At 46.0% G+C, this 251524-nt stretch overlaps 2 protein-coding genes and 1 pseudogene across 7 annotated transcripts; 1 reads left to right on the top strand and 2 right to left on the bottom strand.

Annotated features, from left to right (window-relative positions):
* Positions 1-18773: 18773 nt before the first annotated feature.
* KCNE1 (potassium voltage-gated channel subfamily E regulatory subunit 1) lies at positions 18774-25614 on the bottom strand. Of its 5 annotated transcripts, none has more exons than XM_069577825.1 (3): positions 25152-25614; positions 24116-24210; positions 18774-19403 (listed from the first exon to the last, which is right to left on the bottom strand). In XM_069577825.1, the coding sequence occupies exon 3, from the start codon at positions 19354-19356 to the stop codon at positions 18967-18969; it is 390 nt and encodes a 129-aa protein (XP_069433926.1). In that variant the 5' UTR covers positions 19357-19403; positions 24116-24210; positions 25152-25614; the 3' UTR covers positions 18774-18966. The 5 variants fall into 5 exon arrangements, with proteins under 5 accessions (XP_069433926.1, XP_069433915.1, XP_069433944.1 ...); XM_069577814.1 differs by having other exon boundaries at positions 18774-19407; positions 25152-25502; XM_069577843.1 differs by having other exon boundaries at positions 24032-24210; positions 25152-25409.
* Positions 25615-65812: 40198 nt separating this feature from the next.
* On the bottom strand, positions 65813-189251 carry RCAN1 (regulator of calcineurin 1). Of its 2 annotated transcripts, none has more exons than XM_069577780.1 (4): positions 188783-189251; positions 73375-73548; positions 70650-70809; positions 65813-67595 (listed from the first exon to the last, which is right to left on the bottom strand). In XM_069577780.1, the coding sequence occupies exons 1-4, from the start codon at positions 189026-189028 to the stop codon at positions 67423-67425; spliced, it is 753 nt and encodes a 250-aa protein (XP_069433881.1). In that variant the 5' UTR covers positions 189029-189251; the 3' UTR covers positions 65813-67422. The 2 variants fall into 2 exon arrangements, with proteins under 2 accessions (XP_069433881.1, XP_069433891.1); XM_069577790.1 differs by lacking the exon at positions 188783-189251 and adding an exon at positions 76736-77098.
* On the top strand, positions 163460-167064 carry LOC138434025 (chromobox protein homolog 3 pseudogene; annotated as a pseudogene).
* Positions 189252-251524: the final 62273 nt, after the last annotated feature.

Below are 251524 nucleotides of genomic sequence, written 5' to 3'. Positions count from 1 at the left end.
GGTCATAGCAAACACCCTCTTCCAACAACACAAGAGAAGACTCTATACATGGACATCACCAGATGGTCAACACCGAAATCAGATTGATTATATTCTTTGCAGCCAAAGATGGAGAAGCTCTATACAGTCAACAAAAACAAGACCAGGAGCTGACTGTGGCTCAGATCTGAATTATTTATTGCCAAAATTGAAGAAAGTAGGGAAAACCACTAGACCATTCAGGTATGACCTAAATCAAATCCCTTACGATTATACAGTGGAAGTGAGAAATAGATTTAAGGGTCTATATCTGATACATAGAGTGCCTGATGAACTATGGAATGAGGTTCGTGACATTGTACAGGAGACAGGGATCAAGACCATCCTCATGGAAAAGAAATGCAAAAAAGCAAAATGGCTGTTTGAGGAGGGCTTACAAATAGCTGTGAAAAGAAGAGAGGCGAAAAGCAAAGGAGAAAAGGAAAGATATAAGCATCTGAATGCAGAGTTCCAAAGAATAGCAAGAAGAGATAAGAAAGCCTTCCTCAGTGATCAGTGCAAAGAAATAGAGGAAAACAATAGAATGGGAAAGACCAGAGATCTCTTCAAGAAAATTAGAGATACCAAGGGAACATTTCATGCAAAGATGGGCTCGATAAGTCACTTTAGTTGTGTCCAACTCTTTAGGACTCATGAGCTATCGCCCGCCAGCCTCCTCTGTCCATGGAATTCTCCAGGCAAGAATACTGGAGTGGGTTGCCATTTCCTTCTCCAGGGAAGAGTTCACAGGCTGCAGCAAAGAAAGGACCTGTCATGCTGCAAATCCCACACCGGCTGACACTTAAGACTGCTCTCCTCTGCTCCCACTCTTGTTCCCCAGCTTCAGGCCTGAGGTCAGACACCACTGTCACAAGCTGAGAGAAGAAGCGGAAAAGCATTGATGGGAGGAAAAAGGCCACCCCACTTTCCCACCACAGTTCTCCTTCCCCTGCAGCCTGAGCTGGAGCTGGGTGAGCCCCAACCTGAGTGCAAGCTCAGAATTTTGATTATGACATGAGACTGCACATCATAATTACTGAATAAAGACTGTTTCCCCAACCTGAATATAGGGCAGGGAAATCAAGCCCCACCCTGCATTAGAGCTCACAGAGAAGAATTAAAGAAGAAAATAGGACAAATTTTTAAAAAATGAAAAAACATTAACAACAAAAAAGCATGATCTAAAACCAGATAATAAACCAAGACTAAATGTATTTGTCATATCTATATATAGCACACAGAAAAAAAAGAACCAACACAAACAATTCAGTTCAGTCGCTCAGTCGTGTCCGACTCTTTGCGATCCCATGAATCGCAGCACACCAGGTCTCCCTGCCCATCACCAACTCCCAGAGTTTACATAGACGCGCATCCATCGAGTCAGTGATGCCATCCAGCCATCTCATCCTCAGTCGTCCCCTTCTTCTCCTGTCCCCAATCCCTCCCAGCATCAGAGTCTTTTCCAATGAGTCAACTCTTCAGATCAGGTGGCCAAAGCACTGGAGTTTCAGCTTCAGCATCATTCCTTCCAAAGAAATCCCAGGGCTGATCTCCTTGCAGTCCAAGGGACTCTCAAGAGTCTTCTGCAACACCACATTTCAAAAGCATCAATTCTTCGGTGCTCAGCCTTCTTCAAAGTCCAACTCTCACATCCATACATGACCACAGGAAAAACCATAGCCTTGACTAGATGGACCTTAGTCGGCAAATAATGTCTCTGCTTTTGAATATACTATCTAGGTTGGTCATAACTTTTCTCCCAAGGAGTAAGCGTCTTTTAATTTCATGGCTGCAGTCACCATCTGCAATGATTTTGGAGCCCAGAAAAATAAAGTCTGACACTGTTTCTACTGTTTCCCCATCTATTTCCCATGAAGTGATGGGACCAGATGCCATGATCTTAGTTTTCTGAATGTTGAGCTTTAAGCCAACTTTTTCACTCTCCTCTTTCACTTTCATCAGAGGGCCTTTCAGCTCCTCTTCACTTTCTGCCATAAGGGTGGTGTCATCTGCATATCTGAGGTTATTGATATTTCTCCTGGCAATCTGGATTCCAGCTTGTGTTTCTTCCAGTTCAGCGTTTCTCATGATGTACTCTGCATGGAAGTTAAATAAGCAGGGTGACAATATACAGCCTTGACGTACTCCTTTTCCTATTTGGAACCAGTCTGTTGTTCCATGTTCAGTTCTAACTGTTGCTTTTTGACCTGCATACAGATTTCTCAAGAGGCAGGTCAGGTGGTCTGGTATTCCCATCTCTTTCAGAATTTTCCACAGTTTATTGTGATTCACACAGTCAAAGGCTTTGGCATAGTCAAGAAAGCAGAAATAGATGTTTTTCTGGAACTCTTTTGCTTTTTCCATGATCCAGCGGATGTTGGCAATTTGATCTCTGGTTCCTCTGCCTTTTCTAAAACCAGCTTGAATATCAGGGAGTTCACGGTTCACGTATTGCTGAAGCCTGGCTTGGAGAATCCTGAGCATTACTGTACTAACAAGTGAGATGAGTGCAATTGTGTGGTAGTTTGAGCATTCTTTGGCATTGCCTTTCTTTGGAATCAGAATGAAAACTGACCTTTTGCAGTCCTGTGGCCGCTGCTGAGTTTTCCAAATTTGCTGACATATTGAGTGCAGCACTTTCACAGCATCATCTTTCAGGATTTGAAACAGCTCAACTGGAATTCCATCACCTCCAGTAGCTTTGTTCATAGTGATGCTTTCTAAGGCCCACTTGACTTCACATTCCAAGATGTCTGGCTCTAGATTAGTGATCACATCATCATGATTATCTGGGTCGTGAAGATCTTTTTTGTACAGTTCTTCCATGTATTCTTGCCACCTCTTCTTAATATCTTCTGCTTCTGTTAGGTCCATACCATTTCTGTCTTTTATCGAGCCCATCTTTGCATGAAATGTTCCCTAGGTATCTCTAATTTTCTTGAAGAGATCTCTAGTCTTTCCCATTCTGTTGTTTTCCTCTATTTCTTTGCATTGATTGCTGAAGAAGCCTTTCTTATCTCTTCTTGCTATTCTTTGGAACTCTGCATTCAGATGCTTATATCTTTCCTTTTCTCCTTTGCTTTTCGCCTCTCTTCTTTTCACAGCTATTTGTAAGCCCTCCTCAGACAGCCATTTTGCTTTTTTGTATTTCTTTTCCATGGGGATGGTCTTGATCCCTGTCTCCTGTACAATGTCACGAACCTCATTCCATAGTTCATCAGGCACTCTATGTATCAGATATAGACCCTTAAATCTATTTCTCACTTCCACTGTATAATCGTAAGGGATTTGATTTAGGTCATACCTGAATGGTCTAGTGGTTTTCCCTACTTTCTTCAATTTTGGCAATAAATAATTCAGATCTGAGCCACAGTCAGCTCCTGGTCTTGTTTTTGTTGACTGTATAGAGCTTCTCCATCTTTGGCTGCAAAGAATATAATCAATCTGATTTTGGTGTTGACCGTCTGGTGATATCCATGTATAGAGTCTTCTCTTGTGTTGTTGGAAGTGGGTGTTTGCTATGACCAGTGCGTTTTCTTGGCAAAACTCTATTAGCTTTGCCCTGCTTCATTCCGCATTCCAAGGCCAAATTTGCCTGTTACTCCAGGTGTTTCTTGACTTCCTACTTTTGCATTCCAGTCCCCTATAATGAAAAGGACATCTTTTTTGGGTGTTAGTTCTAAAAGAAATTCTAAAATTTAGTTAGTTCTAAAATAAATTCTAAAAAAATCAATATCTAAGAGTTTATGTTAACAGCAGTAACTTTGTAAATATAACTGAAGAAAAGATTTCTAATTGGAATCAAAAAAGAGAAAACACCCATGAATAGAATGAACGTGGAAGATTCACACAGACAAAATCTTTGAAAAGAAGGGCAAAAAGGAAGATTTGACTAAATGCAAATATTGCTTATCCTTAGAAAGACTGACTTGTATAAAGATGAGAATTCTCTTCTAATTAATCTGTTGTTGTTGTTGTTGTTGTTCAGTCGCTAAGTGGTCTCTGACTCTTTGTGACCCCATGAACTGCAGCACGTCAGACTCCGCTGTCCTTCACCATCTCCTGGAGTTTGCTCAAACTCATGTCCATCGAGTCGGTGATGCCATCCAACCGTCTCAGTCTCTGTCATCCCCTTCTCTTCGTGCCTTCAATCTTTCCCAGCATCAGGGTGTTTTCTAATGAGTCGACTCTTCTGTAAATTTAGTATAATCCCAACAAAATATCAATGGACATTTCTGGATTTTTGTTGTTCTTGTTTTGTTTTCCAGAACTACACTGAATGCCAAGTTTTCGGAGCCCTTACTCCATTTGTTAATGATCTTTTTCTTCTCTTTTCTTTTCCAACGATATATTTCATGTTTTCAGTCTCATCATTTTTTCAGCATCAGTGAATGGAATTTCAGCTTTGGAGCCCGAAAAAATCACAGAAAAATCTCAGCAAAGTCTAAAGGAGCAAAAACGATCCTTCTTTCCCTGCAGCTGGAGAGAACAGCAGAGAGCATCCTTCATCCTCAACACACATCCTTGCAGGGATCATTGCAACGAAGGAACAGGTGAATCACCTGGATTCCCAAAGTTGCCTCTGTGCCCTGAGAAAAGTAAACTCGATTTCTCAAAGGTTATCATTCAAGCTGGTCATTTTACTTAGCTTATGTCAACACTGGCAAAGATAAAAATGGATAACTGTTTCCTCAAAAGCATCACTATAAGCATTGTTATCTTTCTTTGTTTGGATTTCCTCTTCTTCCACCTGAAGCATAAGGTAAATAAATCCACTACATTTCTTATGTAAACAAAGACGTTGAGAGCCTTGCTGCATTCAAATCCACACAGATAAGTTAAGGCTAAATTTTATACAGAAAATTGAGCATGCAAGCATAGCCAAGAATTTTCTAGTGGAAAAAAAGTAATGAAACATCCCTGCAATATGTTAAATCATACTGTGGGCATGCATGCTAAGTCGCTTCAGTCGTGTCCAACTCTTTGTGACCCCATGGACTATAGCCTGCCAGGCTCCTCTGTCCATGGGATTCTCCAGGCAAGAATACTGGAGTGGGTTGCCAGGCCCTTCTGCAGAGAATCTTCCCGACCCAGGGATCAAACCCACACTTCATTAGGTCTCCTGCATTGCAGGCATGTTCTTTACCATGTCTGCGACCTGGGGAACCAAAACAAATTGTAAAACCACAGAAATTAAAAGTGCTTGATTCTAGCACATAAACAGGCAGACAGAAGAGTGGAATAGAAGAAATTCCAGAAACAGACTCAAAAACTTTCAGGAAAAGAGTATAAAATAAAGAGGAAGTTTCAGACCGATGGAGAAAAGATCGGTTATCTCATAAATGCATGGGACAACTGGGTATACATCTGGGAAAGAGTAAAATTGGATCTCTACTTTACTATATCAAAATAAATTCCAGATGGAGTTAAATTATGATTTTTAAAAATAAAGCTTTAAAAGAGCTGGAACAAACATGGGAGATTTTTTTTGTAATCCCAGATTGTGGCAATCTTTCCAATCATGACACAAAAGTCAAATTCACAAAAGAAAAGACTGATAAATTCAACTACATAAGAATTGAACATTTCTTTGTGGCAAAAAAAAAAATACTATCAATTGAGTCAAGACAAAAAAATTAATGATAAACTTGGGGGAAGCATTAGCAACATACAAGGTAATATGTCAAACTTCTTAACATTTAAAAGGTTTCTAACATTAAAACAGAGGTCAACAGTTCAACAGAAAGATGGCCAAAGGACACAGACAGCTATGTCACAGAAAAAGAAAAAAACAGATTTAAAAATATATAAAGAAAGAAAAACAAATGCGAATGACTTAGCAGAAAAAATATACTCATTCTTACTTATAATAATATCGATGGAAATTCAAATTATAAAGCAATCTCATTTACCTCTAGTAGAAAAGGAAAGGGCTTCCCAGGGGTTGCTGGTGGTAAAGAACCTGCCTGCCAATCCCAGAAGACGTAAGAAATGCGGGTTCAGCCTCTGGGTCAGGAAGATCCCTTGGAGGAGAGCATGGTAACCCACCCCAGGATTCTTGCCTCAAAAATTCCATGGCCAGGGGAGCCTGGCAGCTCATAGTGTTACAAAGAGTTGGACATGACTGAAGCGACTTAGCACACAGGAGACTAAAGACCGCCTGTAATTAGGTCTATCCACAGTGTGTTCATTACAGTGTATAGAACCGTCTGAATGGTGTCTGACTCCCAGTGACAGATCCATAGAAGACCTCATAGAAGTCAGTTATTATTACTACCATTATTGAGGATAAAGGGCACTATTCACATTCTATGACATAAATTTCATAAAATATAAAAAATACAAATATAAAAGTTTATAACCTTCTGACCACTCAGTTATCTTCTGGGAAGCTCAGGGGACTTAGGTGTGATCTGAGAGTATATTCAGGACATACATGCAGGTCTGGTCGTTGGAAGCAAGAGACTGCAATCCATCTAAATGTCCATCAAGACAGGAGGGGTAAAAACGGCATGGCTTGCGTTGCTGTACAGCAGAAACCAATGCAATACTGTAAAGCAATTTCCCCCCAATTAAAAATAAATTTAAAAAAAAGATGGTATGGAAATGCACACAATGGGGGATCCTAATCAAGGAATGAGGCAGATGCTTGTGTATGAAAGAGGGACAGCCTTTCAGCATCTTGATATGTAGGAAGAAAATAAGCAAGAGGCTGATTGGCATGCTGTTCACCATTTGTATATAAAAGCTGGATATTCTTGTATATGCAAAGAATATTTCTGAAAAGACCTAAGAATCCTGTTATTGTCCTCTAGGCAGTTTCCTCTTAAATTACTTTTTTTTTTTTTACTATGTTTCTATTACCGATTAAAAAGGCAAATCCATTTTTTAAAAGTGGAGAATTTGCAGTGAACATATTAACTCGTTACAGGGAAGCAGCCATTTCTGTGCTAAAGATGTTTGAAATTCTAGCTTTCAGACATTTTGAAATCTAATGCCCTAGACGTCCATCTATGCCCTTGATTTCCATCTTCTTGTAGAAACATCCCACTGTGTAAGAGAAACAGCCTGCCTCACGGGAGGGAGACTCAGAAGAGGGATGAAAACTATGTGTGTGCAGGTTGCCCTGACTTTATTGCGAAGGCCCTTTGAAATGCAGTAATTCATTCTCCCTCTGACTTGGCACCGTCAGTAACTGCTGATTCAGGAGTTCAGTGTCAGCACTTCTGACCTGACCGCCGCTAGCTCTCTCCAAGGGCAATCCAGGAGGCTCCTGAGGACTCTGGACTCAGGGATTCTTGCGGGCCAGGGCTCCGCAGTACCCGTGGATGCTCTGCCACCTTGTGCTGAGAGGCTGCTATAGCAACCAGACCATCCCTGTGGGGCGGCCCCAAAAAATGATTCCCTGGGTGGCCAGCCAGAGGGTTTTCAATAGAGGGCACCGATGAGACAGCCCTGTTTACCGTGGGGCCTGCTCCATGCTTTCTAGAACAATGGTTAGATATGTGAATTTTACACGTGACGCATACAAAAGCACTCAAAAAAATTGTGAAGTGCATAATTCAACACTCTTTGAGTTTTTTTTTAAAAATGCAGATTCTGTTATTCCATGCTTAACAGGCAAAACTTCTTCAAAGAACTGTGAAGGACGTTTAGGCCACGCCTGCCTCCATTTGACTCCAGAGAGAGCCCACCAGCCTCTCACCTGCGGCTCCTGTATTTGCCTGTTGCGGGATGTGCCTCCTCGGGGCCCCATGGAGCCACATTACCGGGTATTGCCAAGCCACCAGAAACCACAGGGTAGCCCCAGAACAGGAGCCGGCAGCTTTGTTTCTTTTCTGTAAAGGGCCAGTTAGTCAATAGTTTTGGATTTGTGATTCGGTGTGATCTTTGTCCCAAAGACAATTCTGTATCTGTAGCAGGCATGCCGTCTTAAGCAGTATGTAAATAAATGTGCGGTTTCATCACAATAAAACTTATTTGTAAAAACAGGGACCCCCCCCTGGCGGTCCAGTGATCAGGCGGTGGTGGTGGTTTAGTTGATGAGATGTGTTGGACTTTGGGACTCCACAGATCATAGCTATCTAAGCTCCTCTGTCCATGCGATTCTCCAGGCAAGAACACTGGAGTGGGTTGCCATTTCCTTCTCCAAGGGATCTTCCCAACCCAGGGACTGAACCCATGTCTCCCACATCTCTTGCATCTCCTGCATTAAAGGCAGATTCTTCACCCCTGCGCCACCAGGGAAGCCTCATGTGGTTAGGACTCAGTGCTTCCACAGCTGTGGCCTGGGTTCAGTCCCTGGTCAGGGAAATAAGATCTTATAAGCCAGGCAGCACAGGCAAAAAGCAAACAAACAACAAACAAAAACCTTCAAACCAGGTGGCAGGTCAGATTTGGCCTATGGGCCACACTTGGCCAAACCCTGGTCTAGAATATTCCTCCCCATCTTTACACCCTGATGATGCTGTACCTCATCAGTGGTGTGAATTTATGGTATGCCCTCCCACGGAGTTAAGCGCAGTCCAGCATCGGGACACGCACAGGGTCAGTGGCTGCGATTTGCCGTTAGTGAGTCCGCTCTGAGTCTGTCTCAAGGTCAGTACGTCCTGACATCTTGTAACCTTTATGAGCTGTGGGGGAGTGATGCCCTGAAGACCTCAGTGCTTTTTTAAGTCCCCAAAGTCTTTGACCCCAGAAATCAACTTGAAAAATGCAGTCCTCAAATGTCCTCATCCTCCTCTGGTTTCATCAAAAGACACAATTTCCCACCTGCTTCAATTTCTCCCAAAGATCCTGTGAACACTCCTGCTACCTTGTTTCCTCCAGGCACCACATGGGCCCCCCTCCTTCCCTTTGATTTGACTGCAAGGTAATGTTTTGTTTTGTTTGAAGATTTTCTGATGTGAAAGTGAAAGTATTAGTTGCCCAGTCGTGTCTGACTCATTTGCGACCCCATGGACTGTAGCCCGCCAAGCTTCTCTGTCCATGAGATTCTCCAAGCAAGAATATTGGAGTGGGTTGCCATTCCCTTCTCCAGGGGATCTTCCTGACCCAGGGATCAAACTCAGGTCCCCTGCATTGCAAGCAGATTCTTTACTGTCTGAGCCACAAGCCACCACCGTTTTCAAAGCCTTTACTGAATTTGTTACAATATAGATTCTGTTTTATGTTTTGGTTTTTTGGCCCTGAGGCACGTGGGATCTCAGCTTCCCAACCAGGGACCGAACTTGTATCCCTTGCACTGGAAGGTGAAGTATTAACCATTGGACCACCAGGGAAGTCCCAACCTTCGGATGTTTTTCTTTCTCCCTGTCTTTTCCTCCTTTGGTGGAGCATCAGCCTGGGGGGTGGTGTGGTGTGTGTGTGTGTGTGTGTGTTTCCTTAGCTGCTCCTTGAATTCACACGGGAGGGGGTCAGTCCTGCAAGCTCTCAAGGGGTTGCTTAACAGCTGAAACTTTGGTGTTTTTCTTTTCTTTTTTTTCCCTTTAGCCACAAATATCAGAAAGTCCACCATTTACTTTAGTAAAGCAGGCAAGAAGTTTCACCTAGTATATATCCAGCATGGAGCCTCTGACATCCTAGGAGTAGTCCCCATGTGGAGAAGGCAATGGCACCCCACTCCAGTGCTCTTGCCTGGAAAATCCCGTGGACGGAGGAGCCTGCTGGGCTGCAGTCCACGGGGTCGTGAAGAGTCAGATACGACTGAGCAACTTCACTTCCACTTTTCACTTTCATGCATTGGAAAAGGAAATGGCAACCCTCTCCAGTGTTCTTGCCTGGAGAATCCCAGGGACAGGGGGGCCTGGTGGGCTGCCGTCTATGGGGTCGCACAGAGTTGGATATGACTGAGGCAACTTAGCAGCAGCAGCAGCAGTCCCCATGGGTCAGTTTACATTTTAGCCCCAAATAATCAATCTTCCCTTCAATTCCCTGCGTCAGGCAGCCTGTGTGAGGTTTGACAGGGCAGTCACCTTCCAAGAAGACACAGGGAACTCTTTCTGGTTGCTGGCTGCTGCGTGCTGTTAATGCCTCCTTGTTTTCTCAGTCTCTTTTCCCATTTTCACCTTTTTCAGTTCTTCAACATCTGCTTAACCACTTCTTCCCATTAATTTCTCTGCCAAAACACACAGTGGGGTTTCTCTTTTCCTGTTGGACCCTGACTGATCAGACACAAATAAGTGATAAGGCCCGTGGTGGAGGAAGGAAAATATGCAGTGATAACATCACGAGAAAAATCACACCTGGGTTTATAGCAGCACCTTTCAGCTGGTGAAAACAGGTGATACTGACATATGCTGAGAATTTATTATGTGCTAGGGCTGCCGTCTATGGGGTCGCACAGAGTCGGACACGACTGAGGCGACTTAGCAGCAGCAGCAGCAGCAGCAGCAGGCACTATCTACACCCAGGGCCTAGAATCACTGTGAAACCACAAAGTGAGAGTGTTAGTCTCTCAGTCGTGTCTGACTGTTTGCGACCCCATGGACTGTAGCTCACCAGGCTCTTCAGTCCATGGGATTCTCCAGGCAAGAATGGGTAGCCATTCCCTTCTCCAGGGGATCTTCCCGACCTAGAGGTCAAACCTGAGTCTCCTGCATTGCCCAGAATCACTACAGTGGCTTGAGTAAAATCCATGTCTCCCCAGAATCTCAAAATATGCCCTTATGTTGAAATCGGGTCATTACGGGTGTAATTAAGGTAAGGAACTAAATGAGATCATCTTGGAAGAGGGTGGCGTTCTTACAGGAAGAGGAGGGGACACACAGAGCAGAAGGTCAGTGAGACAGAGACAGAGGCTGGAGAGATGTGACCACGAGCCGAGGAGGCACCAGAACTGCAGGAGGCAGGAGTGGTCCTCCCCAAGAGCCCCAGAGGGAGCAGGGCCCTGCCAACGCCAGATTTTGGATTCTGGACTCTAGAACCATGAGGGGATACATTTATGTTGTTTCAAGACGAAATTCCATGGCCACTGTTCATGGCAGCCACAGGAAGTTAACACGACGGTTCACTGAATTCTCCCAGAAAAGCTATCTTTAAAAAAGCAGTGAGGGGGACTTCCCTGGCTGTCCAGTGGCTGAGACTCTGTGCTTCTACTGCAGGGGCTGTGGGTTCAATCCCTGGTCAGGGCACTAAGGTCCTGCATGCCTCGCAGTGCAGACAAAACCATAAAAAATTAATTAATTTGCAAAGAACTGTCTCATTGGAAAAGGCCCTGATGCGGGGAAAGTTTGAGGACAGGAGGAGAAGGGGACGACAGAGGATGAGAAGGTTGGGTGGCATCATCGACACAAGTTTGACCGTTTGGACATGAGTTTCACTAAACTCCGGGAGATAGTGAAGGACAGGGAAGCCTGGCGTGCTGCAGTCCATGGGGCCGCAAAGAGTCGGACACGACGGAGCAACAACAAAGTTTTAAAAAGCAGTCAGAAGACCTGGGTTCCTTTCTATGGATCTCCTGGGTTGTCCCCAAAGAAGCCACATTCTCCATTCTTCGTGCTTCCTTAAGGTCTTTCATCGCCAGGTTACCCCAGAGCCCTTCTCATCCTGGGGGAGCCCCCTGCCCCATCCCCGCAGTGAGCCCAGCCCCCAGACCCCACCTCCTCCCACTCCCTCCCAGTTTGTACTCTGAGAGGAGCTGCTTCTGGGGACTGTCGGGGTGAGAGGACAATGCCCAGTGAGGGCAAGGGGGTGGGCGGGCAGTGCGGGGTCCTAGACAAGCAGCCACTTTCCCTGTCCCCCTCCCCGCACCGTGAGAGTGTCCGAACCAGGTCACCTGGGTGACTGGTACCCAAATTTCCTCTGCATCTTTGTCGAAGACCGGCAGTCAACAGGCCTGGACCGTTAAAGGGCCTTAGGTCTGGATGAGAGGTGGTTCCAAAGGGCTCGAAAAGACGTGAAGTGACTGTGGGAGAGGAGGAGGGGGTGAGGTTCTAGCACCAAGGAAGGGAGAAGTGGGTCTTAGCGGCTTCTCAGGATTCTGGGCCCCCAGACCCCTGCTCGGAAGGCCCTTTCAGAGGCTGGCTTCTGTCTCTCTCCCTCTTGTTTCATAATAATGACCACGGTGGACCGTCCCGCTGGACTTGACGAGTAAGTAGACATCTAGCTTCCTGCAGATGTCTAAAAGCCCACCTGGAGGACCTCAGCGGGCCCCAAGCCGGCACCCAGCCTGGCTCCCGGTGCTCAGGGATCTCTGCGCATTGAGAAATTCTCAAGGCGTCCACCAGGGGGCAGCCACACCCAGAGCACCTTCCTCCACCACCCGCAGACAAAACCCAGCATTTCTGGAAATAATTGGGATACCTGTGGCCTTAAGTAGACACAACCAAGGAAACCAAGGGCCCAGTGATTCTAACTCCCTGACTCCTTTTTGAATTTGCATTTAGATTTGTATATCCAAGGAATCAGTTAAAGAATTTACCAGTCTACCTGTTATTAATCCATCCTTCACTTGCTGTACGTTTCTTCTGTTCTCAAATCCTCATAACCTTTGGTTACCTCCCTTAATCTGACTTAATATTTATGTCTCATTTTGTTTTCAGCATTTGTGTGTCCAGAGCGAACCCATCTACTGATGTGGATTTAAGACCTGGCTTCCCCCTGGAGAGAGCCATTAACCTGCTCTCCACACAGCCTTGCCTGGAGATTCAAAGACTGTGGAATCCATAACAATTTTCTCTGCCTGTCAGCTTACTTCTAATTCTTGTGATGGCCGCTATTGGATTATTATAGTATCCTCAGGGGAGGCTGAATTTCAAAGCCAGTGCAAAGATAATATTTCAAGTCATATTATCAGAATTTGCAATTGCCTTCTTTGGGGCTCAGTCTGATTTTTTTTTTTTAATGTCCCAACCCGCATGCTGGACTATCTTCTGTCTTGTCTAAGCAGACCTATAGGTATACTGTACAGATGGTGTTGGGGTTGTTTTTGAAAATAAATTGTCTCATATTACTAAGTGATATCTCATAAAAAATGATCGAGTAGAGTTAGTGTGTATGAAAGAATAAAGTCAGAGGCCCCTTGTTCCTTCCCCACCTCACAGGCTCCTAGGAGCCCTTGACTGGTCAGCGAGGGCAGAAGTTAAGGAATTACAACTCCCGCTGACCTTGATGTGTCCTTGAACGTTGCTGAGGCTCGGTTTCCCCAGCATGGAAGTGAGAGCTGTGGTCCAGTTAACCCTCAGGGAGCTTGTTCTCCGAGGCCAGCTGTCCAGTGAACCGCACGTGATACCTAATGTGGAGCCATTCACCCAGCCAGACTGGGTGCCCCCTGCAGAGGTGAGGTGCCCTGCCATTCTTTGAATTGACTAGTGTAGCCCAGCTCATGGTGAGTCCTCAGTCCTGTAGGAGGCTCACAAGCCTGAATTGTCTGCTCATAGAGTGGGTCCACTTCTTCAGGGCGAATTCCACAACTGGTTCCGAGTCTATAGAGCAAAGCTGGAGTTCATGCCCTCTTCTGTACCGAAGAGTGGAGAAGGAAATGGCCACCCACTCCAGTATGCTTGCCTGGAGACTCCCACGGACAGGGGAGCCTGGCAGGTTATAGTCCGTGGGGTCACAAGAGTCGGACACGACTTAGCGGCTAAACCACCACCATATACCAAAGAGAGTGAGGGGCCTGGCATCCGAATGGGCAGTGTCAGTGAAGACAGCTCGATGCACTGTCCCTCATCATGGGGACTGGGCTCTGAGGGTCCATGGCCAGGATCACACCTCGTCAACTACCGCCAGTGATCCTGCCTGCTTCTGCCACCCGGGCGGGCAGCCCCGCAGAGGCAGGATTGTCTCCTTGACTCAGCTTTCTATCAAGTGTGGGGTGGGGCTGGCCTGGGGCTATTCTTCCTCCTCAAAGCAGAGGTTGTACGTCAGTGGGTCTTTGAGCAGAATTCAGTTCAAGGGCACATTTTGTTTGGCCTACACATTTTTTAAAAAATTGAATTAGTCACCAACCTTTAAAAATCAAGAGATTTCAAATGATACCCAGATTTCCAACTTCTCTTCAAAACCAGCAAGTCCACCAAGACTCTGCCCAAAAATCATACACAAAGCTATAATTCAAAACGATCCATTCACCCCTGTGTGTTCATAAGAGCTCTATTCACAAGAGCCAAGACATGGAAACAAGCTAAATGTCTACCAACAAATGAACAGATAAAGATTTGGTACATATATACAATGGAATACTACTCAATCACTAAAAAGAAATTAAGCGGTGTTCTTTCATTCCATGTAGCGACACGGAGGTACCCAAAGATTATCATACTAAATGAAGTCAGGAAGAGAAAGGCAAATACTCTGTGATATCACTTATTATATGAAGTCTAAAAATGACACAAATCAAGTTTTTTACGAAATAGAAGCAGACTCACAGATGTAGACATCAGACTTGTGGTTTTCAAGGGGGAAAGAGGGTGGGAGAGGGATGGACTGGGAGTTTGGAGTTAGCAGAGGCAAACTATTATATACAGGATTGATAAGCAACAAGGTCCTACTGCATAGTGCAGGGAACTATATTCAATACCCTGTGATAAACCATAATGGAAAACAATATGTAAATGAACGTCTGTGCTGTGCTGGGTTTAGTCGCTCAGTCGTGTCCAATTCTTTGCAACCCCATGGACTACAGCCCACCAGGCTTCCCTGTCCATAGGGATTCTCTAGGCCAGAAACTGGAGTGGGTTGCCATGCCCTTCCCAGGGGATCTTCCCAACCCAGGGATTGAACCCAGGTCTCCTTCATTGCAGGCGGATTCTTTACCAGCTAAGCCACCAGGGAAGTCCAAATGAATGTCTATATGTATGTATGTATGTGTATATATATATAACACTGAATCACTCTGCTGTAAAACAAAATTAACACAACATTATAAATCAACTACAATTTTAAAAAAAAGAAAGAGAGAGAGACTCTGCCTGAATTTCTGGCTGGCTGAGAATACCTGGGACCCAGTGACAGCCTCAGCCCTCCCTTCAAAGGAGTCTTCCACCTGGGACCTTGCTCCTTTGCTTTCTCGCTGTAGGATCAGGGGTGTCTATGGGAATTTATCCATAGGCAGTCACACTTCCTTATTCCAGAGCCCCTGAGCTGCCTGGGCAGAGACCCCCAAGAACCCACATTGACTTTTTCAAAAGTATCAGAATGCTATTAACAGAACACACACCACAGATCATGCTAAAAGACTCTAATTTTTTAAAAAGATGTTGTTATCACCACAAAACTCCTGTTGTCCTATCCAATGGACACATCAACTACTGCATACGAAACACTGAGATTCTGGTTTTAAAGAGCTCAGAACAGTGCCTGGCTCATAGTTAGCACTCCATGCATGTTAAAGCAAAATTTTAAATTTGGTAACAAGCATTTGAACACGGTGTGGCTTATAAGAGGTTTGATAGACATGGGGACGTGAGTTGAACGCCTGGTCCTTCAAGGACGGGGAGGACTATAGCTCATGGGGCAGGAATCCTGCCTTAAAAGGGGCAGGAATCTCAGTGGGGGAAAGTGAACTGGTGATAAAGAACTATTTTGTGTGCCTGGAATCCCCGAGTCCGCCTGCCGCTGAGGGTCACATTGTGGACCACGTGCGCTCTGGGTCCCTCTCCAAACCTGCGCGCTCAGCCTGCTTTCCTGCACTAGGGGCCATCTGTGTCTATCATAGCAGGGCGGTCACACAGGGCCGGAGATACCAGCCATCACAGATGGGCTTCCAGCAGCCCAAGAACCCCAAGACAGTGGGTAAAAATCTGTGTGCAACTTGGTGGGGGGGTGGAGAGGGGGGTGATCATGGTTTTCATTAGATTTTCAAAGTACTCTGATGAAAATAACCACTCCTCTTGGAGACTAGTAACCTTGCCAGGCTTCCGCCTCAGAGATGCTCCGTCAGGAACCCCACCTTCAAGCTCACGAAGGAATCACTGTCTATTACACGAAGCAAGGACTGGGTTGCTAAGTCACTTCAGTCGTGTCTGACTCTGTGCGACCCCATAGATGGCAGCCCACCAGGCTCCCCCATCCCTGGGATTCTCTAGGCAAGAACACTGGAGTGGGTTGTCATTTCCTTCTCCAATGCATGAAAGTGAAAAGTGAAAGTGAAGTTGCTCAGTCATGTCCGACCCTTAGCAACCCCATGGACTGCAGCCTACCAGGCTCCTCCATCCATGGGATTTTCCAGGCAAGAGTACTGGAGTGGGGTGCCATTGCCTTCTCCAAGGACTGGGTACCAATGGTCTATTTGAAGATGACCTGCAATCCTTGCATATTGCTTCACATTTATACTATGTGCATTTATTTTTATTACAACATATTTATATCTTATTTTTATTATTTTATATGCAGGTTTCTAACAACTATGTTTTATGTAAGGATTCCATCCTCTTTAGGAATGCCCAGGCAGGCAAGTATTCAGGACGGGGCAGGTGACCCAGGGCCTCTGGGGAAGAAGGCTTAGACCAAGGGCCTATGTCCTGTGAATTTCTCAGCTAGGCTCATGAGTATCTTTCTGCTGCTGTGAGCAAGTCCCTGGTACCATCTGCCTCCACCCCTGAATCCCTTCCCTATCCCCCAGTTGGGAGGGAAATGTCCAAGGGAATCTCTGTCTTGTGAGAAGAGCCAAGAGGAACACACTGTCTCCAGCGGGGGTGGCTGCTGGAACAAATCTCCACCTGAGGGGCTTCAGTCAGTACAAACCCCTTGTTTCTGCAGTTCTGGAGGCCTGAAGTGTGAAAGCACAGTGTCTTGGGGCCATGTTTACCCTAAAGGCTGTCTGGGAGAGTCCTTCCTTGCCTCTCCCAGGCTCTGGTCATGGCCCTCAGCCCTTGGCAGTCCTTCCTTCCCGAGGAAGTCCCCTGGGTACTGCATCGCCCAGTCTCTGCCTGAATTTCCCTCTTCTCATCAGGACATCAGAGACCTCCCTGGTGGCTCAGAGGGTAAAGCGTCTGCCTACGATGCAGGAGACCCAGGTTTAATCCCTGGGTCGGGAAGATCTCCTGGAGAAGGAAATGGCAACCCACTCCAGTTCTCTTGCCTGGAAAATCCCACAGATGGAGCTGGTAGGCTACAGTCCATGGGGTTGCAAAGAGTCAGACATGACTGAGCGACTTCATTTCACTTCAGTTTATAAGGATATCAGACGTATTGAATTAGGGCCCACCTGGTAACTCAACAGTAAAGAATCCGCCTGCCAATGCAGAGAGGAGGGTGCCATCCCTCTGTTGGGGAAGATTCTCTGAAGAAAATAGCAACCCACTCGAGTATTCTTGCCTGGAAAAGCTAATGGACAGAGGAGCCTGGAAGGCTATAGTCCGTGGGGGTCACAAAGCCATACATGACCTAGTGATGAAACAATGACCATACCTTCCTTGATGACATCTGTAAAGGCCTTATTTCTAGGTGAGGTCTCATTCACAGGTGCAGGGGTTATGACTTGAAGGTGTCTTTGGAGGGGGAGGGGAACACAATTCAACCATGGTGGGCATATCACCTCAAAAGGCCCTGCCACCCCTGGGTTGCCCCCTGCCCACACCCACACCATCCCCCAGGTCTTTTTTTTTTTTTTTTTGGCTGCTCTGGGTCTTAGCTGTGGCATGTGGGATCTAGTTGCCTGACCAGGGAGTGAACCTCGGCCCCCTACCTTGGTAACGCAGAGTCTTAGCCACTGGCCGGACAAGGAAATCCCTCCTGGGGATCTTAAGGTAGTGGGTGCCCACCATCCCTCCTACCATGATACTGAGAACCTTCCCCCCGGTACACATTCTGAAGTGGGATAATTTTTTTTCCTGCATCTAAATCCTGCATCACTGAGATTGAGCTATGTGAGTAGGAAATGTGTGTGTGTGTCCTTACCTATCTGTGTGTTTCTGTGTGCATGTGTGCACCTGTGGGTGTGAGCCTGTGTCTATGTGTGTTTTGGGAGGTGTGTGTGAGTGTGTGTAGGATGGTCATTGGGAGGCAGGAAAGCAGAGAGAGGATGGAGCCTCTGTAGTGAGGGTACAAGTGAAAAGGGCAAAGGATGTCCTGTAACAAGGGGGGAAAGCATGCTTGTGACAAATATGGAAATGTTATGCCTTTGGTCTCAGTCCCATAAGAAAGGTGTGTTCATCAGGATGTTGATTCTGTTACTTTGTGTGTGCACGCTAAGTTGCTTTAGTCATATCCCACTCTTTGCAACCCCATGGACTGCAGCCCACCAGATTACTCTGTCCATGGAATTCTCCAGGCAAGAATACTGGAGTGGATTTCCATGGTCCTCCAGGGGATCTTCCCACCCAGGGACTGAACCTGCATCTCCTGAGGCTCCTGCACTGCAGGCAGATTCCTTACCACTAAACCTCTAGGGAAGCTCATTCTGTTACTTTAACAGAAACCAAAATGGCAGTGGCTTAAGGAAGATCAGAGGCGGTTTCCCATTCTTGTGAAGTTTGAGCTGGTGATTGACCAGACCCTGGCCCATGCCATTGCCCAGGGACCCAGACTCCTATTGCTCTGCCATCTGCAAAAACACAGTCCTTTTCCAGACTCAAAGCTGGCTCACCACCTCATCCATGTCCCAGTCAGTGGGAAAGGAGAAAGGGGGCTGGGGGACATATGCTTTCCTTTTCAAGGCTCACTGGGAAACTGCACTCATCACTCCCCCTTCTGCTGGCCAGAATTTCATACACATGACCTTGCTAGCTGCAAGGGAGTCAGGGAAATATGGCTCTTGTTTTCAGAGGCCATGATTGAGGAGATTTTGCTGCAATTAAGAAGGCAGTCACGGATACTGGGGAATGACTGACAATCTATTATAGAAGGAATGTGATTTTAGAAATATAGTGATATTAAATCCCCCTTTCACCCCTTATGGTAGACAAAAACCCCAATTATACTCATACAATAAAGAAAATAAGGAACATGTGATTAGAAAAATCAGCTCATCAGGGAGGCTCTGTCCAGTTTTGACTGGTCCTGGGGTCAGGACGACCGCTTCATCTCAGGAAGGTATGCACTGGGTCGCTCTACAGCCAGTTGGTTCTCAATGACGTAACACGCCCTGCAGCTCTCCAGAATCCGGGCCTGGAAGTACGCCTTGTCCTGCTCCTGCCAAGTGTCAGACTCAATGTACACGTTGTATGGGTCATGGGAGTGCTCCAGTTTCTTGGAGCGGATGTAACTCAGCATGATGCCCAGGGTGAAGAAGCCGAAAAAGCCGAGGACCATGAGGATGTAGAGCGCCGCCAGCTTGCCGTCCTCGTGGCCTGGGAACCTGCGGGCCAGCCCAGATGTGTTGCTGCCCTGTTGAACTGTCCCCTGCCATAACTTGGTCAGCACAGGTGTCACGGCCGTGGCGTTAGACAGGATCATCCTGAGAGTCAAGGTTTCACTCCTGGAGGGTGAACTTCCCAGGAAAACTGTCTTAAAGAAAAGTGCAACCTGAAATCACAAAATATGGACTGGCTCCAAACCCACCCCCTGCCACCACCACCACACGCACACTGCACAGAGTTTTTAAAAATCCCAGTGACGGGGTACCCTAATCACACTTGTCTGTTATGGGTTGTGCCACCTGGGATCTGCACAGTGCCCTCTCTTGATTGGTCAAACGATTAATTGATTCACGTTTATTTCTATTCACCATTTCCAGCCCCTGCCACCACAGCAGAAAGAGTTCCTTGAATGCACATATCACAGGGCGTGATAGGTGTACCTTTTAGTTTATGTGCTGTGGACCAAACTGTGTCCCCCTCAATTCATATGTTCAAGCCGCAACCCCTAATGTGGCTGGAGGTGGGGTCTTTAGGAGCTAATTAAGGTTGTGCATGTATGCTCAGTGGCTCAGTTGTGTCTGACTCTTTGCAACCCCAGGGACTACAGCTGGCCAGGCACCTCTGTCCATGGAATTTTCCAGGCAAGAATACTGGAGCGGGTTGCCATTTCCCACTCCAGAGGATTGTCCCAACCCAGGGGTCAAATTTGCGTCTCCTGGGTTTCTTGCATTGGCAGGCGGAATCTTCACCACTGAGCCACCTAGGTATGGTCCTGAAGGTAAGGCCCTAATCTGACAAGGCAGTGGCCTTATAAAGAAGAGAAAGAGAGACTATTGGCCTGGGTTCCTGTCTGGCACTGTGACTTTTCCAAACTTCCCAGGTGATCCTACTTAGTAGCCCTGACCGAGAACCCTAACCCTTAGGAAACTGACCAATCAATGTATTGTGCTCCCTGAATACCTGGAAGAACTCTATAAGAAGAGAAACAGCAATTTCATAGCATAATTTTCTAATCCTATTTGTTTTTCGGATTTTCTTTTTCAGTCTTGTGCATCCATCATACAACCTGAACAGGAGTTTTGGAGAAAAATTCCTAAGTCATCACCGTGACCTCAGCTGCCCCCGTCTGAACTCACGCTGGCATCTCTGCTAAGCCTGTCGGAACTTGATGGCAAACCAGAAAAGCCAAATGAACTAACTGCCTTTCAAATAACAATGCTGTTATTTTTAACAAAAAGTCTCTTCTGACTTTACACTTTTATCGGATCGCTTTTGCTAAATGCCTTCTGTGCCCCCAAGGCTTGCCTGCTGAGTCACATGGTGTGTTTGCATAATGAGTCACAAGATGAGTTTGGCAACATCCTCTAATAATCAGCACAGTACAAATGACACAGAACCTAATCTGCACGACAGCTGGGGGCTTATGGCCCATTCCCTAAGTTCACATCCATTATAATGCCACAGCACTGCCTGGTGGCCACAGTTAAGACTGTCGGACTCCAGTGGATCTGGGGACCAGCTGATTCAACGACCTTAACTTTATAGAAAACTGGGCTGAATAGACGTGAGCTGACTTGCTCGAGGTCATATCTCCTATCAAAAATGCATCTGTAAACTTTTAATCTTTTAGCCATGTACTCACATTTTATTAGCACAGAAAAGGGAGTTCTCCGGATCTTGCAGAGAGAAGGTGGATCTGTTTTTAGGCTCAAAGAAACTGAGAAGCCAGTCACTGTATCAGATAAAACTGGGTCTACCCAAGTGGGGAGTGGCTTCTGATCTAAATAGGCAACAGAAGAACCCTCTCCTGGACCAGGGAGAACCACAGCTTTTTGCATCTCGCTCAGGGAATATGGGGCTGGAGGAGGCAGAAGCAGCAGGAATCGGGAAGGTCCAACTCCAAACACAACCAGCTTGATACTCAGCTTGTGCTGAACATTTTCAACTGGCCTTATTGGGCCCAGAAAGAGGGGAGGGTTGGTTCCAGAAGTTTCTGCTTCTGCCTGGGTTTGAGACTTATCATAGGGTCTCACTGCCCCTAATCAAGGTTTGTTGTTCAGTCGCTAAGTCATGTCTAACTCTTTGAGACCCCATGGACTGCAGCATGTCAGCCTTCCCTGCCCATCACCATCTCCTGAAGTTTGCTCAAAGTCATGTCCATCGTGTCAGTGATGCCATCCAACATCTTATCCTCTGTCACCCCCTTCTCCTCCTGCCTTCATTCTTTCCCAGCCTCAGGGTCTTTCCCAATGAGTCAGCTCTTCTCAGCAGGTGGCCAAAGTATTGGAGCTTCAGTTTCAGCATCAGTCCTTCCAGTGAATATTTAGGGTTGATTTCCTTTAGGATGAACTGGTTGGATCTCCTTGCTGTCCAGTCAAGGTTAGTGCAATTTTTTTTTTTCCCAAAGCTTAGTCCCAGGGCTTCTGGTCCACTGAGACTCACTCAGGATTCGTGACTGTGGGCTGCTGGGATGAGCTGAAGAGTTGCAAATGGAAACCAAGCAGGCCTGCAGCACTGCCCCCCGTACCCGGGGGAAGTGGGGGCAGCAAGTGATGTCACTGTATTCCCAGCACAAGCCTCACCTTCTGCATTTTTCCCTGGAGTTCCGGCTCTGTCACGTATCAGCACTGATAACAGGCCTTTAGAGCAGTTTTCCCAGCACTGCACCTCTCACTCTTTCCTACGCGTTTACTGAAAGGGCTTTTGTGGTTGACTCCAAGCTCTCTGCTGAAAGGGCCAGATTCTGGGGTGGAGTCTAGGAAGGAGGAAGGTCAGGGATACAAATTCCAGCCCTGGCTCAGTTCTAGTGAAACCAGGAGGCTCCTGGGGACCTTAGTGGATTTATCTAGGTGGGATGGGGGTGACATTCCCGTCACGCTTGACAGCATTACCTAAGCCTTTCCTCGAAAGAGCAACCAGTTTTGAAATCAACATTCTTTGCTTCAGGAAGCAGAACTAGGGACAAACAATTATGGATAAGCTTCATTTGGGTGAACAGGATCTTACTGAGTCAAGAATTTGGTGAAGAAATTTCCAATTTTCCTCGGAAGTAACTGTCAACTGTTTTCATCTTTATCACAACACTATGTCCAAAGAGATCAAACCAGTCCATCCTAAAGGAAATCAACTCTGCATATTCATTGGAAGGACTGATGCTGAAGCTGAGGCTTTAATATTCTCGCCAACTGATGCGAAGAGCTGACTCATTTGAAAAGACCCTGATGCTGGGAAAGATTGAGACCATGAGGAGAAGAGAGTGGCAAAGGATTAGATGGTTAGATGGTATCACCAACTCAATGGACATGAATTTGAGCAAATTCCAGGAGATAGTGAAGGACAGAGAAACCTGGCATGCTGGAGTCTATAGGGGTCGCAAAGAGTCAGACATGACCGGGTGACTGAACACCGAATGTCCAAATTGCCTCTTGGCAGCAAAGAAGCCAACAGGGGCTCAGACCCTTCCAGGCAGTCAGCTGGCTTTGTTTTGGGCTTTTTACCTCCTTCCCTCTCACAGTCTCAAAATATCAGGATGAAACCTGTACAGAGGCACGACATCCGACTGCCCTCAAAGATTGGAAAAGGACTCCGTGCTGGCTCTTGAGTCTGGTCATAGGACCAAGAGCTTCTCAGACCTCTCTGTGGGTTACAGAGAGGAACTCTGAGGTGTGAAGGGTGGAGATGGGAACCAGGGAGCTGATGAGAGGGACCGGGTCAAACTCTGCATGTGTAAAGGACGAGCCTTTTGGCATGGAGAATGGAAGGGCATTCTCTGGGAGGACACCTGAAGTCGCAGAGAAGGAAGAATCTCACCTGCAGCAAATTAAATGAACTCGGGGAGCCCCAGTTTCCTCATCTGAAAAGTGAGGTTAATGGGATTCCCCCTGACTGTACTACCGGGTTTAAGGGAGGCATGGAACGAGCCCACAGGTTACCTGTCTTTTACTTTTGCTGGTGTCTCTGCAAAAGAGGCGAGACCCCCGTGTTTGATTGTCAAAATTCCATGGGTCCACCATAGCACATGTCTATGCCAACCAGTGAGGCCCCTTTAAGAAGTCCCCTCCCCTATTTGGGGCCATTATAGTGCCCAGTCTCTACTGCCCAGATTCTAAGTTGTGTTGCAATCCTTTGTAGACATTTCTGTGCATTTCCAGGGGGCTCAGTAAGGTCAGAGACTGTCTTGACCTCACTCACACCTCCGGAATGATTCAGTAAGGGTTTGCTGAATTAAATAGGAAAGTGCAATCAACTGCGACATGAATGTGAGGAGCAAATAACCAATAAAGTAGAATTCACACTGGAAAGAGCTTAATGGGTAACCAAATGAAAACCTCCTTCAATGTAGTCTGTTTTAATGTAATAAAATTTAAATTATTTTAATGTATAGTTAATTAGTATTATTTATGTATTAAACTTTATGTTAATATAGTTGTATATTATATAGCATGAATTATATATAATATTAATATAGTTATATATATGCAACTCTTCTTTTCCTAAAAAGGTTTAAGACCATCAGTAATTGTCAATAATACAGCAAAATTTCCACTCCGCCCTTCCATTTCCCGGAACTCTTATCTTGCTCTGCCTTTTTCCATAGTACTTCTCAACTGCACCCAGTATAGTTTTCTTGATTCTTGTGTTCATTGTTTATTGTTTGGCCTGACTATCTTTGGAGGGCTTTGAAGGGCCAGGATCTTTGCCTGTCTTGTTCCCATGTACCCCAAAGACTAGAATGATGTCTGGCATACGGCAGGAACAGAGTAAATACTCACAGATGCAGGCATGCATGCATGAATACTTGGGTAAGTGTCGCATTCAACTCCCAGAAAGCCCAAAACACACAGAAACTGTCTCACCAGCTCTGCCTTCAGAGACTTGAGATGACAAGAGCGAGTTCCTTGGAGGTCTTCACGGTGTACTTTATTTTCAAAACAATCCGCTTCCTCAGAACCTATCAAAAGCCAGAGATAACCTGAATATTCTGGAAACCAAGGTTGACTTCCTCAGACCCAACCTCAGCTCATCTCTGATGGGCAGCATGAAACAGACCGGAGCAAGCCAAAGGGTTTTGCACCCTGGTTAGAAGCCCATAGATCAGAGTCCGCTGCATCTGCTGGCCATTTATTGATCACACGATTTAAAGCAGTGGCCAACCACAGCAAAGTTCCCCATCACCCTGACCATAAGTAACAGCTGTAGTTATTGACGAGCCCTTCCTTTATGGAGCTGGAAGCTCTTTCTTAACCTGAAAGGGGACTCAAACAGTCAGTTCAGGTACAGCAGTCTAAAAAAATCAGGGGTGGAGCTTGGGAGTGATGGGGATCAGGTGGGTGGGTTAGCACCTGATAGCCTGCGCACATAACAGGTGATTGGTACCAGGTCAACTTTCTTCTAAAAGTTCCAGACTTCCCCCACTTAAAATCAAGATCAGATATCAGTAATGTTTTCCGTGTCCCATGCCTTTTCCCTGGGGACATGCCAAAGCCCAAGAACTTTTCTGGTCCCCCAAAAGGAAAAAGTCCCCTTTGAGGCCGGTGTGTATGGGTCTTGCCTGATCTGGAGGTCTCTGAACCCAAGCGAGGGCTAAGATTGTGGGCGGTTTTAGTTTTCTTTGGATGCCTTTAAGTATTTCCCCAACCTCCTACAGGAACGACTGTCATTTAATAATAACGGGGCCCTGAGATGATTTTTCTCTGCATGAGTTCTAGAAGTGAAGAGGACAGAGAGGAAGAAGGCGTGAGCCCCGGGGTCGCGGTGCCCCCTGCCTGAGGTCACCAGCAGCGGCCCAGAGGGGCTGAGACCCTGTGCCTGGACTCTCCCCTCAGGGTCGCCCGATTTAGGGCATCGCGCTCCGCGAGGCGAGAAGCCGGGAAGCAGGAGCCCTTGACTTACCGGGTCTGAGGCGCGGAGCGAGCCGGGTGCCTGCCCAGCCGGGTCCGCGCAGGCCGAGCGCAGGGCACCGAAAACCGCGCGGCAGGCAGCGCGCTCGCCCCGGGGAGCGCGCGGCGGGGCGGGCGGGGCCTTCGGAGCCACAGGGCGCCCCGCCCCATCCCCGCGCGTCCTGGCCGAAACCGCGGCCCCCGGGCCACTTCGGTCCAGACCCGGGGTCAGCCCGATCCTCCGCACCCTGTGTTTAGCCCCAGCAAATGCTCTGGCACTCGGAGTAGGCGCAGAGCCCGCCGAGAGTTTGTATTAGAACTGCCAGCCAGCAGGACTGCCCGACAGCTATACCTTCCTGGGACTGGGGAGTGAGGGGTGAGTTGGCAAACAAGAAGCCGCAGAGGCCAAGAGAAGTCAGTCCCGGAGACCCCCCAACTCTCGGCCAGACACTCACTAAACTCCTCTGCAAACAGCTCCAAACAATCACTTCAAGGACGCGTTTCAAAACTCCAGCTGACCCTTGTTAACTGTGCCCAGTGAGTCAGTTCAGTCACTCCGTCGTGTCTGACTCTTTGCGACCCCATGGACTGCAGCACGCTAAGCCTCTGTGTCCATCACAAACTCCCCAGAGCCTATTCAAACTCATGTCCATCGAGTCGGTGATGCCATCCAACCATCTCATCCACCGTCGTCCCCTTCTCCTTCTGCCTTCAATCTTTCCCAGCATCAGGGTCTTTTCCAAGGAGTCAGCTCTTCGCATCAGGTGGTCAAAGGATTGGAGTTTCACCTTCAGCATCAGTCCTTCCAGTGAATATTCAGAACTGATTTCCTTTGGGATGGACTGGCTGGATCTCCTTGCAGTCCAAGGGACTCTCAACACCACAGTTCCAAAGCATCAGTTGAAACCCACTAGTGGCCATGTACCTATTCGGCAAGCTTTTATTGAGCACCTACTGACCATGTGTCCTGTCCTGAGTTCAGGGTGCAGCTGTGGACCAAACAGACAGGAGAGGGACAGTGTAGGAGGGTGCACAGTTATGACTGGAGCCACTCATGCCTTGGCAGCCCAGACCCAGCCCGCCCCTGTTCCTGGGGTGGTGGGGAACAGACTTTAGGGCCATCAGGGGCAAAAACTAAGCCATGGCCCCAGTAACCTCCAGGCAAATCTCCCAGCAGCTGCCCACTAGCCTGGAGGTGGTGGGGGAGACCAGCTTGAGAGGGGCAGTTCCTAAATGACAGTCCCTTGAAAGCACTAGGGAACAAGGTCCAGGCTTGCAGTCTGCAAGCAGGAAGCAGAGAAATTAGATTCTTGACCTAGAGATACAAGACATTTTCTCCTGCGCCTAAAGCCTTCAAGGATGCCAGTCACCTCTTAAGTCTCCACTTGGGAATTCTCTTGGGGAGGACCCGGCTGAAGGCTCTGGTAAGCGGTCCAATGGGTGTGGCACCTTAGGACACAGCCCAGTGGGTACAAGTGAAGCTGGCACTACCCTGCACCATGGTTTCTAGTCTAAACCCATACAGCCACTCTGGAAAGTCCTCGAGGGTCCATGGCCTTGATGTGCACTTATACTGTGTGAAATCTATTCCATGGTGGGAATCTGAATTGTAGAATAGCTTTATGCTTAGGAAAGTTCTTTGCAGTTTTACTTTAAATAACTAGAATCTAAGTGTCTCAAAATAGAAAAGTGGTTGCATTATGGTAGGTATTTTAGAATGTTATCCTATACACTGGAATATTGTATGTGGTCATTAGTATAATGCTTACAAATAGCTGGTAACAACGTGGGGGACAATGTTTACAAATAGTTTGTACTGTTAAGTGAAAAATGCAAACCCTAAATGGTACATTGAGCCCATCTTTGCATGAAATGTTCTTTTGGTATCTCCAGTTTTCTTAAAGAAATCTCTAGTCTTTCCCATTCTATTGTTTTCCTTTATTTCTTTGCATTGTTCATTTAAGAAGATTTTATTTCTCCTTGATATTTCAGTTGGGTATATCTCTCCCTTTTTTCTTTGCCTTTCACTTCTCTTCCTAGCTGTTTGTAAGGTCTCATCAAAAATCCATTTTGTCTTCTTGCATTTCTTTTTCTTTGAATGCTTTTGGTCACCACCTCCTGTACAATGTTACAAACCTCCGTCCATAGTTCTTCAGGCACTCTGTCTACCAGATATAGTCCCTTGAATCTATTCATCACCTCCATGGTATAACCATAAGGGATTTGATTTAGGTCGTACCTGAATGGTCTAGCGGTTTTCCCTACTTTCTTTGCATTATTTCAAAAGACTGTAAGAAAGCATACCACAATCTTAATATTATCTGCTACTGATGGCTTCCATTGGATTCATTTTCATATTTATACCATTCTGTTTTCCTTTCCTTTTTTGCATCAACTATATTCTTTAATATTTAGGAAAAATACATAAACTATATCTGAAAATTCCCTAGATTCTACTCCCTCAAGGTCATGCTGTATGTATGTAGTATTTTTTTTTTTTTGCTTACCTTTTCACAAAGAACTCCACACCAAGAAGGAAAAAAATAGATCATTAAAGCAAAACTCTTTGTCCTCTTGAACTTACATGCTCCCCTTTTCAGTAATAACCTGTGGACCAGGTGAGCATGCATGGATGGAGCACCCCAGAACATCTGCAGAGACCCCTCCCTGTCAGGGGTTGGGGCAATGTCTCAACCTTTGACAGTATTATCAGCAAAAAAGTAATTCCTCACACGTGGGATGGAATCAGAGAGAGAGATAAGAACATCCCCACTGATTAGGACCCTGTGCTTGCTTCCACTGCAGGGGGCCCAGGTTCAATCCCAGGGGGAGGATCTAAGATCCTGCATGCCGAGAGGCATGGGAATAATAATATTGCCATTCACAGAATACCTTTTTGAAGACACTTCCAACCATACAAATATGGAGTCTGCACAGTAGCTGGGTGACGGGTGAGTCCTCTCTGCTGCACAGTAGGCTCCGCTGTGTGTGAAGGCAAGCACAGATTTCTAATGAACGCTGACATCCTTATTTCTCACTCCGGTTCTCTCCATCCCACCTGTGATGAATCATTTTATTGCTGGTGATACTGTTGCTATCATTTCCTGTTTGTAATGATAAAACATGATTACGGATGAGAAAGAGTATCTGTTGTTACCTTTGGCGAACTTGAAGTGGCTTCTTTTCTTTCCTTCTTCTTTTACTCTTTCATGTTTGCCTCTTCCCATTTAACAGGTATGATTGGCCTTAAACAATCTTATCAACAGAGCTGCAGAGTCCGTGAGTCATTTCCTTATTTCTTCTCTTCTCTGGCTCTTCCACCTTTTCCCTTCTCCTTGGTCTCAGGAAGAAGGTCTACAGACTTGAGCCTTGCTCCTTTCGGTGGATTTATCCCTCTTCTTCCTGCATTCCACCTCAATGTGGAGGACATCCGAGGCCAGAGCTCCGGCCACTTCTCATTCTTTCTGAGAGAGATCACAAATCTCAGCTCACAGCTTGGAGAGCATGGTCATGCTCCCAACCCTTTCCACATGCTGCCACCCTCACCAGAGAGGACTGTCTTCATTGGAACCCACCCTGGACGCACACATGGAGCCTGGCGTCATGCAGACAGCTCTGCTCCCCCTGGCTGCAGTCCTATGGGTGTCCAGATGCCCCAGCATTAACCTGGGGACATTCCCTCCCCTGAGGTCCCCTTCCTTCTTGCTTTATGACCCATTCCCCAGGGCTGTACTATCCCCAGGTGCAGCTCTCACTTCTCAATAAGAATGCCTGGAAAGCCAGCAACTTTTCTAGAGCAGCTGCAGGGCATAACCTAGGTGCTGCATTGTGCTGAAATTGTGATACTTCCTCCCCTCAAGAAGGACAAGGAGGAGGAGGAGGACATTGAAGTCCCTGTCCTGCCTCTGGTGACAGGTGGGAAGATGCAGAATGGTGGAAGAGAGCCTGGAGATGCCATCTGGGACCTGACACTCCCCTCGTCAGTGCTGCTCCTGCCGTGTCAGCATCCCTCACAGATGAATTGAACCTGTTCATGTCTTCTCTGCTGGCCACTAGGTGCTCACATCTTATCTGTCCCTCTTCCTTTAGCCAACATCTCCCATCTGATTCATCTGGTCACAGGAGGCCAGCTTCAGTTTCCCCCTGGGGTTCCTCTTTGGGAGTCCTTCCCATAAGATGCATCTTTCCCAATGGCAGCATTTTCCTAACACCCTCTCAAAGGCTGCTCCTGGTCCAAAAAGAAACCATCCCCAGCCTGCTCGGGGCCGGCTATAGGCCATTGCAGCTCCCCGACTTCATTTCCAACCTCTCTGCTCCTCTGAGCTCCCGGAGCAGCAGATGCAGCCCCTCTGTGCACAGCCCATCTTTTCCCCTGCCCCACACCCTTCCTCAGGTTTGGCCCACTGCTTCCAGCTTCCCAAACTACAGGTCGATGATCATCCTCCAACTGGGGTTCAGGACTTGGTCAAATCCCAGATCTTCTGCAAAGGTCTTAGAAGAGGGAACGCAGGCCAGTTCAAGCCTCCAGGCAGAGGGTCTGTTTGTTTGCTTTAATTCTGAATTGGTTTTTTAGATTAAAAAAATTGAGAGCTCGTATGCTAAATATCTAGACGTTTGGCTTCTCTCATCAAACCCAATGGATCTAGAAACTTCATGCCCGTATTTATCAGAACCGCAAGTGACAGGAGTTAATGGCACAGACCCTTTCCAGAAAAATGCAAACTTTGTGTTCTCCCTGAGGCTTCCTTGGTGGCTCAGACAGTAAAGAATCCGCCTGCAATGCAGGAGACCCGGGTTCGATCCCTGAGTCAGGAAGATCCACTGGAGAAGAGAATGGCTACCCACTCCACTATTCTTGCCTGGAGAATTCCATGGACAGAGGTGCCTGGAGGGCTACAGTCCATGGGGTCTCAAGGAGTCAGACATGGACTGACTAACACTTTCACTAACAAGGACACTTAGCAGGCCTGCCTGCTTCCAGGACATTATGGAATGTCCTGCCTGGTTTTGTGGGTATTCAGTTGTCTCTTTTGTTCTAGGTCCCTTCCAGAACAAAGTTTCTGCAAAAACCTTTTCTCTGGCTGTTCCTTGGAAAAGACCCTGATGCTGAGAAAGACTGAAGGTGGGAGGAGAAGGGGATGACAGAGGATGAGCTGGTTGGATGGCCTCATCAATGCGATGGACATGAGTTTGAGTAAACTCCGGGAGTTGTTGATGCACAGGGAGGCCTGGTGTGCTGCAGTCCAGAGGGTCGCAGAGTCGGGCACAACTGAGTGATTGAACTGAACTGAACTGATGTATATGTTCTGTTCATCCTTTCAGAGCAATGGTTCTTGAATTTTCAGGATTCTTTTGGGAATCTGAGAAAAGCTATGACTCTCCCCACCCCTCACCCCAAAGGCACACGTGGGCAGCATTTCACCCGGACCCCTGATATGCTGGGTGATTCATGGCTGTTACATTAGGATTTAGAGCAGGGACTGTCTCTCCCATAAAACAAATTCAGTTCTATAGCATTAATGCTATGGGGCGCTACTGTGACTGGTTCCACTGAATGTTGCCTGATGGGTGGATGGCAAGATCGTCCATTAAAATACTCACTAAGCTGCAGCTGTCCAGGTCCTGGGGGCACCTGCACTAGTTTTTGTCACCCTTGAGTCATCCAAACAAGATGACATGTCTGGCTACAGACCCACGAATCCAGGCATCACAGCTGCCCTTGCATTTGACAAATAACAACCTTCACTTTGTTATGACAAGAACACAAGTCCAATTAAGAAAGCTTTTCCAAAAGAAATAACAGTGTTGGTTTACCCCCCACCCCCACCCCGCCTTTCTCCACCCCTTTATGCCCTGGCATAACGCTGGGCTGATAGGAACATGGATAAATTAATTACAGCCTGGAATGTTATTTACGGCTAAGAAAGAGCACTAAACCTACACATAAAGTGTTTGACATTTGAATACAAACATTTCCCTTGTGTTGTTTTTTTTTTCTTAAGACTCCGTCCATCCAGTTTACACTGACATATGTCTAATCCTTTTAAATGTTGTGGATTTAAAATCACAAAGGTAGCAATGTGCTGGCTGCTTTACTCAGCCAAAGAACAAGGAGATGCAGGAGAGAGATTAGCATCTCTTCAGTTCTTTGCCTGTCAGACGTTATTTTGGTGTACCTCCAATTCCTGATAACACAGAAGCACTCTTGTGGCCAAAGTGCCTGAAATGGAAGGGCATTGGCAAGCCTGAATTTAAAATCAGTGTAGGCAGCCTTTCTGGGAATGTGTGTGAAGGTCACTGTTTTAGAAGTGATCTGTCCTTTCTAACACAGCCATTGTCATGGTTTCTGTGTTACTTCAACCGGGACCTCAGCCTGGAAGTCGAGATTCCTGTGCGTTTCTGTGGGTCCTCCATGGGCGTTGAAGGAATAAGTGAAGAAATCACAGGTGGTATCTGGCATGACTCAAAGGGGAATGAGAGGGAAAATATTCAAAGGAAATCTTTAGAAAGGCAAATTCCAAAATATCTTTAAGTGTAAGCTTTGTAAACAGTGAAAACATTTGGATAGCAATCTTTCGTTTATTAACTTTTAATCTTTTTGTTCATTTTATTTAAAATATTTTTTATTGAAGTAAAGTCAATTTATATTACGCTAGTTTCAAGCATACAGCACAGTGACTCAGTTGTATTTATCTATTATTTTTCAGATTCTTTTCTCTTTATAGGTTATTATAAAATATTGAGTATGTCTCCCTGTGGGGTACAGTAGGTCCTTGTTGGTTGATAACAATCTTGATCTTGAAACTGAATCATTATTCTAAGTTACGTCCTAGTCTGAACTCAGACTCCTTTCCTTACAATTTTTATCAATAACCAAATCTTCTCCTTGGATGACTAGTCAGTTCAATTCAGTATTTACTGAGTTCCTCTATGGGTAGGTTGAAGGGCATTCAGTCAACGGTATGTTCAGATCCACTCACCTTGCAGATTAGAGAGAAAATATCCTTTCTCTTGCTAACCTTCCCCACATCCCCACCAAACACACAGAAAGACTTCCCAGCAGAAAGTCTTCTCTCCTTGCTGAGGAAGGCTTTGAAGGTTCCAACAGCAACAGGGCATCACCTCTGACCATGGTCCTCCACCCTCTAGGTGATCTGTGAACTGTTTTTTTCTCCTTTCATTTCTGAAGCCCCTACCAAAGGCCAGCCTGTGTCAGCTTTTACCAGGAATCTCACAAGAGTTTCTGGGCTGATCTCCTGGTTGAATATGACCTCTCTTCCTTTGTCCTTGCAACGTCCACTTTGCCACTTGTCATTTTCTGCCTCACTCATCAGTAATCAATGACCTTACCAGTTGTCCTCCAGCAACAAGCTCTAGAAGGATGGGCTCTCCCGATGGACTTGCCTTTCTGTTCTCTACTGCAACCAGCAAGGAGCTTGGCATGTGGAAGAGGGATGCCTAGATAATTCTTGAGTGGATAACTGGTTGCTCATCTATTCGTGGACTCAATATTCATCTATTCACGGACTCAATGGTCACGAATTTGAGCAAATTCTGGGAGATGGTGAAGGACAGGGAAGCCCGGCCTGCTGCAGTCCACGGGGCCACAAAGAGTCGGACACCACTTAGTGACTGAACATCAACAACTGTTCATGATTTGGGGGACATCTCTTTCTGGGCCAGTCACAGACCAGACCATATCACTTGGTAGTATTTGAGCATGACAGAGCTTCAGTGAACGCTTGCTGAATTGAATGGAATAGAGGAGAATTTTGGAGCACGGAAATGCGGACAAGACAGATAAATGGGTGGAAGAAGTGGAAATGACAGTATCTAAATTAAAATCCAGCATTGTGACAGCAGCTGGGACGTTTTCCCCTCTGATACTATTCTTGAAATCACAAAATGCTCAAGGTCTCAACGCTTTGAGAAATCGGCCAGGGGAGCTGTCTTTAATGAATGCCATGATTGTTTAGTGTTCTCCTGGTAGCAAGAGTGATAGAAAGTATTGATAAAATGGGACGCACAGGCTCACAGGTAACTAACTGTTCATTCACTCAGCCTGAAGTGAAGCACTTGAACTCTGTTTCTTGCTTTGCTCACTTGTCATTCAAGGTGATAAGAATACCTGCTCTATTTGGCTCATTGCATTGGTGTCATGAAATAAAATAGCTTCTTTAAATTCCTATGCCACAAGGCAGTAAATTGAAAGTAAGAAAGATAGGGAAGAGTGTTTTGAACAAGACAGCTCAATGAGCTCTTGCTTTGATCCATCCCTTTGCTCTGAACACAGAGCCATGACAGATAAGGCATAAAAATAGAAAGCTAAAAAGAGATGTCTGGCTCAAAAGAGGCCTCTGTCTCACTGGGCTCTTTGTCTAAAATCAGCGAGACAAACTGATGGGGCAAACCCTGTGGGACAAACCCAAGACAAAAACACCCAAGATGGCGGACAGGAACCAGGTACATGGCTTAAGTCAGGAACTGTGAGGAGCCCTGAAAAAAAGAAATCATGGTTTACACTGTCTGGAGCCCAAGAGTTTAGAAGAATGAGGGTCTGGGGCAATAAGGCTGAAGACTCGACCCGTAGCTAAAAACTAAGCATAGTCATATACTGGTCTCATGATGGTGGAAATGTCCACAATCTCTTGGGTTAGAAACCCCAAACTGCCTTGATAAAATCCAGGATAAAGTCCCAGAGTCCAGGGAAAAGCTGTCACAAATGATCATCAGGGAGAGCCTCACTGGATGGGGTGGAGGCAAGTGGGCAGAAAAATGAAAAGAATAAAAAAAAACCTAAAAAATCAAAACTCTGAAACATGTAAAGAAATCTCAAATGAAGAACAGTCAAAAATCCTCAACTCAACTCATTTTATGAACCTCGAATATTCTCATGCCAAACCACATGGAAAAAGGGACAAAAGGAAAAAAGAAAATCACAACCAATATTACTTCTGAAAATAGATGTAGAAATGCTAGATGAAATTTTAGCAAATGGAATCCAGCAATTCTAAAATAAGCACTGTATCATAATAGAGGCAGGTTTATTCCAGGAATGCCAGGTTGGTTTAACACAGTATAATATAAGAAAATCAGCGGGTGTAATTAACATATTAGTATACATTAACATTATGGTGTGGTGGTTAATTTTTTGTCTCTTAAATGCATATTGCTAAGTAAAGGAAGTCTGTATAGAAAGGGTGTATAGAGTATGCTTCCAGTTATATGACATTCTGGAAAATGGAAAACTGTAGACACAGTAAAGTGATCAGTGGGTACCAGGGTTCAGGAGGAAGAGGGGAAGGGTGAATACCATGGGGGGCGGTTTAAGGCAATAAAATTGTTGTAACGTAAGTTTTTAGGGCAATAAAATGACTGTAATGGTGGATTCAGATTAGTATGCATTTGTCAAAAGCTATAGAACAAAGAGTGAAATTTTATGACTGCAAGTTAAAAAAAATCATTTTAGAAGTTTGGGGAAATCTAAAAGGAATGCAGACTGTGACAAGAGAAATTAACTGTATTCAAAACATACAAAACAACCTCACTGAAAGGGATGGATGGATAGGTGAGGCAGGGGGAGATGTAACCCTGTGTCTTTGGAAATGGGTGAGATCTCTAAGACTACAGGCAAAAGGAACTCTGTACCCTGGTTGATAAAGTTTCCTTTGGGGTATTGGTTAACAATTCTGATGCTGTTATATATATACCCTGGATGGGAACAATCACACCAATGGATGGCAGGTGTCTCACTATTGGAGTGGGAGTTTATAACAAGGGTAGGATCTGTGTAGTAATGGATTTGAGATATTAATATGAACTCATGTGTGGCTTAAAATAAATACAGACGGTTTACACCACTTAGTACAAACACATGTATTTTTTGCTCTGTCATCTGATAAGTCTTATAAAAAATGACACCCCAGTATCAACAAGCTTGGTCTAGTACCCAGATTTTTGTTTGTAACACCATTTTCTATTAAGACAAATGAATCAAGGCTCCTTGGGAAAATGGATGATTCTAAGACTGGGACAGGAAATATACAAGATGAGCCTGGATAACCTCGTAGTCCCTGAAAGCAAGGAAGAGCTCAGAACAAAGCATTTATGGGTATGTCAAAGGACAAAGGACCACCGGAGACAGTCGAAAGAGTTCCCAGGGGTCAAAGCTGGAACTTCTGGGCAACAAAATAAAACAGTATTGGACTGTAACCCAGAATATATACAGTAAATGTCTACAAATCCATATTGATGTCGATAAGTGATTGAATAAATTAATAAATGAGGAAGGAGACAACTCTTCCATACAGAAGCATTCCAATTAATTTATGTAGATATTCTGTCTCCAAGGAGAGGGAATGAAGTCCTCACTCTGTAGGTGAGGGCTGTGCAGAATGACCTTCTTCCAAATGGTACAACACACAAGGAGAGAAAAGGAGTCACTTTACATGGGGGAAACCTGCCAAACACTACTTCAGGGAGGTGACTAAAGCCACCTTCAACAGTCATCAATCATATTGGCAGTACGTGTGCTGGCTATGGTGTCCTGGAAATAGCACTTAACCTCCTAGTTTGCCTCCCAGCAACCTAGACCCCAGTCTTATCAGGAGAAAAACACAAGACAAATCCCAACAGTGAGGCACTCTGCAAAATATCTGAGCAGTTCTCACAGACACGCTCAAGAGCATCAAAAAAGGAAATGTCTGAGAAACTGCCATTGCCCCCTGGAGCCTAAAGAGACCTGACAACTGAATGTCACGTAGGACCCTGGAACAGAAAAAAAGGACATTAGGCAAGGACTGAAAACATCTAAATAAAGCACAAACTTTTAAAATAAGGCATGGATGCAATGGCACCCACTCCAGCACTCCTGCCTGGTGAATCCCGCCGGCGGAGGAGCCTGGGGGGCTGCAGTCCATGGGGTCCTTAGGAGTTGGGCACGACTGAGCGACGTCACTTTCACTTTTCACTTTCATGCACTGGAGAAGGAAATGGCAACCCACTCCAGTGTTCTTGCCTAGAGAGTCCCAGGGACGGGGGAGCCTGGTGGGCTGCTGTCTATGGGGTCACACAGAGTCGGACACGACTGAAGTGACTTGGCAGCAGCAGCAGCAGCAGCAGCAGCATGGGTTCATTAAATGTACATACTAACCTCAGAGGTTAGTAACAGGGGAAACTGAACAAGGTATATGGGAACTTTCTATGCTATCTCTCCAATTTTTCTGACAATCTAACATGGTTCTAAAAATAAACTCTACTAAAGGGAAAATTTTAAATGGACAAGCTACCTCTATGCAAAAACATAGATGAATTTTTCAAATACGAAGTTGAGCCAAAGAAGTCAGACACAAGGCTATAGACTCTGATTCCTTCCGTATAAAGTTCTTTGCAAAAACTATTGTATTTGGCTGCACTGGGCCTTAGTTGCATCACTTGGGATCTCTTAGTTGCAGCAATGCAGGATCTTGTTCCATAACCAGGGATCAAACCCAGGTCCTCTATACTGGGAGCGAGGAGTCACAGCCACTGGACCACCAGGGAAGTCCCCACATAGAGTCTTTTAACCGGCAACTATGGCATGAGAACTTTAAAAAATGTTTTCATTGGGGAAGTTCAGCAGATGATGGCTACGTGATGTCATGTATGGGTTTCTGGGGTGCAATTAACATTTTATTTTATTTTTTATTTTTATTTTTTGCAATTAACATTTTATTTCTTCATCCAGTTTGTGGTTACATGGATATGTTCCCTTTATGTAAATTGCCTGAGCTGGTGTTCATTATTTATCTTCTTTTCTGTACAATTCAATAAACCTCAGTGATGGGAAGAAAACAGGGATGCATAAAGAATGACTCAGAATATATTTCCACATGGGTAAACAGAAGAAACTATTTGAATTTGAAAACTAATCTGCCAAATAATACCTAAACTATACCAATTTTTAGAAATATGCCAACAGTAAAACAAATTATATCTTACTTCGGTTCAGTTCAGTTCAGTCGCTCAGTCATGTCCGACTCTTTGCGACCCCATGAATCGCAGCACGCCAGGCCTCCCTGTCCATCACCATCTCCAGGAGTTCACTCAGACTCATGTCCATCGAGTCCGTGATGCCATCCAACCATCTCATCCTCTGTCATCCCCTTTTCCTCCTGCCCCCAATCCCTCCCAGCATTAGAGTCTTTTCCAATGAGTCAACTCTTCGCATGAGGTGGCCAAAGTACTGAAGTTTCAGCTTCAGCATCATTCCCTCCAAAGAAATCCCAGGGTTGATCTCCTTCAGAATGGACTGGTTGGATCTCCTTGCAGTCCAAGGGACTCTCAAGAGTCTTCTCCAACACCACAGTTCAAAAGCTTCAATTCTTTGGCGCTCAGCCTTCTTCAAAGTCCAACTCTCACATCCATACATGACCACTGGAAAAACCATAGCCTTGACTAGACGGACCTTAGTCGGCAAAGTAATGTCCCTGCTTTTGAATATGCTATCTAGGTTGGTCATAACTTTTCTTCCAAGGAGCAAGCGTCTTTTAATTTCATGGCTGCAATCACCATCTGCGGTGATTTTGGGGCCCCCAAAAATAAAGTCTGACACTGTTTCCACTGTTTCCCTGTCTATTTTCCATGAAGTGATGGGACCAGATGCCATGATCTTTGTTTTCTGAATGTTGAGCTTTAAGCCAACTTTTTCACTCTCCTCTTTCACTTTCATCAAGAGGCTTTTTAGCTCCTCTTCCCTTCTGCCATAAGGGTGGTGTCATCTGCATATCTGAGGTTATTGACATTTCTCCCGGCAAACTTGATTCCAGCTTGTGTTTCTTCCAGTCCAGCGTTTCTCATGATGTACTCTGCATATAAGTTAAATAAGCAGGGTGACAATATACAGCCTTGACGCACACCTTTTCCTATTTGGAACCAGTCTGTTGTTCCATGTGCAGTTCTAACTGTTGCTTCCTGACCTGCATACAGATTTCTCAAGAGGCAGGTCAGGTGGTCTGGTATCCCCATCTCTTTCAGAATTTCCCACAGTTTCTTGTGATCCACATAGTCAAAGGCTTTGGCATAGTCAATAAAGCTGAAATAGATGTTTTTCTGGAACTCTTGCTTTTTCCATGATCCAGCAGGTGTTGGCAATTTGATCTTTGGTTCCTCTGCCTTTTCTAAAACCAGCTTGAACATCAGGAAGTTCACGGTTCACATATTGCTGAAGCCTGGCTTGGAGAATTTTGAGCATTACTTTACTAGCGTGTGAGATGAGTGCCATTGCAGTAGTTTGAGCATTCTTTTGCATTGCCTTTCTTTGGGATTGGGATGAAAACTGACCTTTTCCAGTCCTGTGGCCACTGCTGAGTTTTCCAAACTTGTTGGCATATTGAGTGCAGTACTTTCACAGCCTCTTACTTACAGACATAAAATGTAATCTGAGTATACAAACACACATGAAATTATAAGTAGCAAACTCATGATAGCAGTTGCCTCTACAGAGAGGGGCAAGGAAATAGAATCAAGTTGGGGTGTAGAGGGTTTTTATAATATTTTATAAATATGAAACATCTGGAATACATGTTGCAAGATGTAAAGTTGTCATATAGTTGGGTTCAGCTACGTGGTTAATCGTAACTTTATTCTTTTTCCTAGTAACACACACATATACGTACATATGTATACAGAGAGAGAGAAATTTCTATAAGAACAGGCAACCCATACCATATAGAACAATAACAACCTAGGAGAATTAATAAGTGTTTTATGATCAATCCTTGGCCTCAGTGTTTCTAAGGAGGAATGGATGCATAGATACTTTGCAATATGGAAATTTTTGGCTTCTTTTTTATCGAGAGTTCCAACTCAAAGATTTGTTACCTTGACATTTCACCAGCCCCTTATTAATATCACATCTTTCATGAAATGTAATCATAGATTCTCCTGGAAGATAATTACATCTGCTGACAAGGCTCTTTAGAATCCCTGGGGACAGTCCGATATTGGAGGTCAGTGACAGACTTGTTCCTGCACTCAGCACCATGGGCCATGTGAGATACGGTGAGGTCTGAACTAAGCTGGTAGCAGAGGAGACAGAGAAGGGTGGGGACACCGAATAAATGGAAACATTCCGAGGCTGAGCTGCCAGAAGTCACTGAACAGTTCTAAATAAAGTGGCGGAGCTCAAGAGTCCAAGAAGTGAGAAAAGGAACTTAAGATAGTTGGGATAGCAGCAAAGGCTGAGTGGCTGTGAGTCATAACTGAGATGAGGATGATGGGAGAATTTGTGTTTTGAACATGAGAGTTAGGGATGCCTTTCAAAGTCCAAGTCTAGCAGCGGGCACTTGTGTATTGAGTGTGGATCTCAGAGATATACACTCTGGAATGTCATTAGTATTCCAACAATGCTTCATGTCCGGGGACTTGCTGAGATCCCCCCTAGAGAAAGGGTAGCTAGAGAAGAGAGGTCTGCTGCTCAAGTCTGGAGACATTCCAGGGATTAGTTTCACAGTGTGTTAGTCACTCAGTCGTATCTGACTCGTTGGGACCCCCATGGACTATAGCCCGCCAGGCTCCTTTGTCCATGGAGTTCTTCAGACAAGAATTCTGGAATGGGTTGTCGTTTCCTACTCCAGGGGCTCTTCCCAACTCAGGGGTTGAAGCTGGGTATCCTGCATTGTAGGCAGATTTTTAACCATCTGAGCTACTCAGAGGAGTGTAGAAATGAATGAGGACCAACCAGATGAGAAAAGCAAAGGTTATTTTCTCAGAGCTTTCTGCAGCAAGAGAGTTGGCCAGCATCACTTGCACTTTGGCAGAGATTCAAAGGCAGGCCAAAGACTGCAAAAACCTCAGCATTGTAAAAATGAAGGCTTCAGTGTGCCCTAATATGAGGCTGTGGGCTTCGGAAAGCTATGGGGGCATGTGTGTGGGAGGGTAATTATTATTTTTTTAAATATTTTATTCATTTATTTGACTGTGCTGGGTCTTAGCTGCGGTACATGTGATCTTTTAGTTACAGCATGTGAGATCTAATTCCCTGACCAGGGATTGAACCTGGGACCCCTGCACTGGGAGCACGGAGTCTTAGCCACTGGACCCCCAAGGAAGTACCTGGTTATCACTGCTGTTTAGTCACTAAGTTGTGTCCGACTCTTTTGTGGCCCCATGGAATGTAGCCTGCCAGGCTCTGTCCACGGGATTCTCTAGGCAGGAATACTGGAGCAGATTGCCGTTTCCTTCTCCTGGGGATCTTCCCAGCCCAGGGATCTATGAAACCCAAGTCTCCTCCATTGGCAAGTGGATTGTTTACCTCTGAGCCACTAAGGACTCGATGGACTTGAGTTTGGGTGGACTCCAGGAGTTGGTGAGGGACAGGGAGGCCTGGCGTGCTGCGGTCCACGGGGTCGCAAAGAGTCGGATGCAACTGAGCGACTGAACTAAACTGAGCCACTAAGAAAGCCAGAAGTACCTGGGCGGGGGATGGTGGTAACTACACAGGGCCTCCTGTGTGAATGCTTAGGGTGTACACTTGGCTTTCTCTGGTGGACCTTAAGTTGGAAGTGGGGACAAAAATTGGAAAGCTGTCAGTTATTCAGTCCTGGCTATTTGGGGCCCACTGATGCTGAAGTTATCAATGAGCTTACTGTATCATTAGTGGAGACAGCGGTCTGACTGCCTACACGTCTGACTGGCAGTGGGCTGGCTTCCTGGGCTGGTTACTGTAGACAGGGGGTTGGCTTTCTGGACAGGCTGCTCAGGCTGTGAATCAGAGTTCTCTTTTTATATGTGATCTGACTATTGTTCATTGTATATTCAGTCTCTCTGGAGAGGAAAGCGAGAGAGGATACTGAGAGGGAACCGCAAGAGGGAGGAGGAAGAGCGAGAAAGAGTACCCTCCTGGGAGTCCTGAAAATAGAACATCTCAAGACGGAGCAGGTGGTTAACTGGCAAGCGTTGCGGAAATATCCGACAAGACAAAGATGCAAGAGTAAATCAAGGTTTTCCAGGTAAAAAAGAAATGCAACCACCATTCTTGCTGAATTCTCACACATCAGAAACATTTTTTGTGGCAGTGTTTGGAAACAGGAAGTCGGAGGATGAATCAGGAAGAGAAGATACTGCCCATCCCTGCAGGGGGCCATCTTACATCCTAGTGGATGGAAGGATGCAAGGAGGATTGAGCAGCAAACACTGCCCTCTACTGGCCAGAAAAAAACTGTGGTGCTGGAGAAGACTTGCGAGTCCCTTGGACTGCAAGGAGATCCAACCAGTCCATCCTAAGGGAAATCAGTCCTGAGTGTTTATTGGAAGGACTGATGATGAAGCTGAAACTTCAGTCCTTTGGCCACCTGATGCAGAGAACTGACTCCTTGGAAAAGACCCTGATGCTGGGAAAGATTGAAGGCGGGAGGAGAAGGGGATGACAGAGGATGAGATGGTTGGATGGCATCACCAACTCAATGGACCTGAGTTTGAATAAGCTCCAGGAGTTGGTGATGGACAGGGAGGTCTGGTGTGCTGCCATCCATGGGGTCACAAAGAGTTGGACATGAGAGAGTGAACTGAACTGAACTGAACTAGCCAGAAATTGTGATTGATTAGATTACACTTGAGATTTCCATGAACCTCAAGAGGCACCCAAGACTTAAACACCACACTAAATGACAACTCACGCCAGGATTCTTGCCTGGAGAATTCCACAGACAGAAGAGCCTGGTGGACTACAGCCTCAGGGGTCACAAAGAGTCGGCCACGACTGAGGGACTGAGCACAAAGCCTCTGTTATTCCATTTTAGAAAATTTCACTATCAAGTAGTTTGGGAAACTGGTCCTTTTCCTTCACAGACTGTTGGAAACAAGGTGAAGAAAACTGAAGACAGCAATCCTGGATTTGATTCCAAGCATCCCATCCCAGTAACTTCAAACCTGCCACAATAATGTTAATCACAAGCAGCAATTGTTTAATGATGCTCTTTACTGTCATAAATCTGGTTTTCCTTTTGCTGTGTGACGTAACCATGTTACAAAAATGGGTACAGATAAAATTACCCAGAATCTCTCACCCCTACCGTTGTGCTGTTAGAATCACTTTGCACTCGAATTTGATGGATGACCTAAGCAGATATTTCTGCCCTTTCATGAGGGGACATTTGCCTCACCTCTTGATGTGCACACTGACTCCTATCCTTCTGGAAACTGACTTAGAGGCTGCAGAAATCTGAGAGTAGAAAGACAGGGAAAGGACGACCTTGAGCAAGGTCAAAGCCCTCTTCAATCCTTCTCTGACTCTTCCTCCTGGTCCTGCTGCTCCAACTCCAGCCCAGGCTCAGACGACTCTCACCAGGATCACCTACCAGTCTCCTACCTGGTCCCCCACCTGTTCCTCTGCTGGGTACCCTCCCCAGGATGCCCAGAGAGACAGATACTGCCGAGCGTCTTTTCAAGTCTCCAATCTACTATCCTTCTCCCTTCTCAAAAGCTCCAGTATGCACTCCCTACTAATACAGAAACATCCTTCCACATTCTTCCTCTCTCAGTGGTTTTCAACTGACACTTTGGCTACACTTTAGAATCCTGGAGAGCTTTAAAAACCACCCAGTGATTGGTTTAATCAGCCTAGGAAGGGTCCCAGGTATCTGGATTTTGGTTCATTTCCCCAGGACCTGGTGACACTTTCTGGAACTATTTGCAGATGCCAGTGGCTCAAAACTAAGAAAGACTTTTGTGTTTCCAAGGTCACTCCACGTGGTCTACAGTCTGTTTCAGATGAAAAGAGGGTGGAGATGAGGAAAGGAAAATGTGAGAATGTGGATCGGTGAGGTGGCTTGTGAGACAAGAGGTCCTAGGACTGGCCAGTGGCCTGAGAATGAAGGCAGCCAGCCAACAGGAAAAGGAGGGCCAGCCCATTGGTGCCCATGGTCTAAGGGGCACTTCCAGCAGGGGGACCATCCTCCCAGGCAGCTGCACCCCCTCAGTGGATCCTCTCTGCTCCTGACATCCCTGGACAGCGTAATCGTGACTACAAACGAAAGGAAAAGATTTTCCCTGATGCCAGAAGGGCAAGAGAACTCTCTCCCTCCCTCCCTTTCTTAGGGTATTTCCTTTAGAATCCTTTCTCTGGGGACTTCCCAAGTGGTCCAGTGGCTAAGACTCTGGGCTCCCGATGCAGGACGCCCAGGTTGGATCCCTGGTCAGGGAACAAGATTGTGCATGCTGCAGCAAAGACCCAGTGCAGACAAATTAAAACACATAGATATAGAATAAAATAAAAAATACAATGCGATACAAATTTTATTTTATAAAATATTAAATTTAAAAATAAAATACAAATAAAATAAAATATATAGATTTTAAAAGTAATAAGCTTTTATCTGTCTCCTTGACATGTATGTAATCTTTTCAAAAAAAACTAAATAAGCTCTTTACCAATTTGGCATCCTGCAAGCATCTTTCTTGGGAACCTGGAAATGTGAACAGTGTAGTAGATGGTACCCTGACTCTGGGTCTCTTTTGGAAGTGAGCCTGGGTGCCTGACTCCCAAGTTGTAACTTCCTGCTTTCACTAAGATCTGAGAATTGTAAGTTTCCTTAAAATGAGGTGTCACCTGGCAAATTGTGCTTTGGAGCAGATGAGGAAGGTAAGACGCTATGGGACATCGCTCCAGGGTCAGCCGACCATGGCCTAAAGCTACAGGACTCGCCTTGGTTGGTCACTGCTGAGTTTTGGAGACACGGACTATAGACAAGGAGGAATACACGTGTGTGAATGCCAGGTAAGGAGCTGCACCACCATGGAAAGTGGCTGGCCCAGGAAGCACACAGGAGCTGACCGATGGAGGCCACCCCAAACACAGAAGGGTGATTGGGAACTCGCATACATATCACAGCAGAGGGTGGGACTGGGCACATCAAGGTTACCTGATATCATAAGTTGCTGCCCAAGGAATAAGCGATGGGAAAAGGGTCCCCACATCCTGAAACACAGAAGTTGCCTGCTCCAGACGGAAGATATGAGCGACTACCATTAGGGTAGACCTTGATGACTGCTCATGGCTCTCCTGGGAATGGAGACAGGGTTCCTAGGACTGAAGTGGGGACAGGCATTCGCTGGTCTGGAAGGACGTGCCCAGGACTCCACTCTTGTTATTGTCCTGTAGGTAGATACTCCACCGTCTGAGAGAGAAGATGAGGTCATGAGATCTGGCAGGTTTCAGGCCCTACAAAATAGGTTTCAGGACCCAGAGGGCTGGGTGGAGGTGAATGAGAAGGGTTACAGTCTTTGGGTCCAAGAGGTGTGGTCAGTGAGAACATGGGAACATTAAAAGAGTCGTTAGAGCCTGGGGGTGTAAAGGTGGGTACACAGAAGAAAGCTATGGGTTCATAGGCCCCGTGCCAGCGCCCCAGGAACAAGCCCAGATGGGAGGACCCACCCTGAATGATGAGCTCATTCTGGGCAGTTGGAGTGTCTGTGATTTGTACAAGCTAATGACGGCCAGCACCCGCTACTCTCTGGTCAAGGTCCACTTCAGCTGCACTCTGAACTCCAAAGACAGCGAGCTCAACAGTAACCCGGAACCTCTGTAAGCCTTGGGGTGCACTAGATCCCAAGGTGGGCTTTGACTTGGGGTTATCACCAATCATGGGTGTAGACCTGGAAGTCCCCTACCTCAGTAAGGATGTGAATGTTGATGTCCTGGGAACTGGGAACAGACAGGATTAAATACTCCACTGCTATGAGTTTGCTGTTGTGCCAACCATCTAAAACACCTTTCCTTTTCTTGATACACATGGCAGAGTCCTTTCTGTGTGCCAAGTGTCACCATTAGCATCAAGCTGCTGCAGGAATCTTTCCTGAGTCCTCTCAGGTCGAATGGCCCAATCCTTCCTCTTGCATTTGATCCTTGTTGATGAACTTAAGTTTGTGTGTCTGATGGACAGGGAGGCCAAACAAACCAAAATGTCGGAGTTTGAGGCAGAGAAAGGCTTATTGCTAGGTTGAGCAAGGAGAATAGGCAGATGATGTTTGAAAAGCCCAAAGTCCCCAACAATTTTGGAGGAAAAGATTTTATTTTGTTTTATTTTATTTTTCTTGGCCATGCCACATAGCATGTGGATCCTTGTCCTCTGATCAGAAATGGAATCCATGCCCCCTACATTGGAAGCATGGAGTCTTGACCACTGGACTGTTGGGGAAGTCCTGGGGGAAGAGTTTTAATAGGCAAAATTTGGGTGGAGGCAGTGAGCTGCAGGGTATGTGACATTCCTCTGATGGGCGGGTGGTGAAGTAATAAGGTGATGTTCAGCCTTCTGATCCCAACCAGTTTGGAGTCCTCCTCCTAGGTGGGGGCCTCGGTTCCTGTAGAACTCAGAGATATATCATTAAGTATATCTGTCAGGAGGAACTAGGGCTGATGCTGAAAACTCAGCTTCTCTGTACACCGGTGCCAAAGTGAATCTCAAAGACAGATTTTGGGTGAAGTGGAAAAGGACAACCTTGTTACTTTGCTAGGCAAAGGGAGTCACAGTAAGCTGTTGACCTTAAAACCATGTGTCTCAACTTAGGGAAGAGAGTGAGAAGTTTTATAGTAATTGTTCAAAGAGGGTGTGATCAGCTCGTAGACGTTCTTCTGGGGGTTGGCAGTGAGGTAAGTAGGCAAACTTCAGGTCCAACTGGTCTACGGTCTACATCCTTGTGGGCAGCACACCACAAAACAGCTCAAAGACACTGTTGTGTGTGTCCACTGATGGGGAAATAGAACCTTGCCCCAAGGCTGCTCTTAACTGTTTCTTCCTGGTCTCTCATCCCCTCCCTTCCCTAATTAACAACTGCTTGAGTCTGCCCAATGGAACTCAGGGCAGATCACAGAGGCTTAGTGAAGGCTGTTTCCTATGATCAAAGAAATGGGGGCCACAGAAAGGCTTGTGTCTAGGAGCCCTGCTCAGCATCAGGGCCCTGCCCTGTTGTTTCTTGATCGCCTGTCTTTTGTTTCTGCCTTGCCTCATTCCTCTAATCAGCAACTGTTTCAATCTGGCCTTTGGGACTCAGGGAAGGTCTAGGAGACTGAAACCATTTTTTCTACAGAGAAGAAATGGGGGACACAGAAAAGCTTTTGCACTCAGAAGGGCCCCACAGGGTCCTGCTTGGTTTCCTCCTGGCTAGATAGTAAGGATTTAGACTCATCGCTCTAGCTCCATCATTTTGCCTCATATCAGGCACCAGTTCAGTTCAGTCGCTCAGTTGTGTCCGACTCTTTGCGACCCCATGAATCGCAGCACACCAGGCCTCCCTGTCCATCACCATCTCCAGGAGTTCACTCAGACTCACGTCCATCCAGTCAGTGATGCCATCCAGCCATCTTATCCTCTGCCCCTAATCCTTCCCAGCATCAGAGTCTTTTCCAATGAGTCAACTCTTCGCATGAGGTGGCCAAAGTACTGGAGCTTCAGCTTTAGCATCACTCCTTCCAAAGAAATCCCAGGGTTGATCTCCTTCAGAATGGACTGGTTGGATCTCCTTGCAGTCCAAGAGACTCTCAAGAGTCTTCTCCAACACCACAGTTCAGAAACATTAAATCTTCGGCGTTCAGCCTTCTTCACAGTCCAACTCTCACATCCATACATGACCACAGGAAAAACCATAGCCTTGACTAGAAGGACCTTAGTCGGCAAAGTAATGTCTCTGCTTTTGAATATGCTGTCTAGGTTGGTCATAACTTTTCTTCCAAGCAGTAAGCATCTTTTAATTTCATGGCTGCAATCACCATCTGCAGTGATTTTGGAGCCCAGAAAAATAAAGTCTTACACTGTTTCCCCATCTATTTTCCATGAAGTGATGGAACCAGATGCCATGATCTTCATTTTCTGAATGTTGAGCTTTAAGCCAACTTTTTCACTCTCCTCTTTCACTTTCATCAAGAGGCTTTTTAGTTCCTCTTCACTTTCTGCCATAATATGGGTGGTGTTATCTGCATATCTGAGATTATTGATATTTCTCCCGGCAGTCTTGATTCCAGCTTGTGCTTCATCCAGTCCAGCGTTTCTCATGATGTACTCTGCATATAAGTTAAATAAGCAGGGTGACAATATACAGCCTTGACGTACTCCAAGCAGGTATCAATAACTTCAGAGATGAATGACTGAATGAATTCAACAGTTGAAGAGACTGGCCTAAGGGTGGTTTGCCCATTAGACCAAGTCACCCAGCTTGTTAGTTTCTCATCTCTTAGCACCAACCAGGAATAAACATCAAAACTCAGACTGGCTTTTTCATTTCAGGGTGAAATTTCATTTCATTTCATTATTCCATTTCATTTCATGCCCTATCCTTCACACTGGTATAAACATATCATGGAGTTTTTATTGGTGGTCACTCCTATTGTTAAATAGGAGTTTATTATTAAATAAACCCAGGTGCCTCCTGGATGGAGCTCATATTATTCGAAGAGAAGGAAAGCCTATGACCCACCCCACCCCACCCCCTGCACTCAGTCCCCTGACCCCACCCGACGACTCTGTCTCTCCTTCAATCAACAAGAGCACATTGAGGACATGCTGCCAACTGTTCACTACCAAGACAGGTAAGATGCTGAGAGTCGTTCAGGGCACAGGTCCGAGGCTGGGATGGAGCTCGTCAGATGACCGCGTGATCAGAGGCCACAATACTCCTTATTAAGCCACGGCTGTTTCCCTTCAGAGGCGCGGCTCTAGAATTTCTGAGCTTTCCATACACATCTCACCATGGCCACCATCAGGCAGGGGTGAGTTCTCATCTTCCAAAATCTCCTTCTTTAGAAAAACCACCTGCTTTACTCTAAGGGAAGTATATCCTTAGGAAAAGCAAGTTCTTTGAGGGTCTAGCATTTCAACATATGCCACCAAATTATTTTCTTCCTTCTGACATTTTGGAGTAGCTCCTCTCCTTGTGAACTAGTCACATTCCAGCTTCATACAGGCACACATTTGAGCCCATGTCGATACTAAGAGTTATCTCCTAGTAATTTCCCTCCCATAGTCCAGTCACACAGATAAAGGAAGATGGAGGGATGTTCATCTAAGCCACAGAAGTCAGGAGTCCTCCCTTTGTCAGGAAAGCCCGCTGTGGCAGGCTCTGAGTCCTGGCCCTCATGTTGACTGGCAAGGGGCTTTCAGAGGAAGAGGATGTCACTCCATGTAGTCTGGACCTAGGTGAGCATTTAGGATGAGTGGGATTCAGGAGGATACAGGATGAGGAAGGGGCCAGGGAGAGTGAGGTGGAAGATGAGGAACCCCCCCCCCCCACCTCCTCTCGAGTCAAAATGAATGGCCAGGCAAGTACAGGAGAAGATGCTCACCACCACCATCAGGGACGTGCAAACACACCACGATGAGACGCCCCTTCGTACTCGCCCGGATGAGCAGAAGGAAAGAGTTAGGTGACAATAAACAACGCATTTTGGCAAAAGGACTTGCAGACACTGGAACGTTCACACGCTCCTGGCGGGTGTGTGGGATGGTTCAGCTGCTCTGGAACACAAATGCAACTCCTCAGTTGTTAAACGTGGAGTTACCATCTGACCCGGCCATTCTACACTTGGTATCTTTCCAAGAAAAACAAAAACTTTGTCCACGTAAGACTGAACGTTTTATTGCACGTTTTCACTTTGTCCACATAAAACTGCTACGATGTTCACAGCAATGAAACAGAGCAGGATCATATGGTCCTTACCCCTCTCCCCCAACCATGTCCTTTGCCTGCCTTTTGCCTGTGGAAAACCTTAGTCAAGGAATAAGTTTAATCAGAGAAGTGAGAAACACGAAAACAAAGGAAACAGTCAAAGGAAACTAAATGATAACAGTGTAGTCATTAAGCGCAGTCAGGACCTTCAGTTCCTTCTCGAGGGCTGTAGATAACACTCTGCGCCACATCCTGGGAGCTGTCTTAGAGACACCAAAACACCAGGTGGAGGAGCTCACTGCATGACGACCAGATGTTGCCCAGGAGACGAGCTGCCGCAATTCCCAGAACTGATCGCATCTTAAAGAAACGGGGACAAGTGCGCCCTGGAACTGAAGATTAACTGCCCCTGAAACGAGCTGATGCTGGTGAGACCACTGATGACCAATGAAAGATGACTGCCAGAGACAGCTGTGCTGTTTCTGCGCGTAGCCCCCTGCCCCCTCTGTCTATAAGAGCTCCTGCTTCCTGCTTGTCAGGATGGGGGCGTGGGCCTTTGGACAGATGTCCACCACTGTCCCCTGACCCCAGTTGCTGGCATTGGAAATAAAGCAAACTTTTCTTTCCACCAACCTGGCCTGTTTATGGGCTTCTGAGTAGCGAGCAGTCAGACCCCACACATAGACTTTCAGTAACAGCAACACTATTCATAAGAGCAGAAAAATAGCCCAAATGTCTGTTAACTATTGAACGGATGCACAGAATGCTATATATGCACACAATGAAATAGTCCTCGGCCATAAAAGGGAACAGAGTGCTGATACGTGTTACAACGTGGGAGACTCGCATAAACATTACACTAAGCAAAAGAAGCCGGTAAGAGAGGACCACATATATGATTCTGTCCCTGTGAAGCTCCTGCATAGGGAAATCTGTACAAACAGAAAGTAGATCTCTGGTTGCTTGGGCTGGGCTGGAGGCAGGGCAGGGGAAGGATGAGATAAGGGAGATGATATTAAAGAGTTTGGGATTTCTTTTTGAAGTGATGAAAACACTCTAAAGTTGACTGTGGTGATATGCCAAGAACCACCGAACCGTACACATTAAATGGGTGAATTTTACATCAGCATATCTCATAGAAGGGCTTCCCTGTGTCTCAGGTGGTAGAAAAATGCCTCAGGTGGTAAAGAATCTGCCTGCCAATGCAGGAGATGTGGGTTCGATTCCTGAGCCATGAAGATCTGGAGGAGGAAATGGCAACCCACTCCAGGATTCTTGCCTGGGAAATCCCATGGACAGAGGAGCTTGGTGGGCGACTGTCCATGGAGTCACAAAAGTCAGACACGACTGAGTGACTGATAGCAAACACATTTAAAACAAACAAGCAAAACAAAATCAAAGACTTTCTTCCTGCCCCTTTGGTTTCTTTTGGCAGCTGATGACCGAGGCACACTTTGTGACCTAGGAGATGTGGATCCAAAGAGAGGCCAAGGTGGATGGGGAGAGAGTAAGACTGGAAGCCACAGGCACCATGTAAGGCTCAGGGTTTCCTAAGTTATGGAGCTGGGGGTTGACCTCTCCAGGGTCTTAGAGACTCAAGCAGGACCAGTGGACATGTGAGGATGCAAACCTGTCCTCTAATCTACACCACAACTCCTAGGAGCTGGGAATGGACTGGTTTCCTTTGTGCTCATTTTGCTGATGTGTCCTGAGTACTGCTCAGCATCACCATACAGATTCTCCATCTCCCTCTGTCTGATAAGAAGTCCAGTGCATGCAAACACTCACACTGGTTACTCCAGCTTAAAAGAGGCTAGACTGTACCCCTGCAAAGGCCCCTGGCTTAGGGTGTCTCCTAGTCATTTCCACACCTGGTTTCCACCTCCAAGTTGGTAGAAATTCCCAAGTTTCTTGAGCTTCATGAGCTTCAATACGGAAGTTTCTAGGGGAAAGAACAAAAGTTTTTAATGGGAGCAATTTTTTAATGGAACATTGTTTAGAAGTCATTTCAACACACACTCTTTGTCAGTTGAATTGTAAAGTGTAAGATGCCTTACGCTCGGAGATTATTTTGTTTTCAGGTGCTACCGGGAATTTCTCAGGAATGAATCACTATTTTAGGTTCAGAATTATATGGTTGCAATGGTTCACCAACTCAATGGACATGAATTTGGGCAAACTCTTGGAGACAGTGAAGGACAGGGGAGCTTGGCATGCTCAGTCCATAGGGTCACAGAGTTGGACGTGACCAATCAATTGAACAACAGTGGTTCCATATTGCAGGTCAGGATCAAAGATGCAGGGACATCCCTTCCGTCCTAACTCTTCATGGTTGTCTCTATAGATCCCAAGGGGACAACCTTTCAGAAAACTGCTGAGCTAATGACTAATCATGTTTTCTCATCACTCAGTGATTTCTTGCTTTAGCTTAACTCTGCTGGCTGGATCGATCGGGCAGATAATAATATGAACACAGCCACGTGGTGAGGAGATGGGAACCAGCCTCTCTTGGATACAGCTGGGGAAAGCCAGGCCTGTGTTTCCATGTTAGCACACAGGCTCCATTGAGAAAACACCTGTGTGCAATGTTCATATTCATTAGGTTCTACCTGTCCCCACCCCCCAACATGGCCTTTTCAGTTGTGTTTGAGGGACTTGCCTCCATTTAGAGCCAAAGAAAAAGGAATGCAGGACCACAAAGCCTTTGATTTGCTGCACTTAATTCTTTTCCTTTCCCTGTTAACAGCTGAGATGCTGTGACCGTGCAGAAGTGCACCAACTGAAGCTCCAGCCTCCTCTTCCTGGACCATGGCATCGCCTTGAGTTGCTGCACGAACAAGTGAAAAGTAAAAGTGTTAGTTGCTCAGTCATGTCTGACTCTTTGTGAACCCAAGGACTGTAGCTTGCCAGGCTCCTCTATCCATGAGATTCTCCAGGCAAGAATACTAGAGTGGGTTGCCATTTCCTTCTCCAGGGGATCTTCCTGACCCAGAGCTCGAACCCAGTTCTTCTACATTGCAGGCAGATTCTTTACTGTCTGAGCCACCAGGGGAACCCTATGAACTGCTGTGTGAACAAAATTGATTATAATCACCAGCATCTACACAACCTCACCATGGCTGCCACTAATGTGAACCAGACAATTGTTATGACTGAGCGACCAGTTTCCTGCAGACCAACATGGGAATCATCGCTGGAGTGACTTTTGGAACCGCATTCCTTCAGCGGGTCGGCATGCTGCTGGCCTACTGTCTGTTCCGGTTCATCATGGCCAACCCGTATGAAATGGTGTAAGGAGTCTTTCAAGACTGATGGAATAAGGGGCTTCCCTGGTGGTCCAGTGGCTAAGACTCTGCACTCTCAGTGCAGGGGACCCAGGTTCAATCCCTCATCAGGAAACTAGGTCCCACATGCCACAATGAAGACGGAAGATCTCGCATGCTGCAACTAAGACCCGGCATGGCCAAATAAATAAATAACTGTTTAAAAAGGGTAAAAATTAAAAAGAAAAAAAAACAAGAATTATGGAATGAGAGACTTGTTTTCGAAAGGAGCTGCAGTGATCTTTCAAAGACTTCCAAAGAATGTTGGAGCACAGTACATAACACGCCCAAGCTAACCTCCCGCCTGCCCACAGCTGGCACTCCTGCACTGCCTCTGCACCGCCTTCAGCCTGCATCTCATGTAGCGCTCCACCATGTGAAGCCCCGTTGTGCCCTAGTGTAGCCAGCTTACTTGCATCTAGTCCTAGGGGTCCCCCCTGCCCCGAGGCTCTGTGTCTGCCAGCTCCTCTTTCGGTACTTGTGGTCTCCTACCCAACAGCTAGCTGCCAAGAGGGCAGAAGCAGAGGCGGCCAGGCCTTCTGAGGGTCAGAACGGGCAGAGGGTCACTACCCCCATGTTCTATTGGTTAAACCAAGTCTTGGGGGCCAGTGCAGACTCAGTGTGGGAGCGGACGTCACCAGGGCACGGATGCTGGCAGCTGTGGCTCCTTGGGGGCCGGCTTTGCACACCGGCTGCTGTGGCTCACTGTGGAGGAGGGAAGTGCAGTGAGATGCTTAGAACTGCAGCTCTGGAGGCAGGTTAGTATGGGTTGAAATCTTGACTTGACCGCTTCTTGCCGAGAGTACCAGATGTGACCATGTGGTGTAAGACATAAAATGAGACTCGCGATTACGTGATCTTGACATCTGTTGAAACTAGAAGCCCTCTTATGACCCAAATGCAAGTTCCCCTCCCCACTCTGCTCCTGTGGCTAAAGTCCCCCAATTAAACACCACTCCCTCATCAAACAGACAGGGCTCAGTTTCTGCTTACCCACTGAGTAGTGGGCTTCATTGCCCTGCTGGCTGGTAGAATTACCAAACAAGACCATTACATCTTCCCATGGGAACCAGGGGCCACTGCACTCTCATGTTACTACAGAGCCTACATCCCACAGCCCAGCCTTTTCACCCCGTTCTGTGTGATCGCCGCGTGCTCTTGCCTAGTATGCAGTGATCCCCTCTCCTGGGCCGTGAGTATAGTGTGTGTCAGTCACTCAGTCATGTCCAACTCTTTTCAACCCTATGGACTATAGCCCACCGGCTCTTCTGTCCTAGGGATTCTCCAGGCAAGAATACTGGAGTGGGTTGCCATGCCCTCCACCCGGAGATCTTCCCAAACCAGGGATCGAATCTGGGTCTCCTGCACTGCAGGCAGATTCTTTACCATCTGAGCCACCAGGGAAGCCTGGGCTGTGAATTTTTGTGATTGATAAACCTCTTTTCATCTCATCTGTCCTATGTTGGGTGTGGTGTGTTTATACATCCCCATAACCCTGGGGCAGGAATCTCTCGTTCGTGAATGGTGTGACGGGGAAGTGGTTAAAACAGATGATAAAAGCAAAGGGCTAGAGTAACACATAGTATTGTCACTGTATACTGTCACCTTGCTTATTTAACTTCTATGCAGAGTACATCATGGGAAACGCCGTGCCGGATAAGCACAAGCTGGAATCAAGATTGCCGGGAGAATTATCGATAACCTCAGATACGTAGATGACACCACCCTTATGGCAGAAAGCGAAGAACTAAAGAGCCTCTTGATGAAAGTGAAAGAGGAGAGTGAAAAAGTTGGCTTAAAACTCAACATTCAGAAAACGAAGATCATGGTATCTGGTTTCATCACTTCATGGCAAATAGAAAGGGAAACAATGGAAACAGTGACAGATTTATTTTCTTGGGCTCCAAAATCACTGCAGATAGTGACTACAGCCATGAAATTAAAAGATGCTTGCTCCTTGGAAGAAAAGGTATGACCAAGCTAGACAACATGTTAAAAAGCAGAGACATTACTTTGCTGACAAAGGTCTATCTAGTTAAAGCTATGGTTTTTCCAGGACTCATGTATGGATGTGAGAGTTCAACCATAAAGAAAGCTGAGTGTTGAAGAATTGATGCTTTTGAACTGTGGTGTTGGCGAAGACTCTTGAGAGTCCCTTGTTTGCAAGGAGATCCAACCAGTCTATCATAAAGGAAATCAGTCCTTTATATTCTTTGGAAGGACTGATGCTGAAGCTAAAACTTCAATCCTTTGGCCAACTGATGTGAAGAACCGACTCATTTGAAAAGACCCTGATGCTGGAAAAGATTGAAGGCGGGAGGAGAAGGGGATGACAGAGGATGAGATGGTTGGATGGCACCACCAGCTCGATGGACATGAGTTTGAGTAAGCTCTGGGAATTGGTGATGGACAGGGAGGCCTGGCATGCTGCGGTCCATGGGGTCGCAAGGAGTTGGACATGACTGAGCGACTGAACTGAACTGAGAGTGACACAAAGGAGGGGTCATGAGCCAATGAATGCTGGTGGCCTCTGGAAGCTGAAGAAGGCAAGGATTCTCCCCTTGAACTTCCAGAAACAATGTAGTCCTAGAACACCTTGAGTTTAGAAATCTGATCTCTAGAACTGTAAGATAATAAGTTGGTGTGGTTTCAAGACACTACATGCTCAGTGACTCAGTCATGTCCTACTCTTTGGAATCCTTTGGACTGCACACCTCCAGGCTCCTCTGTCCACGGGATTTTTCAGGCAAGAATACTGGAGTGGGTTGTCATTTCCTTCTCCAGGAGTCTTCCCAAACCACGGATCAAGCCTGCATCTCCTGCATTGCAGGTGGATTCTTTACCAATGAGCCACCAGACTGCATTCGTGGTAATTTGTTACCAGCAGCCACAGAGAACAAATATATCATGTTTATCTTCCCGGCATCTCTCCCATCTGAAGTTATTTAGTTAATTTATTTATACATTTATTGTCTAGTTCCTCTTACCAAGTTCTGTGAGAGTGGGCGGTATGGTTGGTCTCTGTCGCCTCATCTCCAGCGCCTGGAATATCTGGGTGCTGGATGAATACCTGCTGAATGAGCCTTGAGTGAAACATGGCAATAGTGCAACGGCCTGTGTGTGGCCTTCCCTGGGCTTTTACCCTTCCACTGGTTCTGATAATCATGGGAAGCTTGATTCTTAAAATCATAGTAGCATTATTTGGCACAATTTATAGCAATGCTTTGTACTGAGAATATTGTATTCTTGGGGAAAATTTTTTTTTTTTTTTTTGCAAAATTGCTTAGAAAAGTGCTTAATGTAACTATTACAATACATTTACAAATTCATCTTTATAAAGGAGTCAAGAAGTCAGTGTTGAAGTCAACATGGGCTGCTGCATTCAGTGAGGGGATGGTCTGGGGAGAGTTCAGGTCCATAGGGACTGCCAGCTCACAGGTCTGCCCCAGAGATGCCAGCCTTGAACATGCTGTGCGGTGCTGTGCATCTAGCCAAACGGAGACATCATACCTCCTCTCTGAGGTCACACCCTACACCTCTGTATCGGCCTTCTGTCACTGCACAATGCATACACCTCTGTATCGGCCTTCTGTCACTGCACAATGCATACACCTCTGTATCGGCCTTCTGTCACCGCACAATGCATACACCTCTGTATCGGCCTTCTGTCACTGCACAATGCATACACCTCTGTATCGGCCTTCTGTCACTGCACAATGCATTGCTGCCGGCGTGGGCGTTTCAGACACACATGCAGCACCTTACGGTTCCGGCGCATCAGGGCCCAGGCCTGTGGCTGCTGGGGCCTCTGCTCAGGGCCTCTCCCCAGGTGAGACCCCCTCGGTGTGAAGGTGTTAGCCAGGGCTGCCATCTCTCCTGAGGCTCAAGAGTCCTCTTCCAAACTCATGCAGTTGTTGGCAGAAGTCATCTCCTCGCAGCTGTAGAACTGACATCCCCTTTCCGCTGGCTGTTGTTTGTCAGGGACTGCTCTCAGCTTCTAGAAGCTGTCCCTGGTTGCCTGGCACATGGCCCTCCTTTCACACCTTGCCTCTTCCTGGCCAGTAGAAGAACCCAGCTGAGGCTCTCGACGCTTTTCAGGACTCGCCCGATTAGGCCAGGCCCACCTGGGAGGAGAATCTTCCTTTGGAATAACTCAAAGTCAGCTGAGTTGGGTACTGATTTCTAGCTGTGAAATCCCTTTTGCCATAACAAGTGATTATTATCATGGGGGTGATGGCCATCACAGTAAATATTTTGGGCCCTGTAAATGAATAGGCAAAAATAAGAACATTGTGGAGGCAGTAATATAACAAAAGGAAAAAACAAATTTACACACTTTTTACAAAATTCAAAAACTGTTGAGTATATTTTTTGTAATAGAGGTCTGCCAATGGAATTCTCTCCTTTTGAAGGAGGGATAAAATTTCACTTAAGTGGAGTTCGCAGTTAATATACCCTACAATAAAAATCAGTTGCAAATGTTCACCTGTTAATGCTGATTTGTACTGAGATTTTACCAATTTCATCTTTTAAAATGCCCTTTCACATAGATAGATATTGTCAAGTACTGATATTAATTCATGGGCACATAATTTTAATTGTGGATATTCATCAATTGGAAGACATTTATAATGTCACAGGTCTTGCCCAGACTCATGGGGAGGGCATTGTTCCCCTGGGGCGGGGGTGGGGGATGGGCTTGGAATCTTGCGGGCCGGTTTGGCCAGTCTGCCAACCACAACCCCTCCACCCAAATTCATAGCTGCATTCTCACCGATTCCATCCTTTCTAAACCCAGGAGGCGCAGTCTCCGCCGGACTTCTGCTATGCTCTGGGAACTCTCTTCATGACTGGGACAATGTAGCTGTCTCATCAGACCAGGGGTGGTCTCTCGCTGGGCCCCCTGCCTGCCTGGGTTCCTTCTCTGCCTCCCCTCCTCTCCTCCTTGTCAGTTCAGTTCAGTTCAGTTGCTCAGTCGTGTCCGACTCTTTGTGACCCCATGGACTGCAGCACGCCAGGCTTCCCTGTCCATCACCAACTCCCAGAGTTCACCCAAACCCATGTCCATTGAGTCGGTGATGCCATCCAACCATCTCATCCTCTGTTGTCTCCTTCTCCTCCCACCTTCAATATTTCCCAGCATTAGGGTGTTTTCCAATGAGTCAGTTCTTTGAATCAAGTGGCCAAAGTATTGGAGTTTTCAGCTTCAGCATCAGTCCTTCCAATAAATATTCAGGATTGATTCCCTTTAGGATGGACTGGTTGGATCTTGGACTGGATCTTAATTTCCACACAGGACCCTTAGACCTGTCCCTCCTCCCGTGTTCCTTATCTCCCCGGCCCAGAGCACAGCCCGCCTCTCTGCCCAGAGAGCTGGGAGGTGGCATGGGGAACTCAGCAAGATGCGGTGGGCTTGGGAGGCTGACGCTCCCAACTCCTGGAGCTGCCCTCCAGCCAAGGCCAGCAGCGCCCCCTGCTGCCCCTGTTGAGCTGTACACACTCCGGGAGTAGGGAGCAGAGAGACCACAGCCAGTGGGGACAGGAAATGATGAGGTCCCCTGCAGTCCAAGGGACTCTCAAGATATCTTCTCCAACACCATAGTTCAAAAGCATCAATTCTTTGGCACTCAGCTTTCTTTATAGTCCAACTCTCACATCCATACATGACTGCTAGAAAAACCATAACTTTGACTAGATAGATGGACCTTTGTTGGCAAAGTAATATCTCTGCTTTTTAACATGCTGTCTAGGTTGGTCATAACTTTTCTTCCAAGGAGCAAGTGTCTTTTAATTTCATGGCTGAAATCACCATCTGCAATGATTTTGGAGCCCCCCAAAACAGTCTGACACTGTTTCCACTGTTTCCCCATCTATTTGCCATGAAGCGATGGGACCGGATGCCATGATCTTAGTTTTCTGAATGCTGAGATTTAAGCCAACTTCTGCTAAGCTCTAGGAACTCTCTTCATGACTGGGGACAATGCAGCAGATGTCTCATCAGAGCAGGGGTGGCCTCTCCCTGGGCCCCCTGCCTGCCCGGTTCTTTTTCTGCCTTCCCTCGTATCATCCTTGTCAGACCTCATCATTTCCTGTCCCCACAGGCTGTGGTCTCTCTGCTCCCTACTCCCCGAGTGTGTACAGCTCAACAGGAGCAGCAGGGGGCGCTGCTGGCCTTGGCTGGAGGGCAGCTCCAGGAGTCGGGAGTGTCAGCCTCCCAAGCCCACCGCATCTTGCTGAGGTCCCCATGCCACCTCCCAGCTCTCTGGGCAGAGAGGCGGGCTGTGCTCTGGGCCGGGGAGATAAGGAACACGGGAGGAGGGACAGGTCTAAGGGTCCTGTGTGGATTAAGAAGAAGAAAAAAAAAGTGAAACTCTGGACTGGGGCACATTTCTGGATGGCATCACCAACTCAGTGCACATGAGTCTGAGTAAACTCTGGAAGTTGGTGATGGACAGGGAAACCTGGCTTGCTGCAGTCCACGGGGTCGCAAAGAGTCAGACACGACCGAACGACTGAAATGAATGGAAAAAAACCCAGACACCCCAAGAACAGGGTAAAAGGAAACCCACTCAGGACGTTGCCTTCAGAGGTTGGCTGGCACGTCAGTGGAGGTCAGTGCTGGGGGCTCTTCGGGTGAATGCAGGAAACCTGGGGCTCTGCCTACCACCTACCGCACCCCTACCCTTGCCCGGCTGTGCCATGGGAGGGTCTAGTCCTTTCTCTGCAGGGGCTATCCCTGCCTTTGCTCCATATCCCAGGACCCCAGGAGATCCTGTTGACATCATCTGGGGGCTCATGGAGCCCAGGGTTAGGAGCATATTATCCTGGTTCAGCACTTTGGGAGGGGAAATTCTTCCCATAGTTTTCCTAATAAGCCTACAGGGGTTTAAAAAAAAACAAGGAAAAAACATCCATGTAAAGGATAACTTCTCAATAGGTTATGATACTAGACTCAGTGAGCGATATTGCATAACTTCGGGGAACATATGACATCTAGTTTGGTGAGGCCACAAACAGTATGAGGGTTAAATCCACCAAGAATCTGGAATCAGGTCTCAACAAAACTGAAAGGCAAATCATTTATGAAATTCAGCAGAGAGAACTTGAAGTAACTGACTCGAAGCTGAAGCCACTCAGGGTCTAGAAGCCACTCAGGGTCTAACCCCGGTTAGGGTTAGGGAAACAGTAGATGGGCAGTCAGTTGCCAAATGAAAATACACATCTTGGGGTGGCTTCTAAGACCCCTTTCCTGTCTGTCCCTGGTGGCTCAGCTGGTAAAGAATCCACCTGCAATGCAGAAGATCCCAGTTCAATTCCTGGGTTGGGAAGATCCTCTGGAGAAGGGATGGGCTACCCACTCCAGTATTCTTGGGTTTCCCTGGTGGCTCAGCTGGTAAAGAATCCACCTGCAATGCAGAAGATCCCAGTTCAATTCCTGGGTTGGGAAGATCCTCTGGAGAAGGGATGGGCTACCCACTCCAGTATTCTTGGGTTTCCCTGGTGGCTCAGCTGGTAAAGAATCTGCCTGAAATGCCAGGTACCTGGGTTCGATTCCTGGGTTGGGAAGATCCCTTGGAGAAGGGAATGGCTACCCACTCCAGTATTTTGGCCTGGAGAATTCCATGGACTGTACAGTCCGTGGAGTCGCAAAGAGTGGGACATGATTGAGAGATTTCTGCTTCCTCTCTATCTCCTGGATTTGGCAGGACTGTATGTATTCTGCTGGGTTTCCCAAATGGCCCCAGTGCTAAAGAACCCGCCTGCCAATGCAGGAAACATAAGAGACACTGGTTAGATCTCTGGGTTAAGAAGATCCCCTGGAGGAGGCATGGCAACCTACTCCAGTATTCTTGCCTGGAGAATCCCCATGGACAGAGGAGCCTGGTGGGCTACAGTCCACGGGGTGACAAAGAGTTGAACACAACTGAAGCAACTTAGCCGCACGTACGCATGTGGGCTTTCTGCTACAGACTGCAAGTACGCACCTACTTGTTAGTACCTCTGCCACCAAAGAGCTGCCAGAAAGACAAAAAACTGAAGCTGGGACTAATTTTGCCTCATTAGTTGAAGCACACCTTCAAGTTAACACAGTTAAGAGGTTATTTGGCAACTTATCCTATAATAAAACTGCATAAAATGTTAGATTTTTGTAAGGCACAAACATTCAGATATGACAAAAGCCACTACTTATAATGGTTGTAGAGGATCTTCTAAAGCTTTTAAAAGTTATTTCTCTAATACTCACGATGCTTAAAATTTTCTTAGTGACAAATGGGCTTCTCAAGTTCACCAAGTATTTTTTTCTTTGTTTTGTGGTATTTATTTGTTTATTTGACTGCATGCAAACTCTTAGTTGCAGCTTGTGGGGTCTAATACCCTGACCAGGGATTGAACCCAGGCATAGAGAATGCAGAGTCTTAGCCACTGGACCACCAAGGAAGTCTTGTGCTGCTTAAATGTTTTTATAAGAAGAAGAATGATGCACATTTTGTATAATTTGCAGGAAAAATATTTCAGAAGACCTTGCAGAAACATACTGGGTTTTGTTTTTGTTATTGATACTTTGTTTCTTTTTCTAATAGCTCATTATTTTCAGATGCATCATTGTGGAAGTATTTTCCTGGTCCAGTATGTCACTCCTGCCTGAGGCCTGATGAGAGTGTGGATTGACATTCAGTTCAGTTCAGCCGCTCAGTAATGTCAGACTCTTTGCGACCCCATGAATCGCAGCACACCAGGCCTCTCTGTCCATCACCATCTCCCGGAGTTCACTCAAACTCATGTCCATCGAGTTGCTGATGCCATCCAGCCATCTCATCCTCTGTCGTCCCCTCTCCTCCTGCCCTCAATCCCTCCCAGCATCAGGGTCTTATCCAGTGAGTCAACTCTTCTTATGAAATGGCCAAAGTATTGGAGTTTCAGCTTTAGCATCATTCCTTCCAAAGAACAACCAGGGCTAATCTCCTTTAGAATGGACTGGTTGGATCTCCTTGCAGTCCAGGGGACTCTCAAGAGTCTTCTCCAACACCACAGTTCAAAAGCATCAATTCTTCGGCGCTCACCTTTCTTCACAGTCCAACTCTCACAACCATACATGAATTAGAAACCTGCTAAAATGAATTTTGTATACCACTGGTTACTTGAAGATGCTTATATTCTTGAAGAAGCAATTGGTTGGTTCTGAACAGGTGAAAAATTAGTCATGTATTAAACTTTAGGAAATACGACTCAAGCTGATTTTCAAAGTTAACAAATTGTCATGGACATATCAAGTTCCTCCAGGAAAGCTTAATCAGAATGCACATACTCTACTTTGGGAAGCTGCTTTGCCTTGCTGTAAAGTTCTGTGTTTAAGAATGTTGCTGTTGTTTAGTTGCTAAGTTGTGTCACTTTGTGATCCCATGGAGTGTGATCCTCCAGTGTCCTCTATCCTTGGGACTTCCTAGGCAAGAATACTGGAGAGGATTGCCATTTCCTTCTCCAGGGGATCTTCCTTACCCAGGGATCAAGCCCATGTCTCCTGCACTGGCAGGCGGATTCTTTACCACTGAGCCACCAGGGAAGCTCTTGAGTATGATACCAAAGCATTACACACTTGAAAAATGACAAGGATATGGTGAGCATTAAGGCCTTCCCCTAACTTTTGTCCTTTGTCTTCAGATTCAAATTTTCTTTCATTTATCCTGATTTTAAAAAGTAAATTAACTTTATTGAGACATGCTTTACATAAAACAAAACACAGCCATTATAAGTCTGCAGTTCTTGATGAGTTTTGGACAAATGCATGCACTTGCTTTACAACTACTGGGCTGTTGTTACTGCCCTGTTGCTGCGTTGCTCCATCCAGATAGAGAACATTTCTGTTGTCCTGAAAAGTTCTTTCCTGATTCAGTCACGCACCCTATTTTGAAAAGAAATTTTAAAACCATTTTTTTTTCTTTTCTCACCTAGTGATCTACCCCAATACACTGGTGTCTCCTTTTCTTTCCTTTTGATTATTGCTGCTCTAGCAGTCTGTCAGTTTGTTGGATTCAAAACAGGGAGCTGCTTACTGGCTCTACTGAGTAGGCAGAGGGGAATATACCTTATTATTTTTCTATTTTTTTCTCAGTAACCTCTCACACATCCTCTGAAATCTCCATCCATCCATCCATCCCACCCCCCCACCACCCACCTATCCGTTGATCCCTCCCCTACACACCCAGCTATCCATCCATCCAACTTTTGGAAAGTCTACGGAATGATCCATGGGTCACCAGGAATCCCACCTCCACTTAATTTCTGTTCTAACATGGAAGCCAGACAATTTAACAACTACGCTGAGAAGGCCATACATTTACGATGGGGAAGTATGGGGCACCATGGGTGACACAGCAGGAGTGGCTGGGAATGATTCTCAGAGAGAGGGAGACAATAATAGTGGAGACAGAGGGCAAGGATGGTTGACTTGGGTAATTATTTCAGGCCTATTTATTGAGCCCTGCAAGCTGGGCACGGTGGTAGCTGCAAGAGATTCAGACGCAGGTGAGTAGGGAAGGCATGGGGCCGGTCTCATGGGGTGCACATCGCTGTGGAGTTGGCCCAGGTGGGGCTGGGCAGAGGGGTGATGTTTTAGGAGACACAGTCAGTGGAGCGGAGGGGAGAGAGGAAGGACAGAGCAAGTTAGAAGCACCGCAAATTCCACATGACCAGGCGTGAAAGTCAATCAGGAGGTACAACTCTGAGCAGGGGGTATAGCAATCACTGGGCACTCAGTAGCTGTGTAGAATGGTATCTAATCCCTAATCAGAATCTTTAAACAGAGACGAGGGCTGTAGGAGCCTCATCTCAATCACTTGCAAATAAGCTTCTCTGTCTTTCACAAGCATAGTCATGATTAAAATGACCTTTCACGAACAGTGGGGAGGGACTGCTGAAGAAAATGAGGTATGTGAGAATAAAATCCATCTACCTAATTGCCATGTAACGTTTGGTGAGTCACGAGAGTGAGAATTTCGGATGTGAATTAAAGATTGCCAAAAGCAGTGGCATATTTGAAATTCCCTGTGTCCTACTTTAGAATCAGAAGACAGGAGAACTGGGAAAGAAAAAAAAAATGTATTTCTTATCTGTATTCTAACTGCTCAAATAATTTCAATGTAAATTATTCATGTAGTTTCCATCTGAATTGTTGACCTTAGATGAACTTTATTTGATAGGCACTTGGAGCAAATATTCCACAGGATTCTTTAAATGCTATAAAATAGGACATATCCCAGCTGCTGATTCAATTTTGTTCATAACATGGCCATAGAGTGTATCTGATCCTTTGCAACATTTGAGAAGATGTATTTAGTTAGTGATGAGGTCTGTACAATTTCACGTAAAATTAAAGCTCTCCAAAAATGCAAACCTCCTCTGGGCACTAAATCTCACAATATTCTGGAAATAACAAATCCTAAAATGCTCTCTGACTGCAAATCAATGTTTTTAGCTTGAGTATTAATAGCTGCAGAAAATGTTATACTTCTCTCATCATTTACTACCCTTTGTTTGGATTTAGCACATATTTTGAGTATCCTGATTTTCTTTTCTGGGATGGATGGCTCTAAGCTACTTACCATCAGATGAGAAATATATTCTATCAAAATCTATTTAAGGAACACATCCAATCAATGGCAAAGGATGTGCTCTGCATGACTCTGCCTGTTTGGTGTCTGTCCTTTTGCCTTTTACTGAGCCCACTCACTAGAGGGGCTTGAGTCCTGGGCACGTTCATGATTTAGGGGCCTTTGCTGAAGAACTGATGTTTTCAAACTGTGGTGCTGGAGAAGACTCTTGAGAGTCCCTTGGACTGCATGGAGATCAAACCAGTCCATCCTAAAGGAAATCAGTCCTGAATATTCATTGGAAGGACTGATGCTGAAGCTGAAGCTCCAATACTTTGACCACCTGATGCAAAGAATCCATTCATTGGAAAAGATCGTGATGCTGGGAAAGATTGAGGGCAGGAGGAAAATGGGGAGGCACAGGATGAGGTGGTTGGATGGCATCACCAACTCAATGGACATGAGCGTGAACAAACTCCGGGAGATAGTGGAGGACAGAGGAGCCTGGCGTGCTGCAGTTCATGGGGTCACAAAGAGTTGGACACAACTTAGCGACTGAACAACAACAACGTAGCCATCTGCCTGGAGACCAGACTGTGAGCACTCTTAGCTTTGGAATTTGAGCTGAGGCCGCCACAGGTACCTTAACTCAGAACCATTCATCAGGCATCGTCCATCAGGAGTGAGGCTGTTTGTTGACATGTGGATTTCTAATCTAGGATCTGAAGGCTTCCCGGGCAATGGGACCAGCCACCCATATTTCTCCAGTTATGTGTAAGGGGACCTACTGGAAATCTGAGCTAACTGACAACACAATTCGACTTTATTCCAGGGTTATATATGAGATACGACCCTGGACCAGCACACTTCCCAATCCAGTTCTGCTCTACAGAGGCTCCTAGTTACTCAACATGATGACAAAAAGCAGCCTCACCCTCCTTCCCTGGTGGTTAATTAGTGAATCTTCTCAACAGTCAGATTCAACCAACTCGATGCAAATGAGGATTTTCCTACACGCTTAGACCGCAAACATACGTGAATTTAAAATATGCAGGTGCTCCTGAGGAATGACAGAATGAGGCTGCTCTTCAGTGGAAAATGGGAGCACGTGAACTTCCATGGAAAAATGCCTGATGTTCATCTTGAAAGAGATGCAGACATCATTCGCAAATAAGAGAGTGTGAAAGCGGAAGTCCCTCAGTCGTGTCCGACTCTTCGCGACCCCATGGACTGTAGCCCGCCAGGCTCCTCTGTCCATGGAATTCTCCAGGGCAGAATACTGGAGTGGGTAGCCATTTCCTTCTCCATGGGGTCTTCTCAACCCAGGGATCAAACCCAGGTCTCCCGCATTGCTGATGGATTCTTTTACCGTCTGAGCCCAAAAGATACATATATGTATGAGTACACACATATATATCATTTGCAAATAAACACAGCATTTATTCAGGCCTTTGAGGGCTGGCCAGGAGCGCACCACCATTTTTGATCAGACTTCCAGGTGAAATTCAAATAGGAGGCTTACAGACAGACTTTCTGAACATAACTGGCCTTTGCAGCTTAGTATGTTCCACAGGCAACTTTCCTACAGGAAAGAAAATTCCTCAAATTAACCATCAGAAACATCGTTTACAGGGGTGTGTGTATGTGTGTTTGGGCATGTACTGGTCATGTCCGACTCTTTGCTACCATGTGGAATATAGACCGCCAGACTCCTCTGGCCATGGAATCTTCCAGGTAAGAATACTGGAATGAGTTGCTGTTTCCTACTCCAGGGGAATCTTCCTGACCCAGGGATGGAACCCGCCCATGTCTCCTGTGCCTCCTGCATTGGCAGGTGGGTTCCCACTGCCCCACCCGGGAAGCCCAATGTTTAGTGGAGCTGATGGTAAAAGGGATGTTGATCTCAGCATCCTCTCCCTGGACAAAGGAAACACTCCAGACTTCTGATTTCAGTTTTATCCATTTTCCTCTTTGCTACGTGATGCCCCATTAGTGTGGCCGACAGCCTGTGAACGACGGCAAGGAACCGGGAGTTCTCAAACCCAGACTGATAAAGGAGTGCATCCTTCTGAGACTGCAGAAGTCAAAGGGCTCACAGGCTGACCCTTAGAAATAAAACAACGGACAGCTTTTCCATAAAGAGCATATTGCATCGATTTATTAGAGAATGCAGTTAAAAAAAATATCTCGTGGTTAGCCTCCCCAGTTTAAAAGCACTGAACTACGAACACTTGAACGACTATGCACGCATCTCTTGCTCATTTGTCCCCCACACCCCACCAGGTCCTGTAAACAGGGTTTGGAGACCATTCAGTCAGTTTCTTGATAGGAACAGCCAAACGCCTTTACTTCTTAAAGAAAGCCCTCTTCCCCTTTTCTAAAGCATGCACTGTTACTTGGCATTAGGTATTTCAAAAGGACAAACATTGTTACAATATTGTAAGGCCAAAAGGGAGTACCCATCGACCAGACATACACATACACAGGACACTAGAAAAAAATTACAAACGTTAACCTAGTGTGACAACTCCACCAGGAATTAATGGGAAAGGCACTGCACCCTTCTTATATCCACTATCCACTTCACGTGCTTTGAATTCAAGTCCCATCAAACATCTGAAAGGCATTTTCTACAACATATGATTCACGGGGAGGTCAACACATCTGACCCTAGTCTTCCCTGGCCATATATGTCTCACCCAAGTGCACAACAGGTGTGAATATATACTACCGGCTTTATTTACAAGTTTATCTTGATGTATTAGTGGGGGTAAAAAAATTAATGATCTCAACTGACTATTCCCCCCGAAAAGGGTTTTGGCTATGATTCATGTTATATAAACCACCACGTCAAAGAAACAAATGAAACCTACGTATTGCCTGATCTAAAACATCTAAACTAAAATTTCTCACCCACTAGTAGTTGGCAGTGAAAGTGCTATTTTCTGAATTTTATAAGCGAAACGCTACACAGGAATTCCAGATCGACTTCTTTTGCAAAAACACGTTATCGGTCGCATCGGACAGGATGCGGAATGGTGTGTGTATTCCAGGTAGAATCCCCTCCACCCCGCCGTGGGTGCCCTTGCAAAGACAGTCACGAATCTGCAAAGGTGACAGACTTCACAGATGCCTTCTTATCTCCCCAGAAGATGTAAAACAGCAGTGGCGCAACTCTACATACAAACAAAGGTTAGTTCTGAGAAATCAGTAATACACATGCACAAACATCGGAACATGAAGGGGGAAATGAAACGTTACAGTTTCCACGTTGCACAGTTGCTTTCACAACCTTTCTGCACCAGACGCCTCGTGGCTTCACGTGGCGCCTTTTCCCACCAGGAGAGAGAGTGCGTCTACCTTGTAGACTGATTAAACACAAAGACTCTCCCCGGGGCCCACGGATCAATCTGCCCCTGGCCAAGACAGAACCTACCAGAAGAGAACAAGTACAAAAGACTATCATTATTGGTTTTCCCGCGATGCTCCCAGATGTCCTTGTGCGATCACCCCAAGCTCAGTGATTGGCTCGGGGCCTGGCCAGGAGCCTCGAACACTGACTGAGGCGCAGCGTTAGAACCAGGGGACGAAGCCTCGATTCTCTTCTGAGCAACGTGAACTGGAATTTCCGCCACAGCGGTCACGGCTGCCGCCTCCAAAGCTGTGACCGGCTGCTTCCACAGTAAAAGATGCCTTCTTGTGAGCATGGTTTGGAGCACGTCTTCGTCCGGGCGCCGGTTCAGCTTAAGTGGATGGGCGTGTACTCTGGCCTCCTGGTCTGGATAATTTTGGGCTTCGGTCTCTTCATTCTTTCCATCTCGTCTTCTTCCTCGTTCTCCTGATCGCTCTCACAGACGTGGACCACCACGCTGGGGGTGGTGTCGGTGGCTGCATGCAGTTCATACTTTTCCCCTGGGGAAAGAAAATAATTGCAGGGTAACTCAGGCAAGGAGGTAAGGGCCAAAAAAAAGCAAGGGCAAACGAATGTGCAGGCAGGAGTCAGCTCGGCCGAGCTTCTGTGGGCATCCACTGGGGACCTCAGGACACAGCGAGGCACACTCTGGATTGGTGTTTCTTTGGTGGCTCCTTGGCTCAGCGGTAAAGCATCTGCCTGCAGTGCAGGAGAGCTGGGTTCGATCCCTGGGTCAGGAAGATCCACTGGAGAAGGAAATGGCAAACCACTCCAGTACTCTTGCCTGGAAAATTCCATGGACTGAGGAGCCTGGTAGGCTACAGTCCATGGGGTCGCAGAGTCCGACACGCCTGAGCGACTTCACTTTCACTTTCTTTATACATCTCAACACTGCAAATGACTGTTTTCAAACACTCTGAGTCCAGGCATGTGAAAGGTATGGAAGGAATGTATATTTAATTACTCTTTGCATGTATGGGCTTCCCTGGTGGCTAAGAGGGTAGAGAATCTCCCTGCAGTGCTGGAAACCCAGGTTCGATCCCTGGGTTGGGAAGATCCTCTAGAGAAGGAATGGCAACCCACTCCAGTACTCTTGCCTGGAGAATTCCATGGAGAGAGGAGCCTGGCAGGCTACAGTCCATGGGGTTGCAAAGAGTCGGACACAACCCAGCAATTAACACTTTCAGCTTTTTAGCATGTACACTAGGCTCTCTCTAAACTACCCAGGAGACTTCCCTGGTATGGTGAAAGCGGCACCTGTTCAGGAAAAGATGTATGAATAAAGGCGTCAGGTAAGGCCCTCTTGGGCATCTCTCCCCACTGAAGGCTTTCACTGAAGCTCACAGCCCAGGCTAGAGATGGGAAGCATGGGGAAGCCTCTTTGCCCAAAAGAAACAGATGTGAGTTCTGAACCAGGTGCTCCAAAAGCATTTTTGACCACAGCATCCTTTTTCACACAGTTATCAACCCCCTCAAACCAGGAGTGTCCTGCTATTGTACAGCAGCCTGAAATTTATCAGGCTCAGTCAAGGGGCTTTTACTCATAAACAAAGTGTTGCCTCTTCTCAAGCCCACACGTGAGACTGCAATGTTATTGTAACTGCCTCTGAAAGGGCTTCTCTTGTGGCTCAGCTGGTAAAGAATTCCCCTGCAAGGCAGGAGACCTGGGTTCAATCCCTGGGTCAGGAAGATCCCCTGGAGAAGGGCATGGCTACCCACTCCAGTATTCTGGCCTGGGAAATTCCATGGACTGTATTAGTCCATGGAGTCACAAAGAGTCAGATACGACTGAGCAACTTTCATTTCACTGAATGGGTGAGGGCTTCCCAGATGGCCCAGTGGTAAAGAATCTGCCTGCCAATGCAGGAGACATAAGAGAGGGCTTCGATTCCTGGGTTGGGAAGACCCCCTGAAGGAGGAAATGGCAACCCGCTCCAGTATTCTTGCCTGGAGAATCCCGTGGGCTCCATACAGTCCATGGGGTTGCAAAGAGTTAAACGTGACTGAGTGACTGAAACAGTGAACGAGCTTCAATATTCTCAAGGGGCAGAAAGTTAAGGTAGAGGGTCAGATATATCACTCAAAATCTTGGTCATGATCCTCTTTACAAATCTTTATCTCCTGCCAAGGAGACATAATCCAGAAAGCAAGGAGACGGGAACACATTTGCAAAATCTTTGCAATCTTGTTGGCTGGAAAACACACTGAAATATGAATTACTATTCAAGCTCATTGTTGAGTAAACTGAAAGCAAACTGATGCCTATTCTCTAAAACGGCTTCTCAAACAAGACATCTGTTAAAAAAAAAAAAGCGGTAGGTTCTAGAGTATAAAGAATGTTCATTAACAGCTCTTCCTGCCCCTGGGACAGTTTGACTCCTTTCTCTAGGTAGACGTCTCCCTTTCCCCCTCTCTAACATTCCAGAAGTTTCCAACCCTGGACTCTGCTAATGCACCTTAGCCTGGAGCTGCTCGGAGGAACACTGGCACTTCTAACTTGAACTTCATGCCACGGTGAGCAGCGGGTGATGCAATCTTTGCTTTCTACCATAGAGGGAATTTTCTGCCTGAGAGGTGTTAACAGCAATGTCACCTTTTTCATATGAAACTGCTGATGGTCCAGGAAAACAAAACTCTCCACTCAAAGGAACATCAATCAGATTACTGGTCAAGGAGAAAGCTGATGGCCTCAGTGTTTACTGCATTTGCCCCATGGATAGGGCAGAAGTGGGGCTCAATCCTGGTCACCCCAAGACCCCTGCCTGCACCTTCCAGCTCACCCAAACCCTATCGATAGGATGGGAACCACCAACATTTTACCGTTTCCAGAAAACAGGTACTGAGCTCTGCCGATGAGCCAAGGCATTGTACGAAGTGCAACACTCATTTTCTGGATATGAAGCCTGAGGCCAGAGTACCTTTCTTCCCAAATGCTCACACCTTTGTCCCTTCAAAGGCACAGAATCTCTTCTTTCCCTGGCAAGCTCAGTGGGTGAGCACCCCTGCCTGTGGGCCTGTGTGTCTGGGGCTCCTTCTCCTCTTGTGACCTATGGGTCTCTGACTGCTCACACCTTCAAATGGGCAGGTGAGGACCGTGTCGATGGACAAAATTCCCTTGACTAAAAATGAAACTTAACGGAAGTGGGGAAAGGCCCATTTTCTCCTTTCCAAAGTCATCCCTGCTTGGAGCGACAGCACCTCTGAGGGGGGTCTTGGGTCCCCTACCCACCTCCCCCCTGACCATGGGCTGTGCTCAGTGGGTGAGGGGAGGCAGTCACGTGATGAGATGCAGAGAGATCATGGTGATGGGTCCCCAGAGCCAGCATGCCCCTCTTCCTAAGGCAAGAGGTCAGAGGCGGGCGGGTGTGCAGGCTCCCTAGTAATGGGTGACCCCAATGCAGAGGCAGAAAGCCAAACAGAGGCAATTCACAGCATGCACTGGCATCCATCCGGTGACAGGGTGAGAGGGGTGCTCTGATGGATGCCCTGGGCAAACCTCTCCACGTGTCCTCACCTCCCCCCACCCCCAGTCCTTACCCGAGGGCACGGCTTACCTGGCCCTAGCTTGGAGATAGCGTATAAAAGGTCATAATTTATGACGGGAGTAGCGTCTTCCACTTGTTTCCAGCCGACCGGCGGTGAGGCAGGAGGAGAGATGAGGAACTGTTTGTCTGGATTCGGAGGGGCCAGGTGCGAACTGCCTATGTGTAAAGTCTGGAGGAGAGAGGGAGGAGATGTTTCTTGAAGGGGGAAGGACGGAGGCAGCATGAGGGCGCCTCACAACCGCCTGCGGAAGACAGTGGTCGGGGACCAACCGCATCCACAGGCTCACCCCGGGGTGAACTGCCATACAGCTCACAAGCGCGGGGAGAGGGGACTTAGGTCATCGTGCAAATGTGATTAGAGCGCCCCCCCGGGGTAGGGACTCATAGGCACTGTGGACCACGAGAAAGGATGCTTGACCTAGACTCACCGGGAAAGACCCTGATGCTGGGAAAGACTGAAGGCGGGAGAAGAACGGAAGGACAGAGATGAGATGGTTGGATGGCATCACCGACTCAATGGACATGAGTTTGAGTAAACTCTGGGAGTGGGTGATGGACAGGGAGGCCGGGCGTGCTTCAGTCCATGGGGTTGAAAGAGTCAGACACACGACTGAGTGACTGAACTGAACTGAGACGGATAGAAAATATACAGAGGTAATTTTAGAACAGATGGAAGAAAAGTAAAGCACTGTGGCCGAGGTCAGAAGGGATCTCAGAACCAATTGCCTGCAGCTCCTCGTGTTACGGAGGCATTACAACATATCACAGACACTCCAAAGGCTAAGCGACACCTCCAGGACTGACACCAGTTTTCAGGGGGGCAAAGCAGGGATGGGGACTTGCCACGCTCTCAGGCTTCCCTCCCCCTTTGGGGCTCTGAATCAGATGCCAAAAGGGAGGGAGGAAAACATAAATGCACCTTCTAGGATGCGTGCACGCATGCTAAGGTGCTTCAGTCGTGTGACTCTTTGCGACCCCATGGACTATAGCCAGCTGACTCCCCTGTCCATGGGGATTCTCCAGGCAAGAATACTGGAGTGGGGTGCCATGTCCACCTCCTGGGGAATCTTCCCGACCCAGGGATCAAATCATATCTCTTCTGTCTCCTTCATTGGCAGGCAGTTTCTTTATCACTAGCACCACCTGGGAAGCCCAGCTTCTAGGATACATATTTTAAGAAAAAAAATAATGATAAGGGACAATAACCGAGATCCTGGTTCTGGGGGCTTAAAAGTTATGCCAGTGAATGGAGGGCTGTTTGGAGTCATCTTACATTCAAATCTGGCCACTTTGTATTTTCTTTGTTCTTTAGCATAATCCCGCCCCTCCTCCACTCCCCCCCCACCTAAAAATTTCACAATGAACATGTCTTTACTTCAATAAACCAGAAAAGGTCATGGGAGGGTCTAAGCAATCGCTTATATGGATCCGCACCAAATGCAGAAGGGCAAAAGGCTTGGATCCACCGGGGGCAGGGCATCCGCTCCAGTTTACCCAGGCAGGGCTGGCAAGTTCGCCTTCCCTGCAGGGTCTGGAAGCCCCTCTACAGGGTCTGCCCCGAGAACTCAGGACCCCCAAGGGGGTCTCTTTCACCAGGGAGTAGGAGCTAAAGGGCTCTGGCTCTCTTGCCAAGCTGTTAAGACGTCTATAACATCGTCAAGTGGAAGTTTATGCACTGCCTGGACGGTGGGTGGTCTACCATCATGGAGGGGCGGGGGCAGGAAGGAGGTGATGGGAAAGAGGAAAAGCAAACCTGCCCTGGAGATCCCTGCCCCACCTGGGACTGCCCTGGCGCCTGGAGCCCCGCTTCCCAGAAGGATTTCTTACCATTTTGCTACCTGCCTGATGAACCCATTTCCCCCCCACCCCGGCCTTTCAGACCGGACCTGGCAGCCCCCGTCTTGATGTGCAGGGCGGGTTTGCAGATACAGGCTCTCCAGAAGTGAGCAGGCTACTGAGCCCTGCTCAGAACCTGCATAAAGCCAGAACCTCTCTAGTCTGGGGTTCTAGCAAAGTCACACCCACCACCCTGTGGTCCTCCACCTTCCACAGTCAGGAAAAGACTCTTTTTCCCATCATCACTCAACTCAAGAAGGTCATCTATGAGGTCAGGGATCAACTGCACCGTGCTATCTTAAAACAGGGGACGTGATACATTTCTAGTATGAATTTTGCCCCTCTGAAGACGATTTCTTGGAGTTTTCAATCAACATATAGGTAATGGGTGTCTAGGAACTTCCCTGGTGGCTCAGTGGTTAAAGAATCCACCTGCAATGCAGCAGACCCAAGTTCGATCCCTGGGTCGGGAAGATCCCCTGGAAAAAGAAACGGCACCCCACTCCAGGATTCTTGCCTGGGAAATCCCATGGATGGAGGAGCCTGGCAGGCTATAGTCCATGGGGTTGCAAAAGAGGTGGACATAACTTAGTGATGGTAACAACAACAATGGATATATACTCTATTTTATGGGAAAGCTGGTGGCTCAGACAGTAAAGCGTCTGCCTGCAATGCGGGAGACCTGGGTTCGATCCCTGGGTCAGGAAGATCTCCTGGAGAAGGAAATGGCAACCCACTCCAGTATTCTTGCCTGGAAAATCCCATGGACGGAGGAACCTGGTAGGCTACAGTCCACGGGGTCGCAAAGAGTTGGATACGACTGAGCGACTTTGCTTTCTTTCACTTTAAGGGTGAGAGGGAGAAGGGGGAAGTGTGGGTATCAGTGAAATACACTCACCTGAGCAAAATATAATTTCATTTCCTTTCCAAGAAATTCAGTCTTATGTAGCTGGAGCCTGGCATCTGCTGCAGATAAGGGGTTGCTGAAGTTTATTCTGACCCGTTTGAAGCTTTTAAAATACTGAAAGGTGATATCTTTGTCATAAGTCCTAAAGAGGGATTCAAATTTGGCCTGAAAAATAAAAAATGAAAGGAATTGGAATCTACTTGCACATGACCTTTGACTGGATGGCTTCATTACAGTTCTTATGGAGAAACTGAATCATTCATTGTTTCAAGAACTTCCAACTTCAGATCCTATTGTTCCATGATCCTCCCAATCCAGTGAACTTCAGTCTCACCACTCTGCTTAGGACAATGCCCTGTCCATCAAATATTACTTAGGGCTTTCAAACACTGGAGCTAGTTTGAAAAAAAATTTTTTTTAATTCAATTAGGAAACAATAAAGTTAATTTTAAAAGGCTTGCATTTCTTTTTTTTTTTTTTTAATGCCCTCTAGGTGGTAAAGGTACATTTTCCCTATGGTTGTTTGCCTTTTTTTGTTTTTTCTTTTTTTTTTTAATTAGAGGATTAACAATATGCGATGTTTTTTGCCATACATCAACATGAATCGGCCGTAAATATGTTCCTTCCTTCTTGAAGCCGCTCCCACCTTCCTCCCCACCTACCCCTCTAGGTTGTCACAGAGCTCTGACTGTGGGCTCCCTGTGTCTTACATCACACTCCCACTAGCTATCTAGTTTACATACGGTAATGCGTATGTTTCAATGCTGTTCCCTCAAATCATCACATCCTCTCCTTCCCCCACTGTGTCCACAAGTCTGTTCTTGACGTCTGTGTCTCCTTTGCTGCCCTGCAAATCGGATCGTCAGTACTGGTTTTCTAGATTTCATACATATGCGTTAATATATGATATTTGTCTTTCTCTTTCTGACTTACTTCACTCTGTAGAAAAAGGCCTTGCATTTCTTAACATAAAGGAAGCAGTTTAAAAAAAAGTTTCCCAGTGGTATTTTCCCATTTAGTCTGTCATTTTTTAACTCTCTAAAATAGTACTGGTTTTTAAAAATGAATGTACTGTCAAAGAACCTGTTTCTATACACTGGCTTTAATACAGGTACACATTTAGCGCTAGTGTTTAAGAACTAGTGAACACTGTGAAACAGCATGAGATCTGAGAACTGAAATGCCTGAGTTCAATGATTAAAAGCCTAGATTCAGGAGAATGTTTCATCAGATCCTGGGAAAAGTTCTGCAGGAGCACCCCCCCCCCCCACCACCGGGTTGGGTCCTGAATGGGGTGTTGTTCTGGGGAACTGGGAGACCACTGCCATCTTTTCCAACCAGAGGGGAAGGTGTTATGGACACTCTTGAAACTTGTAGGAAGATTGTGCAGGGGCTGTCAGTTACCAGATTTCTGAATCTTTTTTGCAGACTAAACTCTGGGGATGGTGAGAGGCCAATGGGGGTGGCTGAGAGCGGGGCTGAGGCAGGCAGCGTGTCCTCTACCCAGGTGACTGGCGAGACAAGGAGGCCTGGAAGGACTCTGGAAATCTATAGAGAGCATGCTGTTTCTGCAAAGCAGAGAGAGGATTCCAGCAGAAGTGGAGAACGTCCCTGAGACTTTTTGGTACTAGGAAGTGGAGGAGGGGATGGGCCTCCGGATGGATGGGTGGTTGGTCAGTTTCTGCTCCATCGGGCAGGGCTCCACGGGGCAGGGCCTGCCTTTCCTCCTGGCTGGCGTCTCCACCAGGAGACGTGGGAAGAGCTCACAGAGTTTCTCTCTTCCAGTTCCTTGGGTTTTGTTAGTTGATGGAAAAGTCTGTGACTTTCCCAGGAGAGGTGACACGGAGAAACAGAAGGAGAGTGAAGGCGCAGCAGACGCTCAAGCTTCGAGTTCATCTGGCCGCGCGGTGACTCGGTTGGTCTCCGCCCCTCTGTGGAGCACGGGTGAGTCCGGGGCGTGAGGGTGTCTGTGCGGATTTGGAATTTCACACGACCTCATCCGTAGGCACTGTGACCAACTGTTTGGAGTTATGATTCATAACTTAAGAGAGATGAGTTTGATGGATATTTTTAGACGGCAAGTCAGGGCTGAAGACCAGAGTGCAAGAGAACCCACACTACCTTGTTAATTTCGTATTGTTCTCCTACCGTTCTTTTATAAAATAATCTCATTTGTTATTACAGTTGTTGGGTGGCTTCTCTACTGAAATGAGTAAACAGTGATTTTACTCACATAAGGCTAATATTAGGTACATAGACTTTGTAGTAAGTTTACACATAGATTGGGCTTCCCAGGTGCCGCTAGTGATAAAGAACCCACCTGCCAGTGCAGGAGACTTAAGAGACCTGGGTTCGATCCCTGGGTCGGGAAGTTCCCCTGGAGGAGGGCATGGCAACTCACTCCAGTATTGTTGCCTGGAGAATCCCATGGACAGAGGAGCCTGGTAGGCTACATACAGTCCATGGGGTTGCAAAGAGTTGGACAAGACTGAAGTGAATTAACAAGCATGCACGTACACAAAGACCATGCTCTAATATCTAGGTAAAAAACCACGATTCTGGCTTGTAAGCAGACTACATGATTAGGGAGTTAAATTTGATTTAAGAAAAAAAGAAAGAAAACGTCCCAAGTCTCAGTATGGCTTTAGGTATAAGGATATAACATGATCACTGCCCCCTAAAGAGAAAACACAGAATTCATTGCTATACAGTCTTGTTTTAGAGATCAGTTAGATAGCTTCATAGCTACTGATGGAAATCTTGGCATTTTAATCAAATGAAGAAGTAAAGCATAGTAGTTAAAATCACTAGTTATACAGCTGCTTTCCAGGAGGTACAATGTTTAACTTATCTATCTATTTATTATTTGCTATGGGTGCACTTTCTCCACCTGGAAAAACCTAGAAAGTTGAAGACAGGTCCTTATAATTACTTCAAACATTCAAATATCTCTACAATAGTGATTTCCTAAGATAAAATCAAAGTATCCTGAACTCGAGATGTCAAAGTGAAACATTCTGTGCACTGTCAGAAAGTCCTCCCTCCAAAAGTTTACTTACAATCTACAAAGAATGAAACGAACACCATGCTGAACCCTGCTTACTAACTGGCCAAGGGACAGAGATAGTTTTAAATACTGAGCTTTAAAAAATTCCTTCAGAGCTAATTCCTCAGGCAACACCTGTTGATTCTGAAGGCTCAAAGCATTCTGGATGCATTTCAAAAACCCCAAAACCCACAACGAGAACCACACATCCCCACCAACTATCTCAGCTAATAGTACCAATTAACATCATGCTTTGAAATCGCTGTCTCAAATTTTAAAAAAATTACATTATATCAGAAGCCTTACCCTGGTTTCACTTTCGCTGAAGATCTCACTGTTTGCCACACAGGCAATCAGGGAGCTAAAACTGTAGTTAAAATTTCTAAAGTGCATCTTGCTTTCTTACAGTGAGAGCTACAGCGACTCCCGCGGTCAAGCCCCAAGTGGATGGAGTTCCTTTACCCGAAGCTGTTAGGTTCTTTCTCGAGCCGGCGCTTATAAAGCAACGAGGTCCGGCTCCCCCCGCCCCCACCCCGCCCCAACTCCGGGGGAAAAAAAGCACTGCTTCCAGGGCATCCTGTTTGGACACCAAATTCCTGAGTCAAGCCCTGCTTGACTCGCAGGCGGACAGGGACAGAGTGTAAGTTTCTACTGGAAAGAGGTGACGTCAACACCTTAGTCATTTTCCCTATGCTAATTAACTTCGCTTGGGGAGGATGGAAAAAACGGCCGAGGTTTGCTTTGCAGCTGTTTTATCTCTCCCTCTTGCAGCATAGTTTCCACTGGTAGTAATTCCATTCAGCCACTCAGTCACCAGGCTCCGCCGCTGAATGGGACGACCCTTCTTAGGATGGAAAATGTTACAGACAGAAGCAGGAAGGGCTACAGCAGTAAACAGTAATTAGCCTGCGGGGAACTTTCAAGGCTTGGAGAAACCTGGAAACTGAAGTCTTGGGGAATGGTTTGATCCCTGTAATTTCCTGAACACTTAAATCAAAGTTTCATACACTGGGATATTAGAGAAAACATTTGGAAATCTGTCTTGGTCAATGACCTCTGTTTTTCAAAGAAAAAAAGTAGAATTCATTTCGAAATGTGCCCTGTCCCCCCCACCTTTTTTTTTTTTTCTGATGAAATTTTATTGGATGAATGTCCTAATTCCCACTTGTATTTCATAGTGAGAATGTGGGAAGTGATCCTAGGATTTTCGTTGGAAAACTTTGTAATTGGACAACTAGGAATAGGCAGCTCTTTCATCATTTTCTAACGCCTACTGAATTCGGAAAAAAGATTCGAAAACATTTTAGAGTAATCTGAACCTCTGAAGCTGAGAAAGAAAACATTAAGAGGCTGTCTGCTTGGAGACTCAGAGACTGAGTGTTTTCGGTTTTGTTTTAAATAGGAAAGGATGATGAAATAGAAAGAATGGATAGTATAATTGAAAAGCTAGTTCAGTTGGCCTTTTTGCAGGTAAGAGGTCTGGTCTAGAAGAAGCATACTGGAATAGCAGGATACCGGTTCTTTGAAAAGGCTACAACTCCTTTTTTCCCCCAAATTTTCATTTTACTATTTTTTTAAAATTTAAGTACAGTTGATTTACACTGTTGTGTAAGTTTCAGGTGTATAGCAAAGTGATTCAGTTATACGTGTATGTGTATCTATTCTTCAGATTTTTCTCATATCAGTTATTACAGGATATTGACTATAGTTCCCTGTGCTATACAGCAGGTCCTTTTTGCTTATCTCTCTTAAATGTTATTGTTGTTTAGTCACTAAGTTGTGTCCAATTCTTTGCAACCTCATGAACTGTAGCCCACCAGGCTCTTCTGTCCATGGGATTTCCCAGGGAAGAATACTGGAGCGGGGTGCCATTTGTTTCTCCAGGGGAATCTTCCCGACCCAGGGACCAAACCCGAGTCTCGTACATTGACAGGCCAATTCTTTACTGCTGAGCCACCAGGGAACCCCTTAATCCCGTTAAAATGCTGCAGCTCTTTGAACTTCCAAGTGCTGTGTCAGTTTTGGTCCCTATGGCGGTCTGAGTGCTAGGTTCTTCCCACCCTCTCCAATTTCATTATCACCTAAACGCAGTCACGTTATTTATGAAAAACATTCTCTAGTCTAGAGGCACACATGGACACCTCTTAAGCTTCCAAAAGTTAAGTGGAACCCTGCTGTTCACATGTAAAAATTAACTTCAAAGATTCATTAAAGTCAGCCAATAATGAAAAGGATATATGCAACGGGAAAGAGCAAACTGGAGTATTTATCCCTCCATAAAAGGAAATGCAAAGTCTTCCTGGATGAGTGAGGGTTGTTTTATCTCCGTGTGTGGTTCCCTGCTGCCAGTTGTAGGGTTATGTAAGAGACCAGTTATGGTGTTTGCTTTGCCAAATTACCTGTAACTCCCAACCCAGGAGATTTAAATGCAAAAGATCTAGAAAAGTTTTGAATGCTGTAAAATCATGTACGTGTGTGTGTGTGTGTGTGTGTGTATGTGTGTCTGCTCAGTTGTGTCCAACTCTTTGCCACCCCATGGACTGTAGCCCACCAGGCTCCTCTGTCCATGCGATTTTCCAGGCAAGAAGACTGGAGTGGGTTGCCATCTCTTCCTCCAATCTTCCTAACCCAGGGATCAAATCTGTGTCTCCTATGTCTCCTGCATTAGCAGGCAGGTTCTTTATGGGATGCATCAAACACCAAGAGGACAGGGCCACGCTGGCTTGGTTCCAGGGGCTGTGCACTTGAGCTGGCTCCATTTTCAGCGCAGAGGCCGCAGGGGGCCCTGGGGGCACGTGCAGGCTTTGGTGGCAGTGTTGGTATGGGAGGCCTTGGTGGAGGGAGGCAACGGGGAAAGGGACAAGGAGGTAGAAGACACAGAGGTGCACTCTACCCACCCAGCGCGCCTGTCCCTCCTCGCCTCTCTCTCCTGGAGTCTGCCTCAGGGAACAAGAGCTAAGAGGGGATCAGAGGAGGCAGAAGAGGCTCATTTCTCCATCTCCTCCTCACTCGCCTCCCCCTCCTATTAAAAGTCATGACATGAAGCTCCAGCTCAATTGTGTGGGCAAACCTGGAACGCTTCTGTTCATCTGAGACAACAGCACTGAACTCACTCAAATTTGTAATTGTGGTTTCATGGCATGTGTGCTCAGGGGTGTCTGACTCTTTGCAATCTTTTGAACTGTAGCCCCGCCAGGCTCCTTTGTCAATGGGATTTTTCAGGCAAGAATACTGGAGCGGGTTGCCGTGCCCTCCTCCAAGGGATCTGCCCCACCCTGGGATTGAACCCACATCTCCAGTGTCTCCTGCATTGCAGGGAAAAATTCCTTACCCTCTGAGCTGTGGGGGCGGGGAGTGGGGGAAGTCCATGGTTTCATTATATGGATGGGAAAAAAAAAGTTGTCGTGAGGTATTTGAAGATGGTTCAACTGTCTTTGCTCAAAGAAATCAGTGCTAAGTGATAGATTTTTCATTAGGCCGTCCCTAAAGCCTCCCAACACATGCCATTCTGTACCTGCCTTTGAATTGATGGTGAGCTCCATCTGAATTTCAGACAGTAAAGAAAGAATCTGCCTGCAATGCACGAGACCCAGGTTTGAACCCTGGGTGGGGAAGATCCCCTGGAGAAAGGAATGGCTACCCACTCCAGGATTCTTGCCTGGAGAATCCCATGGACAGAGGAGCCTGGCAGGCTGCATATAGTCCATGAGGTCGCAAAGAGTTGGACATGACTAAATGACTAACACTTTCACTTCCTTCTGAATCATATTTAGGGAACCTGAGTGCTTCCATTTCTAGATCAGGGAAAGGGGCTCAAAGTGGCGCTGATTGTAGGGAGGCTAGACTGGATGCTGGCAAAAATCACTGGGTCATAAAGTGTCCCTGAGCCCTGGCCCAGGAGAGAAGCCACCTAGGGTCCAATAGCACAAGTGTCCCATGGTATGAGAGGTACAGAGCATGGACCCTTCGTGGTGTTCCAAAGCCCCAGCTGGCACTTCATTTGCTCACCTGAAAGTTCTTTTAGGAATGTCCATCTTGGACTGTATGTCTGTTACACACAAACTTGCATTTCTAAACGTCCTATGGTATTTGTATGAGCTCCCTGTTGGTTCAGATGATAAAGAATCTGCCTACAACACAGGAGACCTGGGTTTGATTCTTGGGTTGGGAAGATCCCCTGGAGAAGGGAATGGCAACCCACTCCAGTATTCTTGCCCGGACAGTTCCATGGACAGAAAATATAGTCTATGGGGTTGCAAAGCGTGGGACATGAGCGACTAATACACATGGTATTTGTATATTTCTTGTGGTTGGAAACTCAACTACCTTCTTAATTCGTTTTCAAGTTGGATGTAAGTGATTTGAAGAAAACAGTGCCCACTGAAACGTCTCATTAAAACTCTCGAAAAGCACGCTAAAAATTGCACTTAAAATAGTAAAACTGCAACCAGAAGTTAGAAAAGCACAATGAAATGCTTTTGTCCACTGAATGCTTTAGATGGTTTGCATTTCTTCCATTCATACCGTTCAAAATTTGAAATGAAGCTCTTCAACCTGCATTTCTGGCTCCAAGCAGTCAGAACATATTTTCATTAAGAAGTTTCTATTTTCAGTGAGGAAAAAATGAGGTTTATGTTGAAATTCGTCATTCCCATTACAGCATGCCTAAAGCTGAGAAAATGACCTCATCACACCTGCTACACACCCCAAGGGGTTCACAACCACGCCAAGAATGTGCCACTTGTGAAGCCTTCCATGGGATGAGCAGAGAGAGAAACTGAGTTCTGACTGTGTTTCGCAAAGCAGAGCACAGCAGAGGATGAAGACATTTGCAAAGATCTCCTGGGAGGGAAAATGACACACTCAACTGAGATCAAAGATATCAGAGTGTTTATCTTGAATGGCAAGGAAACTCACATTTTAGTGGTGCCTTCAGCTTCTGAGATAAGGGTCTAGCTTCACTGTTAATATTCACAGTCCTTCCGACTATGATGTGAAGCATGGTTCCCCCAACCTAAGTTATTGCACGAAAGAAAAAAACAGCGGCCGCTGACTCGTCTTGATCACTCCCCAGTTTAAGAGGTGTTCTTCACCGAAGGGACGTTCTTGTGCGCACCTTGTCAACCAGGTTCATGTCAGACTCCGAGTGGCTGTGAACACTGAACCACGTGACATAGGCAGAGAGCCCAGGACGGTGCCCGAAACACTATCAGTGGTTGATGTGCTGAGCTTCTAGCTCCTGTCTCATCCATAACGATCCTGAGGTTCAGATGGGCTCACTGTGCTGGGGAGATCAGGACTCACCCTGATCCTCTGACCACGGAGTCCCTGCTTGTGCCCTGGAACCACTGCCACACTGCAGCCTTGTCCCTTGGTATTTCCCCATCTACGTTCTCTAAGTCTCTCTGGCATCTTGCACAGCTTCCTCTCCTAGGTGGCCTGCTGGTCAGTGGAGATATCTCTAGGTTTCCTGGACCACCCCCCGCATTTGGCCCTCCTGCACCCCGCTTCAGGCAGCCCTCTGCAACCACGGTAACTTTCTAACTGGCCTCACTGTGGCCAATTTCTTATTGCTCCCAGATAGCGTGTAATTCCCAGAACAAAAAACTTCCCGAAGCCGAACTTGTTCACATTCCTCTCCTACTAAGACTATAGAGATTTCAGGGACTTCCTGTTGCTCTGTAGGTTAAAGATAAGATTTTCGCTTGGTATTCATCCGTTCATCCATCCATCTACCCAATTTTTTATCTAAGCACAGTTCCAGGTACTGAGGGTTCAAAGGTGACAAAACTTTCTGCCCTCATGAAGCTAATATTCTAGATGAAAAAAAAGAGAAAGAAATGAGATAAAGGGGTAAAATACATAGTGTGTTTCAATAGTGGTCAGTGGCAAGAGGAATAATTGAAGTTGAGAAAGGGAGAAAGAAAGTGAGAAAGAGTGTGAAAGAAGTGGGGAGGAGGGAAGGAAGAAAGGAAGAGAAAACAGACTCCCCAGGAAAGGCATTCCTGAGAAGATGACAGGTGGGTACACTGAGCCTTAAAGGAAGTAGTGGGGTGAAGTGGTGGGATGCTTGGAACAGCATTCCAGGCTGTGGGAACAGAAGGCACCAAGTCCCCTGGCGCATTCCAGACCCAGCAGGAGCCTCAGGGTGCGCCGCAGAGGAGGAATGTGGACAGAGTGGTTGGGAGTGAGGCCACGTGAGACTTTTAGCCACTGGAAGGTCTCTGGCTTGCATGCTGATGTCAGAAGGATTTGAGTAGAGGAGGGGCATGAAGGGATTTCCATGCTGCAAAACTACTCCAGTGTCTGGGTTCAGAAAATGTAGGCTGGGGGGCAAAGGTGCCCCTAAAGCATGAGGCCTTCTCTGATTGCGGAGCTCATGTCTCCTCTAGGCAGTCCTCAGCTTTGCCTGCTTTCCTTGGGTCCCTCAGTGAGCTCCTTCCTCGTCTCTTCTCTGCCTACCAACTCCTATTTATCCTTCAAAGCCCGTCATTGAAAACCCCTTCTCTAGGAGGCACCCCTCCAGGCCTCATGTTCTCTCCCACCTTTAACCCTGGTGATGTCCCTGTCCCACAACAGGCACCCCATGCAGTCTGCCTGATACCCTAGTTATATTCTTACCTGGCAGCGCTACAGGACTTCACCAGGGATGGTCCATCTGAGACAAGCAAAGAGCCAGCATCCACCAGCCATCAAAAAGCCATGGCCATCTGTGTTCCTAACTGGAGGGTGTCCCGTGTCTTTGATTTAAACAAAGACCACGCCATTCCTTTTCATGCAGGAGGTGGTAAAGGCACACGTTTGCTCAGCGGGTGCTGATCACATTCCGGGATGCACTTCCTCCCTCCTTGCAGCTTAGTGGCTCGTGGGTGTCTGGGCTAGGGGCTGAACCACCAGCTCACCACCATCTCTAGACTGAGACCCCCCCATAGACACTCCCAGAGGCATGTGACTCTCCTTAGGGGTCTACAGCCAGGGTCTCAACAACCCTTTGTCATTTGGGCAGAACGTGAACAATTTAATAGATGTTCACTGGTCTTTTTTAAAATGCCGGTTTTTAGGGTATGTTTTGTTAAGGTGTACAGTGTAGGGTAGAATTTGTCTAGAATTTACAAATTAAATGCTTTTACTGGCAGTTGCACTCAAAAATTTTTATCAAAAAAAAATCTTTTATCTATGAGGTTCATGATCAAAAATGTTTGGAGACCTATTGTCTCTACGGTAGTGTGGTTAAATTCCCAACCTGCTTTTTTCGTGATGATCAGGTGTGAAAAAGAGAATAAAAACTATTCTTCTTTCTATCTTTGTTATCCCTGAGGGGTAATGGGGGGGATGGGCAGGGGAGGGGGGCAGAGCCAGATGCGGGTCAGAAATTTACTGCTCATGGCATTGCTTTGTGACCAGTAAGATCTGCTCGGCCACAGCGAGGGGCTTTTGCATGAAAGAAAATGCATGAAAGACAGAGCTGATACTGATAGCCTTTTTTGTGATGGACTTGGAAGGTTCTAACCAGAACCCCTTAGGCAAGAGAACTTACTCTATGGCTCACTGGGTAAGGATTCTACCTGTAATGCGGGAGACATGGGACCATGGGTTTGATCCTTGAGTCAAGAAGATCCCCTGGAGAAGGAAATGGCACCCTGCTCCAGTGGTCTTGCTGGGGAAATCCCATGGACAGAGGAGCCCCGAGGGCTACAGTCCATGGGGTCACAAAGAGTCAGACACGACTGAGTGACTGAGGGCACACACATACAACCAGAAATCCTTAGGCCAGAGGGTGTGCTCGCCTCTCCCTACAGAGGATGATGCCTATGAATTCTAAATCTGGGCCAAGAAAACCCTCTTTAATGAAAATCATCTTCATGTTTCATAACCATTAATCTTCTGAATCTGTATGACAACACGGAAGAAACAATAACACATTATTGACTGGAGGTGTGTTCACGTCACAGGTGTTAAGTTTCTGCCAAAATTCCCCAGTCAGTAATGTGTTAAAACGAAATTTCAGCCTTGGTCATTTTTGATACTTTGGGAAAAAACTGGAAAAGCCTGAAATATCATTTGATGCTCTTCATAGATTAGTATAAGATAGTGTACAAATAAATCGTATTTCTGTGATATCATAGAACTTCCTATTCTTTTTAGCCAAAAGTGACGGCCGCAGTGGTAAAAATGCTCAGTTCAGTTCAGTTGCTCAGTCGTGTCCGACTCTTTGCGACCCCATGAACTGCAGCACACTAGACCTCCCTGTCCATCACCATCTCCCGGAGTTCACTCAGACTCATGTCCATCAAGTCAGTGATGCCATCCAGCCATCTCATCCTCTGTCGTCCCCTTTTCCTCCTGCCCCCAATCCCTCCCAGCATCAGAGTCTTTTCCAATGAGTCAATTCTTCCCATGAGGTGGCCGAAGTACTGGAGTTTCAGCCTCAGCATCAGTCCTTCCAAAGAACACCCAGCACTGGTCTCCTTTAGAATGAACTAGTTGGATCTCCTTGCAGTCCAAGGGACTCTCAAGAGTCTTCTCCAACACCACAGTTCAAAAGCATCAATTCTTTGGCACTTAGCTTTCTTCACAGTCCAACTCTCACGTCCATACATGACTACTGGAAAAACCATAGCCTTGACCAGATGGACCTTTGTTGGCAAAGTAATGTCTCTGCTTTTGAATATGCTATCTAGGTTGGTCATAACTTTCCTTCCAAGGAGTAAGCGTCTTTTAATTTCATGGCTGCAGTCACCATCTGCAGTGATTTTGGAGCCCCCCAAAATAAAGTCTGACACTGTTTCCCCATCTATTTGCCATGAAGTGATGGGACCGGATGCCATGATCTTCGTTTTCTGAATGTTGAGCTTTAAGCCAACTTTTTCACTCTCCTCTTTCACTTTCATCATGAGGCTTTTTAGTTCCTCTTCACTTTCTGCCATAAGGATGGTGTCATCTGCATCAGTTTAGTTCAGTTCAGTCGCTCAGTCGTGTTCAACTCTTTGCGACCCCATGAATCGCAGCATATCTGAGGTTATTGATATTTCTCCCGGCAATCTTGATTCCAGCTTGTGCTTCTTCCAGCCCAGTGTTTTTCATGATGTACTCTGCATATAAGTTAAATAAGCAGGGTGACAATGTACAGCCTTGATGTACTCCTTTTCCTCTTTGGAACCAGTCTGTTGTTCCATGTCCGGTTCTAACTGTTGCTTCCTGACCTGCATATAGGTTTCTCAAGAGGCAGAAAATGCTAGAGGTGTGTTTTAGCCAAACAGCAATCATGCTCTGTTAAAGTTTATGTGGAAATAAAGAAAAGCATGCAGTCACCCCTTTCCCCCACCCCCCCACCCCCGCCAAAAAGGAAAGAAAAGACATAAAGTAACATAACCAATGGGGAAAAGTAGAGAGGAGAAGCGTGTTCAAACCGATACCTTAAAAGACAGGTCACAGTTCATCCAAGATTTCATTTTGCTTGTTAAATTCCATGTGCACTTGAAATCCCATTAACTTTTTTCCTTATTACCTAAATCTTTCCTTAGCATTAAGACGTGAAGGTTAACCACCCTTCTTTCACTTCTTGGAAATTCACTGCTTGCAATTCTTGAGATGGAGAAATAGCCATAGGCAAACCTAAACTACACTTGATGACTTGGATTAAGGAGGTAACATTTATCTGGAGATGACTGGGGCACCAGCCACACTAACTAATCATTCCTTATTTGCTCTCTTCAGTCTGTTCCTTTCCAGACACACCTTGCTTTAATGATTGATTTTCCACTTCTGCTCTGAGGCTGTTCTCAAGCCAGGGCACAAGCCCGTGGTGACAGCAACCTGGACAGAACAGTTGTGCGGGGTGGGCTGGTGGCAGGCTGCTCCTGTGCCCCTCAGTCACCATGCATGTGCGCTCCATTGCTGAGTTGTGTCCGGCTCTTTTGCCACCCCCTGGAATTCAGACTGCCAGGCTCCTCTGTCCAGGGGTTTTCCCAGCAAGAATACTGGAGTGGGTGGCTATTTCCTCCTCCAGGGGATGGATCTCACTGACCCAGGGATCGAACCTGCCTCTCCTGCATCGGCTGGTGGATTCTCTACCACTGAGCCACCTGGGAAGCCTTCATTAGTCCCCAGGACCTGCTTTTTTATTTTTTCCATTCCAGCCCCAAACAGCTTTTCCAACCCTAGACTACTTCATTCCCACCCAGTAAATCCCTTTACATTCAAATGATGAGTGTGACACTGTCGTGTGGATGCTGGTAGAAAAGCCCTGTTTGTCTCATTCTATGTTCCACACTCATCTTGGAAGAACTGACAGAGCTCAAACTCTGGCGGGTAAGTATGCTGCCTCAAGGCTGGCCCGGATCCGGTTCTGGTTCTGGTAAGTTCTCCCAGGGAACCCGGCACAGTGCTGCAGGCCCACAGACACCCCATCAGTACTGGGTCAGTGACTGGCTGAATCAGAGTCAAAGGTCAAGAGAGATGAAGGGGGAAGGAATGAGATCAGACCAAAATCTGTCCATCTTTAATAGCAGAGAGAAAACTCAGTTTTCAATAACTTGGCTTTGCAGAGCTTGTATCTGCACCTGGTTTTAAATCTCAGGTTCTCAGCTCAGAAATCGTGTTTTGCCAAGTGCGGGAGAAGAGAAAAGCATTATGTGTTCTTACCTACTCTTTCCATTACCACCCACAGGCCCCATTTCCATGACTTTGTTGGGAAGTTACCCAGGGGACCATAGGGCATGCTGTCTTTTCACACTTCACATTTTCATCATCAAGGATTATTTTAAAATCTGATGATAAGTCGCCGGCAGAAGTCTACCCTGTCACCTCCGTGTGGGTATCACAATGATTCAAAACAGACTTCACAATAATAAACACAGGACAAACAAGACATCGCATCTTGGTTATTGACAGTCACCATGAAAAAATAAGGACAGTCACGCCAACGTTGTTCGTTACAAGACCGGGGTGTTTCTGTCAAGTGACTTGAAATTTGCACACCCCTCTTTACACCAGAGTGTCTGAAAAGTAAGAGCTGCTTTTTCTCCTTCAGGTTAGTTTGCTGGTTGTGAACTGGCAGCACCCTTCCCCCAAACAAAACTATTAGTTGCCAATATTAAAAAATTGGGAGTTTTCACAGAGAAATAGAATTTCTTTTTAGGAGGGGGGGAATTAAAAAAAGAAAGATGGATACATGTATATGTATGTCTGATTCCCTTCACTGTTCACCTGAAATGATCACAACATTGCCAATTGGCTATACCCCAGTACAAAATGTTTTTGGTATTAAAAAAATAAAATGTTTGTTTTTTAAAAAAGGAAGATGTGGCAATTCAGAGCCCAGATGCTCATGTGGCAATGGCCGAACCCGTGGCTAAGCCCCTACTCTTCAAATACCAACCACTCCATGCTCCAGACCCCAGAGTCATGAGTTTTTGGCCTCTGGCTTAATTTAGTAAGTCATCAAAATAGATTAGTCACCTGCTTTGAGCCAGACACTGAGAGGTAGGGACACACACAAAGCAGCTTACCCATCCACATCCCTAGGTTCAAAATGTTCTATGTCAAATAATTACTCCAAATAATACACAGAGAGAGCACGTCCCTTCCTCCTTACACAGCAATTCTTTATTTTTTTCTGACACATCGCATTTCTGTGGGTGACTCCGTGGGCATTTGCAGTATGTTCTCTTCACTCCTGAAATTATACTCTTATGCAAGTGAATGGTGGGGACGCTAGTATGGAGATGACCTAGATTCCGCGCAAACGTTTACAAACCACAGTTGGTTTCTTTAGCAATTGTTAGGGAAGATAGGATTAGGACATACCAGGGAGGTGCATGGCATGGCTGAGAATCAGCACTGATGGATTTCTACAGAACTGGCTTATTGATGAATGGAGATGGAAGGTTTTGGTTACCACCGATATTCGGCAACACGAGTTAGAAAGACGATCTAAAGGTAGATTGAGGCCCGGGTATCCTCAGGGGGAGGCTTTTAAAGATACTTTTCAAAAGATCCTTTTGAGAAGACAGTGTTTTAAAGTGGTCTTGTAAGATTCTCGGATACAGTTTGATCCATCTTCTTATGTGAAAAGAACTCTCAGGAAGAGGGAGCCTGACTTCATCGTTGAGTGTGAGCTGCCCCAGAGGCTGCGGTATTGCTAGCACTCCCCTTGCGGGGGTGAAATTCCATGGCACACTCGGTGATCTGTGGCCAGGGTTGGCTGAGCCCCTTCTTCTGCTCCTGTAACCAACCCCCCCACAACCAACCAAAAACCCAACAGTCACTGGCTGCTCCTGGACTCTGAGACACAGGTTATTGTGCAGGAGGTTTGTTAGGGTTATGATAGCTCAGCTGGTAAAGAATCCAGAGACGCTGGTTCGATTCCTGGGTTGGGAAGGTCCCCTGGAGAAGGGAAAAGCTACCCACTCCAGTGTTTTGGCCTGGAGAATTCCATGGACTGTATAGTCCACAGGGTCGCAAAGAGTCGGACATGACTGAGTGACTTTCACACTTCACATAAGTTAATTACCTGAAACTTCTCATAAATATGACTGACTTAAACTGGACACCATGAAAATACTACTGAGGCCACTCCAAATAATTAGCTCATCTCTGCAGGTAAAGAACTTCTAAAGGAATATGGTAGTGAACTGTACGTACTAAGTCACTTCAGTCATGTCCAATGCTTTGCAACTCTACAGACTGTAGCCTGCCAGGCTCCCCTGTCTATGGGATATTTCAGGCAAGAATATTGGAGTGGGCTGCCCTGCTCTCCTCTAGGGCATCTTCTGGACCTGGGGATTGAACCCTCATCTCTTATGTCTGCTGCATTAGCAGGCAGGTTCTTTACCCCTAGTGCCACTTGGGAAGCCCCAAGTGAACTGCAGTAAACCCAACAGTTTAAACTTTGAGTATAAACCAGGTCAACAAAAACCCTGAATCCCTCCTGGGAGTTTGTCCTAAGGAAATCCTCAGAGCTGTGAGAAAAGATTTTGATGCAAATACATTCTCTGCACTGTTCTTTATGCAAATAACACAGTTCAGTTCAGTCGCTCATTCGTGTCCGACTCTTTGCGACCCCATGTATCGCAGCACACCAGGCCTCCCTGTCCATCACCATCTCCCGGAGTTCACTCAGACTCACGTCCATAGAGTCCATGATGCCATCCAGCCATCTCATCCTCTGTCGTCCCCTTCTCCTCCTGCCCCCAATCCCTCCCAGCATCAGAGTCTTTTCCAATGAGTCAACTCTTTTTATGAGGTGGCCAAAGTACTGGAGTTTCAGCTTTAGCATCATTCCTTCCAAAGAAATCCCAGGGCTGATCTCCTTCAACAAACTAATCATCTGATCAGAAACCAGCTATTAACATGCTGTATCAGTACACTACCGAAGAAGGCAATGGCACCCCACTCCAGTACTCTTGCCTGGAGAATCTCATGGACGGAGGAGCCTGGTAGGCTGCAGTCCATGGGGTTGCTAAGAGTCGGACATGACTGAGCGACTTCACTTTCACTTTTCACTTTCATGCATTGGAGAAGGAAATGGCAACCCACTCCAGTGTCCTTGCCTGGAGAATCCCAGGGGTGGGGGAGCCTGGTGGGCTGCCATCTACGGGGTCGCACAGAGTCGGACACGGCTGAAGTGACTTAGCAGCAGCAGCAGCAGCAGTACACTACAGAGCCACTCATACCTCACAGGAAGGAGGTGAAAACTATTTAACGACATAATAAAGATGTTCACAACTTGCTATTTAGAGGGGGAAAAAACCCCAGTTTTCAAAGCAGTGCTTACTACTGTGACTTCATCTTGATGAAAAGAAAGATTGCAGTGCTTTCTTTTATTCACTTCTTCGGACTTATTAGAATTTCTACAATGCACATTTATTATTTTTGTAACAAAAAAAGGCTTTTCTCTTCCCCTACTCCCCACTGTGTGTTCTATGTCAATATTGGGTCAAGGACCATGGTTAACAGATACACTAAGTAAGGCAGAAGGTTAGAGAGGAAATCTACTCCTTTTTTTTTTTTTTTTTTACATAGCAGTCTGATGTCCTGGGACTTCCTAGGTGGCTCAGTAGTAAAGAACCCACCTGTCAATGCAGATGTGGGTTCAATCCCTGGGTCGGAAAGATCCCCTGGAGGAGGATATGGCAACCTATTTCCTGGAAAATTCCATGGACAGAAGATCCTGGAGGGCTACAGTGCACAGCGTCACAAAAAGCTGGACATGACTGAGTGACTGAGCATGCACACACTGGTGTCATGACCTTTAATTCATTATTCCCCAGCCTTGTGTTTTTAACTCATTAATATGTGGAAGTTTCAACTGTGGGGAGAATCCCATTTCTAATCTAAATTTCTTTAACAAACAGATTTCACCAGAAAATGTTCAGTTTGTTTACCTTTGATAAGGTCTCCCGCCAGCCCACTTTAGCTGGTGAAATGTCCAAAGTGTGTGGACTGAGCCTGTCTCCCTGGAATCAAGGTCATGCACTGGCCAGCACAGGGTCCTATGATTCTATCTGGCTCCACAGTGTGAGTCGCTGGGCTGAGCAGACCTCACACGTTCTGTAGGCTCCATAGTATGGTCAGCACAGAATATCTGATTTTGGGGCAAAGGTCTCCCATCCAGGTCGTTCAAATGTCCCCCAGGGCAGTGCCTTCTCAGAGCAAAACTACAGAGCTCTTTTCTGTCCTGCCAAGTTTCCATACCTATTGCTTCCTCAGCTGCGGTTTTTTTTTTCTCTGTCCTTTTGCTCTAGAATCACATCCAATCTTTTCCTTTCTTCTTGAGACAATCCTGCCTTCTGCATCTCCCTTCTAATAAGACTCAGTTCAGTTCAGTTGCTCAGTCGTGTCCAGCTCTTTGCGACCCCATGGACTGCAGCACACCAGGCCTCCCTGTCCATCACCAACTCCTGGAGCTTACTCAGACTCATGCCCATTGAGTTGGTGATGCCATCCAACCATCTCATCCTCTGTCATCCCCTTTTCCTCCCACCTTCAATCTTTCCCAGCATCAGGGTATTTTCCAATGAGTCAGTTCTTCACATCAGGTGGCCAAAGTATTGGAGTTTCAGCTTCAACATCAGTCCTTCCAATGAATATTCAGGACTGATCTCCTTTAGGATGGACCGGTTGAATCTCCTTGCAGTCTAAGGGACCCTCAAGAGTCTTCTCCAGCACCACAGTTCAAAAGCATCAATTCTTCAGTGCTCAGCTTTCTTTATAGTTCAACTCTCACATCCATTCATGACTACTGGAAAAAATATAGCTTTGACTGGAATTACCTAATAAACCTTTCCCCATGACTGTGTTCACAATGACAGCAGTTTAATGTATAAGACCTGCCCAAGAATTTGCATTTAATCATCAACTTCTGAAGATCAAAGTCTCAGTTACAAGTGAATGCATTACTAAGAGGGAAATTCCAGGCAGCTAGTCAGTTACTGCGTAAAATTCCCTGGACAGGTGGGTTCTCCCAGGGCTAGGTGTTTCCCTACCTGCAGATAAGACATTGGTTTTCAAGCATCTACACTGAGCAGCATCTTGTGTGGGCTGTCTGGAGTTAAGAACAGATTTCCACGCCTGAAGAAAACTCATTTGTTGATCGTTCAACCACCATTTATTAAGGATCTGCTCTGAGCCTTCTCAGATTACACGGCTGGGTTAAATTACACCTACTACATAGTCTCATAACACTGGGAACCTCCAGTGTTCAGTATTTATCACATACTCTTGACTGCACCTCACAGCTTCTGGTATTTTATTTCCCTCACCAGGGATCAAACCCCAGGCCCTCGCAGTGAGAGCTCGGAGTCCTAACAGCTGTATTGCCAGGGAATTCCCTTTATCACATTTAATTGGCTTCCTCCACTAAACTATGGAGAAAGCAATAGCAACCCACTCCAGTACTCTTGCCTGGAAAATTCCATGGACAGAGAAGCCTGGTATGCAGTCCATGGGGTCGCTAAGAGTTGGACACAACTTAGCGACTTCACTTTCACATTTCACTTTCATGCATTGGCGAAGGAAATGGCAACCACTCCAATATTCTTGCTTGGAGAATTCCATAGACAGAGGAGCCTAGTGGGCTACAGTCCATGGGGTCTCAAAGAGTTGGACAAGACTAAGTGACCAGCACACAGGCACAGACACACAGTACACTCTGAGGGGGTTCAGATGCCTAAGACACAGTTCCTGCCATTACAGGGGCTTAACGTCATAGCCTGTGAGATGAGACTGCAACTCTAGTCATGAGATAATATACATGAGCCATCTGTGTTGCAGACAGTGAAAGCTCAGGATATCGGAGGTGGAGGGTAGGGATCAGTGATGATCCTGTCTCAACACCCAATTAGTCAAGCTATGGAAAGTCCTGTGGGTTAAGGCCTTAAAAATAGGGTTAGATTTTTAAATGAGAAGGAAAAGGATATAGCCCTGTATTTTCTCATTACTACCTGAATATAAGGTACTGTTGTTGGTCAGTGGCTCAGTCATGTCCAAATCTCTGTGACCCCATGGACTATAACACACCAGGCTTCCCTGTCCTTCACTGTCTCCCAGAATTTGCTCAGACTCATGTCCATTGAGTCGGTGATGCCATCCAACCATCTCATCCTCTGCCGTCCCCTTTTCCTCCAGCCCTCAGTCTTTCCCAGCCTCAGGGTCTTTTCCAGTGAGTCAGCTCTTTGCATCAGGTGGCCAAAGTATTTGAGCTTCAGCTTCAGCATCAGTCCCTCCTGTGAACACTCAGGGTTGATTTCCCTTACGATTGATTGGTTTGCTCTCCTTGCTGTCCAAGGGACTCTCAAGTCTTCTGCAGCACCGCAGTTTGAAAGCATCAAAGGTATTAGGAAAGTTAACATTTTCTTCATCCACAATCATGCCAACTCAAAAAAGGAGTTGCTTTTTATTAAAGACATACACAATGTGATTTTGAAGAAACTTGAGTGCCTGTATTTTGGCATGGCATTGGTTAGTGAAGTGAAGTCGCTCCGTCGTGTCCGACTCTTTGCGACCCCATGGACTGCAGCCCACCAGGCTCCTCCCTCCATGGGATTCTCCAGGCAAGAGTACTGGAGTGGGTTGCCATTTCCTTCTCCAGGGGCATTGGTTAAGTGTTGGTATTTATTAATCTGATGTCCTGGATTTCTCGGGAAATCCTACTTTTGTTAGTTTGATTTATTTCTAAAATACAAAACAACCATGCAGTACATGTGGCTACATTTTTAATATTTTGGTAAAAATATCAAAATAAATGAACTTATTAGACAAGATCTTCGGTTAGTTCACAGACCCAATCTGGGGTTTTTGAATACAGTATCCATCAGTGTGGGGAGGATGCAGAGAGCTGCTACAAAGGCAGTTTTGGCAGATGGAGTTTTCTGAAGAGAGCTGTCACAAACCTTCCCTCTCACATGCTCTTGTAGAACCTTGTCATTCCCCCACCAAGAGGACAGTTACGTCTCTTCTGGCCTTGAACATGGGTGAGCCTTTGTGAGAGTCTCAACAGATACTAGGGGCTTCCCTAGTGGCTCAGATGGTAAAGAATCTGCCTGCGAAGAAGGAGATCTGGGTTTGATCCCTGGGTCAAGAAGATCCCCTGGAGAAGGGAATGGAAATCTGCTCCAGTATTCCTGCCTTGGAGAATCCCATGGACAGAGGAGCCTGGCGGGCTGCAGTCTGCTAAGAGCTGGACACGACGTAGTGAATGAACACCAACCACAGATGCTACAGGGTGGAAGTGGCATCATGTGACTTCTGAGGCTAGAGCATAAAAGGCCATACACTGCGCCTTGTTCTCTTGGAAACCAGTCACCATGCTGTCGGGAAGCCCAGGCAGCCCGTGGAGAGGAACTGAAGCCCCTGACCCAAAGCCCTGGCTGAGCTACCAAACAAGAGCTGGCACAACTCGCCAACTGTGTGAGTGTGGCGTCTGGAGTGGCTTCCCCGGCATCCAGCCAGGCAAACCCAGCAGACGCCATGTGGAGGCGAGAAGAGTCACCTCGGCGGAACTGCAGATTCCTGAGCAAAATAAACTGCTGCTGTTGTAAGCCGCTGAGTGCGGGGGCGGGGGGGTTTGTTTCCCAAAAATAGGAACTGGAAGAATGTTTCAGAGATGGGTAGAAGTGGCCAGGTCTCTGTAACTGATTAGACTTGGATGGCAGGGAAGGAAAGACCGAACCGATGGACTGCTTTCCCACTAAGGGTAGGATCCTTCACAGGCAGAGGGAAACGCAGAGGATGGATGGTTAGGTTAGGGGTTGAGGTTGGGAAGGTGACTCTGGTTTTTTGTCATTTATATAAAGTGGCTGCTTTTTACCTGGCCATGGATGGGAAGGATGTAAGAGAGTGGGAAAGAGCATGGACTCTGGAGCCCGGCTGTCTGGGTTGGAGCCCTGGCATTGACATTTCTCAGCTGTGTGACCTCGGACAAGGTTCTTCACTCCCATGTGCTTCAGTTTCTTTGTCTGTAAAAGGAGGATCATAACAACAGAACCTGCCTCTACAGTGGTTGTGACAGTCGTGACCTAATGTCTAAAAAGGGCTTGGCACAGAGGAAGTTCTAGGAAAGTGTCTGCTGTTGTGATCCACGTAACTATGGGCCTTGCATAGTGAGGCGGGCTGAAGACTGGCCTCTCAAAGACATCCATGTCCTAATCCCTGGGACTCTGAACACACGACCTTACAGAGCAGAGGAGACCTTGCAGGTGTGATTAAACTGAGAACCTTAACATAAGAGATGACCTTGAGATTATCTGGGGACAGTAAGAAGGAGGCAGGAAGGTCAGAGTTGGTCCCTGATATGATGATGGAAACAGGTTGACGTGATGTGAGCCTGTGAACCAATGTTTTCACCTCTAGAACTTGAAAAAAGGCAGGGAAACCAACTCCTGATTTTAGCCCACTGAGTGATTTTGGCGTTTTGACCTCCAGCACTGTAAGATAATAAACCTGTGTGGTTGCAGGCACTAAAACTGCGGTAGTTTGTTACAGCAGAAATAGGAAACGAATCCAGATTTTAACCTTGAGGGAGCTTATAGAACATGGAGTAGATAGAATGAAAAGAAGATGAATCAACTGAAGATGAATCAATTTTGGAATCAGTAAGACATCTCTTTATTCCTCTTTTCCTGTCTTAGCATTGTTGGGACATTTCCTCTTTAATCTTAGCTTGTGGAGCAGCCAAAGTCCCAGCTCTGGTATAAATACAGACTCCAGCCCTCGTTTGCTGGGATTCTTCCATCAATGGGTGCCACCCAGGAAGACCACAGTGGTTACACACCGACAGCATCTGCCCTGACTGGTGGATATCTCTTCTGACTGGTCAGTGCCCACAAGGTCCTAGTTGCTATACATTTTGAATATTACCTCTAGACGTAAAACTGAGTTTTCTCTTCTGTAACTTAGGCACAATCTAAGTCAAAGGTGACTGCTTCCATAAAATTAAAAGACACTTGCTCTTTGGAAGGAAAGCTATGACAAACCTAGACAGCATATTAAAAAGCGGAGACATCACTCTGCCAACAAAGGTCCATATAGTCAAAGCGATGGTTTTTCCAGTGGTCATGTATGGACTATAAGGAAAGCTGAGTGCTGAAGAACTGATGCTTTTGAATTGTGGTGTTGAATACTCTTGAGAGTCCCTTGGACTGCAAGGAGATCCAACCAGTCCATCCTAAAGGAAATCAGTCCTGAATATTCATTGGAAGGACTGATGCTGAAGACGAAGCTCCACTACTTTGGCCACCTGATGCAAAGAACCCACACGCTGGGAAAGACACTGATGCTGGGAAAGATTGAAGGCCAAAGGAGAAGGGAGGTGGCAGAGGATGAGATGGTTGGATGGATGGTATCACTGACTCAATGGACATGAGTTTGAGCAAACTCTGGGAGACAGTGAAGGACAGGGGAGCCTGGTGTGCTACAGCCCATGGGGTCAGAGTCAGACACGACTTAGCAACAACTAAGCAACAACTTAGCAACAACAACAACACAAGTCAAAGGTGGTACAATTAGCCTAAATAAGTAGCTCTCACATGTACTTTCAAAGCAGCAGCATCTCTTTGCCTGGGAATGTGTTAGAAGTGCACAGTTTTGCCCCACCTCTGTACCAGACAGAATTCTAAAATGGCCCACTGTCCTCCTTCCCTGGTGGACACGCCAGGCATAACATTGTCTCTAAGACCATGGCCACGATGGGTTCTACCCGATTGGCTTATGACTCTTTGTGACCCCATGGACTGCAGCCCACCGGGCCCCTCCGTCCATGGGATTCTCCAGGCAAGAACACCCGAGCAGGTTGCCATTCCCCTCTCCAGTGCCACACCACACAGTTTGCGAAAGGGCGATTAGCCAGGCTGAGTCCTTAGAAGAGACCAGGCTCTTTCTGAAGTCAGAGATTTGACGTGTGAGAGAGATCCCTTATCACTGGTTTGACGGAGGAAGGATGTAAGTCGCCTCAAGGGGAGAGGGTGGCCTTGGAAGGAAATGGGGATCTGAGCGTCTGCAAAAGTATATTCTCCCCCAGACCTCCAAAAAGGAAGGCAGCTCCACCCGTGACTTGATGCTAGCCTTGCATGACCTGGAGCATAGAAGCTGGCCACACCACACCCCGACTCTTGACTACACACCCTGACTTCTGACTCCAGACTTCCCAGCTAATAAGTGGGTGTTGAGTTAAGCCATTCCACTTGTGGTATTTCATTACACAGCGGAGAATATATTTACTCAGTCAGAAGCTCTGGGTTTTAACAAGCCCTCCAGGTGACTGGAATGCACGCGCAAGTTTGAGCACCTCTGGTCCACAAGGGGCCCACCCAGCAGAGATTAGGCAACTTCAGATGTGGTAAGCATCAGCTGCAGCTGTCCTAGCATATATTCCAAGGGTCTTTCTGCTCCTCTGCTGCATTTGAAAAAGTTTTAAAAAGCACACACACACATAAACACACACAATGTTCTAGACTTGCCCTTTTCAGGTGGTATATCAGACAGAACATTAGACATTCTGCAAATACCAGACAAAGGGGGCTGTGCAAACTTCCCTTTTCTCCTTCAATCTAACGGTTCAGGGCAGTTGGAGCTATTACCCATAAAACAGCCGCAGAAGGAAAGTCCTAAGGGAAGTGGGGCCAGGGGAGGCAGGACCACACACCATCTTCCGAGAGGCTGTGAGCAGGGCCAGGTTGACCTGAGTTTCCAAAACTATAAAAGCAGGGCCTAGCTCCTAGGGTAGCTGTGAGGCTGTTAAAGCCACACCCCGGGGCTCAGGAAAGGGCCTGGCACAGGGACATGGAGGTGGGGGCACCTTGTCCTGCCTCTGTCCCCGGTTCCATCTTCCCTCAGTTCATCCTTCTGCACCCTTCTCACTTCTCCCAGCTTTTCTGATTTGTCTTTTTTGGATTAGTGTTCACATGGTTTATCTTTCTCTAACCTATTTATTTCATTTTGGCCATGCTGTAGATCAAACCAGTCCATCTGAAAGGAAACTGACTCTGAATATTCCCTGGAAGAAGGACTGATGCTGAAGCTGAAGCTCCAATACTTTGGCCACCTGATGCAAAAAGCCAACTCATTGGAAAAGATCCTGATGCTGGGAAGGATGGAAGGCAAAAAGAGGAGGAAGAGGAGGAGGTGGCAGAGGATGGGATCGTTAGATAGCATCACTATTAAATGGACGTGAATTTAAGAAATTTCAGGAGATAGCGAAGGGCGGTGGAGCCAGGCACGCTGCGGTCCATTGGGGTCGCAAAGAGTCAGACGCAACCGAGTGACTGAACAGTAAAAAGGGCAGCCTGCTTATCTGAAGGGACGGCTGGAAGCTCCGCCCAGTTCACTGCAGGATGCTCTGCATATGGGACCTGGAGCCCAGGGAGGAGGAAGCATGGGGGGAAGCATAGGGGGAAGGTGAGCCCCAGAGAACGCACCACGGCTCTCTTCTTTGAGATGTTCCCAAGCCAGGCGTTAAGAACCCACCAGTCCTCTCCTTGTAAGCCCTCCTATGGCCTCCATAGGAGGCCTCCATCACCCTCAGGAGAAAAACCCAGCCTCGTGACAAGTGGTTCCTGCCATCCCTTGGTGCAAGTCCCACCCTCAACGCAGGCCAGTTCTGGCTGCTGTCCTGGGTCATGGATGCTGCCTGGCCGGGTCTTCACGTCTCAGGACCTTTATCCAGGCAGCTTTCTGCTGGGCCGCCTCCTGTGTCTGCTCCAAGTCTGAGTCCCACATGAAAAACAACAGAAACACCACTCCTCAGAGATGCTGCCCCTTGGACACGGCTGAGTCCTCTGTGAAGCACTCCTTTTCCTTCCTAGCACATGTTGACAGCGGTAACTGGTCTGGAGTTTAGGACTGGAAAGTGACCTTCCTGCTGCCTGCCACATCCAGCCCAGGTCCCGGACCCCGGGAGACTGCTCAGATTCTCTGTGGACTGAGTGACTGAATGAATTCATGATCGTGTTCTCTGTAAACTCCAAAACATTGAACTGAAAAGAGGAATTTAGAAAAAAAAGAAAAAGATACCTGGCACTTTTAAAAACTTGTAAATGAGTGGAGGAAAATCTGATTTGGGGTTCTTTCCTCGGTCATTCATCAAGCTTTTTTGCTGAGCATCTTCTGAGGAGGAGCCATGCTGGTCCCTGAGAGAGAGCAAGTGAAAGAGACCCTGCTCTCTGGAATCATCCACTTTCCATCAGAGCTTCCCTGGTGGCTCAGATAGTAAAGAGTCTGCCTGCAATGGTGGGAGACCTGAGTTCAATCCCTGGGTTGGGCAGATCCCCTGGAGAAGGGAAGGGCAATCCACTCCAGTATTCTTGCCTGGAGAATCTCATGGACAGAGGAGTCTGGTGAGTTATAGGCCATGGGGTAACAGAGAGTTGGACATGACTGAGCGACTAACACTTTGACTTTCACTTAGAACTGGGGGGCTTCCCAGGTGACTCTAGTGGTACAGAACCTGCCTGCCAATGCAGGAGACATAAGAGACGCCAGTTAGATCCCTGGGCCAGGAAGATCCCCTGGAGGAGGGCACGGCAACCCACTCCAGTATTCTTGCCTGGAGAATCCCATGGACAGAGGAGCCAGGAGGGCTACAGTCCATGGGGTCACAAAGGGTCGGACATGATGGAGGAGACTTAGCACTCACTCCCTGAGAACTATCCTTTATGTCTTAGCCAACAGCAGCACCAGTGATATGTGCAGAAGGGGAACCCAGGGTACCACTGGGTGGGGAGGGAAGCCTCATAAGGCTGTGCCATGTGAACACCACGGCGCATCCCTGAAGGCCGGGGGGCAGTGAGATACGATGGAGGCATCTGATATTTGGACAAAGCTTCTCCTCCGGCCCTCTGTCAATGATGTGAGAGGCGCTGGGACCACCTTTCCCCTGCCCTGCACCTGCAACCAGGGGTGCCTGCAATCTGGTTCAGCAGTACCCCCTGACTTCTCAGTGGAGCGCAAACTAAACCAGGAGGCAAGAGCTAAGTGAAGTCACAAGACCAGCACCCCTCCCCTACACCCTGGCTTTGTTTCGCTGTCTCCTCAAGTTTGCTTCCTGCTCTGGGGCGGGAAGACCACAGCACTGCACGGTGGGCAGTAGGCCTGGTCAGCACGTGTCACCCACCTTTCTGAAGCCTGGCCGGAGGACGATCTGAATTGTGGCTTCATATTTTCCAACAAAAGCCTGAACTAGTGACATATGTGAGTGTGGGTCGCCACTGAGAACTGATCCGAGTCCTGACTAAGAAGGTCATTTTGCAAATGAGGAAGTATATCTTGGGCTCCTTGTGGTTTCTGACGAAAGCTGCTGCAATGTGGGACACGGGTGAAAGAATACTGAGAAAAGAGATGAGGTCACTCAGTCTGCCCCCCTGTGAAGGATGGGGGGGTGCAGGTGTTGAGTGGGAAGATCCTTTATGTCCTAAGAGTCAAGTGAGCCTATGGCTTGTCTCAGCATTTCTCAGGACTTTTACACTCAGGATTTTTTTTTTTTTTTTTTTTTTTTTAGTACAAAGCTATGGTTTTTCCAGTAGTCATGTATGGATGTGAGAGTTGGCCCATGAAGAAAGCTGAGGTTCTGAAGAACGGATGCCAAAGAATTGTACGGTGCTGGAGAAGACTCTTGAGAGTCCCTTGGACAGCAAGATCAAACCAGTCCATCCTAAAGGAAATCAACCCTGAATATTCACTGGAAGGACTGATGCTGAAGCTGAAGCTCCAATACTTCAGCCACCTGATGCAAAGAGCCACCTCTTGGAAAAGACCTTGATGCTGGGAAAGACTGAGGGCAGGAGGAGAAGAGGGTAACAGAGGATGAGAGGGTTGGATGGCATTGCTCGCTCAATGGACAGGAATTTGAGCAACCTCGGGAGATAGGGAAGGACAGGGAAGCTTGGAATGCTGCAGTCTGTGGTGGGCAGAGTCAGACCCGACTGAACAACAACAATAAACAACTTTATTGACATACAATAAACTTCCCATCTTTGAAATGCACAATTTGACAAGTTTGACTAATCTATATGCCCATGAAACAGGGTGTTTTGGATGAAATGAATTTTCCCATGTGGTCCTGCTCTTTACATTCTAGACTGTTTCAGGGACTCCTCCTTGAAGGCCAGCAGCTCTCCCCGCCCCCGCCTCATTCCCCATCACCACTGCAACCCTGATGTCGCCCATGATTTACAAACGTTCCTGGAAGGATAATAATTCTGGGATCTAAACTCAAGCAGGTTTGTTCTAACGTTCTAAGAACAGCCCCAGCAGGCCAAACACATTCATTTAATGTCATGTCCAACAGGAAACAATGACCTCATTTAACAGAGTCCTTTGGAACATGTCATTTCAAATGGGTCCAAAGGAGATATTGTCCAAGTCTCAACTGCTCAGTTGAACGGACAACTTGGGAGATTTCATTGCATCTTGAATAAGATGACATCCCTCAGAGATACAGCACGCTCTTTGATCATTGGAAGAACGGTAAAAGAAAGTGACTTATAGGAATAAAACAGATAACAACATTTCGGTGACTCAGAAAATGCCTAGAAATCACACCAGGCAAAAGTTTGCTTTTTTCCATTCAGAAATCCCCCCAAACTCTACCTAATAACAACCTCCGGCTCCAAACATTTGCCAGCAGGTGGAGAACTCACTAAATTTTGGCTCTAAGAGGAAATGACATAAAAATCCTGACTCAGTCACTGTTTCTTCCTCTGCATTAGGTTTGATTTTGCTTTAAACATAAAAACCATTTTATTTGCTTCAAACTAAGTACACTTTCACTTACAAAGCACTTACTGCAAAAATTGAGCATTGAAAGATTTGAAAAGAATCCCAATAATGCCAATATATTGCCTAGAGCTCAGTTCAGTTCAGTCGCCCAGTCATGTCTGACTCTTCGTGACCCCATGGACTGCAGCACGCCAGGCTTCCCTGTCCATCACCAACTCCCGGACCCTGCTCAAACTCATGTCCATGAGTCTGTGATGCCATCCAACCATCTCATCCTCTGTTGTCCTTTCTCCTCCTGCCTTCAATCTTTCCCAGCATCAGGGTCTTTTCCAATGAGTCAGTTTTTCACAAATTGTCTACAGGTGGCCCACACATGAACATGAAAGAAAAACCTCCTGTAGCTTAAAACTGTCTTTGTAGTTTGAAGATAAACACAGGGTCCTCAAACACTAATAAGAAACTAAGTTATTGTAACCCCCCAGTTCAGTAAGTGGAAGTCAGGGGACATAAGCAACATCCACTGTACCAGGAACGGGAGAATAGGAGGAAGCAGGTTCAAAATAGCAATGGGTTTTCCCTTGAGATGTACGTGTTACAATAAGCGTTTGATTCCATTTTAGATATGGAAAGAGAGTGTCTTTTTTCCCACTGAGAGGGGAAACAGGAAGCGTATATATCGTTTGCCCCAGTACAATGTCCGATCTGGAAAATTGAAAAAGTGGAGAAATGATGAGTCACAAGTGTGTGACTTAGTAAAAATGGCCTTCTGGATTACAGGGACATGTCTGCATGAATGAACGCCTCCCACAGCCTTCTCTATTGGGATCTTTGCTTCGAAACATCTACACAGTGAGCAGCATAGTGGGTTTGGGTGGTGTGTTTTCTTTGGAACTGAAAGGGTCACAGAAAGGCTGCCACCAGGCTGCAGGCAGGCCACTCCCAGAACCAAGGGGCCATGTGTCAGGGAAGGACTAGGGTCCTTAGCAGCTGGCATCTCAGGACCTGAGCCAGGCACGAGGGACCCTGAGAGATCTGGACGTTTCCAGTGGAGCCAAAAGAAAAGCTTTCCTGGATGATCTATCATCTCCACGCTTAGACCCTTACCTGCCATGTAGGCAAACAACCCCAGCAGATACAGAAAATCTGGGAAAAGTCCCAGCAGAAAAAGTAAAAAATTGTCATGAAAGGGCCAGGAGAACGAGATAAAACTAAGTATCTCTCCCTCTGCTACGGCCTGAATTGTATCTCGCCCGCCCTCCACCCCAATTCCATATGTTGAAGACTTCAGCTTTCTTTACGGTCCAACCCTCACATCCATACATGACAACTGGAAAAACCATGGCTTTTACCAGATGTACCTCTGTTGGTAAAGTGATGTCTCTGCTCTCTAATACTCTGTCCAGGTTGGCCATAACTTTTCTTCCAAGGAGCAAGCATCTTTTAATTTTGTGGCTGCAGTTACCATCCACAGTGCTTGTGGAGCCCAAGAAAATAAAATCTGCCACTGTTTCCACTTTTCCCCCATCTATTTCCCATGAAGTGATGGGACCGGAAGCCACAATCTTAGCTTTTTGAATGTTGAGCTTTAAGCCAGCTTTTTCACTTTCCTCTTCCACCTTCATCAAGAGGCCCTTTAGTTCCTCTTTGCTTTCTGCCATATGGGTGGTGTCATCTGCATATCTGAGGTTATTGATATTTCTCCCAGCAATCTTGATTCCAACTTGGGATTTATCAGTCTTGTATTTTGCATGATGTACTCTGCATATAAATTAAATAAGCAGGGGGACAATATATGTGGTGCAGCCAAAGAAAAAAAAAAAGCTATCAAGAGGAAGAAAGACCAGAGTTTGCCGTCTCTTTGCCACATGAGGACACGGCAAGAAGATAATCACCTTCAAACCTCACCAGCGGGGTTTCTGGAGTTCTCACCAGTACCTGCAACATGTGTGCACCTGACCCTAGACTCCCCAGAATTCAGAACTGTGAGAAATACATGTCTGTTATTTAAGCCATCCAGGCTGTGGAATTTCATTACAGCAGTCCGATCTGCCAGTGCAGGAGACACAAAAGACACAGGTTCAATCCCTGGGTCAGGATGATCCCCTGGAGGAGGGCATGGCAGCCTACTCCAGTATTCATTCTTGTCTGGAGAGCCCATGGATAGGGAGCCTGGAGGGCCACAGTCCATAGGGTTGTAAAGAGTTGAGCACGACTGAAGCAAATTAGTACGTACAGTTCACTACCATATTCCTGTAGAAGTTATTTGCTTGGGGAGATGAGCTAATTATTTGGAGTGGACTCGGTAGCATTTTCATGGTGTCTAGTTTAAGTCAGTCATATTTGTGAGAAATTTCAGGTGATTAACTTATGTGAAGTGTGAAAGTCGCTCAGTCGTGTCTGTCTCTTTGCAACCTCATGGACCATACAGTCCATGGAATTCTCAAGGCGAGAATACTGGAGTGGGTAGCCTTTTCCTTCTCCAGGGGATCTTCCCAATCCAGGGATCAAACCAAGGTCTCCTGTATTGCAGGCAGATTCTTTATCAACTGAGCTAAGAAGACTCCCTATCTGTCAGCTTTGGAACCAGGACTGTGAACCGAAGTCTGTGGGTTCTGAGCTCACGTTCCTAAGAACTACACTTTACCACTTTGTGAGAAACCCTGGATTAAGACGTTCAACGTGTTTTAATTACAGGGTACTGTTTGCTTTCAAAACTACATAGGAAACTCGTTTTGCAAGGTTAGATGTGAGCTGGATGAATCAGATTTCTGAAAAAACATATAATAATCAAGTCAGTTCTCTTAAGAAAAGGACCTCTCTCTGATACCTGCAAAAGCTCTGGAATGACCTTTTAAGACTGGGAAAGCTGATATTTCAAATGTAAACTTTGGAAAGTGCAGACTTCAAAAGGATAAAAGTGGTCAAACAGGTTAAGGCAGTACGTGCTCAGGATTTACATTTTCTGCACTATTGAAACGTTTGAAATAGGAGCATAGTATTTTTTTTAAAAACTGAAGTATAGTTGCTGTACAATATTATGTGTTACAGGTGTATAACATAGTGATTCACAATTCTAAAATTATATCCCATTTATAGTTGCTATAAGATATTGGCTGTATTTCCTGTGTTATACAATATATCCTTGTAGCTTACTTTATACCTAATAGTTTGTACCTCTTTCTCCCCTACCTTTATATTGCCTGCTCCCCCTTCCCTCTCCCCACTGGTTACCACTAGCTCACTCTCTACATGAGCAAGTCAAGCACAGTACATTTAAACACAACATTTATGTATTTATAATTTAATTACTATTATGGCATCAAAATCTTTGTTTTTAACTAGAGTGTGATACAATTGATATTTTGCTAAACATGATGAGAAATAAAAGTTTTCACTGAAAAATATTACTCATAATAATTTAAAAAGCTGTTATGAATGTCTGCATCTTTTAGTAAATCTACTAATGTCATTTAGTAGATGACAGAAAGTTAAATTCTGTCTTGTGTGTGCGCTAAGTCGCTTCAGTCCTATCCGACTCTTTGCAACCCTATAGACTGTAGCCAGACAGGCTCCTCTGTCCATGGGACTTCCAGACAAGAATATTGGAGTGGGTTGCCATGCCCTCCTCCAGGGGATCTTCCTGACCCAGGGATCGAACACACATCTCTTAGGTCTCCTGCATTAGCGGGCGGGTTGTTTACTAGCGCCACCAGGGAAGCCCCAAATTCTCTCTAGGTGTCATCTAAAGAAAACTTTCTTCCAAGTTTTATATTGTAAATTCAAGCAAAGGACTATTACAGGATAAAGCAATTACAAAGAAATGCATGCTTTTTCCTTCCTGTGTTTATTCTGTGAGCTTGTTTCTTATTTTGTCTAGGTTCGGTGATTTTGTTGACTGGCACTGCCAAACGAATTGCCCTGTTGTCAACAGCCGGGAGGGGGACTGTGAGATTTCGTTCGCCGGATGCGGTGATATGACCCACTAGGCGCGTGTGACGCGCCCCTTCTGTTGCGCATGCGCGTTACGGTCTCCATCCTATGTGACAAAAGGAAGCCGTGTTGGCCGGTGACTAAGGCGCTGTGTTCATCCCTGCCCTGTTTGGGTGCTGGCGTCTTCTGACTCAGGCTGTCAGTGGCTCTTGAGGGTTCTGGGCAAAAGGCTAGAGTCAGGCGCCCAGCAGTCATGGTTTTGGTAGCCTGTGTTCAAAACGGCAAAATCTGCCCCTACGGCACTTTCTCGGACAGCCTATAACTAACTCAGTGTAATTATTATCTTCATTTCTTCAAAACAATGTTCATTTTGGCACCTGGTGGTTTAGGTGGTTTAAAGATGTAACTGTTACAGAACGGGCTGTGGTTGCTCAAAAGCAGTGTTAGTGGTAGGCAGCTAGACCCCCAGAGGACCAACTGTGGAGGTAGATTCGGAAAATGAATACTCTCTCCTCTAGCCCAGGCTGAAACAGGACTGCCCCATACCGCCTTGCTCCCAGCTTACCCAAAGCAAAGGGTGATGGTTAACTCCAAGAGTGGGATCCTCTGCGGCTAAACAGACCGGGTGGTGTGGACAAGGAGGTCAGTAGCCCCCATGGCTGCCATGCTTCTCAAATTCTCCCACTCCGGGAATATCTGCCACAGGCCAGGCACTGCCGGGGGCCCAGATATGACTTTACTGTGGTTCTTGGAGGAGCTGGCAGGGCCCCCAGGGTAGACCTGGCTCCCCGCACTGTCCCCAAGAGCTCCTGGGCACAGAAGCCAGGGGGTCGTCTGAGGGCCGACCCCCAGAAGTCCTGCAGCCTCTGTGGCAAGGGGGGCCAGGGAGCAGGGAGGAAGCACAGCTGGGACTCGGAAGCGGCAGAGGCCCACACTGTTACCCACGGAGCATTCAGGATGGCTATCCTAATCCATCTCTCCTAGAGTAAAACCCTCCTCAGGGACCAGAAATATCACTTGGAGAACGAGGTTACTGTTGCAATTCTTACTTCCACCGTAAAATTCCAGATCTGCCATCCCCTTGCTGAGATGCTGACAGGACCATTCTTGAAAAGGAGTGGACGGAATACAAAAGAATCCAAGTTTAAGAAATAATTTTGCACTTCCAAAGACCTTAGTTATGGGCTGAGTTGCATTCCCTCCCAAATCCCTGTGTTGATGTCCTAACCCCCCAGGACCTCAGAATGTGTCTGTATGTGGAGATGGGTCCTTCAGGGAGCTAGGGGTGTGTGTGTGTGTGTGTGTGTGTGTCTGTGTGTGTCTGTGTGTCTGTGTGTGTCTGTGTCTGTGTGTGTGTCTGTGTGTGTGTCTGTGTGTCTGTGTGTCTGTGGAGATGGGGCCTTCAGGGAGCTAGGGGTGTGTGTGTGTGTCTGTGGAGATGGGGCCTTCAGGGAGCTAGGGGTGTGTGTGTGTGTGTGTGTGTGTCTGTTTGTATGTATGCTCAGTCATGTCCGACTGCGACCCCATGGACTGTAGGCCTCCAGATTCCTCTCTCCATGAGATTTCCTAGGCAAGAATACTGGAGTGGGTAGCCATTCCCTTCTCTGGGGGATCTTCCTGACCCAGGGATTGAACCCTGGTCTCCCACATTGCAGGCAGATTCTTTACTGCCTGAGCCACCCAGGCCAGTGGTAAAACATCTGCCCAGGAGACTCAGGAAATGTGGTTCAATCCCTGGGACAGGACGATCCCCTGGAGGAGGAAATGGTAACCCACTTCAGTATTCTTGCCTGGGAAGTTCCAAGGACAGAGGAGCTGGGTGGTCTCCAGTTCCAGGGGGTTGCAAAGAGTTGGACATGACTGAGCATGCACACACAACCATATAACCACTCTTACCAAAAATCCTCATATAAAGTCTCTTTAGAAGCACAAATTCCTATCTACAGTTTGCCTGAATGTTTTCAAGGAAAAGGCACTGGAAGAAAACCATTTGGACTGGAATGTACAGCCAGCTCTCTTCTGACACACTCAGTGGTGTGTGCACAGCTCTGTTGCATATCTGATGGAACTCACATCGTGCCGTCATCCAAGACCAAGCCCTAAGTCAAGACATTCATACATGCAAAACCATAGAACTCTGTGATGTTGATAAAGTAAGACAGGCAACTCGATGACAGTGATTACACTTGCCTTTTCAAATGCCACATTTTTGGCAATCATTTGGAATGGGGCTTTTTTTTTTTTTCCTAAACAAAGATCCAAGGAAAACAGAGGCAAGGCTTTCAAAGGCACCCATTACACCAAGGGAAGCCATCCATGAGGGTGCGAGCAAGCCAAGAGTATCTATTTTTACTCCTACATTCTGAACACTGTTTCTTTTCAAAGGGGCTGTGTGAAAGGTTGCTGGCCGGCTTCTAACTGGAAAAGTCACAGAACTTTACCCTTGCAGAAAATATCTATAACAGTTTCTTCCTTGGAAAAAAGTGACAAACCCTGAATCATATTTTCTAGGATCTTAAAATAATGATGTCGATTTGCTGGTTTATTTGAAAATTCCATGGTCATAAAATAACCAATGAAAGATTCAATCTATTTCCATTGGTGCAATCAAGGGAGAAAGAGGCAGCTGAAAGCAGCTCTGATACTTTGATTTAACGATTCATCAGCAAGTCCAAAACACAAAACCCACGTTCTGACAATGGGTGGCTCTGAAATACAGCAAGCACTGCAGGGCCTAGGGCGGGGGCCTCCCTGGAGACCATTCTTTCTTCTTTCTTTCTTTAAATCAGCCTTAAGGAATTCTTAAACCTCTCAAATCGTCACTGGTAGAATGTCCAGCGTTTCTCCCTTGGCCACTAAAGTTGAAATGCTTTCTCATCCTTCTGAACTTTCTGAGCCCTACACCTTGGTGGATGAAGACAAGGGGGTGTAATAAAAACAAAAATCTTAGAATGAAGATTAAGAGTAGAGCTTGTGTTATACAGAGAGAAGTAAGTCAGAAAGAGAAAAATACTGTATATTAACGCATATATATGGAATCTAGAAAAACGGTACTGATGAACCTATTTTGCAGGGCAGCAAAGGAGACACAGACATAGGGAGCAGACTCCTGGATACAGTGGGAGGAGGAGAGGGTGAGACGAATTGAAAGAGGAGCGCTGAAATATATATATTACCATGTGTAAAACAGCCAGTGGGAATTCGCTGTGTGATGCAAGGAGCTCCACCTGGCGCTCTGTGACAACCTAGAGGTGTGGGACAGGGTGGGTGGGAGGCAGGTTCAAGAGGGAGGGGACATATGTATACCATATACATATATATATATGGCTCATTCATGCTGATGTGTGCCAGAAACCAACACAACACTGTAAAGCATCCTCCAATTAAAAATAGATTAAAAAAAAAAAAGAGTAGGGCTCATGGGTCCCATGAGAAGACTTATGACCAACTGTTCTAGAAATCTTCTTCATCCTAAGAAACAGTATGGTCAGTGGAGAAAGGGAAGGAATTATCAGGCCTTTACAGGCAGAGTCCGGGGCAAACAACCATGCCTGTAGCTCAGAGGATGGCGTGCAATACGTGATGCTGGCTGAAGGGCCAGCAGGAGACTCCTGCCACGTGCCTGTGAAGTTCCTCCATCCTGGGGTGTTTCCCAGTCCTGCAGGGGCAGGTATGAATGTCATGTCAAGAGACTTGAGGCCATGGACACACAGGGCTCTGCAAGTATTAGGATCAGGGGGTGACACCCTTCGGGGCTGGGCTTCTTGCTAATTCTGCAGACAGAGTTCATTTATGCAGCACTGCCCTGGATGGCCTGGATACTCACGGGGTGGCCCCAAGCGGGCAGCACCAGCCTCACCTGTGACCCGTGAGACACGCAGAACACCAGGTCCCACCTGAGACCCAGCAAAGCAGAGTCTGCCTGTTCACAACGTCTCCGGGTGACGCCCACACCTGATGACTTAGTCTGTTCCATTGCTAAAACAGAATACCATAGACTGGATGGCTTGGAAACTGCAGAAATTTATTTTCTGACAGCTCTGGAGACTGGGAAGTCCAAGATCAAGGTGCTGGCAGGTTTGGTGTCTGGTAGGAGCCCAATTCTTGGTTCATAAAGGGCTGTCTTGTCAGTGTGTCCTTGTGGTAGATGGGGCAGGGAGCTCTTCTGGGGTCTATCTTGTAAGGGCACTAATCCCATTTGTGCTGCCCTGGTGGCTCAGGGTGGTAAAGAATCTGCTTGCCTATGCCTGCCAATGGAGGGAGATGTGAGCTTGATCCTTGGGGTCGGGAAGATCCCCTGGAGAAGGAAACGGCAACCCACTCCAGCATTCTTGCCTGGAGAACCCCATGGACAGAGGAGCCTGAGGGGTGACAGTCCATGGGGTCCCAAGAGTCATCAACAATACTTAACCCCATTCATGGGGGCTCTGCTTTCTGACCTGACTACCTCCTCAAGGGCCCCCCTTCCTAATCCCGTCACATGGGAGCGGGGTCTAGGATTTTCAAGTGTGAATTTCAGGGGAGATTGTTCAGCATCCATCTGAGGCACACAGCAAGGTCCAGGCTGGAAGGGGAGGGAGAGGGTTTGATTGTTACCAGCGATACCACGTGACAGGGACATGACGCCGTCCTGGGGTTAACGTGGGGACAGGTGATTCTCCACAGGAATATTGCCAGGTGGCCATACATAGCAAACAAGGCAAACCTGGTTGACAGGGTTCTTCCAGAGGAATGTTTATCATTCAGGTTGCCAAGGGCGACAGAGTCAACTGGACTCTCAATGATGTTCAATGGGAGTTGAGGAGTCAGGCGTAGGCTCTATTCTTAGTGAATTGTTCCACTAGATCAGCTGGTTTAAAAAATATATATATATATTCATAAATATATATATATATATTTATATATATTCATATATATATATATATATCTGGAGAAGGAAATGGCAGCCCACTGCAGTATTCTTGCCTGGAGAACCCATGGACAGAGGAGCCTGGCAGGCTACAGTCCACGGGGTCGCAAGAGTCGAATATGACCGAGCAACTAATGGAGGATACAGATATCTCTATTTCTCTCCAACTCTCTATCTCTGTATATATCTGTCTCCCAAGCTGTAATTACTGAATGTTATTTGTACCTACCAAGCCTAACAGGACAGAGGTGACTTGATTACTCTCGACTGTCTTTAACTGACTTCTATTGCCAATAAAACCACAAACTGACTTCTCTCCGTGTTTAGTTCTACCGGTTGACTCCGTTTTCAACAGTTTCCTCTAGTGAGGTAGTTTTATGAAACTTACAAGATCCAAACTTTTAATCCACTCCATTTCCTCAAGGTTCCCTTTGCCCTTAAATAGGATGACCGAAGGCCAGACCACATCGCCTGGTTCTGAACTTCAGAGCACCCTTCCAAAACACAGCACAACACTGGAAGAGCAACTCTCCTGCTGACTGTGAATGACATTGCTTAGTAACCAGCGACACTAAGTATGAAAAAAAGTATCAGAGACAAAAGGACAGAGGTTACCCCTCAGTAGCAGTGACTCTGTCAAGACTGACTGCTTTTCTGACTTGACCCAAAAGGGCTTCACCCAAAGGGCTTCCAGGTGAATGTCTGTATCCCCCACGGAGTGGGACTGGGGTGGAAACCCATTCGAGCTGTCAGTAGGGAGGCCCAACTAGTGAAGGGGCTGTGCTTTTTTCACTCCAGGGTACTTTTCAATTTTATCTCAAAACTTATGGCTTAAAAAAGAAAGAAAGAAAGAAAGAAAGATTCCAGGTGTCTGGAGCATTACGCCACGTGATTTGCAGAACATAAAATCACGGAAAGTCACACCACTTCCTGATAGCACACAGCTCATGTTGGCCACCGAAACCCTTCTTCTGACTAATTCATTCCATGCTGTAGTTTTCCAAGGTTGACTCATAACCATATCCTACTTTTCTCATTTCCTGAAATGATTCTGATGAAGGTTATTCCACATAAAAAGTGGAATAAGATATAAAATCCAGAGACCTAGGTACAACTTAAAAATCTTAAGTCTAAGACCCAGATGAACTTCTGGTCATAAATTCATCAGATGGATCCATGTTTCTGGGCTTCACAAGGACAACACACACTCCAGGAGACGAGGCTGTAACACAGTCCTGGGCTCGTGATCAAAAGTTCCTGAATTCAATTCAGAATCGGATCTACTTTCTATGAAAAAAGTAAGCTATAAAGCAGAAATATTTTCACACCAAAAAGAGGTCTGAAATCAATTTGAAGATGTAAAAGAATGAGAAGGAGTATAGTGTTAGTTGCTCAGTCGTGTCCGGCTCTGTGCAACCTTATGGACTGCAGCCCACCAGGCCCCTCTGTCCATGGAATTCTCCAGGCAAGAATGCTGGAGTGGGATGCCATTCCCTTCTCCAGGGCATTGTCCTGACCCAAGGATCGAAGCTGGGTCTCCTGCACTGCAAGTAGCTTCTTTACCATCTGAGCCACCTGGGGAGCCCATGTTTTTCAGTCACTAAGTTGTGTCCGACTCTTTGCCATCCCATGGACTGCAGCACACCAGGCTTCCCTGTCCTTCAGTATCTCCCAGAGTTTGCTCAAACTCCCGTCCATTGAGTCGGTGATGCCATCCAACCATCTCATCCTCTGTCACCCCTTCTCCTTCTGCCTTCAGTCCCTCCCAGTAACAGGGTCTTTTCCAATGAGTCAGCTCTTAGAAGGAGTATAGACCCTTCTGTTTTGTAAAATGGGATCACCATTATGCTTTGTTTAAAGAAAACTTCACTATTTAATCATTGATTTTTTTTTACATTATTAACAAAAGAAACATGGGGTACTTTATTTTTTTTATTCCTTTAGTGTGGAGAACTTTATTTTTTATTTATTTTTTTGGCACTTAGAACTTTTTTAAGGATAATTACAATATTGTGTTGGTGTTTGCCATACATCAACATGAATGTGGAGTACTTTAAATTGATTTCCCTGTGTTTTAAGGAAGATAAATGCTTTAAAATCACTTGTGTTCTCTAAGAAAAAAACAAAAACCCTCAGAAACAATGGACATTTCAACTCTTTAACTGGAGTTTATGGTTTGTACTACACAAGCCAACTCTTTACTAATTACTTCTCAGGCCACACGCTGTGCTCAGTCGCTTCAGTCACATCTGATTCTTTGCGATCCCTGTAGCTCATCAGGCTCCTCTGTCCATGGGGTTTTCCCAGCAAGAATACACGAGTGAGTTACCATTTCCTTCTCCAGGGGATCTTCCCAACCCGGGGATTGAACCCAAGTCTCTTGCGTTTCCTGCATATGCAGGCGGGAATCTTCACCACTGAGCTACTGGGGAAGTCCATACTCATCTCCTATCTTTGACTTGGAATTATTTTTATTTTTCTAGTTAACAACCTGAAAAATATGTGTTTCTATATAAAGATGTGAAAACAGTTTGAATCAGGCAATCACTTTTTCTTTAAAAAAAAATCATGTTGACAATCATTCAATGTGTCTAATACCCACTGAGGGACACATTTGGAAAAATCTTTCAAAGTAAGTTATGCACTGGGTGCTGAAGCTCTAATGAAACGATGACTCAGGAGGCCAGGGTCAAGAATGGCAGCTAAACCCAGGAGGTGAAAAGCTGACGGGGAATTTTAGAAGCTGGATCAGATTGACCAACAGCGATTCAGGGATGGACTGATTTGACATGCACAAGGGGAGACAACAAGGCAGTGTGCACCTCTTGATGGGCAGCAGTAACAGGATATCTCATGTAAATGAAAACAGAACTAACAAAACACTCTAACTTGACCACTTTTCAGATCTATGAGTTCACAATAAATAGGTGTATAAAGGGATGTGCTACAGTGTGCTATTGCCAAGAAGTATCTAAAAAGGGACTTTCTACCAGACAGACAACCCAGATAGTAACAGATGTTAAGAAATATCAACCAAGTGGAATGGGTCTGTCTTATCTGAATTGTGATCCAAACACGCTAAGTACAAAAACAGATTCTTGAGGCAGTTTGGGAAATTCGAATGCAGAATCGATATTATATTAAGAAAGAACTTTTATGACTCCTTATCTCTTAGAGATGCATATCCTTGAAATGATACGATGCTAGGGGGTGTGTTTAAAACTACCCGGAGGTGTAGGATGGGAAGGGGGGATTCCATGTGTTGATCACTGCTGAAACCGGGTGATGAGCTGAGTCTTTGGGGTTCATTAGACTATTTACTCTGTTTTTGCACGTGTTTGAAAATCTTCATAAATACAAAGTTATTTTTAAAAAGTAGCAAAGAATTGATAAGAGATTTATGATAAGGGCAGCATCACCTGGGGCTTCCCTGGTGGCTCAGATGGTAAAGAACCTGCCAGTCAATGCAGATTCGATCCCTGGGTCGGGAAGATCCCCTGGAGGAGGGCATGACAACCCACTCCAGTATTCTTGTCTGGAGAATCCCAAGGACAGAGGAGCCTGGTGGGCTACAGGCCAGGGTGTTGCAAAGGGTTGGACAGGACTGAGCGACTAAGCACACACACACTCATTATAAACCGACGTGGTATAAGATAGCTTTCGTAATAAAATGTATAATTCATACAAATTGAAAATACATAATTTTACATTTTTAGCAATTTTTCAAGATAGTGAGGTCGCCATTGAAAATTTTCAGACTCTGACACAAAGTATACAACAGAACTCTCTTGGACACAACTTGACCTAGCAGCCCCAAACAGACAATAGGGTAAAGATTTAGAGCAATTTTCAAAATGCTGGAAAATAGGCACCAGGGAATATCTCAGCCCATTTTTTGAAGGAGGACATAACAGAATCAAAGTTTTTGTTTCTTACTGTGTAGGAACTGGGTTCGATCAGAACTGGGTCAGGTCAGTCACGTGACCCAAAAGGCCTCAGGTCAATGCTGAGAAGGATGCTATTACTGCACAGTTGATCAAACACTGGATGCTTTATGGTACTTCAAAGCGGTGAGGACCAAACCAGAGCCACAGGTAAGGGCGACGCCCGTTTGACCATCAAGCCACGTGGACACCTCATACCTGCATGGCTCATTCCAGCCACCCACTTCAGAGACATTAACTCATAACTTCCACAACAATCCAATGAGGTATCGTGGGGGCAACCTGCTTTTATATCACCTATGGAAAGACTGATGCAGATCATGCAATTGCCCAAGTCAGAGAGAGACTCAAGAAGAGACCTAGAAATAAAACCCAACCCAGGGACTTCCCTGGTGGTTCACTGGCTAAGACTCTGAACCCCAAATGCAGGGGCCCTGGGTTCGATCCCCGGTCAGGGAACTAGATCCCACTCGCCACATGCTACAACAAAGTTTGAAGATCCCAAGTGCCATAACTAAGACTGGCACAGCCAAAGAGATAAACAAATAACTATTTTAAAAAAACAAACAAACCCCAACCCAACACTTGGAAAGCCTGGCACACAGCTTTAAAAATCACAATATACTTTGTTCCAAGCTTGGGGAAGATACTGAATTGAGTGACATATTAAGATGCGTATTAGCATGGATCAAGTGGTGAGTTTTTTAATTTCCAGAATAATTTTTTAAAAGAAAAAACACTAAAACAACTTTCACGTTGGATGTATTGTCAAGCTGGATTCCCTGGGGGCTCAGACAGTAAAGAATCTACCTGTAATTCAGGAGACCTGGGTTCAATCGCTGGGTTGGGACGATCCCCCGGAGCAGGGAACAGCAGGCAACCCACACTAGTATTTTTGCTTGGAGAATCCCAGGGACAGAGGTGCCTGTTGGGCTACAGTCCATGGGGTGGAAGAGAGTGGGACATGACTGAGCGACTGACACTTGGATGTACTTAAAAGATGAGAAAGGCGGTATCTGGTTTTCACAGGAAAAGATGATGCTGATCACCTTGGCACCCATCAGCGACTGTGGTGATGATGAAGAGGTGGGAAAACAGCAGCTCCTGTAAGCTGCAGCTTCCTACCGACCAGGTTTGGGGGGCAGGTACTTGGTCCCTGCTCTCTTTCATCCTCAGACTTCTCCGGGACAGAAAGTGAGATTGCTTTCTCACAGATGAGAAACCGAGGCTACAACGTCAGGCGTAATTCTCTTGGATGTTTGACTTGGAATCAGGATCTGAAGCAAAGTGACAATGAAATAATACCCGGCCTGACATGAATTCTTAAAATAGTGGAGACTGATCCATTATACCCGGCGGCAAACCATGTTGACAAGATCAAGCCATCAAGGAGATGCCTGTGGCCCCACTAACTACTGATGGAAAAAGCCTGATTCTCTTAATGCCGCTGACAGTTCACCTGGCCACTCCAGGGCAGATGTTATCCCATGCTGGCTCCCTGCCCTGACAGATTAACGAAGGAACATGCTCAAAAAAAAAAAAAAATCATCAAAAGGTTTGCAAGGCCAGTGACCTTCTATAAGAAAGCAGGCCTCGGGCTTGCTGTTTTTTATCTTTATAAACCACATCACCTCCATCTACAGCAACACACAGTAAGTAAAGCTCAGATTGATTGATGAGCTGGAATCAGCTAGGAAAGGCATTATTAAGAATTGTCAAGAAAAGGGGCTTCCCTGATGGCTCAGTGGCAAAGAACTCGCCTCCAAATACAGGAGACATGAGTTCCATCCCTGGTCTGGGAAGATCCCACATGCCGCGGAGCAACTAAGCCCATGTGCCACAGACTAAGCCTGCACTCTAGAGCCTTGGAACCGAAGTGCTATAGCCTGCACACCCTAGAGCTCAAGCTCCACAGCAAGAGAAGCCACAGGGAAAGTCTGCATGCTGCAGCTAGGGAGTAGCCTCCACTCTGCGCAACTCAAGAAAGCCTGCACGGTAGCAACAAAGACCAGCCCAGCCAAAACACAAATATATATTTTTTAGAAAAGAAGAATTACCAAGAAAGGAAATTCTCAGAAAAAAATTTTCATCTCTATTTAAGATTAAGTCAGGACGGACTGTGACACATTAGACACTAATCTTCAAATGGCTGTCGCTTGGTCACTCAGTCGTACCCAACTCTCTGCAACACCATAGACTGCACCAAGCCAGGCTTCCTATCCTTCACCATGGATAGGTGAACTTGAAGCAAACATTGAAGCAAACTTCACCTGGACTTTGCTCAAACTCATAGCCATTGATGCCATCAATCGTTCAGGGTTGCTTTCCTTTAGGATCTCCAAATAGTTAAACATCAAACTTCTAACAGTCAGAATGTTATATCCTTTTCCTATAGAAAACCTGGCTGTTGTAAGGATTTTGAAGAGCCGAGGTCTTACTCTGGTTTTCCAAGGAGCTATGAAGACTCTTGAGAGTCACTTGGACAACAAGGAGATCAAACCAGTCCATTCTAAAGGAAAACAGCCCTGAATATTCGTTGGAAGGACTGATGTTGAAGCTGAAACTGCAATACTTTGGCCACCTGATGCGAAGAACTGACTCATTTGAAAAGACCCTGATGCTGGGAAAGATTGAGGGCAGGAGGAGAAGGGGATGACAGAGGATGAGATGGTTGGATGGTATCACTGACTCTACAGACATGAGTTTGAGTGAGCTCCAGGAGTTGGTGATAGACAGGGAGGCCTGGCATGCTGCAGTCCGTGGGGTCATGAAGAGTTGGACACTGAACTGAACTGATGGCATCTTAGGACACTGGTCCAGGAGTCACTCTCGGTCTCTGGCCCCAGCTTTGGCAAAAACAAGCTATGCCACGCTGGGGAGCACATTTCACCTCCTTGGATCTGGCCCATCCGTTGCAAAATCAATGGTAAAGGAGCTCCAGGGGGATGACAGCAGGGACAGGAAAGATCATACATCACCTGGAACATAATTCAGCTTACAGAACAGGACAAACTGTGGGGAAGCGAAGCAGAGACATTAACACTCAAGTGTATTAATAGCTATGCTAATGGAGCACTGTAAAACCATTTCACCTGAATACTAAAAATAGGCTTCCGAGTAATCATCATCGTTTTTTTAAAAAAAGAACATAAGTTACTGTCAGCCTAGCTGCATGAAATTTCTATTAAGAGTCACTGGAAATTGTGAGGATGCAAAGATGGATGAATGTAGCCTTCTTATTCCAGGAACCGCTGGAAAATTCATCCAAGGTCAGGATAACAGGGTGGGGGAAAAAGAAAGAAAACTTGCCCGAAAAATTAAGTAGTGTCAGGAAGTTTAACGTGATCTGTGTTTGATTCACAGCACAGGATTCTTTCGTAAGAACTCTTTATCTGACCCTGTTTGCTCTAGATAGGGGCGGGCAGGCTTGTGAACATAAGTTCAGACAAGTTCAAGCTAATAAGCTCCACACTGAATCCTATTATGTACGCAGTTCTATAACTTTCGTAGGCAAGCGTGAAGATAAAGAACTTGTTTGTTAAGGTGCACAAAGGTCCTGCTGGTAATGCTCTAGTTAGCTTAATGCTTCAGATGCCACTCTGTCAAATATCCCCTTGTTCCACGGATTAAGTCAGTCAAAACATCCAGAACTGGGTCCCATAGAAGGTCCTGACCACCTTCTGAGAACACAGCTCCCTCCTTCCAGTTTATTATGCCAGCTCTGAATAGTAACAATTTTAAGTTACGTTTGGAGAAGGCGACGTCACCCCACTCCAGTACTCTTGCCTGGAAAATCCCGTGGACGGAGGAGCCTGGTGGGCTGCAGTCCATGGGGTCGCCAAGAGTCAGACACGACTGAGCGACTTCCCTTTCTCTCTTCACTTTCATGCATTGGAGAAGGAAATGGGAACCCACTCCAGTGTTCTTGCCTGGAGAATCTCAGGGACAGGGGAGCCTGGTGGGCTGCCGTCTCTGGGGTCACACAGAGTCGGACACGACTGAAGCGACTTAGCAGCAATAGCAGCAGCAAGTTACATTCAACCCACGCTTGGCAGTTCAGAAGTCTCGCCACAGGTACCAACTCATCTGAGGTGCCTGAAATCCTCCAGTGATATAGAGGAGGATTTTATTATCCTTGCTTTTGCAGAAAGGAGGCTCAGTGAGCTCAGATCGGTTGCCTAAGGTCACGAAGCTCCTACTGGCAACATGTAACATGCACATTCATGCCCTCTGACTGTTATTACCCAGGATGGCTGTAACCAAAGACACATTCTTGTAAATCCTTAAGACAGTACCAAAAAAGGCCTAGTTGAGGTATATACACATGTCCTCAGATTTCTGTGGTGAGTCAGTAAACATGTCTTAAAGGTGACGTTGGTTGGTGAGCTCATTCATGTCAGGTTCTGAACTGAGGTAAGAGTTAAGATCATTAAAACATTTTCCTCAAATTTATTTTTGAATCCAAGATGTCAGGTTCTAGGCATTCTTGAGCACTGTAGCACAAACCCCAAATCAGCCTATACTGTTAACAGAGGTGCATGATTTGTGATCCTGACAAGCATGCTTTAGTCTGAAGGTGGTGGCTCATCAAAGGCACATGTCAGCACAGATGCAAGCTACCCACGAACGGGCTAGTGAGGAAGCTCCCACACTGGAAGGGGCTGGAAGTTTCTGTGAGGAAGGTTGGTTTTAAAACTCCTCTGTGGACATGTGTGTCTCTGATTCATGTCAATGTATGGCAAAACCCGCCACAATATTGTAAAGTAATTAGCCTTCAATTAAAATTAATTAATTAAAAACAAAACAACTCCTCTACGGAGAAATGCAAATCAAAACTACAATATGGTATCACCTCATACCAGACAGTGAGATCTCACAGCATCATCAGAAAGGCTACAGACGATAAATGCTGGAGAGGGTGTGCAGAAAAGGGAACCCTCCCTGCACTGTTGGTCGGAATGTAACTTGGTGCAGCCACTGTGACGGACAGTGAAGGTTCCTTAAAAACTGAAAATAGTGACACCATGTGATCCAGTGATCCCACTTCTGGGCATAAATCCTGAGAAAACTCTAATTCGAAAAGACGCACGGAACCGCAATGTTCGTAGCAGCACTGTTTACAATAGCCAAGACACACGAGCCACCTAAGCATCCACTGGCAGATGTACAGATAAGGGTGCGGTGTACATGCACAAAGGCATGGTCCCTGGCCACAAAAAAGAACGAAATAATGCCATTCGGAGCACACAGGTGGACCTAAAGGTGGTCATGCTAAGTGAATTAGGTCAGAGAGACAGAAAGGCAAATACATGGTATCACTTATATATGGAATCTAAAAAAATTATGTAAATGAACTTATTTACAAAACAGAGGTAGACTCAGAGACACAGAAAACAAATTTACAATTACCAAAGAGGATACATTAGGAGTTTGTGATTAAAATATACATACTACTACATAGGAAATAGATAACCAACTACTGTATAGTATAGGAAATGATACTTAACATCTCGTAATAACCTACAATGGAAAAGAATCGAAAAAGGAATATATATATATCTGAATCACTTTGCTACACATGTGAAACTAATACAACATTGTAAATCAAATATATTTCAATAAAAATTTAAAAAACCTCGTCTGTGAACTACTCGATATAAGGATTACAACCTAGACTTATGTAGGAATTTAAAAAGTCCTTACCATTTCTCCATCTTTCATACTTAGAAGAGACAGCTAATAGTGAATAAGAATAAAAACTGATGAGCAAGAACAGCTGCAGGCAGACAAGGTCCATATTGATATTCGTCTCAAGGCTGTTGATTTTCACAGGACATCCACTCACTGAAAAACATCTTTCCTTAAGGAAAGTTGTCGAATAGTTTTAAATAATGAAAACAAGCTTTTATAATGGAAACTATTTTGCAATTCTTTAATAATTGTAACACTTAGTTTAATCATTTGAAATGTACCAGAAGAAAATCTGGTTGAAGTGACAACAAGAATAAGATGTTGAAAAATCGAAAATCATAAAAACTGACATCATTTCCCAAAGACATCGGAAGGATACGTCTCTTTAGGGAGCATAGGGAGAGCCTGGGGGAAGTTATGTGGAGAATAATGAATGGTGAGGTGCTGGAACAAAAGAGTGAGACCCAGCAAAGCCTCTCTCTGGGGGAAGTTACATGGAGAATAACGGATGGTGAAATGATGGAACAAAGAGTGACATCCAGCAAAGCCTCTCTGAGGATACTTACAAACGAATGCTGTGCTGAAACCATGATCGGTGTAAATACGGGATAAAACGTATGCCATTTTCTCCAGCACCAAGAAACTCTTCTTGGTAACTGGTTACTTTAAAACTTATTTTTAGTACCAAAAAAAAAAAAAAATCCCCAAAGTGTATTTGTAAGTCGTGGCTGGACTATTTTTGATGTCGACAATAATGATCTAGGGACTACCCTGGCACGCTGGTTAAAGCTTTGCCTTTCCAATGCAGCGGGCATGGGTTTGATCCCTCATCAGGGAACTAAGATCCCGCATGCCACTCGGTAGGAAAAAAAAAAAAAACAAACTAAAAAAGTTACGAAAAGAAGAAAGAAAGAAAATAGTGATCTGCCTGTGTATCCTGTTTAAGTACCATTCTGATGCTCTGTATGTAAACAAAACTGCACTGGACTGGTTTTCCTTTCCTCCAGGAGTATAATAAAATCCTGTTGCTAGAGCTACGTGGCTAGTTTGAATATTTGACAGCAGAACTTCAAGAATGAGCTCTCTCTGGAAAATTGTTACCTCTTCCTGGATTAGGTTACATAAAAGCTAGTTACTTGAGTCATCTATTTATGAAAAGAAGCTAAACAGGAATTCATATAGTGTCGACACCAATAAAAGCTGAATGTTAACTCGGAACTACTCTGTCAACATTGGCCCCATATCGGTGGTGGGTGGGGAGGGGTACAATGGTCTTACTGTTCAAACCAGCTGGGGCACACCGGACTAGCTCCCGGCCCACTGAATTTTCCACAGGCTCAGGGTTTGGCTCCTTCACAGGCTCAAGATCCTATCTTTTTCAATTCAAGGATCTACCCAGAAAATTCCAGACCGTGTGTCATTCCAGTACACTAGTGTTACACTCCATTACATCCTCTTAAATGTGACTGCATTAACCAAAGCGGGCCACTCCCAGATCGGCCTCATATTTTCTGAGATGCCAGTCAGAACCAGCGCTTCAAGAAAATCTTGAGCGCTCTGTGAATTCCACCATGAAGTCACGTAAAACAACCGTCTTGCTCTGTTTCCCACTGGGGTAACCTCTGGAGGTCACATGTTAGCTGTAAATCAATAAAGACTTCCTGGAGCCCTGATCACGTCCGCAGTGACAGCAGTCTGGGAACACGCTCGTGCTTCTGAACAATCCAATGGCTCTATATGCCATAATTACCCCCGAGCGTTCTGAATATTTGGCCATCACTGGACAAATCCCTACTATGGGCCAGGCATTCCTAGGAAAGCATACTTTCTAGGGGAGGCTAGACAACCGGGTGGCACAGGAAGAAAGGCCCGGGGCAGGCCCTGGGGAGGCCCGTGGAGCTCAGAGGGAGAGCATCTTTGGGAGAGCAGGCCGGGGGGACGGCAGTGCCAGCACAGCCCGCACCCTCCTGCAGGGTTCTTACACCCGAAATGTCTAGGACAGCAGCGTCTCTGCATGGCGACGTCAGTATACTTAACACTGCTGAGCTGTACCTAACAGAAAAAAAAACCCGAAACAGAGATATGAGACCTGAAATCTAATCATGGGGAAACATCACGCTGACGGCCATTCAACGAAATGACAGATCAAAAGTGTCCAGGTCCTGAGAGTCCAGGAAAGATGGGAGAGCCGTTCTAAACCGAAGTGGACTCAAGATCTCAGACAGCCAACTGCACACGTGTGAGCTCCACCAGGAACCAAAGGATGCCACGGGGGACCAGTGCAGAACTCTGAGCAGAGTCTCAGGATTACACGGCAGCAATATGGCAGTGTTTATGTCCTGATCCCTACAGTTTCATTGTGAGAATTCAGCAGCATGTCCTTGTTTTAGGGGATATTCTACTGTAGGCAGGGGTGGTGGACATGGTTGGCAACTATTTTCAAATGGCTCAGAGAAAAAAGCTCTGTACTGAATTTGTGACTTTTCTATAAGAATAACAGCAACAACAATAATAAACACAAAAAAGAATGACAAGGCAGACATATGGAGAGTTCAACACAGCGTTGTCTCAGGGTAGTGTTGGGGCCACCCAGGATTGAACCCCAGCTTCACTCTGGGGACTGTGCACCTTCCACCTGGGGCAAGCAGGTTTACCTCTATGGGCTTGAGTTTCTCATTGATAAGAAGGTATGCTAGCTTACACAGTTGTTGTGGGGATTCAATAGGAGACGTGTAAGTGCTCACAGTGCTGGTACTACTATCATGAGCACACACATTAATCTGATATTCTTAACCCAAATAATCAAAGATGCTGCTGATATGGCACCTCCTTGTCAACCTTCTGCCACCAGCATGCCTGGCTACCTTTGTTACTTTCCAGCCTCACCTCTGCTGGACACATAGGGAAGGGCATCTTTTTTCAACAAAGCCTTTATCTTAACTTCTACTCACTTCAGCCTCAGACTCGGTCATCACCACTGCCATCGTGTATTGACTGGGTGTCCACCGTTTTCAGGGGAAAAGAAAGCTGGAGAACAGGCTCCTGCCTTTTCAGAACTAACATCCAAAGCAGAAAGGCACTTCATTTGACACAAGCTACTAGAAACCTAAGACTTCCCTGTGACTCAAATCGTAAAGAATCTGCCTGCAACGCAGGAGACCCAGGCTAATTCCTGGGTCGGGAAGATCCCCTGGAGAAGGGAGTGACAACCCACTCCAGTGTTCTTGCCTGGAGAATCCCGTGGACAGAGAAGCCTGGCTGACTGTAGTCCATGGGGTCACAGAGAGTCAGACACGACTCAGTGACACACACACACATACAGTCAGACACAACTGAGTTACTAACACTTCACACTTCACTAGATACCTAAGAACACACTATACGCTCTGGTGTAAAACTTAATTTGGTGCCAATATCAGCCCCACCTTTTTGAGTTGAAATTCAGGATGCATGGTGTTTTCGTTGAAAAGGGGCTCAGCCTTTCTGGAAAACAAGTTGGCAATATGTAACCAACTATGTTTATAAGGTCCGTGATCTTGGACTCTATGGTTTCACTTGGGGGAAATAATTAGTATATAGGGCTTCCCTGGTAGCTCAGATGGTTAAGATTTTGCCTTTAATGAGGGAGACCTGGGTTCAGTCCCTGGGTTGGGAAGATCCCCTGGGGAAGAGAATGGCAACCTACTCTGGTATTCTTGCCTGGAGAATTCTATGGACAGATGAGACTGGTGGGCTACAGCCCATGGGCTTGCAAAGCATCAGACACAACTAAGCATAATTAGTGTATTAAAAAAAAAAAAAGACAAATGGTATGAAGATGTTTAGGTCAGAGCTGTTCATGATAGAGAAATGTCTAAGGAAATGAGGCTGGAGAGGCAAGCGGGGGCCAGATCAGGCCTTGGAGGGACGTAGACACCATCCTGTAAGAACTGGGAGCCCACTAGAAGGAACGAGATGAGGCCTGAGACTCGGGAAGACCACTCCAGGCACCTTGTAGAGCTTGACCTGGACAGGGAACAGGGGTCAGAGGGGAGAGCCGCGTGGAGGTTAGGGCAGCCACCAGGTGGGAGGCGAGGAGGATCAGGACCCAAGCAGCAGTGCTGGGCACACACATGTGAGAAAATGGCCAGTGAATCAAAGCAGAACAAAAACCCAGTTAAGGATCACAACTATGTAAAACGCTGCCTTTGTTCATTGGAAAAGATTTTCAAAGAAATTTATAGAGTAATGCAAATTGAATATGATACTCATTGATTTTCTTTTTTCTGAGAAGCTTATGAAAACCTCATAATGATAAATACACGTTTACAATTTTGAGTCCAAGCTTTGATCCCTGCTTGCCATTTCGGATAGTGCGACCCAAGTGTGGTCAGCATTCGTCTGCCATGAGGTCAGAATAGAAACTGAGAGTGTTTAGAAACTTTTAAAGCAACTTAACAGAAAAACTGCCCATCTGTTGCATCTACCAATAAGACATTACAGCTTGTGTTTTGTCTATCTTCCCATGCATACTTCTAGTAATTCATTTTTATTATATTCCATTTATTAGTTGGCAAGAGGTTGAAACAAAGCAGTCATACTCAGAGACAATTTGAGAAACGCTGATTGAAAAACACTGCACAGCTGGGGTCTCCCAGAGGCGGCTAGCAGTGCCTCTCAGCCTAGAACCCACCCCAGATCTGGACAGATGTGCCATTTACATGGTGACTGGGATGCTGGGGCTTAGCAGCTGGGAAACAGCCATATTATCCAGTTAGACAGTCATAGTTGGGGAAAGACACTCTGACAGTGATCACTTGCATGAGCGTGTGTGTGTGTGTGTCACACATTACAACAGATCAGAAAACACTGCCTAAGACTTCCTTAGTCCTTAAGATTCCACATGTCTCAGGGCAACAAAACCTACCAACCGCAACTAGGACCTGATGCAGCCAAATTAATTAATTAATTAATTAAAAAAAAGAAAACACTGCCTACATGAGAAAGGACACCATCACAGAGCACTAGGACCTCTTCCTGGCTGGCACCTTAGTTTTTGCCGTTTGAAGAAAGGGCACCACTAGATGAATCCGATGGTCTTTCCTCTGAGTGCTCTCTGAAAATTTTGCCACTTACGTTTAGTAAATCTTAGCCGCAGAGAGATGACAGGGCTTTCTACTCCGAGGGCTTCACTGCGTCTCCCTCCACAGTGCCTGTGTACCTGCCTGTGACTGATGCCCCGTAAGGGCAGGCTCATGTCTGGATTTCTGCTCACTGTTGTACATGCATGCATGTATGCAAGGCACCGATCAGGACCACAGACTGACTGACATGACCTCATGGTCACTGGCACGTGTGGTCTGTGGACAGCGCCCGTCTGCAATGAGGTCACAACAGAAACTGAGGGCGTTCACAAACTTTTAAAGCAATTTATCAGAAAACTCACATGCTGCATCTAACAACAAAACGTTAAAGCTTATGCTTTGTATGTCTTCCTCTTCCACTTCATTCTCCTAGCAATTTATTTTTAAGGCTTTCCAAGCTTATTGTCTCAGGGGAGCTGCAACCTGTCTCCTGGACAGTGAAGGCTAATTACTGCATTCACTGGGGAGCTTTCCATTTCTTGCCTAACCTTCCACCTTTCTGGAATGTTCTAGATAATTCCACAGTGTAAATAGGGAGAGCTGCCTTCAAAGATGGGGAAACTTTCAGAGCTGTGTAAAGATGACACGAGAAGTCTGGGGACAGAGGAAGCTGCCCTTTCCCAGGTGCAGAGGCTGGGCAGCCACGTGGCATAGACATGGGGCAGGCCTGGGCACAGCAAGGTGGCCTGCACAGCTGGCTTCTGGACACAGAAAGTCCTTCCCAGACCCTAGGCCTCCAAATCCTGTGTGAAGAATTTCAGAGCAGCTCAAGATTAACAACACAGGGGTTCAAAGCAGGCTGCCTCCATGAATAAATGCTGGCCCACATACCATGTAACTACATGGCCAGAAATCATACATCAATAATAAATTTTAAATACTTTCTATCTTCTTACTGAGAGAGTTAATTCTTAGGTAGGTTGGTGAGAAATCCGGTGGCCCTGAGGAGGAGGAGAAAGGGGTCTGGAGCTCTCAAAGAGAGAAAGGGACAAACTTTTTTTTTCTACATTTCCACATCTTAGTCATATGCAACATCATTTTCTTTAGGCAGAGCTAATGATTACACAACAAAACAACTCATCTTGCTCCAGGATATGATTTTCCTTAAACTCTGAACCAATGATTATATAACAATGTATCCTGCTCAAGGACATGAACATTAAGAACCTTCAGACTAATCCTGTCATCTTAAAGTGTATTTTGTAGGAGTGGGTCTGGTAAGATCTTTCTATTAGTTCTAATCCTGTTATCTTAAAATGTATGATGTGGGAGTGGGTCTGGTAGTTCAGTTCAGTTCAGTTGCTCAGTTGTGTCCGACTCTTTGCAACCCTATGAATCGCCGCAGCACAGCAGGCCTCCCTGTCCATCACCAACTCGCGGAGTTCACTCAAACTGATGTCCATCAAGTTGGTGATGCCATCCAGCCATCTTATCCTCTGTCGTCCCATTCTCCTCCTACCCCAATCCCTCCCAGCATCAGAGTCTTTTCCAATGAGTCAACCCTTCTCATGAGGTGGCCAAAGTACTGGAGCTTCAGCTTTAGCATCATTCCTTCCAAAGAAATCCCAGGGTTGATCTCCTTCAGAATGGGCTGGTTGGATCTCCTTGCAGTCCAAGGGACTCTCAAGAGTCTTCTCCAGCACCGCAGTTCAAAAGCATCAATTCTTCAGCACTCAGCTTTCTTCACAGTCCAACTCTCACATCCATACATGACCACAGGAAAAACCAGAGCCTTGACTAGCCTTGTTGGCAAAGTAATGTCTCTGCTTTTGAATAGGCTATCTAGGTTGGTCATAACTTTCCTTCCAAGGAGTAAGTGTCTTTTAATTTCATGGCTGCAATCACCATCTGCAGTGATTTTGGAGCCCCCAAAAATAAAATCTGACACGGTTTCCACTGTTTCCCCATCTATTTGCCATGAAGTGATGGGACCGGATGCCATGATCTTTGTTTTCTGAATGTTGAGCTTTAAGCCAACTTTTTCACTCTCCTCTTTCACTTTCATCAAGAGGCTTTTTAGTTCCTCTTCACTTTCTGCCATAAGGGTGGTGTCATCTGCATATCTGAGGTTATTGATATTTCTCCCAGCAATCTGGATTCCAGCTTGTGCTTCTTCCAGTTCAGCATTTCTCATGATGTACTCTGCACAGAAGTTAAATAAGCAGGGTGACAATATACAGCCTTGATGCACTCCTTTTCCTATTTGGAACCAGTCTGTTGTTCCATGTCCAGTTCTAACTGTTGCTTCCTGATCTGCATATAGGTTTCTCAAGAGGCAGGTCAGGTGGTCTGGTATTCCCATCTCTTTCAGAATTTTCCACAGTTTGTTGTGATCCACATAGTCAAAGGCTTTGGCATAGTCAATAAAGAAGAAATAGATGTTTTACTTGGAACTCTCTTGCTTTTTCCATGATCCAGCAGATGTTGGCAATTTGATCTCTGGTTCCTCTGCCTTTTCTAAAACCAGCTTGAACATCTGAAAGTTCACAGTTGATGTATTGCTGAAGCCTGGCTTGGAGAATTTTGAGCAATACCTTACTAGCATGTGAGAGAAGTGCAATTGTGCAGTAGTTTGAGCATTCTTTGGGGTTGCCTTTCTTTGGGATTGGAATGAAAACTGCCCTATTCCAGTCCTGTGGCCACTGCTGAGTTTTCCAAATTTGCTGGCATATTGAGTGCAGCACTTTCACAGCATCATCTTTCAGGAGTTGAAATAGCTCAACTGGAATTCCATCACCTCCACTAGCTTTGTTTGTAGTGATGCTTTCTAAGGCCCACTTGACTTTTCATTCCAGGATGGCTGGCTCTAGGTGAGTGATCACACCATTTTGATTATCTGGGTCATGAAGATCTTTTTTGTACAGTCTTCTGTGTATTCTTGTCACTGTTAATATCTTCTGCTTTTGTGAGGTCCATACCATTTCTGTCCTTTATTGAGCCCATCTTTGCATGAAATGTTCCCTTGGTATCTCTAATTTTCTTGAAGAGATTTCTAGTCTTTCCCATTCTGTTGTTTCCCTCCATTTCTTTGCATTGATCACTGAGGAACGCTTTCTTATCTCTCCTTGCTATTCTTTGGAACTCTGCATTCACATGCTTATATCTTTCCTTTTCTGCTTTGCTTTTCGCTTCTCTTCTTTTCTCAGCTATTTGTAAGGTCTCCTCAGACAGCCATTTTGCTTTTTTGCATTTCTTTTCCATGAGGATGGTCTTGATCCCTGTCTCCTGTACAATGTCACGAACCTCATTCCATAGTTCATCAGGCACTCAATCAGATCTAGGCCCTTAAATCTATTTCTCACTTCCACTGTATAATCATAAGGGATTTGATTTAGGTCATACCTGAATGGTCTAGCAGTTTTCCCTACTTTCTTCAATTTAAGTCTGAATTGGGCAATAAGGAGTTCATGATCTGAGCCACAGTCAGTTCCTGGTCTTGTTTTTGCTGACTGTATACAGCTTCTCCATCTTTGGCTGTAAAGAATATAATCAATCTGATTTCAGTGTTGACCATCTGGTGATGTCCATGTGTAGTCTTCTCTTGTGTTGTTGGAAGAGGGTGTTTGCTATGACCAGTGCATTCTCTTGGCAAAAGTTTACTAGCCTTTGCCCTGCTTCATTCCACATTCCAAGGCCAAATTTGCCTGTTACTCCAGGTGTTTCTTGACTTCCTACTTTTGCATTCCAGTCCCCTATAGTGAAAAAGACATCTTTTGGGGCCATTAGTTCTAAAAGGTCTTGTAGGTCTTCATAGAACCATTCAACTTCAGCTTCTTCAGTGTTACTGGTTGGGGCATAGACTTGGATTACTGTGATATTGAATGGTTTGCATTGGAAATGAACAGAGATCATTCCGTTGTTTTTGAGATTGCATCCAAGTACTGCATTTCAGACTCTTTTGTTGACCATGATGGTTACTCCATTTCTTCTGAGGGATTCCTGTCCATAGTAGTAGATATAATGGTCATCTGAGTTAAATTCACCCATTCCAGTCCATTTTAGTTCGCTGATTCCCAGAATGTCAACGTTCACTCTTGCCATCTCCTGTTTGACCACTTCCAATTTGCCTTGATTCATGGAATTAACATTTCAGGTTCCTATGCAATACTGCTCTTTATAGCATCAGACCTTGCTTATATCACCAGTCACATCCACAGCTGGGTATTGTTTTTGCTTTGGCTCCATCCCTTCATTCTTTCTGTTTCTCCACTGATCTCCAGTAGCATATTGGGCACTTACCGACCCACGGAGTTCCTCTTTCAGTATCCTATCATTTTGCCTTTTTGTACTGTTCATGGGGTTCTCAAGGCAAGAATACTGAAGTGGTTTGCCATTCCCTTCTCCAGTGAACCACATTCTGTCAGACCTCTCCACCATGACCCGCCCATCTTGGGTTGCCCCGCGGGCATGGCTTAGTTTCATTGAGCTAAGGTTTCATTTACAACCTTGAGTCATTCTTCTGATTTACTGTAATAACCAACTGAGAAGGACCCAACCCTGGAGAAGGAAATGGCAACCTACTCCAGTACTGTTGCCTGGAAAATCCCATGGACAGAGGAGCCTGGTGGGCTACAGTCCATGGGGTCACAAAGAGTCAGATACAACTGAGCAACTTCACTTTCACTTAATAACCAACTGCATATAGCTCCCTTGCTAAGACCAGTGAGGGAACAGTCTCCATCCACCTTCTGATGTCTGTGTCAGAAGCTTGCTCTGTCCCTTTTTACACTTCAATAAAACTCTGCTACACAAACGCTCTTGAGTGATCAAACCCGGTCCCTGGTCCTGAAGCTAAATCTTCTTTGGAGATCAGGAATCTGACATCGTTCACCATAAGCTATCACTGCCTTAAAAAAAAAAATTGCAATGCACAAAATGTTCCCCCTGAAATCCAGACATGGAAGCCCTAATCCCACTGTGATGGCATTTGGAGGTGGGGCCTTAAGGAGGTGATTAGGTCAAGAGGGTGGAACCCTCATCATAGGGTTAGTGCACTCATGAGAAGAGGTCAGAGGTCACTCAGTCTTTCTACCCATAAGGATAACAGCCACAAGAGGGCCCTCACCAGAATCTAACCTTTCTAGCATTCTGATCTCATACTTCCATCCTCTAGGGTTGTGAGAAATACCTTTCTGATGCTTATAAGCGACCCAGCCTATGGGGTTGTGTTATTGCAACTTGAGTTGATAGAGAGAGTCACAGAGTCCAGGAGTACTTGGCTCAAATTTAAGATCTCAAACTCCTTGGTGTCCATCACTGGAATGTGACAGAATATTGACCTCTCCTACCATTGCCTGTTCCCCACACCCTGGGGTCACACCTCAAGGGGACTTCCCCACGCCAGGTGGGCATCCAAGATGACATGGTGAAGCTCTGTCCACAGCCCTGGAGACTGTGTCTCCCAGCCAACCTCTGGCCCAGCAGGGCATCACCTGTGGGTCACTCCATGGTCTGGGGAAGGAGGCTCACACACAGCTTGGAAGTGGATTTGGGTCACTTGAGGAGGGAACTGCAGGGTCCTGAGTTCCCTTTTGAACTGTGGTGTTGGAGAAGACTCTTGAGAGTCCCTTGGACTGCAAGGAGATCCAACCAGCCCATCTTAAAGGAGATCAGTCCTGAATATTCACTGGAGGACTGATGCTGAAGCTGAAACTCCAATACTTTGGCCACCTGATGTGAAGAGCAGACTCATTGGAAAAGATCCTGATGCTGGGAAAGATTGAAGGTGGGAGGAGAAGGGAATAACAGAGGATGAGATGGTTAGGTGGCATCACCAACTCAGTGGACATTAGTTTGAGTAAACACTGAGAGCTGGTGACGGACAGGGAAGCCTGGCATGCTGCAGTCCATGGGGTTGCAAAGAGTTGGACACGACTGAGCGACTGAACTAAACTGAGTCCTGAGAATGAGGCCTTAATGGAAGGGTGGAGGGTCTGGGTGACATGTCCCCTTGGGGGGGCGTATGGATATGAATGAAGGAGAGCTACTGTGGGGAAGCACTGGGCCCAGGGCCAGTGCCCGTTGCCATGGTCTGCGGAGGTCCTGATTACGAGACAAGCAGTGCCAGGTTGCCTCCGCACCCCACTCCCAAACCAACACAGTTTCTTTGTCCTCTAGCTTCTCAGTTACAAGGAACCAAACCCTCCCTGCCTCTGCTTCCCTGTTCCTTTTCCTTTTTCGCTTCCCAGTGTGCACACATGTGCACAAGGCACACACAAACACCTTGCACACGTGCACATCCCAGGCGCTCATGTGCATGAGGGCACGCACACAGATCTGGGCCAAGAGGTAAGAGTGCATCAGGCCCTGAGGAGACACACAGGACCATCGAGCCTCGTCCTCACCTGGAAAGGGAGCTGAGGGGAGGTCAGAGTCACACCAGGCACCCTCACATCATTGTTCTTTGACCTAAAGGCTTTAAACTAAAAATCTGATAAATGGTATAGCTTTGCCATCTTCCCACTCCTGTGCAACCCCGAAGCCCCATTATGGTTCTGCCTGTTTCTACAATTTGAGGCTGTGTGGGTACAAACCTAGGGCTTTAAAGCAAAAGGAAATCCTGAATACTTGAAAGATGGAGAACACAAGCTCTAGGAGGTATCCCTCTCTTCGATAAAGGTAACCAGCTGTTTGGATTAATTTTAAATCAACTCTGAAATGGAAAACTTCAGCCCAGTTACTGACAGAGAAAATGCTTAGGGAAATCATTGCAGGATATAAACTTAACAACCAGAGACATGTCTAGCAAGTATGGGCTCCACTGGAATTTCCTACTTCTTGCTGCTATTGCTGGTGTAATGGAATAGTAAGGTAACAGGAAAAGGGAGAGGGGAGGGAAAGCAGCTCTCTCTTTTGTCTATATTCCAGACTTCCATCTGCTACCGGGCAGGAGCTAACCGGAGTGAGCTAGATACTGGCCTGTCTCGCATGCATTCGGTTGGTCTCATGGTCAGGACCAAATTTCTCATGATGGATAAAAGGGGCTTGGCTCTGAAAACAGGAGAGGGGTTGGCCGATTTGTGTGGCCATGCGCTTATGCAGCGCCCACGCGGACGTGAGCCTTCCACTCAGGACCGGAGCCCCAGCTTTGCAAGCAAACCGAGGTCCTATTTTTGGAAGTCTGAGATGCACACTGAAAGCTGACTCCTGCTTCAGCACATCTGCTGGCTGCTGACGCCTTATCCAATGCCTCATCGTCCCCCTACCCCCACCCCCAAAGTCAGAATTCTGTCGTAAAACCTAGACACTTTTCTGTGCTCCTATTAGGCAGGAGAAAGGCACTCTAGACTGGAGGCACTTCCTCCCCGCCGCCAAATCCATGGAAAGACCTTCGCAACATAATCCGATTGGCTGTTAAGAGCTTGACCCTTAATGTTAATTTTGAGAATTCTGTTTTCCATCTTTACAATGATGTGAAGTTGTAATTGAGTCTAAAATGTGCATCTGATGGTGGGAAATGGCAGGGATGCCAGGGAGCAAAGGTGTGTTGGTGCCACCTTAGTTCCTTGACGTTTATGGTAGACGGAGCTCCTTAGATGGATCACTTACCTTAATGGGGTGGGGGGTGGGAGGTGGGCTTCCCTCACAGCTCAGTTGGTAAAGAATACGCCTGCAATGCAGGAGACCCTGATTCGATTCGTGGGTTGGGAAGATCCTTTGGAGAAGGGATAGGCTACCCCCTCCAGTATTCTTAGGCTTCCCTGGTGGCTCAGCTGGTAAAGAATCCGCCTGCAATGTGGGAGATCTGGGTTCGCTCCCTGGATTGGGAAGATCCCCTGGAGAAGGGAACAGCTGGCTACCCACTCCAGTATTCTGGCCTGGAGAATTCCATGGACTGCATAGTCCATGGAGTCATTAAGAGTAGGACATGACTGAGCGACTTTCACTTTTCACCTTAATGGGAGGAATCCCATACTGATGGCCTGTTAAGGATGAGGGGCTCTAGGCAGAAGGGAGCTTTGCTTCTCTAAGTTACTATGCTCATGGACAGCTGGGACAGAACCCACAGAATAGAACATGTTTGCACCTGCTTTTTCAGGGGCACATGGGAAAATGCCTTCCAAATCCCAAATGGGACTCATAATCTTCTGGAATAAAACTGATTTTTGAAGCTGGGAGAATTGCTGTGTAAGAATTTCCCTTAATCCTGAAAGACTGAGACTCAAGAAAAAACAGCCCATTTCCCTGAAGTCATTTTTTTAAATGTTGTAGTTGTTCAGTCACTAAGTCATGTCTGTTTGTGACCCCATGGACGGCAGTACATCAGACTTGCCTATCCTTCACCATCTCCCAGAGTTTACTCAATCACATCCACTGAGTCGGTAAAAAAACAACTGCTGCCTTTATTTTGTGGTGACTTTGTGCACGCTAATATATCTTGGATTAGAAACCCAATTTGACCATGATCTGGGGGGGAAGAACTTCCTGAGCTGCAGACAGAAGGCAGGGACCCCCCTCACTCCCCACCCCAGAGCGCCTCCTGCTGTGCGCCCTCTGGGCACGGCTTGGGGCAGGGGCATCTCAAGGCAGAACCTCCTGGATAGAACACGGGAGGGCATGGGAGTGGAAGGGTTAGCTGGAGGGAAAAGGAAAGAAAAGGCAGGGAAAGCAACCAACAATGTAAGCACATCCTATGTGCCGGCAACAGTGTGTCAGTGCTCGTACATATCATCTTTTTAAAACTTCTCATCTGGGTACACGTTAATTCCATTTACAAGGGAAGAAACAAACTCAGAGAGGGGACAGCCTTGTCTGGGTTCATCAGTTAGTTCCTTTCTGGAGCCGAAGGTCACTGGGCTCAGGCCACGTTCTCTAAGGGAGTGTGAGGGCGTGGAGGAGACGGGAGGCAGGTCCCCGCTGCTTCTCCGGAAGCCCGCGGCACGGTCCAACCACAGACCGAGCCTGGGGGAGAGGACACAAGGCAGGGAGGGCCTGTGTCCTCCAGGCCCCACCAGGAGAACCACGGGCCATCCGAGCGGAGTTTCAGAAAGTGTGCTGCCTGTTGCTGCTGCTGCTCTGCCGCTGAGTCGTGTCTGACTCTGCGACCCCATGGACCACAGCAGGCCAGGCTCCTGTGTCCTCCCTCCACTATCTCCCGGAGTTTGCTCAAACTCATGTCCATGGAGTCGGTGATGCCATCTGTCATCCCCTTCTCCTTTTGCCCTCCACTTTTCCCAGCATCAGGGTCTTTTCCAAGGAGTCAGCACTTTGCCTCAGGTGGCCAAGGAGATTTTAAAGAAAATCTATCAAGCTAGAAGATCCCAGACCATGAAAAAGACCTCTTCCTTTCTAAACATGAAGAGTTAAAAAAAAGAAAAAGAAAAAGGTGGTATAGGTAAATTATGCTCTGGAGAAGATAAAAGACAATAAATCAAGTAAAGAAATAATAATTTAAAGAAGGAAGAAATAAAGAACAAAGAAAGGAAGAAGGAACGAAAGGAAGAGGTGCGGGAGAGAGGAAGCTGGGGGAGGGCGGGAGGGAAATCCAGCCGGCTCTTCTCGGGCTCAAGAATTCTCCAAAAGACTAGGTGATTTGCTTCTTCCATTAACTACATTCCATCCCACACATAATTTCCATTAATTTAAGTACCAGTGGTATAAGAGCCCTTGTGAAAATAGAGAAAAATATCCTAAGAACGGGATGCAAATGACAACTTCTTAAACAATAAGTTTAGACTGCAGAGCAGCCTGGCTGGCTTGGATCTTGAATCAACACTCTGCCACTGAAATATGTAAAGCACGTTGTCCACGTATTTCGTGCCTTATGGCTCAAAACCCTTTTGGAAATCACTTTCCATATTGCTTGTATCATCCGTAACACATCTTCTGCATCATCTGTAACACATCTTTCTGATGACGCATCTCTACCCTTTGAGGGTAGTGGATTTGGTTTCTTTTCTTTCTGTTTTTGAACACTTGAAACCAAAATTTGGTATGGTGAAGTACATGATCAACTAACAACACTATTATAACCCCAGAATACAATGTGATTCCGGGTGTGTATGTTACTTGCTCAGTCCTGTCCAACCCTTTGCAACCCCATGGACTGTAGCCCGCCAGGCTTCTCTGCCCATGGGATTCTCCAGGCAAGAATACAGGAGTGGCTGGCCATTTCCTTCTCCAGGGGATCTTTCCTACCCAGAGATCGATCCCAGATCTCCTGCACTGCAAGCAGATTCTTTACTGTCTGAGTGACCAGGGACACCCTTAGAATGTGATCACAATCCTCTCTAATTTTATTATGTACTCAGTGAACTTGCTCCAAACACAATTTGAAAAGAAGACCTACAAATTACTTTGAGCAAAGCACTAGAAAATGCCTGTTTTATAGAGATTTACATGGGTTTATATAAAACTACATATATTTTCAAAAATCCTTTCCCCCATCACAGACTGAAGCAAGTTGCAAACTTTAACAGAGACCCACAAAAATTAACCATGATTTTGAAGTGTTTTCAGAGGGAAGTTGTTTTATAAATGACTGAAACGTGTTGAAATATGCCAAAACATAGTTTGATTTTCTGACAAAATTCTCAAAACATAAAAATAAATCACCACTTGAAAAGTGATTAGATGTATTCTATAAAAATTAAGCATACATCTACTTCTTAACAATAAGTATTATGCCAAACTTGAAAGCACTTTTATTTATGAAATCAAATGTTGCCAACCAATTCATTTTAAGTTAAATCTACACAAAGCATCACCAACTCAATGGACATGAGTTTCAGCAGACTCTGGGAGATAGTGAAGGACAGGGAAGGCTGGCGTGCTGCAGCCCATGGGGCTGCAAAGAGCGGACACAGCTGAGCGACTGAACAATGAGAGCGACGGAGAATACAGATACAATTTTTAACATTTATTATTTTAGCTTATTTATTTGACTGTACCGATTCTTAGCTGCGGCACACAGGATCTTCAGTTGAGGGATGTGGGGTCTAGTTCCCTGACCACAGATGGAAACTGGGTCCTCCACGTTGGGGGTGTGGAGTCTGAGCTGGAGTCTGACCCACTGGACCACCAGATATACAGTTTTTAAATGACTTTATGGTTAATCATTAAGACACTTTATTTAGTTTGGTAAATTACAACAAACTGCTTTTACTGGCAGGCCTATCAAAGACCTAATTTAATGATCATTAACAAAATTGGTGACCAAGGAAAGGCAGAGAACCATCACTCTATTGCAAGAAGAGCTCTCATCATCACAAGTGAAACCTGGCACCCCGTGTTGCTGTGGATGAGAGCCTGGAAAGTCTTCAGGGTGAGCTTGCCCTTTATCTGAAGGGCATATAGGCATCTGTGGGACCAGAACACGAGCAGTTAATACCCCTCTAACCAAGGGATTTCATAAGAGGCTGCGGTAAAAGAACCTCGGATTAAAAGTCTCCTGAGATATCTATCTCCTTTCATCCCTGTGAGGCTAGAATGTTAAAGATCTGGATCTGTCCACGGCCCTTTCAGGTCCAGAACCTGCTGCTTCTCGGTGGCAGGAAGACAGCCCAGAGAAGAGAACACAAGGGGCCCGTGGGCAAGCTCTGACCTTGCCTGCCCTTTCATCAATTATAAAATAAGGGGAAATCCAGCGGGTCTGTGGCCACAGTGCCCCATGAGGCAGGGGGTAGCTGCACTTTGCTCTAGGTGCTAGGTTCAGTGGAAGAGTCCATCTTAAGAAAATATTTCATTAAAAACAACACCACCCCCACAAAAATGAGACAAGTTCAAAACCACTGAGCTTGATCTCTTGAACCTGCCTGCAAGGCAGGAGACCCCGGTTCGATTCCTGGGTGGGGAAGATCCCCTGGTGAAGGGATAGACTACCCACACCAGTATTCTTGGGCTTCCCTGATAGCTCAGTTGGTAAAGAATCCGCCTGCAATGAGGGTATATCCCAGTTCAATTCCTGGGTTGGGAAGATCTGCTGGAGAAAGGACAAAGCTACCCACTCCAGTATTCCGGCCTGGAGAACGCCCTGGACTGTATAGTCTATGGAGTCGCAAAGAGTCATTCTTTTTCTTGGAGGAGAAAATGGCAACCTGCTACAGTATTCTTGCCTGGAGAATTCCATGGACAGACGAGCCTGGTGGGCTACAGTCCCTGGGGTCGCAAGGAGTCAGACACGACTGAGTGACTAACACACTTGATCTCTAAGGTTTCTCCCTGCTTCAACATTCTAAAGGCCATGAAAGGGCTTTCTTGGTGGCTCAGTGGTGAAGAATCCACCTGCCAACGGAGGAGAAAGGCGTTTTCGCTCTCTGACCCGGGAGGATCCCACATGCTGGGAGCAACTAAGTCCGTGCAGCACAACTACTGAGCCTGTGCTCTAGAGCCCGGGGGCCGCAACTGCTGATGCCCTAACATCCAGAGCCTGCGCTCCCTAACAAGAGAAGACACTGCAATGAGAAGTTTGTGCACGGCGACCAGAGAGCAGCTCCCGCTTGCTGCAAGAGGAAAGTCCACGTGTCAAATGAAGACCCAGCACGGCCAAAAACATAATAAAAAATGTTTTTTTTTAAATAAATAAAGTACATGAAAGTGGGTGCATTTGGCTTATCTGGACTCCACCCCTATATCCAAGCTGAAATCTCTGTGGGCGAGCAGAAATGGCTGGTCTTATGAGGGGGATCCAAGGATAATGTTTGAACCTGCACTTGATATAAATGGAAAGATGGTAGCAGAGACCCTCAGATTTGGGGACTGAAAGTTCCCAGCTTCTTCTTGGTCTCTGTTCTTCCTGGGATGAACTTCGGCATGGTGATGGGGATGGGGATGGGGGGAGGGACACAGAGAGCACTGGGACTCGGATAAAGTCAGGATTACTGAGCTCATCTCTTGATTAACAGCACTGATGAAAACATTTTGCCTCAATCAAGTCCTGTTACCATGCTTGCCACCAAACATCAGTCTCCCTCCTGCTCACAGCCCTGGGTGTTACAAAACCCTGGCCAGCCAGTCCCACCACACACACATCCTGTGTGCCTCAGACGGGTCTTCAATGCTTCTAGGTCAAACTTCACTGGATGTTGCCTCAGCTGAGGTTTCATCCCTTTTCGTACTCTTGAGTGTTGCGTCTAAGTAGATACCCTCCACTTCCGCTTTATATGCTTATCAAGCCCAAGACAGTTGGATCAACTTCTCCCCTCTGTCCTGTAACATTTTTCTGTGTCTTGACTTGGCTCCTTTGCTATCATGTCAATAAGAAACATCCTTCCTTCTTCCCAAACAGAAAGCCTTCATTCATTCCCTCAATTTTGTCCCCTCCTGTCTCCTCTGAGGCCCGAGTACATCTTATAACTACTGCTGCTTGTAATTTTCTTCGCTCCTGTTGTATATGTATATGTAGACATATATGTAGACATTGTATATGTATAATTCTTCAACTAATAGAAAACTGCCAAAATTACCCATGTCATAAAAACATATAAAGATATCATCCATAAACAGAATGAAAATTTGCCATCTGCAACAACATGTATGGACTTGGTGTGTGCTAAGACAAACACACACACACACACACACACACACACACACACACACACAGATACACAGATAAACATTATGAGATACAGCTATGGTCTTTCCAATAGTCAGGTATGGATATGAGAGTTGGACCATAAAGAAGACTAAACACCAAAGAATTGATGCTTTCAGAATGTGGTGCTGGAGAAGACTCTTGAGGGTCCCTTGGACTGCAAGGAGATCAAACCAGTCAATCCTAAATGAAATCAGTCCTGAATATTCTTTGGAAGGACTGACGCTGAAGCTGAAGCTCCAATACTTTGGCCACCTGATGTAAAGAGTCAACTCATTGGAGAAGAACGTGATGATGGGAAAGATTGAGGGCAGGAGAAGGGGGAAACAGAGGATGAGATGGTTGGATGCATCACTGACTCGATGGACAGGAGTTTGAGCAGTCTCCAGGAGATAATGAAGGACAGGGAAGCCTGGTGTGCTGCAGTCCATGGGGCTGCAGAGAGTCAGACACAACTGAGTGACTGAACAACAGCAAAGCGTAACTCCACGAGCCCAGGACATGCCCCCAAATCACCAACTGAGACCCAGAAGAGGAGATGAGGCAGCAGCCACTATGTCACCCTCAATGAGCCAGCTCACTGTCATCCTCAGGAGACCTCTCTGAGGTCTGCTTTACAGGTGAAGAAACAAGCTCAAAGGACTTGAATTGCCCTACAAAGCTTGCATAGCACCAGAGCTGGCATTTTCTCCACCACGCTGTCGGCAATGGTGAAGTCTTAGTTACTCTGGGTGAGTGAGTGAGCCAAGGCCCTCTGGACATTTCCACAATCCTGCATCCCAGACGGGATGACTAGAGGACAAAAAACAGAATGTGTGGGAGAGCTTGAGGAAGACTTTGATTCATGTCCATGAACTCAGCAGCGTAGACATCCACAGGGAAAGTGAAAGTCGCTCAGTCGTGTCCAACTCTTTGCCACTCCATGGACTATACAGTACATGGAATTCTCCAGGCCAGAATACTGGAGTGGGTAGACTTTCCCTTCTCCAGGGGATCTTCCCAGCCCAGGGATCGAACCCAAGTGTCCTGCATTGAAGGAGGATTCTTTACCAGCTGAGCCACAAGGGAAGCCCAGACATCCCTAGGAATCACCCAAAGATAAAAAACATGATTCCGAGTACGTGGCCCCAGGTTCTTCCTTCAGTTGCTCAGTGTTCCTCCTTCTGCACCATTTTTGTTGGAGAAGGATGATGCCCAAGACCCCAAGCTCCGCAGGCTCACATGTGCACCCCCAGCCTCAGCCGTGCCCTCTCCCTGACCCATTCTTTCCAGCAACAGGGCCTCTCCAAGGGCAGGGCTCTGGCCGCCTTCCAGACGAGCCCATGACAAGGAGAAAAAGAGCCCCTGGGCCACCATCCAGTTCCAAATCAGAGAGTGGCGCGGGTGGGCGGCTATTTGGGGTTCAGCCTTCTTACTTTAACTCTGTCTCCATTGCCTTTTGTGCTCTTAAACTCAGCCTTCCTTTTAAAGGAAGAATGATACATTTTATTACAAACAAAATCCCAACCAGCCAGCAAGTATCATCTTTAGAAGAAAGACATTAGGGCAGCTTGAGAATAATGCAGAAACACTAAAGAAATCTGCACGTTTTGGTAAATGCACATGAATGTTTTAAAATTTAAACTGGGCCGATTTCCACAAAGTCTAATTGCTGCTCTGCAGGAAATCCACTGCAGTTGGATGATTTTTTATCATACTCAAGAGCATCGTGGGAGAAGACAATGCAGAGATACTTAATGAACTGTGCTTTCCCTTTTGGGTCACTTCTTTGACTCAGTTCTTAAGTGACTTGTTAACACTCATTCGTTTGTCAAACACGTATTAATAATACACAACCTGGCAAGAAACTAGGCACTGGCAATGCTAGGCAGTTTCTTTGTTTAAGATCAGAGGTTGCTTGGGAGGAGAAAGCCTATTTGGGAGGAACAAGCAGAGCACAGAGGATTTTTAGGGCTTGAAACTACTCTGTATGATACCATCATGGTGGATACATGTCATTATCCATTTGTCCAAATTCATAGAATGACTGTAGCCATTAAACTAAAAGACGTTTGCTCTTTGGGAGGAAAGCTATTGAGAGGGTAACAGGCAGGAAGGCCAGGGGTCTCCAAAGGGAGGAAATAGCCTGCAAGTGTCAGACATTTTTATCTCTCTTAAGCGGCAGGAGGAAACAAAGTAGTGATATTTTTTCCTTCTCTATACCAATTTAAAAGGAGGTTTCTCTTAAAATTCTGTGTTGCCATGACACCTGGTTTCACCTGAAGTTAACAAATGCCTTTTTCTTATGGAAATGTTTATCTTAGGCTATGCTAATGTACTATGCATTTACCCCAAACTCTGTCTTCAAGTCCGTTCCGCCTTTTGGCTCAGAACCTACTTGATAAACCAGTATGTTATACTCCGATATTGTTCTTCTAATCTATGTAATTTGGCCTTGGAATGTGGAATGAAGCAGGGCAAAGACTAATAGAGTTTTGCCAAGAAAATGCACTGGTCATAGCAAACACCCTCTTCCAACAACACAAGAGAAGACTCTACACATGAACATCACCAGATGGTCAACACCGAAATCAGATTGATTATATTCTTTGCAGCCAAAGATGGAGAAGCTCTATACAGTCAACAAAAACAAGACCAGGAGCTGACTGTGGCTCAGATCATGAACTCCTTATTGCCCAATTCAGATGTAAATTGAAGAAAGTAGGAAAACAGCTAGACCATTCAGGTATGACCTAAATCAAATCCCTTATGATTATACAGTGGAAGTGAGAAATAGATTTAAGGGTCTAGATCTGATAGATAGAGTGCCTGATGAACTATGGATGGAGGTTCGCGACATTGTACAGGAGACAGGGATCAAGACCATCCCCATGGAAAAGTAATGCAAAACAGCAAAATGGCTGTCTGGGGAGGCCTTACAAATAGCTGTGAAAAGAAGAGAGGTGAAAAGCAAAGGAGAAAAGGAAAGATATAAGCATCTGAATGCAGAGTTCCAAAGAATAGCGAGAAGAGATAAGAAAGGCTTCTTCAGCAATCAATGCAAAGAAATAGAGGAAAACAACAGAATGGGAAAGACTAGAGATCTCTTCAAGAAAATTAGAGATACCAAGGGAACATTTCATGCAAAGATGGGCTTGATAAAGGTCAGAAATGGTCTGGACCTAACAGAAGCAGAAGATATTAAGAAGAGGTGGCAAGAATAAACAGAAGAACTGTACAAAAAAGATCTTCACAACCCAGATAATCACGATGATGTGATCACTAATCTAGAGCCAGACATCTTGGAATGTGAAGTCAAGTGGGCCTTAGAAAGCATCACTACGAACAAAGCTAGTGGAGGTGATGGAATTCCAGTTGAGCTGTTTCAAATCCTGAAAGATGATGCTATGAAAGTGCTGCACTCAATATGTCAGCAAGTTTGGAAAACTCAGCAGTGGCCACAGGACTGGAAAAGGTCAGTTTTCATTCCAATTCCAAAGAAAGGCAATGCCAAAGAATGCTCAAACTACCGCACAATGCACTCATCTCACATGCTAGTAAAGTAATGCTCAAAATTCTCCAAGCCAGGCTTCAGCAATACGTGAACCATGAACTTCCAGATGTTCAAGCTGGTTTTAGAAAAGTCAGAGGAACCAGAGATCAAATTGCCAACATCTGCTGGATCATGGAAAAAGCAAGAGAGTTCCAAGTAAAACATCTATTTCTTCTTTATTGACTATGCCAAAGCCTTTGACTGTGTGGATCACAATAAACTGTGGAAAATTCTGAAAGAGATGGGAATACCAGACCACCTAAACTGCCTCTTGAGAAATCTGTATGCAGATCAGGAAGCAACAGTTAGAACTGGACATGGAACAACAGACTGGTTACAATTAGGAAAAGGAGTACGTCAAGGCTGTATATTGTCACCCTGTTTATTTAACTTATATGCAGAGTACATCATGAGAAACGCTGGACTGGAAGAAACACAAGCTGGAATCAAGATTGCCGGGAGAAATATCAATAACCTCAGATATGCAGATGACACCACCCTTATGGCAGAAAGTGAAGAGGAACTAAAAAGCCTCTTGATGAAAGTGAAAGAGGAGAGTGAAAAAGTTGGCTTAAAGCTCAACATTCAGAAAATGAAGATCATGGCATCTGGTCCCATCACTTCATGGGAAATAGATGGGGAAACAGTGGAAACAGTGTCAAACTTTATTTTTCTGGGCTCCAAAATCACTGCAGATGGTGATTGCAGCCATGAAATTAAAAGACACTTACTCCTTGGAAGAAAAGTTATGACCAACCTAGATAGTATATTCAAAAGCAGAGATATTACTTTGCCGACTAAGGTCCATCTAGTCAAGGCTATGGTTTTTCCAGTGGTCATGTATGGATGTGAGAGTTGGACTGTGAAGAAGGCTGAGCACTGAAGAATTGATGCGTTTGAACTGTGGTGTTGGAGAAGACTCTTGAGAGTCCCTTGGACTGCAAGGAGATCCAACCAGCCCATTCTGAAGGAGATCAACCCTGGGATTTCTTTGGAAGGAATGATGCTAAAGCTGAAGCTCCAGTACTTTGGCCACCTCATGCAAAGAGTTGACTCATTGGAAAAGACTCTGATGCTGGGAGGGATTGGGGGCAGGAGGAGAAGGGGACGACCCAGGATGAGATGGCTGGATGGCATCACGGACACGATGGACGTGAGTCTGAGTGAACTCTGGCAATTGGTGATGGACAGGGAGGCCTGGCGTGCTGCGATTCACGGGGTCACAAAGAGTCGGACACGACTGCGGGACTGAACTGAACTGAACTGAACTGAACTGAATCTATGTAAATAACACTATTTGTATGGTGCTCTGCCCTTCTTCAAGATTCAAGTTAATCCTTTTATGGCCCAAGATGAACCATTTGAAGCCAAGATTATCCCCAAATACATCTTATGGGTGAGGGGCCTGGTGCCATTCTAAGTTCTGAGATATTCCCTTCTTTCATTAACAGACTGCTGGTGACTATGTAACATCCAGCTAAAGACTAGCAGAGGGGTACTCTTTCTGCCCCCTTTTGATGCCTATGTCAGAAGCTTTCTCTATCTCCTTTATACTTTAATAAAACTTTATTACACAAAACCTGAGTGATCAAGCCTCGTCTTTGGCCCCGGATTGAATTCTTCTCCTCTGGGGGCCAAGAATCCCGGCGTCGTAATTCAACAACAACTTTTCACTATGGTGAACCTAGACAGCATATTAAAAAGCACAGACATCACTTTGCCGACAAAAGTCCGCATAGTAAAGCTATGGTTTTTTGAGTAGTTTCGTACTGATCTGAGAGTTGGACCGTAAAGAACACTGAACGGGGAAGAAGCGATGCTTTCAAATTGTGGTGCTGGAGAAGACTCTTGAAAGTCCCTTGGACTGCAAGGAGATCCAACCAGGCAATCATAAAGGAAATCAACACTGAATATTCACTGGAAGGACTGATGCTGAAGCTGAATCTCTAATACTTTGGCCACCTGATGCAAAGAGTCAACTCATTGGAAAAGACCCTGATAATGGGAAAGATTGAGGGCAGGAGGAGAAGGGGACTACAGAGAATGAGATTGTTAGACAGCATCACTGACCCAATGGACATGAATCTGAGCAAACTCCAGGAGATGGTGAAGGACAGAGGATCCTGGCGTGCTGCAGTCCCATGGGGTCGCAAACAGCTGGACATGTCTTAGCAACCGAACAACAACAGAGTGTACAACACCAAGAGTGAACCCTTCAGTCAGACAAAGACAAATATCACATGATATCACCTTTATGTGTAATCTTAAAAAAGGATGCAGATGATCTTATTTACAAAAGAGAAACAACTCAGATTTAGAAAACAAACCTATGGTTACCAAACGGGAAAGGCGGCGGAAGGTGGGGGAAGGAGGGATAAAACAGGAGGTTGAGATTAACATTACTATACAGAAATTAGATAATCTACTGTATAGCACAGGAAATGCTACTCAATGATCTGCAATATCGTATATGGGAAAAGGATCTGAAAAACTATATATATATATAAACAATATGTATATCCACGGGGTCCCAAAGAGTCAGACATGACTGAGCAACCGACCGACAACAAAATGTGCTGTACTGTGCTTAGTTGCTCAGTCTTGTCTGACTCTTTGCGATCTCCATGGACTGCAGCCACCAGGCTACCTCTGTCCATGGGGATTCTCCAGGCAAGAATACTGGAGTGAGCTGCCATTTTCCTTCTCCAGGGGATCTTCCCAACCCCAGGGATCGAACCCAGGTCTCCCGCATTGCAGGAGATTCTTTACCGTTTGAGCTACCAGGGAAGCCCAATAAGTGTACAAGAGCTGGTAAAAGCAGAGGAAACAAAAAAAGAGAGATGATGGAATGGGTCTTAGAATGAGCCCTCAGGAAACAGACTAGAGGTGGACTGGAGGTTGCTGGAGCAGAACAGCAAGGCTAGATAGGAGGTTGTGTGTGCATGCTAAGTCGCTCCGTCATACCCAACTGTGTGTGAGCCCATGGACTGTTGTCTGCCAGGCTCCTCTGTCCATGGGATTCTCCAGGCAAGAATGCTGGAGTGCGTAGCCATTCCCTTCTCCAGGAAATCTTCCTGACCAAGGGATCAAACCCACATCTCTTATGTCTCCTGCACTGGCAGGTGGGTTCTTTACCACTAGCGCCACCTGGTAGCGCCAAGCCAGGTAGGAGGCTGATGCAGTAACTAAGGCAAGGGGTGTTCTGAGAACTAAGACAGTTTGCAGGTAGGATGGGAAAGTGGAAACAGACGGAAAGCATGTTGAGATGTGAAATCTACAAACCTTTTGGCTGAATAAACGAGGATGAAAGAAAATGCGGCAGCATTTTCCTGTTGCTGGCTCAAACAACTGAGTGGATGGGAGGGAACCAAGGAGAGGTGGTAAGTTCAGGAGTAAAGACCGTGAACAAGGTTTGGACCCATAGAGCTTGAAATGTCTGTGAGTGTCGGAGCGGAAGGTCCCCTAGGAAGGTGGCAAGCCTGGTCTGCAACCCTCCAAGCGGGTCCAGACATACCAGTGAGCAGACCGCCAGGAGTGGCGAGTAGGGTAAGGAAGCTGAGCCAGCTAAGGGTCAGAGTGCTGAGGACAGCCAACACGGAGCTGGAGATTCAGAGGCAGAAGGGTAAGATGTATGCTGTGGAGATTTAAGTATCGGGAAACTGAAGAGGAAAGTCTGGATTTCTGACTTCTCTTGGATGGCAAGGCGACGTGCACTTCGAAAGGGCGCCTTGCACTCGTGTGTGGCGGCAGGAGACTGGAGCTAAGCCGCCATCTATAGACAGGGCGTGTGCTCCTTGCTCCCTAAAACACTTGCTCAAGGTTGGCTTCACCTGTTTATATGCAAGCTTGTCACCTGTAGACATTCGAGTTTGCAATTTCCAATTGACAATTGTAAACACCTATCTCTGGATTTGATTTCATTGTCTTCTTACTGGAATGGGCAATTTTCTTTTTATAATTGGATGGGAGTTGACAGTGTGAGTGGTTTTCTTTTTGTAGTGTTGTCTGCATCATTAGAGAGATGCAACTATCAAATGCTGGAGTAGGAGGAAATCTTAGCAGTTGCTTCATCAGCCATTCATGCCGCATATGGAGCATTTAAGATCCAGAGAAGGGCAGGGGCAAAGGCTAACTGAGAGTTGGGAGTAAGCTCACACAATGGTAAGGATAGAGTTCAGGTCACATGGTTCTTACACCTTGGACTCTTTTGTTATTAACATATACTGACATGTTTGCTCTCAATTAAACAGAAAAATTGCATTTATATCTGGATAGGGATAAGGAGACACCAAAAAAAAAAAAAAAGATGCCTGTGGTGGAAATAGACTATTTTACATTGACCTTGACCCTGTATCTCTCTGTCTACTTACCTCATGATCCTCCCTCCTCAATATATATATAATTTAGGTAAGCTCAATAAGGACATCATACTGGAATCCATGTTAAATGAATACCATCTGGGAAATAAATTTCCCCCAATAGGGAAAGGAGTATGTCAAGGCTGTATATTCTCACCCTGCTTATTTAACTTATATGCCGAGCACATCATGAGAAACACTGGGCTGGATGAAGCACAAGCTGGGATCAAGATTTCTGGGAGAAATATCAATAACCTCAGATATGCAGATGACACCACCCTTATGGCAGAAACTGAAGAAGAACTAAAGAGCCTCTTGATGAAAGTGAAAGAGGAGAGTGAAAAAGTTGGCTTAAAACTCAACATTCAGAAAATGAAGATCATGGCATGTGGTCCCATCACTTCATGGAAAATAGATGGGGAAACAGTGGAAACAGTGACAGACTTTATATTTTGGGGCTCCAAAATCACTGCAGATGGTGATTGCAGCCATGAAATTAAAAGACGCTTGCTCCTTGGAAGAAAAGTTATGACCAACCTAGACAGAATATTAAAAAGCAGAGACATTACTTTACCAACAAAGGTCCGTCTAGTCAAGGCTATGGTTTTTCCAGTGGTCATGTATGAATGTGAGAGTTGGTCTATAAACAAAGCTGAGCACTGAAGAATTGATGCTTTTGAACTATGGTGTTGGGGAAGACTCTTGAGAGTCCCTTGGACTGTAAGGATATCCAACCAGTCAATCCTAAAGGAAATCAGTCCTGAATATTCATTGGAAGGACTGATGCTGAAGCTGAAACTCCAATACTTTGGCCACCTGATGTGAAGAACTGACTCATTGGAAAAGACCCTGATGCTAGGAAAGACTGAAGGAGGGAGAAGGGGATGACAGAGGATGAGATGGTTGGATGGCATCACTGACTCAATGGATGTGAGTTCGAGTTAACTTCAGGAGTTGGACACTCAAAGAATTGGGCACAACTGAACGATTGAATGGAACTGCACTGATTTGATCTGGAAATAAGTTAGAATATTAGACTGAGAAACTCCAGGAAGGAAGAGAGATGGAAGAAAGACATCAGAATTCTCTTGCAGGAGGAAATTAAGAAATGTATTACATCATAGGTTAGGAGGTCTCCTGCTGTGAGTAACAATTAGCCAAACTCCCTAGAAATCTGAGAAGACCACACTATGTATTCTTATTACCTCTCCATTGAGCCAAAAAAGCAATTAGATAGCCAGGGCCCTATCTGAAGTCTCCTGGACAATCATTTACACGTGGGCCGTTTCAAGTACGATGCAAGGCACAACGTGATTAATATAATCCATACTGTCTCCTGTTATATACGAAAAGTAAATCCTAAGAGTTCTCATCACAAGGGGAAAAAAATGTGTTTTTTTCTTTTTTTTTTCTTTTATTTTGTATCTGTATGAGATGATGGATGGTCACTAAACATTCTGGAGATCACGTCATGATGTGTTAAGTCAAATCATGATGCTGTACAGCTGAAACTTAAGACAGTGCTGTGTGCTGATTACATCTCAACAAAATAGAGGGGGAACTCAAACCGGGGCTCTGGAACAACCTAGAGGTGTGGGATGGTGAAGGAGGTGGAAGGGAGATTCAAGAGGGAGGGGGCATAGGTATATACCTGTGGCTGATTGATGTTGATGTGTGGCAGACACCAACACAATATTGTAAAGCAATTATCCTTCAGCTTAAAATAAATGCATTTAATTATTTTTTTAAAATGTGGGAAAGACAACCTAATAATGTGTATTGATGATTTTTAATAATCTCACCATCATAGATAGCTAGGTCTTAATTATATATGTAAGTGGGCTTTGGTAGAATTAAATACCATGAGAAAATAAAAATGTAGATCTATTGAAAAAAATTGGAAGAAAAAAGTTTTTAATAAAATAAAATGGGCCATATAATGGAACCCACCAACAAGTGACACTCATGGTCAAGGACTGTGTAACAGGAGGGTTCTCAGGCAGGCTGCTATCACAGGGCACCAAGTGAACTGGGCGGACCAGCTCTGTTTTCAGGCTAAGCCCTGGCACCTGCTCTGGTGTTACTGGTCCCGTCTGAGCCATAGGGAGGTGGGCTTGCCGGGAGACGGAGAAGGCTTTCTGGACGCCCCACAAGTAACGCTCCCAGAGGGATGGGGAGGAATCTCCCGAACCCACTGGGTCCTCTGAGAGGCCCATCTAGGCCAGAATGACTCTGCAGGAGCCTGGGCCCATGTCACCAGGCAAGGTCTGGGTGGCTCTGCAGACAGTGCCCTGGCTACCTGCTCTGGGCAAGCCATGCTGTTGGGCCTGGGGATGACACAGTGAGATTTCCAGTCCCAATTGACACTTGCCTAGTCGCATGACCCCAGGCAAGTTTGCTTAGCTTTGGGGCCCTGGATTCCTTAACTGAAGGACAGCAAAACAGATGACCAGAAAAATAAACAGGCAAATGCGAAAAAGAAAGATTTGTACTCAGTGATACTCAAAGGTGGGTTCTTTAGTGACTTTCAGGCTGGCTGTTTAGGAACCACTTGGGGAGTTTGTTAGAAATGCAGGGCTGGGACTTCCCTGGGGGTCCAGGCGGGCTTGGGGTGGATCCCTGGTTGAAGAACTAAGATCCTGTATGCCTCAAGGTGCAGCAAAAAAGTAAAAAAAAAAAAAAAAAAAAGGAAAAGAAAAAAATAGAGAAGCAAAAGAAATTCAGTGCTAAAGACAGAGGGCAGGTTATTGACCCAGGCCCTGAGTAGTTCTGGGGTATCTCTATGTTTGATAAGCCCTCTAGATGATTCTAACAAGCAGCCTGATTTGGAAGCCAGTGGATTAGATGATTACCAAGTCCCTCCCAGCTCTTAAAACATATGACTCAATGCATGTATTTAACAAATGCTCATGACCCATTCAACAACTGCGACCCCAAACCTAACAGTGGTCTTGCATTACTCAGATGTCACTTAATGCTTGCCGATGAATAACTCTTGGCTTTACAGAAAACAAAATAAAATGAAATTTAATCAGGGGTCCTAAAATAGACCCGTCTCTCATTTCCCTTGAAGAAATTTTCTAAAACTGAAATAGAATGTCCACAATGAATGTCCCTGGGCTCGGAGCAGGAAGGTGAGGGTTTGGCAAGTCCAGGGCCGTGAACTCTAATTCCACTTGGGCCTACTGGTTTGCAGTGATGACCCCGAGCAAGCAGGAGCATGTTTTTTTTCCTTTTTTCTTTTCCTTTTAAACTGCCTTTCTACTCTGTAAGATAGAAATAACAGCCACCGATCTGTCTCCCAGGGCTCTTGGGAAGAATCCATATGGAATTTGCTATCAAGCTCACTCTTTACAACTAACACCACGGAACACGGTGTGAAATGTCACATTGCATTATTGTCAGACCCAGAGTGTCGACGGCTCAAAATGAAAGCTCCTGACGGAGAATTCCCAAGGAGCAAGGAGAAGGCCTTAATCATTTCCCAGGTAAGGCAAAGTCCAACTTTAGAACAACCAGAGATAGCTTATCTCTCTTCAAGGGTGCTGGACACAGTGGGGGCCGGTCGGCCCGACCCAGGTCAGCAGTTGCAACTTCCTCTGGCCGAACGTGCTGGCATTCGCCCCGAACAGCAGGCCGGGTCAGCGGGGATGGAAAGAATGACAGCGTGTCCTTCCGTCTTCTTGAGGCTCCGGCTGATATGGAAACCGGCTGGCACAGGCGGCAGTGGAAAGTATGAATCCATTCTTGCCTGGGGTTGAATGACTGAGGAATAATCAGATCGGGGCTCGTGTTCAAATATCACTGCAGCTCACTTGATGGACTCCCATCCAGACACGTCCTCCTGGGCTGCAGGAATTATGGGCTGCGGCTGGAGGCAGCTGGAGGGACAGCGCTTGCAAAGGCAGGCGGTGGGGGGAGGGGGAGAGCTCCCGACAACTGAGGTCGGGGAGGTGAGGGGTTGGGGGTGGGGATGAGGGTGACCGCCTGTGCTCCTCATGGTCCCAAGCACCCAGCTAGGCTCTGGAGTCTTCTCTAAGGCTGCTCACTGTTGTAAGAGCCTCACTGTGATCCTAAGAGATGTAACAGTATTTGCCCCACTCCCTGAATATTTACTGGAGAAGGAAAAGGCGACCCACTCCAGTATTCTGGCCTGGAGAATTCCATAGACTGTATAGTCCATGGGGTTGCAAAGAGTCAGATACCACTGAGCAACTTTCACTGAATATTTATTGGAAGAACTGGTGCTGAAACTGAAGCTCCAACACTTTGGCCACCTGATGGGAAGAGCCGACTCATTGGAAAAGACCCTGATGCTGGGAAGGATTGAAGGTGGGAGGAGAAGCAGATGACAGGATGAGATGGTTGGATGGCGTCACCGACTCGACGGATATGAGTTTGAGCAAACTCTGGGAGATGGTGAAGGCCAGGGAAACCTGGCATGCTGCAAGTCCATGGAGTTGCAAAGAGGTGGACATGACTGAGCAACTAAACAAAAACAAAAAATGAGAGAATCCAACCGCACAGAGACTAAATGTCTTGACTGAGGTTGTACAGAGCAGAGACCCCCACGCCCTGGCCTTTTGGGTCTGAAGCCTGAGACCTGGGGGCTTCCCACCACCCTGCTAGTGTCACCTTTACACAGGTCTAAAACATCACTGCGAGCTGTGGAAGAGCAGAGAAAGGCCAGCGACACAGGGGACGTTTGTGAACAGGACAGGGAAGGAAGACGGAGGGGAGTGTTAGGTCAAAACTTCAAATACAGCTTTTAAGCCAGTACTAGGAAAAGGACAGAGAGAAAAAACAAAAACACTGAGCAGTGAGTCTGGAGTTCTCTAGCCTTCTGGAGAGGTCTTGTCCTAGAGCTGTCCCAGAATTGTCTTGGTCTCTGTGGGAAACAGCAACCAGACACGCGCCCAGGCTGGAGAGTCTGAGGAACCAGTGTGTTTGTGCCTCCCGTGTCATTTTGCTGGGCTGCCCTGGTGGCTCAGATGGTAAAGAATCTCCTGCCTGCAGTGCAGGAGAACGCGAGTTCGATCCCTGGGCCCGGAAGATCCCCTGGAGGAGGAAATGGCAATCCACTCCAGCATTGTTGCCTGGAGAATTCCATGGACAGAGAAGCCTGGCGGGCTACAGTCCATGGGGTCGCAAAGAGTTGGACACGACTGAGCGACTAACCCTTTCACTTTCATCATTTCGGCAGAGCGTCTTAGATCTGAAAGGTGCCGGTTCTAACGTCCTGCTCAAACCAGGGTGCTGTTTCTAGGATCCCGACTGCCTCTGCTCAGAGAGCTCGGGACTGGGGTGGAGCAAGGGAGGCAGGGAATAAAGACTTCTTAAAAACAGAACGAAATAAAAATGAATACCTCGGAAAGTCAAAAGATGCATTGGTATCACCCCTTAAAAGATCTTGTCAATCTGAGAAAGGATTATTCATACCCTCTTCTTCCCCCTTACTTGAAAAGTTTCCTCAAACAGAAGAAGAAAAATAAGAGCAAGAAGCAGGAGGAGGAGGAAAGAGGAAATTCCCTCTCCTGCCAGTCCCTGCTTCTCCCCTGATTCTCGCCAGCTGCTAAATTCTGAGCCTAGAAGCCAAGAGCCCCAAAGAAAATGAGCGGTCGTTCCCAGATGGCAATCCCGTTACACGTGACAAAGATCACTGAAAATGAAGTCTGTTGACACATCCATCACATCACAGAGTCACCCCCTCCCCTTTCATGCGTGTGACGGGAACACTTAAGGTCTACTTTCTTAATGCAGTGCAAAAAAACAGGAGTATCAACCACAGTCACCATCCTGGACGTTAGGTCCTCAGAGCTCACTCATCTCATAATGGAAAGTGTGCACATTTGACCAACATCTCCCCATTTCTTCCACAGCCTCCAACCACCATCCTGCTCTCTGTTTCAGCTGGAGAGTGAAGATTACAATAACAGGGTGTGAGGGTGCTTTGTTGCTCAGTCGCGTCCAAGTCTTTGCGACCCCATGGATAGTAGCCCACCAACCTCCTCTGTCCATGGAATTTTCCAGGCAAGAATACTGGAGAGGGTGGCCATTTCCTTCTCCAGAGGATCTTCCTGACCCAGGGAGTGAACCCCCATCTCTTGTGTCTCCTGAATTGCCGGCTGATTCTTACCACTTAGCCATCAGGGAAATACACACACACACACTAACAGTGTTATTGGCTCAACTGTGACTTACCTCCCAGATTCACATGTTGAAACCCTAACTCCCAGTACCTCTGAATGTAACTATATTTGGAGATAGGGCCTTTAAGAAGGTAATTACGGTAAAATGAGACCTTTGGGGTGGGCCCTAACCCAATCTGACTGGTGTCCTTATCAGAAGAGGAAATCAGGACATAGACCATGCACAAGGCCAAGGCCACGTGAGGCACAGCCATCTACAAGCCAAGGGGAGCGGCCTCGGGAGAAGCCAAAGCTGCCAGCACCTTGAGCTTGGACTTCCGGCCTCCAGAGCTGTGAGACAGTAAGCGTCTATTGTTTAAGCTGCCTAGTCTGTGGCACTTGGATACGGCAGCCCAGGCAAATACCCAGAGCCTCTATGTTGTTTGAATCTCTGTAGGTTGATAAACTTAATCACACTTTACAGAGAATCAGGGACCGGGTCAGCCACTGTGGAGACCTGAAGGCTGACCATTAAAAAACCAAACTACAGGGACTTCCCAGGGACTTAACTAGGAGTTAAGACTCTGCACTTCTACTGCAGGGGTCACGGGTTCGATCCCTGCTCGGGGAACTAAGATCTTGCCTGCTGCTTGATGCAAACAAACAAACAAAACAAGTACATATACACACACAAAGCTAAATAGATTAAGAAGTCTAACCGAGAGCTACCTGTTTATTCCCAATTACCCCACGACAACTTTCCTTTGAACTTCCTGCTGAGGGGGGCAGTGACCCCGGCTCTTGTATGGATTCCCAAGGACAGGGCTGCTCAGAAACAGCTTGCAAGAATCCTCTGGAATGCCCAGCCTGCTGCCCACCCCCAGGCAACAGTTTATTGAGTTTCACCTTTGCCAAGTGAAAAAGCTGGCTTAAAACTCAACATTCAAAAAATGAAGATCATGGTATCCAGTCCCATCACTTCATGGCAAATAGATGGGGAAAACATGGAAACAGTTCAGTTCAGTTCAGTTCAGTCGCTCAGTCGTGTCCGACTCTTTGCGACCCCATGAATCACAGCACGCCAGGCCTCCCTGTCCATCACCATCTCCCGGAGTTCACTCAGACTCACTTCCATCGAGTCAGTGATGCCATCCAGCCATCTCATCCTGGGTCGTCCCCTTCTCCTCCTGCCCCCAATCCCTCCCAGCATCAGAGTCTTTTCCAATGAGTCAACTCTTTGCATGAGGTGGCCAAAGTACTGGAGTTTCAGCTTCAGCATCATTCCCTCCAAAGAAATCCCAGGGTTGATTTCCTTCAGAATGGACTGGTTGGATCTCCTTGCAGTCCAAGGGACTCTCAAGAGTCTTCTCCAACACCACAGTTCAAAAGCATCAATTCTTCAGCACTCAGCCTTCTTCACAGTCCAACTCTCACATCCATACATGATCACAGGAAAAACCATAGCCTTGACTAGATGGACCTTAGTCAGCAAAGTAATGTCTCTGCTTTTGAATATAGTATCTAGATTGGTCAACAAAAGAGTCCGAAATGCAGTACTTGGATGCAGTCTCAAAAATGACAGAATGATCTCTGTTCATCTCCAACGCAAACCATTCAATATCACAGTTATCCAAGTCTATGCCCCAACCAGTAACACTGAAGAAACTGAAGTTGAACAGTTTTATGAAGACCTACAAGATCTTTTAGAAGTAACACCCAAAAAAGATGTCCTTTTCATTATAGGGGACTGGAATGCAAAAGTAGGAAGTCAAGAAACACCTGGAGTCACAGGCAAATTTGGCCTTGGAATGCAGAATGAAGCAGGGCAAAGGCTAGTAGAGTTTTGCCAAGAAAATGTACTGGTCATAGCAAACACCCTCTTCCAACAACACAAGAGAGGACTCTACACATGGACATCACCAGATGGTCAACACTGAAATCAGATTGATTATATTCTTTGCAGCCAAAGATGGAGAAGCTCTATACAGTCAACAAAAACAAGACCAGGAGCTGACTGTGGCTCAGATCATGAACTCCTTATTGCTAAATTCAGACTTAAATTGAAGAAAGTAGGGAAAACCGCTAGACCATTCAGGTATGACCTAAATCAAATCCCTTATGATTATACAGTGGAAGTGAGAAATAGATTTAAGGGTCTAGATCTGATAGATAGAGTGCCTGATGAAGAACTATGGAAGGAGGTTCGTGACATTGTACAGGAGATAGGGATCAAGATCATCCCCATGGAAAAGTAATGCAAAAAAGCAAAATGGCTGTCTGGGGAGGCCTTACAAATAGCTGTGAAAAGAAGAGAGGCAAAAAGCAAAGGAGAAAAGGAAAGATATAAGCATCTGAAAGCAGAGTTCCAAAGAATAGCAAGAAGAGATAAGAAAGCCTTCTTCAGCGATCAATGCAAAGAAATAGATGAAAACAACAGAATGGGAAAGACTAGAGATCTCTTCAAGAAAATTAGAGATACCAAGGGAACATTTCATGCAAAGATGGGCTCGATAAAGGACAGAAATGGTCTGGACCTAACAGAAGCAGAAGATATTAAGAAGAGGTGGCAAGAATACACGGAAGAAATGTACAAAAAGATCTTCATGACCAAGATAATCATGGAAATAGTTACAGACTATATTTTCTTGGGCTCCAAAATCACTGCAGATGGTGACTGCAGCCATGAAAAAAGACACCTGCTCCTTGGAAGAAAAACTATGACAAACCTAGACAGTATGTTAGAAAGCAGGCACATCACTTTGCCGACAAAGGTCCGTCTAGTCAAAGTTATGGTTTTTCCAGTAGTCACATATGGATGTGAGAGTTGGACTATAAAGAAGGCTGAGCACCAAAGAATTGATGCTATTCAGTTGTGGTGTTGGAAAAGACCCTTGAGAGTCCCTTGGACTGCAAGGAGATTCAACCAGTCCATCCTAAAGGAAATCAGTCCTGAATATTCATTGGAAGGACTGATGCTGAAGCTGAAACTCCAACACTTGGGCCACCTGATGTGAAGAGCCAACTCATTGGAAAAGACCCTGATGCTGGGAAAGATTGAGGGCAGGAGGAGAAGGGGACGACAGAGGATGAGATGGTTGGATGGCATCACCGACTGAGTTTGAGTAAACTCCGGGAGTTGGTGAAGGACAGGGAAGGCTGGCGTGCTGTAGTCCATGGGGTTGAAAAGAGTCAGACGTGGCTTAGCAGCTGAGCAACATCACTTTTGCCCAAATTCCAGATGTAGGAAAGTCACAACTTGTTTCAAGAAATCTCAATTTATAACCCTGTTGGGCCCTCAGAGGACATTAATAACCTAAAGAGAAATCAGAAACTCAGTTAGCCTGAAATATCCCAAATGTCTCTCTTGTTCAGGATGAATGCACCAAAAAAAAAAAAAAAAAAAAAACCCCTCACAGCAAAATAATGATGAAAAACAAGCCTTTGAATATCAAAAGTATTTCTCTTTCCTGATGCTTCTACCAAATCTAAGAAAACAGACATTGTTTTTTTAAAAAAATTGTACTTGGTAAAAATAAAACTTCATAATTATAGTGTGTTCTTCTGAAAAACTCCTGAAATACATCGTTCTTGCAAAAGGTTTTCTTTTACTGACCTTCTCTTCTTTCATCGCTGACTGCAGTGGAAAATTACATTCCCCTACGAAATATAATCCCGTTGATATGAACACCCGTTAAGATGTTCATCAAATTGCTAGGTGAGCTGCTGTAATTAGGGACAGGCAGAGGGAAAATTACAAGGGATGCAGAGGACATCAGCCCAGAGGAGGTAAACACTGAAAAGATCGTAAGTTGTTTTTAGCTTTGGATCATGTGCTTAGAAATTTTTAAAAATGCTCACAGGCCAAGCTTCCTCAAACCACTGCAGAAGCAAGTACCTGCCTGCCTGGGGATGCAGTCTTTTTTGAAAAGAAACCTCTATGATTTCTAAGCCTGACTTTCACCACAGGCTTCATAAGAGCATCCAGAATGCCAATGACAAGAATTAAACACACACCAAGCACGAGTCCCCAGAACCTCGTGTAGATATGTGACATTAGGTCTTATCTGAGGGTCATGCTTTGATATGCCTTTAGTGACTACCAGTGGTGTGAGAAATGGCACCCCACCCCAGTACTCTTGCCTGGAAAATCCCATGGACGGAGGAGCCTGGTGGGCTGCAGTCCATGGGGTCGCTGAGTCGGACACGACCGAACGACTTCACTTTCACTTTTCACTTTCATGCATTGGAGAAGGAAATGGCAACCCACTCCAGTGTTCTTGCCTGGAGAATCCCAGGGACAGGGGAGCCTGGTGGGCTGCCATCTCTGGGGTCGCACAGAGTCGGACACGACTGAAGCGACTTAGCAGCAGCAGCAGCAGCAGCAGTGGTGTGACCTGAAAGGGCAATGGTTTAGATTCTTATACAGTTGTTTGAAGAAAACTGTGAGGACAGATGGGAAGGGGCAGGGGGACTGTGTGCTGCTTTACCTAGAGATTCAAGGAAGCTCTCTGTGGAGTTGACATCTGGGCATGGCTAACTATAACTATGAATATGCAAATTAGTTTGCTTCTATTCACATACAGACATAAACTACATACAGGAGCAGGGAGACCTCATTTTACTTTACGATGAAGCAACTACACTTTTTTTGTGGGGGGGTGGGCTTCTCTGGTGGCTCAGAGGTTAAAGAATCCGCCTGCAATGCAGGAGGACCTGGGTTCTCTCCCTGGGTCATGAAGATCCCCTGGAGGAGGGCATGGCAATTCACTCCAGTATGTTTGCCTGGAGTATCCCATGGACAGAGGAGCCTGGCGGGCTACAGTCCACGGGGTCACAAAGAACAGGACATGACTGAGCTCCTCAGCACAGCACAGCATTTTTCAGAAATGGCAGGTTTGTGGCAGCCCTGCCTCCAGCAAGCTACTGGAGCCATTTTTCCAACAGCATTTGCCCACTTTGTGTCTCTGTGTCACATTTTGGGAATTCTTGAAATATTGCCAACTCTTCATTATTATTATGTTTGTTATGGTATCTGTGATGGGTGACCTGCACTGTTACAACTGTGATTCACCAAAGGCTCAGATGATGGTTAGCATTTTTTAGCAAAAAATTATTTTTTAATTAGGGTATGACTTTTTTTAGATATAATGGTATTGCACAGTTATTACTATTATTACCACTACAAAGAAATGTGAACATTACTTTTACATGCTCCGGGAAACCAAAACATTCATGTGACTTGCTTTACTGCAATAATTCGCCTTACATCTAAGGGTCTGGAATGGGACCCACACTGTCTGAGGTCTTCCTATAGATACTGACCCCTCCTCTGAGTTCTGCTTCTCTGGAGAGCCCTAACTAATACAGAAGTGCAGCAAACACTTTTCAATACTCTGCTCTTCAGTGGATCAGTTGTGTCCAACTATTTGCGACCCCATGGATTGCAGCAAGCCAGGCTTCCCTGTCCATCACCAACTCCCAGAGCTTGCTTGCTGCTGCTGCTAAGTCACGTCAGTCATGTCTGACTCTGTGTGACTCCATAGACGGCAGCCCACCAGGCTCCCTGGTCCCTGGGATTCTCCAGACAAGAACACTGGAGTGGGTTGCCATTTCCTTCTCCAATGCATGAAAGTGAAAAGTGAAAGTGAAGTCGTGTCTGACTCTTAGCGACCCTATGGATCGCAGCCCACCAGGCTCCTCCATCCATGGGATTTTCCAGGCAAGAGTACTGGCGTGGGGTGCCATTGCCTTCTCCACCCAGAGCTTGCTTAAACTCATGTAAACTGAGTCAGTGATCCACCCAACCATCTCATCCTCTGTTGTCCCCTTCTCCTCCCACCTTCAATCCTTCCCAGCATCAGGGCCTTTTCTAACGAGTCGGCTCTTCACATCAGGTGGCAAGGTATTGGAGATTCAGCTTCAGCATCAGTCCTTCCAATGAGTATTCAGGATTTCAATACTTAACCATTTTCCTTTGCTTACCACTTTCTGTTCACACCCGTTTCCTGTGTGAAGGTCCCCCGTTCTTTCTGCTGAGGCCTCTGCACCAGCCACCCCCCTGCCTGGAACTATTTGCACCCTCAGACCTCAGTTTAGACGTCATCTCCTCAGAGAACCTTCTGGGCCCCCATTAAATCCTTCCTGTCCCTGCTCCTCATAGGTCCTCATTTGCTTTACTTGTAGCAGAAATCATAATCTATAACCAAGACATTTAAAAATGATCTGAGGACTTTCCTGGTGGTCTAATGGTTAAGCATCTGCCTTGCGATGCAGAGGACGCAGGTTCAACCCCTGGTCAGGGAACTGAGATCCTACATGCAGTGGAGCAACTAACCCCACGCACCACAACTACTGTGCCTGTGTGCTCTGAAGCCCTCCAGCCACACCCAGAGAATCCGCGCGCTGCAATGAACGATCCTGCATGACGCAACTAAGAACTGACGCAACCAAATAAATGACTCACAGAATATTTAATGAATAAAAAAATGAGCTGTCTCTGCCATGTAAAGGTCCATCCCCTGATGGCCAAAGCATGGCTCGGTTTTCCCCTGGGTCTGAGGACATGGCTAGAAGAGCTGAGAAAATATTGGCTGGGCAAATGAATAAATGAATGTCTGATGAGCATGCCACACAGGACAGCAACCTCAGGACTCTGATCTAAAAGAGGCTGAGAACTCAAACCCAGGAAAAACGTTCTCAATTCCCTTTCTAAACTGTACCCTTCGACTGAGTCTTTTCTCCACATTATCCTGACACACGGGATAGAGGACCAGAGGCCTCGTCTCCTACACTTGAGAAGCTAGGAATCTCATGGATAAGAAAAAATTGAGTCCTCATGAGGACATAAAGCCTATCTAGCCAATTACAGCTGTGTAATAAAGTGATCAGGACCATTGGATTTGGATGGTCTAGAAATTTCCGGGCATAATAATATTCTCTGTTATGGTCTGGGTGGGAGGTGATGATAAAGATTTGCTTATTTAGTAAAAAACTCATCAAGCTGCACCCTTACAATGAGTGTCCAGGTGACACCTGTGCAGGCTCAGAAGAAACCAGGACACACAGAAGCTATCTCCTTATGAAGAAGTGAAAGTGAAGTCGCTCAGTCGTGTTGACTCTTTGCGACCCCATGGACTGTAGCCCACCAGGCTCCTCTGTCCGTGGGATTTTACCAGGCAAGAATGCCGTTGAATTCCAATTCAATTAATTAATCTACTTAAAGGGTTCGAGATCCCACAACTTGGATCTTAACGATGGTCAGGTCAGTTCAGTTCAGTTCAGTCGCTCAGTCGTGTCCAACTCTTCACGACCCCATGGACCACAGCACGCCAGGCCTCCCTATCCATCACCAACTCCCAGAGTTACTCAAACTCATGTCCGTTGACTTGGTGATTCCATCCAACCATCTTATCCTCTGTCGTCCCCTTTTCCTCCTGCCCTCAATCTTTCCCAGCATCAGGGTCTTTAATGAAAACCCAAATGGCCCTCAGTGGACACAAGTTGGTAGAAAAAGCCACCATCTCATCTAACCCACCTGCTCCCCTTCACCTCCACTACAACACAGGTGGTTTACACAGCAAGCTGCAGCAGACCAGGAATCTAGCTGTAAAAATGCCACCGAGAGTGGGGAACACTCTCTCTGACCCCCTTGCTCCCTCTGCCAGGCTTTCGGAGCTCATCATCTTGATCTAATCTTCCTTTGTCGACAGATGAAAGAAAAACGATGGGGAGTTGGGAAACCCGAGAGAAACAACCCAGTTCACCCAAATATCTCAACTTTCATCCAGAAGAGAAGTGCTACTTATGGGGGCCAGGGAGTGGGGTGGGCACGGAGGGAGGTGGGAGGAAATGCCAGGCTGGCATCGCACCTGGGTGTCAGGAGGAGCCAGGACCCCACCCCTGCCGGCCCCACCTGCAGGTAGCTCTCTCCTGCTCAGCACGTGCTTCCCTCCCCAAACAGCCCCCGCTTCATTAGTGCAGGGTGATGGCTTAAAGCTCAACATTCAGAAAACTAAGATCATGGCATCCAGTCCCATCACATCATGGCAAATAGATGAGGAAACAGTGACAGACTTTATTTTGGGGGGCTCCCAAATCACTGCAGATGGTGACTGCAGCCATGAAATTAAAAGACGCTTACTCCTTGGCAGGAAAGTTATGATCAGCCTAGACAGCATATTAAAAAGCAGAGACATTGCTTTGCCAACAAAAGGTCCATCTAGTCAAGGCTATGATTTTTCCAGTAGTCATGTATGGATGTGAGAGTTGGACTATAAAGAAAGCTGAGCACTGAAAAATTGATGCTTTTGAACTGTGGTGTTGGAAAAGACTCTTGAGAGTCCCTTGGATGGCAAGGAGATCCAACCAGTCCATCCTAAAGGAGATCAGCTCTAAATATTCATTGGAAGGACTGATGCTGAAGCTGAAACTCCAATACTTTGGCCACCTGATGTGAAGAGCTGACTCATTTGAAAAGACCCTGATGCTGGGAAAGATTAAAGGTGGGAGGAGAAGGGGATGACAGAGGATGAGATGGTTGGATGACATCACCAACTCAAGAGACATGAGTTTGCGCAAGCTCCGGGAGTTGGTGATGGACAGGGAGGACTGGTGTGCTGCAGTCCATGGGGTAGCAACTGAGCGACTGAACTGAACTGATAATACCCAAGCACATGGCCACACCCGGCTGGCACTGTCCCCCGATTGAGGGGCTAAAAAAAGATTTGATAAAACCCAAGGATCAGTCTTTAGGCTGCTGTTCTTCTGAATACAACACCACATCAGAAGGTGATGAACATTTGGGGTGGGGTGGGGGAGGGGCAAATCCTATTTTCCCAGCTCCAGGATTAGTTGGCAGGTCAACACAATGCTGGGGGAGGCGGGGTGGTGCAGATGGTAAAAAATCTGCCTGCAGTGCAAGAGACCCAGGTCGGGAAGATCCCCTGGAGAAGGAAATGGCAACCTATCCCAGTAGTCTTGCCTGGAGAATCCCACGGAATGCAGTCTGTGGGGTCGCAAAGAGTCAGACACAACTGAGCGTCTTCACTTTCAACACAGTGGGACAGTTTGTTCCTGCACCCATCCACCAGATCCCCAACCAGCTTTTTCTATTTGAGCTGTCTTTCTGGGGCCATCTGGAGCCTTAAAAAGCGAACAGAACCCAACCCAATCGTCTCTTCCTTTTGTTTCCTGATCCCAAGAAGGAACGTTCTCTGGGCTGAGGCCGTCTCGTCCCTGACCAGTTTTTCTATGTGACTTCTATGCACTTAGTGATCACTAGGCGACGTCAATCTTCAATCACAGGAAAACCTCACTGGCCTGACTTGACTGGGAGCCAGGAGGACCTGGGAAGGGGCTGTGGTGCTGCTCCTTTTAAGGGCATCTGGGAGCATGAAAAGTGGCTTCCCTGGTGGCCCTAGTGGTTAAAGAACCCGGCTGCCAATGCAGGAGATGCAGGTTCGATCCCTGGGCCAGGAAGATCCCCTGGAGAAGGAAACGACAACCCACTCCAGTATTCTTGCCTGGAGAATGCCGTGGACAGAGGAGCCTGGTGGGCTACCATCCATGGGGCTGGAGAGAGTCAGACAGACTGAAGGACTGAGCACACACTCACAGGGGCATGAAGACAGGATCGAGCCCCAGGTTCTAAGCAGAGGGGCCTTCGGCACACAGGGGGTCCACAAGCAGTCACGTGACAGGGCTGGATCGGCTGGGCTTCTCTCCAAAATGAGCTAAATTTTCCTTCACTTAGATTTCAATAAAACGTTAACTCGAGTTTACATGGACCGGGTCTTCATATGAGGACCTCAATCCTGCTCCAGTTGCAGAGAAGATCACTGAGACAGTTTCATACGAGAAACCTGATCCTAGAGGGAGGTGTGAGAGTGAAGTATCAACAATTTTAGATTAAAAACAAATGCTCAGATACTGGCAATTTTGTGTGTTTCAACACAAAGCAAATGAACTCTCCCACCCATCAACTGTGTGCTTGCAGAGTGCTGGACAAGGCACAACCTGTGTTTACCACATGCAAAGCTCACCATCGCTGGACAGATCCCTGAATGCATCATCACAGATTATAAAATACTTATTACGAATAATATTTGGCTGATGACATGGGCTGAGGTGCGACCTCAAATCACAAGCTTCCTTTTAGGGAAGTTATGAAGGGATGCTAAGCAGGCTGGTGTTACTGCTGTCTTGTAAGGATGGGAAGGTCCTCGTGCGTGAACCCACTCGGCTTCTCTCTTAGACAAGGGATGGGGGGAGAGGCAGCCTGAACTGGAATAACTGTGTGGGTTTTGTAGGTGTGGACACAGAGCCTCCCAGAGGCTGGGGAACTGGGCCTCAGTGAGATGTACCCAGAGAACAGGTGTGCATGGTTTTCAGAACAGGAGATAGGGTTCAGTGAATACAGAAATGGGGAAACATCTGGGAAACTGAGAAGAAAACTGCTGTGGGTGTTCTCCTTCATGGAAGTTCTGGGCCAGTTTCTGCTTTCCTGGGTCTTCCCATCTAATACATGGGAGCTGCCCAGTTGTCCCCTTGATGGATGCCTGTGGAAGGTTCCTGCATGCCAGACCCAGACAGGAGGAACCAGGTGCAGCCTCGCCCTCCATGCAAGGAAAACACTGCCACTCTACACTTGGTCTTTTATGTTGTTGCCTTTTTTTTTTTTTTTTTTTGGCTGCACCACGCGGCATACAGAATCTTAGCTCCCTGACCAGCGACTGAACCCGCACTCCCTATAGAAGCATGCAGTCTTAACCACCGCACTACCAGAGAAGTTCCTACCCTTGGTTTCTGATTGAGGCTGGAAGGCTGGGGGATGGACACCATCTACCTTCTCATCCCCTTACTCAGCGCCAAGGACACATGATTGTTTTCAGTCACTGCAGGCCAGAAGAGGGGCAGAGATGTTATGTATCGACTGATGGACTCAGGTGAATTTCGGTCCTGACCCTTGAGTCGGACAGTGGACCTGCCTAAAACAAACAGTCCAGCAGCTGAACAGGCAAATGATAAGAACTGTCCAGAGGAAGTAAGCCAGAGGAAACAAGGCCAGTCAACACACGTGTGGGAAGACAGAACAATTTTGTAGTCAGAGATGCGGCTAAAGAGAAAAAGAAAGAATATGAGAATGTTCTGTGGGACAGAGGAGCAGAGAGGCACTCCCTTTAGGGGAGCCTGGAGTTCCTTAAAGTCACTCAACTTGATGGGTGATGTGAGGGGGGAGGAGGGCAGGGTCCAGGGGCTGGGACTGGTAAAGCCTCTAGGTGCCAGGGAGGAGCGGGGTTTGCAGTCAGGGCCTTGGGTGTGGCGTCTAAACCCCAGGTAGGCTACTGGCCTGTACACTGACTCTCCAGGCCTCAGCATCTTCACACAGCAAGTGAGTACTTCCCAGAGATGCTGGCTTCAGGCAAAGTGAGGAACCAGAGCGGAGAGGCGGTCGGGGTAAGGGGAGAGTGGTTAAGAACCCAGACTCTGGGTTCAAGTCCTGCCCCCACCCCAACTTAGCTGTGCAGTGATGAGCAGGCTCCTTGGCCTCAGTGACTGCATCCATCAAATGGGAACAAGAACAGCATCTCCGGTCTGGGTCTGTGTGAGGATGAAATCCATCCACGTTGCTAAGCATGTACGACAGTGCCTGGCATGGAATACACACCACATAAGCATTTGCTTCAGCGCCCCCCAGTGCGTCCCTTGCTCTGGGCATTGGCACAGAATAGGTGCTGCGTAGACAGTGGGTCAAGTCACCGGGGCTCCATTTCCCTTCTCTCAATGGTGCTGAGAGGCAGGGGAAAAGATCATCCCAGGGGGAGGAAAAGTTACCCAGTTTTTAAGAGAGTTCTCCAAGATTTTTCCCTGATCATGGGGGGGAAAAAATGGAGCAACATCCACAGAAGGACTAGAATCCTAGATGTGCTGTGTTCCGATCAAGCTGAGTTTGACCTTTTAGCAGATTACTGACTCTGCGATGAGTGTACACAAGCCATGTATTCATTGCAAATTCCAGCTCATGGGGGCCAGGCTCTGCGGGCGGGTGCCGTCATCAGAGCCATGTGGAAGCCTGGGCCAAGAAAGAGAAACATGGTGGGGGGTGTGATCAGGCTTCCGGGAGGCAGGCCCTCCTCCCGCCTGAGGAGCTGACACCCCAACAACTCCAACGGGGGTCAAAGGGGCAGGACAAACCACCCCAAGGGGCCTGGGACCCACGGTCAGATACACCAGCCACCCCTCTGCCAAGCCGGGTTGTATGTGTGATGCAACCGGGAAAGGAGACTCTCTGGGGCCAGGGGGTTCAGCCATCCACGTACATCCAGGCAGTGCTCCCCAAATCTGTCAGCATCTAGAGCTTCCCTGGAAGGGCAGAGGGGGACTGGGCCTGGGGGTGTGTTACCTGCCCTTAGGATGGGGACAGTCATCATGTCTTTCTGTGGAGGGTGTCCTGGCAAGGCAGGCCCTCTAAGTTTGCTCCATCTAGGGACTCACACGCTTCTCACTGGGAGCCCTGGGAGGGGCCCTGAGGGTGATCACCCCCATTTTCCAGGCAGGCAAGTCGAGGCACAGACCGGGTGGAGCGTGGCCCAGCCTCGTGGAAGGAGGGGCAGAGCTGGGCTGGACCCCAGGCAGTCCTGCACTCTTAACAGCTAAGCTGACCGTGACCAGAGAAAGGGGAGAATTCCTTCCAGTTACCCCAAGACTATATAGTCCATGGAACTCTCCAGGCCAGAATATTGGAGAAGGTGGCCTTTCCATTCTCCGGGGGATCTTCCCAACCCAGGGATCGAACCCAGGTCTCCCACATTTGCAGGAGGATTCTTTACCAGCTGAGCCACAAGGGAAGCCTTTCTAAGATGATAATATATATACATGTGAAGTGAAAGTCGCTCAGTTGTGTCCGACTCTTTGCGACCCCGTGGACTATACACAGTCCATGAAATTCTCCAGGTCAGAATACTGGAGTGGGTAGCCTTTTTCCCTTCTCCAGGGGATCTTCCTAACCCAGAGAGCGAACCCAGGTCTCCCACATTGCAGGTGATTCTTTACTGTCTGAGCCACCAGGGGGAAGCCCAGTAAAGGGGCAGGGAGGAATAAATTGGAATATTTGGGATCAACACATACACATAAAGGAGGTACCTAATAAGGACCTGCTGTAGGGCACAGGGAACGCTACTCAACACTCTAATGGCCTATATGAGAAAAGAATCTAAGAAAAAAAAAAAGTAGATATATGTGTATGTATGGCCTTCCCTGGGGGCTCAGCGGTAAAGAATCTGCCTGTAGCCCCTCGGGTGTGATTGGAGCTTGAGGCGCCAGGGCCGGAGACACCGCAGACCCAGGACCCGGAGCAGCTCAGAGGCGGTGAATAATAGCTCTTCAAGTCTGCAATAAAAAATGGCCTCCAACAGCAAAAGAGACACAGAGGTGTAGAGCGGACTTTTGGACTCTGAGGGAGAGGGAGAGGGTGGGATGATTTGGGAGAACGGCACTGAAACATGTATACTATCATGTAAGAAACGAATCGCCAGTCTATGTTTGATACAGGATACAGGATGCTTGGGGCTGGTGCATGGGGATGATCCAGAGAGATGATATAGGGTGGGAGGTGGGAGGGGGGTTCAGGATTGGGAACTCATGTACACCCGTAGCGGATTCATGTCAATGTATGGCAAAACCAATACAGTATTGTAAAGTAAAATAAAGTAAAAATAAAAATTTTTTAAAAAATGGCCTCCAATAAAACTACATTGCAAAACATGGGAAAGAAGCAAAATGGAAAGAGTAAAAAAGTTGAAGAGGCAGAACCTGAAGAATTTGTAGTAGAAAAAGTACTGGATCGCCATGTAGTGAATGGGAAGGCGGAGTATTTCCTGAAGTGGAAGGGGTTTACAGATGCAGACGGTACTTGGGAACCTGAAGAAAATTTAGATTGTCCAGTTAACTGAAGCATCTAATTCTCAAAAAGCTGGTAAAGAAAAAGATGGAACAAAAAGAAAATCTTTGTCCGACAGTGAATCTGATGATAGCAAACTAAAGAAGAAAAGAGATGCTGCTGATAAACCGAGAGGTTTTGCCAGAGGTCTTGATCCAGAACGAATAATTGGTGCCACAGACAGCAGTGGAGAATTAATGCTCCTCATGAAATGGAAAGATTCCGAGGAGGCGGAGTTGGCACTGGCAAAAGAGGCAAATATGAAGCGTCCTCAAACTGTAATTGCTTTTTATGAAGAGAGACTAACTCGGCATTCTTGTCCAGAAGATGAGGCTCAATAATTATCTGCATTGCCTTTTATATATATTTATATATATATATATATAAAATGTGGGTCTTGGTTTTTTTATTTATTAGTGTGAAGAAATAACATTCTAATGAAAATCAGGTTTGATATGTTTGTTTTGAAGTAATATTGGGGAAGTTACATTGTTTGTTTTTTTTCTTTTTTTCATCTGTAGCACTGGTTACTTTGAACAAATAAAAGCTTTCTGTAGCTGCCTCCTTCAATAGGAAAAGAATTTGATACCATGGTATATTATTTCCTCAGCATTACAGAACAGTTTTTCTAAATGTTGGAGGAAATCTCCATAGTCATTACCCAATCAGAATTTAGAATTTGCATTTAACTCATATATGCCTGAGGACCATTCTAAGTTTTTTATATGTGTATACATAAGAGACATATGTAAATGGATTGGGAGTTAATTTTTTGTTGTGGTTTTTGTTTTGGTAAATACATGGATAAGTCCATGTTCTGGAATTACATCATTTTGAACAATATAAGAAATAACTTCAACTTAGATTGAAAATTTAAGTCTTAACCTTTCAAGTTAAGTAATTTTGTAATTAATTAGACAAATTAAGGAGTTTAAATTGGGTAATTTTTTAAAGCATCCCTATCAGAATCTGCATCCATATCTGCACATAAACCTTCCCAACAGAATGAAAAAAGTATAAAAATTCTGGTATGTTTTAATATAGCAAAGCAAAATTTAGTTAAATGGACACTTGATGGTTCCTTTTGGTGAACCATTGTTTTACAAGAAATTGAAGTCTCTGTGCTATATTTAGGAAAGGTTGTGATACATGGGATGTCTCAGATTTGTTCTTGGAAACCTAATCAGATAGTTTTAAAATAGTGGCATTTTACGATCTACAAGAATAAATGAGTGAAAAAACTTTCCTAAAAAAAAAAAAGAATCTGCCTGTAATGTAGGAGACATGGGGTTTGATCTCTGGGTCGGGAAGATCCCCTGGAGGAGGAAATGGTAACCCACTCCAAGATTCTTGCCTGGGAAATCCCATGGACAGAGGAACCTGGTAGGCTACAGTCTAAGGGGTTGCAAGAGTCAGACGTGATTTAATGACTAAACTGCCACCTCCGTGTATGTATATAATATATAGAGCTGATTCGCTTTGCTATGCACCTGAAACTAACACGTCACTGTAAATCAACTGTATGTCAACAATTTTTTTTTTTAAAGAGTTCCTTCCTGGGTGGGTCCCTCCTGCCTCCATTGAATGAGTGGCTAGAGGAGCCAGCTAAGGAGGACCCCAGCAGTGACCCTGAGTGACTGACCAGGAACCCCCAGGGAAAAGAAAGGGCTGGCAGAGGCGGGAAGAATTACAAGTGCCCCAACAGCAAGGCCGTGGGGCCCTTCAAGACTCAGAGGTCCTCCCTCTGCCCTGGAGTCCCCGGTTGAGGGCCTTCTCGAAGGCTCTGCTTTCTTTATCCCCCTCCCTGACTTGCAGGACCTGAGTTCTCTTAGGGTTTAGATTAGCCAAGGGGCAAGAAGCAATGCCCCGCTGTCATGCTGGAAGCACTGATGTTTACAATCTTTTAACGATGGGACCAGAAGACAACGTGAACTGAAAGGGCACAGAACGGGTGTTCCTGAGGATGCCGGAGCATCTTAGACATCCTCAGGTAGTTTAAGGATGTTCTGATCCCACCGGCAGAGAGGCCAGACACAGCGCCTGGACCCACTGCACCTGCCCTTCTCACGAGAGAGCCTTGGCCCTGCAGGGAAAGACCACAGAGCTGAAAATTCTATATCTGCACCAGCCCAGAAGCCAGACTCCTCCAGACTTAGTGGAGAAGTCAGTGGGTTAAGATGTGTTTATCAAAGGTGTGTAAGTCGGTACACACCTGGACTTCGGCTGTCATAGGAAGAAGGGACGTGGGAAGTGAGGAGTTAAGAGGAGGGTCAAGCACAGTGAGAAAAGCCAGAGACAAGAACGGGGAGCCTGGCTTCTTCTGTTTAATCATGAACTTGCTGTGCGAGGATCTGAGGCCAGCCTCCACCTCTCGGGGCACAGCGGGAGCCGCCAGGTCCTTTCTGTGCTCACGTCCTAGGCTTTCACGCTATTTAGGGCTGAAGAGCCAGTGCTGCCCAGTGCTGGACCTAATAGCCACATGTGGCTATTTCAGCTAAACTAAGGGACTTCCCAGTGGTCCTGTCATTAAGACTCTGTGCTCCCACTGCAAGGAGCACAGGTTCAATCTCTGGTTGAGGAACTAGGAACCCATGTGCCATGCAGCATAACATAACATAAAAAAATAAAAAAAAATAAACTTATACAAAATTAAGAACTCAGTTCCTTAGCAGCACTAGCTGCATTTTAAGTGCTCAATAGTTGATCATGATTTAAATTAATTTTAAGTAAATTAATTAATTTAAATGAAATAAAATTTAGCTTCACAGGCACAGCCACGTCTCAGATGCTCAGCGGCGATCACGTGGGACAGAGCAGACACAGAAGATTTCCATCAACACAGGGCGCTCCATCAGCAGCATCCAGACTGTGCAGACAGAGACACAAGGTCCAGAAAGTGTTCTTGAAAGATGCGGTGCTTGTGTATACCATGGAATACTACTCAGCCATAAAAAGGAAGGACATTTTTGCCATCTGCAACCACACAGATGAACTTGCAGGGTAAGTCACTTAACACTAAGTGAATTAAGTCAGACAGAAACACTGTGTATCACTTACACGTGGAATCTGAAAGTTAAACTAGTGAATATAACAGAACGGAAACCAATCCCAGATACAGTTGCCAGTGGGGAGAGGGACAGAGGCAGAAGCAATAAAGGTATAGGGGATTAAAAGGCACAAACTATCATGTATAAAAGCTACGAGGATATATTTTATAACATGAGCAATATAGCCAATACTTTATAATAAGTACAATTGGAGTATAATCATCAAAAATTGTGAATCACTACATTGTACACTTATATAATATTGTACATCAACAATACTACAATAAAAATGCTTTTAATGTTCTTGAGGTCACTTCTTTTTCTTTGTTTTTATAGTCCAGAGAACTTTTATTTTTTCACATCTATTATGTAATGAATTCATAGCGAATGGGTTCCAGCAGCTCAAGCTCCTTTTTTGCAGGTTTCTATAAAGTGTGTTTCTCTGGGTGGAACCAGCTGGAGCTTCAATTAAACCCAAGTATCTTCCCCTTTGGCTTTCTTCTTTTCCCAATCATTTCCCTTCCCATGTTTCAAGAAGCTATCTAGACTCTTAGAAAGCCTAATAGGCTCAGTGTGGACATTAATTGTCCTGGTAGGAATCATACCCTTAAATTGCCTATTTGCCACAATCCCAACAGTACGCCAGGTCACACGGTGGGCTCTTCCAGTCTTGCCGTGGGAACATTTGGGGGCATCCCATTGTCAACAGTGCCCACAAGTATCAAGTTCCCTGATGTCTACAATATTACCTTTTTTGTACATTTGCACATGTGTGGCCAAAGGAATGGATCCGTGTTTTCTAAGAGACCTAGAGAACACAAAGCCGGTGCCTTTCCTCTTTTCCTTTGCGTTGTTGGTCAGTCTGGTGAACTACTGGAAAATGATGACTTTGGCCAAAAGGCTGAAGTCACTTCCTTAGAAGGAGAACTGAGTGCTATGCAAGAGAAAAGCAACGAGACAGCTGGGTGTATCTGTTGCGGGTAACCGGGTCTAGGACAGGCAAGTATTTGTCAGAGATACCAGAGGTGAGTTAAAACACCACACTGCCTGGCCAAGGTTAAGGTCAATGGTGGAACACCAGCACATTGCCCTCAAGGCAGGCCACAACAAAGATGACACCTGCTGCTCCTGTAATCTAGTGTCCAAGTGCCATGTGGATAAGAGAAGAAAACAGAAGTATTATAAAGAGGATGGCAAGACTGTCACTATTTGCAGATGATGTGATTTAACACCTGCAAAATGCAGAAGAAACCATAAGAGGCTTTAGTATGGCAGAGGGTTACAAAATCAATATGCAGGAAACAACAATCCCTTTACATGAAAGGAGAAGGACATATAATGGAAAAGGAGATCTCATATTTTAATATATTTCTTAAGCTTACATGGAAATATTTTCACTGAAAAATCTAAAACATAAAAACAAACTAAAGAAATATATAAGCGATCTATGTGAAGAATATACATATGCATATGGAAGATGCCAAACCTGCACATATGGCATAAAAGATGGCTTAAGTAAGTAGAACAACACTGTGTGTTAGCCACTCTGTCAACCCCATGGACTGTAGCCTGCCAGGCTTCCTGTCCATGGAATTCTCTAGGCAAGAATACTGGAGTGGGGTGCCATTTCATCCTCCAGGGGATCTTCCCAATCCAGGGATCAAACCTGGGTCTCCCGCATTGCAGGCAGATTCTTTACCATCTGAGCCATCAGTGAAGCCCAGAACAACATTATAACATAATATATAAAGATGTCAATTATCCCAAAGTAACTATCAACCCAAAGGAATCTCACTCAAAATATCAACAAGGTTTGGTCGTTGCGTTTTGCTTTCACTCTTTGTAGGGGCTTTCCTGGTGGCTCAGAGGGTAAAGAATCCTCCTGCCAGTGCAGGAGACCCAGGTTCGATCCCTGGGTTGGAAGATCCCCTGAAGAAGAAAAGAGCAACCCACCCCAGTATTCTCCTCATTCTCATCAGAATCTCATGGAATGAAGAGCCTGGCGAGCTACAGTCCAAAGGGTTGCAAAGAGTTGGACACAACTGAGCGACTAAGTATGCACGCATGCAGAGTGTTTACACTGCGAAGGTTATGTGCAAATATGACGTCATTTACCATAAAAGACTCGAGCTTCTGTAGATTTTGGTAACCGTCCGTCCTGGAACGGGTCCCCCATGGACACTCAGGGAGGTCTGTGTAAGGATGCTCCTCAAAATAAGAAAAAACAAAACCAAAATACCCAACCTAGAAACAAAATAAATGTCTACCAGTAGGAACTGCTGGGACTTCCTTAGGGGTCTAGCGGCTAAGACTCTGAACTCTCACTGCAGAGGGCATGGGTTTGATCCCTGGTCAGGCCACATGGCATGGCCAAACGTCTAACAAAAACAGAAAAAAGAACTGCTGGTTAAATTACATTGCATTCTTATTAAGAAATACAAGGCAGTTATCAAAAGAAATGCATTGAGTCTATTGAAAGATGTCCAATATTTTAAGAAAGCAAGTAGCAAAAGAGTGTATATAATATGATATTTATAAATACATACACATGGTGTATATAGACTATATATGAAAGAGTACAATAAAACCTAGAGGTTATTTCTAAGAAACAGAATGAGAGAAAAGGATGAGATATTTTCAATCAATGCTTTTATTTTAATGACCAAATGTAAATTTTATAAAGAATTAATCTTCAAAGCACAAAGAAGAACTGATACAAAGAACTGACTCATTGGAGAAGACCCTGATGCTGGGAAAGATTGAAGGTGGGAAGAGAAGGGGACGACAGAGGATGAGATGGTTGGATGGCACCACTGACTCGATGGACATGAGTCTGAGCAAGCTCCAGGAGATGGTGAAGGACAGGGAAGCCTGACGTTCTGCAGTCCATGGGGGCAGGGGGCGGGGGCAAAGAGTGAGACACGCCTTAGCGACTGAACAGCAACACCCGGGCACAGTGTAGACGTAAATACAACGGTGAGTAACTTCTTGCTAAAGTCTGACTGGAAGGCTGGATGAAGGCTGAGTTATCCTGGACTGAAAGCACAAAGAAAGCGCTCCGAACCCATCTCTGTTAGCAGTCAGCAGATGCTGAAATTCCGTACTCTTAACTCCAACGCGGAGGGTGAGCCTGAACTCCTGATGTTGGCCAACTGGCGTCCGGCTCAGCCGCTGAAAAACAGACAAGTCAGAGTTTTCCCCAAATAAGGCGGCCCCGGGGCGGCGTCCAGGGGAGAGCCTTTGGGCCTCCCTTTAGCTTAGCACAAGCCCACCTTGGGGAACTGGGCCCTCGCTGCTTTGCATCTGGCTTTCTAGACCCTTCATCTCTCACCTGACGTGCTTACTACTAAAATGTGAAAACCTAGACCAATTGTCATGATTGACAGATTTGCTGTGACTGGTGCTTTGCTTATGATAGTAGCCTTTATGTGACAGAGAATATAAGAACCTTGATTTTGCTCACAAAATGTGGGGTAATGAGTACTCACGATGGTTCAGTAAAATGCTATTTTTAAAATATAAGAAGGTAGGATGATTGAGTGCAAATCTATATACGAGGATAAATTGAACTGTGGAATATAAATCAGGCAAAATAGTCTTGATCTATGTAATGTAAATCAGATCAACGTTTGTGATTCCAAGATGGTATAATAAAGAAAAACTTTAAATTCTATATATTTGTAGCAATGGTATCTTAATTACACTATGATTTAGTGACTTTTGAACTATACAGATATAAATGAATTATCTATAAAAACTGTTATAGTTGTGATACAGAGTATATTTCCATTCAAATAATATAACAATAAATACTGTATTTTAGATACATTCTCTAATAAAATTGGAATTCTAAAAAAAAAAAAAGAAAGCGCTCCAAGAACTACGAGCCCAGACCACACCGTGCTAAAGCCCTTCGATCCAATCTTCAGCCCCCAAGGGTGCCGCTCTCTGATGTAACCATCTGGAATGGCTGACCTGGGGACAGACTGTGGGTGCCATGCTGCTCCAGGGATAAGACTCAAGTTTTTAAAGACTGGTTCATGTAATTAAAAGCACAGCAGGCTACTGAGTACTAAGCAGACAGCATACATTTCATTAAGGAAGGTCATCTTTCCTGGCACAATCTGATGGAAACCAGGGCAGCAGTGTTCAGAGATAAGAAGCTCACAAGTTGACTTTGCCCCCTTCGGATGAGATTTAGCAAAGAATGACCTGCTCCCTTCTATCAAGGAGGCCAGAGGCTAGCTAGCACGTGGGATTCAGCAGGTGACAATGCATTTCTGAAAAGATCTATGTGTCCTCAAAAAGGCATTCTAAGGAAAAGGAGAGGGAGGGGAGGGGAGGGAAGCAGAGAGAGAGAGAAAGAAGAAGGGAGGGATGGAGGGAGGGGGGAAAACCTCACCAGCAAAGATGACAGTATATTTTTCAAATACAGGATTGTATGTGTGTGTGTGGGGAAGCCTAGGATTTCTTTTCATCATCAATAATGATTTTGTTTCAGATAAAATTGATGGTTTTTATGTCCATTATCTTACTGACTTATTTTTTAAAGTGTTTATAGTTTTCTTTGTTTTCAACATTGTGGCAACACTCAATCACGTTAAAACATGGTTTTCCAAGCATTACAAGTGATAACAAGCCAGGGCAGTCTTCTGGTATAATACGTTTCACAACAGTAGCCTAAATGTCGAGGCAAATCTAAGCCTGTCAATTTCATACAGGTGTGGGTGTGTGCGCACACACACATGCACACACACATGTGCGTATGCAACAATTTTAAAGCTGCAGAGCCTCTGTGTGCTCAGTCATGTGTGACTCTCTGGGACCCTGTGGATGGTAGCCCGCAAGGCTCCTCTATCCATGGAATTTTCCAGGCAAGAATACTGGAGTGCATTGCCATTTCCTACTCCAGGGGATCTTCCTGACCCAGGGAGCGAACTCGAGTCTCCTGCATGGAAGGCAGATTTTTTACCACTGAGCCACCTGGGAAGCCCAGCAGAACCTACTGGGCTAAGATAATGTAGGCAGCATCTGGAGGTGCCTAAAATTACTCCTGGGAAAATAAGGCTTAACATTTAACGAACTTAAGAGAGCAATGCTTTCCTTATAATGTCAATGCTTTATTTTCACTGCTGCACAAATATTTATTGGGGCTTCCCTGGTGGCTCAGAAGGTAAAGCGTCTGCCTGCAACGTGGGAGACCTGGTGGCAGACACTGTCCTGGGCACAGGCTTACGCAGCGAGCAATCTCAGATACAACAGTCTTTGCATTTTAGTAACCACTGAAATAAAACTGCTCACAGTTGGAAGGTATTATTCTTAGCTCTGTATTTATACGCTCTTTTCATCTTGTACTTTTATTACCCCATTTTACAAAGGGACTGAAGCACAGGGAAGATAACGTCCTTGACCAAGGTCTCACAGTGCAGACCGACATGACTCTGGAGTCCACCCTCGTAACTACTGCATGTTACTGCTCCTGTAACATGTCTGTACTGTGCTCAGTCGCTCAACTGTCTGACTGTGCCTTTTTTTTTAACACACATAATACCAAAGTCGGTTGTTGTCATGCCCAACTCTTTTGCGACCCCATGGACTGAAGCCCAGCAGGCTCTTCTGTCCGTGGGACTTCCCGGGCAAGAATATTGGAGTGGGTTGTCATTTCTTTCTCCAGGGGATCTTCCCGACCCAGGGACTGAACCTGTGTCTCCTGCATTGGCAGGAGGATTCTTCACCCGAGAAGCCCTAAAGGAACGTAGGCATTTATCCATAAAGAAGGTGGGCGTTCTTGGGGTAATGCCTGCCTTCTCTTTTGCACACTTTCACTCTCAGCTAAGCCATTAAAATAAAGTGAAAAACAGGCAAGAAAAAGCCCGCAAGTAAGTAATCCTGCCAGTGTGGTCCCTGTGCTATCTAGGAGAGAAAACAGAGGAGGAAAATAAAGGAAAATGAAATAAAAATGAAATGGCTATTCAATACATTGGCATCACCAACTCCATGCACATGAGTTTGAGTAAGCTCCGAGAATTGGTGATGGACAGGGAAGCCTGGTGTGCTGCAGTCCATGGGGTGGCAAAGAGTTGGACATGACTGAGCAACTGAACTGAACTGAACTGAACTGATTCAATAGAAAACCTCTGATCATAAAGTAAGTAATAAAGTCCTTGATAAAGACTAAGCAGATAATTTCAGGGTATTATCAAGTATTATCACAAACATGGCCTTGCTGTATTTCATTCTCGCCGTATCCTAGTAGGGTAAAGGACCACCCAGCCCTTGTTTTACGATATAAGATAAAGAATGTGCTCACGATCTCAGCCACAGGCTGGCTGTTGCTGCTTCATTCCAAGCCGCGGATATAGCACATTGGACTCTATTTGGGCCTCTGCACAGCTACCCTCCAATAAATGCAGGAAGTCACCCCCCAAACATATAACCTCTCTACGCCCACCCAACTCATCTATGCCACCGTCTCAGGCATGTTCACAGTAGTGAGAACTAGGTCATTATCTTAAATGTGTTCCAAGTAACGGGAATACTCTGAATGTGGAGGTTATAGACTATCTGACCATTCGGTGATGGTATTTCCCAAGATATATCAAGGAAATAACAAGTAACAGAACACACTGGAGTCCAAGTGTTCCCTGAAAACTTATAAGTCACTGGGAAGAAATATACAAATTCAGAGTTGATGTGAAAAATGAGGACAGCTCTGGAAATGCTGTGTCAGGGTCAAGCACGTGGTTGAGTCTGAAGGATACACCTACAGTGGGGCTACTCCAGAGAGGGAGAGGTGTTGCCAGATGTCTGCAAGGGCTTCCTGGCCAGTTCATGAACTGTAAGCCAGCGAGTTTTGCTGGTGAGTGGTCTGTTTTTAGGAGTTTATAGTCAGCTGGAACATAAAGAAGGCTGAGTGCTGAAGAATTGATGCTTTCGAACTGTGGTGCTGGAGACGATTCTTGAGAGTCCCTTGGACAGCAAGGAGATCAAACCAGTCAACCCAAAGGGAAATCAACCCTGAATACTCACTGGAAGGATTGATGCTGAAACTGAAACTCCAATACTCTGGCCACCTGCCGGGAAGAACCGACTCACTGGAAAAGACCCTGATGCTGGGAAAGATTGAGGGCAGGAGAACCGGGTGATAGAGGATGAGGTGGTTGGATGGCATCACAGACTCAATGAACGTGAGTCTGAGCAAACTCTGAGAGATGGTGAAAGACAGGGAAGCATGGCGTGCCACAGTCCATGGGGTCACAAAGAGTCGGACACGACTGAGCACCTGAGCAACAAGAGTCAGCTCACCCCGACCTGAGGGTTCTCCATCACCGTCTGAGATCTGCACCTTAGGATGGAAAGGTGGCTGTGTGAGCAGAGCTGAGACCTACCCGAACTGTCCCAAATCCTGACTTCAGCCCAGAACAACGCTGTTACCCTGTCGCCTGGGCAGCAGATAATTCCTCGGAGAACAGGGGTCACCACAGGGGTCTGGCAACCTATGCAGCAGCATGAGCTTTGCCTTTGAAAACTAATCTCTGTAGCAACCTAATGGCAGAAGCCAGCTCAGAAAATTGCCCTTATCTCTGCAGTGAAGTGCCTGCTTCCTCTGAGTGAGCTCTCTTTGTATTTCTTTATGCCGATAGTTTTAGTCACCTGATAGTTTGAGTCACCGTCTGAACAAGTAAACACAGATCAGAGCAGGGGGTGGAAGATGTCACAGCCTTCACTAGGGGCAGCTGGAAGAGGAGGGTCACTCCTTGAGGCACAGCATCCTTGTTCCCTGTTGGAACCAAAGTGGGTCCCATTGCCCAGCAGCAGCGAGGGTCCCCTCCCTTGGCCAGCTTTCTGGGGGGGGGAGGGGGTGTCTCTCCTCTCACGAGTTTCAATTACACACCGATGATTATGATAGCTTCTTCTGCAGCACAAGGAGGGAGTTCCCCCTCTGAAAATGCACTTTCTGTCTTTAATGCCAGAAATAAAATCTAAGGCAACCACCAGTCTCTACGGCAGAACTTATGTGAAGTGACCTCCCCCTGGTGGCGGGCGCTGGTGTTCAAACAGCCCAGGGACTAGCTCTCAGGACACCATCTCCTCTGCCCCTCCACCAGGACCGGCCACAGATACCTTGCTCTTTGGGGGCCCCTAATGGTAGCGTGGTGACAGTTCTTCTTGTTCCTGCCAATGAGACTCTGGATGTCCACCTCACTATCCACATGCCCTGGGTGCCCCCTGGAGCAGGAGATGGCAACCTACTCCCGTATTTGTGCCTGGAAAATCCCATGGAACAGAGGAGCCTGGCGGGCTACAGTCCAGGGGGTCACAAAAGATTCTGACACGACTCAGCTGACTAAACAACAGCTCTGCGTGCTCAGCGAGGGCTGGGGGATGGGGCAGGGGAGGACATCATTGCACAGGAAATCAGACAAGCAGTGTAACTGGTGGGCTGGGAGAAAATTCTAGTTCTGCTAGTATGTAGTGAGTTCCCCCTCAGGAAACCTCAGCACCGCTCTGAGCCTTGATTCCTCCCTGCAGAAATGAAGAAGGCTTGAGCCCAAGGTCCTGTCTGCCATCGTTCTGTAGCTGCGCCCAGAATCTGATGCCCAGTTGCCACGGGATTCTATGTGCTCATTAGCTTTGCAAAGGCAGCGGAAAGACGTTGTCATCTATAAAATGGGCAAATACAGTATCTATCACAGAAGGTTGTTAAGAAGGATGAGTAGGCTTCCCTGGTGGCTCAGACAGTAAAGAATTCGCCTGCAATGTTGGGTTGGGAAGATTCCCCTGGAGAAGGGGATGGCTACCCGGTCCAGCATTCTTGCCTGGAGAATCCCACGAACAGAGAAGCCTGGAAGGCTACAGGGCATAGCGCTGCAAAGAGTCAGACACAGCTGAGCAACTAAGCACAAGAAGGATGAAATCTAACAATGTACATAAAATATTTGGCCAACGGTAAGCACTAATAGGGTGTTTATCATGAACTGTATAAATACTAAGTACGTATATAAGTGATCACTCAAACTTCAGATGAAAGAGGGGACTACTACCTTCGTGGGACGAGCTGGGCAAACTGGAGCATACAGTCACCCTGTCAATAATAAATGAGTATCAGGAGATCTGTAAAAGCCCCTAGTAATGGACAAACTTTAAAAAAAAAAGAAAAGATGCACTCAAATGTTCTGGCTTTGTAAGGATAAACCTCTGGCAAACTCTCAAATGGCAACTGGACAGAATTGGCTGTGGGGTCAAGTAGAGTGTCTCTGACACATGTTCCTCTTGGAGCAATGAAACTTCCAAGACCAATTACAGACACAAGCGTTAAGTGACCGAAATTGACCTTCTCTCTTCCATAAACCGGCAGACAGGCTTCCCAGGGACCACTGCAGGGTAAGGCAGGAGTGTGAGGATGGGGAAGCCAGAATGTCACCCCCCAAGTATGCCTCTTCAACATAAAAGTTATTTGGAGCTGAAGGCAGTCACAAAGCACATATGCAGGAAACCTCCATCTTCCCTCTCTTTCCTGCCTGAAGGTAGGATATAAATGACCCTCTTAATGGAGACGTTCCAGAATCTCATGGAGGAGTGTGCCAACGTGCCCATCAGCTTCCTCCTATGAACTGACTTCCCTGCAGCGAGCTGGAAGCCTGAAATGGCTTCCCTCCCTCCTACCGTTTCTCTTATCAATTTATTCTTTGTTGAAGAGGCTGTACAAGCCAAGTTCTAAGTCTCCACGTTGTTGTGCTGAGGGTTCTCCCCCCTGATGCATGCTGCATGCGTTAATAACTGTTTTTCTCTTGTGATCCATCTTTTTCTTAAAGAGTCACAGCTGAAAACCTAGGACAGGCAGAGGCAGGGTTCTGTCTCCCCTACAGGTGCGAGGCTGGAAAGCCGGATGGAAGAGAACTAGAGTCACGGTTACACTAGGGAACATTCTGTTGCTGAGCCAGTTCCTGCTGGGGAAATCCTCTGGGGTAGCAAGGGGCAAAGGGGCCGCACTCCACCAATGGAAGAGCCAGAAGCAACCCCACTGAGCTGATCCAGCTCAACCTGCTCACTTCATAGATGAAGCGGCAGAGGTCTGGGTGGACATCTTGCCCAAGGACAGGTGGTTTGTTATGGATCTGCTAAGCCCTTGCATGTGTGTGTGTGTATATGTGCTCAGTTGTGTCCAGCTCTTTGCAAGTACATGGGCTGTAGCCCACCATGCTCCTCTCTCCGTGGGATTCTCCAGGCAACAATACTTGAGTGGGTTGTCATTTCCTTCTCCAGGGCATCTTCCTGACCCAGGGATCGAACCCATATCTCCTGCACTGGAAGGCAAGTTCTTTACTACTGAGTCATCTGTGAAACCCATGAAGCCCTTAGGCTGTATTTACATAGCATACACAATTAAAAAACAAATCACGTGTCTTCCCTGCTGGCCTGTGAGCACCAGGAGGAAGGCTGCTGTCTGTCATTCACCGAGGGCTGTGACCTCTCACAATGACCTCATGGAGACTGTGGGGGTGGGATTACTGTCCTCCTTCTGCAACTGGCAGACTGGGGGCCTGGGGAGGTTGACTGACTCATCTGGGGTCCTGCAGAGGGCCTTGCTACCAGCACAGTGCTCAGAACACAGCAGGCCCTGAGAAACACGTGTTAAAATGAATATGCCCTTTGACTAGACGAATTCTCGGCCACCCATCTGAACTGACTCATGGAAAAGTCATGTGTAACAGGAAAAATTAGGAAACAAACCAAATATCTACCAACAGGGGCTGGTTAAACAAAGTATAGTATGTGTGCAATGGAATACTATACAGCAGGAAAAAATGAGACCTTCCTGTGTACCATTATAGAAACATCTCCAAGCTATACCGTTATGTGGGGAAAACATCAAGATACAGAACAGTAAACAAATATGCAACTTTAGTGTGTCAAGGGCAAAGAGATGTATATAGAAACTCCGGAAGCAGAAAGTTTACCAAAAATCATAGTTACTTTTGAGAGGACTGACTATCAAGGATTGGAGAAAGACTTTTTACTATATACCTTTTAATACTTTCTGGGTTTTGAACAATGTGAATGTATTACTATATTTTAAAAAATTAAATTAAGAAATGTATCAAAATGCATAAATCCAATGACAATAATAAAAATAAAATTCAAACATTATCTTAAAAAAACACTTGTTGAACGAGTGAATGAATGAATGACTGAAGGAAGGAGTGACTGAGTTGAATGAATGAATAAATGAGTGAAGTGATGGAGCCAGGATTTAAGTCCAGGTCTGTCTGGCTCCAGCACCCAGGTACTGCCTTCTGCTTGAACCCAAGAATGTCATCAGGGCTGCAACCAATGTCCCAAAAGCACTCAAATATATCTGTTAAATATAAATAAATGGCTGAGAGAATAACAGAGTTGTAAGTCATCTGAACCTCAGTTTCCTGTGGATAAAAGAACGTTATTCATAGAGCTATCCTAGGGCTGAAATAAGATGTGAAAGATATGAAAAATTCACATGCATTACTGCATACTGTAAGATGATTCCAGAACAGGCTTTGGAGTTGGCTAAAACCAGTTTTGTGCAATGTAGGAGAGTGGGGTTTGATCCCTGGGCCAGGAAGATCCCCTGGAAAAGGAAATGGTTATCCATTCCAGTGTTCTTGCCTGGAGAATTTCATGGACAAGAGTTTGGTGAGCTACAGTCCATGGGGTCGCAAAGAGTCAGAAATGATTGAGTAATTAACACGAAAGCAGGTTTGCATCATAGGGCCAGCACTTACTGTGTGACCTGGGACAGGTTACTTGGCCTCTCCTGGCCTCAGTTTTCACATCTGTAGAATGGGAATAATAGCATCAATTTCATAGAGTTCTTGTAAAATGATGAAATGGTATATATTACACAGAAAGCAACTCATGTAAATGAACAGAAACTATTTTATTATCAGTAAGGTAAAGCAGAAAATTTAACAAAAATGATAAAGGTGACAAAGTAAAACAAGCTATTGTTGAATGAAAAAAAAAAAAAAACTCCAATATTAGCTTTCTGAATCCAATAACATTTTTGTCTTTCAATTCTGAATTCAGGCCAACCTCAACACCTTTTTCTCTGGTGTTAATTATGATTACACATGGGAACTACATACTGCACCTGCTGAAATTAGTAACGAAAGGAAAAGTACTGAGCCTTCCCAACATTAAAAAAAAAAAAAAAAAAAGCTTTAGTTTCCTGAACTTTCAGTTCAGAAGTATATAGACTGACAGCTTTTGTTGTAAACCTATCAACCAGGTATTTTACTTACATTAAGTAGTGGAGTCTAAAATCACATTCTTTTATAGTGTTATAGGTTCGATCCCTGGATCAGGAAGATTCCCCTGAAGAAGGGAATGGTAACCCACTCCGGTATGGCCATGGTATAGCCCATCACTGCTCAGAGCGATTTCCCTTTCACTTTTCACTTTCATGCATTGAAGAAGGAAATGGCAACCCACTCCAGCGTTTTTGCCTGGAGAATCCCAGGGACGGGGGAGCCTGGTGGGCTGCCATCTATGGGGTCACAGAGTTGGACGCAACTGAAGTGACTTAGCAGCAGCAGCAGCAGCTCAGAGAACAGAGCAGAGTCACTTATAGTTTCATTAAGTGCCAGCGTCTCCATGTGCTGATTAGTATATACAAAGGAAAAAATTCCCTGTCACAACTGAATTGTATTTTGAATGACTAGCACTCCTCAGCCCTTGAAACGGGTCCAAACAATTGTGTGCAGAAAACATACACCGAGGAGGTGACTCCCCAGCCCACTCCCAACACACACTGACGTGCACAGCACCATCACCGTGACAGGAGTGGGGCCGGCACAGAACAGGGGGTGGCCTATCGGCAAAAAGAATGGACCGTGTCACCTGCTGGCCTTTTTAGAAAGGAGTAGGGCTTGAAATATAAACACTGCAATCAAACAGCCTCTGCTTTAGCTGTTCTATCACAAAGCCTTTTTTTTTTTTCCGGTTCCTTTACGTAATTGTCTTGGGGCTTGAGATGTCTGTAGTTGCTGACAAGAGTCCTGAAAACGACTGCACCGAAGAAGACGTGCTTTGAGCAATGAATGAAGGGTGCTGATGGGTTGAGCTGGAAAGGGGATCGAATGCTTGTGAGGGAGAGGAACAGGGAGGAGAGATCAAAAGAACCTCATGGACGTTAATATAGTCTCTGTTTGTTTATATATGAGCCAGAAATTCTGAAATTAGGGAAATGGCGGATAACTGTAAACTTTGCACGTATGTAATAGGTGGGCTTTTCTTAAACTTAGAACATTCTGAACTTTCCCAAATAAACTACAGCATACCATATTGGCTTAAGATCTCTCCACACTTGAGGTTTACGGGGAAAGGTGAGGCCGGTTTAAGTCTGAGAGAGCCGGCGACACTAGGCTGAGAAGTGCCAATGGTCCGGGCAGGCGGGGGTGCCACGCTGCAGCGGAGCCTAACTGTCAACTCTGTTGCCGGAGTGTCACCTTTGACAGCACGCTGCCACAGGCTGACTCGGGACAGGCACAGACAGCCACATGGCCAAGCATATAACAGCCGCACAAGTGGAAAGCACGCACTTCAGCTGTGCCACGTGGGATCTCCCCAACGTTTCAATCATCAGATCACTACTGAGTGATAACTTGTTTACTACCAAACTACAGGCTTTGGGAGGACAAGTCTGGGATCTGACGTCTGGTGGAGAGAATCTTGTGGACAGAGGAGCCTGGTGGGCTGCCCTCTACAGGGTCGCACGGAGTCGGACACGACTGAAGCGACTTAGCAGTAGCAGGAGAGCAAGCAGCGGCACAAGAGGATGAGCACGGAGGGCAGGCGAGGCAAGTCCACGCTCGAGGAGGTGTTCTTGTTCTTGTCCCAAAGGCTAGGCTCTCAGCATGACGGCCAGTCACCCTGCTTTACAGCCACGAGGTCAAATGGCGCTTAGGAGAAGGGAGGCCTCAGAGCATGGCCCTGACTCTCATCTTGGACTGGAGGAGACCAAGGCACAGATCTGGCTGAGAGTGGAACCAGTGATCGATGACCCAAGTATATGTTCATGATATGACAACGATTCTGGTCAGGCTAGACCCCTTTTGGCTAGACGGTGGTCCTCAATCTTTGGGGAATCACACTGGGGAGTCTCCCAGGCCAAGACTCCCAGGACAAGACTGGAGTTGGTCTGGAGGGGCCTGGGCACAGGCATTTTGCAAACTGCTCACAGGCCTTCACTGATAAAAAGAATTTAAGGATACCGCTCCAACTCCTTTCACAACCATCAGGATATTTCATGTTTTTAAAGGAAAGTTATGGCAGTATCTGGAGAAGGCAATGACAACCCAGTCCAGTACCCTTTCCTGGAAGATCCCATGGATGGAGGAGCCTGGTGGGCTGCAGTCCATGGGGTCGCTGGGTGTCAGACATGACTGAGCGACTTCACTTTGACTTTTCACTTTCATGCATTGGAGAAGGAAATGGCAACCCACTGCAGTGTTCTTGCCTGGAGAATCCCAGGGACAGGGGAGCCTGGCGGGCTGCCGTCTATGGGGTCGCACAGAGTCGGACACGACTGAGGCGACTTAGCAGCGGCAGCAGCATGGCAGTATCACAAATCTTACATGGGCGTTTGTTTTAAGAAAGGTGAGTTTATTCACTAGGAGAGTGAATTTTTCTATGATTAGCATTTTCCAAATTAGCCTGTCGATCAAATATACATTCATGGCTCAGACAACAGAAACATGGTGTTCATTTCCATTACTCTATGGAACCACCTCTACTGCCTGGAAACTAACAATATTATGTGAGAACTCTAAACTTCTGGTTAGCTTGGTGACAACTAACTGAACTCTTATTCCAGGGAACCAGCCAACCGCTGCCAACAATCCAAAGCACAGGTAATTACTGGTGCAAAGCACAGCTCTACTTTCTCAGTAAAAAGCAAAAAGGTTCACAAAAAGAATATGGCAGTGGAATATGCTAAGCAAACATTTGTACAACAGAAAAATAATCTTATTTTAATAAAAGTTTTCATTTATTTGTAATGGTGTGAATCTCTTAATATATTACATGAAATGACTCATATTATTTGAAATTAATGATGATATGGCTTCATTTTTTAGATAAACAATTAATGAACATGTTGATTATAAATAATTTACAATATTGGATGATGATCCACCTAACAAAAATACATTTTACATATCAGATCCAACTGTGATAGTTAGAAAATGAGCTTCCAGTATTAACTCCCTAATGAAATGATGTCAGTTGCTCAGTCCTGTCTGACTCTTTGCGACCCCATGGACTGTCGCCTGCAGTCTCCTCAGTCCAGGGAATTTTCCAGGCAAGAATACTGGAGTGGGTTGCCATTCCCTTCTTCAGGGGACTTTCCCAACCCAGGGATTGAACCCTGGATCTTCTGCATCACAGGTGGTTTCTTTACTGTCTGTGCCAGCAGGAAATGAACCGATAGTTCGGGTCAATTTCTTTCTTTCCTTTAAGATGAAGGTCAGAGAATGACATGAACACATGGGAAGAACACTGACACAGCCTTTTTCCTTCACATCACCTGCCACCCTCTGGATGCCTGTTTCCCCCAAATGCATAGACTGATGTGCTCCCCCTCGAAGATGATGGTATCAGCTATTGAGAGGTCATTAAGGATCATGAGGGTGGGGCCCTCATAATGGGATTAGTGCCCTTGTAAGAGACCCCCACAGAGCTCTCTCATCCCTTCCACTGCATGAGGGCACAGAGGAGCCTATAACCCACAAGAGGGCCCTCACCCAGCCATGCTGGCCTCCACAACTGCGTGAAATAAGTTCCTGTTGTTTAGAAGCCATCAGTCTGTGGTATTTTGTTACAGTAGCTTTAACGGGTTAAGACACTGTCACTCATCCAGGTGACCCTCCAACAGACTAGGTAAAGATACCCACGTGGCCAGATTACCAGCACAAAGGGGACCTCTGTGGGCAACACAGTTAACAGTCTGCCTACTCAAGGGTCAGACACCGTTGACCTCAAGTAGAATCACATTTTCACTACAGCACCCCAAGGTGACACTCCAGCTTTAGGAAAAATGGCCTCCAAAACGATAAAGTTGTCCAACTGAAATCTCAGAAGCCGCATCTTCCCACCTGGAGGGGTGGTGTTGGCTAAATGAGAGACTAGCTTTCTCCTGGAAGGCTTTCCAGTGGTCTGAAGGACCCTGTAGATGGGCGACCAAGGCACAGAGCTCCCCCAGCCCACATTCGGAGGCTCCTGAGCCCTGCATGGAGAAGAGAGCATGGTTTCCAACCCCACAAGCCTAGTGCAAACACCTGGCCAGCTCCCCTGACAACCCAAGCTAAGATCCTCACAAGGGGTCTCCTTGCTGCTTCTCCTGCCCACTCAACCTCCTTCCCCAAAGCCATTCTCCAGCTAGCTTTTAATTAGTACAGGACCCGAATCCTTCCCAGGGCCTCCCAGGCTCCCAAGGAACCGTTCCCTGGCTGCATCCAACCTTGGCCACCACCACCTCCCTCACTGGGCCCTGGAAAGGCCTTTGCTCATCCCTGCCCTGGAACTTCCACATCTGCTATGCCCTTTGCCTGGAGGCCCACCACACAATATCTACATGGGGAGCTTCTTCCTGCCAGCCACACCCAAGCAGTGCAGAGTGGCCTTCTGGGGCCACTTGGTGTAAAATGGCCTGTAGGCTGACTCTCTCTGCAGGTCCTCTTTACCGGCACTGATCCCAGAGCTGTGTTCTGCCCCCTCCACCTTCTCTGAGCCCTGACCCCACCTACCAGCTGCATTGCTTGGAGTCCCCAGCTTCCTGGCTGCCAGCTTGGTTCCGCCAATGATGAGATCAGAAAGCTGGGGCAAGCTGGGATACTTCTTAACTTGCAGCTCGCTGCTTCAGCACCTCAGTTCCATCCCTCCATGTCTGTAGCTCCTGCCAGAGGATTCCTCCCCTAGGGTCCCAGCAACAGGACTTCCCTCCATCCAACACTCTCTGTTGATTGCCTCAGTCCTGCCCCCACCAACCGGTTCTTCATTACCCCTCCGGAACCACTGCAGTATCCCTGCTAGGCCCTGGCTGGCACAGCCTACTCTCTGTCCTCTCCTCGGCCACTCCCTATCATACCAGCCTGATTCCCACCTGTGCATTCCTTTTTAAAAACTGTCTCCCCCTTTCTCAGCTTCTGCTAGAACATAAGCAGAAAGCTCATCGTGTTCACCACTCTGTCCACTGTGCCTAAAACAGCACCTGAAGCACAGGAAGCATTCGCTAAACACTAAAAGAATGAACTGTGTCTCTGCTCAAAACAGTACCTTGTGAGTAAGCCTTTCCCCCATCGTCTTCTGGTAAAACAGCAGTCCCCCTCCCCTCCCCATCTCCTAAGGCCAATTTCTTTCCTATAGTACCATCACCTCCTGACCTGTTTCATATATATTTGTTTATTGTCTTGTTTTCCCCAACAAAAATGCCAGTCCTGAAGGCAGAAAGGCTCTTTTCTTCACTGCTGTGCCCTCAGAGCCTAGAACAGTGAGTGCCTGGCTCAAAGCAGAATCTCTACCCATTTGTTAAAGTGAAGAGCTTGCAAGGTGGGAAACATTTCAGATGCAGCAATTTCAGGATGGTCTCTGACACAGGGAAGACTGCAAAATTATGAGACTGCTAGGCACACAAGCGACATCTTGTATGATCTGATCTTGCTCCTTTGGCATGACCGCCTAGGACCAGTAAGAAAGAAACTCCATATGCTGACAGACCTCAGCCTCAAGAAGAGAAAAGGTTTTAGAGTGAAAGGAGTTAGACCCTGTATTTGTGCCAACTGTAGCTTTAGAAAGCATGCACGGACCCTTATCTAAGCACATAGCACTGGACATCCTTTCTGAGAGTAGATGGGCCTGTACCTGATAAACACATGGGTCTTAAGGGCACCATTCTCTGTTCCAATGTTGTCCCTCTTGGCAGCCGCCTTCAACTCCAGTTCACTGACACTTAACCGCGGACTCACAGCCAAGCATCCGAAAGCAGCACTTTCTTTGATAGCTGCTCCCTTAATGGGGCATCTCTCTCAAAGGCAGGCTTTATCCTGCAACGCCAGCGGAGGTACACATTTTACTCTGCACACTGATTGCAGATCAGAAATAAATCCCTCCTCCCCACCACCATCTGTTACTCATACCTGCCCCCTCACCCTCCAACGTGTCTAAAATGTGGGGATCTGGAGGGGAAAATAAAAACAGAAAACAAAATCCAACTCCCCCGTTACTGAGTGTCCCCTGCCCCACCCCCTCTTCAGGGAGCGGGATTCCCGACTAACTATCCTCAAAGGCCTAGCAAATGGCCCCTTCCTCCCAACACCATTCGACCAAAACTGGCCAAGCGCTGGATAAAGAGCAACCGCGTCTTCTCACCCAAACATTGGCTTTCCTTCCCAGGCGTGCAGATTGAGAATGCGGAGACACCGTCCTATTTATGTACAGTGAGTCAACGTCGCGCAGACAAATGTCTGTTTCCTCCTCCCTATGAATGAAGCGACCCCTCCTCAAAGGAGTTAAGTAAAGTGCCCGGCACGACCCAAGCCTCAAGGTGAGGGTACGCGCATCCCCGGCCATCTGGGCAGCTAGTTCATGCTCCGATCGGCTCCTGCGATGTGGCCCCTCTAACGCACCCGAGTTCACACCCGGGGCCGGGGGGGCGGGAGAGGGGTCAGGGGCATATCTGGGAGGTGGTTACCAGCCAGCCCAGGTGAAAGGCAAGTCCCTCTGAAGATCCCCACCATGGGCGGGCAGCGCGCGGCCCAGCAGGTGCTCGGGAACCCGGGATCTCGGGGAGGGCGCTCCCACCCCAGCCGGGACAGAGGGGAACCGAGGCAGGGTGGCCGGGGACATCGCTGCGTTCCTCCGCCGGCGGCCCGGCATGAAGAGGCTGCCCCGAGCCGGCCCCGGACCTCGGCGCCACCTCGTCCCGGCAACAAGTGTCCGCCCTCCGCCCGACGGGCCGCCGCGCCCGGGCCCTCACCCGGCACAGGCCATCCACGAACACGCGCGGGTCCAGGTGGCAGGCGATGGTGGCGCTGGGCAGGTCCTGCAGGTCCACCTCCTCCATCATCTCGCAGTCGATGAAGCTCCAGTCGCCGCCGCCCTCGTCGGGCCCGGCCGCCCCCGAGAACGGCGCGAAGGGCCGCAGCGTGTACCCGGGCTGCGCTCGCGCCTCGGCCGCCTCGGCCGCCGCCCCGAGCCGGGGCCCGGCGGAGCTGTCCTCCATGACCCCGCGCCCGCGCGGCCCCACGCGGGATCCTCGCGCCCCTCTCCGGTCCGCCGCCTCCGGGCTCGCGTTGCAGCCGGCGGCGGTCACCGCAGCTCCGGGAGAGCGCCGGGCCCCGCCCGCCGCCTTTCCTTTCGGGGGCCCCAGCCGGCCACAGAGGGCAGAGCTACGGCTGAGATAGCCGCGGGCCCTTTAAGGCCGGCCCACGTGGGTTATTGCCCCCGTGGCCGTCCAGCAGAAGAAGCCAATAGAAGAGTGCAACTTCCCTCACGTGATCCGTAGGCTGCCGCCCTCAGTCTGAAGCCTCCGAGAGGCCATGTTGGTTACGGGCAAAGAGCTCCTTCCCCGGTTCCGCTTTTCTGACAGCGGACGCCAGCCCAAGAAGCCGGGCAGTGTCTTGCGCGCAGGGATGATAGCTAGAGGGGCAACGCTTCTGTGGGTCCCATGTGGTGACGTTTTTGAGGCACAGAGGCCAACTTTGGGGGATTTAAGCGAGATATAGCCCTGGCTGCCACCGTTGGCAAGTGGTTAAATGCTTACCGTATATTGTCAGATACAGGCACAATAGGGATTGAACCAGACCCCGATAAATAATACCCTCCTTTTAGATTTTTAGCTTATTAGTCATTATATCATGGTTCACAGAAGTAGTCTTTGAATTACTGCTATGAACTGAGTTCCTGCGTGCGTGCTAAGTCGCTTCAGTGGTGTCTGACTGCAAACCTATGGACTGCCAGCCTCCTCTGTCCAAGGGATTGGCCAGGCCAGAATACCAGAGTAAGTTGCCCTGCCCTCCTCCAAGGGGACCTTCCCCACCCAGGGATGAAACCCACATCTCTTTGCATCTCCAGAATTGGCAGGCAGGTTCTTTACTGCTAGCGCCACATGGGAAGCCAGGTGTACAGTTCAGTTCAGTTCAGTTCAGTCACTCAGTCGTGTCCGACTCTTGGCGACCCCATGAACCGCAGCACGCCAGGCCTCCCTGTCCATCACCATCTCCCGGAGTTCACAGACTCACGTCCATCGAGTCAGTGATGCCATCCAGCCATCTCATCCTCTGTCGTCCCCTTCTCCTCCTGCCCCCAATCCCTCCCAGCATCAGGGCCTTATCCAGTGAGTCAACTCTTCACATGAGGTGGCCAAAGTATTGGAGCTTCAGCTTTAGCATCATTCCTTCCAAAGAAATCCTAGGGCTGATCTCCTTCAGAATGAACTGGTTGGATCTCCTTGCAGTCCAAGGGACTCTCAAGAGTCTTCTCCAACACCACAGTTCAAAAGCATCAATTCTTCAGCGCTCAGCCTTCTTCACAATCCAACTCTCACATCCATACATGACCACAGGAAAAACCATAGCCTTGACTAGATGGACCTTAGTCAGCAAAGTAATGTCTCTGCTTTTGAATATACTATCTAGGTTGGTCATAACTTTTCTTCCAAGGAGCAAGCGTCTTTTAATTTCATGGCTGCAATCACCATCTGCAGTGATTTTGGAGCCCAAAAAAATAAAGTCTGACATTTGTTGCCACTGTTTCCCCATCTATTTCCCATGAAGTGATGGGACCAGATGCCATGATCTTTGTTTTCTGAATGTTGAGCTTTAAGCCAACTTTTTCACTCTCCTCTTTCACTTTCATCAAGAGGCTTTTTAGTTCCTCTTCACTTTCTGCCATAAGGGTGGTGTCATCTGCATATCTGAGGTTATTGATATTTCTCCCGGCAATCTTGATTCCAGCTTGTGTTTCTTCCAGTCCAGCGTTTCTCATGATGTACTCTGCATATAAGTTAAATAAGCAGGGTGACAATATACAGCCTTGACGTACTCCTTTTCCTAATTGTAACCAGTCTGTTGTTCCATGTCCAGTTCTAACTGTTGCTTCCTGACCTGCATACAGATTTCTCAAGAGGCAGGTCAGGTGGTCTGGTATTCCCATCTCTTTCAGAATTTTCCACAGTTTATTGTGATCCACACAGTCAAAGGCTTTGGCATAGTCAATAAAGCAGAAATAGATGTGTTTCTGGAACTCTCTTGCTTTTTCCATAATCCAGTGGAAGTTGGCAATTTGATCTCTGGTTCCTCTGCCTTTTCTAAAACCAGCTTGAACATCAGGAAGTTCACAGTTCACATATTGCTGAAGCCTGGTTTGGAGAATTTTGAGCATTACTTTACTAGCATGTGAGATGAGTGCAATTCTGTGGTAGTTTGAGCATTCTTTGGGGCTGCCTTTGTTTGGGATTGGAATGAAAACTGACCTGTTTCAGTCCTGTGGCCACTGCTGAGTTTTCCAAATTTGCTGGCATATTGAGTGCAGCACTTTCACAGCATCATCTTTCAGGATTTGAAATAGCTCCACTGGAATTCCATCACCTCCAATAGTTTTGTTCGTAGTGATGCTTTCTAAGGCCCACTTGACTTCACATTCCAGGATGTCTGGTTCTAGATGAGTGATCACACCATCGTGATTATCTGGGTTGTGAAGATCTTTTTGTACAGTTCTCCCATGTATTCTTGCCACCTCTTCTTAATATCTTCTGCTTCTGTTAGGTGTAGAGTAGGAGATAATAAAAGGAACAAAATCTTGGTCCTTGCCTTTGGGGAGTTTATGGATGCGGGGAAAAAAGGTCTTTAAATAAGTCTCTTTTTCCCTCTTCCCCCGCCCCTTCCCCCTTTATTACAAAATAGGCAGAATTTCTTCACCGTAAAGGGCAATGTGGTTCAGTGAAAATTTGGGTCTAAAGTGTAGCTTTGCCGTTAATTACTTGGAAGAGTAGCCTGCATTTCAGTTTCTTCATCTGAAAAATAAGATCATATGTGGTAAGTAGCCTGTAAGGGCACAATAAGTGGGGTTTCTGTGTAGGCGTCTTTGGAAGGTGTGACATTAGACCTGTACTTTCTCCTAAAGCAAGCCTGCCCTCTAGTTTGAAACTGTAAGTGATTATTAAAAAACACACACACACACACACACACAAAACGGTCATCCAACTGACAGGTGAGATTTGTTCAGAATCTGGCCTGTGCTGTGATTGCTATTTTTCCAGCCTCAGTGCAGTTCATGCCCTCTAGGAGTTTAAATCCAAGAGGAACAGGGATATGCATGCAGAGATAGCTCATACAATAGAATGTCATATGAAGGTCTTGAGAAATTGGACTGATCACATATTGCTGGTGAGAATGTAAAATGATGTAGCCATTTTAGAAAAAATTTGGCAGTTACTCAAAAACTTAAACACACAGTTGTCACCTGACCAAGCAGTTGCTCTCCTGTGTATAGACCCATGAGAAATGAGAGTATGTGTCCACACAAAAGTTTACACAGGAAGGTTCATAGCCCTATTAGTCACAATAGCCAAAAAAGTAGAAATAACCCGAATGTTCATCAAATGATGAATTGGGTAAACCGGATGTAGATCCATGCAATGGAATAATATTCAACCATAAAAAGAGATATATTGATTCATGTACATGAACATTGAAAACATGATAATGAAATAAGCCAGTCACAAAAGTCCAGCTACTGTATCTTTCCCTTAATATGAAATGTCCGTGCATGCGTACTAAGTCACTTCAGTGGTGTCCAACTCTGCAACCCTGTGGACTGTGACTCACCAGGCTGCTCTGTCCATGGGATTCTCCAGGCAAGAATGCTGGAATGGGTTGCCATTTCCTTCTCCAGGGGATTTTCCCAACCCAGGGATTGAACTTGTGTTTCCTGCATTGGCAGGCAGATTCTTTACCACTAGCACCACCAGGGAAGCCCATAAAATGTTCAAAATAGCCTAATTGACAGAGACAGAAAGTAGGTAGCAGTTGCCAGGGAATGGGGGAATAAAGAAGGGGAAGTGATAAATAGAATATTACCTGCCAGATTAGTAAACAAAGAATGTCACAGTCATCAGGAATGTAACCACCACCTGACAGTGAATTGGTGAGTCCTGTGTGAAATAGAGGAAAACAATAGAATGGGAAAAACTAAAGATCTCTTCAAGAAAATTAGAGAGACCAAGGGAACTTTTCATGCAAAGATGGGCTCGATAAAGGACAGAAATGGTATGAACCTAACAGAAGCAGAAGATATTAACAACAGTGGCAAGAATACACAGAAGATCTTCATCATCAGAATACAAAAAAGATCTTCACGACCCGGATAATCGCGATGGTGTGATCACTCACCTAGAGCCAGAAATCCTGGAATGCAAAGTCAAGTGGACCTTAGGAAGCGTCACTATGAACAAAGCTAGTGGAGGTGATGGAATTCCAGTTGAGCTGTTTCAAATCCTAAAAGATGATGGTGTGAAAGTGCTGCACTTAATATGCCAGCAAATTTGGAAAACTCAGCAGTGACCACAGGACTGGAAAAGGTCATTTTTCATTCCAATCCCAAAGAAAGGCAATGCCAAAGAATGCTCAGACTACCACAGAATTGTACCCATCTCCATGCTAACAAAGCAATGCTCAAAATTCTCCAAACCAGGCTTCAGGAATACGTGAACTGTGAACTTCCAGATGTTCAAGCTGGATTTAGAAAAGGCAGAAGAACCAGAGATCAAATTGCCAACATCCGTTGGATCGTCAAAAAGCAAGAGAGTTCCAGAATAGCATCTACTTCTGCTTTATTGACTATGCCAAAGCCTTTGACTGTGTGGATCACAACAAACTGTGAAAAACTCTGAAAGAGATGGGAATACCAGACCACATGACCTGCCACCAATCTGTAGGCAGGTCAAGAAAGCAACAGTTAGAACTGGACAAGGAACAACAGACTGGTTCCAAATTGAGAAAGAAGTACGTCAAGGCTGTATATTGTCACCCTGCTTATTTAACTTCCATGCAGAGTACATCATGAGAAATGCTGGACTGGGTGAAGCACAATCTGGAATCAAGATTGCCGGGAGAAATATCAATAAACTCAGATATGCAGATGACACCATCCTTATGGCAGAAAGAGAAGAACTAAAGAGCCTCTTGATGAAAGTGAAAGAGGAGAGTGAAAAAGTTGGCTTAAAACTCAAAACTCAGAAAACTAAGATCATGGCATCTGGTCCCATCACTTCATGGCAAATAGATGGAGAAACAGTGGAAACAGTAACAGACTTTATTTTCTTGGGTTCCAAAATCACTGCAGATAGTGACTATAGCCATGAAATTAAAAGATGCTTCTCCTTGGAAGAAAAGTTACGACCAATCTAGAAAGCATATTAGAAAGCAGAGACATTACTTTGCCAACAAAAGGTCCATCCAGTCAAAGCTATGGTTTTTTCCAGTAGTCATGTATGGATGTGAGAGTTGGACTATAAAGAAAGCTGAGCACCAAAGAATTGGTGCTTTTGAACTGTGGTGTTGGAGAAGACTCTTGAGAGTCCCTTGGACAGCAAGGAGATCCAACCAGTCCATCCTAAAGGAAATCAGTCCTGAATATTCATTGGAAGGACTGATGCTGAAGCTGAAATTCCAGTATTTTGGCCACCTGATGGGAAGAAGTGACTCACTGGAAAAGACCCCGATGCAGGGAAAGATTGAAGGTGGGAGAAGGGGAGGACAGAGGATGAGACGGTTGGATGGTATCATTGACTCAATGGACATGAGTTTGAGTAAGCTCCAGGAGTTGGTGATGGACAGGGAGGCCTGGTGTGCTGCAGTCCATGGGGTAGCCAAGAGTCGGACATGACTGAGCGACTGAACTGAACTGAGGGGACTCAGAAAAGAAAGAATACCTGCTGTCTAACAGCCTCCAGACTGCAGCCACTCCCTACACTGAGCCCTGAGAAACTCAGGGTGTGGAAACACAAGGGGCTGGCCTCGGAGAATTGAAGTGCATGTCAAAGGAATGATTTCAGTGAGCCCAGACTCTTGTGTCTTCTCATATATTAAAAAATGCTAAATTCCGTAACGATATATCTGGTTTTCTTTCATTAGCAGTAATGTTTTGATGTTTAGACTACCTACCCTTTGTCGTAAAACCCATATATATCCTGGCTTCCCGACTTCACCTCCTTGGATGAGTTCTCCCAGAATTACATGAGATGCTGCCTCCCAGGCTCGAAGTTGTAAAAATTCCTTCTGTATAAAACAGATTCTCAACTTTTAGGCTGTGGATAACTTTCAGTTGTGAATATTTTTGAAGTCGACAGAAGTCTACTAAAGGGCACAAGTTTTCTTTGTGGAGTGAAGAAAATGCTCCAGAGTTGGATTGTGGTGATGTGTGCACAACTTCATGAATATACCGCCCATCACTGAATTATACTTGAAAGGGAGAATTTTATGGTACATGAATTATATTTCAATAAAGCTGATATTTACAAAATGAGACTGTGATATAGGCCATGAGGGAAAAGATGGAGTGTCGCAGAGTGGGTGACATCACAGTGAAAAACCCACTGAAAGCTCAGCCAGATATTAGGAAAAAGGTAACAGCGTGGCTGAGACACCAGTTTTGAAAAGTTACACCCAGCTAAGTTGTGATTAGGTCTGTGTGGTCATTTCCCTTAAGACAGCAAGCTCTTTCAATCCTGCCTTACCTGGACCACTGACAGCAAGCAAACTGGACCTGTTGAACAACAAGTGCAAAGGAAAGAAGCCAAAAGAGGAAACATCACTGAATTCAAGCTATGACTGCTTACCACACAATAATTGGGAAATGAGATATTGAGGCAAGGAATAGCCACTTTATTTAGAAAGCCAGGTGTCTGAGAAGATGGCACTCTAGAGTACCATCTTATTGGGGTCTGGATACCAGTTTCTTTTATAGAACAGAGAGCAGGAGGAGGTGAGGAAGTAAAGTAAAAAGACCATTAGTCTTGCAAAATATCTCCTGGCTTGGCCAGCACTGAGATGAGGATCTGTTAATTCCTTCTTTTCTGTAGCCATTCACAGGTGGGCAGGTTCCCTCCCACCCAGACAGGCCATTGTGAGTGTTTGTAGCTATAGACAGCATCCTTCCATTGATTATAATAAACGCAAGGAAAAGCAAAGTTTAAAGTAAGAGAAATAGAACCAACCTGGAGTCAGATTTCGCTCTTCCCTGTTACAAAAAGAGCAAGTTCTGCCTTAGGCAAGTGGTGAAGACAAAGTTACCTGTAGTTGACTATGGAATGCGGTGAATCATCACTAAGACACGTTGTCACCCAATCCTTCAGTGATTTCAGATTCCTGTCTTTCTCTCTCTCCTCTCCCTTGTAAAGAGGGTATCACTGTGGAGTTGTTTGTATGACTCCAGTAATGACATCAGTTTTATTTGGGTGGATCTTAAATAGTTAATGAGGTGAACCTAAGCCAATCCACCAGGTTCTCACAGTTTTTATTACTCCAGGTTTGTAGAACTGGGGCTCAAAGAAATGGAATGACCTTCGCACAAGCAAACACACAGCAAATGGCAAATCAGGACACAAGCTTCTTTTCTCCCATCCCAGCACTGCCTCTGCCTTTTGGGACTATCAGTTCAGTTCAGTTCAGTCGCTCAGTTGTGTCTGACTCTTTGTGACCCCATGGACTGCAGCACACCAGGCTTCCCTGTCCATCACCAACTCCCAGAGCTTGCTCAAACTCATGTCCTTTGAGTCAGTGATGCCATCTAACCATCTCATCCTATGTCCTCCCCTTCTCCTCCCACCTTCAATCTTTCCTAGCATCAGGGTCTTTTCCAGTGAGTCAGTTCTTCCCATCCAGTGGCCAAAGGACTAGAGTTTCAGCTTCAACATCAATCCTTCCAGTGAATATTCAGGACTGATTTCCTTTAGGATGGACTGGTTGGATCTCCTTGCAGTCCAAGGGACTCTCAAGAGTCTTCTCCAACACCACAGTTCAAAAGCACCAATTCTTTGGTGCTCAGCTTTCTTTATAGTCCAACTCTCACATCCATACATGACCACTGGAAAAACCATAGCCTTGACTAGACGGACCTTAGTCAGCAAAGTAATGTCTCTGCTTTTGAATATACTATCTAGGTTGGTCATAACTTTTCTTCCAAGGAGTAAGCGTCTTTTAATTTCATGGCTGCAATCACCATCTGCTGTGATTTTGGAGCCCCCCAAAATAAAGTCTGACACTGTTTCCCCATCTATTTCCCATGAAGTGATGGGACCAGATGCCATGATCTTCGTTTTCTGAATGTTGAGCTTTAAGCTAACTTTTTCACTCTTCACTTTCACTTTCATCAAGAGGCTCATTAGTTCTTCTCTTTCTGCCATAAGGATGGTGTCATCTGCATGTCTGAAGTTATTGATATTTCTCCCAGCAATCTTGATTCCAGCTTGTGCTGTAGGGACTACAGGAAACAGAAAAAGGAAAGGAACCAAAGAAACATGGTGGAGAAAAGTAGGAGACATGGAAAATAAAGAGAAGGACAGAGAAAAAGAAGGAGAAGGAGAGAGGAAAGGAGATTGAGAGTAGAAAGTAAGAGGTGCTGTTAGTTCAAAGTAATGATGCCAGAGAGAGCTGGCCAGGCAGGGTCCACTCTCACAGATGCAGGGCCAGCTCTGGGAGAGCTGGTTGAGGCAAGAAGTTGTTCTTGTTGTTTTTCAGTTGCTAAGTTATGTCTGACCTCTTTGTGATCCCATTGAGTGCAGCACACCAGGCTTCCCTGTCCTTCACTATCTCCTGGAGTTGGCTCAAACTCATGTCCATTGAGAGAGCTCTTAATATATCAGAGCAAAATAATGGAAGCTCTTGTTACTGGGGCGGGGTTGGGGGCAGGGAGGGAAGCACAGCCTAAAACTTGAGAATTATGTTTTATTCAGTGAACATACTAAGGACTTCAGCCAGGGAGACAGCCTCTCAGACTGCTCTGAGAGACTGCTTTGATGAGATAAGGGAGGAGCCAGAATATAAAGGAGTCTTTGAAAAAAAAAAAGATCAGAGAGACATGATCTCAAGTGGCCTCCACTTGCAATGACTTGGAGCAGGGCTTGGGTTCTCAGCCAGAGAGTGACCTGGGTCACAGAGGGGAAAGCACAGATTCAGGTTCTGGCCTTCAACTTTTCAGAAAAAAATTTCCACAAAGACAGAAAGTAGTGAAGCAGGTAAAGTATTTATTAAGAGGAAAAGAGTACAGTACATGTGGATAGACACATGGGCAGACTCAGAGGGCGAGTTCCTGAGTTGTTGAGCCTTGCCCTTGTGGCAGTTTGGATTACTCTCAAGGGGCATTTCTTCCAAGTTTTCCTTTGGTCAATTATTATGATTAACCTGGTTCACAGTCCATATTTGATATGTCTTAGGATCCTTCCATGTGTGCACACATGTCTCTTAGCCAAGATGGATTTTACCAAAAAGGCATCTGAGTAGAACACGCCTTGACATAACTTCCCTTTGACCTGCAAGGAGCCTTTTCTGCCCATGTGTGGTCAGGGAGGTCTCCTGACTTCGAGAACAAGAAATAGGTGATCTGAGTAGGGCCCAGCCTTCTCGCCTTAACTGTCCTACTATTCTCATCTTGGAGTTTTGATCCACAGGGAAGGACTCTCCAATTGCTTTACCCTAGAGTGTTGGGGGAGGGGGGTGGGGGCATCTACCTCTTTCCTCAGTTGAAACATCAAAAGATTACTGCTGTTGAAGAAAGAAAACCAGACCTCTTAAGTTAATGAGCTGAGCACTTTTTTGTGTATGAGAAGATGCAAGTGACTCTGGGCTCCCTGAAATCATACCTTTGATATACACTTTAGCTAACTGGGGCCAGTGTACTATGCTTTCTTATCCTGAGTCTCCTCAGGGCTCACCTTTGGGGCAACTGTTAGCTGATGGCTTGGTGGTTGCAGCATCCTTTGTTTACTGATATGACAGGCAACTTTTTTTCATTGACACTCTCCACAAATAGGATTACTGTCATGCCTTCCACATCTGGGTATCCAAGGTTCTCGCCCTACTGCAGGTGACATCTTTAGTAATAAAATGTCAATTTCTTCTTTCTGTCTAGAAAATAAAAATTTATAGTATGTTACATCTTTAAGAAAGGTGGACACTGTGCCTGTCCCTTCACCACCAACTCTAAAAATTAACAGTGATCAATGGTGTTGCCCAAGGAGGAAAAAAACAAAAAAAGTGAGCTGCCAACAGCAGAGGGAGAAACTAAGCAAAACAGGCTGCTTATATATGAGTGTGGATGTTTATAAGGATGAAATCAAGTAAATTTGATAGTGATCTTTTAAAAGCTATTTCACCATAAAGCCAGTATGAAATTCCTAACGCATCCTTTGGGAATTCAATGCTATTCCTCTTTTTTGAGCAGTGGCAGTGGAATCTAGGATCTATCCTTGCTTCCTGCTTTGGATTGTAATTAGGGAGACTTCCCTCCTCATTGGTTCAAAGTGTTAGGGCAAACACTGACTGAAACCACCCACCCTGACCATGTACCATAGTAACCATTCCCATGAGTTGTTATACATCAGGAGGTCCTGATAATGAAAACAGAACTAACAAGCCACCATCAACTGGAATAGTTCAGAAGATGTCAAATGGAGACACCAAGTGTCCTACCACCTCCCAGAATCCTCCTCACTAACACCCATTTTGGCTGAGCAATACACACACCACCAGGAGGGATCCTGAGTCAGAATGATTGGCCAGAGGCAAACCAGAAACTAATCCTGTCACCATGAAAGCCAAGACTGTGAGCCATGTGGCACAGCAGTCTTCCTGGATTCCCTGACCCTCCTGCTCTCCCTCCTGCCCCTTTCCAGTAATGTCTCTTGCTTTGTCAGCATGTGTGTCTCCTCAGGCAATTCATTTCTGAGTGTTAATCAGGAGGCCCCTTTCGGGCCCCTTTCCTGCAACAGAAGGAGCAGATTTGATCCAAATCTTCAGTTACCCAGAGAGGAAGGTGTCGACTAAAAAGTATTTTCACAACTGAAAAGTTGAGTTCTGTTTCATTTGGCAGGAATTTTTAGGACTTCAAGCCTGGGAGGCAGCATCTCAAGTAACCCTGAGAGAACTGCTCCGAGGACGTGAGGAAAGGAGCCTGGTTATATAGAAGTTTTGCAACAAATGGCAGGTAGTCTGAGCATCAAAAAGATGATTGTGAATTAAAGAAAATCAGATATCCCAAGTTAAGGAATCAGGCAGTTTTCTACGTGTGGGCTCACTGAAATCTCCTTTGATAAGCACTTCAGCTCTCTAGGGCCAACATCCTGTGTTTTCACATCCTGACTTTCATCAGAGCTCACCATAAGGAGTGGCTGCAGTCTGATGGCCGCTAGATGGCAGGTATTCCTTCTTCCTGAGTTCCCTCAGGGCTCACCAGTTCGTCCAGGTGTGGCTGCAATCATTGCTAACTGTGACATCCTTTGGTTACTGATCTGGCAGGCAATATTCCATTTCTCAAGGAGAACACTATGAGTAAAGAGTTGTTTTTAGTGATTTTTGTCTTTTTGAAATGGTGCATGTTTCAATGAGTGTATCCTACCGCCTCTCACTCATGTTCCTCCCCTCACACTTCCTTCATGTCAGCCTTCACAATTATGAAACACAGAGAAGATGAAGGTGCTGAGAAATCCACTTTTGGTTATTTGTGTTCTTAGTACCTGTCTCTTACCTCTGATTGCAGACTGGTTACGCAAACATGCGTGTGTTTATAGGCAGATAGAGCAGCCTATTCATTTGCCATGTGGGAAAGTTTAGCTGTAGGACACTTGCTTGAGGTGGCTTCCTATATTGTTCTGGAAATTGAAGGGGGCTCTGTGAACGAGGCACCTGCTGAATGCTTATTAAATGAACCAAAGGCATTTCTGCACATTCTGGGAAATTACAGACAGATACTTAAAAAAGTAAAGGTGAAAGTTGCCCCATCATGTCTGACTCTTGGCGACCCCATGGGCTATAGCCTGCCAGGCTTCTCTGTCCATGGAATTCTCTAGGCCAGAATACTGAAGTGGGTAGCTGTTCCCTTCTCCAGGGGATCTTCCCAACTCAGTGATTGAATTCAGGTCTCCCACATTGCAGGCAGATTCTTTACTACCTGAGCCACCAGGACAGCCCTTCAAAACTTAAGATAGAAGGCAAATAGCTGACTTTCTGAGTGTTTGCTTTTACAAAGAATAAACTTTTCCAAAGACTGCTCAAACGAGTAAACACTTTAAATAACCCAACTGAAAGTGTCTGTTTTATTATTATGTCTTGTCAAATGAATGAAAATACATATGTTGTTGTTGTTTATTTTAGAGAAATGAATGTTTTTCCTACTCAAGTTTCATTCTTAAAATCCCTTCTTAAAAATCTGTTAAATTATTGGTTATGCGCACCTAGTTTGTACAATATATCCTTGTATCTTATTTTGTACAGGATAGTTTGTACTTCTTAATCCCTTAAAAATCCCTATTATTTTTAATGGTCTTCTAAGTGCCTTTTAAATAGAATTTGGTTACTTTGCCTTTCCAAGCTGAGAAAAAAATTTCAGTGGCCTTTACATTACTCTAAGTTCTCTTTCAGAAGTATTGACACTCATGTGACTTTTATGTGAATTAGGATTCTTCTGGTCGCAGGTAATGAAAACCCATGGAGCTGGTTTAAATTCAGGATGTTGGGCATCTCAGGGTAGCCAAAGGCAAGAATGCAGCCAGGCCCTGGGAAGGTCCTGGAAACCAGACCTCAGTGGTTACCCAGTAACCGGGCTACCACTGGGGGCCATCTTGAGGCCATCAGAGATGGGGGATGGACACTTAGGCAAATGTGTGTCCACTTTTGAAAGTTCACAGATTGTGTATTTTCAGTGAGTGCTCATGGTTCAAAATGTCTCCCTTTGTGTTGATGTAAAATGATCACTCCTGTAATAATACCACACAGTCTCCTCTATAGCTCCAGACACCAGGTAGATCTGGTCTAAATTCCAGTTCTGTCCTTTATTTATTATCTCCGTGGTGCTGGGGAAGTCACTTGACCTGTTGGAGTCTGAATTCTCTGGTTTAGATAAGTGATGGAAATTGATTCCTTTCAGAAATGTTGCATGGGTTAGAAATCTTGTGCAGCCTCTTCCTGACACATGGAAAGATTTACTCTTGGTCTCTCACTTGGAGACCCCCTTGTCTTCTGAGTTAAAATTTTTTAACAAAGGGCTAACTGGTAAATCACTCTTCCCCTCTGGCCAGCTTCTAGGGTATGAAATCAGGGCAGGGGCAGGGTCTAGGGACAAGTTACCTGTTATGATTGTTATCAGTCCTTCTTTAGACCGTGAACTGGATGGAACTGGATGGTACATTAACAATTTGTTCCACTTCGTGCCCAGTCTATCGAGAGCCTGTCCTGGTGATCTTGGAGAGGCAGCAATGAGCCGTGGCTTGAAGTGAGGTCTTAATTCCCTGCTCAGAATTTGAACCTGGGTAGCCTGGATGAAAACCAGGAATCCTAGCCACTAGACCACTAGGGGTTAGAGTGAGTGAGTGAATTCGCTCAGTCGTGTCCAACTCTTTGCGACCCCATGGACTGTAGTAGTCTACCAGGCTCCTCCATCCACGGGATTTTCCAAGCAAGAATATTGGAGTGGGTTGCCATTTTCTTCTCCAGAAGATCTTCCCTTCCCAGGAACTGAACCCAGGGATTGAACCCAGGTCTCCTGCAATGTAGGCAGACGCTTTACCATCTGAGCTACCAGGGAAGCCCTGGGGTTAGAGGCTAGAAGCAGCCTGCCCCTGACCCTTGTCCGCATTGAAAAATGCATTTCTTAAGGAGGCAAAAACTGTAAAAGCAGGGACAAAGTTTATTATTAGAGACACAGCACAATAAGTGGGAGAGCACAGAGAGAAACAGTTAAGACAGAAACAAGACAGAGATACACACCCAGAGACAGAGGGTATGGGCCTCCCCCCTAATGAGGAGAGCAGTAAAGAGGCAATTAGATCATTTATAGAAACAATTAATCGTTTAAACAAGAGCCAGTTTTTCTGGCTCTTGGTTTATCTTTGGCCAATTCTGTGGTTTCTTTTCCCACACCTGCTCACCCTAGGACCCTCCCCAACATGCGTGTACAACTTTTTCCCGAGATGGATTCCAGCCCAGAGGCCTATGGGACGGCCTTAGCATCACATAGTATGGGATGGTGCCCCCTCCTTTTTGACCCTCAAGGAGCCTTTCCTGTACCTGTGCAGTGTCTCCCTTGCCCCAAGGAGGGGAAATATGTGACCACTTGATCTTCTACTCAAACAGGGTTTAGCCTCTCTGTCCCTGCTATGACTGTTATCGTCAAGTGTCCTCAGGAGACAAAGCCTGACTATTCACCCTGTTCTTGTTGTTATTTCTATTTTGAAGTGCAAAACAGGTAGCTGATTGTAAACATCCAGCCTCCAGCCCACCTGCCTCCTTCCTCAGGAAAAGTAAACAGGAGGCTGATTGTAAATGCCTCACCTGTAGCCCACCTGCCTCCTGCCTCACTGGGAAGCCACCTGTGTGCGCAGCAAGCCTGTCCTGAGATCTAGCTGGTGTCATCATTATTTGCTTTAGTGGTGAGCGTAGGACATCACTGGCGCCTCTCCCCAAGTGCCCTTCCTCCAGGCTGGTCTTGTAGTTAGAATAAGAAAAAGGAGTCCAGAATGGCTTGGCTAAAAGACAAAGAAGGGAAAAGCCCGGGAAAATAGAACAAAGGAAGGTTCAAGGACCGGAGTGAGGACCTCAGGTAAAACAAACAGCCTCCTGGCTAGCCCAATTTACATAGGACAGGCCCAGGGAGAGAAGAAAAGAACAAATAAGAAGAGGAGCCAAAATTGGATGGGGGGGGGGGCGTGGAGGTGGGGGGGGAGGGAGGTGGGGGGGGAGGGAGGTGGGGGGGAAGGGAGGTGTGGGGGGGAGAGAGGTGGGGGGGAGGGAGGTGGGGTGGGGGGAGAGCGAGGAGGTGGGAGGGGTGGGGGAGTTGGGGGGCAGGGGCGGGGGCGGGGGCGGACTTCTCTTTGCAGCTCTTGGGTCAGCCACCCTCTCACCTCGAAAATGTATTTTCCTTTACTTTCTAAATAAAACTGAGCTGTAACACGGGGCTGTAACACTGGTCCGTCCGTCACTTCAGAGTTTTGTTGTGATGGGACAGAACCAAGGAAATTACAAACACCCCCAACAGTTTTAACCATTGTGATGGGTTCCTTCTTTGATTTCGCCCTGTGCTGTAGGAGCCACATGATATTTGCCTGTGACATCTAACAGTGCCTGGTGTGTAGCATAAAGCAACTGAGTGTTCAGGATTCAGGAGCTCACCAGGAGGAGAGTTAGAGGGATAACACCAAGCCATCTTTGTTCAGGCCCAGTTCCACCCTTACTTTGACTCTGGGGACTCCCATTCTCATTGGGGTGCACACAGGACAGACAAAAAACCCCTCTGCCCTCAAGAAATGTACTTTCTAGTGGTGGTCTTTTTTTTTTTTTTTTTAAGCGGGAGGGGTGGGCAGTAAAGAAGATGTGTAGGGGAAACATGTAGTTCTTGGTTATAAATATAACATGTAAGCTGTCCAATGATAAGTACTAAGAAGCAAACAATGCAGCAGGAAGAGGGATCAGAAACTGTGTGTAGAGCTGGGGGACGGGGGAAGGACCTCAGCTAGGTAGGCCAGGGAAAACCATGAGTAAAGAAAGGGAGAGGGTGTGTTGCTGGCCAGAATCTTGGCTTTCTCTGCCTATCGAAGAATAAAAAATTCAGAGAGAGTTTGGAGGAAATAGAAAGGTTACTTTAAATCTCAGCCAGCAGAGAGGGGAATACTAGTAGGCTCATGCCTCAAGAACGGTGCTACCCCCTTCCCCCCTGCCGCCCCACCGCCCATTAGGAGTCTAGGGGCTTATTTAAAAAGAGGGCTCACAGTCAGGAGTTGGTGATGAGGAACAAAGGTGATAGGAGCTTGATTTCTTCCTCTTCCATAGTTTCAAAGACAGTCATAGACGGGCATCAGCAACTTGGTCATGGCCTTCTTTCTGATCTGTAACTACAAGGAGAAGGGTGATGTAAGGGTAAACACCAGACAGGGGATGTATTTAGCATAGAGTCAAAGGAAAATAGATGTGAAGTGTAGCTCCTGCAGAGTTAGGGGGCAGAAAAGTAAACTTCATTACAGACATGCTGAGTTAGGAGCAGTTAAAGTAAAAAAAAGTACAAGAAAGATCTTCAGATAATCATGATGGTGTGATCACTCATCTAGAGCCAGACATCCTGGAATGTGAAGTCAAGTGGGCCTTAAAAGCATCACTACGAACAAAGCTAGTGGAGGTGATGGAATTCCAGTTGAGCTGTTTCAAATCCTGAAAGATGATGCTGTGAAAGTGCCACACTCAATATGCTAGCAAATTTGGAAAACTCAGCAGTGGCCACAGGACTGAAAAAGGTCAGTTTTCATTCCAATCCCAAAGAAAGACAATGCCAAAGAATTCTCAAACTACCACACAATTACACTCATCTCACACGCTAGTAAAGTAAATTTACTAGCTCAAAATTCTCCAAGCCAGGCTTCAGCAATACATGATCCGTGAACTTCCAGATGTTCAAGCTGGTTTTAGAAAAGACAGAGAAACCAGAGATCAAATTGTCAACATCTGCTGGATCATGGAAAAAGCAAGAGAGTTCTAGAAAAACATCTATTTCTGCTTTATTGACTATGCCAAAGCCTTTGACTGTGTGGATCATAATAAACTGTAGAAAATTCTGAAAGAGATGGGAATAACAGACCACCTAACCTGCCTCTTGAGAAATCTGTATGCAGGTCAGGAAGCAACAGTTAGAACTGGACATGGAACAACAGACTGGTTCCAAATAGGAAAAGGAGTACGTCAAGGCTGTATATTGTCACCCTGCTTGTTTAACTTCCATGCAGAGTACATCATGAGAAACGCTGGGCTGGAAGAAGCACAAGCTGGAATCAAGATTGCCAGGAGAAGTATCAATAACCTCCGATATGCAGATGACACCACTCTTATGGCAGAAAGTGAAGAGGAACTAAAAAGCCTCTTGATGAAAGTGAAAGAGGAGAGTGAAAAAGTTGGCTTAAAGCTCAACATTCAGAAAATGAAGATCATGGCATCTGGTCCCATCACTTCATGGGAAATAGATGGGGAAACAGTGGAAACAGTGTCAGACTTTATTCTTCTGTGCTCCGTAATCACTGCAGATTGTGATTGCAGCCACGAAATTAAAAGACGCTTACTCCTTGGAAGGAAAGTTATGACCAACCTAGATAGCATATTGAAAAGCAGAGACATTACTTTGCCAACAAAGGTCCGTCTAGTCAAGGCTATGGTTTTTCCAGTAGTCATGTATGGATGTGAGAGTTGGACTGTGAAAAAAGCTGAGTGCTGAAGAATTGATGCTTTTGAACTGTGATGTTGGAGAAGACTCTTGAGAGTCCCTTGGACTGCAAGGAGATCCAACCAGTCCATCCTAAAGAAGATCAGTGCTGGGTGTTCTTTGGAAGGACTAATGCTAAAGCTGAAACTCCAATACTTTGGCCATCTCATGTGAAGAGTTGACTCATTGGAAAAGACTCTGATACTGGGAGGGATTGGGGGCAGGAGGAGAAAGGGACGACAGAGGATGAAATGGCTCAATGGGATCGCCGACTCAATGCACATGAGTTTGGGTGAACTCCAGGAGTTGGTGATAGACAGGGTGACCTGGCATGCTGTGATTCATGGGGTCGCAAAGAGTCGGACATGACTGAGCGACTGAACTGAACTGAGAGTAAAATTAAAAAAAAAAAAAACTGGGAATGTTCAGGCCTGTTCACTCTTCTCTTTGTCTTCTTTGTTCTTAGGAAAGGGAGAGAGAAAAACTCATTCTTTTTTTTTACTTTTCACTGCCACAGATGCCATGCCCACTTCTAGGAGACAGCATGCCAGGCAGAGGGACAAGTGCAAAGGCCCTGGGGCAGTGGCTGCTTAGCCCGTTGAAGGGATCATTCAAAGGCCAGTGTGGCTGGAACGAGTGATCGGGGCAGGAGCAATGGTGGGGTCAGAGAGGTAGAAGGCTCTGATCCTAAAGGGCTTTGCTAGGCACAGTGAAGATTCTGGCTTTCACTCCCATTGAGAGAGAGAGCTGGTGGAGAGTTGAACAGAAAACAACTAACGTGATCTGACTTTCTTGTGACTGTCAGGATGGCTTGCTCAGGAGTTACATGTCCAGTTCCCCATGTGGGGAGAACGGTGGAAACTGGGGGCCAGTCAGGAAGCTACTGCAATAATCCAGGTGAGAAGTGATAGCAATTTGGATAAGGGTAAGAGACCTGAAGTGGTGAAAAAGTAGTAAGATTCTCTCTTTATTTTAAATTTTCAGTTCAGTTCAGTCACTCAGTTGTGTCCAATTCTTTGAGACCCCATGGATCACAGCACGCCACGCTTCCCTATCCATCAGCAACTCCCAGAGTTTACTCAAACTCATGTCTGTTGAGTCAGTGATGCCATCCAACCATCTCATCTTCTGTCATCCCCTTCTCCTCCCACCTTCAATCTTTCCCAGCATCAGGGTCTTTTCAAATGAGTCGGCTCTTTGCATCAGGTGGCCAAAGGATTGGAGTTTCAGCTTCAGGATCAGTCCTTCCAATGAACATTCAGGACTGATTTCCTTTATGATGGACTGGTTGGATCTCCTTGCAGTCCAAGGGACTCTCAAGAGTCTTCTCCAACACCACAACAGAATTTCCTTAGTTTATTCTTTCCCTATTGATGCTGTAACAAAACACCACAAACTTGGTGGGTAAACAACACCCCGAAATTATTTTACCATTCTGGAGGTCAGACCTCTAAAATGAGTGCTTCTTCTGTAGGTTCTAGAAGGAAATCCATTTTCTTATTTTTCCCAGTTCTAAAGGTGACCCCATTTTTTGGCTTCTGACCCTGTGTCACTCCAAGTTCTGTATCTACCATCACATCTCCCACACTGACCTTCACTCTTTGGTCTCTCTTACAAGGACCCTTGTGATAACATTGTGGTGTCCACCCGAATGATCTATACAGATCCTCTCCCAATTTTAATCACATTTGCAAAGTCCTTGTTGTCTGAAAGGTAACGTAGTCACAGGTTCCGGGTTTGTGCATCTGGAAATCTTTCAGGGGGACTGTTATTATATCTACCACACTAGGAGAAAGGAGGGAGTCAGGGTCAACCATAAGGGTTGTAGATTGCCCAACCACCAGGAAGGAACTAGCTCTAGCCCTCGAGTGTGTTCGTTGCTCAGTCCTGTCCAACTCTTTGCAACCCTATGGACTGTAACCCATCAGGCTGCTCTGTCCATGGGATTTCCCAGGTAAGAATATTGGAGTGGGTTGCCATGCCTTCCTCCAGGGGATCTTCCCAACCCAGGGATCAAACGCAGATCTCCCACATTGCAGGTGGATTCTTTACCAGCTGAGCCACAGGGGAAGCTCAAGAATACTGGAGTAGGTTGCCATTTCCTTCTTCAGGGGATCTTCCCAACACAGGGATTGAACCCAGATCTCCTGCATTACAGGCAGATTCTTTACCATCTGAGCCACCAGGGAACCAGCCAACCTTAGGGAGGGAAACATTTATCAGGAGCTCTCAATGGGGCAACTTAGCCTTGAGAGACCACTTAGACCTGAAAGGGAAGGTTGTCAAAGAGGCAGTTGGGTAGTGAGTCTGGAGTTCAGGGGGAAAGGCCTGGGTCCTGCACTGGGGAATGCAACTCTAGGTGGAAGGTAAAAGGATGAGGCTGTCCAGAGAGACTGCCTCAGAGTGAGGCGAGAAGTGAGAGCTCAGTCATCAGTCAGCAGGTGCCCAGGGAGGCTGGTCAGAGATCCAGGAACTGCCCACAGATGGGGTGTCCTGGCAACCAAGCCAGAGAGGGCTTCAAGCAGAGAAAGGTCCTCCGTGTCCAAAGCTGGCTTGCTGGCTGACCTTGAGAACCCCTGGGAAGTGAGCTTTGGATTTCACAGTTTGGAAGTCATTACTGATCTCAGCAAGAGAAACTTTGGCAAAATAGTGGGAAGTAAATGCCCTAAAGAGTGGGAAGTAAATGGGCTTCCCCAGTTGCTCAGTCAGTAAAGAATCCACCTGCAAGGCAGGAGGTGCAGGAGAAGAGGGTTCGATCCCTGGGTCTAGAAGATCCCCTGGAGAAGGAAATGGCAACACACTCCAGTATTCATGCCTGGAGAATCCCATGGACAGAGGAGCCTGGCGGGCTACAATCCATGGGTCACAAACAGCTGGACATGACTGAAGCGACCGAGCATGCACGCACAAATGCCCTATTAGGAGAAGAAGAGTTGGAGGCAATGACTTTAAGTGACTCAAGAGGCTGTGCTGTTGAGGGGCACAGAGAAATGGGACAGGAGCTGGAAGGAGTGGGGGGAGGGGAAGAGGTTGTGGTTGTACGTTTACACATGGCAGAAGAAACCCCAGGTTTGTACGCTGACTGGGTCGCATGGGGTGGGAGGGTTTCTGAAGCTTTCTCTGTGCAGATAAGAGGGGAGGGCACCTGGAACAGGAATGTAGAGGCAGGCCCTGGATGGAAGACTCACTTCTGTTCATTGTTGTGGAAAGAAGGCAGCAAGCTCAGCACAGATGCCTGGCGGCTGGTGGCTGGTGACGTGATACAGTGAGGATGATGGGGATGGTGAGGGTTCTCTGTGGATGCTTCGATCTCCTCTGTGAAATAGGAAGCAATGCCATCAGCTGAGAGTGAGGATGAGGATGAAGCATGGAGAGTTTAAGGCATGTTAAGAAAAGGTGGAGAATTCTTCTAGGTGGGGGAGTGAATGGACTGGGAAAATGTCGGAGGATTGCATATACACACAGATGTAGTATAATGTAAATTACAGTATGTAAATACATATGGACAATTATAATATGTGTTAATACAAAGAAATATAGTATTTATATCTAATATATAATGTAACATGTAATATAAAATTATCACAATCATTATCCAGTATATACTATATGAAATACTGTATATGAATATATGCTCCTTCTTCATCTATGCATATAAAAACACATGCAGATAGTGTGCATAATAGTGTATTACGGGGCTGTGTATGGACTTCCCAGGTGGCGCTGGCGGTAAAGAACCCACCTACCGGCAGAGGAGATGCAGGAGATGCAGATTCGATCCTCTGGGTCAGGAAGATCCCCTGGAGGAGGGCATGGCAACCTACTCCAGTATTCTTGCCTGGAGAATCCCCATGGACAGAGGAGCCTGGCGGGCTGCAGTCCACGGGGTCGCAAGAGTCAGACATGATATAGCAACTAAACAACAACAAAGCTGTATGTTATATACATTTAAAAACATTTATTTGTAATCCATGATACATGTTATGCATATCATAAAATATACACAGAAATAGAAATTTTAAAAGTATGTAAAAAGAAGTAATAAACACAGGTTTAAATGTCTATTGCATTTTTTCATCTTCATCTCCTCTAGCTTGGAAGATAAATGAAGGCAAAGCCTTTACCAACAATCAAAATGATTTTGCTTTTTCAAAAATCTTCTATTATCCTCAGTTACTTTTAATAATGTCTAAGAGATGGGACCAAAATCTGTTAGCAAAAGGAGTGTGTGGGTCAGGCTGCTTGCTGCTCAAAAGCCCATAAACAGGCCAGATTGGTGGAAAGGAAGGTTTGCTTTATTTCAGATGCTGGCAACTGAGGCAGGGGGATGTCTGTCCAAAGGCCCATGCCCCTATCCTGACAAGCAGGAAGCAGGAGCTCTTATAGACAGAGGGGGCAGGGGGCGTCGCGCAGAAACAGCACAGCCATCTCTGACAGTCATCTTTCATTGGTCATCAGTGGTCTCACCAGCATCAGCTCGTTTCAGGGGCAGTTAATCTTCAGTTCCAGGGTGCACTTGTCCCCGTTTCTTTACAATGCGATCAGTTCTGGGAATTGCGGCAGCTCGTGTCCTGGGCACCGTCTGGACGTCATGCAGTGAGCTCCTCCACCTGGTGTTTTGGTGTCTCTAAGACAGCTCCCAGGATGTGGCGCAGAGTGTTATCTACAGCCCTCGAGAAGGAACTGAAGGTCCTGACTGCGCTTAATGACTACATTATTATCATTTAGTTTCCTTTGACTGTTTCCTTTGTTCCCACATTTCTCACTCCTCTGATCAAACTTGCTCTGTGACTAAAGCTTTGCACAGACAAAAGGCAGGCAGGAGACATGGTGTGGGGGTCAAGGACCACAGGGCCCTGCTTCATTTCAGTGGATGGAACATGCTTCATCCTTTTGGAAAACCATAGTGGGTATTGCGTGCTCTGCTTGTTAACTCAGAATACTGTTTTCAACCCCATCTCCCAAGTACGCAAAAGTTTATTACTATTGTTGTTGTTGAGGTGCAGTTAGTATATTTCCATGCTCTTTGCTATCAGAGAATGGTTCTTGCAAATTTAGTAGGAAACTCTTTTTGTTTTTATGTTTCACAAATGGGTTTTAAAACCCAGAGAATCCCTCAAACGCTTTTTAACATATTAGAAAGTGGTGTTTCCAAGTTTTAAAATGTGAGATATGAGAGCTTTTATAGATTCACACGTCATTTGTCGGCAATAAAATCACTTAATGATAGGAACCTTTCCCAACTTCTGTTTTCAGAACATTCTCATCCTAGCGCATGTTTCTGGCAGTGGTTACTTTCTCATTCACAGTGAAGTGTCACCTTGACCTTGAATGTACAGGTTAAATCTATTCATTTATTTATTTAAAACTCCTGCCAAGGTTCAGACTTTATAAGTTGGCTGGCGGTGGCTCATCCCTGGAGTAGAGAAGTGCCAGCCCTCCCCCTTCTTGTCCATCTCTGCGTGCTGCCTTAGCAACCAACCCCTTCACGCCCTTGTTCAGTGGACGTCTTTGTCCATTTTCATGAGGATTCATTTAGTTAAAAGCTAGATGATATAATCTGCACATTCTCTTCATGGGAATTTGGAATCTGCAATAAAAGCAAAATTCTGAAACAAGGAAGGTCTGAGAAGTGGCATCAATGCACACCACCTGGAGCTCCCATCCAGGTGCCTGGTGCACCCCACGACACCTGCCAGTCTGGCTCCTGCAGTGAGAACGTGCGCCTCGGTCAACCCACATGGCAGATGGACAGAGCACACTTCTTTTTCTCTCCTTTCTTCTTGCTCTTTCCTCCCTCTCTCTCCTTCCTTCCTTCTCTTTCTTTCAAGTAGAAACCAACAGAACAAAAGTTCTAACATTTTTCACTCAGCCCCGGGAGTTGTTTTGAACCAGCAGGGAAATCAGCACAATGGACAAGACTCCTTCCACTTGGACCGTCTCTCTGCCTCTGTGACCCAGGACCTGTGACTTTTCATCATGGGGCTTACTGGGCTTTACTACTGAGTTTTGCTCCCTTTACCCTCACCCCTCCTCCCAGCTCATCACTGGGGGTCAGAAACAGGCTAGTCTTCAAAACACTTCAAATTCAAAAGGCCAAAACTTAAGGCCTCCCCTTTCTCTTTGAACGTGATCATCCTACTCTGCTCTAATTTGCATCTTGCATGCAGTCTTCCTGGTGACCAGGGAGGAAGTCACAGGGAAGACCCAGGGAGGAACCAGGGAGGAACCCACAGGCTGCCTGCTCTGCGTTACACACACACACACACACACACACACACACACACATCACTAACCCATCCCCCACTCCAGATGACCAATCACCAAGTCCTGTCTGCTTTTCCTGTTGAAATTGTCATGCCATGTTAAATTTTTGTTACATGCCATATTAAGTTTTAGTTAATAATAATGTGTCAATATTGACTTGTCAGTAGCAACGAATGTACCTCACCAGCGCAAGATGTTAGCAATAGGGGGACTGGGCTGTGTGGGGGTGATTTTAAGTGATAAGAGAGAACTCTCTGTCCTTTCTTTCTGATCAGCTTTTCTATAAAGGTAAAACTGATCTTAAAAAAAACATTCTGTTGTTTTAATTGCCTAATAATATGGACACAAAGCACCTGATTTAAAGCAAGAATGTCAAGTAAACTGGCCAAAACACAAGTTGCAAATTGTACTTCTCTGGGATAATATTGGAAAACATAGGTCAAAGGAATCATCTGGTTTTAGAGTAGCTAATTGTGAGGGGACTCTCTCCCTCCTTAAATACCTGAAAACAATCTCCTGTGTCTGTGGGAGCGTTTCTAGCAAGTTTCAAGGTGAAGGGGGCTTCCCTGGTGTCTCAAACGGTAAAGAGTCTGCCTGCAGTACGGGAGACCCAGGTTCAATCCCTGGGTCAAGAAGATCCCTTGGAGAAGCGAATGGCAACCCACTTCAGTCTTCTTACCTAGGGAATCCCAGGGATAGAGGAGCCTGGCTGGGTAAGGGACAGCAAGCTGTGGAAACACTGCCACCTAGTGATATGTTATGGACTTGCAAAAAACGTGGCCAAGGGCTTTGCAAAGGACAGATTCTGCGATGATATCACTACCACTGACAGGGCAAGGGCCCACACCCCTTTATAAAGGCTGGGAGAGAGAAGAAATGGGGGAAGGGAGAAAGCAAATGTGAAGGAGAAAGAGGCCCTCCAGGGCTGCCCACCTGGTCAGGTACCTAGCGTTTTCCATCAGGCTGATCAAGCCTGGCAGAAGGATCAGTTCTGGGGAACCCAGAGGCTCCTGCACAGATATCAAAAGTGTTAGTCAGCCATGTCCAACTCTTTGTGACCCCATGGACGGTAGCCCGCCAGGCTCCTCAGTCCATGGGATTCTCCAGGTAAGAATACTGGAGTAGGTTGCCATGCCCTCCTCCAGGGGATCTTCCCAACCCAGGGATCAAACCCAGGTCTCCTGCGTTGTGGGCGGATTCTTCACCATCTGAACCACCAGGGAAGCCCTGCACAGATAAGAGTGATTTAAAAGGCACTGCAGGATCTGCTTGCTTAAAAACATCTGCCACGTAGTCCTGGCTGTCTGCACCTCTTGATGTTGATGCCCACAGGGTGCCGAAGTCCAAGAGGCAGGGCCACCCTTCATTCAGTGGGTCTCTGTGTGCGTGCTAAGTCACTTCAGTTGTGTCTGACTCTTTGCAACCCCATGGACTGTAGCCCGCCAGGCTCCTCTGTCCATGGGATTCTCCAGGCAAGAATACTGGAGTGGGTTGCCATGCCCTCCTCCAGCAGATCTTCCTGACCCAGGGATCAAACCTGCATCTCTAGAACACCTATTCTGGACCAGGTACTCTTGTGGGCTTGTTAGGGGTGGGAATGTTAAACTCAGATGTCCTGTGTTGTCTGAAAGCAGGCACCTTTCTGGTGCCAAGAGATGTGTCCCTTTGACTACCAAAGGGGGAGAAGAAATGGAGATTTTGGTGGGATGCTCTGGAGCTGGGCTTCCCGATGGCTCAGTGGTAAAGAACATGCCTGCAAAGCAGAAGACTCAGGAGACCCAGGTTCCATCCCCAGGTTGGGACGATTCCCATGGAGGAGGAAATGGCAACCCACTCCAGTATTCTTGCCTGGAGAATCCCATCACAGAGGAGACTTGTGGGCTACAGTCCAGGGGGTTGCCAAGAGTCAGACACGACTGAGCACCCCCTGGACCAGACTCTGGAGCTGGATGAAGGGGAACCAGGACTTCTGGCCAAGAGGAAGTGTAGAGGGACCCCAGTTACCAGGGGCAGGGGAAACCCACACGGTAAGAAGCAGGAAGGCAGTGCAAATCCGAGCCAGCCACTCCCTGGCTTTGCTTCAGGCAGCAGAGTTCAGCAGCCCCAGTGAAACATTTTAGCTGGAGAATGGGAGGCTGATTCTAGGCAACCTGGCATAACCTCCTGTTATGAAGGGACCGCAGGCAGAGTGTCATCCTTTGTTGCTCTTTTCCAGGTTGTCCTGTGTATCCATTTCCAAGGGCTGCTGACATGAAGGCTTATGACACCAACAATGTGCTTTCTCACCATTCTGAAAGCCAGAAATCAGGCTCTCACAGGACCGTGTTTGTTTTGAAAGCTCTAAGGGCACAGTCTTCCCTGCCTCTTCCAGCTACCGGTGACTCCAGACACTCCTTGGTGATGGCCCGTGTCTCTCCAGGCTCTGCCTCCGTCTTCACCTGGCCTTCTCTTCTGAGTGTCTGTCTCTGCATCTCCCTTTTGGAGCAGCATGGAAACATATACGGTCCCATGTGTAGAGTAGCCAGCAGGCGTTTGCTGTATGATGCAGGGAGCTCACAGTGGGGCTCTGGGATAACCTAGAGGTGGGGGATGGACTGGGAGGCGGGAGGCTGGTTCAAGAGGGAGGGGATGTATGTACACCTGTGGCTAATTCTGTATGGCCGAAACCAACACAATACTGTAAAGCAATGATGCTTCCATTTGAATAAATTAAATACATTTTTTAATCTGAAAAAAAAATGTCATTGCATTGTTGTTGCTATTCAACAGTTGCTAAGTCGTGTCCAACCCCACGTGTGCCAGGTTCCCCTGTCCTTTGCTCTCTCCCAGAGTTTGTTCAGATTCACGTCCACTGAGTTGGTGATGCTATCTAACCGTCTCATCCTCTGCCGCCCCCTTCTCCTTTTGCCTTCCGTCTTTCCCAGCATAGGGGTCTTTCCCAGCATCAGGGTCTTTCCCAATAAGTCGGCTCTTCACATCAGGTGGCCCAAGTATTGGAGCTTCAATTCAGCATCAGTCATTGCATTCAGTTCAGTTCAGTCGCTCAGTCGTGTCTGACTCTTTGTGACCCCATGGACTGCACCATGCCAGGCCTCCCTGTCCATCACCAACTCCTGGAGTTTGCTCAGACTCATGTCCATTGAGTCAGTGATGCCATCCAACCATCTCATCCTCTGTCATCCCCTTCTCCTCCTGCGTTCAATCTTTCCCAGCATCAGGGTCTTTTCAAATGAGTCAGTTTTTCGCATCAGGTGGCCAAAGGATTGGAGTTTCAGCTTCAACATCAGTCTTTCCAATGAACATTCAGGATTGATTTCCTTTAGGATGGACTGGTTGGATCTCCTTGCAGTCCAAGGGACTCTCAAGAGTCTTCTCCAACATCACAGTTCAAAAGCATCGATTCTTCAGCGCTCAGCTTTCTTTATAGTCCAACTATCACATCCATACATGACCACTGGAAAAGCCATAGCCTTGACTAGTCATTGCGTTGGAGCCCCTAATCCCATATGACCTTGCCTTAACTCGATTACACCTGCAAAATGTGACCTTCCTTCCAAATATAAGATCACACTCACAGGGAAGGAGACTTCGAACTTCAACCTGCGCTTTTAGGGAACAGGTCATCTTTCATTCCATAGCACCCTGCCTGAGTTGCTTTATAGAACAGTCCACCAGGAATGACATCCTTGCCCTGTGCACTAGAGCTGCATTTGGTCCGGTGTGTCCGTGACTTTGGGCTCCTTTAAGTTAGGGAGGGTCTCTGCTCAGTTTTTTCTGTCCCAATCAAGGGCCAGCTGCTGAAAGTCTGCTTGTCTGCAGCCTGTTGTACAGTTTTCCCGTTACATCGTTATAACCAGCATGGTTGTCCCCCTCAGGCTGGGGAAAAAGAGGTGGCTGGATCATGCTATCTGACTCTGGGAGGTTAGGGCTCTATTCTCATGACCTCATTTTACTTTGTGCTCAGTTGCTCAGTCGTGTCCGACTCTTTGAGGCTCCAGGGACCGTAGCACGCCAGGCCCCTCTGTCCGTGGGATTTTCCAGGCAAGGACACTGGAGCAGACTGCCATTTCCTTTGACCCAGGGATTGAACTTATGTTTCTTATGTCTTCTGCATTCTTTACCACTGAGCCACCTGGGAAGCTCATATTCTACAATAAAGGTAATCAAAACCAGATTTTAATTGGGTTAAATTTCAATCAGCTCTTTCTTACCTCTCACCTCTCCTTCATTTTCCTAGGGCCTGAAAAATCTGAAAACAGTATACAGAGAAAAACTGGATTAATACAATGTAGAAAATACGATTGGCAGGTTCTCCTTAACCCTTGTCACTGAAGATTTTCAGACATGAAGCAACCCCAAGCTATTAGAATGGAGAGTTTTTATTGGGAAACATGCATACTTTGATATGCTTGACATTTTACTGGGATCTAGTTATTTTATATAATTTCCTAAAAGACCTGTCTTCAAAACAGTCACCTTGTGGGTAAGGGCTTCAGTATGAATTTGAAGGTGGGTGGGGACACAGTTTAGTCCGTAACACAGACTGGAAGCACTCTGAGGGTAGGGCCTGTGCTTTACTCATCACCGAGCTCTTGGTACAATGTGTGCATGTGTTCTAAGTTGCTTCAGTTCAGTTCATCAGTTCAGTCACTCAGTCGTGTCCGACTCTTTGCGATCCCATGAATCGCAGCACGCCAGGCCTCCCTGTCCATCACCAACTCCCGGAGTTCACTCAGACTCATGTGCATCGAGTCGGTGATGCCATCCAGCCATCTCATCCTCTGTCATCCCCTTCTCCTCCTGCTCCTAATCCCTCCCAGCATCATGGTCTTTTCTAAAGAGTCAACTCTTTGCATGAGGTAGCCAAGTATTGGCGTTTCAGCCTCAGCATCAGTCCTTTCAATGAACACCCAGCACTGGTCTCCTTTAGGATGGACTGGTTGGATCTCCTTGCAGTCCAAGGGACTCTCAAGAGTCTTCTCCAACACCACAGTTCAAATCATCAGTTCTTTGGTGCTCAGCTTTCTTCACAGTCCAACTCTCACATCCATACATGACCACTGGAAAAACCATAGCCTTGACTAGATGGACCTTTGTTGACAAAGTAATATCTCTGTTTTTCAATGTGCTGTCTAGGTTGGTCATAACTTTCCTTCCAAGGAGTAAGTGTCTTTTAGTTTCATGGCTGCAGTCACCATCTGCAGTGATTTTGGAGCCCAAGAAAATAAAGTCTGACACTGTTTCCACTGTTTCCCCATCTATTTCCCATGAAGTGATGGGACCAGATGCCATGATCTTCATTTTCTGAATGTTGAGCTTTAAGCCAACTTTTTCACTCTCCTCTTTCACTTTCATCAAGAGGCTTTTTAGTTCTTCTTCACTGTCTTCCATAAGGATGGTGTCATCTGCATATCAGAGGTTATTGATATTTCTCCCAGCAATCTTGATTCCAGCTTGTGCTTCATCCAGCCCAGTGTTTCTCATGATGTACTCTGCATTTAAGTTAAATAAGCAGGGTGACAATATACAGCCTTGATGTACTCTTTTTCCTATTTGGAACCAGTCTGTTGTTCCATGTCCAATTCTAACTGTTGCTTCCTGACCTGCATACAGATTTCTCAAGAGGCAGGTCAGGTGGTCTGGTATTCCCATCTCTCTCAGAATTTTCAAGTTTATTGTGATCCACACAGTCAAAGGCTTTGGCATAGTCAATAAAGCAGAAATAGATGTTTTTCTGGAACTCTCTTGCTTTTTCCATGATCCAGCGGATGTTGACAATTTGATCTCTGGTTCCTCTGCCTTTTCTAAAACCAGCTTGCACATCAGGAAGTTCACGGTTCACGTATTGCTGAAGCCTAGCTTGGATAATGTTGAGCATTACTTTACTAGCATGTGAGATGAGTGCAATTGTGCGGTAGTTTGAGCATTCTTTGGCATTGCCTTTCTTTGGGATTGGAGTGAAAGTTGCTTTGGTTGTGTCCAACTCTGCAACCTATGGACTGTAGCCCACCAGGCTCCTCTGTCCTTGGGATTCTCTAGGCAAGAATATTGGAGTGGGTTGCCAAGCCCTCCTCCAGGGGATCTTCCCAACTGAGGGATCAAAACCATGGCTCCTGCATTGGCAGACAGGTTCTTTACCACTAGCACTGCCTAGGAAGCCTCTCTTGGCACAATAAATGGCAATAAATAATGAATGAAATGATGGGGATGTCAGGATATGCTGGCTAGACTGCCCCCAACACCTCCATGAAGTGGTGTGGCAGGTGTGATCTTATTCTTTCATCCCACCTTGCTTCTGCTGGGCTTTTCTTTACTGCAGAGGCTGCTGCTGCTGCTGCTGCTGCTGCTAAGTTGCTTCAGTCGTGTCTGACTCTGTGTGACCTCATAGACGGCAGCCCATCAGGCTCCACCATCCTTGGGATTCTCCAGGCAAGAACACTGGAGTGGGTTGCCATTTCCTTCTCCAATGCATGAAAGTGAAAAGTCAAAGTGAATTTGCTCAGTCGTGTCCGATTCTTAGCGACCCCATGGACTGCACCCTACTGGGCTCCTCCATCCATTGGATTTTCCAGGCAAGATACTGGAGTGGGTTGCCATTTCCTTCTACATCTGCAGAGGCTATAGAGGCTAACGCTGTCTTTGCCAGCCTGCTTTGCCGACAAGGCTATGGACACGATTCATGAGGTGCAGATTAGATGGGGCTGGGAGAGAGCTGAATTTTGAACAGGACTAAAGGCACAGAGAGGCGGCAGTCGGGTGCACCTGTTTATTTATCTATAGGGTGCTCTGTCCCTGGAGGCAGAGGTTCCCAGACTGACAATCCTCCTGATTCTGGGACTTCTGCTGGATGCCAAAGAGGCAACTCCCTTGGCGGGTTAGTTCTCTGAGTCATTCCTGGGAGCCTCACCTGCTGCCTCTTCTGTAGCCCTTCTGAAAGTTCTATAAGCACATGAATTGGCTAATAGGTCTATCTCTGCATAAAATAGCTAGCCTGGTTCCTACCACTGCAAGGGAGCGCTGCTGAGACAGATGGGGACTTTCACACCACTTGCCCAAAAGAGATCTGGGAAGATGAACAGCTACCCAAGACCTAGAGGTCCCAAGGGCCTGCCCTGGTGTCTGAACCCAGGCGTGACCCAGTGAAGGAGAGGCAGGATGGAGCAGAGGGGCGTGTTTGCACAGTGCTGTTGTCCCTGAAGACCCAGTGGCGCAGAGGATGAGCCAGTGAAGGGAAGACAGCGGCATGCGGAAGAGAACGTCATATCTATCCCATATCTTAGAGGAAGTGATATGCATGTATTTACACCCCACTTTCTTCCAATGGGATTTAAGATGTTGGCTCTATCACAGTAGATTGTATACCAAAAAAAGTGAAAGTGTAAGTCGCTCTGTCGTTTCTGACTCTGCGACCCCAGGAACAGTAGCCCACCAGGCTCCTCTGTCCATAGAATTCTCCAGGCAAGAATACTGGAGTAGGTAGCCATTCCCTTCTCCAGGGAATCTTCTAGATCCAGGGATTGAACCTGGGCCTCTCTCATTGCAGGCAGATTCTTTACTGTCTGAGTCATCAGGGAAGTAGATTATATAAACTTCACTAAAAAAGTAAAATTTCTGACCTACTTTTTTTCCTTTTTCCCCCTCAATACCTTCATTTTGGATTTCTAGCCTCTAGAATTCTGAAAGAATCTATTTCTGTGTGTTTATAACTGCAGTCAAATATCCGTAACATTTATTGTTTTAACAATGGATAAGTAAGCAATAGAAAAGACCCTGATGTTGGGGAAGACTAAAGGCTAAAGGAGAAGAGGACGACAGAGGTCGAGTTGGTTGGATGGCATCACTGATTCAATGGACATGAAACTGAGCAAACTCCAGGAGATAGTGGAGGACAGAGGAGCCTGGTGAGCTACAGTCCATGAGGTCGCAAAGAGCTGGACATGACTTAGTGACTGAACAGCAACAACTACACAATTCACTGGCAGTACGTGATTGCACAGTCTTGTATCACCAGCCGCATCGTCTACACCTAAACGTTTTCATCACCCCAACGTAAGCTCTGTATTCATTAAACAACAGATCATTCTCTCTCCACTCTCCCCCGCCCCTCAGCCCCTGGTAACCCTTTGTCCTTCCTGTCTCTGTAAATTTGACCATTCTACATATTTCACATAGGCTTCCAGGTAATGCTAGTGATGAAGAACCTGCCTGCCAAAGCAGGAGAACAGAAGAGATGCAATTTCATCCCGGGTAGGGAAGATCCCCTGGAGAAGGGCACGGCAACTCACTCCAGTATTCTTGTCTGGAGAATCCCACGGACAGAGGAGCCTGGTGGGCTACAGTCCATGGCGTCGTGAAGAGTCAGACACAGCTGAATCAACTTAGCCTCACACATGCACCGTACCTCACATAGGTAGAATCCCACAATATTCCCAGCTGAGGCAACCAGGAATGTTGGCCCCTTCCTCCACCTTCTGTTCTATTCAGCCACTCAGTGGACTGGGTGATGTCCACCCACACTGGGGAGGACCGTTTGCTTGGACTGGGTGAGGTCCACCCACTGAAACACTAATGTCATCCAGGAATCCCCTCACAGACACACCCCGAAACAACATTTGAGCTGGTTACCCCATGGGGAGTCCACCCACACATAATATTAACCATCAGGAGGACTCAAATTTCTCCATCACTTAAGAAGAGACTTTCCTATTGAAGCATAGTTGATTTACAGTGTTTCAGGTGCAGAGCCAAGTGACTCAGTTCTATCTGCACATGTGTATTCTTTTCCATGTACCATGATTATAAGACACAGAATATTGTTTCCGATGCCAAGGGTCCCCAACCAGGTGAGCATCCCACCATTGAACTCAGTCCTGACACCATCTACTGAAGATGGTTTAAGATCCCACAGGTTAAGGGCTCAGTGTTGCAAGACTCCCCCCCGCCCCCGCCCCAGCTCAGACGCTAATAACAAGACTAGGTTGTTACTAGCGCCTCTGAACTATCAGCTATGAATCAGAGGTTCCCACCACCGCCTCCTCGGGTTCAATTAATTTGTTAGAATTGCTCACAGAACTCAGGAAAAGTCTACTTACATTTGTTGTTTAGTCGATAAGTTGTGTCAGACTCTTTGGTGACCCTGTGGACTATAGCCCGCCAGGCTCCTCTGTCCATGGGATTTTCCAGGCAAGAATCCTGGAGTAGTTTGCCATGTCCTCCTCCAGGGGATCTTCCCCACCCAGGGATCGAACCTGAGTCTCCTGCCTGGCAGGCAGATTCTTTACCACTGAGCCACCTGGGAAGCCCTTACTTACATGTACTGGTTCATTATAAAAAGGATATGATAAGGGATATAGATGAGCATTCGGATGGAAGAGGCGCACAGGGAAAGCTGTGTGGGAGGGGGGGTCTGCGGGTCCCTGCCCTCTTCCAGTACCTCCACGTGCTCACCAGCCCAGGTGCTCTCTGAAACCCCTACTATTGGGATTTCATGAAGCTTCATCATATGGGCATGATTAATCACTAATTTCACTTTCAGCCCTTCTCCCTTCCAAAGAGAATGGGAGGTGGGGCTGAAAATTCCAAGCTTCTCATCATGGCTTGTTTTTTTTGTGATGGCCATTAGTCACCCAGGAGACTCCAGGAGCCCACCTAGAGTTGCTTCATTAGAACAAAAGACATGTTTAGCACCCAGGAAATTACAAGGGTTTCAGGAGCTCCGAGGCAGGAACCAGGGTGAAAGGCTAGTATCTTTGTATTATTTCACACCCTTTAATGAAAAAAAATTACGCGATGGAAGTACGCTTTTAGTTCCCATTACAAGTTTTTTTCAGCGTGTCTGTGAAATTGTTGTGGTTGTTATTGTTGAGTTGCTCAGCTGTGTCTGATTCTTTGTGACCCCATGGACTGCGGCACACCAGGCTCCCGGGTCTTCCACTATCTCCTGGAGTTTGCTCAAATTCATGTTCATTGAGTCATCTTTGTTGTTGTTGTTTAGTCGTGTCCAGCTCTTGGCGACCCCATGGACTGTAGCCCACCTGACTCTTCTGTCCACGGGATTTGTCAGGCAATAGGACTGGAGTGAGTTGCCATTTCCTTCTCCGGGGATCTTCCTGACCCAGGGATTGAACCCGCATCTTCTGCATTGGCAGGCAGACTCTCTACCACTGAGCCACCAGGGAAGCCCTTTGAATTGTCTTTACTAGGCATGAAAACAAGCCAATTTGGCTACTTCTTGGTTGCTGGTGCTACTGCTAAGTCGCTTCAGTCGTGTCCAACTCTATGCAACCCCATAGACGGCAGCCCACCAGGCTCCCTCATCCCTGGGGTTCTCCAGGCAAGAACACTGGAGTGGGTTGCCATTTCCTTCTCCAATGCATGAAAGTGAAAAGTGAAAGTGAAGTCGCTCAGTCGTGTCTGACCCTCAGTGACCTCATGGACTGCAGCCCACCAGGCTCCTCCGTCCATGGGATTTTCTAGGCAAGAGTGCTGGAGTGGGGCGCCATTGCCTTCTCCAACTTCCTGGTTAGGTACTTACAAAGGTGCCCTAATGCCATATCTCCAGTATTAGTGGCTGATAGTCTCAGCATCATGAAAACTATCACACTCTGAAATTATTTCAAAAAAAAAGTTCATGCTGTCCTCAGGGGGGAAGGATACTGGTGCTAGAGTGTCCCTGGTCCCCTTATGTGTCCCTCAGGTCCTACACAAAAGGGAGACGCCCTCCTGCTCTGGACACTGAACTCCCTTCTGCATCAGCTCCCCTCTGTGCTTATTTCTATGGGTCCAGCCAGCACGCTGAGTCCTCCTCACTCACATCACCTCCAAAGTCAGCCAGCCGAGGTCCAGCCTCTGAAACTCTGGGAAGGGTTTTTATTCCCTTTATCTGGGTGTGGTGGAGGCATGCCTGCCTGTCTGATACGAACTGGTGCGTCATAAGTTCCATGGGCTGCCCCTCCACATCAGGGAGTTTGGGCCCCGTGATCTGGGGCTTCGGGCAGCAAGTAGAGGCTTCAGATTCCTTTGGGGAGTTGAACACCTGCCAAAATCCCCTTTACAGGTAAACGTGTCCTGAAAGGAGGGCTTACACAGCTCAGATATGTGATTCACCTTCCTAATGAGCCAGTGGCCTCTAAAAAGGCGTAGGAGGGGACAGAGGCAACATTGGAGGGAACAGGGAGCCTTGAGCTCTCAGCCGCCTGTGGGTACCAGGAGGGATCAGGTGATTGATTCATTCAAAAGCTTCCCAGGAGGGATCAGGTGATTGATTCATTCAAAAGCTTCCCTGTAGAATAAATGTGTTTCACAGGTCAGTCCAGGAACAAAACAAGATTCACTGAAACCAGACCACTATTTGGCTTAAAGAAAGATTGAGCCAAAGGTTGAGTCTTTTACAAGAAATTTGGAGCACATGCACTGTGTAAATTTCACAGGGAGGGAATATCAGCCCACGTGATATTTTGAGAAAGATGCCACCGATTTATTAAAAGAAAAACGGTCTTCAGAAAAACCTGGCGTTTGCAAATAAAGTCCAGAAGGGATAGAAATTTGGCAATCTGAATTGCTCATCTCTTTTTAAAAAACTAATTTAAAATTTCTGAATTGGCAACAATAATTTTTAATATTTTCAATTTTAAATATAAATTGAACATAGAGGAGTCAATAGTCAAAACCACGCATGCATGCTCAGTCATGTCTGACTCTTTGCTGACCCCGTGGACTGTAGCCTGCCAGGCTCCTCTGTCCATGCGGATTCTCCAGGCAAACATACTGGAGTAGGTTGCCATGCCCTCCTCCAGGGAATCTTCCCAACCCAGGAATCAAACTCATATCTCCGGCGTCTCCTGCATTGCAGGCAGGTTCTTTACCTAGCGAGCCACTGGGAAGTCCAGGCAAAGCCATATGAAGCAAATATTCAGAGAAACAACTCACTTCCACCCTGATGCCCTTGTCTAGTTACTGTCTATTGCTATTTTTCCTGCACTGAGACACCAGCCAGCCCTGGGAATGTGGGAAAGCAAAGAAGAGAAGAACTCGATGAACTAAGGATCCTTCCCACCTCTGGCCAGGAGACAGCATCTTTAATCCAGGCTCCCTTCCGCTGGTAGGGGCACAGGGATCCCCTCACTGTCTGCCAAGCAGACTCCAGCCAAAGCAGAGTGAGTCCCTAAGGCCGTGATGGAGGTAGACCCAGGCTGATTGTTGGAAACCTACCTTCTGTGCACAGCTGCTTCAAGCCCACTTTGCTGAAAAAGTTCCCAAGAGAAGAACTTCAATCTGAGGAAAGTAGAAACCTTTGGTCTGAAAAAAATGTTAAGGATTTCCCAGGCAGACCAGTAGTTCAGAATCTGCCTCCCTATACTATTTTTGTTTAGGTTTATGAAGGAAATCATGCCTCACCACAGTTATATAGTTAGAGAAAGGAAGAATAAATTCATACCCTTTTTACTTTACTGTGGATATTCTTCTTTGACACTAAACCCAAATTTGACAGAAGGCAATGGCACCCTACTCCAGTACTCTTGCCTGGAAAATCCCATGGAAGGAGGAGCCTGGTGGGCTGCCATCCATGGGGTCGCTAAGAGTCGGACAAGACTGAGCGACTTCACTTTCACTTTACACTTTCATGCATTGGAGAAGGAAATGGCAACCCACTCCAGTGTTCTTGCCTGGAGAGTCCCAGGGACAGAGGAGCCTTGTGAAATTCCGTCTATGGGGTCACACAGAGTCGGACACAACTGAAGTGACTTAGTAGCAGCAGCAGTTTTTCTAAAGGTCGTTGCAAAGTGGAGTCTGAAACCATGTGAATGAAATTTTGTGTTCTGTTAGGTTAAGAAAAAAAAATTGTCTTCCAATGCAGGGAGCACGGCTTCAATCCCTGTTTGGGGAACTAAGATCCCATGTGCTACAATGCATGGCTGAAAATGAAAAAGAAATTAATTAATTTAAAAAATTTTAAAACATTGAAAGAAAAAGAGCAACTTCCCAAGTCACCCCATTTCAGAGTCCATGCTAACAAATAGACCATAGCCAAAGCAGAAGTGTTCCATGATGCACCTCAAACATTTTATGAACTTTTGTACTCCCAATATCCTAATTCATGTAAGCATATTAATCTAAAAATAGCCATGCATTTGCATATTTATCTTAGTTAAAAATTCATTTTTATTGGAGTATAGTTAATATACAGCATTGAGTTAGTTTCTGCTATACAGAGAAGTGAATCAGCTATACATACACACTTTGTTGTTAATCAGTTACTCAGTTGTGTCTGACTCTTTGCGACCCCATGAACTGCAGCAGGCCAGACTTCCCTGTCCTTCACCACATATCTACTCATTTTTTAAGATTATTTTCCCATATAGGGGATTTCAGAGTATTAAGTAAAATTACCTGTGCTGTACAGTAGGTCCTTATCAGTTATCTGTTTTATATATAGTAGGATCTCCATGTCAATCCCAATCTCCAAATTTATCCCTTCTCCCCCCTTACCCTCTGGTAATTATAGTTTGTTTTCCAAGTCTGTGAGTCTGTTTCGTAAATAAGTTCATTTGAACCCATGTTTTTAGATTCCACATATAAGCAATATCATATGATATTTGTCTTTCTGCCATTTCTGATTCTTTGTGACCCCATGGACCGTAGCCCACTAGGCTCTTCTGTCCATGGGGTTCTCCAGATCAGAATACTGGAGTGGGTTGCCAACCCCTCCTCCAGGGGATCTTCCCAACCCAGGGATCGAACCCAGGTCTCCAGCACTGCAGACAGATTCTTTACCAGCTGAGGCACCAGGGGAGCCCAAGAACAATGGGATACAATTATGTTTTTGATTATGGTTTTTCTCCAGATATAAGCCACATATTTGCATATTTGCTTTACTAATAAATTTTATATATTAGTTATAAAATATTACACTTTAAAACATATACAAAAAGCAAGTATTAAGAGTGTTAATACCAAAAAACTCTGAATATGTGCTTTTATTTATTCCTTAACTCTGGGGTGTAGACACCCTACACTCTTGTGGACCCCTAGTCCTGGAGGGAGAGAGGAAGTTAGATGAGAGATCCCCGCCTCAGATGCCTTCATCTCCTGTCCCAGACTCACGGGGCAAGGGAAGTGGGGAAGGGCTGAAGCTGACCAGCTGTCATTGGTCAGGACACAATCAGCTCATTTCATGCTGGACCCAGGGTTCAGCCTCTCACGTATCAGACTAGGCTCCCTGGTGGGTGCAGGATCACCCAGTCTGCACGGGCTGGACCAGGGTGTGACCCCACCTCTATGCAGACCTACTCCAGGGAGTTAGGAAACTGAAACCAGGACTTCGAGCCTGGCACAGGGGCTTCCTAACATTTTATTTTGTTTATTTTTTTAAAATACTGTTGGAATTTCTCAAAAGCCTTGTTTCATTTCCTTTTGAAGTTAGCCACTTCAGAGAGCCCTGTTTCTCCATCTTTGTCCCACGGGACACTTGGGAATTGCTCACGAGTTGCTTTGTGTGGGTCATCTGTTTGGCCTGTGGTGTCTCATTGTGGGCACTATTTGGCATTTGGGGCCAGATCAATCTCTGGCCTGGGGTGCTGTCCTGTGTCTTATAGGATGTCTAGCAGCACCCCTTGGGGTCCATCGACTAGATGCTGGTGGTACTCCCCCAAGCTTTCACAACCACAATACCTCCAGATTTGGCCAAATGTCCCCCTCAGTGGAGAACTACTGCTTGGAAAGTCACAACCCTACAGTTGGGTGGTTCCTTTGCAGGAACCACACCCCTGCCCCGTGACTCTTTGCTACGGAGCCTGGGGCCGCCATCAGAGTCCTGCACTTTGTGAGGTCAGACCCTCCACTTTCCAGGAAGCAGTTGCATGAGATGTAGAGAGTGAGAGCCAGGGCCTTCCCCTGGGCCTCAGCCATGTCCTTCACACTCACTCACCTCCTGCAGGTGACACCTCCCTCTTTTCCTTTTTCCTTTTTCTCTTCTCTTCTTTTTTTTTTCTTTGCTTTTGCCAGTTAAACTTCTGTTCTTTTTTCAGGTGGACCTTACACCTGGCCAAGCCTCCAGTTCAGTTCAGTTCAGTCGCTTAGTCATGTCCAGCTCTTTGCGACCCCATGGACTGCAGCACGCCAGGCCTCCCTGTCTATCACCAACTCCCGGAGCTTACTCAAACTCATGTCCATTGAGTCGGTGATGCCATCCAACCATCTCATCCTCTGTCATCCCCTTCTCTTCCCACCCTCAATCTTTCCCAGCATCAGGGTCTTTTCCAGTAAGTCAGTTCTTCACATCAGGTAGCCAGAGGATTGGAGTTTCAGCTTCAGCATCAGTCCTTCCAATGAATATTCGGGACTGATTTCCTTTAGGATGAACTGGGTTGCAGTCCAAGGGACTTTCAAGAGTCTTCTCCAACACCACAGCTCAAAAGCATCAATTCTTCAGTGCTCAGCTTTCTTTATAGTCCAACTCTCCATATTGGAAAAACCATACCTTTGACTAGATGGACCTTTGTTGGCTAAGTAATGCCTCTTTTTTTAAATATGCTGTCTAGGTTGGTCATAACTTTTCTTCCAAGGAGCAAGCGTCTTTTAATATCGTGGCTGCATTCACCATCTGCAGTGATTTTGGAGCCTCCCCCCGAAAAATAAAATCTGTCACTGTTTCCATTGTTTCCCCAACTATTTGCCAAGCCTCACTCCACATCTATTCAGCCCCAAGTCAGGATGGGGTACTGCTCCCACGTGCTCCTAGATGGGCTGCCCTCTCCTAATACAACATTCACTGCCTCCCTCCCCAACTCTACCATTGCCATTACTGGGCTAACTGTCTGAGACCTCCCAGGAGTGGGGCTTCTTCAGGGCTAAAGCTGTGTGGCTTTGTCAGCCCTGTGTTCCAGCTCCAGCACAGTGACTGGCAGGCTGGCAAGTCTTAGGGCATATCTCCTCAATACATACAGGTGATTGGCACCAGGTCCATGCCTCCCAAGTATTAGGAAGGGTCAAGTTCACAGGATCAAGTTCACTGACTGGAGCCAGGCTGTCTAGGTGCATTGCTGAGTTGCGCTGCTTTCCAACTGGGTGCCTTTGGGCAAAATACTTACGCTCTCTATTCCTTCCTCTTGACTAGATGGCCTTTGTTGGCTAAGTAATGTCTCTGTTTTTTAATATGCTGTCTAGGTTGGTCATAACTTTTCTTCCAAGGAGCAAGTGTCTTTTGATTTCGTGGCTGCAGGAGTGTGGCTAGCGTGGCTGACAAAGCCACACAGCTTTAGCACTGAAAGAGCCACAATCCTAGTCTCTTCCTCTTTCGTGCAAGGTAGTAATAACAGTATTTATCTTCAGAATTATTATAAGCACCATATACCTAGTAGATCAGACAGTAAAGAATCTGCCTGCAGTGTGGGAAACCCAGGTGGGATTCCTGGATAGGAAGATTCCCTGGAGAAGGGAATGGCAACTCACTTCAGTATACTTGCCTGGAGAATCCTATGGACAAAGGAGTCTGGCAGCCTCCAGTCCGTGGGGTTGCAAGAGTCAGACATGACTGAGAGACTAACATTGCTACTACTACTACTACTACTATGAGTTAATACGGAGCTTCCCTGGTGGCTCAGAGGGTAAAGAATCTGCCCACAATGCAGGAGAACCATGGGTTCGATCCCTGGGTTGGGAAGATCCTCTGGAGAAGGGAATGGCAACCCAGTCCAGTATTCTTGCCTGGATAATTCCGTGCACAGAGGAGCCTGGAAGGATATAGTCCATGGGGACGTCACGAGTCAGACACGACTTAGCAACTAAATCATCATCACCACCACCAGAACAGCAGACGGTTAGCACTAAATAAGAGCTGCTGTTAGCATTTCTGAGCACTTATTAGAACTCACTCACACTAAGGTGGATAAGATTTTGCTTTGAAGGAGATGTAGCTGACTGGGATGAAGATAGAGATGTGGAGACTCTGGAGTCCTCATGTCAATAAAGGAGGAAGCCAAGAATCTGGAATTGTCAGGAATAACATTAGGACCTAAGAGAGGAAGCAGAAAAGGTGGGGAGGATTCCAGAAACTCACTCATTTTATGAGAACGGATGGCCTATTCGTTTTTGGTCCAGGAAAGAAGAATGAAGCTTTCTTAGCTTGTTCTTCTGGTGTTCAGCTCTCCCACCCCTGGACTCACAGGAGGAACTGTCTCTGGATACCTAATTGCCATTTATCACAACGTGTCCATGAGAAAAATGCTTCTAAAATTCCTCCCTTTGGCTTGTCAACACATCCATTAGAAAAGACAGGGCTACTGGTTATGTAAAACCATGGCAGTTTCTTGTAATCAAGCATTTGGTTGAAATGGAAATTTCCTGTCTGCCTTGGAGGATATTTCTAATGTTTTATATTTATGCCGTGGGTTAACCAAAATCTGGAATCTTTATTTTTTTTAAATTGAACTGTAGTTGATGTACAATAGGTGGCTTGGTGGGTAAAGAATCCGCTTGCGATGCAGAAGATGTAGGAAATGAGGGTTCGATCCTTGGTTTGGGAAGATCCCCTGGAGAAGGAGATGACAACCCACTCCAATATTCTTGCCTGGAGAATCCCATGGACAGAGGAGTCTGGTGAGCTGCAGTCCATGGGGTTGCAAAGACTTCGACATGACCAATGGGACTCAGCACACCCGCATGTAGTTGACTTACAATATTACAAAGCATGAATTCTTCATCCGTATTTTCAGTTTTACGTTCGCAGGTGTAAAGTCATAGAGAAGTCACCTGGTGTGGTGTTAAGTCTGGGCCTTGGTGTCTAAAGGGGAAATGACTTCGAACTTCTGAACAAGGTTATCTCCACTTGAGGAGAAGTTGAGAACAGGAGCATTTTCTTGACCCTCGATTCTGCGCCCATTAGCTCACACTGACCTTTACTGACTATTTGAGCTCAAGCAGTTTGGGAATGTGGTGGGAGCTGTTGAGTTAATTTGGTTGTTTAAACAGTTACATCAGACAGGCAGGTAGGCAGGCAGACAGCAAATATTTGCCTGACCACTGTGCTAGGCACCTGGGACAAGGCAAGGCTGACGGTGACCCGCTGTAGCGGTCCCCAGGGTCGCCCACGCAGTCTGAGGGATCCGGCTTGGATCATTGGCTCCATTGCTTTCCAGGTTTATTTGATACCCTGAATCTCAATCTGCCTATCTTTAAAATGGGCATCATCGTTTCAGTTACCTCATAAGGCTCTGAAAGGATGGAGCGAGATAAGCCACCCTGAGTTTAGCACATTCGCGTGTCATTATTCATGTTACTGCCCCTGGTTTCATTCTCCAGCAGATGGAATGATCCTATCAGGGGAGAGAACTGATTAGCAAAAGCACCTCCAATGAGCCATTTGGGTTGGAACAATAGCTCTCAGGGCATAGGCAGATTGGGTGAGGAATGAAACGGGAGGATGGCTAAATCACTGTGTGAGCAGTTAAGGTGGAGATGGAGAGTGGGACCCCTGTTATAGGAGTAATTCTTGGGACCAGGAATTGTCTAAGGGCCTTAAGAATCCGTATGTCTAATCTTCAGTTTTTGTCATTTTTTTCCTTCTTGTGGTTCTGATGTAAACAACTGCGTATGATGAGCCCTAAATCTGAAGTAGACCTCTCCCACACCATGGAGCCAGATTGCCAGGACAGTCTCGTGGTTCACACCTGCTCAGTTCAGTTAGTTTAGTTGCTTAGTTGTGTCTGACTCTTTGTGACCCCACGGACTGCAGCGAGCTTACTCAAACTCATGTCCATTGAGTCTGTGATGCCACCCAACCATCTCATCTTCTGTTGTCCCCTTCTCCTCCTGCCCTCAATCTTTCCCAGCATCAGGGTCTTTTCCAGTGAGTCAGTTCTTCACATCAGGTGGCCAAATAGTGGAGTTTCAGCTTCAGCATCAGTCCTTCCAATGAATATTCAGGACTGATTTCCTTTAGGATGGATTGGTTGGATCTCCTTGCAGTCCAAGGGACTCAAGAGTCTTTTCCAACACCACAGTTCAAAAGCATCAATTCCTCAGTGCTCAGCTTTCTTTATAATCCAACTCTCACATCCATACATGACTATTGGAAAAACCATAGCTTCGACTAGATGGACCTTTATTGGCAAAGTAATGTATCTGCTTTTTAATATGCTGTCTAGGGTGGCCGTAACTTTTCTTCCAAGGAGCCATATACCTGTAGCCATAGCATAAAAACTTCGTTTTCAAAAGTATCCAAGTTTGGGCTATAAATTATGTCCCAGTTATGCCAACTACTTTCTGTGAGTTGCTATGTTTGAAAAAAACAAGGGCAAGAGGCTGGGCTGAGATGAGGAAATGATGGGAAAGCAGCAGGTAGAAATGGGATGGACATGGGGCAGACACGGGCACTCAGAGCCAGAAGGGACCATGTGTGATTGGGGCAGAGGCAGAGGAAGAGTTGTTGGCTTGCACTCTGTGCTTATGGGCTATCCAGCCACCTACCTCTTTGGGGGGAGTTGGAATATAGGGGATATTCATGAAACTAGCTTATAGGTTATATTTGCAGCACTATTAATTGCAGGTAAATTAACAGGCATTAAATTACAAAAATGCCATCGGCCCTTGAAAATCTCCTGTGCCCTTTGTCAGCAGTTCTTGACTCTGATCCCTGCCCTTAGCCAACCACTAATCTGTTTTGTGTTTGTCTGTTTTTGACTTGGACATAGTGTCATGTAAATGGAATCACGGAGTCTGTGGACTTTTTAAGTTTGGCTTCTTCCAGATTCCACCATGCATTTGAGATTCATCCATGTTGTTGCATGTAGCTCATTTCAGTAGCTTCAGAAGTATTCCATTGTACGGATGTACCGGTTTCTTTGGGGTTTCCCAGGTGGCTCAGATGGTAAAGAATCTGCCTGCAACGCAGGAGACCCAGGTTCATTCCCTGGGTCGGGAAGATCCCCTGGAGGAGGGCATGGCAACCCACTCCAGTATTCTTGCCTGGAGAATTCCACGGACAGAGGAGCCTGGGGGGGGCTACAATCCGCGGGGTAGCAAAAGAGTCAGACACGACTAAGCATGTACACACCAGTTTCTGTATCCATTCCCTAGTTAGAGCACATTTAAGTTGTTTTCACTCACTATAATTTTGACAAATTAAATACACCGTGTAACTCATATCCCTGTTGAAGAGAATTCAAGAATAGGAACATTTTAGGATGTATAGGTTTCATGTGAAATAAATTCTAGTTCAAGGGTTCTTAAGCATTACTGAGCTATGGATCCCTTCACTGGTCAGGCGAACTCTTCTCTGAATACTGTTGTTAATGTATTGATATAGAATAAAATGCATAGGATTCTCAAAGAAAGCCAAGTACATTGAAATACAGTCATCAATTATTACAAAGAAATATGTGATTAAGAAGAACTATTAAGAAGCAATGAAGTAATATCTGTATTCCTTTATGGACACATCAAATAAAGCCCGGAAGCAGATCTAAGAATGACTGAAAGTTTGAAGTTGTGAGGAGCACACGTGACACTTTGAGCGCAGTTCCACCTGGTGGCCCTAGTGGTAAAGACCCCGCCTGCCACTGCAGGAGACGTGAGATACAAGCGCGATCCCTGAGTCGGGAAGATCCCGTGGAGGGGGCACAGTAACCCACTCCAGTATTCTTGCCTGGAGAATCCTATGGGCAGAGGAGCCTGGTGGTTACAGACCATGGGGTCACAAAGAGTCAGACACGACTGAAGCGAATTAGCGTGCACGTGCACAACTGGAATGAGATATAAAAGTATTTGTGATTTTAATTGGGGACACACTCACAGATTATCATTACCATTTCCCCCTCATTCACAGCTGAAGGAAATGCTAAATTTCAATCTGACTTTCATGAATATGAAAATAGGAATTTTCCCCAGGAATCTCTTGAACTCCATCTTTGAAGACTTGGATTGTGTGTGTGTGTGTGACATGCATGTGCTCAGTTGTGTCTGACTCTTTGCGAACCCATGACTGTGCTAAGCTCCTTTGTCCATAGGATTTTTCCACTGGAGTGGGTAGCCATTTCTTTCTCCAGGAGATCTTCCCAACCCAAATACTGAACCCTCGTCTCCTGCACTGGCAGGTGGATTCTTTACCACTGAGCCACTTGGGAAGGTACCTTGCTATAATTAGACCAGACATCCAGCTCAGTTTTTTTGCTAACACCTAGTCCCACCTAGGTTAAAAGGGTAGGTGGGAACTCCTTTTTGCCAACTTTCACATCCACCAAGGTAGATTCAGGTCTTTTTCTCTGCTGACTCACAGCTGTTAATTAGTGCATAACCTGCCTATTTCCAGCAGTATGTGATCCTTGGTTTTTTTCTGTGACTTCAGAAACTTCTCAGGTTACTTCCAGCCATCTAACAATTATGCCTTCAAATCCCATGGCAGAAACTTGAACAAAGCCCCCAAAGTTCTCAAACAGGTGAAACGTCTAGCTTTGCCCCGACCTAGGAGAACTACGACCTGAATTTATAGCAATGTGACACACTTAGAGTAAAAAGAGGGCGGGGGTGGGGAGAGGGCAAGAAAAGTCTTAGCCAGGAATAGAAAAATACAGCCAGTATTTTGCGAGCTCTGAGTTTCTGTTGAAACATGAGCCAGTTTGATTCTGGGAAAATTCAACTTCCTGGTTTGAAGACGGGCTTTCAAAAGAGCTTTCAAGTTTTTACATATATCAAATGCTTCTACACTCACCCAACAGGATTTATATTCAAATGGAGTGGATATAAGTGCACCAGAGACACACAGACCAGTAATGCCTTAAAAATCAATTAGATTTATAAGGAGAAAAAAATCTATATATTAAAAAAATCTCCAAATAAGTTTGCTTTGGAGTCTTTTCCTCACACTTCCATTAATAAAAATAGGATTTTCCCCCTTGCTACTGTGTGTCCAAACTGTTTTTAGACCTACCAATTTCCTTATTGCTCCTTCATTATGAAAACACATATGATTATTTTTCTTTCACTGTCTGACTTACTTCCTTTATATGTGGAATATAAAAAGAAATGATACAAATGAACTTATCTGTAAAACAGAAAGAGTGTTGTTAGTTCTCAGTCCTGTCAGTCTCTTTGCCACCCCATGGACTGTAGTCCTCCAGGCTCCTCTGTTTACTGGATTTCTCAAGCAAGAATACTGGAGAGGGTAGCCATTCCCTTCTCCAGGGGATCTTCCCCATCCAAGGATCCAACCCAGGTCTCTTGCATTGCTGGCAGATTCTTTACCACTGAGCCACCAGGTATAAAAAGAAAGGATACAGCTGAACTTACTTATAAAACAGAGACTCACAGACTTTGAAAATGAGTTTATAGTTGCCAGGGGGAAGGATGAGGGGAAGGCATAGTTAGGGAGTTTAGGATGGACATGTGCACACTGCTGTATTTAAAATGGATTAACAACAAGGACCTATTGTATAGCAAAATAAATAAAATAAAATAGTAGCCAATGAAAAGATATCTGGTTCAAATATAACATTATATTCTTTTGACAAAAGTCCCACCTAGGTTAATTCCAGGGAACTGTTAAAGATTCTCTACCTGAAAAATTAGCTTTCTCACTGAGTTGTGGGTATAGACAAAATTACAATGAGCATAAAGCTTTTATTTCTCAAATAGAGATAGGACTTCATGTGCAAATATTCTTTGTTTTGTTTTTTTAATTTGACTCTATTGAGGGTTAGTTGCGGCTGCATGTGGAATCTTCCGGGACCAGGGGTTGAACTGGGGTCCCCTGCCCTGTAAGGTGGATACTTTACCACTGAGCCACCAGGCGAGTCTGAAATGGAGCTTTTTTAAAAAAAGCTTTCATTTACAAATGTAGTTGGGAGGCGTGTCACAATGGAAATTAAAGTGTGCTTCTTTTATTTTTCTTGGTGAGAGAAGCCACCTTTCAGAAGACACAGGGCTGGTCAGTCTGGTCAATCGTCTTCGACTCATCAAAAGCCAGGTGCAGGCAGGGTTGCCCTGGGTTACCAGGGAAGGAGTAGAGTTGGCATGCTTCTATTTTGAGGGTAAAGAAGAAGTTACCCCACCTGCCTCAGTGTCCCAACCTCAGGCTCTCGGGGGCAACTTGGGCAGCTCCCCGGATGGGAGCTGGGAGTGAAACCCACTGGGGGTGAACCTGTTGGGGACTAGCCGTGAGCTGTGATGTAGGAACTCATCCGGGAGAACTTGGGGTCTAGGGATGGAGTTGTCTCCCCTCCAAGCTTTAGGCCCTGGGGCTGTGTGGGAACTGGGATGAGGCCTCCCTAAAGAGAGGAAAAGGGCCTCTGGCTTGACCATAAGCCAGAGGGTGAAGGTGGGAAACCAGAGATGCTTTTGCCCCTTGTTGGCAAGAAGAAATGTCTGGGGTCCTGGGCAAATCAAAAGAAGCAGAAGGTCTCAAGAGGAAGACACTTGGCTTCCTTTTAATGAGGCAAAGGAGTCTGTGGGAAGAAAAATGAGGTGGCTACATTTCAATCTTGACTTTATAGACAGTTCACCAAGTTACTAGTTCACCTCTACCTGAGCAGGAACTACAGAGTAACTCTGCCAAGTAAACCATGTTTGAGGGACTTCCCTGGAGGTCTAGCTACTAAGACTCCACACTTGAGTTCCCACTGCAGGAGGCCTGAGTTCCATCCCTGGCTGGGAAACTAGAACCCACTTGATGCAACTAAGAGTGCCCTCAGTGCAACAAAGATCGAAGATCCCGTGTGCCAATATCTGAGATCCTGGGTGCTACAACTAAGATCCTGTGCAACAAAATAAATTTTTAAAAAAATCTATTAAAAAACATATCTGATGGCTGGCTGACTGAGTAGCACATTTATTCCCCAAGAAAAAGCCCTGGCTGTGCAAACAGTCCAAAACCATCCAATCAACTTGGACAGCAAGTCAAGTCAATTCAGTCAAAGTAACATTCGTTCACCTAACACAGGATGATCAAGATCGACCTGGACTCCGGGCGCTGTTCTAGGTGCTGATGAAACACTAGGGACCAAGAGGCAGGCTCCCTGCCCTCCTGGAGCTTCCTGTCTTGGGGGGTGGGGACAGAAATCAGACAAATAGAACAGAGCTGAGGAAGAGGATGGAGAAGAAGGGAGGGGAATGAAGCTGTTTTGCACAGGACAATCGGGGAGATGGGCTTGAGGAGGTGACTTCAGCAGGGACCTAACTGAAGTCAGAGTGTGAACTATGTGAGATGAGGGTAGGGAGTTTCATGTGGGGGTCCTTGTTTAGAGTCATGTGGTGAGGCAGGAGACAGAGGTTGGAGGAGTGGAGATGACTGTACATACACCTTCAGAGTTTCCAGAAGAGCTTCAGATCTATTCTAGGTGTAAAGTGAAGCCAGTGGAAGGATTTGAAGGGAGTGATATTATTCAGCTAACATTTTTTAAAAAGATGACTTAAACTACCAAATTGAGAATCTATCCAAGTGGATGAGGGGAAGAGTCAGGATGGTACTGCAGTGCTCCAGGATAGAGATGGAGGTGGCGCCATTCACTACGTGATGAAAGTGAATCAAGGCACTCTTTAGATGATGTGTAGACAATACATTTCTATGGGGTTTTTACAGCTGACAATCTCTGTTAACCCAGTAACACTGACGACAAGAATTTACAAATAAAAATCAATTTTTAGGTCTTCCCCACTGGCTTGGCAGTAAAGAATCCTCCTGCAATTCAGGAGATGCAGGTTTGATCCCTGGGTCAAGAATATCCCCTGGAGAAGGAACTGGCAACTTATTGCAGTATTCTTGCCTGGGAGATCCCATGGACAGAGGAGTCTGGTGGGCTACTGTCCATGGGGTCTCAGGAGTTGGACATGACTTAGTGACAAAAAAAAAACAACAACAATAATTTTGAATTATTTGCAATTAATTTACAAGTATTAGTTTACAAATAATAATGATTAAATGGTGATACTCCCAGGGCATTACGCTATGTCAGATATCCTTCTAAGTATAGCTGATTCTTACTTTTCATGATAGTTCTATAAAGTTTCCATGAATACTGAATTAGGAAATACAGAACAACTAACACTGGAGAAATACAGGGTTGAGTTGAGTTGAGTTCAGTTCAGTCGCTCAGTCGTGCCCAACTCTTTGCGACCCCATGGACTGCACCATGCCAGGCCTCCCTGTCCATTACCAACTCCTGGAGCTTACTCAAACTCATGTCCATTGAGTTGGTGATGCCATCCAACTATCTTATCCTCTGTTGTCCCCTTCTCCTCCCACCTTCAATCTTTCCCAGCATCAGGGTCTTTTCCAGTGAGTCAGTTCTTTGAATCAGGTGGCCAAAGGATTGGAGTTTCAGCTTCAGCATCAGTCCTTCCAATGAATATTCAGGACTGATTTCCTTTAGGATGGACTGGATGGATCTCTTTGCAGTCCAAGGGACTCCCAAGAGTCTTCTCCAGCACCACAGTTCAAAAGCATCAATTTGTCACTGCTCAGCTTTCTTTATAGTCCAACTCTCATATCCATAAATGACCACTGGAAAAACTATAGCTTTGACTAGATAGACCTTTGTTGGCAAAGTAATGTCTCTGCTTTTAAATATGTTTTCTAGGTTGGTCATAACTATTCTTCCAAGGAGCAAGCATCTTTCAATTTCATGGCTGCAGTCACCATCTGCAGTGATTTTGGAGCCCCCCAAAATAAAGCCTCTCACTGTTTCCACTGTTTCCTCATCTATTTCCCATGAAGGGATGGGACCAGATGCCATAGTTCCTACAAGTTTTTGGTCGCAACATTTTCATACACTAATCAAATAAATAACTTTGTTTTAAGTGTGTTTCTTTCTGTGTGTGTGCTTAGTCACTCAGTCATATCCAATTCTTTGCAACCCCAGAGCCTGCCAGGCTCCTTTGTCTATGATGATTCTCCAGGCCAGAATACCAGAGTAGGTTGCCATGCCCTCCTCCAGGGGATCTTCCTGACCCAGGGATTGAACCCAGGTCTCCCACATTGCCAGCAGATTCTTTACTGTCTGAGCCACCAAAGACATTATTTCATACATATTGTGCCTCAACAAATCTTAACACATGTATTTTCTCCAGCACATCTGTAGCCTTCTTGTGCAAAGGAACACTAGACGGTAGGTCAGCACTGTACTAGGGTGGATTTTGAACAGTAAAATCAACAAAAAGCACAAAAACCTTGGTGTTGAATAGACTATGAAAAGGACGCTTGTTTATAGCATGAGACTTGGAACAAGAAGGCAGAGTCATAGCCTTATACAACCTCAATTGGAAACATGTACATTGGGCAACTAATTTTTTGCTGCGCTGTGTATATATCTGAGGATGACCACAAAAGCCCTGTGAAATGAAGTCCCCTGGAAGTCCAGAATTGTCTTGCCAATGCAGGGGACACAGGTCCAGGAAGATCCCATATGCCTGGGGCAACTAAGCTCATGTGCCACAACTACTGAGCCCACATCCCTGGAGCCTCTGCCCCCCAAAAAGAGTAGCACCCGCCCATAGCTGTTCTGTATTTCCTAATTCAGTATTCATGGCAACTTTATAGAACTATCATGAAAGCTCGCAGGCAGCAACGAAGACCCAGTGCAGCCAAAAATTAAATAAATAAAAATGTTTTAAAACCCCACTAGCGTGTGTTGATTTGGGAGTTACAAGTAATTGCAATGTAAGTGGGACTGCAAGTGTACAGAAATAAAAAGATTTTTTATCAAGTCTTCGAAATTTCGAAGAACAAAGTTGACTATATTTTACACCCATTGACTCATAACATCCCTCTCGTGGGGTGGGAAGATGAGTCCAAGGCACAGAGGGGTGAAGTGAGTTGCCCCAAGTTATACAGCTGGTAAGAAGGCAGCCAGATCATACACCAGTGTCAGCGTTCCCCAGAACCCCTCCTGCTGCTCTTCTGACAGGTAATGAGTGCAGACACCATGGAAACCTTCACATCCCTTGGATTTTGAATTCTCCTGCCAGGAACACCTCTGGCATTGGCATCTTTCCAGAGCATTTTTTGGTTGTTTTTAGTGCTGCAGTATGGGGTCTGGGGAAAACCCTGGAGCCTCTCATCACTGCTCTGTGTGGGGCAACTGTTAACAAGCTTGAAGAACAGGGCCTCAGATTCTGGGGCTACCAGTAGACCCTGTTTTCAAGAAGAAAAAAATAACAAGAAAAGAAAAGCCAGTTTAAAGGAGAACAAAATTTAGCAGCAGTATTGGGAAGATGGCAGGGGTAGGGGTGGGATTGGGGCTGTAGCCATCATGGTGAACCTGAGTGATGGAGGCTGTGACCCAAAGCCAGCCTCCTGCACAGAGGGAGCCAGGCTTCCAGGATAGAGTTCTACATAAAAGTGGAGCCCGGTCACTTCTATGTGGAATCCAAAAAAGTAAGCTCATAGAAAGAGTAGGATGGTGGCTGTCATGGGCTGGGGGAGAAGGAAACAGGGAGATGTTGGTCAAAGGGTACCGGTTTTCAGTTACAAGATGAAAGTGTTCCTCAGAGCTAATGTACAATGTGGTGACTATAATGAACAAAACCGGATTGTTATACTTGAAAGTTTCCAATAGAGTAGATCCTAAATATTCCCAACATGCCCAAAATGGAAATCATATGATAGGATAGCGGGATTGAGTAACTTCCTTGTGGTAACCAATTTGCAATGTGCATGTGTTCCAGATCATCGTAATTGAACACCTGAAACTTACATGTTGTTATATGTCAATCATACTCAATAAAATAGGGAAAGAAGTGGAGCATGAAATCTCATTTCATGATTGTCAGAGATTATGACTATAAGCATTTTATCATAAGGTCCAAAAGTGATCAAGCTGTCTTCATGGGAAGTATTTCAGGAAAAAGTCATGTTAAAAGAGTCAGTTTTTCACAACTCAATTTATTGTTGTTCAGTCACCTAGTCCTGTCTGAATCTTTGCAACTCCATGGACTGCAGCATGCCAGGCTTTCCTGTCCTTCAGTGTCTCCCAGAGTTTTCCCAGATTTATGTCCATTGAGTCAGTGGTGCCATCCAAACATCTCATCCTCTGTCGTCCCCTTCTTCTCTTGCCTTCAATCTTTCCCAGCATCAGGGTCTTTTCCAATGAGTCACTCCTTTGCATCAGGTAGCCAAAATGTCAGAACTTCAGCTTCAGCATTAGTCCCTCTAATGTATATTCAGGGTTGGTTTCCTTTAGGATTAACTGGTTTGATCTCCTTGCAGTCCAAGTGATTCTCAAGAGTCTTCTCTAGCACCACAGTTCAAAAGCATCAATCCTTTGGTTGCAGGAAGGGGGACCCCTTCCAGGGCCAGAAACTGGACTCTTGTCTAACTCTCAGAAATGAATCATCTGAGGAGACACATGTGCTGACAAAGCAAGAGATTTTATTGGGAAAGTGCACCCGGGTGGAGAGCAGTAGGGTAAGGGAACCCAGGAGAACAGCTCTGCCATGTGGCTTGCAGTCTCGGGTTTTATGGTGATGGGATTAGTTTCCGGGTGGCCTTTGGCCAATCCTTCTAATTCAAAGTCTTTTCTGGTGGCGCACGCATCACTCAGCCAAGATGGATGCTAGCTAGAGGGATTCTGGGAAGTGGACAGACACATGGTGTCTCTTTTCAACCTCTCCCGAACTCTTCCGGTTGGTGGTGGCTTATTAGTTCCGTATTCCTTATCAGGATCTCCTGTCATAAAACAACTCATGCAAATAGTTACTATGGTGCCTGGCCAGGGTGGGCGGTTTCAATCAGTATGCTTCCCATAACACTGTGGTGCACAGTCTTCCGTATTGTCCAGTTCTCACATCAGTTCAGTTCACTTCAGTCGCTCAGTCGTGTCCGACTTTTTGAGACCCCATGAATCGCAGCACGCCAGGCCTCCCTGTCCATCACCATCTCCCGGAGTTCACTCAGACTCACGTCCATCCAGTCAGTAATGCCATCCAGCCATCTCATCCTCTGTCGTACCCTTCTCCTCCTGCCCCCAATCCCTCCCAGCATCAGAGTCTTTTCCAATGAGTTAACTCTTCGCATGAGGTGGCCAAAGTACTGGAGTTTCAGCTTTAGCATCATTCCTTCCAAAGAAATCCCAGGGCTGATCTCCTTCAGAATGGACTGGTTGGATCTCCTTGCAGTCCAAGCGACTCTCAAGAGTCTTCTCCAACACCACAGTTCAAAAGCATCAATTCTTTGGCACTCAGCCTTCTTCACAGTCCAACTCTCACATCCATACATGACTACTGGAAAAACCATAGCCTTGACTAGATGGACGTTTGTTGGCAAAGTAATGTCTCTGCTTTTGAATATGCTATCTAGGTTGGTCATAACTTTTCTTCCAAGGAGTAAGTGTCTTTTAATTTCATGGCTGCAATCACCATCTGCAGTGATTTTGGAGCCCCCCAAAATAAAGTCTGACACTGTTTCTACTGTTTCCCCATCTATTTCCCATGAAGTGATGGGACCAGATGCCATGATCTTTGTTTTCTGAATGTTGAGCTTTAAGCCAACTCTTTCACTCTCCTCTTTCACTTTCCTCAAGAGACTCTTTAGTTCCTCTTCACTTTCTGCCATAAGGGTGGTGTCATCTGCATATCTGAGGTTATTGATATTTCTCCCAGCAATCTTGATTCCAGCTTGTGCTCCCTCCAGCCCAGTGTTTCTCATGATGTACTCTGCATATAAGTTAAATAAGCAGGGTGACAATATACAGCCTTGACGTACTCCTTTTCCTATTTGGAACAAGTCTGTTGTTCCATGTCCAGTTCTAACTGTTGCTTCCTGACCTGCATACAGATTTTGCAAGAGGCAGGTTAGGTGGTCTGGTATTCCCATCTCTTTCAGGATTTTCCACAGTTTATTATGATCCACACAGTCAAAGGCTTTGGCATAGTCAATAAAGCAGAAATATATGTTTTTCTGGAACTCTCTTGCTTTTTCCATGATCCTGTGGATGTTGGCAACTTGATCTCTGGTTCCTCTGCCTTTTGTAAAACCAGCTTGAACATCAGGGAGTTCATGGTTCATGTATTGCTGAAGCCTGGCTTGGAGAATTTTGAACATTACTTTACTAGCATGTGAGATGAGTGCAATTGTGCAGTAGTTTGAGCATTCTTTGGCATTGCCTTTCTTTGGTATTGGAATGAAAACTGACCTTTTCCAGTCCTATGGCCACTGCTGAGTTTTCCAAATTTACTGGCATATTGAGTGCAGCACTTTCACAGCATCATCTTTCAGGATTTCAAATAGCTCCACTGGAATTCCATCACCTCCACTAGCTTTGTTCATAGTGATACTTTCTAAGGCCCACTCGACTTCACATTCCAGGATGTCTGGCTCTCGGTGAGTGATCACACCATCGTGATCATCTGGGTCGTGAAGATCTTTTTTGTACAGTTCTTCTGTGTATTCTTGCCACCTCTTCTTAATATCTTCTGCTTCTGTTAGGTCCATACCATTTCTGTCCTTTATCGAGCCTATCTTTGCATGAAATGTTCCCTTGGTATCTCTAATTTTCTTGAAGATGTCTCTAGTCTTTCCCATTCTGTTGTTTTCCTCTATTTCTTTGCATTGATTGCTGAGGAAGGCTTTCTTATCTCTTCTTGCTATTCTTTGGAACTCTGCATTCAGATGCTTATATCTTTCCTTTTCTCCTTTGCTTTTCGCTTCTCTTCTTTTCACAGCTATTTGTAAGGCCTCCCCAGACAGCCATTTTGCTTTTTTGCATTTCTTTTCCATGGGGATGGTCTTGATCCCTGTCTCCTGTACAATGTCACGAACCTCCTTCCATAGTTCTTCATCAGGCACTCTATCTATCAGATCTAGGCACTTAAATCTATTCCCCACTTCCACTGTATAATCATAAGGGATTTGACTTAGGTCATACCTGAATGGTCTAGCGGTTTTCCTACTTTCTTCAATTTACATCTGAATTGGGGAATAAGGAGTTCATGATCTGAGCCACAGTCAGCTCCTGGTCTTGTTTTTGTTGACTGTATAGAGCTTCTCCATCTTTGGCTGCAAAGAATATAATCAATCTGATTTCTGTGTTGACCATCTGGTGATGTTCATGTGTAGAGTCTTCTCTTGTGTTATTGGAAGAGGGTGTTTGCTATGACCTGTGCATTTTCTTGGCAAAACTCACATGACTACTGGAAAAAAGCATAGCTTTGAATAGATGGACCTTTTCCAGGAAAGTGATGCCTCTGCCTTTTAATACACTGAATCCAGTTCAGTTCCAGGCTGTTTCACTCTATGGCATCCCTCACTTTTGCTGCAGGGCAGTGACCACCTCCCAGGATTAAAGAGAATATTAAACGAAATAAAAATAATACCTGTGTGTAAAGAACTTTATAGTGGCAAAATGCAAAACATTCTATTTACAAGAGGGAGCTAGACGGAGCACTCTTTAAGGTCCTTTCAAGATTTGTGTTCTAAGCGGTTGTGAGATCTTTACTGAGCGCTTGTTATATATATAGCATGTGCTTGGCCTTTAGAACACACCTGCCTGGAAAGTGGCAGGGAAAGTTTAAGTGCTATCCCTGGGGACGGGGGACCTCTTCCCCTCCAGCACCCTCAGCGCTGGGATCTATTCATTGTGTTTCTTCTGTTTGACTGCACTGACAAGGAGTCAGCTCCCTGCCATTCCTGCAAAACTAACTTTAAATGAACAAGAACTTTAATATTATTTCTGGCAACCACATCAGCAAAAATTTTATGAAATAATTGAAACCTACTTTAGAGTTCAATAAAGAAAGTATAAAGAAGAGAAATTATAGGACCACACAAATTTCTAGTTGATGCAGTTATGCCTTATATGGGCTTCCCTGGTGGATGAGACAGTAAAGAATCTGCCTGCAATGCTGGAAACCTGGATTCAATCCATGGGTCAGGAAGCTCCCCTTGAGAAGGGAATGGCTAACCACTCCAGTATTCTTGCCTGGAGAATTCCATGGACAGAGGAGGCTGGTGGCTACAGTCCATGGGGCCACAAACAGTCAGACATGGCACACACATGTGCCTTATTTGCAATATGGGTAGTTGTAATATATAATAAAGTTATATATAATTCATTGTATTAAATTATTCTGCCTGAAATATTCACATATAGGGCCTTGCCTCCATATTATTGTGCTAATTCATAAGTATTGTGAATATTTTTGTTGTTTTCCTGCCAATATTCACAGTCACCAGTTTGCTTTTAAGATTTTTGCTTGTCGTGTGCCACACATATAGAGGCTCTTTCTTTTCCTTCCTTCCTATTTCCCTTTCTTTCTCCCTGTCCTTCCTTCCTCCCTCTTTTCTTTCTTTCAACCACTAAGTCATTTTCTTGGCTCATTTGAAATAAAGGAGTAAACCTTATCAATACCTGATGCTCTACCCACTAGAAACCAGTAGCACCCTCCTATCTATGACAACCAAAAAAATGTGTCCCAGACATTATCAAATGTCCCACGACAAAACTGCCCCCAGTTAAAACTCAGTGATCAAGATCAAGCTCTGTTTCTTCAGATCACATCCATCACGACTGATTACAGGGTTCTGAAGTTCTGGAGACAGTAGATCACAAACGCAGGGTTCGAAAGAGTTAATAGAAATGCAAATTTCTAAAATAATGAAAGTGAAAGTGGCTCCAACGTGTCCAACTCTTTGCTACCCCATGGACTGTATAGTCCATGGAATTCTCCAGGCCAGCATACAGGAGTGGTAGATCTTCCCGAACCCAGGGATCGAACCCAGGTCTCCCACATTGCAAGTGGATTCTTTACCAGCTGAGCCACCAGGGAAGCCCAAGAATCCTGGAGTGGGTAGCCTAAACCTTCTCCAGCGGATCTTCCTGACCCACTGAGAGGGTCACAGGCAGGAAGGCCAGGGGTCTCCAAATGGAGGAAATAGGTTGCAGTGTCAGATATTTTTCTCTCAAGTGGCAGCAGGAAACAAACTAGCTGCAGTTTTTCCTTCTCTATACAAATTTAAAAGGAGGTTTCACTTAAAATACTGTGTTGCCATAATGACACCTGGTTTCACCTGAAGTTAACTATTCTCAAACCTTGAGTTAACCAATGCATTTTTCTTATGGAAATGTTTGTTTTAAGCTATGTTAATGTACGATGCATTTACCCCAGACTCTGTCTTCAAGTCGGTTCCGCCTAATGGCTCAGAACCTACTTGACAAACCAGTATGTTATACTCAGACATTGTTCCCCTAACCTATGTAAACAAAACTATTTGTATAGTAATCTGCCCTTCTATAAGATTCAAGCTAATCATTTTATGGCCCGGGATGAATCATCTGGTGCCAAGATTATCCCAAAATGCATCTTATGGGTGAGGGGCCTGGTGCCATTCTGAGTTTTAAACATTCCTTTCTTTCTTTGACAGACTGCTAGTGACTATATAACATCCAGCTGAAGACTAGCAGGGGGGTACTCTTTCTGCCCTCTTCTGATGTCTGTGTCAGAAGCTTTCTCTATCTCCTTTATAATTTAATAAAACATCATTACACAAAAGCTCTGAGTGATCAATCAAAATGCCAAGAGAAACTGTACAGATAGATAGAGGTGGGAGATTTTGAACCGATTTTCGTTCTTAAATTCTAGTACTATCTCCATCTCTACCAAGATTGTTACTGCTCCTTCTGGTGTTAGAAGTAAAGGTGACAAGAATGAGAGGTTCAAACTACAGTCACCAGGACCCAGAAGCTAGCTCAGCAGAAGGTTTCTGTACCTTTTCTCCCCTGCCCTTCCCCCTGGGCTGAACGTGTTTCTATCAAACATCCTTCCAGGTTATGAAATAACTTTGCAGCAAGACTTTCAGCAGGTGGTTTGTAATAAAAATTGGGGTGCTTCCCTCTCATCTCCCTCCCCTTCTTCCTTTGCTTCTCCTTCCTCCTCTTCTCCCCTTTTAAAATCTCTTATATCATCCAATAAGTATTTGCTCAGAATCTAGTTTGTTTTAAAAATAGTGCAAAATCACATGGAAAGAAAACAGAGGAAACTCCCACCAGTTAGAAAAGTTCAGGGTGAAAGTGAAAAGTGTTAGCTGCTCAGTCTTGTTTGACTCTTTGTGATCCAAGGACTGCAGCCGGCCAGGCTCCCTGTCCATGAAATTCTCCAGGCAAGAATACTGGAGTGGGTTGCCATTCCTTTCTCCAGGGGATCTTCCTGACCCAGAGATCAAACCCCAGTCTCCTGCACTGCAGGTGAATTCTTCGCTGTCTGAGCCACCAGGGAGGCCCTCAACCAGGACACTTCCTGTGTGGGGGGTCGGGGGGATTCTTTTATCATCTTGGTGGAAAGAACAGACATAACCTGGACCATCACGGGATGGTCCAGGATGAAGTATCATCCTAGATTTCCGTGGCTCTTCCTGCCCTGTAATACACGGTTCTGTCCACATGTGACAGCTCTATCTCCTGGGACAAGTAGAACAAGGAAATTGTACTGTTAACAAGAATCAGCGCTGTGCTGAGTATCACACATACATACATACATCCTCTGATTTGAAGCTCACAATGACAATAATCCTCTTATGCCCACTGTTCTAGATGAAAAACATACTCAAGATCACACAGTTAACATGTGATAAGGAGGGATTTAAGTCAGGCAAGGTGATCAGAGAACCCACCAGTTTCACATGACACAATTTGTGTTGGTTAGTGTGATGTTTTCACTGGCTTACAGGATGCTCTACCTGTGCTTAAATTCCTGCCTCCCAGGTGAGGACGATTTGGAGGCAATATTCTTCCTTTTTTTTTTTTGGCTGGGCCACATGACTTGATCTCTAAACTGAAATATGGAGAAGGAAATGGCAACCCACTCCAGTGTTCTTGCCTGGAGAATCCCATGGACAGAGAGCCTGGTGGGCTACAGTCCACGGGATCTCGCAGAGTCGGACACAACCGAGTGACTAACAACAACAACAACAAGCTGAAATATACCTCTATAAGTGATGGAGCACGGCCAGGTTTGGGACCATTCTTAGGTGAGGAGGAGGAGTTGTCTGGGGAGAAGTCAACCCAAGGGGGACATCTTGTTTGGCCACAGTGTAGCCTGTGGCCTGAATGTTCTAGATACACCAAGAGCTCTTCTGAAAGGAGCAGAGACCTGCTGGAGAAAGAGAGGGTCTCTGTGGAAATGAGTCTGCTCGTTCTGAGAAAACAGTAAAAACAACAAACCTTTATATCATTTATTTATAAGTCCTTGAGATTTTTTTGTAATCCTTGAGTTACCCTACTTTGTGTTTCCTCATAAAAGATGGTAGGAAAACTCTAAAATTACTAAAAATCGACTTAATTATCAGCACTTTTGCCTTTTCCCTCCCATCCCTGAATTCCTCACCTCTGTTTAACCCTCCTTGGTATTTAAATAGCTAATCTGGTGCTGGCCAATGGAGTCAACACTGCGCAAATCTCTAAGTGACTTCACAGTGACCTTCACAACTCGATTTATTTGGCATTTCCTTTGTGTTCCTTTATACCAACTGATCGACCTTTGCTGGTAATTAAAAGTATTTACTGAAGGACTCACCAAAGTCAGTCGATAAGATTTTCTGTGTATAGCCTGTCTCATGACATTAGCTTATCCCCCAAAGTATAAAACCAACTGGAAAAAGTGTATTTGAAAACTGGCTCAGATTGGGGACTTCCTTGGCACTCCAGGGGTTAAGACTCTGTGCTTCGAATGCAAGGGGCAGAGAACTAAGGTGAGGGAAGGCCAGGGAACTAAGATCCCAAATGCCATGTGGCATGACCCAAAAAAATTATCTATATGTGTGTGTGTGTGTGTTTGTATACAGGTTGATATATGTGAAAGCATGCATGCAGTCACTAATTCAGCACTTATTTACTGAGTGCCTATTATGTGTCCAGCTTCACAGAACCACCATCCCGGTGGGGTGGGATGAAGGAGACAGATAATGAGTAAGTAGAATAGCTTATGTCACAAGGAGATAACTGCTATGGAGAAAAACAAGGCAGAAAAGGGTGACTGAGAGTAGAGCCTGTGTTTGAAAATAGACTGCTTATCCTTGTTCATTGCAGCTTTACTTATAATGGTCAAGATATGGAAACAACCTGAATGTTCTTCCTTGGGTGAATGGATAAAGCAGATATGGTAGATACAGACAATGGAATGTTATTCAATCTTAAAAAAAAAAAAAAGAGGAAAATCCTGCCATTTGTAACAATTTGGATGAATCTGGAGGGCCTTATGCTAAGTAAGATAAGCCGGAAAAACAAAAAATAATTACTGCATAAGCTCACTGATAGGTAGAATCTAAAATAGTCATAGAAAGAGAATAGAATGGTGGTTATCAGGGACTGGGGTGAGGGGAAATTGGAAAGGTGTTGGTCACACGTTTCACTTATGCAAAAGATGAGTAAGTTCTGAAGATCTAATGTACAACAATGTGACGATGGTAAGCAATATTGTATATTGCTAAGAGGGTAGGTCTTAAGGATTATTCCCATAAAAATAAAATTAAAACATAAAGTAAAATAAGTGCTTCGAGAAAACAGCATGTGAAAGATCTCAAAAGGTAAAGAGTGATCACTGAGGATACAGGCAGCATCCTTGGCAGAGGGTTGCCCATCAAGTTCCAGGAAATAGCAGAGAGGTTGGTGTGTTAGAAGCCGGTGAGGCCAGAAGAGATTCAGGTGCCTGGTTTTATGGAATCTCATACTTGATGTGTAAGGACTTGGCTTTTTCTTGGCATGAGACAGGAAGTCTTTGAAAGGTTTCAAGCATAAAAGTGGCGTGGTGGACTGGTGATTTCAAATGAGGATCAACTGACTGGAGAACAGACTATAGGAGGGTGAGGGAAAAGCAGGAGAACCAGTTAGGAGGTGATGGCTGCTTGGACCAGTCTGGTAGCAATGAGGGTAGATTAAAGAGGTTGCATTCTGGATATACTTAAAAAAAAATAGACATAATAGGATTTCCTGGCAGGTTGGATATGGCAGTGTGAGATACAGGAGCTAAGGTTTTTTTTATATGTTCATGTGTTTGTGTGTGCTTAGTCGCTCTGTGTGACCCCATGGACTGTGGCCCGCCAGGCTCCTCTGTCCATGAGATTCTCCAGGCAAGGACACTGGAGTGGGTTGCCATTCCATTCTTCAGGGGATCTTCCCAACCCAGGGTCTGAACTCAAGTCTCCAGCACTGCAGGCAGATTCTTGACCGTCTGAGCCACCAGGAAAGCCCTGTTCAAGTGTATATGTCTATATAAAACTCCAAAGGTATCTGGTTTGATTATTTTTTGTTGCTGTTGTTCCACTCCGAAGTTCTGATAACGGGAGGAAACTTCTCAGTCTTGTTCACTGCTGTATACTCAAAGTCTTGCTCTGGCTCCCTAGCACCCAGCCCCCAGGCCACCCCACCTCCTTCTTTCTCTCTAAAATAAAGTGTTTATTGTGGGTGAAAGTGAAGTCGCTCAGTCGTGTCCGACTCTTTGCGACCCCATGGACTGTAGCCTACCAGGCTCCTCCCTCCGTGGGATTTTCCAGGCAAGAGTACTGGAGTGGGTTGCCATTACCTTCTCCAGGGGATCTTCCTGACCCAGGGGTCGAACCCCGGTCTCCCGCATTCCAGGCAGACTCTTTAACCTCTAAGCCGCCAGGGAAGCCAACTTGAGACTTTTGAGTTCAGTTTTATTTGGGGCAAAGGGAAGACTGCAGCCCTGGAGACAGCACCTTAGTTAAATCTGAGAGACTCCTCCAAGGAGGCCGGAGAGGGAGTCAGGCTATGAACAAGTTTGTAACAAAGGGACTAGGTAGTCTGAGCATCAAAGATCTGGTATCAAGTTCAGGAATTTAGCATTCTAAGCCTGGGAAGATGCAAGCCTCTGGGCTTACAGAATTCATTCCTTTCATATGCACCTCACTATCTGGGGCCAAATCCAGTTTCCTTGTTCTTCTTAAACAGCAGTAGATGGCTGCTTCTCGTATTCCCTCGGCTCCTCAGCAATCACCATGGAGGGTGGTGGCATCCCCTGGATTGCAGTTTTGGGAGCCCTCAATCACATTTGGAGGCCAGAAGTCACTGATGGCTGTGACATTTCTTGTTTATTGACATGGCAGGAGATATCTTCATTTAACATGGGTAATGAGATAACAGAAAAATTTTCAAGAGCTCTGTTATTTTCTAGCTACCCTATTTTCAGCATTGAGCCTGTATTCATTTTAAAATGTGTGCTTTAGTCGTGCTCAGACTCTTTGCAACCCCATGGACTGTAGCCCGCCAGGCTCTTGGTCCATGGTATTCTCTAGGCAAGAATACTAGAGTGGATTGCTATTTCCTTCTCCAGGGGAATCTCTCCAAGCCAGGGATCAAACCCTGGTCTCTCACATTCCATGCAGATTCTTTACCATCTGAACCACCAGAGCTAGAAATATTGCATTTTAAATTACAGAAAATCAAAGAAAGATGCAGAATTATACGACTGATTACATGATACAGCTCCTCTTCCTTCTATATCGAGGCCCCTGGAACTTCTCAGTAGGCCCCGGCAGAAATTGGAAGGAAGGAGTGCCGCCTTGCCTTCCTTCTTCCAGGAGGTATCCACCTTGCTCGTGGGCACCGAGGCATTTCAGGGACGCCTGCAGTTGAGCAGCTGCTGAAGTTCAACACTTGACTCCTGGGAAAGTGGGGATTAGGTGTTTGGGCGTCTGGGGGTGATTTTAATGGTTCTGGAACTTGAAGCTGTTCCAGAAAGCTCCCAAGCTGCCGGCAGGATCAGGATCTTTTCACTGAAATCCACAAAGGCCGCAAGAAAGGCTGTCATTGGCCAGGCTCTCAGGCCACCCACGTAGGGGGAGCCGAGGAGGATGCAAACCCCGCCCAAGCCCCAGGGGGGATGGAGGTGGCACCGGGCACTCCTGGTCAACCTCCGAACGCCGAGCGGCCCTCCCCAGCCGCGCACTGCACCCTCGCGGGCGCCTTTCCAGGGAACCAAGGTCGGAATTAGGGGTCCAGGTGGGAAGCAGACACGGAACCAGGGAGAAACAGGAGCGGTGAAAGAACCAGAGAGTTTAAGCTCGGGA

The sequence above is a fragment of the Ovis canadensis genome, chromosome 1 (assembly GCF_042477335.2).
Source record: "Ovis canadensis isolate MfBH-ARS-UI-01 breed Bighorn chromosome 1, ARS-UI_OviCan_v2, whole genome shotgun sequence".
Classification (NCBI taxonomy): Eukaryota; Metazoa; Chordata; class Mammalia; order Artiodactyla; family Bovidae; genus Ovis; species Ovis canadensis.
Note: the sequence above shows the minus strand (reverse complement) of the source record. Positions and strands in the feature narration are given on the sequence as shown.

Coding starts and splice junctions, on each gene's coding strand:
- KCNE1 (XM_069577843.1), bottom strand. CDS start 24,074: ATGCGACACTTACCCAAGTATTCATGCATGCATGCCTGCATCT. Junction 19,404..24,031: donor ATGCATGCATGCCTGCATCT/GTGAGTATTTAC, acceptor TCTTTAAGACAG/TTTTCCTGGGAAGTTCACCC.
- RCAN1 (XM_069577780.1), bottom strand. CDS start 189,028: ATGGAGGACAGCTCCGCCGGGCCCCGGCTCGGGGCGGCGGCCGAGGCG. Junction 73,549..188,782: donor TCGTGGATGGCCTGTGCCGG/GTGAGGGCCCGG, acceptor TTTATTTTTCAG/GCCAAATTTGAATCCCTCTT. Junction 70,810..73,374: donor TGAAATTATATTTTGCTCAG/GTGAGTGTATTT, acceptor TCTCTCCTCCAG/ACTTTACACATAGGCAGTTC.